We start from the raw sequence: 223,787 nt of genomic DNA on the forward strand, positions 1-223,787 counted from the left end.
GGGCACTGTAGTGTAGCTGTAGATGTGCATACTGCAAGGAGACAGAGCCATGCGCGAGTCTGCAAGTACTGCTGACATTCAAGAGACCTGTGTTACACAGTCTAGATAAAGCGGTGTCAGAGATGGAACAAAGATTTGCTCAGAAGAATGTGGATTTAATGAAGTAACGGTTTTCTAGGGTGCCAGGCAAATACATTTTTTATTTGTAAACTGTCACTATGATGCAGTGGCGCATCGTTGCAACTAGACCCTATAAAGCCAGGGTGCTATGAGGTGAAATCAATACCACTAGCGAAATAGACAAGTAATTTGGTTATGTCGCATTTCCAAACGTTGACCAGACAACAAGTGAAATAGACACAGATCCAGGTGACAGTCAATAGGATTTGCATTGGCAATAGACAATAATAGCATACAGACAGGCAAAGGGACAGATGGAACACAAGCATTATCAGCAGGAAAACAACGAGGGTGAACAAGCAGTGTAGTACTGGAACAAATGGATAAACTCCCTGATAAAGAAAATATATATTTTTAAGGCCCTTAGTCTTTTTAGGGAAGCAAACAGGACCAAGATGTTATATATGCATACTGTGTAAGGTTAAACAACCTCCTGCTGAATAAACACTATACAAAATAATGTAACGTATCAAATGTCCCAATCTGCTCCCACTGAGTTGCACACTGTTCTGTTCCTGACCAAGTAGACAGACAGTATTGCAGTCCACCTTTCCACATAAGCTAGCCGAGTATTGAAAGTGTTCAGCAAGAGCAGTAACCATTCCCTCCACTTCTATTTCGACCCAGTGGCTTGTACTATAGTGGCTGAAGAGCAGAACCTCTGGTCATTTTCTCCTAAATACTTCCGGTACCATGTGCTTGGCCAGGGAGACGGGCAGAGATTAGAAAGTTTAACACGTGGTTGAAATCTTGGAGTAGGCAAGAAACTTAGTTTCATGGAGCATTGGTCTTTTTCTTCTGGGATAGATGTAGACCGTCCGGATTGTACAGGTCCCATCTAAACAGAAGGGGGCTAATGCATTGGAAGAGCGTATGCGCAGAGTAATTGAGAAACTTTTAAACTAGGGACCTGGGGTGCAGGGAGCTCTGACAATGGGAGATGTTCCTCTAAGGAAAGAAAACAAAGGGAAACTACTAGTAGGAAAGTCCTGAATTGTTTGTACCTCAATGCCAGGAGTATAAGGAAGAAGATATTAGACCTAGAAGCCACAGTGCTGGTGTGTGACTATGATGTTGTAGGAGTGACAGAAACATGGCTTACAGAAAATGATGGGGATGAATACAAGTTGAAAGGATACACACAGTTTAGGAGTGACGGGTATAATCGAAGAGGTGGTGGGGTAGCATTATATCTCAGAAATGACACTGAGGCAGAATAACTCAAATTAGATCCTAGTAACGAAACAATCTTTGTGTGTTACATTTTTGAATAAAAGATCCAGAGGATTAGTGGTAGGAGTGTGTTGCAGATCACCTGACTCGGATATTCAGAAACCTGTTGCATTGTACAATGTAATCAGGACTGCATGTAGCAAGGATGTGGCTGTTATAATGGGCGATTTCAATTTCCCAAACATAGACTTTGAAAGTCCAGTTGGGACAACAGAAGCAGAAATGGAAATGGTTGAGATGGTAAATGACTGATTTTTAACTCAGTTTGTCAGGGAAGCAACCAGAGAGAGCGCATGCATTGACTTGATCTTGTCCAATGACCAAGACAGAGTCAGAGGGACACTAGTTAGAGAAGCAATGGCAAATTCTGAACACAATATGGTTAGCTTTGAAGGTATACTTTCAAAAAACAAGGACCAAGTCTAAAACAATGGTCTACAAATTTAGAAAAGCAAACCTTGAAGGTATGAGGCGGCACTTAGAAGAGGTATACTGGAGCACACTGGATACAGATTCAGTTGAAAATGGATGGTTATATTCTTAAAATACACTACTTGAGGCTCAGGAGGATTTTGTACCAAAACTTTGTATATTGAGGACCAAAAAACATTGGCCAATATGGTTTAATAGAAGCATGCAAAAAAAAAAAAGAAAAAAAAATGTGTATCGCGCATACAGAAGGGATAGAGACTAGACAAAATACAAGGAATATGTTGAACTGCAAAGAGATCTTAAAGGGATCAGGAAAGCAATGTGGGAAATAGAGAGAAACCTAGCTCTTGGAACTAGAATGCAAAGAGTAGTACTACAACAGCAAGAGGTCAATACAGGATGGAGTGAAACAGATAAAGGGCAAAAATGGAAGTATCCTGGAAAACAAACAAGATGTGGCAAATGATCTAAATGAGTGTTTCACAGAGGTTTTTACAAAAGAAAAAATGCTTAACATGCCACAGTCCAGTCTACAATCAGTCTAGTCAAACCCTGAGAGAGATCAGGATAAATGAGGAGGTACTGAAGGGACTAGCAACATAAATAAAAATAAAAAAATCACCTGGGCCAGATGGTATTTATTTATAGGCCCTCACTCAAATATTCCAAAAGACACTAAGAACAGGGGATGTGCCAACTGACTGGAAGACAGCAAATGTCATACCAATCCACAAGAAAGGGGACAAAACTGAGCCAGGAAATTACAGACCAATCAGTCTCGCCTGCATCACTTGTAAAATGTTGGAAAAAAGTGATTAGACAGAAAATAGAGGAGCATCTTAATGAAAACCATATTCTTGGAGATAGTCAACATGGGTTTAGACGAGGCAGATCATGTCTTACTAATTTATTCAATTTCTTTGAACATGCAACTGCAGCTTGTAGATCACGTGAAAGCATATGATATGATATACTTAGATTTTCAAAAAGCTTTTGATAAGTATAGAATATTGACAGTTAGCCCCTTGGGTTTAGTTTTATAAGTTTTATATTAAGTGCAGTAATTGTAACATGATCCCTGAGCAGCTCCAATAGTTGAAGAGGTCATGAGTCAGGGGAAGCAACGTCCCGACAGTTCTTTTCTTCTGCCCTTAGTTTATAGTGAGCACCTTCCTGAGCTGTACGAGTGAATTGGTGATCAATAAAAACTCAGTTTACCACAGTAGTTTTTGTCCCGTGATGCTTGGTGTAATACTGAGTGGAGTATACCACATTGGTGACGAGGAGTAAATGGAAAATAATAATATTAAAACACACCACAGAAGTAGACTACAGCGGCTACATGGGGACTTTTGGCAGCATTGGAGAATTTGATGAGAGTACTGACTGGACAGAGTATGTGGAGAGTCTGGAACACTACTTCGCAGCGCATGATATTACTGACGAAGGTGAACAGCGATCCATATTTCTAAGAGTTTGCGGTGCGAAAACATTCAGTCTCATCAAGAACTTAGTATCACCATTGAAACCGACTGCTAAGAGTTTTTCTGAGCTATGTGACATAGAGCAACAGCATACAAACTTTGATTGTCCAACAAGATTGTACAAACTTTTACATTTCACGGTAGGTTTCGGCAGCTCGGGGAATCTGTAGCGACGTATGTAGCCAAAATGAGACGTTTGAATGTGAGCCAGGCCTTCAAGCTGGATACGTACCCCATTCCACGAGTGGAAGATTTGCTAATCTTGCAGGTGGACAAGCTTTTACGAAGCTGGACTTGAGTCATGCCTACCAGCAGCTGCTCCTTGAGGACAGTTCTAAGCAAGTGTTGACCATAAATGCACACAAAGGCTTGTTTCGCTACACTAGGTTGCCCTTTGGGGTGTTGATGTTGGACAGTGCCCGAATACCAAATATATTATATTCCCACCATTGTTGCAGCAAGATTGTGTAACCCCTGTATGAATTTCAGCTCCGGAGTGGACAGGTGCAGTAGTTCTGTGTAGCTGACTTTTAGAAAAACATTTTCATCCAAGGCCATAGAGAGAACAGAAGACACAGGAGACGTGTGATCAAGTCTGGGGTACCGCATTGACATCATCTAGTTGCCCAGCAATCAAAGGGAGTCGTCCTCTTTATGATCGTGTGTTCTTTAGAGAGACCGTAGACGTGTCTTGCCGACTGGCCATCTCCGGAGCGCTTCGTTGTAGCTGAATAAACTATTTTGGTATTAATTTGGTTAATAGTCCTTGTCCGCCTGTTTATTGAAGGAGTACATATCTCCCTATCATTTGGTGCCGAAACCCGGTAGCCAACATACTGTCTGTGCATATATCAACAAAGCAAGGTACTGTACTTGTGTCAATTGTAAATTGGAATCTGTAAAATCTTGAATTGCTATGTTTTAGTTACATTGAATTTGTAATGATTGATGCCTTGTACTTACTGTATTTTTGCACTTAAGTTGTAAGTCGCCCTGGATAAGGGCGTCTGCAAAGAAATACAAATAATAATAATAATAAAATAATAAGGTAAGAAGCACTATTTTTCTGCCTTTTAGGGATAGTGAAATAGTGATTTGTGTTCAGACAGTTCATGGCTATCAGGAGTAAAATGAGTTGGATTGAGCAGACCAGGGATAACGGGAGGGTGTCGCCTGGCAGAGTCAATTGTCCTCTGTCAGAGAAACATTTGTATTGTCTTCGAATTGTCCGTCTCCCTGGTAAAGTTCAAGTGTCCTTTCTAGGGAGACACTTGCGTTGTTTGTGTGTGTGTGTGTGTGTGTGTGTGTGACCGGTCGTTTTTGTGTGAGAGTGTTCTGACAGAGTTTTGGGCTACATTGTAACCGTTTAATACTCTCTTTTGTGTGTGTCTGGAATTTGGAGGGAGTGCAGCTAGTGATCATAGGTCACTGAAACAGTCTGCTGAGTCCGAGCTGCGCAGAGGAGTGCCTCTGTATATGGCAGCCAGCGTCAGTGGTTGTGATCAGGTGATTTCTGATGTACATAGAAGTCCGTTCGGTAAGGCTGGCTGGACGGCACATTTTGTAGCTTGGAAGCTGTGATAAGTGAAATAATGGGGACCGTGCAACAGAAACTGTACAGAGTTATGCGACTCAAACCAGGAAGTGTGAGTGAGGGGAATGAGGAAGGTAGAGACTGGGAGAAAGGATGGGATGACATCAGAGCTGAAGCAGAGAGGCAGTACCAAGATGATAATGGATTTGATCCACTTCTAGGTAAAGGGGGGCCAACCGTCCCCATCAACTGTTTGCCTGTCAGACAGCACAGTATCAAATGGGGAGCTGAGATTGGAGTGAGAGAAAGAAAGAGAGCAGCAACTTTGTGATTGGAGTTGTAAGTGAACAGTTTAAAAGCTACCCCACTGGCCGCACAACTGTGTCAACAAATGGTAATATATTTGGGATGTTAATTGGAGGGAATTAGAAAGGGCCACAATTTTGACCACAGTGCACAACTACATAGTGTGTTAGGCTTCTTAAATTAAATGTTTTTAGCCACATTCTGAAATAGTTGCGGTTTGATAAAAAAAAAAATAACAAATGCTACCAGAGACTGAAAGCCTGGTTATGTTACAACTTTTCATACATACAGGGCTCCCAGCGCCAACATTTACATGTCCATTTGAACACTATTATTAGTTTGACAGTTTAAAGAAAGGGGAGATACAATGGTTACATTGGACACAAATAATACTGATATGGATGTTGATATAGAAGAATTGAAATCTAACTGTTTTTTCTAATGGTCTTCTCAGGGGGCAGAAACAACAACTCTCATATTCATCCAACAGGCCCCCTTTGAAACCTCATCCAGTCCTAATGTCTATGTCTTGAATAACTACTTTATACATTACAGGTCTGACTGGGAAAATCCAACAACGGAAACCTCTGAAAACCATATCCAGTGCATCCGGAAAGTATTCACAGCGCTTCACTTTTTCCACATTTTGTTAAGTTACAGCCTTATTCCAAAATGGATGAAATTCATTATTTTCCTCAAAATTCTACAAACAATACCCCATAATGACAACGTGAAAGAAGTTTGTTTGAAATCTTTGCAAATGTATTAAAAATAAAAAACAAAAAAAGCACATGTACATAAGTATAGAGACTGGTATACATATCTAAAAACTAAATGTGAATGTAAGAAGGACCATTGGCACATGAATTCCAGTAAGGTTGTATTAAATCGGGGATGGCTGCATTTTAAGCCCTTTATGTGGTCTAGAAATATGGATGGACAGTATTTTCAATCTCATACCGTGATGGTTTTAACAGGTCACACTGTTAACAGAATGTCTGTTATAATTTCATTACTAGTGGGAAAGGATTATGATGCAGTCATGATATGGGCTACTGAATAGGAGAACAAAATGAACACAGAAAAGCATGAAAAGGAGAAAAATGAACAAGATAAAGTTTAAAATACAAGTCTGTGTGTGTAGGGAATACATCTGGAGAGAAGTGGAAGCATTGGACTCAGGTGAAACCATACATGGTCAATTAAAGGGATTAAATGTATTGTGCGCACTAATACTAACCTGGGTGTGAGTGTGTCTTTTCTTTTACAGATTATAGGCCCACATCGAGAAGATCAAGGAGAAGACTTCAATACAGCAGTGCACTATAAGTCAAATTTATATTGAAAATGGGGATAAGCCAGTTTTGGACCCCGCTTGTATGTTTCTTGTTGTATCTTGTCGTCTTGTATGTTTTATGTTGTGTCCTGTCTTGTCTGTCTTGGAACCTTCGGAGAGAGTTAATATAATATAATTCAACATGTTTCAAGATCGGTCAGTATGCAAGACTGACCCATTGGACAGTGCTTTACACTAACATGTGTCAATCGGAGCACAGGGTGTTCCTAAATAAATAAACAAAAGCAGAAAACTTTAAAAAGACTTTATATCTCTAAATGTATGTAATTCATAATTATTATTTTTTGTCCAACTTTGCACAAGATGTGCTAAAATGGAGAACATATTTCTCATTGACATCAAATAATGAATAAGCAATCCAATTAAATTAGCAAAGCAGCATTTAAGTAAACAAAAAATGTTGGCCTAACTTAAATTAAATAGAACGAATCTGTATTAGAGACAATTCATGCTTATTTTATACTGTTATTTCCTATTTTTAAATAATAATTTTTAAGAGATCTAAGAGATAGCCATTGTTTCTAGTTTGTTTTCCTTGATTGCTTGAAGGAGGACAACCACTATTTGCCCAATTGGTGGCTGATATGATTTAAAATAATAATAATCTCAAAATGCTTGCAGTCATATACTGTATTATTTTTAAATGAAAACCTTTTCATCTGATTTGTTGTTGAAAAAATAAAATCTACTCCCAACCCCAATGCTAAGTGTTTTCAGGTAAGTATTTAATGGATAGTTAACATGTATACGGTATGTGAATTTGTTTTTGTTTTTAAAAAACATGTTACTTTCAAATGTATTAAACTAGAGTTGCTTTAGAGCATAGGAACCCATGAACACTATCCTACAGAACTGCTGCAATTAGAATAATGCTTTAAATCTAGTGAAATTCTAGTAGTGTATTAAAAAGTACTGCCCTTGGTGAAAATGCAATGTAGCTAGGAATAGTATCCTGTCTGTTACTGTTTACTGTGGAGTAACCTGGTCTCACGTGGAACAGTTGATATGCAGGATTGTTATATATGAGGATACAGAATTAGGTAGTTTTGTATGTATGTTTACACATTGTATGCAGGAGTCCACCTTCTTCGAATTTGGACAGATAGTTAATGTCACAACAGGGTGGAACACGTGTCATCAATCTTATGGGAAAATGTCATGCCAGGACAATAGTCAAGAGTATTGATAAATTAATGAATGCTGTTTTAACTTAATTACTATAGAGCAAGCATGACTCGTTCATATAGGCAGGTGGGGCAGAGCCCCACTAAAAAATACATCCACCCAAAAACATAGTTGTTCCTCATGAACAAATGATTCACCATCAATACGTTGTAATAGATATTACCCGGTTTCTGTACAATCAATTAATCAAATTGGACAAGTATCGATATTTCAGATTAAAAAGCACTATTTCAGCAATTCTGTCTCAATCCAGCCATTGCGCAATATTGGGGCAGGAGATCTCTGCACCCAACTCCAGCAGGCAGGCTTATTATGGTGCCTTATGGTCAAATATGGGAATTGCAGTCTCATAGGGGCAGGTGAGTGTCTGCCCCTCACACTCCACAGCTCTGAGCCCTGTACAGGTCTCTTATCATGTCTGTCCGCACGGTTAGGCAGCAGTAAAGATCAATGCGGCTGCGCCTGCTGTGTGTAACTAGAGTTTCAAATAGGAATAAAAAATAAAAGACTACGGTTAGTCAGTTGGTAATTAAGCAGTTTGGCCCCGACAGACCAGACATTAACATTACTCAGCAAACAAAGAACAAAGGGAAAATGTACAACGGGACATTTTCAAGAACATGGTACAATGAGAAAACTTGGCTGTTACTCTACGCGGAATACACTATCCTGTTTTCCCTGCATATTGTTCAGGTCATCGTTAACAGGAGATTTAAGAACTAACTTAGGGATGAGAGATTTGAAACACTTCAGAATGGGATGAGAAACACGAAACAAGAATAAACCGAAAAGAGGACGTAACCCTCTTTCTCTTGAAGGCTGATCTTATTTCATGTCAATTGAAAAACAAATGTATCCTTCTCATTGTTGTTAAAATATGTATACATTGGAGTAGGCTATTTTTAGACTCTAGTTTATCCTTTTACCTTTTTGGCAGGTCACTTAAAGTAAATCCATCTTTTAAAGTGTGCAACCACTGCGTTTTGCGGGCAACTAGCTACAGTGATCTCCGTAGTTTATTCACTTTCTATTCTCTTACAGCCTAAAACTCAGTCCCAGGTGACTCTATATAGGCCCTTATAGGTATTTTCTACCTGTTCAGGTGGAGTCCGACCTTTCAGCTGTAGTAGCACCTAAAGCCATTGTAAAGACCATCTAGCCTCAACACAAACACATACTTCTAACACTAACACATCATACATTAGGTAGTAGTAAGAAAAGGAGCATTCTTGGCGATATTGGCGGATCGTTTGGTAGTACCAGCTCAACGATGAATACAGTTAATGTAGAGACAGATCGGCAATATGTCTACTAATATGGAATATATCTCAGACTGCACAAGGGCTGGGACATAACTTCAGGAGCCTTACATATAATGTTTTCTATATAGAAAATGACAGGGAATGCGTTAATGCAATATCCAGGAAGCTTGATTGGTGTGATCACAATCCTCACTACATCTCAGTCTAAAGATTGTGATGTTTTAACCAGAGACCTTTTAGATATGTTAAAGGATGATATGCTAGATGTGAGAATGGGAGTGCCACCTTCTTATACTACAGCAGACGCCCCTCTTGCATTTATTTATGCAAATATTTTGACTCAACTGATTGTAGCTGTACCTCAGATTTCCTCTACTTCAACTTTTCGTTTCCTTTTAGTCTATCCTGCAGTTACAGCTTCCCAGACCTTCTCTACCTCTTCTTGCTTTAGATGTATAGGTAACCCTTCTAACGGCACTGTATATCGCCTGGGGACCTCTGGATACATGTCTCCATCTTCTGCAGGGTTGCTTATGACTACTGCTGACTGCTGCACAGAAACAGTCTTTATAATTTGCTCCTGTTCTACCCTTTGGGATTTTAGTAATACTTCAGCAGCCGTTATCACAGTAACCCCACTGTCTGTTTCTCAGACTGAGTTTCAGTTACTCAGTGGTGCTTTATTACCCCCCTGCCATCCCCATGACATGCCCCACTCAACCTGCTATGTGTCTACAGATCTCGGACTCATTTGTTTGGGGGATTTTCATCTCCCAGGCAGGGTGTTTACTAGCATGATTGCTCTGCCTTGGTGGCACGGGCATCTCATTGAAGACAGTACTCCTGTTGCTATAGCCCGCTGGTTGCTCTGTGTCGCTCTACAGGATGTGCGGAGGGCAGTATCACTGGTCAAGGGAGTGGTGGCCCATGGAAGGTACCAGGTAAAATTGGGAAATAGTGTGGTCTCTGCCTTATCTTTGTCATCTAGTGCTGAGGGGAACCGAACATATATTACTTAGTGGGATATTGGCCGTACATTAGTGGCTGCCGCTAGCGGCTGTTATTTTCGCTGTTTGCTTAGTCACGCTAATAAGTTTACTCCACATTCAGAGCATAGCTATACTTCTGCTACTACCAGGGATCTGCCCCTTAAACGCCAATATGCTCAAATAGTGTAGTTTTCTTTTACAGCTGCCGACACGCCGCCATACATATTCACATAATTGCACACACGGGTACAATTCTATACACTACATATACACCCTAGGGAAAGTCAGTGGGCAGAGGAGCTGCACACGCAGCACTGCTCGCTGTTGATCCCCCTTCCCTGTGTAATATTCTTCTTCCCTCTTCTCTTTCTCTTTGGGGATTATAATCTTTCTCTTTGTTTACTTTGACAGAGCAGTGTTTCCGTGACCTGGTGTCCCTGTCCAGCAACGTGTGGCAAGGCCAAAGGGGGGTCTGATGCAGGACAGTGTCCTATCTGAATGCCAAATATATTATATTCCCACCATTGTTGCAGCAAGATTGTGTAACCCATGTATGAATTTCAGCTTTGTGTATTGCTCCGGAGTGGACAGGTGCAGTAGTTCTGTGTAGCTGATTTTTAGAAAAACATTTTCATCCAAGGCCATAGAGAGAACAGAAGACACAGGAGACGTGTGATCAAGTCTGGGGTACCGCATTGACATCATCTAGTTGCCCAGCAACCAAAGGGAGTCGTCCTGTTTATGATCGTGTGTTCTTTAGAGAGACCGTAGACGTGTCTTGCCGACTGGCCATCTCCGGAGCGCTTTGTTGTAGCTGAATAAACTATTTTTGGTATTATTTCTGTTAAATCGGGTCCTGAGTATTCCTTGTCCGCCTTTTTATTGAGGGAGTAAAATTTCTCCCTATCAAGTGTTGTCCACTCCAGGTATTTTGCAACCAGTCCACACACATACAAATGTTGGAAGAATTGTTGAGACGGCTTACTGATGTAGGATTGAGATTAAAAAAGTGTTTTCCTGGCTTCAGAGTGCCGCAGAGGGCATACACCCAGCAGAGGAGAGGGTTAGGTCAGTAGCAGATGCTCCAGCACCCAAGAATACCACCAAGTTTAAAGTCATTTTTAGGAATGGTAAACTAGTACCATCGCTATCTGCCAAACTTATCCACACTGTTGGCGCCATTGCATCAATTACTACAGAAAAAGATGCTGTGGTTTTGGAAAACGGCAGGAAAACGCCTTCAAGTCATCAAAGGAGCTTTTGCTAACATCACAATTGTTAGTGCATTTTGACACCAGGAAACCATTGCACTTGGTATGTGATGCGTCACCTTATGGAGTGGGAGCAGTGCTATCACACATCCTGCCTGATGGAAGTGAAAGACCAATAAGTTTTGCTTCCTGCACCTTGGTTCCAGCTGAAAAAAAGTATTCTCCACTGAATAAAGAAACTTTGACCGTTGTGTTTGGTGTGGAATAAGTTTCATCGGTACGCATACGGACAACGCTTCACAATTTGCTCTGACCACAAGCCTTTGATGAGCCTTTTCAGTGAGAATAAGTTGATTCCACCAATGGCTTCAGGAAGAATTCAACACTGGGCATTGTTGTTGGCTGGTTATGAGTATGAAATTCACTACAAGAGTGGAGAAATGCACAGTAATGTGGATGGACTCAGTCGTTTACCAGTGCAGGAAACACCCATCCATGTGTCAACACTAGGGGAGGTGGTTTTGTTCCTGGAAAACCTCTCCTTTTTCCTTTTTCAGGGTAATGTAAGTAGATTATGAATGGGTTTGATGTATAGGAAACAGAGGGTGTTGATTAGAGGAGTTGCTTCTAACTGGAGTGAGGTTGTTAGTGCAGTTCCACAGGGATCAGTACTAGGGCCTTTGCTTTTTCTAATCTATATTAATGATCTGGACTCTGGGATAGTTAGCAAACATGTCAAATTTGTAGATGATACTAAAATAGGTGGCTCAGCAGATACAATCTTCTATTCAAAGGGACTTAGATAATATTCAGCTGTGGGCCGACACCTATATTGTCAAAAGTGTAGAATTGAGAACAAGGGCAGTGATGTTCAGACTGTACAATGCACTAGTTAGAGCTCATCTGGATACTGTGTACAGTTCTGGGCTCCACACTTCAAGAAAGATATCGCTGCTCTAGAGGCAGTTCAGAGGAGAGCAACCCGACTTATTCCAGGTCTGAAGTTATTAATGGACACCAAATGAGCACGATGGGTCGAATGGCCTCTTCTCATTTGTAAACTTTCTTATGTTCTTCTTATGTTCTAGAAACATATTCTGTGGAGTGAGTTTTTCATGTCTAGCTCATTCTATGTACCAGAAAACAAAGATTGAGAAATATGCCCTCACATCACACAGGTGCAAACTCTGGAGCTTCTTTGCTGTAAGTCAATGGGGAAATTCAATCGTATGCACGTTTGATGGCCCCATCACCCTATATTTTCGAAAGAACCATTGGTTTGTAGTCGCTAAAGGGACTGTGTGTAGGCTACGGGCGAGTGTGAATTGTGCTCATGTGTTCTCCAAAGGGGAATCCCTGCGTATGCACAGTTCGCACTCTGCTGTATCCTACACGCCAGTCCCTTGAATAAAATGATCATAGAACGAGCTGGGCATGATGAGCACACTGCACAGAGTGTTTCTACTTATAGAATAACCTGAGAAATTATGCATTTTCAGTGGAGTTCCCCTTTAAACAGAAAACTAAACTTTTAATAAATACCATTTGCAAGTACTGTTAACCAAGTGTAAGTTGTTGCCACATGAAACTAAGTTTGCCACAGTGGAAAAGGATTAAACGGCGATTAAACGGGCCCTGGACTCACTTTAAGTATTGTGTACTGGGCTGTGAATTCATCTTGATGACCGCCCATGCGCCACTCATCTGGATGAAACAACACCAGGATGCTAATGCCCGGGTTACCCCATGGTTTTTGGGCCTGCAGGCTGAATTTGACTGGGCTACATATTTACCCTATGAAGAGAATTACTGCTGAAAACATCATTTTAATGTTTAAAATGTCTTTCTGATGTGCATTTCCTTAAGCCCGTATGTACTGTGAAAGCAGCTGATTTGTTGTGTAATGTAACTGGACCTCACAAGCACAACAGGTCCCAAATAAAAAAAAAAAACTGCAACTGGTTGATTAAGAAATAAGTGCTTTGTCCCACTGGACATGCAATAATATATGTATTTTTAAAGTTTAATTATGTCCGGCCTGTAAACAAAAAAGTGTCCTGGATCAAAACATTGCGTATGAAATTGGAATATGATCACCAGTCCTGAAACAGGTCCCACGTCCTCTCAGCTGTGTTTTCACCCGAGACAGGCTCTCCTCAAACACAACGCATTTCAGTAGCTGGACACTGTGCTTTGAATTCGCTCCGCTCCTTTGCTTCTAATGGGGACACATCTGTACATTTGTCATGATGGTCACCTTTATCAGAAACTCGATTTTAAAAGTACATACACACATGCATCTTCATCATTTGCTTTCGGCACAATTCTTTCAAGACTTTTGTTCAATTGTTTACAAATGGGATTGGATCCGTGTTTTGAGATTTTCTTATAGGAGAGATTTGGTGATTTTAGGAATTTGCTTTGAAAGTAGTAAGTCCGAAATATTAAAAGTAAAATATGCAATGAAAATGGTCACGTTTCAGATTTCAGGTCAGGTATTGCATGATACAAGAGCAAAGTAATGTTTTGAGCTACTAACATGTGCTTTTGTGAAATAAATTAATGTGATCCCCCCTCTCATTTAAGAGTATGTATATTGATATCTCCAGTTAATCATTACTCACTCACCCCAGGGAAGCAATGCTCTGTTTGTAACACGGTGACTGAAACTGAATACAATATTGTAAATCAGACTATAATGGCATCTTGTTTTTTTTTTTATATGATCATTCATTTAAATTATTACCCAGTTTAACTGTTGTCCATCACATTGTTACAATGTGTATTTGGACAGATAATTGTACTTTCCATTCCAAATTGTAAAAGCCCACATCTGATCACATGCTTTGAAATTAGTCTGAAAGTCTAAAAAATTGTATGTAAAAAAATATAAAAAAAAAGCTAAAGAATACTTGATGTTGAAGATACAAGTTTCACAGAGTCAGGAATTTCATTATACAACAACAAAGTCATGTTTATTGACTTAACTACTATCAGATGCCTTACTAATTACTAACTTATGCGTTTCTTAAGTAAATGAATGTGACACTCCTCCTAACATTGTTACTGGCACTTAATTATTAAAACTCGGTATTAGATTAGACTAACGTTAAAAATGTGATGTTATTAAAATTAAGCTAAACATGAGCTAAGTAAACACTGTTCCTTCATCCACTGCCACAGGTGAATATAGTCAGCAGTCACAGGCTGTTACACGTTGGCGACGCAGCGAGCGGAGCTCTTGCTTCAGGGTGTCGATAGCCTTGTTCTTGGCCTTCACTGCGGCCTGTGCCTCCTGCAGATCGCGCCCCCTCCAGGCGCTGGGAGGTGCTGCGCTCCGCCGCCAGCCTTTCATCAAGCAGCTCCCTGCTGAACTGCTCCTCCTGCAGCTTCTGCTCCAGCTGGACAATACGGGCCTGCAGCCTGCGTTTCTCCTGCAGGGCCAGGGTACTGCGACACACACAGCACACAGCATTAACACACACACTGCGACACACACAGCACACAGCATTAACACACACACTGCGACACACACAGCACACAGCATTGACACACACACTGCGACACACACAGCACTCAGCATTAACACACACAGCACACAGCATTGACACACACACTGCGACACACACAGCACACAGCATTGACACACACACTGCGACACACACAGCACACAGCATTAACACACACAGCACACAGCATTAACACACACACTGCGACACACACAGCACACAGCATTGACACACACACTGCGACACACACAGCACACAGCATTGACACACACACTGCGACACACACAGCACACAGCATTGACACACACACTGCGACAAACACAGCACACAGCATTGACACACACACTGCGACACACACAGCACACAGCATTGACACACACACTGCGACACACACAGCACACAGCATTAACACACACAGCACACAGCATTGACACACACACTGCGACACACACAGCACACAGCATTGACACACACACTGCGACACACACAGCACACAGCATTAACACACACACTGCGACACACACAGCACACAGCATTGACACACACACTGCGACACACACAGCACACAGCATTAACACACACTGCGACACACAGCACACAGCATTGACACACACACTGCGACACACACAGCACACAGCATTAACACACACAGCACACAGCATTGACACACACACTGCGACACACACAGCACACAGCATTGACACACACACTGCGACACACACAGCACACAGCATTAACACACACTGCGACACACACAGCACACAGCATTGACACACAAACTGCGACACACACAGCACACAGCATTAACACACACTGCGACACACAGCACACAGCATTGACACACAAACTGCGACACACACAGCACACAGCATTAACACACACACTGCGACACACACAGCATTAACACACACTCTGCGACACACACAGCACACAGCATTAACACACACACTGCGACACACACAGCACACAGCATTAACACATACTCTGCGACACACACACACTGCAGTTCCCTCTCTCACCCCTTGTGGCTGATTTCATCCTGCAGGGCCTCACTGTCCTGCTCAGCCCAGCGCTTTGCCCTCTTTGCTAATGCCAGGTCCTGCAGAGGGAGAGTCACTGTTAGCGACACCCACACAGAGGGGACACAAGCCCACACATGGGGGGACACACCCACACAGGAGGGGGACGGACACACACTTACCTCCTGCAGCTGGATTATCTCAGCCTCCAGGCTCTTGATCTTCCTCTGATAGTCTTTGGCCTGGGCCAGCGTCTCCTCATGGGACAGGCGCGTCTCCTCTAGCTCCTGCTGCACGACCTTCATATGTGCCTGGGGGGGTCAGGGGACGGGAGGGGCGTTAATCTGCTGTTCACAGTCCAGACTGGAGCCAGTGCTGAATGCCCTGTGGAGCCCATTCTGCGCAGCCCTGCGTCTGTGAGTGGTACAGTAGCTGCAGTCTGCGCAGCCCTGCGTCTGTGTGTGAGGTGTTACCTGCAATTTGCACAACTGCTTCAGTGCCTTCTCCCGGCTCTTGTTGGCCAAGTTGAGCTGCTCCTCGAGATCTTTCATACCCAGCTCCAGCTTTCTCTTTGCCGCCAATGCAACAGAGCGCTGCTTCCACTCGCCCTCCAGATCTCTCTCTCTCTCCTGCGCCTGGGGGGCAGAGAAACAGAGGCGCACAGATGAATGAACTGCATGACCTGTAGTGTGTGCACAGTGAGGTGTCAAGTGGACAGTGTCCAGTGTGTGTAGTGTACTATACAGTGCGAGTAGCATGTCTGGAGTAAGGTACAGTGTGTAGCGCATGTGTAGAGTATGGTACAGTGTGAGCAGTGAGTGTGTGGAGTAAGGTACAGTGCGAATAGTACGTCTGGAGTAAGGTACAGTGTGTAGCACATGTGTAGAGTATGGTACAGTGTGAGTAGTGAGTGTGTGGAGTTAGGTACAGTGCAAATAGCATGTCTGGAGTAATTTACAGTGTGTAGCGCATGTGTGGAGAATGGTACAGTGTGAGTAGCGAGTGAGCAGCACCTGTTTGAGCAGCTGGTCCTTGCTCTGCACCGTGCGGTCGAACTGGGCCTTCAGCACCCGCATGTCCGCCTCCAGCTGCAGCTTGGCCTTCTTAGAGGCCTGCAGCTCCTTCTGCAGCTCCTCCACCTGCGGCTTTATCACCTCCAGCTGCTCCTCCATCACCTGACTCTCCATCTGCAGCTCACGCACCTGAGGGGGAGAGGGAGTCGGTGCTGTAGCCAGGGACCCCCAACCCCCAGCGCTGTGCCAGCCCAAGAATAACCACTGGACCCCTCTGCCCCCGTTTCACATTGTCTAGAAATGCCACTGGCTATAGCTGTGTGACAGGCAGGGCTCTGTGTCGGAGCTGCAGCTCCGTCAGTCAGTGTCTGTGTCACAGTGTTGTTTCTGTCAGTATCAGGATTTCAGTCGGTACAGGATCCGTATAACAGTATAATAATGTATGAAATGTGTTGCAATAACTATTACACTCTGGCCCACGCTGTCCTGGGATGAGACCAGGTCCAATTTCAGTGTCAGTAACAGTGTAAATCAGAATAATGAGTGTAATGGTGTAGTAGCACTAATAAGTAGCACTTACGTGTTTGTCAGAGCTGTCCTTGGCCGAGACCAAGTCCTGCATCTCGTCCTGCAGTGCCTTGGTGGCCCGGTCGTGCTTCTTCTGCAGGTAAACCATGTTCTCCAGCTCAAGGGTCAGCGCCAGTACCTGGGCCGCTTTCTCCCGAGCCTCCGCCAAGGCCCGGTCGCGCTCCTCTGCATAGAGACTTGAGATCTGACACTTCTCCTCCACTGTTTGCTGTGAGAAGGGAGGAGAATCCAGAGTGAAATCAGTGTATACAGGTGTGTGTTTACCTGCTCAAACTGCTCTGCTTGGTCTCCAGGCTGTGTCAGTGTATATATGCAGGTGCATACAGGTGTATACCCAGCGCCAATCTTTACCTGATCTGAACTCTTGTGCTTGGGCATTTACCTGACGAAACTTCCTGTGCTTCTTCTGCAGGTTGAAGACTGTCTGCTGCAGGTGGTCCTGGTGCCCTAGGCTGGCGTCCAGCTCTTTCTGTAGCCGTGACCGGCGCTGGCCCAGCTTGTCATAGGCAGTGCTTTTCTCCTCCAGCTGCAGGAACGCCCCCTCCAGCTCCTTCTGCACTCGCCGCTGGGCCTGCTCTGCAGCGCGCAGAGAGTCAGCGCCCTCCTTCAGCTTCTTCTGCATCTCTGCCAGCTGGATGGAGGGGATAGAGAGGCGAGAGGTAATCAACAGCAAAGCCTTCACTGGACAGGGAGGAAGAGGAAGAGCCTCACGGGGTGATGGGGCAAGCAGGACATCTCTGTCACTGTAGACAGAAGGGGGGACAGGGACACACACCTGTGACTGCAGGGTGACCACCTGCTTCTCCACTCTCCCCTTGGCCCCCTGCTCATCCTCCAGCTGCTCTCTCAGGCTGTGCTGCTCAATCTCCAGCTGACGCAGACGAGTGGAGACTTTCAGTTTCTGGCGCATCTCCACATTCAGCAGCTCCTGTAAGAGGGGTTTTTGTACAGATCCAACAGTGTCAGAGTACACACACTCATTTACATACAGATGTGCAGTGTTTTACAGTACTGTGCTGTGATGGTACCTGGACATCCAGCACAGCGTTCACAGTGTCCAGCTGCGACTGAGAGGGAGAGAGGCGGGACAGACCAGTCATCCAGACGCCCCACGTAGACAGTGCCACGCAGACAGCCTTCAGACAGCGCACCCCTCAGACAGCCCTCCCCCCCACTCACCTGCAGTTTGATGTTGCGGTCCGCCAGCTCGGCCCCGTGCCTCTCACTCTCACTGTGTTTGAGCTGCAGCTCGCTCAGCTGGGTCTGGGCCTTCTTTCTTCGCGCCTCCAAGTCGCCTCTCCCTTGCAGCAGCGCTTGCAGCTCAATCGCCAGCTCATTGAGCTTGGCCTCCAGGGTCTGCTTTGCTTGCTCCAACGACACTGTGTTCTGGGGGGAGAGAGTCAGAGGCCGCGTCACGGGCCGCCAGCGCCGCACAGACTGTCGGTGATACACGGCGCCCGCCCACTGCGCCCACACTGCGGTACAGCACGCTGTCACATGCGCTGCACAGACTACAGCACTGATGCTCTGGACACACCATGTATAGCACGGGTCACAGCTGTAATGACTCGAGGCAATGCTCATAATACCTGACTCAGCACACCACATACTCCCAGACATGCACTGTCAGACCGGACCGCTCAGAAACACACTTTACACATGACGGACACACTGGAAAACAAAAAAACACCCCCTTCCCCATGTCCCCTGACCTTCATAAGGGTGTTGTTCTGATCCTCCAGCACCCCAACACCCTCCTCCACTTTCTTCAGCTTGACCTCCATGGCCACCATCTCCAGCTGCAGATTCTGCCGTGCAGCTTTCTCCTCATCCAGCTGCTGCTCCAGGTCCTGTGAGAGAGAGAGAGAGAGAGAGAGAGACAAGTCAGAGAGAGACAGCAGGGACGCACAGAGACGCACACAGTCAGTGAGGGTTTCAGTGGCACCTCACCGAAATTGTCTGCTGCATCTTCTTGTTCTCACTGTGCAGCTGGGCGGCGCACTTCCACTCCTCGTCCTTCATGGCCGCGTGCTGCTGCCGCCGCCGAGCGAACACCCTACAAGAGACCGCGTCAATGTGTCATCATGGTGGAAGTAGTAATGACATGCAGCGTTACTCCAGTGCTACTACACCGTTACTGCTGTGCGTACCTGCGGGCTAAGTGTCCGCAGCACCGGGCCTGGAAGCCAATGATGATGTCTGTGATCTTCTCGTCGCGCTTCTCCTCCAGGTTGGCCAGGAGCCCAGCCCGGAAGAACACCTTAGTGTGCCCGATCTGGAACTGACTGGGGTCTAGCTTTAGTTCCTGAAGCTGGGAGAGAGTGGGAGTTATCATCGGGGACACAGGTCAGGGAACAACAGGGAACAGGTGAGCAGACAAGGAGAGAGACACGGGGAGTTGCAACCTCACCATGAGCACACAGGCCTGCTTCTCATCCATGAAGTCCTTGGCGACGGTGCTGGGAGTGAGGATCTGGTACCTGAGAGAGGGAGGGAGTGTTAGTGTTGGTCAGCAAGTGTCGGACAGCGTGTCAAGTGTCTGTCAGCATGCGTCGGATAACACGTTACCTCTGTCTGAACTCCTGGAAGACGATCCGGTTGGGGAAGCCCTCCCTGCAGATCCGGATGCCCTCCAGTACCCCGTTACAGCCCAGCTGGTGCAGCACCAGGTGGGGATCCAGCTTGCCGGCCTGGGGGGGCAGAGCGCTTGGTCAGACTGCGCATGGGTTGTCTACAGCATCCATCAGTGTGTGCAGCAGTGTTCAGTGCGAGACATGTGCCTGTAGACCCGACTCAGGGGCCCTGGCTCGGGTTGGTGATGCAGTGTTCTAGGCTAGTGACAGGTGAGTGTGTGAGCGTTGTGTGTGCGTACCTGCTTCTCGTGGTTGGGGATGATGCAACGCACGTAGTGGGGCTTGGTGTCGCTCAGTGTGACCAAGAGTTTTGCCAGTTGCTCCTTGTAGAGCTGCCCCACCGTGCGGAACATGCCCTTGCGGTTCTTAAATGCGCCGGCAACCATATCCAGCCCCACGGTCGGGTCCACTGAGAGAGAGAGAGAGTGGGGGGGATAAACACACTGTCATTCTTGGTTCTACTGCAAGCGATACATTGAACTGCAGAAACTCTACAGACACTCGTCTCTGGGACTCAGTGTCCGTGTGGCTGTGTAGCTGTCAGTGTGTCACAAATACATTCAGACAAAACTTTCAGATTATTGTGACTCCATATCAGGAGCACAGAGGAGGCAGAACAAGGGAGACGGCGAGAGCAGAAACCGAAAACTAGTATCCGAGTCAGGAATGAAGAATGGGGAAAAGAGAGAGAAAGATAAAGAGAGAGAGAGACCAACAGATTTCAAGAGGAGGAGAGGGGAGGAGAAATTAACAGAGGAGGGACAGAGGGATAGTGACAGGCACAGAGAGGGAAGAAGAGACCACAACAGCAGGGGGAGAAAAATGCAGAGTGAAAAACAGATAACAAAACAACAAGATAGAGAGGAGAGCATGTAGTGGGAATCTCTGACCTATAGCTGAAACCTGAAACCAGAAGTGCCTGGACAATAGCAGCACAGAAAACCTGTGAGACACACACTCACACACACACACAGGACCTGTGACATGAACACACACACACACACACACCACTCTCTCCACTCCCTTCTCTCACCATCTCTCCAGAGCTCAGAGACGAACTTGGCTGAAGACTGCTGGAGCAGCGTGGCCACATTGCCGTTCAAAGGGTTCATATTCTTCTTCAACCACTCGTCTGCCTTGTAGTCAACCTGCGAGAGAGAAGGAGGGGGTGGAGAGTCAGCGTGTACACAGGTTACTGCAGTACATGCATCACACTGCCTGCAAAGTGCATGTGTGTTTGTGTGTGTGTGTGTGTGTGTGTGGGCGTGCTCGCCAGTGTGTCACCTTGCCAGCATAGTGGCTGATACTGAAGTCAGCCTTGTCCTTCAGTTTCTTGGGCTTGAGGAACTTGGGGTGGCTGCCCTGCTGCTGGATGACTTTGTCCACGAAGGAGCGGTCAGTGGTCTTGGGCAGTAAGCACTCATCGTCCAACAATGCCAGGATGCCCGGGGGATTGGCCTGGGGGGGCAGGGTTAATAGTAAGTAATGAGAGAGAGAGAGAGAGAAAGAGGGAGAGAGAGAGAGACAGGCACACACACAGGGGACACACACACACACGGGGACAGTCTGGTTGTTCTCACTGGCTTCTCGATGAGGTCGATGCAGGGCTGCAGGTCCAGACCAAAGTCGATGAAGCTCCACTCAATGCCCTCACGCTCGTACTCCTCCTGCTCCTGGACGAACGTGGTGTGATTGAAGAGCTGCTGCAGCTTCTCATTGCTGAAATTGATGCAAAGCTGCTCGAAGGAGTTCAGCTGCAGAGGGAGAGAGAGTTAACACTCGCTCGCCTTCACCCGCCATCAGTAAGTAACAATAAGTCGAGTAGTATGAGAATAATGACAGGGCTGCCTTGCCCACTGTCCATCTGTCCCCCATCACTGCTTCCCCACCTCCTTCAAATCTTTGACTCCACTCCACACTTTCAAGTCTCTATACCGCTCCCACCCCACCCCACCCCCCTACCTCGAAGATCTCGAAGCCGGCGATGTCCAGGATGCCGATGAAGGAGGCGCCCTGTCGCTTGGTCATGTCCAGCATCTTGTTGATGTGCGTGACCAGCCAGTGGATCACATGCTTGTATGTGGCTGTAGCCAGCACCTCCACCGCAAATTCTGCCTGCTCCTTGGTCTGTGTCTTCAGGATGTACTGCTGGCCCACCTTGATGCGGGGGCACAGGATGGCATGGGTGAAGTCCGTCACATTCATGCCCATCAGGTGGCACACCTTCTGAGTGGCTGAAGGGAGAGGGAGAATAATGGAGAGACGCACTGCGGGAAACACACACGCTGCACTGGGAGAAGGAAGGGGGACACAACGCAGGGCTGTAACACTTAATATAAAAATACCAACTGCGGGAAATGGAGAGGGCAATGCGAGTGTCGGGTACCTGTGTCGTCAGGCATGTAGGCCTGGTCAGAGTCACGCCTCTTCATGAACTTAATGTTGCCCAGCTGGAGCACAGCGGACAACACTTTCAACAGCCCTGAGAGAGAGGGAGGGAGAGAGAGAGAGAGAGAGAGAGGGGGACAGAATCACTATACATTCAACACAAAACCAACAGAATGGAAACAAATACAGACAAGCAGCTGTTCATAGGGACGGAGGGCTACAGAGACCCGAGAGGCAAGGACAGACAAGACAGACTCACCGATCTGGTCATCCTCTGAGATACCCATGATTTTCATGGCATCCATGGTCTCCAGGAACAGCTCCCCGTCCTGCTGGCCCGGGATCATCACGCTGCCACTGGACAGGAAGCGGTAGTCACTGTAATGTTCCAGGAACAGCTCCGCTGGAGAGAGAGAGAGAGACAGAGAGGTTAATACACATTGACAGAAAGAGGGGATGAAAACACACTGACAGACCAGCTCCACAGAAGGGGCTCCCAGAGACAGACACTCACAGCGCAGTTCGTCCTCGGCTCCAGCCAGCATGTAGTAGAAAATGTGGAACGTGCGCTCATCCTTTGCCTGGCGGATCACTCGTGACTTTTCCAGCAGGTCTGCGCAGGAGTCAGGGACACAACGACACCGACAAAACTGCCCGACACACCGTCAACAGAACCGCACCCCTCCGCACGACCTACCCAACCCATACCGCACCCCACCACAACAATCACACACCCCCACCCAATCCACATACTAGCGACACACTCTACCCACATCAGACAGTTATTACTGTGTTATTACTGTGCTGTGACAGAAAGGATACAGGTCTCGATGTTGGCTCCCACGATGTAGCCGTTCACATCAAAGTTGATCCTGATGAACTTCCCCTGCAGAGAAAGGGCATTTACTGAGCAGCACTGAACACACAGACGCTGGAGGGGCACTAATTAGTCAGAGAAGCTGCAGGACTCACGAAGCGGGAAGAGTTGTCGTTCTTCCCAGTCTTGGCATTGCCGAACGCCTCCAGGATGGGGTTGGCCTGCAGCAGCTGCCTCTCCAGCTCCCCTTGGTCTTTCTTGGTCTTGGGAGAGGAGGCGATGTGAGTCAGGTACTGTATCACTTTCTTGGTGTTCTCTGTCTTCCCCGCGCCAGACTCCCCTCTGAGGGAAGGAGAAGGAGATGGAGAGAGAGAAAAGAGCAAGACCACATTAACACATCATCACACTGTTTAGAAGTTGACATTGTCAGTCTGTGAGTCGGTCAGTGCATCCGTCTGTCTGTCAGTGTCCAGATCAAAGAGGAAGTCAGACTTACGTGCACAGGATGGACTGGTTCTTGCGATCTGAGGGAGAGAGAGGGGGAGAGAGTTAATACACAGTGTCAGTGTGCATGCAAGGCTGTGAGTGTGTCTCTCCTCTATTCTGAAACAGGAAGTCCAGACACCACAGGCAGGAAGTTCATACCCAGTGATTTGGGCTGTGAGGAATTAAGCCCGCATTTAGACAAGCTAACGAGGATTAGGAGCCCTAACGAGCAGAGAGCATGACTCTGCCAGGTACAGCTGCCCTCCCTGCTCCACCAGGGGCACAGTGACAACACAGTGTGCAGTGTAGTGACATTGTGTAGCACAGACATTGTGCAGTCTGACAGTGTTAACCTATATCAGACAGCGGATGGACGGTGACTGTGTAGTACAGTAAGTGTGCAGCGTGTAGCAGTGTGCAGCAGTGTGCACTAGTGTGTTACCCTGCACCATGCTGCAGTAGGCCGTGTCGGTGATGGCATAGATGTGGGGGGGCACATCGTGTCTCTTCTTGCCCTTATACATCTCCACCATGTCCGCAGAATAGATCGGCAGGGTCTTATAGGGGTTGATCACCACACAGAACAGTCCAGAGTACGTCTGCAGAGAGAGAGATACATTCATTCATTAACACACAGGGGAGAGTGAGAGAGCATCATCTAACTTCCTGTTAATTCCTAATGGACACACAACTCCAAGTGTGTTTGTGCATGTGTCCCTGTGTGTGTCCCGTCAGCACGCTGCCCCCCCCCACCGCAACGCCCCCTGCCCGACTCACATAGATGAGGCCAGAGTTGTAGCGCTCCTTCAGGTTGTGCAGGACAGAGGCCTCGTTCAGACAGGGCAGCTCGGCCATGTCTTCCACCTTGGTGAACTTGGGCGGGTTCATCTTCTGGATGCTGTCCTTGTTGACGCACACCTTCCTGCCGCTCGCCACCAACACCACCACGGCCTCCTCGCCCCGCTCCTCCAGCACTCTCCCCGCCTCGAACCCATTGTGTTGTGATGCCACCCACACCAGCTTCTTGGCGGCCCAGCTGGCCTGCACCAGCGGGCAGCTGATCAGGTTGTGGTCCACTTTCAGGAACTTGTCCTCGTCTCGCTGTACCATGGCAACTGGTAAAAGCTGAGGGAGAGAGGAGGGGTTAATACTGCACTTGGGGGGTGGGTTGATGGTGCACTGAGAGACAGGGAGCAGGAGAGACACACTGCCTGTACTGAAAAGTTGCAGATTAACACAGCCAGGGAGAGGGGTGTTAGTGATGTTTGGTTCTGAACACAGATTTTGTCTTTCAATCTCATGTTACTGAATTACAAATGGAACACTGAAATTGCGTTCTGTTGATGTTTTATTTTAAAACACTGAAACTCAGAATCAGTGATTGTAAGGTGACATTGGTTTTATGTTGGGAAATATTTGTAATTAAAATAAACATAACAGATATGATGTACATTTTTAAGAGATGGAATTCCCAGAATCCCAATAAATTGTAAAAAAAAAAGAAATTACAGTAAAAGTAAAAATATTTTTTTATGAAGTGGTATGACATTTTCAACATTTTCCCAAGCATACATAGAGTACTCTTTCAATGATCCTCATTATTGCACACGGTGAGCTCAGATCTAATATGTAGGCCTGGATGTCTCTACATCAGGGGTTTGATCATAGTACATTTTATTATGATTATAATTATTATTATTGCCAGGATACATTTAGTGAATGTTTTACTGTTGTTTTTTCATGTACAATCAGATGTCAACTACTTGTTCAGGGATGGCTAAACACATTTCAGATTAGGCTACCTACACTCGTACAATAAATGGTGCAATACAGAACCAAAAAGGGATCCGTGGCTCCCTTCATAAATGGCCCTAAAAAAGGTTCCATATTGAACCATTTTCTGAAGCTCTGGGGTAGAAACCCTAGAGGTTCCACAGCATGGAACCAGGTTTGGTGCTGTTTGTGAAACACCCTCTTCACCCATAAAAGCTGAAGTATAAAATACATTTGCTTAATTTGAACCCACTTTTAATGAAAAATAAAATGTGATATTGTTATTATTATTGTTGTATACACAACAGTATAAGATTGAACTCTACTGAACTACTGAAATTAGTGACTTTAAAATGGAAATTGACAAACACACAACTACAGTACACACAACAGCATATGGAAAGTTGTATTATACCCAATTTGAGGTATTTGAATTTCAATAATAACATGTAGTGAAAGTGATGAGTTGTAACAATTGTACATATTGCACTGTGCACAACAGCTGTTGTACACACAAACACAAGAGTGCATTGAGCCACTGAAATAATACTACTACTAATAATACTAGCAATAGTAAGTATAGCCTACTACAACTTCTTATACATTTAGACATCAATAGTATCCAGTAAAGTTGTGCTGGAATGAACGGCTCCCCAATTGAGGTGATGTTGACACTTGTTTGTCTGATGAAATGCACAGAGATCCGCCACTGCAGCTGGTACTATGTCACCTTACTGCTCAGAAGTCGCTTTTCAGTTTGATTTGATTTGTAATCGTTGTTGATCAACAGTTTTTACAAAAATGAAGCGCCGAGAGTCGTCGCTTTTAATATCATGAGAGCATACATTGTAGATCGACATACCCCTCTAGTGGACGTTTTGTACGCTTGGGAAAATGTTGAAAATATTGAACCACCGCTAATGTATCTGCTGTCGCTTCCCTTCAGCAGAGAGACGGGTATTGAGCAGCAATTGATTTTTAGTTTATTCCTGTACGGACAGAAGACAGTGCTCAGTTCACAGAAAGACAATACAAAACCTAGTATATCACTCGAAAACAGATTTTTTTTAAACCAAGCTATTAGACATCTTACAGTCTTTGTATCATATTTCCATATACTGAAATACCGGAGAACACTAACCTCAATCTCAGTTGAAATAACAGTAAAAAGCTCTGGAAACACCTACGCTTTCAACAAATTATTGGAATGTCAGATTTCCCTTTGATACGTATACGTAGGACTTTACGTCATAATGTAGTGCAGTGTTCTGGAACCTCCTTCGCAGGGCTTATTATCTCCCACTAGGATTTTTCACAACGTGAAAACTTTTTGATTTCTCTTCTAATTCTGATGATCGATTATAAAAGTGCATCGTCGCTAATGGCAAAGTTACATTTTTTTCCCTCTTATATAGCCTTTTGTCAGTCTAGCCCCTCCATTTAGACCCTACCATCAGCCCACAGGTGCAACAAAAGAAACATTCAAAACATACATCAATATCCCCAAACATAACTACTCCCAAAAATATATTCTTTACATGAACATAACGAATCTATGATCCTACATCACCTTTATATGAAAAAGATAGAAAGTATCAATTACAAAATAAACTACCACAAACAGAATGGAAAATCAATTATTCTTTTTCCTGAATAAAAACGGCCACTAGGTAACATATAACAGCAAATATTCTGCTTCATTACATTTGTGTGCCAGGCAAAGATCTGTGTATAAATCAAGAAAATAATCTGCAGTGTCCCTTTTCTATTTTAATGTACAATGCAATGTTGAATCACTACTGCGTCTGTTGTGATTCAAACTCCAATTTTTATTAAGTCAGGGGAGAAAAAAAACATTTTGTAGGAACAATTGTAATGGTTTTAGATATGTACTAGTTTTCTTAAACGAGGAAAAGTATGTCCAGGTTGTTTTTACAGGCAAGCTGTAAAATTGCTGCAAATACATTGTGTAATGCATGCAAATTGGGTTTCACTTGCTCTCGGCAGCTTCCATATTCTAGTAGCACTCAGTAACTAGGCAATGCTTTTATTATTATTATTATTATTATTATTATTATTATATGGAGAAGTATAAATAATGCTTCAAGTACTTGAAAAATACTAAGGATTAAAACTCGAGTAAACTGACAGAAAGAAATTCACATCTTCCAATGGGACCATGTTTTTGGCTTTTGTTGTCTACATTTCTATGACTTTAGTTGCTTTAAAACAGGAAGCAAAAATAATGATATAGGCATTTACAACTTTTTTATTCTAATATGTGAACCCTCCATTGATAGGGTGGTTATCTGGAAACTCATGTCATTTACAGTAATATGTCTGCAGCAATGCATGTGAAGATACACATGCATGTCTTTACAAGTACTGTACAGACCTGTGCAATGTTGAACCTGATGTTACTGCTCTGTCTTTACCCAACTGTGTACCACTTGTCAAAAACAAAAAGGGGCAAAATGTATACTAAAAAAAATGTATACTAAAGTAAACTATCGAAAAACAATTCTACATACTTCGATATCCACAGTGCAGGCATATTAAGACCATGATGACAATAATTAGTAAAAATATTTCATTATGAACTCAAAATGTGGGGAAAGGCAGAAATCAATTAAGAAGCAAATTACACTCAGAAACAAATAAAAAGCTCTGTGACTATAAGCTTGGCTTTAGTAGCAAAAATGTATGTCATAGGGAATTGGGATTGTAGTGTTGAAAGATGCGACTTTGGCATTTTTAATTGCCAGTCTTGTTAGTAAATGTGGTCTCCATTACATAAAAGCCAGTATATTAAAAATTGAAATTGTTAATGAGTTTACAGTATAACTAGCAAAAAAAAGTGGTTTCTGAAAACCATATGCAAATAGCTATAAAACTAGCCAGATGAGCTGAATGGTCTTAAGCTCTAATATTGTTCACAGAGCATTACGTCTCCCTGTGTGTTAGTACAACTGGTAAAATAACATGCGATTTCTAGACCTGAGGTCCTATTTCTTTTACAGTTAAAGTTTGAAATCGCACTGTTGTCAAGATGTCTTCTCTCCTGCACTGTGGTTTTGGATATGGGGGAGCAGAACTTAATGGACGAAAAGCTGGTTACAATATGTGCAGACTGTGATGATTTAAACCATCACTCAGAAAAGTAAAACGATTCAATATTTCTGAACTAGTATGGAAAAAATAAATACATAATACAAATCCCAGGACCCAATAGAACAACCCTCCAATGAGTTTTAAAGTAATACAAATGGAAATTATTATGTTATCATGTTCTATTATTTGTAACCCCTTCAGATTCATGGCTTTAATTATATTTTGATCTGGCTATGTTTTTTGTTGCATAAATGTACAGTGGACGCTAACTTTAGGAAGTGCTTTGACATTAAAAACTTGCAGAAGGTTACATGGTAACAAAGGTGGTTTATTCAAATATTTTGAAAAGAATATCCAAGATTGATCTATAGCAAAAGGAAAATTAAATTGCTTAATATATTAAATAAAAACAAAAATGAAAACTCTGTGTAAATGGAAGCATCTATTGGTACAGTGCATCACACTAACGATTCAAATTGTAAGAACTCAAACCTAAATTGTACATTGTAATGTGTACTTTGATGTGTTTGATTATAATTTGAGATGTTGTCTACATGCCATAAAAAAAGAAAAGTGTGGGGAGAGAGAGAGAGATGGAGGGAGACTGTGTGTGAACCCCTGAGTGTTGTCACTGGCGGGACATTAATATGGAATGTGAGTCAGTCTTTGTGTTTTTGGTTTTATTGCATGTGTGGTGTTTTTAACGTGTTCACTATACACTCACCTAAAGGATTATTAGGAACACCATACTAATACTGTGTTTGACCCCCTTTGGCCTTCAGAACTGCCTTAATTCTACGTGGCATTGATTCAACAAGGTGCTGAAAGCATTCTTTAGAAATGTTGGCCCATATTGATAGGATTGCATCTTGCAGTTGATGGAGATTTGTGGGATGCACATCCAGGGCACGAAGCTCCCGTTCCACCACATCCCAAAGATGCTCTATTGGGTTGAGATCTGGTGACTGTGGGGGCCAGTTTAGTATAGTGAACTCATTGTCATGTTCAAGAAACCAATTTGAAATGATTCGACCTTTGTGACATGGTGCATTATCCTGCTGGAAGTAGCCATCAGAGGATGGGTACATGGTGGTCATAAAGGGATGGACATGGTCAGAAACAATGCTCAGGTAGGCCGTGGCATTTAAACGATGCCCAATTGGCACTAAGGGGCTTAAAGTGTGCCAAGAAAACATCCCCCACACCATTACACCACCACCACCACCAGCCTGCACAGTGGTAACAAGGCATGATGGATCCATGTTCTCATTCTGTTTACGCCAAATTCTGACTCTACCATCTGAATGTCTCAACAGAAATCGAGACTCATCAGACCAGGCAACATTTTTCCAGTCTTCAACTGTCCAATTTTGGTGAGCTTGTGCAAATTGTAGCCTCTTTTTCCTATTTGTAGTGGAGATGAGTGGTACCCGGTGGGGTCTTCTGCTGTTGTAGCCCATCCGCCTGAAGGTTGTACGTGTTGTGGCTTCACAAATGCTTTGCTGCATACCTCGGTTGTAACGAGTGGTTATTTCAGTCAAAGTTGCTCTTCTATCAGCTTGAATCAGTCGGCCCATTCTCCTCTGACCTCTAGCATCAACAAGGCATTTTCGCCCACAGGACTGCCGCATACTGGATGTTTTTCCCTTTTCACACCATTCTTTGTAAACCCTAGAAATGGTTGTGCGTGAAAATCCCAGTAACTGAGCAGATTGTGAAATACTCAGACCGGCCCGTCTGGCACCAACAACCATGCCACGCTCAAAATTGCTTAAATCACCTTTCTTTCCCATTCAGACATTCAGTTTGGAGTTCAGGAGATTGTCTTGACCAGGACCACACCCCTAAATGCATTGAAGCAACTGCCATGTGATTGGTTGGTTAGATAATTGCATTAATGAGAAATTGAACAGGTGTTCCTAATAATCCTTTAGGTGAGTGTACACATTCAATATATACTCGCCAAGCGCCAGCGCTAATTAGGAAGTATCGCGAGAGTCCGGGGATAAAAGCGCGCAGGTGACGCACAGGAGGCGGGTCGTGGAAAAGGCAGCGGCGCCGCGGCGGGACAGAGACAGAGACAGAGACAGAGACAGAGACAGAGACAGAGGCAGAGACAGAGGCAGAGGCAGAGGCAGAGACAGAGACAGAGGCAGAGACAGAGGCAGAGGCAGAGACAGAGGCAGAGACAGAGACAGAGGCAGAGGCAGAGACAGAGACGAGAGACGAGAGACGAGCCCAGCGATCACAGGCGGCTGAGACACTGTGTTGATGGTTAACCCTATAAAAGGCGTCTTCTTGCGCGTTACGCACAGGTATCTGCAATTCTTCATGGCGCGGCGTGTTTCTTATCGTGTTTTGGTTGTTAATTTCACGGGTTTATTTCACACGTGTTTAGTCTGAGAGAAGAGGATGATAGTTGAACTCCCCAAACCAAACGCGCATGCGCACCGCGGCACACAGTGCACAATAAGTCACATGACAACACATCTTTCGGTTCCATATACACAGCACTACACTAACCCACAGCTCCCTTTGATGCACTCAATTATAGCCAGTCCGCGCTTGCCATCTACCGACACAGACGTGTAACTGAATAGCTTGCAAACATAAAGATGGCTGTTAACGTATTGGCATGGCTGCACTGAGCCGATCTGTCTAACCAGCTTCACTAGCAATATCCGCCGCGCATTAAAAACACTCCGCGGCGGCAGCGGCGACAGTCACGTCTCACCTACACGCGCATGCCTAGTGCTGCTCTCTGCTGAAGACTCGCCACTCGCTTCTGCCATGTTTGTGCTGGCGATGCTCTCCTCACAACACGTGTTTGTGTTTTTAGTAGAAAGGCTAGAAAAGCCCGACTGTCCATCTCGCACAGCTGCACATATTTCTGACGTCACTAGTGTCGCTGCGGACTGTACTGCTCAGCAGCGCCGCCTGCGGGAGGGAGGGCAATGTCGGTCAAGGCAGAGTTGGAGGCTGAAATGAAGAGGGAACCTCCTGGAGATCAGGCCCTGTTGCTGGAAGGGAGCGCTCATCCTCAGGGGACCTGGGCGACAGCAGCCGGGGCTCAGCATCTGGAGCCCAGTGTGTATCCGGTATGTCTGCACGGCAGGTCTGCGGTGTCCCGTCCACCTCAACCCAAAGGCCGTTTGGAGCATAGCTTTTGTTCTTGCATTATTCACAAACTACTTCAAGGGTTTCCTCCACTTTCAGCTCAAGAGAAGACTTTGCACAGTTATCTAACACTAATGAAATGCTTCATAAGGTCAATAGTTCATGTCAAGCTACTTTAGACCCCTCATCCAGCAGGGTCTCTGTGTCATCCTCAGACTGTGGGAGGTTTTAGGGACTGTACAGGCATTGCTCACTCCACTGAAACGGCTCTCTCCCAGCAGTCACTGACTCCCTCCGCGGTGCCCGGGCCTCCTCCCTCTCCTCAGTCCTCATCCTCTCCGATCTCTCCGCAACGCTTGACACCGTCGATCACGCCATCCTCCTCTCCTGCCTCGGCGACCTTCGAATCTCTGGAGCTGCTCTTGTCTGGTTCTCCTCCTACCTCAATGACCAGACCTACCAAGTGACATGGTGAGCATGTTCGTCCACTCCTCGACCTCTCCTCACAGGTGTACCCCAGTGCTCTGTCCCGGGTCCCCTCCTGTGCTGTCTCGACACATGCTCTTTGGTATCTGTCAGCAGCCCAGGTGACTGGGGTTGTCTTCTCAGTGAAGCACTGCACTACTAAATCAGTTTTCAATAAGAAAATATTTATTTGGCAAAAATAAATAACATTAGAAATTCCAGACCAATCAATGACCGCTTTCTAAGTCGCTGCTGACCTGTCTGTACCCCCTCTGCCTCCGTACAGGCCAGGTCAACCTTATGTTGGCTTGATCTCCCATAATCCTTTTCACCCAATCACGTGACCTCTGTGGTCACTGGCCACCTTTTCTTGATTATTATTATTTTTTATTTTTTTGTCAAATTGGAAAATAACAACCAAAAGCATGAACATAGTCACTGGTACATACACAATAAGACACAAGAATGAATACAGTATTGTGAAAATTCGCAGTGTTCTGCAAAGGTATCCATTCATAGTCTTAACATGAATGTGAGTCTTTCCTAGTATTAACGTCCTTCACGATCTGTAGCCACTGGGCTTTTGTTGGAGGCTCTTGTTGAAGCCATTTTCAAGTAATCCCTTTCCTGCTGGCCTCCAAAAAGTATTTTTAGTACTTATGTGTATTCATAACAAAGCCTGCTGTATGTACAGAGTAAGACATGAACTGCCAGTTTCAAATCCCTGGATGTCCTTAATAGTACAGTAACCTGTCGCATATCTGATATGATACACCAAATACACCTGATACACCAGAAGGTATTGTATTCTTTGAACTGTAATTACTGTAGTACAATCTTACTACGGTATTAACTAGTTTATCAAAATACAGTACAATTAACCCTAAACATGTCAGATAAAGTAAAAACAATGTAAACCATATCAAGCCTAAAACTCAAAAGTATAATACAGAAGTGATGCTGTGCTGTAGATGTAAGTACTTGCATTAATGTGTTGGAGAACAATGTCTTGAATGCGGTATTTTAGTAGCAAAGAGAGTTTAGCTTAGACTGGTATGGCTGATGCGCATCACGCTGTCATTATCCACACAGACTCTGTAGTAAATTAAATCATACACTATGTGTATGATAATGAGAACACAACAATTAAAATGGCATTTCATCTTTATTTTACAAAAACAACATTTCAATCTACGAGAGATCATCAGGATCCGTATCCTATAAAGATCTTGTGTAGATCAAAACGTTTTTTCTAAAAACCTGTGAAGCATGGGTTACACAAATACATTTTACTTGTGCATTGGAGCTGTGTGCAGATATTTCCTTTTTACTTCATATGCATTTTTTTGTGCCCTGCATCTACTAAGTAAGTTGGATGTGCATGTGATTAACTTTTACTATTAACTTTATCACATAAATGGGCAATCATGATTCTGGCAGATGCTGACCAATTTAGTCACGATCATCATTCTACTCCGAATCTACACAAATACTATGAATTTACTGGCTGAATGGCCAGACTCTGTTCAGAATGATGTAAATGTGTAGTACAAGAACGCAACCAGTTATCTTTAGAATCTGTGCAGAATGAGGAAAGTGTGCGTGTTGTGAACGCACTGAGCTTCTTTGTGTTGCTATATGGTTATAGGAGTTGTGCTTCGCATATATGTGCTTCACACCGACTCTGGAAATCCCTGTGTACATAATATCAGCACAGACCGCTGTGTGCCATGACGTTCATAATAACCACATGTATTACAAAGTACGTACTTTGTTTCAGAGTGTACATTATATCCCATGTATGTTGTAAATGGGTTTGACTTTATATGTGTAGCAATTTCCCGTGACTTAAAATATTTTGGTGATGCTTCCATGACCTTTTTTTTTTTTTTTTTTTTTTTTCTCCCCATGACTTTTCCAGGATTTTCCATGACTGTGGGAACCCTGTTTTCTGGAGCTGCTGTCAGGGCGAAATCTGAGCCAGGCCAAGCACATCCTGATCCAATCAGGGACCAATGACCCGAGTGCACACAGAGGAGCCGTGGCCACAGCGCTGAGGTGGGTAGCAGTCAGAGCCACAGATGAGTTTCCCACAGCCAGGATCACTATCTCCACCCTGCTGCCCCTAGCAGACGTACCCTACAACTTCATCCAGGGCAAGAGCAGTTCCGAGGCTGTGCCCTGATGCCCACTCTACACTTGGCACACCATAGAGACATCCGACTCTACCTACACTGACGCCAGGAGCACACCCAGCCGCCCCAGAGCCCATAGGACCCTTCAAAAACGCCAGCCACAAGAGCCCCTCACCCCCAGAGCCTTTGCCCTGCACCGTAATGGCACAGTGGCCAACCAGATTTGCAGTTTTGCAGTTGCAGTCAAGCATGTGCAGGTTACTGACACCCGTGTGCAATTGTATAACACGGCAATATATTACACTGTAATTAGTAGCAGTTAAGGCTCTGGACTTTGGAGCAGTTAGTGGGTTCAATCCCAGGTGGGGGACACTGTTGTTGATGCTGTTTTACCCTTGAACAAGGTACTTTACCTAGACTGCTCCAGTAAAAACACAGCTGTGTAAATGGGTAAATGTGTGTGAAAATGTGGTGATATATTGTAACAATTGTAAGTCACCCTGGATACGGGTGTCTGCTAAATGGGACAGGATTAAGACAAATTATATTATCTTGCATTTAGCTTGGCATTACATGCTTGAATATAGAGGAGATGCAGCCCTAGCAAAGGATATCGCCTTATTTAAAATTAATAGATATCCGCCCATTCCGTTTAAAGTGACCTCTGATTTAAGTAGCATTACATATTACAACTCAAATACTCAAGCACCTCTCTGAAGTAGGTGTTTTAATACTGATAGCATCATAGCCAATGCTGCGATGAGTGGGTTTTTGTAGAGGTGCAAACTTCGCTACACACACTAGGAAGGCAAATTCCCGACATGCATTGTTACAACCATCAACTGCTCTTAGTAGTGCATGCAATTCAAAGTGAACCATGTGCAAAGAGATTTTTGTGGGCTTCTTTCTCAGTTTAAGAAACAGAGCTAGGAATATTCCTAGTCCATATTCCGAGTATTTGAAAGCCAGTCAATGCTGGTCTTCAGTCTGCTAGTGAGGAGATAAATGCACCAGAAGATGCCTTAAAACATCTCTGTCAAGGTGAAGACTGCTGGAATGGGCACTGTAGTGTAGCTGTAGATGTGCATACTGCAAGGAGACAGAGCCATGCGCGAGTCTGCAAGTACTGCTGACATTCAAGAGACCTGTGTTACACAGTCTAGATAAAGCGGTGTCAGAGATGGAACAAAGATTTGCTCAGAAGAATGTGGATTTAATGAAGTAACGGTTTTCTAGGGTGCCAGGCAAATACATTTTTTATTTGTAAACTGTCACTATGATGCAGTGGCGCATCGTTGCAACTAGACCCTATAAAGCCAGGGTGCTATGAGGTGAAATCAATACCACTAGCGAAATAGACAAGTAATTTGGTTATGTCGCATTTCCAAACGTTGACCAGACAACAAGTGAAATAGACACAGATCCAGGTGACAGTCGATAGGATTTGCATTGGCAATAGACAATAATAGCATACAGACAGGCAAAGGGACAGATGGAACACAAGCATTATCAGCAGGAAAACAACGAGGGTGAACAAGCAGTGTAGTACTGGAACAAATGGATAAACTCCCTGATAAAGAAAATATATATTTTTAAGGCCCTTAGTCTTTTTAGGGAAGCAAACAGGACCAAGATGTTATATATGCATACTGTGTAAGGTTAAACAACCTCCTGCTGAATAAACACTATACAAAATAATGTAACGTATCAAATGTCCCAATCTGCTCCCACTGAGTTGCACACTGTTCTGTTCCTGACCAAGTAGACAGACAGTATTGCAGTCCACCTTTCCACATAAGCTAGCCGAGTATTGAAAGTGTTCAGCAAGAGCAGTAACCATTCCCTCCACTTCTATTTCGACCCAGTGGCTTGTACTATAGTGGCTGAAGAGCAGAACCTCTGGTCATTTTCTCCTAAATACTTCCGGTACCATGTGCTTGGCCAGGGAGACGGGCAGAGATTAGAAAGTTTAACACGTGGTTGAAATCTTGGAGTAGGCAAGAAACTTAGTTTCATGGAGCATTGGTCTTTTTCTTCTGGGATAGATGTAGACCGTCCGGATTGTACAGGTCCCATCTAAACAGAAGGGGGCTAATGCATTGGAAGAGCGTATGCGCAGAGTAATTGAGAAACTTTTAAACTAGGGACCTGGGGTGCAGGGAGCTCTGACAATGGGAGATGTTCCTCTAAGGAAAGAAAACAAAGGGAAACTACTAGTAGGAAAGTCCTGAATTGTTTGTACCTCAATGCCAGGAGTATAAGGAAGAAGATATTAGACCTAGAAGCCACAGTGCTGGTGTGTGACTATGATGTTGTAGGAGTGACAGAAACATGGCTTACAGAAAATGATGGGGATGAATACAAGTTGAAAGGATACACACAGTTTAGGAGTGACGGGTATAATCGAAGAGGTGGTGGGGTAGCATTATATCTCAGAAATGACACTGAGGCAGAATAACTCAAATTAGATCCTAGTAACGAAACAATCTTTGTGTGTTACATTTTTGAATAAAAGATCCAGAGGATTAGTGGTAGGAGTGTGTTGCAGATCACCTGACTCGGATATTCAGAAACCTGTTGCATTGTACAATGTAATCAGGACTGCATGTAGCAAGGATGTGGCTGTTATAATGGGCGATTTCAATTTCCCAAACATAGACTTTGAAAGTCCAGTTGGGACAACAGAATCAGAAATGGAAATGTTTGAGATGGTAAATGACTGCTTTCTAACTCAGTTTGTCAGGGAAGCAACCAGAGAGAGCGCATGCATTGACTTGATCTTGTCCAATGACCAAGACAGAGTCAGAGGGACACTAGTTAGAGAAGCAATGGCAAATTCTGATCACAATATGGTTAGCTTTGAAGGTATACTTTCAAAAAACAAGGACCAAGTTTAAAACAATGGTCTACAATTTTAGAAAAGCAAACCTTGAAGGTATGAGGCGGCACTTAGAAGAGGTAGACTGGAGCACACTGGATACAGATTCAGTTGAAAATGGATGGTTGTATTTTAAGAATATACTACTGCACTTATAGAAATCTGTACCAAAACTTTGCATATTGAGGACCAAAAAACATTGGCCAATATGGTTTAATAGAAGCATGCAAAAAAAAAAGAAAAAAAAATGTGTATCGCGCATACAGAAGGGATAGAGACTAGACAAAATACAAGGAATATGTTGAACTGCAAAGAGATCTTAAAGGGATCAGGAAAGCAATGTGGGAAATAGAGAGAAACCTAGCTCTTGGAACTAGAATGCAAAGAGTAGTACTACAACAGCAAGAGGTCAATACAGGATGGAGTGAAACAGATAAAGGGCAAAAATGGAAGTATCCTGGAAAACAAACAAGATGTGACAAATGATCTAAATGAGTGTTTCACAGAGGTTTTTACAAAAGAAAAAATGCTTAACATGCCACAGTCCAGTCTACAATCAGTCTAGTCAAACCCTGAGAGAGATCAGGATAAATGAGGAGGTACTGAAGGGACTAGCAACATAAATAAAAATAAAAAAATCACCTGGGCCAGATGGTATTTATTTATAGGCCCTCACTCAAATATTCCAAAAGACACTAAGAACAGGGGATGTGCCAACTGACTGGAAGACAGCAAATGTCATACCAATCCACAAGAAAGGGGACAAAACTGAGCCAGGAAATTACAGACCAATCAGTCTCGCCTGCATCACTTGTAAAATGTTGGAAAAAAGTGATTAGACAGAAAATAGAGGAGCATCTTAATGAAAACCATATTCTTGGAGATAGTCAACATGGGTTTAGACGAGGCAGATCATGTCTTACTAATTTATTCAATTTCTTTGAACATGCAACTGCAGCTTGTAGATCACGTGAAAGCATATGATATGATATACTTAGATTTTCAAAAAGCTTTTGATAAGTATAGAATATTGACAGTTAGCCCCTTGGGTTTAGTTTTATAAGTTTTATATTAAGTGCAGTAATTGTAACATGATCCCTGAGCAGCTCCAATAGTTGAAGAGGTCATGAGTCAGGGGAAGCAACGTCCCGACAGTTCTTTTCTTCTGCCCTTAGTTTATAGTGAGCACCTTCCTGAGCTGTACGAGTGAATTGGTGATCAATAAAAACTCAGTTTACCACAGTAGTTTTTGTCCCGTGATGCTTGGTGTAATACTGAGTGGAGTATACCACATTGGTGACGAGGAGTAAATGGAAAATAATAATATTAAAACACACCACAGAAGTAGACTACAGCGGCTACATGGGGACTTTTGGCAGCATTGGAGAATTTGATGAGAGTACTGACTGGACAGAGTATGTGGAGAGTCTGGAACACTACTTCGCAGCGCATGATATTACTGACGAAGGTGAACAGCGATCCATATTTCTAAGAGTTTGCGGTGCGAAAACATTCAGTCTCATCAAGAACTTAGTATCACCATTGAAACCGACTGCTAAGAGTTTTTCTGAGCTATGTGACATAGAGCAACAGCATACAAACTTTGATTGTCCAACAAGATTGTACAAACTTTTACATTTCACGGTAGGTTTCGGCAGCTCGGGGAATCTGTAGCGACGTATGTAGCCAAAATGAGACGTTTGAATGTGAGCCAGGCCTTCAAGCTGGATACGTACCCCATTCCACGAGTGGAAGATTTGCTAATCTTGCAGGTGGACAAGCTTTTACGAAGCTGGACTTGAGTCATGCCTACCAGCAGCTGCTCCTTGAGGACAGTTCTAAGCAAGTGTTGACCATAAATGCACACAAAGGCTTGTTTCGCTACACTAGGTTGCCCTTTGGGGTGTTGATGTTGGACAGTGCCCGAATACCAAATATATTATATTCCCACCATTGTTGCAGCAAGATTGTGTAACCCCTGTATGAATTTCAGCTCCGGAGTGGACAGGTGCAGTAGTTCTGTGTAGCTGACTTTTAGAAAAACATTTTCATCCAAGGCCATAGAGAGAACAGAAGACACAGGAGACGTGTGATCAAGTCTGGGGTACCGCATTGACATCATCTAGTTGCCCAGCAATCAAAGGGAGTCGTCCTCTTTATGATCGTGTGTTCTTTAGAGAGACCGTAGACGTGTCTTGCCGACTGGCCATCTCCGGAGCGCTTCGTTGTAGCTGAATAAACTATTTTGGTATTAATTTGGTTAATAGTCCTTGTCCGCCTGTTTATTGAAGGAGTACATATCTCCCTATCATTTGGTGCCGAAACCTGGTAGCCAACATACTGTCTGTGCATATATCAACAAAGCAAGGTACTGTACTTGTGTCAATTGTAAATTGGAATCTGTAAAATCTTGAATTGCTATGTTTTAGTTACATTGAATTTGTAATGATTGATGCCTTGTACTTACTGTATTTTTGCACTTAAGTTGTAAGTCGCCCTGGATAAGGGCGTCTGCAAAGAAATACAAATAATAATAATAATAAAATAATAAGGTAAGAAGCACTATTTTTCTGCCTTTTAGGGATAGTGAAATAGTGATTTGTGTTCAGACAGTTCATGGCTATCAGGAGTAAAATGAGTTGGATTGAGCAGACCAGGGATAACGGGAGGGTGTCGCCTGGCAGAGTCAATTGTCCTCTGTCAGAGAAACATTTGTATTGTCTTCGAATTGTCCGTCTCCCTGGTAAAGTTCAAGTGTCCTTTCTAGGGAGACACTTGCGTTGTTTGTGTGTGTGTGTGTGTGTGTGTGTGTGTGTGACCGGTCGTTTTTGTGTGAGAGTGTTCTGACAGAGTTTTGGGCTACATTGTAACCGTTTAATACTCTCTTTTGTGTGTGTCTGGAATTTGGAGGGAGTGCAGCTAGTGATCATAGGTCACTGAAACAGTCTGCTGAGTCCGAGCTGCGCAGAGGAGTGCCTCTGTATATGGCAGCCAGCGTCAGTGGTTGTGATCAGGTGATTTCTGATGTACATAGAAGTCCGTTCGGTAAGGCTGGCTGGACGGCACATTTTGTAGCTTGGAAGCTGTGATAAGTGAAATAATGGGGACCGTGCAACATGCGACTCAAACCAGGAAGTGTGAGTGAGGGGAATGAGGAAGGTAGAGACTGGGAGAAAGGATGGGATGACATCAGAGCTGAAGCAGAGAGGCAGTACCAAGATGATAATGGATTTGATCCACTTCTAGGTAAAGGGGGGCCAACCGTCCCCATCAACTGTTTGCCTGTCAGACAGCACAGTATCAAATGGGGAGCTGAGATTGGAGTGAGAGAAAGAAAGAGAGCAGCAACTTTGTGATTGGAGTTGTAAGTGAACAGTTTAAAAGCTACCCCACTGGCCGCACAACTGTGTCAACAAATGGTAATATATTTGGAATGTTAATTGGAGGGAATTAGAAAGGGCCACAATTTTGACCACAGTGCACAACTACATAGTGTGTTAGGCTTCTTAAATTAAATGTTTTTAGCCACATTCTGAAATAGTTGCGGTTTGATAAAAAAAAAAATAACAAATGCTACCAGAGACTGAAAGCCTGGTTATGTTACAACTTTTCATACATACAGGGCTCCCAGCGCCAACATTTACATGTCCATTTGAACACTATTATTAGTTTGACAGTTTAAAGAAAGGGGAGATACAATGGTTACATTGGACACAAATAATACTGATATGGATGTTGATATAGAAGAATTGAAATCTAACTGTTTTTTCTAATGGTCTTCTCAGGGGGCAGAAACAACAACTCTCATATTCATCCAACAGGCCCCCTTTGAAACCTCATCCAGTCCTAATGTCTATGTCTTGAATAACTACTTTATACATTACAGGTCTGACTGGGAAAATCCAACAACGGAAACCTCTGAAAACCATATCCAGTGCATCCGGAAAGTATTCACAGCGCTTCACTTTTTCCACATTTTGTTAAGTTACAGCCTTATTCCAAAATGGATGAAATTCATTATTTTCCTCAAAATTCTACAAACAATACCCCATAATGACAACGTGAAAGAAGTTTGTTTGAAATCTTTGCAAATGTATTAAAAATAAAAAACAAAAAAAGCACATGTACATAAGTATAGAGACTGGTATACATATCTAAAAACTAAATGTGAATGTAAGAAGGACCATTGGCACATGAATTCCAGTAAGGTTGTATTAAATCGGGGATGGCTGCATTTTAAGCCCTTTATGTGGTCTAGAAATATGGATGGACAGTATTTTCAATCTCATACCGTGATGGTTTTAACAGGTCACACTGTTAACAGAATGTCTGTTATAATTTCATTACTAGTGGGAAAGGATTATGATGCAGTCATGATATGGGCTACTGAATAGGAGAACAAAATGAACACAGAAAAGCATGAAAAGGAGAAAAATGAACAAGATAAAGTTTAAAATACAAGTCTGTGTGTGTAGGGAATACATCTGGAGAGAAGTGGAAGCATTGGACTCAGGTGAAACCATACATGGTCAATTAAAGGGATTAAATGTATTGTGCGCACTAATACTAACCTGGGTGTGAGTGTGTCTTTTCTTTTACAGATTATAGGCCCACATCGAGAAGATCAAGGAGAAGACTTCAATACAGCAGTGCACTATAAATCAAATTTATATTGAAAATGGGGATAAGCCAGTTTTGGACCCCGCTTGTATGTTTCTTGTTGTATCTTGTCGTCTTGTATGTTTTATGTTGTGTCCTGTCTTGTCTGTCTTGGAACCTTCGGAGAGAGTTCATATAATATAATTCAACATGTTTCAAGATCGGTCAGTATGCAAGACTGACCCATTGGACAGTGCTTTACACTAACATGTGTCAATCGGAGCACAGGGTGTTCCTAAATAAATAAACAAAAGCAGAAAACTTTAAAAAGACTTTATATCTCTAAATGTATGTAATTCATAATTATTATTTTTTGTCCAACTTTGCACAAGATGTGCTAAAATGGAGAACATATTTCTCATTGACATCAAATAATGAATAAGCAATCCAATTAAATTAGCAAAGCAGCATTTAAGTAAACAAAAAATGTTGGCCTAACTTAAATTAAATAGAACGAATCTGTATTAGAGACAATTCATGCTTATTTTATACTGTTATTTCCTATTTTTAAATAATAATTTTTAAGAGATCTAAGAGATAGCCATTGTTTCTAGTTTGTTTTCCTTGATTGCTTGAAGGAGGACAACCACTATTTGCCCAATTGGTGGCTGATATGATTTAAAATAATAATAATCTCAAAATGCTTGCAGTCATATACTGTATTATTTTTAAATGAAAACCTTTTCATCTGATTTGTTGTTGAAAAAATAAAATCTACTCCCAACCCCAATGCTAAGTGTTTTCAGGTAAGTATTTAATGGATAGTTAACATGTATACGGTATGTGAATTTGTTTTTGTTTTTAAAAAACATGTTACTTTCAAATGTATTAAACTAGAGTTGCTTTAGAGCATAGGAACCCATGAACACTATCCTACAGAACTGCTGCAATTAGAATAATGCTTTAAATCTAGTGAAATTCTAGTAGTGTATTAAAAAGTACTGCCCTTGGTGAAAATGCAATGTAGCTAGGAATAGTATCCTGTCTGTTACTGTTTACTGTGGAGTAACCTGGTCTCACGTGGAACAGTTGATATGCAGGATTGTTATATATGAGGATACAGAATTAGGTAGTTTTGTATGTATGTTTACACATTGTATGCAGGAGTCCACCTTCTTCGAATTTGGACAGATAGTTAATGTCACAACAGGGTGGAACACGTGTCATCAATCTTATGGGAAAATGTCATGCCAGGACAATAGTCAAGAGTATTGATAAATTAATGAATGCTGTTTTAACTTAATTACTATAGAGCAAGCATGACTCGTTCATATAGGCAGGTGGGGCAGAGCCCCACTAAAAAATACATCCACCCAAAAACATAGTTGTTCCTCATGAACAAATGATTCACCATCAATACGTTGTAATAGATATTACCCGGTTTCTGTACAATCAATTAATCAAATTGGACAAGTATCGATATTTCAGATTAAAAAGCACTATTTCAGCAATTCTGTCTCAATCCAGCCATTGCGCAATATTGGGGCAGGAGATCTCTGCACCCAACTCCAGCAGGCAGGCTTATTATGGTGCCTTATGGTCAAATATGGGAATTGCAGTCTCATAGGGGCAGGTGAGTGTCTGCCCCTCACACTCCACAGCTCTGAGCCCTGTACAGGTCTCTTATCATGTCTGTCCGCACGGTTAGGCAGCAGTAAAGATCAATGCGGCTGCGCCTGCTGTGTGTAACTAGAGTTTCAAATAGGAATAAAAAATAAAAGACTAGTTAGTCAGTTGGTAATTAAGCAGTTTGGCCCCGACAGACCAGACATTAACATTACTCAGCAAACAAAGAACAAAGGGAAAATGTACAACGGGACATTTTCAAGAACATGGTACAATGAGAAAACTTGGCTGTTACTCTACGCGGAATACACTATCCTGTTTTCCCTGCATATTGTTCAGGTCATCATTAACAGGAGATTTAAGAACTAACTTAGGGATGAGAGATTTGAAACACTTTTCAGAATGGGATGAGAAACGCGAAACAAGAATAAACCGAAAAGAGGACGTAACCCTCTTTCTCTTGAAGGCTGATCTTATTTCATGTCAATTGAAAAACAAACGTATCCTTCTCATTGTTGTTAAAATATGTATACATTGGAGTAGGCTATTTTTAGACTCTAGTTTATCCTTTTACCTTTTTGGCAGGTCACTTAAAGTAAATCCATCTTTTAAAGTGTGCAACCACTGCGTTTTGCGGGCAACTAGCTACAGTGATCTCCGTAGTTTATTCACTTTCTATTCTCTTACAGCCTAAAACTCAGTCCCAGGTGACTCTATATAGGCCCTTATAGGTATTTTCTACCTGTTCAGGTGGAGTCCGACCTTTCAGCTGTAGTAGCACCTAAAGCCATTGTAAAGACCATCTAGCCTCAACACAAACACATACTTCTAACACTAACACATCATACATTAGGTAGTAGTAAGAAAAGGAGCATTCTTGGCGATATTGGCGGATCGTTTGGTAGTACCAGCTCAACGATGAATACAGTTAATGTAGAGACAGATCGGCAATATGTCTACTAATATGGAATATATCTCAGACTGCACAAGGGCTGGGACATAACTTCAGGAGCCTTACATATAATGTTTTCTATATAGAAAATGACAGGGAATGCGTTAATGCAATATCCAGGAAGCTTGATTGGTGTGATCACAATCCTCACTACATCTCAGTCTAAAGATTGTGATGTTTTAACCAGAGACCTTTTAGATATGTTAAAGGATGATATGCTAGATGTGAGAATGGGAGTGCCACCTTCTTATACTACAGCAGACGCCCCTCTTGCATTTATTTATGCAAATATTTTGACTCAACTGATTGTAGCTGTACCTCAGATTTCCTCTACTTCAACTTTTCGTTTCCTTTTAGTCTATCCTGCAGTTACAGCTTCCCAGACCTTCTCTACCTCTTCTTGCTTTAGATGTATAGGTAACCCTTCTAACGGCACTGTATATCGCCTGGGGACCTCTGGATACATGTCTCCATCTTCTGCAGGGTTGCTTATGACTACTGCTGACTGCTGCACAGAAACAGTCTTTTTATAATTTGCTCCTGTTCTACCCTTTGGGATTTTAGTAATACTTCAGCAGCCGTTATCACAGTAACCCCACTGTCTGTTTCTCAGACTGAGTTTCAGTTACTCAGTGGTGCTTTATTACCCCCCTGCCATCCCCATGACATGCCCCACTCAACCTGCTATGTGTCTACAGATCTCGGACTCATTTGTTTGGGGGATTTTCATCTCCCAGGCAGGGTGTTTACTAGCATGATTGCTCTGCCTTGGTGGCACGGGCATCTCATTGAAGACAGTACTCCTGTTGCTATAGCCCGCTGGTTGCTCTGTGTCGCTCTACAGGATGTGCGGAGGGCAGTATCACTGGTCAAGGGAGTGGTGGCCCATGGAAGGTACCAGGTAAAATTGGGAAATAGTGTGGTCTCTGCCTTATCTTTGTCATCTAGTGCTGAGGGGAACCGAACATATATTACTTAGTGGGATATTGGCCGTACATTAGTGGCTGCCGCTAGCGGCTGTTATTTTCGCTGTTTGCTTAGTCACGCTAATAAGTTTACTCCACATTCAGAGCATAGCTATACTTCTGCTACTACCAGGGATCTGCCCCTTAAACGCCAATATGCTCAAATAGTGTAGTTTTCTTTTACAGCTGCCGACACGCCGCCATACATATTCACATAATTGCACACACGGGTACAATTCTATACACTACATATACACCCTAGGGAAAGTCAGTGGGCAGAGGAGCTGCACACGCAGCACTGCTCGCTGTTGATCCCCCTTCCCTGTGTAATATTCTTCTTCCCTCTTCTCTTTCTCTTTGGGGATTATAATCTTTCTCTTTGTTTACTTTGACAGAGCAGTGTTTCCGTGACCTGGTGTCCCTGTCCAGCAACGTGTGGCAAGGCCAAAGGGGGGTCTGATGCAGGACAGTGTCCTATCTGAATGCCAAATATATTATATTCCCACCATTGTTGCAGCAAGATTGTGTAACCCATGTATGAATTTCAGCTTTGTGTATTGCTCCGGAGTGGACAGGTGCAGTAGTTCTGTGTAGCTGATTTTTAGAAAAACATTTTCATCCAAGGCCATAGAGAGAACAGAAGACACAGGAGACGTGTGATCAAGTCTGGGGTACCGCATTGACATCATCTAGTTGCCCAGCAACCAAAGGGAGTCGTCCTGTTTATGATCGTGTGTTCTTTAGAGAGACCGTAGACGTGTCTTGCCGACTGGCCATCTCCGGAGCGCTTTGTTGTAGCTGAATAAACTATTTTTGGTATTATTTCTGTTAAATCGGGTCCTGAGTATTCCTTGTCCGCCTTTTTATTGAGGGAGTAAAATTTCTCCCTATCAAGTGTTGTCCACTCCAGGTATTTTGCAACCAGTCCACACACATACAAATGTTGGAAGAATTGTTGAGACGGCTTACTGATGTAGGATTGAGATTAAAAAAGTGTTTTCCTGGCTTCAGAGTGCCGCAGAGGGCATACACCCAGCAGAGGAGAGGGTTAGGTCAGTAGCAGATGCTCCAGCACCCAAGAATACCACCAAGTTTAAAGTCATTTTTAGGAATGGTAAACTAGTACCATCGCTATCTGCCAAACTTATCCACACTGTTGGTGCCATTGCATCAATTACTACAGAAAAAGATGCTGTGGTTTTGGAAAACGGCAGGAAAACGCCTTCAAGTCATCAAAGGAGCTTTTGCTAACATCACAATTGTTAGTGCATTTTGACACCAGGAAACCATTGCACTTGGTATGTGATGCGTCACCTTATGGAGTGGGAGCAGTGCTATCACACATCCTGCCTGATGGAAGTGAAAGACCAATAAGTTTTGCTTCCTGCACCTTGGTTCCAGCTGAAAAAAAGTATTCTCCACTGAATAAAGAAACTTTGACCGTTGTGTTTGGTGTGGAATAAGTTTCATCGGTACGCATACGGACAACGCTCCACAATTTGCTCTGACCACAAGCCTTTGATGAGCCTTTTCAGTGAGAATAAGTTGATTCCACCAATGGCTTCAGGAAGAATTCAACACTGGGCATTGTTGTTGGCTGGTTATGAGTATGAAATTCACTACAAGAGTGGAGAAATGCACAGTAATGTGGATGGACTCAGTCGTTTACCAGTGCAGGAAACACCCATCCATGTGTCAACACTAGGGGAGGTGGTTTTGTTCCTGGAAAACCTCTCCTTTTTCCTTTTTCAGGGTAATGTAAGTAGATTATGAATGGGTTTGATGTATAGGAAACAGAGGGTGTTGATTAGAGGAGTTGCTTCTAACTGGAGTGAGGTTGTTAGTGCAGTTCCACAGGGATCAGTACTAGGGCCTTTGCTTTTTCTAATCTATATTAATGATCTGGACTCTGGGATAGTTAGCAAACATGTCAAATTTGTAGATGATACTAAAATAGGTGGCTCAGCAGATACAATCTTCTATTCAAAGGGACTTAGATAATATTCAGCTGGCGGCCGACACCTATATTGTCAAAAGTGTAGAATTGAGAACAAGGGCAGTGATGTTCAGACTGTACAATGCACTAGTTAGAGCTCATCTGGATACTGTGTACAGTTCTGGGCTCCACACTTCAAGAAAGATATCGCTGCTCTAGAGGCAGTTCAGAGGAGAGCAACCCGACTTATTCCAGGTCTGAAGTTATTAATGGACACCAAATGAGCACGATGGGTCGAATGGCCTCTTCTCATTTGTAAACTTTCTTATGTTCTTCTTATGTTCTAGAAACATATTCTGTGGAGTGAGTTTTTCATGTCTAGCTCATTCTATGTACCAGAAAACAAAGATTGAGAAATATGCCCTCACATCACACAGGTGCAAACTCTGGAGCTTCTTTGCTGTAAGTCAATGGGGAAATTCAATCGTATGCACGTTTGATGGCCCCATCACCCTATATTTTCGAAAGAACCATTGGTTTGTAGTCGCTAAAGGGACTGTGTGTAGGCTACGGGCGAGTGTGAATTGTGCTCATGTGTTCTCCAAAGGGGAATCCCTGCGTATGCACAGTTCGCACTCTGCTGTATCCTACACGCCAGTCCCTTGAATAAAATGATCATAGAACGAGCTGGGCATGATGAGCACACTGCACAGAGTGTTTCTACTTATAGAATAACCTGAGAAATTATGCATTTTCAGTGGAGTTCCCCTTTAAACAGAAAACTAAACTTTTAATAAATACCATTTGCAAGTACTGTTAACCAAGTGTAAGTTGTTGCCACATGAAACTAAGTTTGCCACAGTGGAAAAGGAGTGTCTGGCGATTAAACGGGCCCTGGACTCACTTAAGTATTGTGTACTGGGCTGTGAATTCATCTTGATGACCGCCCATGCGACACTCATCTGGATGAAACAACACCAGGATGCTAATGCCCGGGTTACCCCATGGTTTTTGGGCCTGCAGGCTGAATTTGACTGGGCTACATATTTACCCTATGAAGAGAATTACTGCTGAAAACATCATTTTAATGTTTAAAATGTCTTTCTGATGTGCATTTCCTTAAGCCCGTATGTACTGTGAAAGCAGCTGATTTGTTGTGTAATGTAACTGGACCTCACAAGCACAACAGGTCCCAAATAAAAAAAAAAAACTGCAACTGGTTGATTAAGAAATAAGTGCTTTGTCCCACTGGACATGCAATAATATATGTATTTTTAAAGTTTAATTATGTCCGGCCTGTAAACAAAAAAGTGTCCTGGATCAAAACATTGAGTATGAAATTGGAATATGATCACCAGTCCTGAAACAGGTCCCACGTCCTCTCAGCTGTGTTTTCACCCGAGACAGGCTCTCCTCAAACGCAACGCATTTCAGTAGCTGGACACTGTGCTTTGAATTCGCTCTGCTCCTTTGCTTCTAATGGGGACACATCTGTACATTTGTCATGATGGTCACCTTTATCAGAAACTCGATTTTAAAAGTACATACACACATGCATCTTCATCATTTGCTTTCGGCACAATTCTTTCAAGACTTTTGTTCAATTGTTTACAAATGGGATTGGATCCGTGTTTTGAGATTTTCTTATAGGAGAGATTTGGTGATTTTAGGAATTTGCTTTGAAAGTAGTAAGTCCGAAATATTAAAAGTAAAATATGCAATGAAAATGGTCACGTTTCAGATTTCAGGTCAGGTATTGCATGATACAAGAGCAAAGTAATGTTTTGAGCTACTAACATGTGCTTTTGTGAAATAAATTAATGTGATCCCCCCTCTCATTTAAGAGTATGTATATTGATATCTCCAGTTAATCATTACTCACTCACCCCAGGGAAGCAATGCTCTGTTTGTAACACGGTGACTGAAACTGAATACAATATTGTAAATCAGACTATAATGGCATCTTGTTTTTTTTTTTATATGATCATTCATTTAAATTATTACCCAGTTTAACTGTTGTCCATCACATTGTTACAATGTGTATTTGGACAGATAATTGTACTTTCCATTCCAAATTGTAAAAGCCCACATCTGATCACATGCTTTGAAATTAGTCTGAAAGTCTAAAAAATTGTATGTAAAAAAATATAAAAAAAAAGCTAAAGAATACTTGATGTTGAAGATACAAGTTTCACAGAGTCAGGAATTTCATTATACAACAACAAAGTCATGTTTATTGACTTAACTACTATCAGATGCCTTACTAATTACTAACTTATGCGTTTCTTAAGTAAATGAATGTGACACTCCTCCTAACATTGTTACTGGCACTTAATTATTAAAACTCGGTATTAGATTAGACTAACGTTAAAAATGTGATGTTATTAAAATTAAGCTAAACATGAGCTAAGTAAACACTGTTCCTTCATCCACTGCCACAGGTGAATATAGTCAGCAGTCACAGGCTGTTACACGTTGGCGACGCAGCGAGCGGAGCTCTTGCTTCAGGGTGTCGATAGCCTTGTTCTTGGCCTTCACTGCGGCCTGTGCCTCCTGCAGATCGCGCCCCCTCCAGGCGCTGGGAGGTGCTGCGCTCCGCCGCCAGCCTTTCATCAAGCAGCTCCCTGCTGAACTGCTCCTCCTGCAGCTTCTGCTCCAGCTGGACAATACGGGCCTGCAGCCTGCGTTTCTCCTGCAGGGCCAGGGTACTGCGACACACACAGCACACAGCATTAACACACACACTGCGACACACACAGCACACAGCATTAACACACACACTGCGACACACACAGCACACAGCATTGACACACACACTGCGACACACACAGCACTCAGCATTAACACACACAGCACACAGCATTGACACACACACTGCGACACACACAGCACACAGCATTGACACACACACTGCGACACACACAGCACACAGCATTAACACACACAGCACACAGCATTAACACACACACTGCGACACACACAGCACACAGCATTGACACACACACTGCGACACACACAGCACACAGCATTGACACACACACTGCGACACACACAGCACACAGCATTGACACACACACTGCGACAAACACAGCACACAGCATTGACACACACACTGCGACACACACAGCACACAGCATTGACACACACACTGCGACACACACAGCACACAGCATTAACACACACAGCACACAGCATTGACACACACACTGCGACACACACAGCACACAGCATTGACACACACACTGCGACACACACAGCACACAGCATTAACACACACACTGCGACACACACAGCACACAGCATTGACACACACACTGCGACACACACAGCACACAGCATTAACACACACTGCGACACACAGCACACAGCATTGACACACACACTGCGACACACACAGCACACAGCATTAACACACACTGCGACACACAGCACACAGCATTGACACACAAACTGCGACACACACAGCACACAGCATTAACACACACACTGCGACACACACAGCACACAGCATTAACACACACACTGCGACACACACAGCACACAGCATTGACACACACACTGCGACACACACAGCACACAGCATTAACACACACAGCACACAGCATTGACACACACACTGCGACACACACAGCACACAGCATTGACACACACACTGCGACACACACAGCACACAGCATTGACACACACACTGCGACACACACAGCACACAGCATTAACACACACAGCACACAGCATTAACACACACACTGCGACACACACAGCACACAGCATTGACACACACACTGCGACACACACAGCACACAGCATTGACACACACACTGCGACACACACAGCACACAGCATTGACACACACACTGCGACAAACACAGCACACAGCATTGACACACACACTGCGACACACACAGCACACAGCATTGACACACACAGCACACAGCATTAACACACACAGCACACAGCATTGACACACACACTGCGACACACACAGCACACAGCATTAACACACACACTGCGACACACACAGCACACAGCATTGACACACACACTGCGACACACACAGCACACAGCATTAACACACACTGCGACACACAGCACACAGCATTGACACACAAACTGCGACACACACAGCACACAGCATTAACACACACACTGCGACACACACAGCATTAACACACACTCTGCGACACACACAGCACACAGCATTAACACACACACTGCGACACACACAGCACACAGCATTGACACACACTCTGTGACACACACACACACTGCAGTTCCCTCTCTCACCCCTTGTGGCTGATTTCATCCTGCAGGGCCTCACTGTCCTGCTCGGCCCAGCGCTTTGCCCTCTTTGCTAATGCCAGGTCCTGCAGAGGGAGAGTCACTGTTAGCGACACCCACACAGAGGGGACACAAGCCCACACATGGGGGGACACACCCACACAGGAGGGGGACGGACACACACTTACCTCCTGCAGCTGGATTATCTCAGCCTCCAGGCTCTTGATCTTCCTCTGATAGTCTTTGGCCTGGGCCAGCGTCTCCTCATGGGACAGGCGCGTCTCCTCTAGCTCCTGCTGCACGACCTTCATATGTGCCTGGGGGGGTCAGGGGACGGGAGGGGCGTTAATCTGCTGTTCACAGTCCAGACTGGAGCCAGTGCTGAATGCCCTGTGGAGCCCATTCTGCGCAGCCCTGCGTCTGTGAGTGGTACAGTAGCTGCAGTCTGCGCAGCCCTGCGTCTGTGTGTGAGGTGTTACCTGCAATTTGCACAACTGCTTCAGTGCCTTCTCCCGGCTCTTGTTGGCCAAGTTGAGCTGCTCCTCGAGATCTTTCATACCCAGCTCCAGCTTTCTCTTTGCCGCCAATGCAACAGAGCGCTGCTTCCACTCGCCCTCCAGATCTCTCTCTCTCTCCTGCGCCTGGGGGGCAGAGAAACACAGGCGCACAGATGAATGAACTGCATGACCTGTAGTGTGTGCACAGTTAGGTGTCAAGTGGACAGTGTCCAGTGTGTGTAGTGTACTATACAGTGCGAGTAGCATGTCTGGAGTAAGGTACAGTGTGTAGCGCATGTGTAGAGTATGGTACAGTGTGAGCAGTGAGTGTGTGGAGTAAGGTACAGTGCGAATAGTACGTCTGGAGTAAGGTACAGTGTGTAGCACATGTGTAGAGTATGGTACAGTGTGAGTAGTGAGTGTGTGGAGTTAGGTACAGTGCAAATAGCATGTCTGGAGTAATTTACAGTGTGTAGCGCATGTGTGGAGAATGGTACAGTGTGAGTAGCGAGTGAGCAGCACCTGTTTGAGCAGCTGGTCCTTGCTCTGCACCGTGCGGTCGAACTGGGCCTTCAGCGCCCGCATGTCCGCCTCCAGCTGCAGCTTGGCCTTCTTAGAGGCCTGCAGCTCCTTCTGCAGCTCCTCCACCTGCGGCTTTATCACCTCCAGCTGCTCCTCCATCACCTGACTCTCCATCTGCAGCTCACGCACCTGAGGGGGAGAGGGAGTCGGTGCTGTAGCCAGGGACCCCCCACCCCCAGCGCTGTGCCAGCCCAAGAATAACCACTGGACCCCTCTGCCCCCGTTTCACATTGTCTAGAAATGCCACTGGCTATAGCTGTGTGACAGGCAGGGCTCTGTGTCGGAGCTGCAGCTCCGTCAGTCAGTGTCTGTGTCACAGTGTTGTTTCTGTCAGTATCAGGATTTCAGTCGGTACAGGATCCGTATAACAGTATAATAATGTATGAAATGTGTTGCAATAACTATTACACTCTGGCCCACGCTGTCCTGGGATGAGACCAGGTCCAATTTCAGTGTCAGTAACAGTGTAAATCAGAATAATGAGTGTAATGGTGTAGTAGCACTAATAAGTAGCACTTACGTGTTTGTCAGAGCTGTCCTTGGCCGAGACCAAGTCCTGCATCTCGTCCTGCAGTGCCTTGGTGGCCCGGTCGTGCTTCTTCTGCAGGTAAACCATGTTCTCCAGCTCAAGGGTCAGCGCCAGTACCTGGGCCGCTTTCTCCCGAGCCTCCGCCAAGGCCCGGTCGCGCTCCTCTGCATAGAGACTTGAGATCTGACACTTCTCCTCCACTGTTTGCTGTGAGAAGGGAGGAGAATCCAGAGTGAAATCAGTGTATACAGGTGTGTGTTTACCTGCTCAAACTGCTCTGCTTGGTCTCCAGGCTGTGTCAGTGTATATATGCAGGTGCATACAGGTGTATACCCAGCGCCAATCTTTACCTGATCTGAACTCTTGTGCTTGGGCATTTACCTGACGAAACTTCCTGTGCTTCTTCTGCAGGTTGAAGACTGTCTGCTGCAGGTGGTCCTGGTGCCCTAGGCTGGCGTCCAGCTCTTTCTGTAGCCGTGCCCGGCGCTGGCCCAGCTTGTCATAGGCAGTGCTTTTCTCCTCCAGCTGCAGGAACGCCCCCTCCAGCTCCTTCTGCACTCGCCGCTGGGCCTGCTCTGCAGCGCGCAGAGAGTCAGCGCCCTCCTTCAGCTTCTTCTGCATCTCTGCCAGCTGGATGGAGGGGATAGAGAGGCGAGAGGTAATCAACAGCAAAGCCTTCACTGGACAGGGAGGAAGAGGAAGAGCCTCACGGGGTGATGGGGCAAGCAGGACATCTCTGTCACTGTAGACAGAAGGGGGGACAGGGACACACACCTGTGACTGCAGGGTGACCACCTGCTTCTCCACTCTCCCCTTGGCCCCCTGCTCATCCTCCAGCTGCTCTCTCAGGCTGTGCTGCTCAATCTCCAGCTGACGCAGACGAGTGGAGACTTTCAGTTTCTGGCGCATCTCCACATTCAGCAGCTCCTGTAAGAGGGGTTTTTGTACAGATCCAACAGTGTCAGAGTACACACACTCATTTACATACAGATGTGCAGTGTTTTACAGTACTGTGCTGTGATGGTACCTGGACATCCAGCACAGCGTTCACAGTGTCCAGCTGCGACTGAGAGGGAGAGAGGCGGGACAGACCAGTCATCCAGACGCCCCACGTAGACAGTGCCACGCAGACAGCCTTCAGACAGCGCACCCCTCAGACAGCCCTCCCCCCCACTCACCTGCAGTTTGATGTTGCGGTCCGCCAGCTCGGCCCCGTGCCTCTCACTCTCACTGTGTTTGAGCTGCAGCTCGCTCAGCTGGGTCTGGGCCTTCTTTCTTCGCGCCTCCAAGTCGCCTCTCCCTTGCAGCAGCGCTTGCAGCTCAATCGCCAGCTCATTGAGCTTGGCCTCCAGGGTCTGCTTTGCTTGCTCCAACGACACTGTGTTCTGGGGGGAGAGAGTCAGAGGCCGCGTCACGGGCCGCCAGCGCCGCACAGACTGTCGGTGATACACGGCGCCCGCCCACTGCGCCCACACTGCGGTACAGCACGCTGTCACATGCGCTGCACAGACTACAGCACTGATGCTCTGGACACACCATGTATAGCACGGGTCACAGCTGTAATGACTCGAGGCAATGCTCATAATACCTGACTCAGCACACCACATACTCCCAGACATGCACTGTCAGACCGGACCGCTCAGAAACACACTTTACACATGACGGACACACTGGAAAACAAAAAAACACCCCCTTCCCCATGTCCCCTGACCTTCATAAGGGTGTTGTTCTGATCCTCCAGCACCCCAACACCCTCCTCCACTTTCTTCAGCTTGACCTCCATGGCCACCATCTCCAGCTGCAGATTCTGCCGTGCAGCTTTCTCCTCATCCAGCTGCTGCTCCAGGTCCTGTGAGAGAGAGAGAGAGAGAGAGAGAGAGAGACAAGTCAGAGAGAGACAGCAGGAACGCACAGAGACGCACACAGTCAGTGAGGGTCTCAGTGGCACCTCACCGAAATTGTCTGCTGCATCTTCTTGTTCTCACTGTGCAGCTGGGCGGCGCACTTCCACTCCTCGTCCTTCATGGCCGCGTGCTGCTGCCGCCGCCGAGCGAACACCCTACAAGAGACCGCGTCAATGTGTCATCATGGTGGAAGTAGTAATGACAAGCAGCGTTACTCCAGTGCTACTACACCGTTACTGCTGTGCGTACCTGCGGGCTAAGTGTCCGCAGCACCGGGCCTGGAAGCCAATGATGATGTCTGTGATCTTCTCGTCGCGCTTCTCCTCCAGGTTGGCCAGGAGCCCAGCCCGGAAGAACACCTTAGTGTGCCCGATCTGGAACTGACTGGGGTCTAGCTTTAGTTCCTGAAGCTGGGAGAGAGTGGGAGTTATCATCGGGGACACAGGTCAGGGAACAACAGGGAACAGGTGAGCAGACAAGGAGAGAGACACGGGGAGTTGCAACCTCACCATGAGCACACAGGCCTGCTTCTCATCCATGAAGTCCTTGGCGACGGTGCTGGGAGTGAGGATCTGGTACCTGAGAGAGGGAGGGAGTGTTAGTGTCGGTCAGCATGCGTCGGACAGCGTGTCAAGTGTCGGTCAGCATGCGTCGGACAACACGTTACCTCTGTCTGAACTCCTGGAAGACGATCCGGTTGGGGAAGCCCTCCCTGCAGATCCGGATGCCCTCCAGTACCCCGTTACAGCCCAGCTGGTGCAGCACCAGGTGGGGATCCAGCTTTCCGGCCTGGGGGGGCAGAGCGCTTGGTCAGACTGCGCATGGGTTGTCTACAGCATCCATCAGTGTGTGCAGCAGTGTTCAGTGCGAGACATGTGCCTGTAGACCCGACTCAGGGGCCCTGGCTCGGGTTGGTGATGCAGTGTTCTAGGCTAGTGACAGGTGAGTGTGTGAGCGTTGTGTGTGCGTACCTGCTTCTCGTGGTTGGGGATGATGCAACGCACGTAGTGGGGCTTGGTGTCGCTCAGTGTGGCCAAGAGTTTTGCCAGTTGCTCCTTGTAGAGCTGCCCCACCGTGCGGAACATGCCCTTGCGGTTCTTAAATGCGCCGGCAACCATATCCAGCCCCACGGTCGGGTCCACTGAGAGAGAGAGAGAGTGGGGGGGATAAACACACTGTCATTCTTGGTTCTACTGCAAGCGATACATTGAACTGCAGAAACTCTACAGACACTCGTCTCTGGGACTCAGTGTCCGTGTGGCTGTGTAGCTGTCAGTGTGTCACAAATACATTCAGACAAAACTTTCAGATTATTGTGACTCCATATCAGGAGCACAGAGGAGGCAGAACAAGGGAGACGGCGAGAGCAGAAACCGAAAACTAGTATCCGAGTCAGGAATGAAGAATGGGGAAAAGAGAGAGAAAGAAAAAGAGAGAGAGAGACCAACAGATTTCAAGAGGAGGAGAGGGGAGGAGAAATTAACAGAGGAGGGACAGAGGGATAGTGACAGGCACAGAGAGGGAAGAAGAGACCACAACAGCAGGGGGAGAAAAATGCAGAGTGAAAAACAGATATCAAAACAACAAGAGAGAGAGGAGAGCATGTAGTGGGAATCTCTGACCTATAGCTGAAACCTGAAACCAGAAGTGCCTGGACAATAGCAGCACAGAAAACCTGTGAGACACACACTCACACACACACACAGGACCTGTGACATGAACACACACACACACACACACCACTCTCTCCACTCCCTTCTCTCACCATCTCTCCAGAGCTCAGAGACGAACTTGGCTGAAGACTGCTGGAGCAGCGTGGCCACATTGCCGTTCAAAGGGTTCATGTTCTTCTTCAACCACTCGTCTGCCTTGTAGTCAACCTGCGAGAGAGAAGGAGGGGGTGGAGAGTCAGCGTGTACACAGGTTACTGCAGTACATGCATCACACTGCCTGCAAAGTGCATGTGTGTTTGTGTGTGTGTGTGTGTGTGTGTGGGCGTGCTCGCCAGTGTGTCACCTTGCCAGCATAGTGGCTGATACTGAAGTCAGCCTTGTCCTTCAGTTTCTTGGGCTTGAGGAACTTGGGGTGGCTGCCCTGCTGCTGGATGACTTTGTCCACGAAGGAGCGGTCAGTGGTCTTGGGCAGTAAGCACTCATCGTCCAACAATGCCAGGATGCCCGGGGGATTGGCCTGGGGGGGCAGGGTTAATAGTAAGTAATGAGAGAGAGAGAGAGAGAAAGAGGGAGAGAGAGAGAGACAGGCACACACACAGGGGACACACACACACACGGGGACAGTCTGGTTGTTCTCACTGGCTTCTCGATGAGGTCGATGCAGGGCTGCAGGTCCAGACCAAAGTCGATGAAGCTCCACTCAATGCCCTCACGCTCGTACTCCTCCTGCTCCTGGACGAACGTGGTGTGATTGAAGAGCTGCTGCAGCTTCTCATTGCTGAAATTGATGCAAAGCTGCTCGAAGGAGTTCAGCTGCAGAGGGAGAGAGAGTTAACACTCGCTCGCCTTCACCGGCCATCAGTAAGTAACAATAAGTCGAGTAGTATGAGAATAATGACAGGGCTGCCTTGCCCACTGTCCATCTGTCCCCCATCACTGCTTCCCCACCTCCTTCAAATCTTTGACTCCACTCCACACTTTCAAGTCTCTATACCGCTCCCACCCCACCCCACCCCCCTACCTCGAAGATCTCGAAGCCGGCGATGTCCAGGATGCCGATGAAGGAGGCGCCCTGTCGCTTGGTCATGTCCAGCATCTTGTTGATGTGCGTGACCAGCCAGTGGATCACATGCTTGTATGTGGCTGTAGCCAGCACCTCCACCGCAAATTCTGCCTGCTCCTTGGTCTGTGTCTTCAGGATGTACTGCTGGCCCACCTTGATGCGGGGGCACAGGATGGCATGGGTGAAGTCCGTCACATTCATGCCCATCAGGTGGCACACCTTCTGAGTGGCTGAAGGGAGAGGGAGAATAATGGAGAGACGCACTGCGGGAAACACACACGCTGCACTGGGAGAAGGAAGGGGGACACAACGCAGGGCTGTAACACTTAATATAAAAATACCAACTGCGGGAAATGGAGAGGGCAATGCGAGTGTCGGGTACCTGTGTCGTCAGGCATGTAGGCCTGGTCAGAGTCACGCCTCTTCATGAACTTAATGTTGCCCAGCTGGAGCACAGCGGACAACACTTTCAACAGCCCTGAGAGAGAGGGAGGGAGAGAGAGAGAGAGAGAGAGAGGGGGACAGAATCACTATACATTCAACACAAAACCAACAGAATGGAAACAAATACAGACAAGCAGCTGTTCATAGGGACGGAGGGCTACAGAGACCCGAGAGGCAAGGACAGACAAGACAGACTCACCGATCTGGTCATCCTCTGAGATACCCATGATTTTCATGGCATCCATGGTCTCCAGGAACAGCTCCCCGTCCTGCTGGCCCGGGATCATCACGCTGCCACTGGACAGGAAGCGGTAGTCACTGTAATGTTCCAGGAACAGCTCCGCTGGAGAGAGAGAGAGAGACAGAGAGGTTAATACACATTGACAGAAAGAGGGGATGAAAACACACTGACAGACCAGCTCCACAGAAGGGGCTCCCAGAGACAGACACTCACAGCGCAGTTCGTCCTCGGCTCCAGCCAGCATGTAGTAGAAAATGTGGAACGTGCGCTCATCCTTTGCCTGGCGGATCACTCGTGACTTTTCCAGCAGGTCTGCGCAGGAGTCAGGGACACAACGACACCGACAAAACTGCCCGACACACCGTCAACAGAACCGCACCCCTCCGCACGACCTACCCAACCCATACCGCACCCCACCACAACAATCACACACCCCCACCCAATCCACATACTAGCGACACACTCTACCCACATCAGACAGTTATTACTGTGTTATTACTGTGCTGTGACAGAAAGGATACAGGTCTCGATGTTGGCTCCCACGATGTAGCCGTTCACATCAAAGTTGATCCTGATGAACTTCCCCTGCAGAGAAAGGGCATTTACTGAGCAGCACTGAACACACAGACGCTGGAGGGGCACTAATTAGTCAGAGAAGCTGCAGGACTCACGAAGCGGGAAGAGTTGTCGTTCTTCCCAGTCTTGGCATTGCCGAACGCCTCCAGGATGGGGTTGGCCTGCAGCAGCTGCCTCTCCAGCTCCCCTTGGTCTTTCTTGGTCTTGGGAGAGGAGGCGATGTGAGTCAGGTACTGTATCACTTTCTTGGTGTTCTCTGTCTTCCCCGCGCCAGACTCCCCTCTGAGGGAAGGAGAAGGAGATGGAGAGAGAGAAAAGAGCAAGACCACATTAACACATCATCACACTGTTTAGAAGTTGACATTGTCAGTCTGTGAGTCGGTCAGTGCATCCGTCTGTCTGTCAGTGTCCAGATCAAAGAGGAAGTCAGACTTACGTGCACAGGATGGACTGGTTCTTGCGATCTGAGGGAGAGAGTTAATACACAGTGTCAGTGTGCATGCAAGGCTGTGAGTGTGTCTCTCCTCTATTCTGAAACAGGAAGTCCAGACACCACAGGCAGGAAGTTCATATCCAGTGATTTGGGCTGTGAGGAATTAAGCCCGCATTTAGACAAGCTAACGAGGATTAGGAGCCCTAACGAGCAGAGAGCATGATTCTGCCAGGTACAGCTGCCCTCCCTGCTCCACCAGGGGCACAGTGACAACACAGTGTGCAGTGTAGTGACATTGTGTAGCACAGACATTGTGCAGTCTGACAGTGTTAACCTATATCAGACAGCGGATGGACGGTGACTGTGTAGTACAGTAAGTGTGCAGCGTGTAGCAGTGTGCAGCAGTGTGCACTAGTGTGTTACCCTGCACCATGCTGCAGTAGGCCGTGTCGGTGATGGCATAGATGTGGGGGGGCACATCGTGTCTCTTCTTGCCCTTATACATCTCCACCATGTCCGCAGAATAGATCGGCAGGGTCTTATAGGGGTTGATCACCACACAGAACAGTCCAGAGTACGTCTGCAGAGAGAGAGATACATTCATTCATTAACACACAGGGGAGAGTGAGAGAGCATCATCTAACTTCCTGTTAATTCCTAATGGACACACAACTCCAAGTGTGTTTGTGCATGTGTCCCTGTGTGTGTCCCGTCAGCACGCTGCCCCCCCCCACCGCAACGCCCCCTGCCCGACTCACATAGATGAGGCCAGAGTTGTAGCGCTCCTTCAGGTTGTGCAGGACAGAGGCCTCGTTCAGACAGGGCAGCTCGGCCATGTCTTCCACCTTGGTGAACTTGGGCGGGTTCATCTTCTGGATGCTGTCCTTGTTGACGCACACCTTCCTGCCGCTCGCCACCAACACCACCACGGCCTCCTCGCCCCGCTCCTCCAGCACTCTCCCCGCCTCGAACCCATTGTGTTGTGATGCCACCCACACCAGCTTCTTGGCGGCCCAGCTGGCCTGCACCAGCGGGCAGCTGATCAGGTTGTGGTCCACTTTCAGGAACTTGTCCTCGTCTCGCTGTACCATGGCAACTGGTAAAAGCTGAGGGAGAGAGGAGGGGTTAATACTGCACTTGGGGGGTGGGTTGATGGTGCACTGAGAGACAGGGAGGAGGAGAGACACACTGCCTGTACTGAAAAGTTGCAGATTAACACAGCCAGGGAGAGGGGTGTTAGTGATGTTTGGTTCTGAACACAGATTTTGTCTTTCAATCTCATGTTACTGAATTACAAATGGAACACTGAAATTGCGTTCTGTTGATGTTTTATTTTAAAACACTGAAACTCAGAATCAGTGATTGTAAGGTGACATTGGTTTTATGTTGGGAAATATTTGTAATTAAAATAAACATAACAGATATGATGTACATTTTTAAGAGATGGAATTCCCAGAATCCCAATAAATTGTAAAAAAAAAAGAAATTACAGTAAAAGTAAAAATATTTTACTAAGAAGTGGTATGACATTTTCAACATTTTCCCAAGCATACATAGAGTACTCTTTCAATGATCCTCATTATTGCACACGGTGAGCTCAGATCTAATATGTAGGCCTGGATGTCTCTACATCAGGGGTTTGATCATAGTACATTTTATTATGATTATAATGATTATTATTGCCAGAATACATTTAGTGAATGTTTTACTGTTGTTTTTTCATGTACAATCAGATGTCAACTACTTGTTCAGGGATGGCTAAACACATTTCAGATTAGGCTACCTACACTCGTACAATAAATGGTGCAATACAGAACCAAAAAGGGATCCGTGGCTCCCTTCATAAATGGCCCTAAAAAAGGTTCCATATTGAACCATTTTCTGAAGCTCTGGGGTAGAAACCCTAGAGGTTCCACAGCATGGAACCAGGTTTGGTGCTGTTTGTGAAACACCCTCTTCACCCATAAAAGCTGAAGTATAAAATACATTTGCTTAATTTGAACCCACTTTTAATGAAAAATAAAATGTGATATTGTTATTATTATTGTTGTATACACAACAGTATAAGATTGAACTCTACTGAACTACTGAAATTAGTGACTTTAAAATGGAAATTGACAAACACACAACTACAGTACACACAACAGCATATGGAAAGTTGTATTATACCCAATTTGAGGTATTTGAATTTCAATAATAACATGTAGTGAAAGTGATGAGTTGTAACAATTGTACATATTGCACTGTGCACAACAGCTGTTGTACACACAAACACAAGAGTGCATTGAGCCACTGAAATAATACTACTAATAATAATACTAGCAATAGTAAGTATAGCCTACTACAACTTCTTATACATTTAGACATCAATAGTATCCAGTAAAGTTGTGCTGGAATGAACGGCTCCCCAATTGAGGTGATGTTGACACTTGTTTGTCTGATGAAATGCACAGAGATCCGCCACTGCAGCTGGTACTATGTCACCTTACTGCTCAGAAGTCGCTTTTCAGTTTGATTTGATTTGTAATCGTTGTTGATCAACAGTTTTTACAAAAATGAAGCGCCGAGAGTCGTCGCTTTTAATATCATGAGAGCATACATTGTAGATCGACATACCCCTCTAGTGGACGTTTTGTACGCTTGGGAAAATGTTGAAAATATTGAACCACCGCTAATGTATCTGCTGTCGCTTCCCTTCAGCAGAGAGACGGGTATTGAGCAGCAATTGATTTTTAGTTTATTCCTGTACGGACAGAAGACAGTGCTCAGTTCACAGAAAGACAATACAAAACCTAGTATATCACTCGAAAACAGATTTTTTTTAAACCAAGCTATCTTACAGTCTTTGTATCATATTTCCATATACTGAAATACCGGAGAACACTAACCTCAATCTCAGTTGAAATAACAGTAAAAAGCTCTGGAAACACCTACGCTTTCAACAAATTATTGGAATGTCAGATTTCCCTTTGATACGTATACGTAGGACTTTACGTCATAATGTAGTGCAGTGTTCTGGAACCTCCTTCGCAGGGCTTATTATCTCCCACTAGGATTTTTCACAACGTGAAAACTTTTTGATTTCTCTTCTAATTCTGATGATCGATTATAAAAGTGCATCGTCGCTAATGGCAAAGTTACATTTTTTTCCCTCTTATATAGCCTTTTGTCAGTCTAGCCCCTCCATTTAGACCCTACCATCAGCCCACAGGTGCAACAAAAGAAACATTCAAAACATACATCAATATCCCCAAACATAACTACTCCCAAAAATATATTCTTTACATGAACATAACGAATCTATGATCCTACATCACCTTTATATGAAAAAGATAGAAAGTATCAATTACAAAATAAACTACCACAAACAGAATGGAAAATCAATTATTCTTTTTCCTGAATAAAAACGGCCACTAGGTAACATATAACAGCAAATATTCTGCTTCATTACATTTGTGTGCCAGGCAAAGATCTGTGTATAAATCAAGAAAATAATCTGCAGTGTCCCTTTTCTATTTTAATGTACAATGCAATGTTGAATCACTATTGCGTCTGTTGTGATTCAAACTCCAATTTTTAATAAATCAGGGGAGAAAAAAAACATTTTGTAGGAACAATTGTAATGGTTTTAGATATGTACTAGTTTTCTTAAACGAGGAAAAGTATGTCCAGGTTGTTTTTACAGGCAAGCTGTAAAATTGCTGCAAATACATTGTGTAATGCATGCAAATTGGGTTTCACTTGCTCTCGGCAGCTTCCATATTCTAGTAGCACTCAGTAACTAGGCAATGCTTTTATTATTATTATTATTATTATTATTATTATTATTATTATTATTATTATTATTATTATTATATGGAGAAGTATAAATAATGCTTCAAGTACTTGAAAAATACTAAGGATTAAAACTCGAGTAAACTGACAGAAAGAAATTCACATCTTCCAATGGGACCATGTTTTTGGCTTTTGTTGTCTACATTTCTATGACTTTAGTTGCTTTAAAACAGGAAGCAAAAATAATGATATAGGCATTTACAACTTTTTTATTCTAATATGTGAACCCTCCATTGATAGGGTGGTTATCTGGAAACTCATGTCATTTACAGTAATATGTCTGCAGCAATGCATGTGAAGATACACATGCATGTCTTTACAAGTACTGTACAGACCTGTGCAATGTTGAACCTGATGTTACTGCTCTGTCTTTACCCAACTGTGTACCACTTGTCAAAAACAAAAAGGGGCAAAATGTATACTAAAAAAAATGTATACTAAAGTAAACTATCGAAAAACAATTCTACATACTTCGATATCCACAGTGCAGGCATATTAAGACCATGATGACAATAATTAGTAAAAATATTTCATTATGAACTCAAAATGTGGGGAAAGGCAGAAATCAATTAAGAAGCAAATTACACTCAGAAACAAATAAAAAGCTCTGTGACTATAAGCTTGGCTTTAGTAGCAAAAATGTATGTCATAGGGAATTGGGATTGTAGTGTTGAAAGATGCGACTTTGGCATTTTTAATTGCCAGTCTTGTTAGTAAATGTGGTCTCCATTACATAAAAGCCAGTATATTAAAAATTGAAATTGTTAATGAGTTTACAGTATAACTAGCAAAAAAAAGTGGTTTCTGAAAACCATATGCAAATAGCTATAAAACTAGCCAGATGAGCTGAATGGTCTCAAGCTCTAATATTGTTCACAGAGCATTACGTCTCCCTGTGTGTTAGTACAACTGGTAAAATAACATGCGATTTCTAGACCTGAGGTCCTATTTCTTTTACAGTTAAAGTTTGAAATCGCACTGTTGTCAAGATGTCTTCTCTCCTGCACTGTGGTTTTGGATATGGGGGAGCAGAACTTAATGGACGAAAAGCTGGTTACAATATGTGCAGACTGTGATGATTTAAACCATCACTCAGAAAAGTAAAACGATTCAATATTTCTGAACTAGTATGGAAAAAATAAATACATAATACAAATCCCAGGACCCAATAGAACAACCCTCCAATGAGTTTTAAAGTAATACAAATGGAAATTATTATGTTATCATGTTCTATTATTTGTAACCCCTTCAGATTCATGGCTTTAATTATATTTTGATCTGGCTATGTTTTTTGTTGCATAAATGTACAGTGGACGCTAACTTTAGGAAGTGCTTTGACATTAAAAACTTGCAGAAGGTTACATGGTAACAAAGGTGGTTTATTCAAATATTTTGAAAAGAATATCCAAGATTGATCTATAGCAAAAGGAAAATTAAATTGCTTAATATATTAAATAAAAACAGAAATGAAAACTCTGTGTAAATGGAAGCATCTATTGGTACAGTGCATCACACTAACGATTCAAATTGTAAGAACTCAAACCTAAATTGTACATTGTAATGTGTACTTTGATGTGTTTGATTATAATTTGAGATGTTGTCTACATGCCATAAAAAAAGAAAAGTGTGGGGAGAGAGAGAGAGATGGAGGGAGACTGTGTGTGAACCCCTGAGTGTTGTCACTGGCGGGACATTAATATGGAATGTGAGTCAGTCTTTGTGTTTTTGGTTTTATTGCATGTGTGGTGTTTTTAACGTGTTCACTATACACTCACCTAAAGGATTATTAGGAACACCATACTAATACTGTGTTTGACCCCCTTTGGCCTTCAGAACTGCCTTAATTCTACGTGGCATTGATTCAACAAGGTGCTGAAAGCATTCTTTAGAAATGTTGGCCCATATTGATAGGATTGCATCTTGCAGTTGATGGAGATTTGTGGGATGCACATCCAGGGCACGAAGCTCCCGTTCCACCACATCCCAAAGATGCTCTATTGGGTTGAGATCTGGTGACTGTGGGGGCCAGTTTAGTACAGTGAACTCATTGTCATGTTCAAGAAACCAATTTGAAATGATTCGACCTTTGTGACATGGTGCATTATCCTGCTGGAAGTAGCCATCAGAGGATGGGTACATGGTGGTCATAAAGGGATGGACATGGTCAGAAACAATGCTCAGGTAGGCCGTGGCATTTAAACGATGCCCAATTGGCACTAAGGGGCTTAAAGTGTGCCAAGAAAACATCCCCCACACCATTACACCACCACCACCACCAGCCTGCACAGTGGTAACAAGGCATGATGGATCCATGTTCTCATTCTGTTTACGCCAAATTCTGACTCTACCATCTGAATGTCTCAACAGAAATCGAGACTCATCAGACCAGGCAACATTTTTCCAGTCTTCAACTGTCCAATTTTGGTGAGCTTGTGCAAATTGTAGCCTCTTTTTCCTATTTGTAGTGGAGATGAGTGGTACCCGGTGGGGTCTTCTGCTGTTGTAGCCCATCCGCCTCAAGGTTGTACGTGTTGTGGCTTCACAAATGCTTTGCTGCATACCTCGGTTGTAACGAGTGGTTATTTCAGTCAAAGTTGCTCTTCTATCAGCTTGAATCAGTCGGCCCATTCTCCTCTGACCTCTAGCATCAACAAGGCATTTTCGCCCACAGGACTGCCGCATACTGGATGTTTTTCCCTTTTCACACCATTCTTTGTAAACCCTAGAAATGGTAGTGCGTGAAAATCCCAGTAACTGAGCAGATTGTGAAATACTCAGACCGGCCCGTCTGGCACCAACAACCATGCCACGCTCAAAATTGCTTAAATCACCTTTCTTTCCCATTCAGACATTCAGTTTGGAGTTCAGGAGATTGTCTTGACCAGGACCACACCCCTAAATGCATTGAAGCAACTGCCATGTGATTGGTTGGTTAGATAATTGCATTAATGAGAAATTGAACAGGTGTTCCTAATAATCCTTTAGGTGAGTGTACACATTCAATATATACTCGCCAAGCGCCAGCGCTAATTAGGAAGTATCGCGAGAGTCCGGGGATAAAAGCGCGCAGGTGACGCACAGGAGGCGGGTCGTGGAAAAGGCAGCGGCGCCGCGGCGGGACAGAGACAGAGACAGAGACAGAGACAGAGACAGAGACAGAGACAGAGACAGAGGCAGAGACAGAGACAGAGACAGAGACAGAGACAGAGACGAGAGACGAGCCCAGCGATCACAGGCGGCTGAGACACTGTGTTGATGGTTAACCCTATAAAAGGCGTCTTCTTGCGCGTTACGCACAGGTATCTGCAATTCTTCATGGCGCGGCGTGTTTCTTATCGTGTTTTGGTTGTTAATTTCACGGGTTTATTTCACACGTGTTTAGTCTGAGAGAAGAGGATGATAGTTGAACTCCCCAAACCAAACGCGCATGCGCACCGCGGCACACAGTGCACAATAAGTCACATGACAACACATCTTTCGGTTCCATATACACAGCACTACACTAACCCACAGCTCCCTTTGATGCACTCAATTATAGCCAGTCCGCGCTTGCCATCTACCGACACAGACGTGTAACTGAATAGCTTGCAAACATAAAGATGGCTGTTAACGTATTGGCATGGCTGCACTGAGCCGATCTGTCTAACCAGCTTCACTAGCAATATCCGCCGCGCATTAAAAACACTCCGCGGCGGCAGCGGCGACAGTCACGTCTCACCTACACGCGCATGCCTAGTGCTGCTCTCTGCTGAAGACTCGCCACTCGCTTCTGCCATGTTTGTGCTGGCGATGCTCTCCTCACAACACGTGTTTGTGTTTTTAGTAGAAAGGCTAGAAAAGCCCGACTGTCCATCTCGCACAGCTGCACATATTTCTGACGTCACTAGTGTCGCTGCGGACTGTACTGCTCAGCAGCGCCGCCTGCGGGAGGGAGGGCAATGTCGGTCAAGGCAGAGTTGGAGGCTGAAATGAAGAGGGAACCTCCTGGAGATCAGGCCCTGTTGCTGGAAGGGAGCGCTCATCCTCAGGGGACCTGGGCGACAGCAGCCGGGGCTCAGCATCTGGAGCCCAGTGTGTATCCGGTATGTCTGCACGGCAGGTCTGCGGTGTCCCGTCCACCTCAACCCAAAGGCCGTTTGGAGCATAGCTTTTGTTCTTGCATTATTCACAAACTACTTCAAGGGTTTCCTCCACTTTCAGCTCAAGAGAAGACTTTGCACAGTTATCTAACACTAATGAAATGCTTCATAAGGTCAATAGTTCATGTCAAGCTACTTTAGACCCCTCATCCAGCAGGGTCTCTGTGTCATCCTCAGACTGTGGGAGGTTTTAGGGACTGTACAGGCATTGCTCACTCCACTGAAACGGCTCTCTCCCAGCAGTCACTGACTCCCTCCGCGGTGCCCGGGCCTCCTCCCTCTCCTCAGTCCTCATCCTCTCCGATCTCTCCGCAACGCTTGACACCGTCGATCACGCCATCCTCCTCTCCTTCCTCGGCGACCTTCGAATCTCTGGAGCTGCTCTTGCCTGGTTCTCCTCCTACCTCAATGACCAGACCTACCAAGTGACATGGTGAGCATGTTCGTCCACTCCTCGACCTCTCCTCACAGGTGTACCCCAGTGCTCTGTCCCGGGTCCCCTCCTGTGCTGTCTCGACACATGCTCTTTGGTATCTGTCAGCAGCCCAGGTGACTGGGGTTGTCTTCTCAGTGAAGCACTGCACTACTAAATCAGTTTTCAATAAGAAAATATTTATTTGCAAAAATAAATAACATTAGAAATTCCAGACCAATCAATGACCGCTTTCTAAGTCGCTGCTGACCTGTCTGTACCCCCTCTGCCTCCGTACAGGCCAGGTCAACCTTATGTTGGCTTGATCTCCCATAATCCTTTTCACCCAATCACGTGACCTCTGTGGTCACTGGCCACCTTTTCTTGATTATTATTATTTTTTATTTTTTTGTCAAATTGGAAAATAACAACCAAAAGCATGAACATAGTCACTGGTACATACACAATAAGACACAAGAATGAATACAGTATTGTGAAAATTCGCAGTGTTCTGCAAAGGTATCCATTCATAGTCTTAACATGAATGTGAGTCTTTCCTAGTATTAACGTCCTTCACGATCTGTAGCCACTGGGCTTTTGTTGGAGGCTCTTGTTGAAGCCATTTTCAAGTAATCCCTTTCCTGCTGGCCTCCAAAAAGTATTTTTAGTACTTATGTGTATTCAAAACAAAGCCTGCTGTATGTACAGAGTAAGACATGAACTGCCAGTTTCAAATCCCTGGATGTCCTTAATAGTACAGTAACCTGTCGCATATCTGATATGATACACCAAATACACCTGATACACCAGAAGGTATTGTATTCTTTGAACTGTAATTACTGTAGTACAATCTTACTACGGTATTAACTAGTTTATCAAAATACAGTACAATTAACCCTAAACATGTCAGATAAAGTAAAAACAATGTAAACCATATCAAGCCTAAAACTCAAAAGTATAATACAGAAGTGATGCTGTGCTGTAGATGTAAGTACTTGCATTAATGTGTTGGAGAACAATGTCTTGAATGCGGTATTTTAGTAGCAAAGAGAGTTTAGCTTAGACTGGTATGGCTGATGCGCATCACGCTGTCATTATCCACACAGACTCTGTAGTAAATTAAATCATACACTATGTGTATGATAATGAGAACACAACAATTAAAATGGCATTTCATCTTTATTTTACAAAAACAACATTTCAATCTACGAGAGATCATCAGGATCCGTATCCTATAAAGATCTTGTGTAGATCAAAACGTTTTTTCTAAAAACCTGTGAAGCATGGGTTACACAAATACATTTTACTTGTGCATTGGAGCTGTGTGCAGATATTTTTGTGCCCTGCATCTACTAAGTAAGTTGGATGTGCATGTGATTAACTTTTACTATTAACTTTATCACATAAATGGGCAATCATGATTCTGGCAGATGCTGACCAATTTAGTCACGATCATCATTCTACTCCGAATCTACACAAATACTATGAATTTACTGGCTGAATGGCCAGACTCTGTTCAGAATGATGTAAATGTGTAGTATAAGAACGCAACCAGTTATCTTTAGAATCTGTGCAGAATGAGGAAAGTGTGCGTGTTGTGAACGCACTGAGCTTCTTTGTGTTGCTATATGGTTATAGGAGTTGTGCTTCGCATATATGTGCTTCACACCGACTCTGGAAATCCCTGTGTACATAATATCAGCACAGACCGCTGTGTGCCATGACGTTCATAATAACCACATGTATTACAAAGTACGTACTTTGTTTCAGAGTGTACATTATATCCCATGTATGTTGTAAATGGGTTTGACTTTATATGTGTAGCGATTTCCCGTGACTTAAAATATTTTGGTGATGCTTCCATGACCTTTTTTTTTTTTTTTTTTTTTTTTTTCTCCCCATGACTTTTCCAGGATTTTCCATGACTGTGGGAACCCTGTTTTCTGGAGCTGCTGTCAGGGCGAAATCTGAGCCAGGCCAAGCACATCCTGATCCAATCAGGGACCAATGACCCGAGTGCACACAGAGGAGCCGTGGCCACAGCGCTGAGGTGGGTAGCAGTCAGAGCCACAGATGAGTTTCCCACAGCCAGGATCACTATCTCCACCCTGCTGCCCCTAGCAGACGTACCCTACAACTTCATCCAGGGCAAGAGCAGTTCCGAGGCTGTGCCCTGATGCCCACTCTACACTTGGCACACCATAGAGACATCCGACTCTACCTACACTGACGCCAGGAGCACACCCAGCCGCCCCAGAGCCCATAGGACCCTTCAAAAACGCCAGCCACAAGAGCCCCTCACCCCCAGAGCCTTTGCCCTGCACAGTAATGGCACAGTGGCCAACCAGATTTGCAGTTTTGCAGTTGCAGTCAAGCATGTGCAGGTTACTGACACCCGTGTGCAATTGTATAACACGGCAATATATTACACTGTAATTAGTAGCAGTTAAGGCTCTGAACTTTGGAGCAGTTAGTGGGTTCAATCCCAGGTGGGGGACACTGTTGTTGATGCTGTTTTACCCTTGAACAAGGTACTTTACCTAGACTGCTCCAGTAAAAACACAGCTGTGTAAATGGGTAAATGTGTGTGAAAATGTGGTGATATATTGTAACAATTGTAAGTCACCCTGGATACGGGTGTCTGCTAAATGGGACAGGATTAAGACAAATTATATTATCTTGCATTTAGCTTGGCATTACATGCTTGAATATAGAGGAGATGCAGCCCTAGCAAAGGATATCGCCTTATTTAAAATTAATAGATATCCGCCCATTCCGTTTAAAGTGACCTCTGATTTAAGTAGCATTACATATTACAACTCAAATACTCAAGCACCTCTCTGAAGTAGGTGTTTTAATACTGATAGCATCATAGCCAATGCTGCGATGAGTGGGTTTTTGTAGAGGTGCAAACTTCGCTACACACACTAGGAAGGCAAATTCCCGACATGCATTGTTACAACCATCAACTGCTCTTAGTAGTGCATGCAATTCAAAGTGAACCATGTGCAAAGAGATTTTTGTGGGCTTCTTTCTCAGTTTAAGAAACAGAGCTAGGAATATTCCTAGTCCATATTCCGAGTATTTGAAAGCCAGTCAATGCTGGTCTTCAGTCTGCTAGTGAGGAGATGAATGCACCAGAAGATGCCTTAAAACATCTCTGTCAAGGTGAAGACTGCTGGAATGGGCACTGTAGTGTAGCTGTAGATGTGCATACTGCAAGGAGACAGAGCCATGCGCGAGTCTGCAAGTACTGCTGACATTCAAGAGACCTGTGTTACACAGTCTAGATAAAGCGGTGTCAGAGATGGAACAAAGATTTGCTCAGAAGAATGTGGATTTAATGAAGTAACGGTTTTCTAGGGTGCCAGGCAAATACATTTTTTATTTGTAAACTGTCACTATGATGCAGTGGCGCATCGTTGCAACTAGACCCTATAAAGCCAGGGTGCTATGAGGTGAAATCAATACCACTAGCGAAATAGACAAGTAATTTGGTTATGTCGCATTTCCAAACGTTGACCAGACAACAAGTGAAATAGACACAGATCCAGGTGACAGTCGATAGGATTTGCATTGGCAATAGACAATAATAGCATACAGACAGGCAAAGGGACAGATGGAACACAAGCATTATCAGCAGGAAAACAACGAGGGTGAACAAGCAGTGTAGTACTGGAACAAATGGATAAACTCCCTGATAAAGAAAATATATATTTTTAAGGCCCTTAGTCTTTTTAGGGAAGCAAACAGGACCAAGATGTTATATATGCATACTGTGTAAGGTTAAACAACCTCCTGCTGAATAAACACTATACAAAATAATGTAACGTATCAAATGTCCCAATCTGCTCCCACTGAGTTGCACACTGTTCTGTTCCTGACCAAGTAGACAGACAGTATTGCAGTCCACCTTTCCACATAAGCTAGCCGAGTATTGAAAGTGTTCAGCAAGAGCAGTAACCATTCCCTCCACTTCTATTTCGACCCAGTGGCTTGTACTATAGTGGCTGAAGAGCAGAACCTCTGGTCATTTTCTCCTAAATACTTCCGGTACCATGTGCTTGGCCAGGGAGACGGGCAGAGATTAGAAAGTTTAACACGTGGTTGAAATCTTGGAGTAGGCAAGAAACTTAGTTTCATGGAGCATTGGTCTTTTTCTTCTGGGATAGATGTAGACCGTCCGGATTGTACAGGTCCCATCTAAACAGAAGGGGGCTAATGCATTGGAAGAGCGTATGCGCAGAGTAATTGAGAAACTTTTAAACTAGGGACCTGGGGTGCAGGGAGCTCTGACAATGGGAGATGTTCCTCTAAGGAAAGAAAACAAAGGGAAACTACTAGTAGGAAAGTCCTGAATTGTTTGTACCTCAATGCCAGGAGTATAAGGAAGAAGATATTAGACCTAGAAGCCACAGTGCTGGTGTGTGACTATGATGTTGTAGGAGTGACAGAAACATGGCTTACAGAAAATGATGGGGATGAATACAAGTTGAAAGGATACACACAGTTTAGGAGTGACGGGTATAATCGAAGAGGTGGTGGGGTAGCATTATATCTCAGAAATGACACTGAGGCAGAATAACTCAAATTAGATCCTAGTAACGAAACAATCTTTGTGTGTTACATTTTTGAATAAAAGATCCAGAGGATTAGTGGTAGGAGTGTGTTGCAGATCACCTGACTCGGATATTCAGAAACCTGTTGCATTGTACAATGTAATCAGGACTGCATGTAGCAAGGATGTGGCTGTTATAATGGGCGATTTCAATTTCCCAAACATAGACTTTGAAAGTCCAGTTGGGACAACAGAAGCAGAAATGGAAATGGTTGAGATGGTAAATGACTGATTTTTAACTCAGTTTGTCAGGGAAGCAACCAGAGAGAGCGCATGCATTGACTTGATCTTGTCCAATGACCAAGACAGAGTCAGAGGGACACTAGTTAGAGAAGCAATGGCAAATTCTGATCACAATATGGTTAGCTTTGAAGGTATACTTTCAAAAAACAAGGACCAAGTCTAAAACAATGGTCTACAATTTTAGAAAAGCAAACCTTGAAGGTATGAGGCGGCACTTAGAAGAGGTAGACTGGAGCACACTGGATACAGATTCAGTTGAAAATGGATGGTTATATTCTTAAAATACACTACTTGAGGCTCAGGAGGATTTTGTACCAAAACTTTGTATATTGAGGACCAAAAAACATTGGCCAATATGGTTTAATAGAAGCATGCAAAAAAAAAAAGAAAAAAAAATGTGTATCGCGCATACAGAAGGGATAGAGACTAGACAAAATACAAGGAATATGTTGAACTGCAAAGAGATCTTAAAGGGATCAGGAAAGCAATGTGGGAAATAGAGAGAAACCTAGCTCTTGGAACTAGAATGCAAAGAGTAGTACTACAACAGCAAGAGGTCAATACAGGATGGAGTGAAACAGATAAAGGGCAAAAATGGAAGTATCCTGGAAAACAAACAAGATGTGGCAAATGATCTAAATGAGTGTTTCACAGAGGTTTTTACAAAAGAAAAAATGCTTAACATGCCACAGTCCAGTCTACAATCAGTCTAGTCAAACCCTGAGAGAGATCAGGATAAATGAGGAGGTACTGAAGGGACTAGCAACATAAATAAAAATAAAAAAATCACCTGGGCCAGATGGTATTTATTTATAGGCCCTCACTCAAATATTCCAAAAGACACTAAGAACAGGGGATGTGCCAACTGACTGGAAGACAGCAAATGTCATACCAATCCACAAGAAAGGGGACAAAACTGAGCCAGGAAATTACAGACCAATCAGTCTCGCCTGCATCACTTGTAAAATGTTGGAAAAAAGTGATTAGACAGAAAATAGAGGAGCATCTTAATGAAAACCATATTCTTGGAGATAGTCAACATGGGTTTAGACGAGGCAGATCATGTCTTACTAATTTATTCAATTTCTTTGAACATGCAACTGCAGCTTGTAGATCACGTGAAAGCATATGATATGATATACTTAGATTTTCAAAAAGCTTTTGATAAGTATAGAATATTGACAGTTAGCCCCTTGGGTTTAGTTTTATAAGTTTTATATTAAGTGCAGTAATTGTAACATGATCCCTGAGCAGCTCCAATAGTTGAAGAGGTCATGAGTCAGGGGAAGCAACGTCCCGACAGTTCTTTTCTTCTGCCCTTAGTTTATAGTGAGCACCTTCCTGAGCTGTACGAGTGAATTGGTGATCAATAAAAACTCAGTTTACCACAGTAGTTTTTGTCCCGTGATGCTTGGTGTAATACTGAGTGGAGTATACCACATTGGTGACGAGGAGTAAATGGAAAATAATAATATTAAAACACACCACAGAAGTAGACTACAGCGGCTACATGGGGACTTTTGGCAGCATTGGAGAATTTGATGAGAGTACTGACTGGACAGAGTATGTGGAGAGTCTGGAACACTACTTCGCAGCGCATGATATTACTGACGAAGGTGAACAGCGATCCATATTTCTAAGAGTTTGCGGTGTGAAAACATTCAGTCTCATCAAGAACTTAGTATCACCATTGAAACCGACTGCTAAGAGTTTTTCTGAGCTATGTGACATAGAGCAACAGCATACAAACTTTGATTGTCCAACAAGATTGTACAAACTTTTACATTTCACGGTAGGTTTCGGCAGCTCGGGGAATCTGTAGCGACGTATGTAGCCAAAATGAGACGTTTGAATGTGAGCCAGGCCTTCAAGCTGGATACGTACCCCATTCCACGAGTGGAAGATTTGCTAATCTTGCAGGTGGACAAGCTTTTACGAAGCTGGACTTGAGTCATGCCTATCAGCAGCTGCTCCTTGAGGACAGTTCTAAGCAAGTGTTGACCATAAATGCACACAAAGGCTTGTTTCGCTACACTAGGTTGCCCTTTGGGATGTTGATGTTGGACAGTGCCCGAATACCAAATATATTATATTCCCACCATTGTTGCAGCAAGATTGTGTAACCCCTGTATGAATTTCAGCTCCGGAGTGGACAGGTGCAGTAGTTCTGTGTAGCTGACTTTTAGAAAAACATTTTCATCCAAGGCCATAGAGAGAACAGAAGACACAGGAGACGTGTGATCAAGTCTGGGGTACCGCATTGACATCATCTAGTTGCCCAGCAATCAAAGGGAGTCATCCTGTTTATGATCGTGTGTTCTTTAGAGAGACCGTAGACGTGTCTTGCCGACTGGCCATCTCCGGAGCGCTTCGTTGTAGCTGAATAAACTATTTTGGTATTAATTTGGTTAATAGTCCTTGTCCGCCTGTTTATTGAAGGAGTACATATCTCCCTATCATTTGGTGCCGAAACCCGGTAGCCAACATACTGTCTGTGCATATATCAACAAAGCAAGGTACTGTACTTGTGTCAATTGTAAATTGGAATCTGTAAAATCTTGAATTGCTATGTTTTAGTTACATTGAATTTGTAATGATTGATGCCTTGTACTTACTGTATTTTTGCACTTAAGTTGTAAGTCGCCCTGGATAAGGGCGTCTGCAAAGAAATACAAATAATAATAATAATAAAATAATAAGGTAAGAAGCACTATTTTTCTGCCTTTTAGGGATAGTGAAATAGTGATTTGTGTTCAGAGTTCATGGCTATCAGGAGTAAAATGAGTTGGATTGAGCAGACCAGGGATAACGGGAGGGTGTCGCCTGGCAGAGTCAATTGTCCTCTGTCAGAGAAACATTTGTATTGTCTTCGAATTGTCCGTCTCCCTGGTAAAGTTCAAGTGTCCTTTCTAGGGAGACACTTGCGTTGTTTGTGTGTGTGTGTGTGTGTGTGTGTGTGACCGGTCGTTTTTGTGTGAGAGTGTTCTGACAGAGTTTTGGGCTACATTGTAACCGTTTAATACTCTCTTTTGTGTGTGTCTGGAATTTGGAGGGAGTGCAGCTAGTGATCATCGGTCACTGAAACAGTCTGCTGAGTCCGAGCTGCGCAGAGGAGTGCCTCTGTATATGGCAGCCTGCGTCAGTGGTTGTGATCAGGTGATTTCTGATGTACATAGAAGTCCGTTCGGTAAGGCTGGCTGGACGGCACATTTTGTAGCTTGGAAGCTGTGATAAGTGAAATAATGGGGACCGTGCAACAGAAACTGTACAGAGTTATGCGACTCAAACCAGGAAGTGTGAGTGAGGGGAATGAGGAAGGTAGAGACTGGGAGAAAGGATGGGATGACATCAGAGCTGAAGCAGAGAGGCAGTACCAAGATGATAATGGATTTGATCCACTTCTAGGTAAAGGGGGGCCAACCGTCCCCATCAACTGTTTGCCTGTCAGACAGCACAGTATCAAATGGGGAGCTGAGATTGGAGTGAGAGAAAGAAAGAGAGCAGCAACTTTGTGATTGGAGTTGTAAGTGAACAGTTTAAAAGCTACCCCACTGGCCGCACAACTGTGTCAACAAATGGTAATATATTTGGGATGTTAATTGGAGGGAATTAGAAAGGGCCACAATTTTGACCACAGTGCACAACTACATAGTGTGTTAGGCTTCTTAAATTAAATGTTTTTAGCCACATTCTGAAATAGTTGCGGTTTGATTAAAAAAAAAAAAAAAAATGCTACCAGAGACTGAAAGCCTGGTTATGTTACAACTTTTCATACATACAGGGCTCCCAGCGCCAACATTTACATGTCCATTTGAACACTATTATTAGTTTGACAGTTTAAAGAAAGGGGAGATACAATGGTTACATTGGACACAAATAATACTGATATGGATGTTGATATAGAAGAATTGAAATCTAACTGTTTTTTCTAATGGTCTTCTCAGGGGGCAGAAACAACAACTCTCATATTCATCCAACAGGCCCCCTTTGAAACCTCATCCAGTCCTAATGTCTATGTCTTGAATAACTACTTTATACATTACAGGTCTGACTGGGAAAATCCAACAACGGAAACCTCTGAAAACCATATCCAGTGCATCCGGAAAGTATTCACAGCGCTTCACTTTTTCCACATTTTGTTAAGTTACAGCCTTATTCCAAAATGGATGAAATTCATTATTTTCCTCAAAATTCTACAAACAATACCCCATAATGACAACGTGAAAGAAGTTTGTTTGAAATCTTTGCAAATGTATTAAAAATAAAAAACAAAAAAAGCACATGTACATAAGTATAGAGACTGGTATACATATCTAAAAACTAAATGTGAATGTAAGAAGGACCATTGGCACATGAATTCCAGTAAGGTTGTATTAAATCGGGGATGGCTGCATTTTAAGCCCTTTATGTGGTCTAGAAATATGGATGGACAGTATTTTCAATCTCATACCGTGATGGTTTTAACAGGTCACACTGTTAACAGAATGTCTGTTATAATTTCATTACTAGTGGGAAAGGATTATGATGCAGTCATGATATGGGCTACTGAATAGGAGAACAAAATGAACACAGAAAAGCATGAAAAGGAGAAAAATGAACAAGATAAAGTTTAAAATACAAGTCTGTGTGTGTAGGGAATACATCTGGAGAGAAGTGGAAGCATTGGACTCAGGTGAAACCATACATGGTCAATTAAAGGGATTAAATGTATTGTGCGCACTAATACTAACCTGGGTGTGAGTGTGTCTTTTCTTTTACAGATTATAGGCCCACATCGAGAAGATCAAGGAGAAGACTTCAATACAGCAGTGCACTATAAATCAAATTTATATTGAAAATGGGGATAAGCCAGTTTTGGACCCCGCTTGTATGTTTCTTGTTGTATCTTGTCGTCTTGTATGTTTTATGTTGTGTCCTGTCTTGTCTGTCTTGGAACCTTCGGAGAGAGTTCATATAATATAATTCAACATGTTTCAAGATCGGTCAGTATGCAAGACTGACCCATTGGACAGTGCTTTACACTAACATGTGTCAATCGGAGCACAGGGTGTTCCTAAATAAATAAACAAAAGCAGAAAACTTTAAAAAGACTTTATATCTCTAAATGTATGTAATTCATAATTATTATTTTTTGTCCAACTTTGCACAAGATGTGCTAAAATGGAGAACATATTTCTCATTGACATCAAATAATGAATAAGCAATCCAATTAAATTAGCAAAGCAGCATTTAAGTAAACAAAAAATGTTGGCCTAACTTAAATTAAATAGAACGAATCTGTATTAGAGACAATTCATGCTTATTTTATACTGTTATTTCCTATTTTTAAATAATAATTTTTAAGAGATCTAAGAGATAGCCATTGTTTCTAGTTTGTTTTCCTTGATTGCTTGAAGGAGGACAACCACTATTTGCCCAATTGGTGGCTGATATGATTTAAAATAATAATAATCTCAAAATGCTTGCAGTCATATACTGTATTATTTTTAAATGAAAACCTTTTCATCTGATTTGTTGTTGAAAAAATAAAATCTACTCCCAACCCCAATGCTAAGTGTTTTCAGGTAAGTATTTAATGGATAGTTAACATGTATACGGTATGTGAATTTGTTTTTGTTTTTAAAAAACATGTTACTTTCAAATGTATTAAACTAGAGTTGCTTTAGAGCATAGGAACCCATGAACACTATCCTACAGAACTGCTGCAATTAGAATAATGCTTTAAATCTAGTGAAATTCTAGTAGTGTATTAAAAAGTACTGCCCTTGGTGAAAATGCAATGTAGCTAGGAATAGTATCCTGTCTGTTACTGTTTACTGTGGAGTAACCTGGTCTCACGTGGAACAGTTGATATGCAGGATTGTTATATATGAGGATACAGAATTAGGTAGTTTTGTATGTATGTTTACACATTGTATGCAGGAGTCCACCTTCTTCGAATTTGGACAGATAGTTAATGTCACAACAGGGTGGAACACGTGTCATCAATCTTATGGGAAAATGTCATGCCAGGACAATAGTCAAGAGTATTGATAAATTAATGAATGCTGTTTTAACTTAATTACTATAGAGCAAGCATGACTCGTTCATATAGGCAGGTGGGGCAGAGCCCCACTAAAAAATACATCCACCCAAAAACATAGTTGTTCCTCATGAACAAATGATTCACCATCAATACGTTGTAATAGATATTACCCGGTTTCTGTACAATCAATTAATCAAATTGGACAAGTATCGATATTTCAGATTAAAAAGCACTATTTCAGCAATTCTGTCTCAATCCAGCCATTGCGCAATATTGGGGCAGGAGATCTCTGCACCCAACTCCAGCAGGCAGGCTTATTATGGTGCCTTATGGTCAAATATGGGAATTGCAGTCTCATAGGGGCAGGTGAGTGTCTGCCCCTCACACTCCACAGCTCTGAGCCCTGTACAGGTCTCTTATCATGTCTGTCCGCACGGTTAGGCAGCAGTAAAGATCAATGCGGCTGCGCCTGCTGTGTGTAACTAGAGTTTCAAATAGGAATAAAAAATAAAAGACTAGTTAGTCAGTTGGTAATTAAGCAGTTTGGCCCCGACAGACCAGACATTAACATTACTCAGCAAACAAAGAACAAAGGGAAAATGTACAACGGGACATTTTCAAGAACATGGTACAATGAGAAAACTTGGCTGTTACTCTACGCGGAATACACTATCCTGTTTTCCCTGCATATTGTTCAGGTCATCATTAACAGGAGATTTAAGAACTAACTTAGGGATGAGAGATTTGAAACACTTTTCAGAATGGGATGAGAAACGCGAAACAAGAATAAACCGAAAAGAGGACGTAACCCTCTTTCTCTTGAAGGCTGATCTTATTTCATGTCAATTGAAAAACAAACGTATCCTTCTCATTGTTGTTAAAATATGTATACATTGGAGTAGGCTATTTTTAGACTCTAGTTTATCCTTTTACCTTTTTGGCAGGTCACTTAAAGTAAATCCATCTTTTAAAGTGTGCAACCACTGCGTTTTGCGGGCAACTAGCTACAGTGATCTCCGTAGTTTATTCACTTTCTATTCTCTTACAGCCTAAAACTCAGTCCCAGGTGACTCTATATAGGCCCTTATAGGTATTTTCTACCTGTTCAGGTGGAGTCCGACCTTTCAGCTGTAGTAGCACCTAAAGCCATTGTAAAGACCATCTAGCCTCAACACAAACACATACTTCTAACACTAACACATCATACATTAGGTAGTAGTAAGAAAAGGAGCATTCTTGGCGATATTGGCGGATCGTTTGGTAGTACCAGCTCAACGATGAATACAGTTAATGTAGAGACAGATCGGCAATATGTCTACTAATATGGAATATATCTCAGACTGCACAAGGGCTGGGACATAACTTCAGGAGCCTTACATATAATGTTTTCTATATAGAAAATGACAGGGAATGCGTTAATGCAATATCCAGGAAGCTTGATTGGTGTGATCACAATCCTCACTACATCTCAGTCTAAAGATTGTGATGTTTTAACCAGAGACCTTTTAGATATGTTAAAGGATGATATGCTAGATGTGAGAATGGGAGTGCCACCTTCTTATACTACAGCAGACGCCCCTCTTGCATTTATTTATGCAAATATTTTGACTCAACTGATTGTAGCTGTACCTCAGATTTCCTCTACTTCAACTTTTCGTTTCCTTTTAGTCTATCCTGCAGTTACAGCTTCCCAGACCTTCTCTACCTCTTCTTGCTTTAGATGTATAGGTAACCCTTCTAACGGCACTGTATATCGCCTGGGGACCTCTGGATACATGTCTCCATCTTCTGCAGGGTTGCTTATGACTACTGCTGACTGTCTTTTTATAATTTGCTCCTGTTCTACCCTTTGGGATTTTAGTAATACTTCAGCAGCCGTTATCACAGTAACCCCACTGTCTGTTTCTCAGACTGAGTTTCAGTTACTCAGTGGTGCTTTATTACCCCCCTGCCATCCCCATGACATGCCCCACTCAACCTGCTATGTGTCTACAGATCTCGGACTCATTTGTTTGGGGGATTTTCATCTCCCAGGCAGGGTGTTTACTAGCATGATTGCTCTGCCTTGGTGGCACGGGCATCTCATTGAAGACAGTACTCCTGTTGCTATAGCCCGCTGGTTGCTCTGTGTCGCTCTACAGGATGTGCGGAGGGCAGTATCACTGGTCAAGGGAGTGGTGGCCCATGGAAGGTACCAGGTAAAATTGGGAAATAGTGTGGTCTCTGCCTTATCTTTGTCATCTAGTGCTGAGGGGAACCGAACATATATTACTTAGTGGGATATTGGCCGTACATTAGTGGCTGCCGCTAGCGGCTGTTATTTTCGCTGTTTGCTTAGTCACGCTAATAAGTTTACTCCACATTCAGAGCATAGCTATACTTCTGCTACTACCAGGGATCTGCCCCTTAAACGCCAATATGCTCAAATAGTGTAGTTTTCTTTTACAGCTGCCGACACGCCGCCATACATATTCACATAATTGCACACACGGGTACAATTCTATACACTACATATACACCCTAGGGAAAGTCAGTGGGCAGAGGAGCTGCACACGCAGCACTGCTCGCTGTTGATCCCCCTTCCCTGTGTAATATTCTTCTTCCCTCTTCTCTTTCTCTTTGGGGATTATAATCTTTCTCTTTGTTTACTTTGACAGAGCAGTGTTTCCGTGACCTGGTGTCCCTGTCCAGCAACGTGTGGCAAGGCCAAAGGGGGGTCTGATGCAGGACAGTGTCCTATCTGAATGCCAAATATATTATATTCCCACCATTGTTGCAGCAAGATTGTGTAACCCATGTATGAATTTCAGCTTTGTGTATTGCTCCGGAGTGGACAGGTGCAGTAGTTCTGTGTAGCTGATTTTTAGAAAAACATTTTCATCCAAGGCCATAGAGAGAACAGAAGACACAGGAGACGTGTGATCAAGTCTGGGGTACCGCATTGACATCATCTAGTTGCCCAGCAACCAAAGGGAGTCGTCCTGTTTATGATCGTGTGTTCTTTAGAGAGACCGTAGACGTGTCTTGCCGACTGGCCATCTCCGGAGCGCTTTGTTGTAGCTGAATAAACTATTTTTGGTATTATTTCTGTTAAATCGGGTCCTGAGTATTCCTTGTCCGCCTTTTTATTGAGGGAGTAAAATTTCTCCCTATCAAGTGTTGTCCACTCCAGGTATTTTGCAACCAGTCCACACACATACAAATGTTGGAAGAATTGTTGAGACGGCTTACTGATGTAGGATTGAGATTAAAAAAGTGTTTTCCTGGCTTCAGAGTGCCGCAGAGGGCATACACCCAGCAGAGGAGAGGGTTAGGTCAGTAGCAGATGCTCCAGCACCCAAGAATACCACCAAGTTTAAAGTCATTTTTAGGAATGGTAAACTAGTACCATCGCTATCTGCCAAACTTATCCACACTGTTGGCGCCATTGCATCAATTACTACAGAAAAAGATGCTGTGGTTTTGGAAAACGGCAGGAAAACGCCTTCAAGTCATCAAAGGAGCTTTTGCTAACATCACAATTGTTAGTGCATTTTGACACCAGGAAACCATTGCACTTGGTATGTGATGCGTCACCTTATGGAGTGGGAGCAGTGCTATCACACATCCTGCCTGATGGAAGTGAAAGACCAATAAGTTTTGCTTCCTGCACCTTGGTTCCAGCTGAAAAAAAGTATTCTTCACTGAATAAAGAAACTTTGACCGTTGTGTTTGGTGTGGAATAAGTTTCATCGGTACGCATACGGACAACGCTCCACAATTTGCTCTGACCACAAGCCTTTGATGAGCCTTTTCAGTGAGAATAAGTTGATTCCACCAATGGCTTCAGGAAGAATTCAACACTGGGCATTGTTGTTGGCTGGTTATGAGTATGAAATTCACTACAAGAGTGGAGAAATGCACAGTAATGTGGATGGACTCAGTCGTTTACCAGTGCAGGAAACACCCATCCATGTGTCAACACTAGGGGAGGTGGTTTTGTTCCTGGAAAACCTCTCCTTTTTCCTTTTTCAGGGTAATGTAAGTAGATTATGAATGGGTTTGATGTATAGGAAACAGAGGGTGTTGATTAGAGGAGTTGCTTCTAACTGGAGTGAGGTTGTTAGTGCAGTTCCACAGGGATCAGTACTAGGGCCTTTGCTTTTTCTAATCTATATTAATGATCTGGACTCTGGGATAGTTAGCAAACATGTCAAATTTGTAGATGATACTAAAATAGGTGGCTCAGCAGATACAATCTTCTATTCAAAGGGACTTAGATAATATTCAGCTGGCGGCCGACACCTATATTGTCAAAAGTGTAGAATTGAGAACAAGGGCAGTGATGTTCAGACTGTACAATGCACTAGTTAGAGCTCATCTGGATACTGTGTACAGTTCTGGGCTCCACACTTCAAGAAAGATATCGCTGCTCTAGAGGCAGTTCAGAGGAGAGCAACCCGACTTATTCCAGGTCTGAAGTTATTAATGGACACCAAATGAGCACGATGGGTCGAATGGCCTCTTCTCATTTGTAAACTTTCTTATGTTCTTCTTATGTTCTAGAAACATATTCTGTGGAGTGAGTTTTTCATGTCTAGCTCATTCTATGTACCAGAAAACAAAGATTGAGAAATATGCCCTCACATCACACAGGTGCAAACTCTGGAGCTTCTTTGCTGTAAGTCAATGGGGAAATTCAATCGTATGCACGTTTGATGGCCCCATCACCCTATATTTTCGAAAGAACCATTGGTTTGTAGTCGCTAAAGGGACTGTGTGTAGGCTACGGGCGAGTGTGAATTGTGCTCATGTGTTCTCCAAAGGGGAATCCCTGCGTATGCACAGTTCGCACTCTGCTGTATCCTACACGCCAGTCCCTTGAATAAAATGATCATAGAACGAGCTGGGCATGATGAGCACACTGCACAGAGTGTTTCTACTTATAGAATAACCTGAGAAATTATGCATTTTCAGTGGAGTTCCCCTTTAAACAGAAAACTAAACTTTTAATAAATACCATTTGCAAGTACTGTTAACCAAGTGTAAGTTGTTGCCACATGAAACTAAGTTTGCCACAGTGGAAAAGGAGTGTCTGGCGATTAAACGGGCCCTGGACTCACTTAAGTATTGTGTACTGGGCTGTGAATTCATCTTGATGACCGCCCATGCGACACTCATCTGGATGAAACAACACCAGGATGCTAATGCCCGGGTTACCCCATGGTTTTTGGGCCTGCAGGCTGAATTTGACTGGGCTACATATTTACCCTATGAAGAGAATTACTGCTGAAAACATCATTTTAATGTTTAAAATGTCTTTCTGATGTGCATTTCCTTAAGCCCGTATGTACTGTGAAAGCAGCTGATTTGTTGTGTAATGTAACTGGACCTCACAAGCACAACAGGTCCCAAATAAAAAAAAAAAACTGCAACTGGTTGATTAAGAAATAAGTGCTTTGTCCCACTGGACATGCAATAATATATGTATTTTTAAAGTTTAATTATGTCCGGCCTGTAAACAAAAAAGTGTCCTGGATCAAAACATTGAGTATGAAATTGGAATATGATCACCAGTCCTGAAACAGGTCCCACGTCCTCTCAGCTGTGTTTTCACCCGAGACAGGCTCTCCTCAAACGCAACGCATTTCAGTAGCTGGACACTGTGCTTTGAATTCGCTCTGCTCCTTTGCTTCTAATGGGGACACATCTGTACATTTGTCATGATGGTCACCTTTATCAGAAACTCGATTTTAAAAGTACATACACACATGCATCTTCATCATTTGCTTTCGGCACAATTCTTTCAAGACTTTTGTTCAATTGTTTACAAATGGGATTGGATCCGTGTTTTGAGATTTTCTTATAGGAGAGATTTGGTGATTTTAGGAATTTGCTTTGAAAGTAGTAAGTCCGAAATATTAAAAGTAAAATATGCAATGAAAATGGTCACGTTTCAGATTTCAGGTCAGGTATTGCATGATACAAGAGCAAAGTAATGTTTTGAGCTACTAACATGTGCTTTTGTGAAATAAATTAATGTGATCCCCCCTCTCATATAAGAGTATGTATATTGATATCTCCAGTTAATCATTACTCACTCACCCCAGGGAAGCAATGCTCTGTTTGTAACACGGTGACTGAAACTGAATACAATATTGTAAATCAGACTATAATGGCATCTTGGTTTTTTTTTTAATATGATCATTCATTTAAATTATTACCCAGTTTAACTGTTGTCCATCACATTGTTACAATGTGTATTTGGACAGATAATTGTACTTTCCATTCCAAATTGTAAAAGCCCACATCTGATCACATGCTTTGAAATTAGTCTGAAAGTCTAAAAAATTGTATGTAAAAAAATATAAAAAAAAAAAGCTAAAGAATACTTGATGTTGAAGATACAAGTTTCACAGAGTCAGGAATTTCATTATACAACAACAAAGTCATGTTTATTGACTTAACTACTATCAGATGCCTTACTAATTACTAACTTATGCATTTCTTAAGTAAATGAATGTGACACTCCTCCTAACATTGTTACTGGCACTTAATTATTAAAACTCGGTATTAGATTAGACTAACGTTAAAAATGTGATGTTATTAAAATTAAGCTAAACATGAGCTAAGTAAACACTGTTCCTTCATCCACTGCCACAGGTGAATATAGTCAGCAGTCACAGGCTGTTACACGTTGGCGACGCAGCGAGCGGAGCTCTTGCTTCAGGGTGTCGATAGCCTTGTTCTTGGCCTTCACTGCGGCCTGTGCCTCCTGCAGATCGCGCCCCCTCCAGGCGCTGGGAGGTGCTGCGCTCCGCCGCCAACCTTTCATCAAGCAGCTCCCTGCTGAACTGCTCCTCCTGCAGCTTCTGCTCCAGCTGGACAATACGGGCCTGCAGCCTGCGTTTCTCCTGCAGGGCCAGGGTACTGCGACACACACAGCACACAGCATTAACACACACACTGCGACACACACAGCACACAGCATTGACACACACACTGCGACACACACAGCACACAGCATTAACACACACAGCACACAGCATTGACACACACACTGCGACACACACAGCACACAGCATTGACACACACACTGCGACACACACAGCACACAGCATTAACACACACACTGCGACACACACAGCACACAGCATTAACACACACACTGCGACACACACAGCACACAGCATTGACACACACACTGCGACACACACAGCACACAGCATTAACACACACACTGCGACACACACAGCACACAGCATTGACACACACTCTGTGACACACACACACACTGCAGTTCCCTCTCTCACCCCTTGTGGCTGATTTCATCCTGCAGGGCCTCACTGTCCTGCTCGGCCCAGCGCTTTGCCCTCTTTGCTAATGCCAGGTCCTGCAGAGGGAGAGTCACTGTTAGCGACACCCACACAGAGGGGACACAAGCCCACACATGGGGGGACACACCCACACAGGAGGGGGACGGACACACACTTACCTCCTGCAGCTGGATTATCTCAGCCTCCAGGCTCTTGATCTTCCTCTGATAGTCTTTGGCCTGGGCCAGCGTCTCCTCATGGGACAGGCGCGTCTCCTCTAGCTCCTGCTGCACGACCTTCATATGTGCCTGGGGGGGTCAGGGGACGGGAGGGGCGTTAATCTGCTGTTCACAGTCCAGACTGGAGCCAGTGCTGAATGCCCTGTGGAGCCCATTCTGCGCAGCCCTGCATCTGTGAGTGGTACAGTAGCTGCAGTCTGCGCAGCCCTGCGTCTGTGTGTGAGGTGTTACCTGCAATTTGCACAACTGCTTCAGTGCCTTCTCCCGGCTCTTGTTGGCCAAGTTGAGCTGCTCCTCGAGATCTTTCATACCCAGCTCCAGCTTTCTCTTTGCCGCCAATGCAACAGAGCGCTGCTTCCACTCGCCCTCCAGATCTCTCTCTCTCTCCTGCGCCTGGGGGGCAGAGAAACACAGGCGCACAGATGAATGAACTGCATGACCTGTAGTGTGTGCACAGTGAGGTGTCAAGTGGACAGTGTCCAGTGTGTGTAGTGTACTATACAGTGCGAGTAGCATGTCTGGAGTAAGGTACAGTGTGTAGCGCATGTGTAGAGTATGGTACAGTGTGAGCAGTGAGTGTGTGGAGTAAGGTACAGTGCGAATAGTACGTCTGGAGTAAGGTACAGTGTGTAGCACATGTGTAGAGTATGGTACAGTGTGAGTAGTGAGTGTGTGGAGTTAGGTACAGTGCAAATAGCATGTCTGGAGTAATTTACAGTGTGTAGCGCATGTGTGGAGAATGGTACAGTGTGAGTAGCGAGTGAGCAGCACCTGTTTGAGCAGCTGGTCCTTGCTCTGCACCGTGCGGTCGAACTGGGCCTTCAGCGCCCGCATGTCCGCCTCCAGCTGCAGCTTGGCCTTCTTAGAGGCCTGCAGCTCCTTCTGCAGCTCCTCCACCTGCGGCTTTATCACCTCCAGCTGCTCCTCCATCACCTGACTCTCCATCTGCAGCTCACGCACCTGAGGGGGAGAGGGAGTCGGTGCTGTAGCCAGGGACCCCCCACCCCCAGCGCTGTGCCAGCCCAAGAATAACCACTGGACCCCTCTGCCCCCGTTTCACATTGTCTAGAAATGCCACTGGCTATAGCTGTGTGACAGGCAGGGCTCTGTGTCGGAGCTGCAGCTCCGTCAGTCAGTGTCTGTGTCACAGTGTTGTTTCTGTCAGTATCAGGATTTCAGTCGGTACAGGATCCGTATAACAGTATAATAATGTATGAAATGTGTTGCAATAACTATTACACTCTGGCCCACGCTGTCCTGGGATGAGACCAGGTCCAATTTCAGTGTCAGTAACAGTGTAAATCAGAATAATGAGTGTAATGGTGTAGTAGCACTAATAAGTAGCACTTACGTGTTTGTCAGAGCTGTCCTTGGCCGAGACCAAGTCCTGCATCTCGTCCTGCAGTGCCTTGGTGGCCCGGTCGTGCTTCTTCTGCAGGTAAACCATGTTCTCCAGCTCAAGGGTCAGCGCCAGTACCTGGGCCGCTTTCTCCCGAGCCTCCGCCAAGGCCCGGTCGCGCTCCTCTGCATAGAGACTTGAGATCTGACACTTCTCCTCCACTGTTTGCTGTGAGAAGGGAGGAGAATCCAGAGTGAAATCAGTGTATACAGGTGTGTGTTTACCTGCTCAAACTGCTCTGCTTGGTCTCCAGGCTGTGTCAGTGTATATATGCAGGTGCATACAGGTGTATACCCAGCGCCAATCTTTACCTGATCTGAACTCTTGTGCTTGGGCATTTACCTGACGAAACTTCCTGTGCTTCTTCTGCAGGTTGAAGACTGTCTGCTGCAGGTGGTCCTGGTGCCCTAGGCTGGCGTCCAGCTCTTTCTGTAGCCGTGCCCGGCGCTGGCCCAGCTTGTCATAGGCAGTGCTTTTCTCCTCCAGCTGCAGGAACGCCCCCTCCAGCTCCTTCTGCACTCGCCGCTGGGCCTGCTCTGCAGCGCGCAGAGAGTCAGCGCCCTCCTTCAGCTTCTTCTGCATCTCTGCCAGCTGGATGGAGGGGATAGAGAGGCGAGAGGTAATCAACAGCAAAGCCTTCACTGGACAGGGAGGAAGAGGAAGAGCCTCACGGGGTGATGGGGCAAGCAGGACATCTCTGTCACTGTAGACAGAAGGGGGGACAGGGACACACACCTGTGACTGCAGGGTGACCACCTGCTTCTCCACTCTCCCCTTGGCCCCCTGCTCATCCTCCAGCTGCTCTCTCAGGCTGTGCTGCTCAATCTCCAGCTGACGCAGACGAGTGGAGACTTTCAGTTTCTGGCGCATCTCCACATTCAGCAGCTCCTGTAAGAGGGGTTTTTGTACAGATCCAACAGTGTCAGAGTACACACACTCATTTACATACAGATGTGCAGTGTTTTACAGTACTGTGCTGTGATGGTACCTGGACATCCAGCACAGCGTTCACAGTGTCCAGCTGCGACTGAGAGGGAGAGAGGCGGGACAGACCAGTCATCCAGACGCCCCACGTAGACAGTGCCACGCAGACAGCCTTCAGACAGCGCACCCCTCAGACAGCCCTCCCCCCCACTCACCTGCAGTTTGATGTTGCGGTCCGCCAGCTCGGCCCCGTGCCTCTCACTCTCACTGTGTTTGAGCTGCAGCTCGCTCAGCTGGGTCTGGGCCTTCTTTCTTCGCGCCTCCAAGTCGCCTCTCCCTTGCAGCAGCGCTTGCAGCTCAATCGCCAGCTCATTGAGCTTGGCCTCCAGGGTCTGCTTTGCTTGCTCCAACGACACTGTGTTCTGGGGGGAGAGAGTCAGAGGCCGCGTCACGGGCCGCCAGCGCCGCACAGACTGTCGGTGATACACGGCGCCCGCCCACTGCGCCCACACTGCGGTACAGCACGCTGTCACATGCGCTGCACAGACTACAGCACTGATGCTCTGGACACACCATGTATAGCACGGGTCACAGCTGTAATGACTCGAGGCAATGCTCATAATACCTGACTCAGCACACCACATACTCCCAGACATGCACTGTCAGACCGGACCGCTCAGAAACACACTTTACACATGACGGACACACTGGAAAACAAAAAAACACCCCCTTCCCCATGTCCCCTGACCTTCATAAGGGTGTTGTTCTGATCCTCCAGCACCCCAACACCCTCCTCCACTTTCTTCAGCTTGACCTCCATGGCCACCATCTCCAGCTGCAGATTCTGCCGTGCAGCTTTCTCCTCATCCAGCTGCTGCTCCAGGTCCTGTGAGAGAGAGAGAGAGAGAGAGAGAGACAAGTCAGAGAGAGACAGCAGGGACGCACAGAGACGCACACAGTCAGTGAGGGTTTCAGTGGCACCTCACCGAAATTGTCTGCTGCATCTTCTTGTTCTCACTGTGCAGCTGGGCGGCGCACTTCCACTCCTCGTCCTTCATGGCCGCGTGCTGCTGCCGCCGCCGAGCGAACACCCTACAAGAGACCGCGTCAATGTGTCATCATGGTGGAAGTAGTAATGACATGCAGCGTTACTCCAGTGCTACTACACCGTTACTGCTGTGCGTACCTGCGGGCTAAGTGTCCGCAGCACCGGGCCTGGAAGCCAATGATGATGTCTGTGATCTTCTCGTCGCGCTTCTCCTCCAGGTTGGCCAGGAGCCCAGCCCGGAAGAACACCTTAGTGTGCCCGATCTGGAACTGACTGGGGTCTAGCTTTAGTTCCTGAAGCTGGGAGAGAGTGGGAGTTATCATCGGGGACACAGGTCAGGGAACAACAGGGAACAGGTGAGCAGACAAGGAGAGAGACACGGGGAGTTGCAACCTCACCATGAGCACACAGGCCTGCTTCTCATCCATGAAGTCCTTGGCGACGGTGCTGGGAGTGAGGATCTGGTACCTGAGAGAGGGAGGGAGTGTTAGTGTTGGTCAGCAAGTGTCGGACAGCGTGTCAAGTGTCGGTCAGCATGCGTCGGATAACACGTTACCTCTGTCTGAACTCCTGGAAGACGATCCGGTTGGGGAAGCCCTCCCTGCAGATCCGGATGCCCTCCAGTACCCCGTTACAGCCCAGCTGGTGCAGCACCAGGTGGGGATCCAGCTTTCCGGCCTGGGGGGGCAGAGCGCTTGGTCAGACTGCGCATGGGTTGTCTACAGCATCCATCAGTGTGTGCAGCAGTGTTCAGTGCGAGACATGTGCCTGTAGACCCGACTCAGGGGCCCTGGCTCGGGTTGGTGATGCAGTGTTCTAGGCTAGTGACAGGTGAGTGTGTGAGCGTTGTGTGTGCGTACCTGCTTCTCGTGGTTGGGGATGATGCAACGCACGTAGTGGGGCTTGGTGTCGCTCAGTGTGACCAAGAGTTTTGCCAGTTGCTCCTTGTAGAGCTGCCCCACCGTGCGGAACATGCCCTTGCGGTTCTTAAATGCGCCGGCAACCATATCCAGCCCCACGGTCGGGTCCACTGAGAGAGAGAGAGAGTGGGGGGGATAAACACACTGTCATTCTTGGTTCTACTGCAAGCGATACATTGAACTGCAGAAACTCTACAGACACTCGTCTCTGGGACTCAGTGTCCGTGTGGCTGTGTAGCTGTCAGTGTGTCACAAATACATTCAGACAAAACTTTCAGATTATTGTGACTCCATATCAGGAGCACAGAGGAGGCAGAACAAGGGAGACGGCGAGAGCAGAAACCGAAAACTAGTATCCGAGTCAGGAATGAAGAATGGGGAAAAGAGAGAGAAAGATAAAGAGAGAGAGAGACCAACAGATTTCAAGAGGAGGAGAGGGGAGGAGAAATTAACAGAGGAGGGACAGAGGGATAGTGACAGGCACAGAGAGGGAAGAAGAGACCACAACAGCAGGGGGAGAAAAATGCAGAGTGAAAAACAGATAACAAAACAACAAGATAGAGAGGAGAGCATGTAGTGGGAATCTCTGACCTATAGCTGAAACCTGAAACCAGAAGTGCCTGGACAATAGCAGCACAGAAAACCTGTGAGACACACACTCACACACACACACAGGACCTGTGACATGAACACACACACACACACCACTCTCTCCACTCCCTTCTCTCACCATCTCTCCAGAGCTCAGAGACGAACTTGGCTGAAGACTGCTGGAGCAGCGTGGCCACATTGCCGTTCAAAGGGTTCATATTCTTCTTCAACCACTCGTCTGCCTTGTAGTCAACCTGCGAGAGAGAAGGAGGGGGTGGAGAGTCAGCGTGTACACAGGTTACTGCAGTACATGCATCACACTGCCTGCAAAGTGCATGTGTGTTTGTGTGTGTGTGTGTGTGTGTGTGGGCGTGCTCGCCAGTGTGTCACCTTGCCAGCATAGTGGCTGATACTGAAGTCAGCCTTGTCCTTCAGTTTCTTGGGCTTGAGGAACTTGGGGTGGCTGCCCTGCTGCTGGATGACTTTGTCCACGAAGGAGCGGTCAGTGGTCTTGGGCAGTAAGCACTCATCGTCCAACAATGCCAGGATGCCCGGGGGATTGGCCTGGGGGGGCAGGGTTAATAGTAAGTAATGAGAGAGAGAGAGAGAGAAAGAGGGAGAGAGAGAGAGACAGGCACACACACAGGGGACACACACACACACGGGGACAGTCTGGTTGTTCTCACTGGCTTCTCGATGAGGTCGATGCAGGGCTGCAGGTCCAGACCAAAGTCGATGAAGCTCCACTCAATGCCCTCACGCTCGTACTCCTCCTGCTCCTGGACGAACGTGGTGTGATTGAAGAGCTGCTGCAGCTTCTCATTGCTGAAATTGATGCAAAGCTGCTCGAAGGAGTTCAGCTGCAGAGGGAGAGAGAGTTAACACTCGCTCGCCTTCACCCGCCATCAGTAAGTAACAATAAGTCGAGTAGTATGAGAATAATGACAGGGCTGCCTTGCCCACTGTCCATCTGTCCCCCATCACTGCTTCCCCACCTCCTTCAAATCTTTGACTCCACTCCACACTTTCAAGTCTCTATACCGCTCCCACCCCACCCCACCCCCCTACCTCGAAGATCTCGAAGCCGGCGATGTCCAGGATGCCGATGAAGGAGGCGCCCTGTCGCTTGGTCATGTCCAGCATCTTGTTGATGTGCGTGACCAGCCAGTGGATCACATGCTTGTATGTGGCTGTAGCCAGCACCTCCACCGCAAATTCTGCCTGCTCCTTGGTCTGTGTCTTCAGGATGTACTGCTGGCCCACCTTGATGCGGGGGCACAGGATGGCATGGGTGAAGTCCGTCACATTCATGCCCATCAGGTGGCACACCTTCTGAGTGGCTGAAGGGAGAGGGAGAATAATGGAGAGACGCACTGCGGGAAACACACACGCTGCACTGGGAGAAGGAAGGGGGACACAACGCAGGGCTGTAACACTTAATATAAAAATACCAACTGCGGGAAATGGAGAGGACAATGCGAGTGTCGGGTACCTGTGTCGTCAGGCATGTAGGCCTGGTCAGAGTCACGCCTCTTCATGAACTTAATGTTGCCCAGCTGGAGCACAGCGGACAACACTTTCAACAGCCCTGAGAGAGAGGGAGGGAGAGAGAGAGAGAGAGAGAGAGGGGGAGAGAATCACTATACATTCAACACAAAACCAACAGAATGGAAACAAATACAGACAAGCAGCTGTTCATAGGGACGGAGGGCTACAGAGACCCGAGAGGCAAGGACAGACAAGACAGACTCACCGATCTGGTCATCCTCTGAGATACCCATGATTTTCATGGTATCCATGGTCTCCAGGAACAGCTCCCCGTCCTGCTGGCCCGGGATCATCACGCTGCCACTGGACAGGAAGCGGTAGTCACTGTAATGTTCCAGGAACAGCTCCGCTGGAGAGAGAGAGAGAGACAGAGAGGTTAATACACATTGACAGAAAGAGGGGATGAAAACACACTGACAGACCAGCTCCACAGAAGGGGCTCCCAGAGACAGACACTCACAGCGCAGTTCGTCCTCGGCTCCAGCCAGCATGTAGTAGAAAATGTGGAACGTGCGCTCATCCTTTGCCTGGCGGATCACTCGTGACTTTTCCAGCAGGTCTGCGCAGGAGTCAGGGACACAACGACACCGACAAAACTGCCCGACACACCGTCAACAGAACCGCACCCCTCCGCACGACCTACCCAACCCATACCGCACCCCACCACAACAATCACACACCCCCACCCAATCCACATACTAGCGACACACTCTACCCACATCAGACAGTTATTACTATGTTATTACTGTGCTGTGACAGAAAGGATACAGGTCTCGATGTTGGCTCCCACGATGTAGCCGTTCACATCAAAGTTGATCCTGATGAACTTCCCCTGCAGAGAAAGGGCATTTACTGAGCAGCACTGAACACACAGACGCTGGAGGGGCACTAATTAGTCAGAGAAGCTGCAGGACTCACGAAGCGGGAAGAGTTGTCGTTCTTCCCAGTCTTGGCATTGCCGAACGCCTCCAGGATGGGGTTGGCCTGCAGCAGCTGCCTCTCCAGCTCCCCCTGGTCTTTCTTGGTCTTGGGAGAGGAGGCGATGTGAGTCAGGTACTGTATCACTTTCTTGGTGTTCTCTGTCTTCCCCGCGCCAGACTCCCCTCTGAGGGAAGGAGAAGGAGATGGAGAGAGAGAAAAGAGCAAGACCACATTAACACATCATCACACTGTTTAGAAGTTGACATTGTCAGTCTGTGAGTCGGTCAGTGCATCCGTCTGTCTGTCAGTGTCCAGATCAAAGAGGAAGTCAGACTTACGTGCACAGGATGGACTGGTTCTTGCGATCTGAGGGAGAGAGAGGGGGAGAGAGTTAATACACAGTGTCAGTGTGCATGCAAGGCTGTGAGTGTGTCTCTCCTCTATTCTGAAACAGGAAGTCCAGACACCACAGGCAGGAAGTTCATACCCAGTGATTTGGGCTGTGAGGAATTAAGCCCGCATTTAGACAAGCTAACGAGGATTAGGAGCCCTAACGAGCAGAGAGCATGACTCTGCCAGGTACAGCTGCCCTCCCTGCTCCACCAGGGGCACAGTGACAACACAGTGTGCAGTGTAGTGACATTGTGTAGCACAGACATTGTGCAGTCTGACAGTGTTAACCTATATCAGACAGCGGATGGACGGTGACTGTGTAGTACAGTAAGTGTGCAGCGTGTAGCAGTGTGCAGCAGTGTGCACTAGTGTGTTACCCTGCACCATGCTGCAGTAGGCCGTGTCGGTGATGGCATAGATGTGGGGGGGCACATCGTGTCTCTTCTTGCCCTTATACATCTCCACCATGTCCGCAGAATAGATCGGCAGGGTCTTATAGGGGTTGATCACCACACAGAACAGTCCAGAGTACGTCTGCAGAGAGAGAGATACATTCATTCATTAACACACAGGGGAGAGTGAGAGAGCATCATCTAACTTCCTGTTAATTCCTAATGGACACACAACTCCAAGTGTGTTTGTGCATGTGTCCCTGTGTGTGTCCCGTCAGCACGCTGCCCCCCCCCACCGCAACGCCCCCTGCCCGACTCACATAGATGAGGCCAGAGTTGTAGCGCTCCTTCAGGTTGTGCAGGACAGAGGCCTCGTTCAGACAGGGCAGCTCGGCCATGTCTTCCACCTTGGTGAACTTGGGCGGGTTCATCTTCTGGATGCTGTCCTTGTTGACGCACACCTTCCTGCCGCTCGCCACCAACACCACCACGGCCTCCTCGCCCCGCTCCTCCAGCACTCTCCCCGCCTCGAACCCATTGTGTTGTGATGCCACCCACACCAGCTTCTTGGCGGCCCAGCTGGCCTGCACCAGCGGGCAGCTGATCAGGTTGTGGTCCACTTTCAGGAACTTGTCCTCGTCTCGCTGTACCATGGCAACTGGTAAAAGCTGAGGGAGAGAGGAGGGGTTAATACTGCACTTGGGGGGTGGGTTGATGGTGCACTGAGAGACAGGGAGGAGGAGAGACACACTGCCTGTACTGAAAAGTTGCAGATTAACACAGCCAGGGAGAGGGGTGTTAGTGATGTTTGGTTCTGAACACAGATTTTGTCTTTCAATCTCATGTTACTGAATTACAAATGGAACACTGAAATTGCGTTCTGTTGATGTTTTATTTTAAAACACTGAAACTCAGAATCAGTGATTGTAAGGTGACATTGGTTTTATGTTGGGAAATATTTGTAATTAAAATAAACATAACAGATATGATGTACATTTTTAAGAGATGGAATTCCCAGAATCCCAATAAATTGTAAAAAAAAAAGAAATTACAGTAAAAGTAAAAATATTTTACTAAGAAGTGGTATGACATTTTCAACATTTTCCCAAGCAAACATAGAGTACTCTTTCAATGATCCTCATTATTGCACACGGTGAGCTCAGATCTAATATGTAGGCCTGGATGTCTCTACATCAGGGGTTTGATCATAGTACATTTTATTATGATTATAATGATTATTATTGCCAGAATACATTTAGTGAATGTTTTACTGTTGTTTTTTCATGTACAATCAGATGTCAACTACTTGTTCAGGGATGGCTAAACACATTTCAGATTAGGCTACCTACACTCGTACAATAAATGGTGCAATACAGAACCAAAAAGGGATCCGTGGCTCCCTTCATAAATGGCCCTAAAAAAGGTTCCATATTGAACCATTTTCTGAAGCTCTGGGGTAGAAACCCTAGAGGTTCCACAGCATGGAACCAGGTTTGGTGCTGTTTGTGAAACACCCTCTTCACCCATAAAAGCTGAAGTATAAAATACATTTGCTTAATTTGAACCCACTTTTAATGAAAAATAAAATGTGATATTGTTATTATTATTGTTGTATACACAACAGTATAAGATTGAACTCTACTGAACTACTGAAATTAGTGACTTTAAAATGGAAATTGACAAACACACAACTACAGTACACACAACAGCATATGGAAAGTTGTATTATACCCAATTTGAGGTATTTGAATTTCAATAATAACATGTAGTGAAAGTGATGAGTTGTAACAATTGTACATATTGCACTGTGCACAACAGCTGTTGTACACACAAACACAAGAGTGCATTGAGCCACTGAAATAATACTACTACTAATAATACTAGCAATAGTAAGTATAGCCTACTACAACTTCTTATACATTTAGACATCAATAGTATCCAGTAAAGTTGTGCTGGAATGAACGGCTCCCCAATTGAGGTGATGTTGACACTTGTTTGTCTGATGAAATGCACAGAGATCCGCCACTGCAGCTGGTACTATGTCACCTTACTGCTCAGAAGTCGCTTTTCAGTTTGATTTGATTTGTAATCGTTGTTGATCAACAGTTTTTACAAAAATGAAGCGCCGAGAGTCGTCGCTTTTAATATCATGAGAGCATACATTGTAGATCGACATACCCCTCTAGTGGACGTTTTGTACGCTTGGGAAAATGTTGAAAATATTGAACCACCGCTAATGTATCTGCTGTCGCTTCCCTTCAGCAGAGAGACGGGTATTGAGCAGCAATTGATTTTTAGTTTATTCCTGTACGGACAGAAGACAGTGCTCAGTTCACAGAAAGACAATACAAAACCTAGTATATCACTCGAAAACAGATTTTTTTTAAACCAAGCTATTAGGCATCTTACAGTCTTTGTATCATATTTCCATATACTGAAATACCGGAGAACACTAACCTCAATCTCAGTTGAAATAACAGTAAAAAGCTCTGGAAACACCTACGCTTTCAACAAATTATTGGAATGTCAGATTTCCCTTTGATACGTATACGTAGGACTTTACGTCATAATGTAGTGCAGTGTTCTGGAACCTCCTTCGCAGGGCTTATTATCTCCCACTAGGATTTTTCACAACGTGAAAACTTTTTGATTTCTCTTCTAATTCTGATGATCGATTATAAAAGTGCATCGTCGCTAATGGCAAAGTTACATTTTTTTTCCTCTTATATAGCCTTTTGTCAGTCTAGCCCCTCCATTTAGACCCTACCATCAGCCCACAGGTGCAACAAAAGAAACATTCAAAACATACATCAATATCCCCAAACATAACTACTCCCAAAAATATATTCTTTACATGAACATAACGAATCTATGATCCTACATCACCTTTATATGAAAAAGACAGAAAGTATCAATTACAAAATAAACTACCACAAACAGAATGGAAAATCAATTATTCTTTTTCCTGAATAAAAACGGCCACTAGGTAACATATAACAGCAAATATTCTGCTTCATTACATTTGTGTGCCAGGCAAAGATCTGTGTATAAATCAAGAAAATAATCTGCAGTGTCCCTTTTCTATTTTAATGTACAATGCAATGTTGAATCACTATTGCGTCTGTTGTGATTCAAACTCCAATTTTTAATAAATCAGGGGAGAAAAAAAACATTTTGTAGGAACAATTGTAATGGTTTTAGATATGTACTAGTTTTCTTAAACGAGGAAAAGTATGTCCAGGTTGTTTTTACAGGCAAGCTGTAAAATTGCTGCAAATACATTGTGTAATGCATGCAAATTGGGTTTCACTTGCTCTCGGCAGCTTCCATATTCTAGTAGCACTCAGTAACTAGGCAATGCTTTTATTATTATTATTATTATTATTATTATTATTATTATTATTATTATTATTATTATTATTATTATATGGAGAAGTATAAATAATGCTTCAAGTACTTGAAAAATACTAAGGATTAAAACTCGAGTAAACTGACAGAAAGAAATTCACATCTTCCAATGGGACCATGTTTTTGGCTTTTGTTGTCTACATTTCTATGACTTTAGTTGCTTTAAAACAGGAAGCAAAAATAATGATATAGGCATTTACAACTTTTTTATTCTAATATGTGAACCCTCCATTGATAGGGTGGTTATCTGGAAACTCATGTCATTTACAGTAATATGTCTGCAGCAATGCATGTGAAGATACACATGCATGTCTTTACAAGTACTGTACAGACCTGTGCAATGTTGAACCTGATGTTACTGCTCTGTCTTTACCCAACTGTGTACCACTTGTCAAAAACAAAAAGGGGCAAAATGTATACTAAAAGAAATGTATACTAAAGTAAACTATCGAAAAACAATTCTACATACTTCGATATCCACAGTGCAGGCATATTAAGACCATGATGACAATAATTAGTAAAAATATTTCATTATGAACTCAAAATGTGGGGAAAGGCAGAAATCAATTAAGAAGCAAATTACACTCAGAAACAAATAAAAAGCTCTGTGACTATAAGCTTGGCTTTAGTAGCAAAAATGTATGTCATAGGGAATTGGGATTGTAGTGTTGAAAGATGCGACTTTGGCATTTTTAATTGCCAGTCTTGTTAGTAAATGTGGTCTCCATTACATAAAAGCCAGTATATTAAAAATTGAAATTGTTAATGAGTTTACAGTATAACTAGCAAAAAAAAGTGGTTTCTGAAAACCATATGCAAATAGCTATAAAACTAGCCAGATGAGCTGAATGGTCTTAAGCTCTAATATTGTTCACAGAGCATTACGTCTCCCTGTGTGTTAGTACAACTGGTAAAATAACATGCGATTTCTAGACCTGAGGTCCTATTTCTTTTACAGTTAAAGTTTGAAATCGCACTGTTGTCAAGATGTCTTCTCTCCTGCACTGTGGTTTTGGATATGGGGGAGCAGAACTTAATGGACGAAAAGCTGGTTACAATATGTGCAGACTGTGATGATTTAAACCATCACTCAGAAAAGTAAAACGATTCAATATTTCTGAACTAGTATGGAAAAAATAAATACATAATACAAATCCCAGGACCCAATAGAACAACCCTCCAATGAGTTTTAAAGTAATACAAATGGAAATTATTATGTTATCATGTTCTATTATTTGTAACCCCTTCAGATTCATGGCTTTAATTATATTTTGATCTGGCTATGTTTTTTGTTGCATAAATGTACAGTGGATGCTAACTTTAGGAAGTGCTTTGACATTAAAAACTTGCAGAAGGTTACATGGTAACAAAGGTGGTTTATTCAAATATTTTGAAAAGAATATCCAAGATTGATCTATAGCAAAAGGAAAATTAAATTGCTTAATATATTAAATAAAAACAGAAATGAAAACTCTGTGTAAATGGAAGCATCTATTGGTACAGTGCATCACACTAACGATTCAAATTGTAAGAACTCAAACCTAAATTGTACATTGTAATGTGTACTTTGATGTGTTTGATTATAATTTGAGATGTTGTCTACATGCCATAAAAAAAGAAAAGTGTGGGGAGAGAGAGAGAGAGATGGAGGGAGACTGTGTGTGAACCCCTGAGTGTTGTCACTGGCGGGACATTAATATGGAATGTGAGTCAGTCTTTGTGTTTTTGGTTTTATTGCATGTGTGGTGTTTTTAACGTGTTCACTATACACTCACCTAAAGGATTATTAGGAACACCATACTAATACTGTGTTTGACCCCCTTTCGCCTTCAGAACTGCCTTAATTCTACGTGGCATTGATTCAACAAGGTGCTGAAAGCATTCTTTAGAAATGTTGGCCCATATTGATAGGATTGCATCTTGCAGTTGATGGAGATTTGTGGGATGCACATCCAGGGCACGAAGCTCCCGTTCCACCACATCCCAAAGATGCTCTATTGGGTTGAGATCTGGTGACTGTGGGGGCCAGTTTAGTACAGAGAACTCATTGTCATGTTCAAGAAACCAATTTGAAATGATTCGACCTTTGTGACATGGTGCATTATCCTGCTGGAAGTAGCCATCAGAGGATGGGTACATGGTGGTCATAAAGGGATGGACATGGTCAGAAACAATGCTCAGGTAGGCCGTGGCATTTAAACGATGCCCAATTGGCACTAAGGGGCCTAAAGTGTGCCAAGAAAACATCCCCCACACCATTACACCACCACCACCAGCCTGCACAGTGGTAACAAGGCATGATGGATCCATGTTCTCATTCTGTTTAAGCCAAATTCTGACTCTACCATCTGAATGTCTCAACAGAAATCGAGACTCATCAGACCAGGCAACATTTTTCCAGTCTTCAACTGTCCAATTTTGGTGAGCTTGTGCAAATTGTAGCCTCTTTTTCCTATTTGTAGTGGAGATGAGTGGTACCCGGTGGGGTCTTCTGCTGTTGTAGCCCATCCGCCTCAAGGTTGTACGTGTTGTGGCTTCACAAATGCTTTGCTGCATACCTAGGTTGTAATGAGTGGTTATTTCAGTCAAAGTTGCTCTTCTATCAGCTTGAATCAGTCGGCCCATTCTCCTCTGACCTCTAGCATCAACAAGGCATTTTCGCCCACAGGACTGCCGCATACTGGATGTTTTTCCCTTTTCACACCATTCTTTGTAAACCCTAGAAATGGTTGTGCGTGAAAATCCCAGTAACTGAGCAGATTGTGAAATACTCAGACCGGCCTGTCTGGCACCAACAACCATGCCACGCTCAAAATTGCTTAAATCACCTTTCTTTCCCATTCAGACATTCAGTTTGGAGTTCAGGAGATTGTCTTGACCAGGACCACACCCCTAAATGCATTGAAGCAACTGCCATGTGATTGGTTGGTTAGATAATTGCATTAATGAGAAATTGAACAGGTGTTCCTAATAATCCTTTAGGTGAGTGTATGTTCACAGTCACCCCTCAATCCAGAGGCAGGAAAATGCACAGACAATACTCCACTCGGTCAAAGGAATTGAGAATCTCGAAGGTGTCCAGACATTCGGACATTTCTGCCAGAACAATTCAAGAAGCACTCTACGACAGGAATGCTTATGTGTAACTTGATGTTGAAGCCAATTATATTCAACACAGCATTTATCAACAGATCAGCTGGGGCATTTATACAGTTCGTTCTGTAGTGGTGGTTTGTTTAACCCTGCTCTGCCATGAAAAAAGTTACGTTGACAGTACCATTTGGGGTGGGGTCACAGAGACCCCATGGTACCACAGCAGGGTTAATACACTTGCATGAATGGACATTTTAGAAAAATACATATCTCTCCTTGCATAAATATATTTGTTCTGTTTTGTTTAGTTTTTTAAGGGCTACAGCTGTTGCAAACATAGAAGTAGACATTGCCCACTCAATTATTTTACCTTGTGTAATTCTTGCACCCAGTATTAAACATATTTAAAAGTAATAAAAATGCATTAATTCAGTTCTTATCGGATTATGAACAATATAATAGGTCTTAACTAATTTCAGTAATGTGAACAAGAAGTAGGGGTAAAGGTTTTCAATATATTCATGCCTCAAGTAATCACAGTGCCCATAGCGAACACCATGCTTGTATCCTGGAAGTCTTCAATATCCCATCTGGCATTTATCTCCATATCATAACTATACCATTGCAGCAACACATTTCATCATTTCATTGTCAAAATACATAACATACCATTTTGTTTTAGAAAAAGCCTTCCTCTTGTTTGCATACTTAACCAACCCAATAGCTGCCAAAAGGACGTGTTTCTAACCTGCACTGAATTCCAGGGGAATCATTTTTAATAAGAATTTCTTCCAAACTCAGTGGAAGCATTCACAATAGTTTTAATTCTCTGATATGGACTTTAGACTTTTCCAAACCCAACTGATCCTTTTCCTGCTGCTGTTATCAAATCCTTTAGTTCGTGTTCTTCCTCTGCACCTCTTGGTGAGAATTTACCCATGATGCATCTGGAGGCCTATGGCATAGAAACTCATTCAACGGTTTGGAAATCACAGAAGAGGTTCGGCAGCAGCGCCAGTAATGTAGATCAAAAGGTCTTCAAATGGCATGTCATTTTCTTATCTGTTGAAGGCAAATGAGTATTAATATATACTATAACTCAGACAACTAACATCCTAAGTATTATTATTTATACATATGTATAGTAAGCATGTTTGAAGGAAAACATGGCCCAATTTCATAGCGAAATATTTAAATTATGATTAAAATACAGAATCCCTCTGAATCACAGAAAGCAAATAAATGTGTACCAATGGCAAAGTTTTATACACAGTCCAATCCTATATAATGAAACCAGATAATATATCAAATATGTTTATGGCTTGTAAATTTGTAGTCTCTGGAGCATGTCAAATGTCATAAATAAAACAAAATCTACGTTCTAGTATTCATACAACACAGCCTTACTATTCACCATGTTCAATAACAGTTCACATACAGACACTCTCCTTCCAGCAAGGTCCAATAAAATCCTGAAACGGTTCCTGGAAGTGGTTTCCTCATGGCAATGAAGACTGGAAGGCAATCATGATTTTCTTCTCCACGTCCCACAGGTTCCCACAATCATTGAGTCCATCTGTAAACTCTGACATCATGTTCGCAGTCATAAAGAACAGGGTTCATTAAAATGTGTATAATTAAAGGGCATGACGCACTATACAGACTTTATCTGTGGTGCTCCACAGGTGACACTAAATCTGATTAGCTTCATGAGGTTCAGATGAGGGTATTTTCATAGACTTGTTTTAGTGTGGTCCACACCAGCACTTGTTTGAACTTTACCTCTGCTTTAGTGTGGCTCTCAGTCTGACTTTCAGCACTGCAGAAATCTTCAGGCACTTCCTTTTGCTGGGAAGTCTTTCAGTATCAAACATATTCTGACACCAAAGTTCACGAGGAAGAACTGCAAAAAGGTGACATGACAAACGATTGCATGTGACACAAACACCATTTCAAAAGCCATTTCTTGTCCACCTTCACTTTGAGGAGGAATAAAGTCTTTGTTACAGGTTCAACCCCCAGAAATCCATTTCCTTTCTGCCACGTTTGTCTAAAATAAAGCATAATTCAATAGTTATGAATTTATGTGTGAATGAGTTGCTTCAAACCCTCGCCTCTAAGTTGTCTCTTAAGTCCAAAGTTTTCAGAAAGCAGAGCCATAAAATATGAGCAAGATAATAAAAAATAATGTACTCCATATTTGTATTAGCAACTGGTTGAAGGTTTTCATTTAATGCCAGCTTATATCCTTATATTGCAAATAAATCCTGACAATGTGGTGCCCCATTGATGGTCTTTCCCCAGCTATGCCACTCTCTAATGACTGTAGTAGGAGAGAGGGACTCCTGAATAGCTCTACTACATGCTTTCCCTTGATTGTAAGCCCTTTCAAGTCAATGAAACAATCAGAGGTGTGTAATTCAAACACACTCACAGAGCCAAGTTCATTATTCCACATGGCACATAAACAAAAACCACAACTAGAATAAAAATATACAAGAATTAGGTCTAAATATCCTTGTAATGGATTACAATACATATTTCTACATGTAACCACAACAGGGAGGACTGGATGGAAAATGGTCCAGTACAGAAAAATAGTGTTACCAAATAAAGTGAGGTTAACCACAATAATAATTATAGTAATAGTAATGTCCAATTTATAGCTCTTACACATTATATTTGATAACATTTAAAACTCAAACTGAAAGTGAAGATCTAGTATACAAAACCATTGAAAACTCAAAATTCATTATATAGATCCTTTTGATTACTTTTCTCAGTATTGAGAGTCAAATATAATCCAGAGAGAGATTATTGATTCCAGCTGGAAAAAATATTACTTGAAAAGCATAGTACCAACATAGGATAACAGTTACAGTTAGAGATTTCCAGATTAGTGACAAGCAGGGGATGTTGCCCGCATAACCTGACCATCCTGGGAAAGTGAAGAAAACAACTCAGCAAAGTCCGGCCTTGGAGTTACCAGTATAGGGATGTATTTAAAGAGATGGCTTAGTACCTTGGAGTGGCAATTCTGATTTTACTGCAGTGGATTCCCCTTGAGAGCAGCAGTCAAGTGCTTTCAGTATAGGTGTGTGGGGTCATAATACTCACAATTTACTCTGTTTTTCTTCATCTGAGCCTGCATAACTCTGGTAGAAAATGAACTACAGCAAGAGGTTGCTTTGTCTTGTGTGTTTCAGGCTGGATTCTAGTATGTTCAACAATCGTCCTCACCACTGCCACCTTCTTCTCCATCCTCTGGAAAGACTGTATCTCCGATTCAACAGGAGTATCTGATTGCAAAGAATTCCCATCCTTGCTGGCACTGGAGCGTAAGTCATTTCACTCCCTGCTTTAGCGAGAGGGATTTGGGATGTGTGATTAAATTGTGCTGACGGGTTTATGGATGCTCCGTGCAGCCAGTCTGATAAAATTGCAGACGAAGCTTTGCCATTACGGCGTGCCTCAGTGACCGTGTTTGTTTCCAGACAGAATGTTTCTTTTTCAAAATCAGGCCAATGATCAAGACAGACAACAGGCATTCAAATGTTTAAACAATTCACACGTCTGGTTTTAAACCTCCGCAAGTGGGCTAATAGTTCTGTCGTGTCTTTTTTTGCTCTGCAAAATCATACGCACGTTTCAAAAGACTGTCACAAATGAGTCAGCCTGCCTTAGTGGCAAAACATGTTATTTATTTATCACATTTATTTTTCTTCATTTTCTTTTAAGAACTACAAAAAGGTAATTTGTTAAATTGTGCTAGCAGTCCCTGAAATACTTGTTATCAGTCACTATCTTCTGCCTCCTACCTATCTACATTTTCCATTTTATTTCACTTTTAGATCTGAGAACTACACAAATAAACCTAAATTTCTAATTATTCAGCATTCAAATAATCTTAAATAACACTTTTGAAACCTGAGACAGCAGTACTTTTGTTTTGGATTTGAATAGTGTAAATGCCTGATTAACAATATGAAAAACAAAACACATGGCAATAAAGTCTCTGGAATGACAGCGTGTCTTTGTGAAACCTTTTAAAAGGACTATTTGCTTATTTTAATGTTGCGTGACACTAGCAGAGTGTTGAATAAACATCGATAGTAACATCATGTCTTCAGCGATACTCTGATTTATGTGTACTTTGGCAGTTTTAAGTATTAGAAGCTGAACAGCACTGTTTTATGATCATATAAAGTTCTGGATATTCGACAAATCTAGTCTCAAAGTTATAGAATGTTCTAGATAGTTCTTTAGTCCTTTTCTATGTGGGTTTTCATTATATTCTATTAGGAAATAGAAGTATCCAGTAATCATACATATTGACCAAAGTGGGGTTGGCTTTAGCTCCAAATATAGAATTCAGGCTCTCCAACCCTTTGCATTTTTCCTTTTTATCTGCAAAGTTGTCCTGTTTCTTTGCAAACTCATTGCGGACTTAAAAAATAAACGAAACAGTAACGAACAGCTTGTTTACCAATTCTCCACAGCTTATATGCATGGATGCAGAGCCCTTACAATTATTGCTGTAATCCTGGGGTTTTTCAGTGCCGTTCTTGCACTTAAATCGGAGGTTCAGAGCTTGCCAATGCCCGAGTGACTTTTACAGCAGGGTTGAATTACCTTGTCTCGGGTAAAGGTTTGCATATTTGAGTTCCTTCCTTTTCAGTAAGTGTTTGGGGACTTTTAAAATGTGTATTATTTTCTGGTTCCCAGGGCTATCCGCAATGACTGGATATTCCTGTTATGGGCACAAGATAACATTGGAATTTGCCAATCCTAATTTCAAAGCACAAAAGTAAGTAAGTATCTAAACTTCAGCACATCCTGGACCAAAAAAAAAAAAAACATTATATTGCAACACTACATTAGCTTTTAAAAATCCATGTAAAAATGGATGAATGCATCTTTTGAATATGATAATAATAATAATGCTTTTCCATTATGTTGAAATAGTCAAACATGTAATTGCCACTAAAGCTGGATACATTTTCCTTATGGATGAAACCACTTTTGCATACCACATATTGCAATTAGACTTTTCCTCTACAGATATGAGATTGGAGGTGCAGTATTCGTGGGGTGGGGGGGCTCTACTTTGCTCACTGTCGGTGGTCTAGTCAACTGTATCACTGCAGGAATAGATGCCTTCAAAACAAGGTAAGGCATGAATCAGAGCATCTATCACAGAAACATATTCATTAAGTGAGGATGTTTAACGTATGAAAGAAAAATATTTACTGTGCTCCCCAAACTGCTGAACATTTCTTTATTTAAATGTCTGGCAAGTTAAAGTTTTTAGTTCGTTCGATCACGGATGTTTTTTCTCTTTTTTTATGTGGAACAAATTCAAATGTCTAATAATCACTTATGCATACACAGACTAAAAGATGTTGTACATCAAACGAAGTGGAAACTTGTGGAAAGAGGAAACACTGAGCACTTGATTGGTCAAGTGGATCATTAATGTTGAGGTTACACAGATTACTTGATTAGTTACCCTTTTTCTCAGGGTCTTGGCTGGAATATCACAATACATTTAGAATCATATGGTCATCGATGATTTGATAAACAGATTTTCACATTTTTAGGGTAGGTACATCTACAGCAGATTATGGGTTATAGAAATATTTAATATTGTCACTCAACCAGCAAATAGTCACTGAGTCAAGCTGCTGGTTAATTTAGACAGGACCTTTCCATTTCTAAGAGAAAAGTCTTCCAGAACAAATATGATGTTTCTGTGAACCTGATGAAAGACCTATACTGAAGAATATTAATGTATGTTCTATTTTCAGCCCCAAATACTCTCATAAATCCCCCTCCTATATAACTGTTCGAACCAGAACACACCAGATGTCCTCACAAGGGGGTACGGAGAGCAGAAAAGCTGAAGCAACAAGTTCTTTCAGCAGAGATGCCTATGTTTAACCTACAGAGAACAGCAGGGCAGTGGATATATACACTTTACAGAGATGCAGGCCAATCCTTTAACAAAGCAATGGAAACCTTGTCTATAATTAGCCCATTCTGGGCAGGCTGTTTTTTATCCTTATTTGTTTTTTTAACATGAATACATTTCTTCTAATGAGGGCGTTCTCACTGTGGTTGCATCCTGTGAATACATACACATTTTTGGCCACAAAAATTACACATCACGTGCAACACAAATTCATAACGAAACCCAATTTAGTGCAAGTGAAAAAGCATGAGCTGCAGTGTGTGGATTAAGTGAACTTTACTACAATATAAATGCACAATGTCCAACTTTGCTCGTGTACGAGGTCTTAGACTAGACTATCGACAACCCTAACCAATGTGTATAATTGCATACTACATGAACTGTAATTTTGTATATTTATGTATTTATTTATTTTAACAGTAATGTACAAGTGTTGTTCATTTTGGGAACGTTTAATTGAATTGCTATTAAAAAACAATCTGGGAATAGAACTTCAAAAAATGATGTGAAGTGATAGTGTCATGTGGCATCAATAAAAAAAGGCTCTTACCCGAATACGTGTAAGACCGGATTTGAATCCCTTATTTATATTTTCAAACAGATTATTGTAAGAAGTAAAGGAATGGTTTTAAATGCATGTGGAAGACTTGTGAGCCGTGCCTGATTTGGAAGATGCTACAACACAACTTAGTACAGGTAACACAAAGCCTTTTAAAGCCGCTCTCATTGCACTGAAAATAAGAAATGTCCTCCTCTACCATTATAAAAACAATCAGGAGAGGTGAGAGACACCAGAGAAGTCAAAAGGTTAATTCTTAAAGGTTAAACACAAACCACTATTCATTTCCGAGTAGAATGCCATAAACGTTGGTTGTGGTTGGTAACAGACTTATACACAGGCTTTGGGAAAATTTAAATAATGGAGAGCAGCACAACAACAAATCTACAGACAGACAGGACATCTGTATGCCTTCACATAGTGGTCACATAATCAAATACACGTTGTAAATTTTGTGTTAACCATTGAAATTTAAATACTATACAGTTGTAAACATACATTACATATACACACACTTTAAATATTCAAATTGTGTATTTTATTTTTCTGTAAATATAGATTTATATACAAATTATATTAAAAAAAAACAGTCACTTTACTACTTTTTGAAAAACTAACTTTATTACAAATGTACCATTTTTAATGCAACTGAATATGTGTCTAACATTAACGAAGACCTGGATAAACCAGTACTATATAACTATATTCTGGATACAGAAGTTCCATGTTATTGAGATTTTATGCATATACACATACAAAATAAAACAGGTTTTTTTCCCCCCCTGAAGGTTTTGCCTCCAATAAAAATACTTGCCTCCCTGTTCATGAATAATACTTAATTTAGTCCACATTTTAATCCAAAAGGATAGCTTGACATCTTATAGAAAGACTGCAGCAGTTTGCTTCAGGTATATTATTATTATTATTTTTGGTGTGTTCACCAGTTTCAGTTCATACCTTACATGCAAATGACTTTTGTCTTCCAAGAAACTTTATACATGTGAAGTAGTTCAAATGCCAAAAAAAAAAAATGTATCTAAGGGTATCAGAAACAAGATCACTATTATAATAGTAAATATCAAAAACAAAAACACTGGAGAAAATAGTGACTGTGCTGTACAAGTGTAAACACAGTATTAATCTCAAATCAATACACTGAAGGGTTTAGTTTTTAATTTAATACATAAACATTTGAAACATACGAATACACAGGCATTGTGCTAAATATTTCAATATCACATGCCTTTGAGGAATTAATGAGAACACTTCTGTCCTTTTCCTGATATATATACTAATGGGAGCAAGAATAATGTCCTGTTTCCACTAGCCACGTTTAGCTGCACCTCAGCATGGCTGTGCCGTGCCAGGGGGTTTCCACTAGGGTTCAGCTGCACCTCCGCCTGTGCCCGGACTAGTCTCAGGAGCACAGTTTCGTACATCGTACCGGCTGTCTGGGGGACGTACTGTGACGTCCTGACGCAGCCTGACGCAGCGCGTCTGCATTCGGACATTGTAACTACAGTAATGGCGGCCGCTCTCGATGCGAGAGATGCGGTAGAAACTTTTCCAAAGAAGGACTATGTGTGTTTACCTTGGGAAAATGATTAATCTGGAGCAGTTATTAGTGTACGGTGGATTAATCCTGCCGGAGAAAGGACTGCATCGGACTGCATACAATGTGCCTTGAAGAAATACATTATTTTTTTGGTTATAAATACACACAAACATGATATATTCGTCCTGGATTTAAATTAAATGTCCTGATGTCTTGTAAATTCTCTCAAAATTATTTAAATGGCACAGTTCTTAGCTTCCCCTTGTTTACATGATCTTAAAACTATTAAAATGTTTATGTGATCGCATGAAGAATCATATATTTTAATTATATTTGTAATCCCTCATTATCGCTATAACTATATGTTAATGGTAATTCAAATATACATGCTTTACCGACAGCAGAAATACAAACCTTACAACCTTACAAAACAATACGATGTTACTGATGTGTGACTCTTATTCTTAACATTGATAAAGCTGGAGGTATACAGAGAATACATGCTAACGCTGAATTTGTGGAAAAACTGAGTAAGTTGTAGCGTGTTGTAGCCGAATTTATACACATGTATGAGTTTTGCTTAAGAAACTGTCTGTGACTGTAATACTGTATATTTCATGACATAGATATGTAGTGGCTACAGGACAGATTTAAACCCAGCACACTGTATTTAATAATGCAACGCAGTTCATTCCCCCACAGATAAATAATAAGGGACAATATCTGGATACTTAAATTAAGCTACGTTGTCAATGTTAATCGGATCATGATACCGGGAGAAGTAACACGGTTATTTACGATGCGCTGAATTTTAAGTGATGTCATTTGTTTTATATATTGTTTCAATGTGTCCCGGTTTCTACTTTTGAATATCTGGTATAACGTATACTATAAGACTGTTAGATATCGTAAAAACGTTTCAGTCCAGTTTATTGCACTTTAATGTTAGCGGTATTTCAGCCTCCAGTTTAAAACCCTAAATCCCAGAGTGCCGAGTGTCCCAGAGTGCGGTTTGACCTTTCGTGTCTCACGGTCTCTTCCTAGGGCAGCTGGACCTCATGACAATGAGTGGAAACGCTGCGGGCGCAGTGTAAGTGCACAGTTACAGCACGGCCACGATGACGTGCACCTGAACAGGGCTAGTGGAAATGGGGTATAAAATAAGGAATAACCGTAAGGGACTGTATTGTTTTTATACACTTATTGAGTTACCTTAGAGTGAAGAGAACATTTTCATATTGCTTTTTAGTGAAACTGTTTCCTTGAATGTGAGTGCTGTAAATTCATCAGCCAGGCCTTCTCTGTACCATAACAGCAGTTAATTATCTGAAGACTCACTCCAGTCACTGACGGACACGAGGCTGCTTTTAAGAGTGCTGACAGTGTCCCCTTCATGAAAGCCTGACAACAAGAGAAAAGAAACAAACATTTAATGTGTACTTCGTTTAAAAAATATATTCAACTCAGCCAGCAGTGGAGGAAATCACATCTAACGATTATCAAAAGCCTTTTCTAACAGGATGAACTTAAAACACTTTGATTTAGGTTGCAGAGACCCTGACCTCCTTTATGTCCTCGCCCAGTTGAGGTGCCCCAAACACTCGTATAGGAAGAATTGGACTCAAAGCTCTTCCTGACACTGAAAACAGGCTGGCATTTGTCTAGTTTTACGGTTGTTGGTTTATCTTCTTCCAATGAAGAAATATCCCAGTCATCGTCATCTGCATCTGAAAACTAAACAAAACAGAGAAAATAAACTCATGATTAGAGACATATTTGGGCCCATTTAAAAAAAAAAAATCCATCAGCAAACATTGTGCTATGACAAGAAGAAGCATGTTAGCTATAAAGTTTTTTTTTTTTTTTTTAATTCTAGCATAATTAGAAGAGCAAACTCTTTATAAACAAACTGAGAAGGTAAAAGCAAGAGAACTGGAAAACACAGTGGAACATTGTAGACAACCATGTCTAATTAAATACTGGTATCAGTTGCTGTATCAGTTAGTCATGACGCCATGTTTATTATTGAAACTCTACTTGTTTGGCAGTTCATTATTTCTACAGAAACATAGGTATGCAAACAGTTAGAACTAATATATATATATATATATATATATATATATATACACACACACACATATATAAAATAACATTCTCCGTAATATGTGGAAACAACCTTAAAAAAACTAAAACAAAGCCGTTAAATGACAGTGGTGTCTAGTAATAACTGATAGTTTCCTTCTTCTGACCTTCAGTTTTTGCAACACGTCATTTTGCTCTGGCAAAACCTTAACCGCTCCAGCAAGTTTCTTCTGATCTCTTTGTGTTCCAGGTTGTTTAACATCTTTCACAGCAGCACCTTTAAAACAAAACAAAGAATTAAATACACCAAAAAATCATAATCTCTGATAACTCCCACTCCAACATTATTCTATAAGCATTCAGTAAATATACCCAGTGTACTTCTATCTAGTGTCTCCTAGTCGGTTCCTTAGCTTTTATAAATAAAACTTAGTAGGTTGTAAAAAGCAAGATGCAAAGAGAAATCTCACTCTGAACAGGTTTTCCAGCAGCTTCTTTCTGGTCTTTATGACGATGCAGTGGCTGTGGCTCAAGCTCTTCAATCTCACTGTCATCTGTCCAGTCAGATTCGCTCTCCAGATTCTTGACCACTGTTTCAGTAAAGCCGACAGGAGGGTTTTTTGGGAGCACAGCTTTGGGCTCTGGACGTGGTTTCTGAAGAAACTCTTCTTCTGATTCTTCATCTGAGCTAAAGGGAGGAGTTCTTCAGGAAAATAAAAATATATATATATCATTTTTATTTAAACTGTTTGAATACAGCAAAAATATAAACATTTCTCATCAGTGTCCATAATGTTGTTTTTTACATGAGTAATTTGTGATGCACTACGATTCAGACATGGGTACAATGAAGCTTACTTGTCTGTTGGACCTGAGACAGAGCTCCCACTCATACCACAGTCAAGCAGGTAACTGGCCCCCCACGACTGATCCCGGCCCGGCCCAGGCCAATGGCACAGCACGGATTTGAATAAGAAATCGTCTTTGGAAGGAGACTTAACTTATGAGCCTCTATTTGGGTGACCCTCTTTATATCCCCTTTTGTCTTGGATAACTGGAAAATAAGTCTATGGTGAAGTTGAGTAATTATTTTTAAATGAAGCAAAGTATATAGAACAAATGTTTAATATTATCCCTAAAAAAATTGATGATGATATTTAAACAGAAATCAAGACTTTTCATAAATATATATCAAACCAAATGTATTTAACATATTCCATGATTCGAAATCAGTGATTTTTCCACGTCTTAAGTGCCACACATTTCCACACAGCACTGGTACAGCATACCTTGGTGTAGAGGTCTTAGGGACTGTGTTGGTCTTAGTCCGAGGGGCCGGCTGTGGAGGCTGGCCTTTCAGACCTGCTTTTGACACTACGTGTGTCACCCGGGCAGAAGGCAAACTCCACGATCTGTTCCTCTTTTGATTTTCTAAATAAAAAAAATAAACAACTTGAGTAGCTTACTCTTCTGGATGGGGAGGTGTACTAAAGGTTTTGTTCAGATTAATTAATCTTGTTTTTCCATTTTAATGTTTACATTAAAGCAAAGCATTTTTCATGCTGTGGAAAATTTCTGTCAACACCATTCAAATGATCTTTAGGAGTCAAGCTGCCAGTTGAGATACTATGCAATATGTATACCTTAACTTATTAATGGCATAGACATTTCAGCAGTTACTCTGATTTGTTTTTTCATAAAACATCCAGAACTGACAAATAAAATATATATATTATCCTGGCATTATATGAACATTAAGCTTTGATAAACATTTACATTTTTTAAAGTAGCTTTGATAAAAACACTGCAAACATTTAATGTAACAAGGACAACGACAACACCAAAATATCGATTCTGCTCACATATTTGAGCAGATCTTATAAGTTATCTTTTTTTATTTAACTTATACAGAACAAAACTACTATGACACAATATCACAAAACAAAAAATCAGGTCCGTTACCAGGTCTCTTTTTCGGCACAGCAGAGTCTGATGCAGCGCGCTTTTCCTGAACCTTCAAGTCCACTTTATTGATAAGCGTTTCTCTGACACTGTGAAAATCTTGAAACTTTTTTGCAGATTTCTGTTTTTGTGAAGACATTTGGCACATTATCTTATTGTAGTAATCAGTGGAAAGGCCACTAACTCCCTAGAGCAAAAAACAAAACAAAAAAAAAACCATTCACCACATTTTCAAGATTATAATAAATACAGTCTCATTTCCAGAGTATATTTTTATGAAATGTAAATAATATACATTATAAAGTAAGATAATAAATTATGAATAATAAAAAATAAAAATAATAAAAAGTTGTGACTGCTAAAATCAATCATTAATATCAATTTTACTTACTGGTTTCACACCTAGATATTCCAATTTCTCTACAAGTGTCTGTTCCAAGATTGGGCGTAATTCCTTCGTTAATGATGGGTTTTTCTTTAAGGCACTTATAAGTAGCTGCTTATCATCCTTCACAGAAATACTTGCTGAATCTATATGGAAAAAAAAACAATTTACATATCAAATGTATTAATGAAACTATACTGCCTGGGTTGGGTTTAATCATATTAAAAAGAACTTAAACTACCAACCTCCTATTTTTTAAATTGTCAATTGTTACTCAACTGAGGCAGTGTTGCCACTGACGGTGAAGTGTGCCAAGCTGAGGAAACACTCTGACCACCAGTGATGTCTGGCCAACTGGGCCCCACTGCGTGTGAGATCACAGCAGACTAATGATGCAGCCCAGATTCATACCGGTGGTACCGGGCCTGCTGGGCCTAGCTGTTTGAAGTTCTAGGAAGCACCAGCACCACCCCACCCAAAAAATACAAAATTGTTGTTGTTGTAATGTTATTTTTATTTTTTTACAAAACCCAAGGTGAAACAACATGGCCAAAGCACTTAAAATAGGTCTTATTTATATATTCATACCATACAAAGATATGAATTTATAAGCATAAGATCACCTAAGAAGAGGCAGAAGAGGATTAAGAGAAATACTAAATTATACAAATTGGGTTTCTGAAAGAAATTAAAGTGCTTTCAAACACTATTGATGAAATAGTGAGGTGTTTATTAATGCAGTTGTTTGTCTTGTATATTATAAGCGCTATTGTTTTACATGAGGTACAAGACTTTGACACCCATGCACAAAGCATGCATTCACTTAAAACTAAGTTCCAACATCTATTACCTTTATCCTCCTCTGAAAGCTCCTCTATAGGATCCAGTATATGTACAGAGGTTGCCTGTTCTAATAACAAGGAATACAACAGACAGGACACAGGCCAGACAAACAAGAACTGCAGTTAGGAGTTAGGGGTGGGGTACAGATTGAATAAGTTAGGAAATTATAATAAGTTTGACTTTTATTCTACTGGAAATCTATAATGCATGTGCATTTGTGTGAAATAAATGGAAAAGTGATTTTAGTGACCGATGTTTCATCCATGGGTTTACATAAAAAGATCAATGGTATTTACAATAATTTTATTAATTGCAAGGAATAGTGCAAAATGAATTGAATGAAATGTGAATTTCGTGTGATTATCCTCTAGACTCAAAGGGAATTCCCAGCACTTTGCCCATGTACTACAATCCCAGGAGGGATCCCCGATGTGTTCAAATACCAATCCTGTTATATTACATGTAATGAACAAACATATTGAATATATTACTCTTTTCAATATGGTAGGACTATGCGGGAATGCATTTATTTTGAATTCCTTTATTAGCTAGTGACTGAAGCATAAAAGTGAGTATTCCATTCAAAGACCCACTGCACTCTAGCTGATTGGAGCGTTGCCCTTCAAATAACTCCTATAATACAACAGGGATCGTAGGTTATTTTTTCAATTCATTTATTTAAAATATCGACAAAACATTTTCAGCCTCAACCGATCACTGATAAAACACAGGAGACACTGATGAGGGCTTGAGGCCGAAAACATTGTGTCGTGATTTTAAATAAATGAACCAAAAGAAATAACTAATATTTGAGTGTGATCCCTGTTGTATTATACACGAAGCATTAATGCAACCATAGGCCTGGACCAAATTAAAAGGGAACCCATCTTCTGTTCGTAAATTATAAACAGTAATACATTATGTGCTGCCACTAGTAAGGTCTGAATACTCTTGCAGAAATAATGGCATAAAGAATACGTGTAATATGTTCTTGTATGTAGTTTTAATTTAGTTCAGATTTTAGACTAAATTTGATATGGCATTAATTGGACTAGAGTCGTTTTCTTTATCCTATACCAGAATACCATAAAAAATACTTACCATAGGTATGAGATTTGGCTTTGACTGGCTCTGCAACTGTAACAGACACTGAAATATAAGATGTAAAATGAATTGAAAGATTTAATCAAAAGTCGCAAATGTATATTTCACTTTTCTGTTGGACATAAACCAAGATGCTTTACTTCTGCTCTTATAAATAAATAAAACACAATTACCTGGAAGCTCGACTGTCCTCTCTGGTCGTTTTGAAGAAAGCTGCTTCATCTAAAAGACAATATATAAACAACTAGTCTGTACGGCTCTACATTACCATAATTAGAGAATGTTAACAGATCAAATTATATACTTCTATATATTTTTAGTGTACCATTCTGACAAATATTCAATACTTTTAAAGTTGCACTTCATAAAACAATGACTATAGCAGCACTAATTTAGTAGAAAGCTTAGAGGTTAATACCACATATATACATTTTCCCAGACACCAAAATCCTCAACTCTTTCCCCTTGAATATTTACAGTTTCGTGTGAATTTAATCCTCAAAGTAGACAGGCCTTGGCATGTCTGAGGTTTCTCTGATGGTTATCTATGGCAAAAGGAGGATATTTCAAGTTTTTCCTCATACAGGATTTCCTGTATAGTGACCCTCTGGCATCTGAACTGCTATCAACACTATTAAGGAAGCACTGACCTGCTCCTTCTGAGTGGTAATCAGCTTGTTCTGTTCCTGCACCTTCTGGCCCAGTTCTTCCATCTTTTTCCTGTAGAAACTGCTGCTGAGCTTCTGCTCCTCTGCCAGGGAGGATCGCATCTGATGAAGGTCAGCCTGAAGCTGTACATGATAAAATAAAAATAAAAACTGCACTTTATTCACCTTATTCTCGTTTCACAGGTTGAGGAAACACTCTGAAAATGACAGTTAACCTCATGTAAGGCCTTTTGACTCACATGATTACATTTACTCAAATTCAGGCAGCACTTACACTTATGCATTACAGCAGAGCAATATACTAATATACTGTGCATTTAATACACTACACTGGCTCCTATTTCCAAGAAATTTAAAATGGCAAATTGCAATATCTAAATACCATCTCTATACATTTCAGCAAACGTACCTGTTTTTTTTCCTTCTCGTATTCATCACGCATTTTCTGCACCCTAGTGGTCCACCTTGCTTCCTGCAAAACATTATTCATCTTGAACACCCACAACTGCTGCTCATTTCCAGTTTGAAACAGCTCAGGTGTACCCAAGATTCACACTCATGCAAAGAGAACAGGAGTTTCCCCTGAACCCAAAAGCTATGGTTACAATACTCAGAAAGAAGAGGCTCTTTCACTGAGCTTTGTCAACCTGTGTGCTGACAAATGCCTGCTAGAATACTCCCTATTGCTACTTATTTGTGAACCTCACCTGCTTGTTAAACCTCTCCTTAAGATTCTGCAGTTCTTGATAGTTTCTGTGTTCTTCTTCTTCAGTCTCATGGGCCTTGACTTCTTGTAGAGCTCCGACGTTAGACTTCAGCTGTAAATTGGACATCTTCATCTCCGAAAGTTGCTACATAAAAATGGTGGGTTACACACATTTTCTATATATAATAACCTTACCACATATTGTTAAAGTCAGATATAATAAATTACATTGTATACACTATAGATTCTCTGACCACTAAAGGTTAACGTATATTTCAAAAATCACACATTTTGCATTCAGATCAACATGAACGCAACTGTTTTTTCACAATGCACTTCCAAAACTGCAAAGGCTTTAACAATTGATTACTGAAATGAGGTACCAAACAGCATACACTCATATTTCCCAAAACAACTTACATTTTCTAGAACAGCATTTTTAGCAGATAATTCCTTGAATTCCCTAATGAACATGTCTCTCATCTTCTCAATCTCCCCATCCAGTTTATGCTTCTCTTCCTCCTTCCACTTCTCAAAGCGCTTTACAGTTTCTTCTTCCTTTGTCCTCTGATGCTGTTGTTCCTAAAACAATGTATGAAATTATTTGTACACAGCTTAACTGTAATCACATTCTTACAGTATGTTCAATATATTTTAAGTTTTTTATATATCAAGTAGAATAACAAGACATTAGAATGATAAAGTTAAATGTATATATTATATATTTACACTTTTTGTAAATGTACAGGAAAACTTTAATTTCAGTATTTCCACTGCTGTTCCACACTGCAGTAGAGCCATGCAATAAAGGATACACTTGTAATGGACTAAGGCAAAGAATGGTGAGAGAGCTGTTTTTAGTTTTTAATTATTAACATGCCCTGGGAAAAATAAGAAATATGTTACATATTATACATAAATGATTTAAAGGAAACATTACAGCACCTTTTCTTTACTATGTATTGAACAGGATTTTTCTTCTTCTTTCCTGTAGGCTAAATTCTGTTGTGTATCTATCTTGGCGTGTATAGATTCTGCCAAATCACAGTTAATTAAGAATAAGAAAACAAGTTCAAATATGATAGCTGAAATGTAGGGTTCTCACAGTATTATCATGAATATTAAAAAGAACGGTATATTATGAAACAGGATTACATTTTAAATATTTATTCTTGACCACATGAAGTAAAATCTTGTAACAACATTATACTATAACAATGCGTTTCTTAATGTATTTCTCTATAGTAAAATACACACACCGATCAGCCATAACATTATGACCACTGACAGTTGAAGTGAATAACACTGATAATCTCGTAATCATGGCACCTGTCAGTGGGTGGGATATATTAGGCAGCAAGTGAACATGTTGTCCTCAAAGTTGATGTGTTGGAAGCAGGAAAAATGGGCAAGCGTAAGGATCTGACGACTTTGACAAGGGCCAAATTGTGATGGCTAGACGACTGGGTCAGAGCATCTCCAAAACTGCAGCTCTTGTGGGGTGTTCCCGGTCTGCAGTGGTCAGTACCTATCAAAAGTGGTCCAAGGAAGGAAAAGCGGTGAACCGGTGACAGGGTAATGGGCGGCCAAGGCTCACTGATGTACGTGGGGAGCGAAGGCTGGCCCGTGTGGTCCGATCCAACAGACGAGCTACTGTAGCTCAAAGTTAATGCTGGTTCTGATAGAAAGGTGTCAGAACACAGTGCATCGCAGTTTGTTGCGTATGGGGCTGCGTAGCCACAGACCAGTCAGGGTGCCCATGCTGACCCCTGTCCACTGCTGAAAGCACCTACAATGGGCACGTGAGCATCAGAACTGGACCATGGAGCAATGGAAGAAGGTGGCCTGGTCTGATGAATCTTGGCCTCCAAATTCCCTAGATCTCAATCCAATCGAGCATCTGTGGGATGTTCTGGACAAACAAGTCCGATCCATGGAGGCCCCACCTCGCAACTTACAGGACTTAAAGGATCTGCTGCTAATATATTTGTGCCAGATACCACAGCACACCTTCAGAGGTCTAGTGGAGTCCATGCCTCGACAGGTCAGGGCTGTTTTGTTGGCAAAAGTGGGACCTACACAATATTAGGCAGGTGGTCATAATGTTATGGCTGATCGGTGTGTGTGTGTGTGTGTGTGTGTGTGTGTATATATATATATATATATATATATATATATATATATATATATATATATATATAAATATATATAAATATCTCCTTCAGGAACTGAATAGAATATTTAATTTAAAAGACAACTTATAAACACCTGATTTCATTGGACCTTGGTTTTGAACATGCATTTACTAAGTAGAACACACTCTTTAAATGCAAATCATGGGCAAACTACTGATATTTTGTTAATGAAAGAGACATGCTCTTTAAATATAACTTTCCACTGACATTCATTGAAAAGCCCTCTATGTGCCATAAATGTTTATGTGTGGTTTTGAATACATTACCTGTGAAAGCTTGACCATATATGCTTGGTGTTCATTTTCCAGCTGGGATCTTGTCAGATTTAACTGTTCTTTGAGTTTGTTGATCTCTTCCTGGAATTTAACAGATTGTAGCTTTTTCTGTTTTTCAGATATGACTGCAGGTAAAAACAAAAGCAATCTGCTACAATTATTTGTATACATTATCTTAATAGAAATACTCCAAATGTGTTTGGTTAGCCAAGTTACAAATCTAATATGTAAGATTTCTTAGTGTATTATAAGTTAAAATATTCAGCATCATATGAAACACTTCAGACTGGACTGTAAACATCAAATACTACACACTATTTAAAAATCTAGACTTACAATAGGTTTATTGGTGCTTGGCACTGGATGACAGCCAATTATAACGCAGTTAACACATCGTAACGGGAAATCACCCATTCACAAAAACATGCAATGTGCATTTATATAACATGTTTAGCATACTCCCAACATTTTCAACTTACCAATATCATACTCTTCTGGATGGCGACGCTGTATATGGCTTTGCAGAAAGGAATAATTCATGAACGCTTTATCACAGTGCTGACACTGAAAAAGATACACAGATACACATATATAAATATAATAGTACAAAACAAAAACAAAAAAGTGCTATTTGTAATGCTGTGACAATTCATGTGAACAGTATTTTTGTAATTACATTGAGACTCCTATTTTAACTCATACAAACCTCTACTTTGTAACATGAAATAATAAAAAGCAAAATCAAAGAATGTAAAACTAAAAGACACCAACCAAAGTCTCAGCAACAAGACTGTAAAACATTAACAAGACAACTGTCCATTTTGTCCCTGAATTGCACAGAGAAAATGCATCTAATTTCTTTCTAAAAATACATAACTTAAGAGGCCTAAGTGAAAACATTTAAATAACATAATATGATTAGTTAGCCTATACACTAACACTAAAGGGTATTCTACAACACAAAAATCATTGGGCAAAGGTTTTAAACAATCTACATAAACTAAGCTGTGACTCCCTCCTGAATAAAGTGAGTTTAAAAAACATCACAAATATATTCACAATTTTTCATACAGAGCTAAATGTCAGTAAAAGCTTACTTCAGGGTTATAGAACACAACATGGTGCTGAAAACAAACAAGGCTTATAGACCAAGTCAACTGTGCAGTATCTATTCCAAAAATAAATGATATGATTGGTTTTATTAACTATATTACAATTAAAAAAACCAAAAAACAATGCAATGAATAGGCCACAATATTCCAGGAATATATTTGACACAGTGAGCAACAACTAGGCAACTGTGTCAGCCTCTCAAAGCCAAGGGACATGCTGTGAACCATTTGCCTATATCATGTATTATTGACCATAGTGGCCAATGTCCTGTTTGGTTTCTAGGTCTGTCATATGCATCTCAACCATTATGTAAAAATGCATTTCCTTTTCAAACTACAGAATGATACAAACATAAAAAGGGCTTTAAGGCATCTCTCTAAAGGAGCCTGTGAGATCAGTTATAGGAACAATGAAGCACAGTCCAGCACACTTGACATTGCCTTGCTGGCTGTGGACTGAGGAGTGTTCATTTTTAAATAAATCTTTTGATCGTGCACATATAACAAGAAGCCCTTGGGCTATAGTATGGGTTTCACAGGAAATCTGTTTTTCTGAAGTGCTTTAATGCTTCTGCTGTGCATCAACTTACTCAGCCAAATTTATGTGACAAGGCAATGTAAAAGCTGGTTCTGTGAATCACACAGCACATTTACCATGCAACCCTAACCAGTTGCCTCCCAGTCTTCATATAAAATTGATAGAAGTGCTACAGATACCCACTTACCCATTTTGGTGAAAAACAAAATGCTATTTGCCAACTTTTCTAATAACTGCTTTGAAAGAAAATGTAAATACGCAATCATTTCACAGTTTTGCCCAGCATGAAACCATATGTGTAATGCTATTATCCATCTAAACACTTTAGAAAAAGCATATTGCCTTCAAAACTGTAATCCTAGTCATGAACTGCAGATATTGTCACCATAAGGAAATTCCTCCTGAAATCCAAGATCACTATACAAATATTTGCAAGCTTCCCTTCAAAATATTATGTTTTGATTTTTTACTCACTATAACCTCACTGTCAGTGCATGCAAATGTATACAAATTGGCATTTTGTTTAAAATGTTTAAAATGTAGCTGATTTTAATTAATTATGTTGCAATTAAAGCATTTGATTACATTCTGAACTTTATTAAAAAAGGAACAAGCATTGAGTTAGGCCTAATTCCTGGGCCTCCTTATTGTTCTCGGATTCTTAAGGACTGGGGGAAGGGATCTGTTTTCTATGCAGGACAGCAGGGGTGTGAGAAAATGGCCACAATGGAAGCTTCAAGTTTAGAAATCTGACCAGAAACTGCATTTGTACAACTGGCATTAGCAGTTGATGTCCTTGACTATGTGCAAGATGATTGTGTGCGAGTCATGCTTGTACCGTACTACCTGGGGTAGACTACTCATCACAGATGTACCTTATCACATTAATTATTGAGCTCTGACAAACAAGGTGATGTTAGCCATGCTGTATAAGTCCTCACTTAGTAACAGCGCTTCTCAAATCACATGGGGGCCTAGGTGTTACCTGGGAGACAGCTAACTGTGCTTTGTAGTTCTTTTAATGAATGTTCCATCAACAAACACCGTAATGACCATGTGACAGTCTCTAAGCGTTCAGAGGAGGACAATGTGCAGTGTACAGTGCCTTGAGGGTGATTAGGTAAAATCCACATCGCATCTTTAAAAGACTAAACATATTCTGAACAGCTCAAAACTGCAGTGGCCTCATGGATTACACACACATAAATAAAACCGACTTCCCTTTATCTGTGCTGTTAATCCTTTATTGTGGAAGACAAAACTAAATGCTATGATCAGACACCAGCTGCTATATTATGGATATTCCTAAAGCCAGAAAAACAGGTCCGACTGAAATAATAAGAGGTTAAAGAAATAATTTCTATATGTATGCATTTCTTTTGAATTTTAACACAGTATATTAATCAGATTCATATTGCTACAGTACAGGTTATTTATTTAGCTGATTATGTAAAACTGGAAGGAGCACTTAAAAAAAAAAAAAAAAAAATGGTGTGTATTGTTGTAAATGGTGAACAAATCACATCCTTCTGTTGCTTTAAGAGCAGGTGACAGCATGTGAAATAAAGCATAAGCACAATGGCAGGTTTACAGCTCCACAGGCAGTCCTGTGTGTGACACCTGACACAATGGCCACAGGGAAACAACAAACGCAGGCAGATCAGTTTGCTTGCACGTACCTTATGGTAATTACTCACACCAGCATTGATCATAGTCTGCTGGGAGGTAATGATCTTCTTCCTCCGTTTCAGCTCCTCCTTCAGCAATTTAATCTCCTCCGCCTGCTTGGTCGCTTCCTTCTGGATCTGTTCTTTCTCCTGCACCGAGGCCTGCAGCTTCCCCTCCACTGCATGCACGCCGCTGGTGAGATATTCCTGAGAGTGGAGCAGGTATTCCACCGTGAGCTGCAGCAATCTGAAGAGCTTCAGCAGCACAGGCTCCACCGGGTTCTGGCAGTAAGGGCAGCGCTCGTTGTCAACGCTGCAGAACGTGATGCCCATGATATTCTCCTGCAGGGTGTGGAAGTCCAGCTCGCTGGCCACCCGGTCCACATCAATGGCACTGATCCGGCGCCAGTCCACGCTCTCCCGCCGGGCGCGGAATTTAAAGGCAGGGAAGTGAGCCTCGGTCATGCCTGTGATCGCAGGCCCCGAGGCCCCGGAGGAGTGCTGGGGGAGGCTGCAGGAGCGCAGGCTCTGAGGAGAGTTCAGTAAAGAAGGAATCCCTGCTGAGGTCCCAGGGGTCTCTGAGGGGAATGGGTAGTATACGTTGTTGTAAAAAGGCTGCAAGAACAATAAACGGATTCCCATTAGCCATAGATTAGAAACCAACAAGCACCGCTGACAATGACAACAGCAAAATAATTCACCTGTAAATAAACATAATCAATCCAATACATTCAGAAACGACAGCACAGATAAAGCAGATATTGGCAACAAAAAAAAAATCCCTGTAAATGCTCAAGCCTTCAACTAGTCTCACTCTTAAAAAAAAAGAGAAAAACAAGGTGTGCATTGCAGGATGTCTGCTTTTAAAGCCAAGGTTTCAAAGAAGCCATTCTCCTTGTGCAGAGCCGGGCTGCTGTCGCTGTATTCTCCTACCATCTCTGCTTCGCAGCCCTTTACTGGAGACGTGAGCGGTTTACTGGTGTGGTGCCTCCCCCCCCATCAGCAGCGGCGGGGCGTCCTCCCAGTCTCCATGGAAACCCGGCTCAGCATCCCTGCCTCCTGCACACAGAGCACAGACACTCAGACTGGAGCTCAATGAGCACAGAGCACAGACAGACTGGAGCTCAATGAGCACAGAGCACAGACAGACTGGAGCTCAATGAGCACAGAGCACAGACACTCAGACTGGAGCTCAATGAGCACAGAGGACAGACAGACTGGAGCTCAATGAGCACAGAGCACAGACACTCAGACTGGAGCTCAATGAGCACAGAGCACAGACACTCAGACTGGAGCTCAATGAGCACAGAGCACAGACACTCAGACTGGAGCTCAATGAGCACAGAACACAGACACTCAGACTGGAGCTCAATGAGCACAGAGGACAGACACTCAGACTGGAGCTCAATGAGCACAGAGGACAGACAGACTGGAGCTCAATGAGCACAGAGCACAGACAGACTGGAGCTCAATGAGCACAGAGCACAGACACTCAGACTGGAGCTCAATGAGCACAGAGGACAGACACTCAGACTGGAGCTCAATGAGCACAGAGGACAGACACTCAGACTGGAGCTCAATGAGCACAGAGGACAGACACTCAGACTGGAGCCAATGAGCACAGAGCACAGACAGACTGGAGCTCAATGAGCACAGAGCACAGACAGACTGGAGCTCAATGAGCACAGAGCACAGACAGACTGGAGCTCAATGAGCACAGAGCACAGACAGACTGGAGCTCAATGAGCACAGAGCACAGACAGACTGGAGCTCAATGAGCACAGAGGACAGACACTCAGACTGGAGCTCAATGAGCACAGAGGACAGACAGACTGGAGCTCAATGAGCACAGAGGACAGACACTCAGACTGGAGCTCAATGAGCACAGAGCACAGACAGACTGGAGCTCAATGAGCACAGAGCACAGACACTCAGACTGGAGCTCAATGAGCACAGAGCACAGACACTCAGACTGGAGCTCAATGAGCACAGAGGACAGACACTCAGACTGGAGCTCAATGAGCACAGAGGACAGACACTCAGACTGGAGCTCAATGAGCACAGAGCACAGACAGACTGGAGCTCAATGAGCACAGAGCACAGACAGACTGGAGCTCAATGAGCACAGAGCACAGACAGACTGGAGCTCAATGAGCACAGAGCACAGACAGACTGGAGCTCAATGAGCACAGAGCACAGACAGACTGGAGCTCAATGAGCACAGAGCACAGACACTCAGACTGGAGCTCAATGAGCACAGAGGACAGACACTCAGACTGGAGCTCAATGAGCACAGAGGACAGACAGACTGGAGCTCAATGAGCACAGAGGACAGACACTCAGACTGGAGCTCAATGAGCACAGAGCACAGACAGACTGGAGCTCAATGAGCACAGAGCACAGACAGACTGGAGCTCAATGAGCACAGAGCACAGACAGACTGGAGCTCAATGAGCACAGAGCACAGACAGACTGGAGCTCAATGAGCACAGAGCACAGACAGACTGGAGCTCAATGAGCACAGAGGACAGACAGACTGGAGCTCAATGAGCACAGAGCACAGACAGACTGGAGCTCAATGAGCACAGAGGACAGACAGACTGGAGCTCAATGAGCACAGAGGACAGACAGACTGGAGCTTAATGAGCACAGAGGACAGACAGACTGGAGCTCAATGAGCACAGAGCACAGACACTCAGACTGGAGCTCAATGAGCACAGAGGACAGACAGACTGGAGCTCAATGAGCACAGAGGACAGACAGACTGGAGCTCAATGAGCACAGAGCACAGACACTCAGACTGGAGCTCAATGAGCACAGAGCACAGACACTCAGACTGGAGCTCAATGAGCACAGAGCACAGACACTCAGACTGGAGCTCAATGAGCACAGAGGACAGACACTCAGACTGGAGCTCAATGAGCACAGAGGACAGACACTCAGACTGGAGCTCAATGAGCACAGAGCACAGACAGACTGGAGCTCAATGAGCACAGAGGACAGACAGACTGGAGCTCAATGAGCACAGAGGACAGACAGACTGGAGCTCAATGAGCACAGAGCACAGACAGACTGGAGCTCAATGAGCACAGAGGACAGACAGACTGGAGCTCAATGAGCACAGAGGACAGACAGACTGGAGCTTAATGAGCACAGAGGACAGACAGACTGGAGCTCAATGAGCACAGAGCACAGACACTCAGACTGGAGCTCAATGAGCACAGAGGACAGACAGACTGGAGCTCAATGAGCACAGAGGACAGACAGACTGGAGCTCAATGAGCACAGAGCACAGACACTCAGACTGGAGCTCAATGAGCACAGAGCACAGACACTCAGACTGGAGCTCAATGAGCACAGAGCACAGACACTCAGACTGGAGCTCAATGAGCACAGAGGACAGACACTCAGACTGGAGCTCAATGAGCACAGAGGACAGACACTCAGACTGGAGCTCAATGAGCACAGAGGACAGACAGACTGGAGCTCAATGAGCACAGAGGACAGACAGACTGGAGCTCAATGAGCACAGAGCACAGACAGACTGGAGCTCAATGAGCACAGAGGACAGACAGACTGGAGCTCAATGAGCACAGAGCACAGACAGACTGGAGCTCAATGAGCACAGAGCACAGACAGACTGGAGCTCAATGAGCACAGAGCACAGACAGACTGGAGCTCAATGAGCACAGAGGACAGACACTCAGACTGGAGCTCAATGAGCACAGAGCACAGACAGACTGGAGCTCAATGAGCACAGAGGACAGACACTCAGACTGGAGCTCAATGAGCACAGAGCACAGACAGACTGGAGCTCAATGAGCACAGAGCACAGACAGACTGGAGCTCAATGAGCACAGCACTGTCAGAGCACACAACCACATGCATTTCCACAGCACAGCCTATATCTATGATGCACACTGTATGGCGGCCTGTACACCTGAATGGCAAGACTTGAGGAGATTAAAGCAGATAAAAAAAAAAATGCAACTGCAGGGATATACACGTGTTACTGTTAGATCAGGAGCCGTTTAACTGTACATTTGTACATTTAACTGTAGGACGTGTAGGTTTGTTAAAGTAAACATGAACATGGTTAAAATAAGCTGTATATAGTCGTAATGTTTCAGCTGACAATATTGTAATATTGTAAAATACTGTATCCACAATAAAAGAATGGTAGCATTTCCTGGAACTAAATCGTATTAGGTCACAATAAGTATGTTTTTATTTATTATTAACTCGAATCTTTTTGACAATCAACCTGTCACAACAATCGCGAGTGTTTACCAACATCGGAAAGCTTGTTTGACAACAATGTCTCAATTTAAATCTGTGCACTACTTGTTTTATTCTGTTTTGGACTCTGTTCAATCCCACGTCATCTGAAGAAATGCATTAGTATAGCTTTTCAAAACAGGCTTTTCGACAGCCCTTCTGAAAACCTTATTGGTGCCCTGTTTCAAACGTCTTAAAACACAATTCATAATATATCCACTTTCTGCACATTATGCTAATGAAGTGAACTACTCCACGCATCCGACAGCTACGTGCCGTACAGGGTTTGCTACAGTCAATACAGCATAATTGACATTGAATATAAACAATTAAACAGGGTAAACTCAAATTGCAATCATACAAAGGTTGAAAAATGTTGTTATCTTACTACCACCACTAATATTATTATTATTAATAATAATAATAAATGCTTTTTTCATAGGTGCATTTTCAAAAGATGTATTTCTTCTTCTCCCACGGCCTCCTCCTCGCAGTCCCAGCCATCTGCGGGCAAAACACCGTCCTCTCATCTCAGATAACTGTTCTGCCTTCAAAATCCTCTTCAAGTCCGGACAAGCTCCCCCATTCCCACAACCAACAGACTTGAACACGTCCAGGAGACAAACCCGGACATGTTTTTATTTTTATTTCTACTGAACTTCTCAAGCAAGACCCTGAAGAGGACGCTTTTGTGCAGGCACCCGTTCATCTCCATCCCCCCCAAGCCTCCACTGGGATCATCAACAAAACCAACCCCCCCCCCACAAAAGTAACGGGAGACCTGCTAAACATGCTGGGAAACATTAAGAAAGTAATGGCGTTAGTGAAGGAGCAGAGTAAACTACTTACCCCCCTCTATTTGGATGTAGCTCTTCTCCTGGCGAATTGAAATAAACCCCCAAAAAGCGCTTTTCTTGTGAAGTTCGCGCAGCCGCGGTGACGCACGCATTCCTGACCTGTGCCTCAGCGTCTTTCTGCAAGACTGGAGGGGGAAGGGAAGCCACCACAGGGAGATTTAGGGGATAGAGGAGGTTTATATTACCTCATGTTAAATGCACAACGGGGGAGGAGAAAAGCCATATGCTCGCAGTTTACAGGAGGGGGGGGGGATACAAAATCGTGCTGGGATTGAGCTACTCGGGGTTTGTTCCTGCGCGTCCAACAAGTTTTTCTCATGAATTCCTGTAGCAATGGCAGTCTGAGAAATATGCCCACAGCTTGTTTAAAAGCGTATACTCATGCACAGTTTATAAAAGACCGGCATCAATGCGGTGTGGAATAAAGAAGGTTTGCATCATGTATGTATGTATGTATGTATGTATGCATGCATTCATTCGTGTATGTATTGTTGCTGAGAAGATTGCTGCCTAGTGTTGTAAGTTTGCAGCTTTGCAACATGCATTGGCTGGGTATAATGAAGTTACTTTCTGAGTTTGTGTTTGTATAGGAAATTGGATTATCCTGATCTAATAATATGTAGCTCTATGAGATACTGTTGCAGGTTTTCCCTAACACCATGGCACAGCATGCATGCCAAACAAGAATGGGAAACCACAATCAACATACAAATAGTAATAATGTATACACCTTTGTTTGCTGGTGTGTCAATTTAGGAATTAATGAGAACATTAGAGCTGGTACTGTGTCTAATGGAAGTCAGGTTTGAAACATTGTATTATTCATTACTGTATAATTTTGTCTTCTAATTTGACAATATTGCCAACCACAGCAATTCACAACCTGTTTATAGGGGTGCAGGGTAATATATTTAAGCCCCACACTGCGGTGTGGAAAGGAAGTTAATCCCTGTGTCAATTTATTTTGTTAACCCAGTTCATTACAGATGGGTTGTGTTTTTAACAGCTATGGAAAATGTGCTTTTCAATTTCACCAGATGCAAGTTTGGAAATCTAACTTTAAAAGTTGCAAATCTAATTTTAAAAGTTACACAAACAGGCTAACTTAATTATGAGAATGACAAGAAAGTAAGAAAGCCGGAAAAGTACAAGGAAACAAGGGCAACAGGACCCTGCCAAGATCAAATAAAGACCTTTTTTACAAGATGTGTTTGTTTGTGTGTGTGATATCAATAGTTTACAATAAAGAACTGAAATCTATCATATTGCGAATTTCATTTGTGTTTTTGTCACAAGATATGGCCTAACTACATTATAGTATGCAAAGTTTCAGTGTAACCTGTAACTCACACGTTCAATATTTTTAATATTACATTTTCAAACTGTTTTGTAATAAATATATTCAAAGTCTTAACAAAATATATAGACTTTGGCGCCCCCAAATGGTTTATAATTAAATATAGCGCTCTTACAGGCCTAAGCAAATACAGTAATACAAATATGGCAGTAGAGTATGTTCAGAGTTATTAACCCCCTTCATTTGGAATAGTTTGCTGTTCTGCTGTTTCGTGAACATCTGACATACACCACAGTATGCTCACCACCATAACTTCATCAATGTCATATATGTTGAAAAGAAAGTTACATTAACATTTTGAATACTATTACATCATACCGTATCATCATTTATATACACATAGCCTAAATAAATCTGATGCAGTAAATCTTGACAAATTAGGCTGAGAAGGATTTAATGTTTTTAAACCATACTGTGTTCTTTCGCCATTTGTAATACTAAGAAAAAATAACTTCTACTACTATTACTAATAATACATAGACAGATAAACAACAAATGTATTTGTACCATCAGAAATAGGTAACCCATTTATCATACTCGGTAGGACATCTGGAAAAGCTACACATCTTAACTGTCTAAGCTTGCCACACTTCTAGAAAAGTATAGTAGTTCAAACAGCCATCCAGTGAGGCTTTCACTTGCAATCAATGCAATGAACTTTAAATGACTATAAAAATGCATCAATCCCGAGCAGAAAACACATCTTCTGATAATAATAGTCTGATGTTTGTGCTGCATATTTGAAGAGTGCAAAGCTAAAGAAACCAGGCAAGATATGTATCGTATGCAATCACGTTTCGTTTTCCCTGGCAGGGCAGGCCGCCTGTGCAGACCCAGCCCCGGACCTCCAGAGCGCTGCCGTGGCTCCACGTTGGTGTAAGACGCGGGGGCGGGGCTTAGCGAGACACTGGCCAATCGGGGCCGACCACGACCGAGCGAGTAAACTTGTGTTGAACTTTAAAGCCCGGCCGGAGGGGCCTGGGCTCCACTGGGGCGCGGAGAGGCCGGGAGCTGCGTGTGTCACTGAGGGGAAGACGGCACTGTCGTTTCGTTTGCTCGTTTTGAAGCCCAGCTCTGCACAAGAATGGTGTCAGTAGCTCCCAGTGCGTATAAAGCCCTGAGTTATTTTCCCTTCGTTTTGGTTTTGATTGACCTGCGGTATGAAGGTGAGAGATTTTATTCCTTTCAGGCTGGTCCATTGTCTTCTGTCATGCAGTGTGGAAGTGCTAAACCGGACACTGTTGGTATTTTATCGTTATCTGTGCGTCTTTTAAACGTGAACTACCGCATCTTTAAAGCAGTGACAAGTCTCTGACCGCTAGTACTTCGACGTATGGAAGAAAACTCCGCTTGACTTCATAAGCAGCTGATGTGTAAAGTGAGTTTTACGTTATGCTTCGACGCGTACAGGACGACATGACCGCTTCGTAATGGCATCTCGCATGAATACTTAGAGGTTGCACATGTTTGTTTTTAAGCTGGGAGTTTCTTTCGGGTTTAAACCGTGGTCGCGTTCGTGTAGCGCAGATGTGCGCAGATCTGCAGAATCCCACCGATCCCATTGGCGGAGCAGCGCAGACCCGCGCAGAACTGCGGACGCCTGCGCTACACGAACGCGTCCTAAGGGGAGGTGTGCTGAGGCATGGGCGCCGCTGTCAGTGAATACCCCTGCCCATCATGGCATGCCTTGACGTAAAATATGCTATTTTATTTCATCTTGGTATTATGAAAACGTTTTGCTGTGGAGATGTAGCTACATCTCCCAATCTAATTCAAGGCAACGTACTGTATGCAGTATAGTTTAGTTACAATTTAACTGGCCAATCTTGTTCACCATTGCAAAGTCTGGAGTGGACTAGTTCTGTTAATGCTGCCATGCGATTATTTTTTCTCTAAACTTGTGTGGTAATTGTTACAACTTGTACAAATTATTAAAGTCTTTAAACATCCTTTCATTTTCCATTTTTGTTTCCTTCCAGTTCTCTAGTTGGTAATCTTGACTTAATTTGTGCCAGGTATGCCTAGTGGTTTCTCATTCATAATAAAGCCCAACAAATTGCATCGATGGCTTGTTTTAAATGAGTTGTTTAAAGAAAAGTGCCATTTACACATGGTTCCCTCCAAAGGCAATTGGAAGAAATCTGGGCTTGTGTGATAAATCTATATAGATGCATAATGTGTTCTTTCCTAAACTATGCATTTTCAAGATCATTCTCGGAGACAATTTAGCATGAATTGTCTTCACAGGAGTGCAGTGTGGGAAGAATGCAGAAATGGAGAATCACCTGGAAATGGGAAAGAAATTGCTGGCTGCTGGACAGTTGGCAGATGCTCTGTCTCACTTTCATGCTGCTATAGGTTGGTATCTGGTTAAAGAATGGGTTTGAGTGTGTGCGCATCACACAAAATATTACCCAACATAACTCATGCTTTGATGCAAACTGCAGCAAATGTATAATGAGGCACAGGGATATACTATGCATGAATAGTTAAAATTACACTAATTTCCATCGATAAAATACACTTTATTGTGATTGTGTCCTGTACCCAATTATAGTTAATGTATTTGACATTTGTTTTTGCAGATATGTAGTGTACCATTGTCAAGGGGTAATGAATTGAGGTTTTTATTTGTTTTGTAAAATGGTTATTGCCCAACAGATGGAGACCCCAAAAACTACATGGCTTATTACCGAAGAGCCACGGTTTATTTGGCTATGGGGAAATTCAAATCGGCACTGCCAGATCTCAGTAAAGTAATCGAAATAAAACCAGATTTCACCTCTGTAAGTATGTTTCCTCTGATGGATACTAAATGCCTAATGGGAAAACCGTTTTCCAATCTGCTTGTTTTTACAGTCACGTTTTTATTTTGAATGGTCAACGACATGAACTTGTAAAACATTTGACATGTAGGCTTATTCTGTGATTATGCTTTGGCATGGGTTTCCTCTCTTGACTTTCAAGAAATAGGCAGTGTAATGTTTTTATTTTTTTCTGGGTTTACTATTGGGACCCCCATTTTTTGTGACTGGAAAAGTCTGAAGTTCTTAAAAGGTCTGATAATCAGTTTTTGCTTTTCCTTCATGTGCCATTTGTACTTTAGATGCTTTTGTCTTTAATCCAGTGTTCAAAAATCAGATCTATAATTGAACAAACATTTTCCAGTAAAATGTTTTAAAATGGTCTTGTGCGTTTGGACTAGAGGATGTATGAATGCTTCTCAATTTATAGCAGATCTTTAGACATTTTGTTTTAGAAGTGTTTTGAGAAATTTTTAACCGGTTATGCTCAGAATTAAATTTTAGTTCTGGGTATATTTTTCTTCAGGCAAGGCTGCAGAGAGGGAACCTGCTCCTGAAGCAAGGGAAACTAGATGAAGCGGAGAGAGACTTTAAGACCGTGGTGAGTATTCAGTGACTATATTGAGGCGAGATGACGTACCAATCTGAAACAACCTATGCTTTTCACTTTCACCTGTAAATGGTAATGGGGCAGGTTTATTTTTAAAAAGTTTGCAGCGCATACTGACGCAGACCTACCTCATTGAGCGGGATTTCATCTAGTTCTTTACAGTGAACATGGCAGTAGGAGGCATCTGGCCATCAGATATGTAGCCTTTGAAATAATGTCCACCGACTGGGTTGTCATGACTAATGCTCTATTTTTACCAAACGTGTAGGAGTTCCTGGGAAATGTGCTCCCTGTTGATCACATGAAGGGTGCCGTGATTCTGGTCTCTTTCTGTCAAGTCCGTGGCTTTCGGTACACTCGGTGCAGAGTCCAGAGCAGCCTTTGTGTAGAGAACCTGACCAATCAAAGCGGATTTGAACCTATTCTACATGCGGTAGCTTGGCCTGTGCTTGTTCTGCAGGGCCTGATTCAGACAGTCTGCCAGTGGTTGGCACAGGGGGGACAATTCCACAGCCTCGGGGGCACTGTCTTTGTTCTGTGAAATCTATTTCATAAACTTGGATCAAACTGAAAGTGAGGCTGTGCACCAGAAGAGGTCACTAAAGACCTGTGGAACTCGCCTGCCTGCAGTAGCAGGGATGACCGTGGGAAGGACCTGACGGAAACTGGCCTGTGGCAGGGACCAGGGGGCCTTGAGCAGTCGCAGATTGTGCTCTGAAACCCTGCATGCTTTTTAAACCACACTGGACTTATGGTGCCATTTTGTTGATGTCCATTTTATTTGAAAGGTATAATCAAGCCATTCAGAACTGTTAAACTTTGGAGAGAGGGATCTGAATTGAAGTGCTTTTATGGATTTTTTTTTTGTTTGTTTGTTTTTAAGGAGAGGCAAGTTACTTCTGCAGATTCATCCAAAGACTTGTTGGCTCAAAATATAATTCTTCTGTGCCACAGAAAACTGTACAAAGTCAATTAAATTAGTATGATCGGTTTATAATTCGCTCCTGTAATGGCAGGTGCCATGACTCTTTGATTTGGGAACGCACAGTGGAGGTTTATTAGTCAGATTTTCTCTATCTATTTTACAAAGCTTGTCACCTTCCCCACAGCATTGCCAGAAGACATGAATGCCCTTGTGTTGAGGTCTCCGAGTTTCTACTTCTAATGCCTTTACTTCATTATGAGGCCTCTCTCCCTTTTTCTCTGGAGGTTTAAAATTCCCAGGTAGCTGCACCAAGTCGCACAAGCCATAAAAATAATTCCTCTAGCTGACTGAAATGAGAATTCATAGGTCATTCGCAGCAGCATATTTTGTTTTTTCTAAGTTTAAAAAAAAAAAAAAAAGGAAACTGTAAGGAGGTCGTTCAAGGTGTCGAAAGTGACAGTGTTTAATGTATTCAATTCGAACACTACAGCTTTTCAAGAGCCAGGCTATTTATCTGCATTGCTGCAGGGGTGCACAGCTTTCAATATTCGGCTTGGCCAAAAGTGGGATTAGAGAGGGTGAAGTAAAAAATTGAAATCAAGGCAAAATAAACTCAAATCTCAATTTTTTTTTTTTTTCTTTTCCCTTTCCCACCTTAAGGTTGCACAATTTGAAATACATTTTAGATGTTTGATGCCTTCTTTCATAGAGGAGCCTAACAGCTCTTTTCTCAAGCAGTGTTATTTAACTTCCATGTGTGGAATTTCCATCTTGCAGAAGAATTGTTATATAGGAACATGCATGTAGACTGGCCATCGGATGGTGGATGCTGTCTCGGACTTTCACATCTAATAGATTTTTTTCATTGGACCATATTTAACTTAAATGCATTTTTTTTTTTTTTTTTTTTTTCCTGAGCATCAAGTGACTATTGCTACCAGCGTTTGTATGTGCGGTTTTACATCTTGGTCATAAGCAGTAGCCTAGCACAGAGGATAAAATAGAGATGCATGCTGATTCCAGTTTTATTGATGGTGTATTCAAATGGCATTGTTTTTGTTGCATCCAATTTCGGAAGTACATGTACCTTTTTATGATGATGACTTGAGCCCAACGCTGCCTGGACACTTCGATGCATTAAAGGACATATTGGCACGCAAAGCAGGAAAATCAATATTTCAGATTGGATCAGAATGGTTTTGCTTCTCACGTTTTGAAAGCTGCTACAGTAATGGCCCCAGTTTGCAAGCCGTCCTGCTGCTTCAGCACTCTGCAACATCAGGGGATTTTAATGCACTGAACTTATTCATGGCTTTCTTGCAAGAGCTGAGCTTGCAGAAAATGCAGAGAGTAATGCAGGCGTATTTGTAATGTATGCCCCATTAACTCAAAAGTATGATTATTATGGGTTCCTGTTCATTTGCAACTTGAAAAGTAATTGAAGAAAGCATTTAGGGGTTCAGACAGTCAAATGAATATCATTAATGATGCTTTCTAAACCTGTCATGATGTCGGGAAATGACAAGTAACTTCCTTTTGCCACGTTTTTGGACTGCTAAAGCAGACTTCTGAATTGTTTATCTTTTAATGATGGCATCCCAAAGATTGAACCAATACTTTTGAAAGCCATTTTCACTGGTAAACTACTGGCCCTAAATGCAGTGGCATCCATGGCCAGGCCATTACTGTGGGAGAGCTTCATCTGCCTGGCTTGTCAACGCTATAAAAAAAATCTAATACTCGTTTATAATATTACTTGGCAGCTCAAGTCCAATCCAATTGACAAAGAGGAGAAAGAAGCCAAGAGCCAGCTGATCAAATGTGATGAAATGCAGCGACTTGTGGCCCAAGCAAAGAGTGACTATCAGAGGAGGGATTACAGTGCAGCAGCTGCCCACCTTGATACACTCCTAGAGGTAAGGATACTGGCAGCCGTGAACCCTACAAAGTAGACCATTGAAAGACCTATTCAGTGTATGGTTATGTACTTATTCCAGTTAAACCCTGGTGCAAATTATTGATTTAAAACGGACTTATGGTGTCCTGTAGCAAGTGCCTGTATATTCATATTTTTCTCCCCTTTCTTAGACTTGTGCTTGGGATTTCGGTTTACGGGAACTCCGAGCCGAGTGCTTCATCGAGATGGGAGAGATGGGGAAAGCGATCAGTGACCTTAAAGCTGCATCTAAACTGAAGAGTGACAACACTGAGGCCTTTTATAAGCTCAGCAACATTTACTACAACTTGGGAGATCATGAGATGTCACTGAAGTAAGATTTCTTTCAAGGAGAAGGCTTGTACTTGCAGCACAACATGACCTGAGCATCACAGCTAGTGTAGATTGTCTTAAAGAACTTAAAACCTGCCAGGGTAGTCCATTAACTTAACATTTTGTGAAACTGCACAAAATACATTCTCCACATAATTTTGCACATTTTGGATATACACTAGTGCTCCATGCTACGTTTGCATGATGAACAAAAAGGACAATTACTTTGATGAAAATGCTACATTAATGGTTAAACTGATATAATTTATCTGCTGCATAATTTTCTTACAAATTGATTGCAAGAGAAATTGATTTGTTCTAACCAGATAGACTAAAATGTAAGTGTGTGGATGAAATCCATAAACATTTATATCTGCGAAAGTTGTATTAGATTTTTACCCATGATTCAGTTGCCTAATATAAATACTATAGTTCTTCAAAAGCAGTTTGTGCTTTGTATGAAGTGAGGAAGGGTTTTCAATGTCAAGGCACACTCCAGAGATTCATTCCTGCAATTCTCCGTTTTGGACAACGGTGAAACCACTTGGGTCAGAGCAGCTGCTTGTATGCATGAAGTCACAACAAGACTGAACGCACAGTACGTTTTCAACTTGCACAGACCTGATCTCTATCACACGTTGTACCCATTGAGTCCATATGCCCTTCATGATGATTCAAGCTATCCCTGAATGATTAACTTCCAGCTACTACCTCTATAAATACAAATGGGGGAAAACCTTGTGCTTGTTATTTGCTTTTCTCTGTGTGGTAAAATAGTGTTGATACCATTGCTTTGTGCCACCAAAGGAGCGGTTATATTTTGTACTAATTGATTGGATTGAGAAAAAAAAAAAAAAAAAATTGCTAATCTTACTCTCCTGGCTGGTATGACAATATTTTACAAACATCATGCAAGCTTAGTCATTGAAACCATTTCCTGCGATGGTAATTTAACATGCCTGATGTGTGTACTAGATGTCTAAAGGAGATGGATTGGATAAGGTGTTGCATTTTCACCCCTCAAACCAAGAATGTTATAACTAAATTGGTTATTAAATGTTAATCAAATCATGTTCCCGCTTCTCAAAGTGGTGGCCATCTAGCATTGTATGAATCCCAATAAGACCATTGACCTGAAAGAGAATGGTCTTCACTAGACTAGACTTGGACATTTGTACTAATTTAAATTCCCCCTCTTTCTGTCAAAGTGAGATTAGGGAATGTCTGAAATTGGACCCAGACCACAAGCAGTGCTTCAGTCACTACAAACTGGTGAAGAAGCTCAACAAACAGATCACAGCTGCAGAGGAACTCATCCAGGAAGAAAGGTACAGTTGGCATGTTTTGCACGCCTGAAAGGATCTGTTTTTTCGGTTTATTACGGGTTGTCAAAAAGTTAAAATGTGACGGTCACTGCAAGCTAAAATCTTTCAATGATGTCAAAAATATCAGTCCTTTTACTTGGCAAAAATGAAGTTTACTTTATATATAATTTGGAAGTTCATTTGGTTTATTTTCCTTGCTGTGACTATACTATACCCTCTTGCATGCAGGTGTGCTATTTATATGATCAGCTGTTCCAAATATTGCTTCTGTTTTCATAACCGGTCTTTATAGGGGGGTATAAAGTGCTCTTGACAGTCTCCTGTTTGACAACATCCATTTATGTCCGACAGTTTTACTTCAGTTGTGTTTAGCAGCTCAAGAACGCCACATCTGACGTCCCATTTAGAGTTTCTTCTCGTGACTAATGGATAGAGGACGTTTTATTTTAATGGTGATGGAACACCAAGTGAAATGCCTACCAATGGATGTGTGTATTTATGTATTTTGTTAAAATGATATTGCTTAGCCAATGTAAAAAATGGAACAGATGTTTCTTCAACTCCTTAGGGATGGGGAAGAGTGTAAATGGGAACTGCATTCATTACAGCTCTTGTTTTTGATTTTTAATTTGTATAGCAAGTGCTTTATTAATTAAATGGATTTCTCACTACCTCTCCAAGGATAACTTAAGTGTAGCTATAATATATATATATATATATATATATATATATATATATATAGATTGTAACCACCATTTCCTTTGGACCAAAGCCCAAAAGCAAGAGTCTGTTCCATTTAATAGATTTAAGCCAACCAGTGTCTTTTATGACTGCTGTCATCCTCTGATGTATAGCTGGAGCAATAGGATGCCTTTTGACACCAAAATTGCAACTGTTCTGTTGGTCATAGCATCCCTTGCAAACATTGTTACAGTACTTCATACTTTAATTAAACTGACCGCTTATTTGTTCACAGGTATGGAGATGCTGTAAATAAATATGAATCGGTTATGAAGACTGAAGCCAATGTGCCATATTACACACTTCAGGCCAAAGGAAGAATATGCCATTGTTTGTCTAAGGTAAGAATGTTGAATTATAAGAAATTTCAATGTTTCGTCAATGGTTTAAGGTACAGATTTGTAATTTCCCCTTCTGTTTTTACTCCAGAACCAGCAAGCGACTGAAGCCATTGCAGTCTGCAGTGAAGTCTTGAAGACGGAGCCTGAAAGTCTAAATGCCTTAAAAGACCGAGCTGAGGCTTACCTACAGGACGAACAGTATGAAGCAGGTAAGAAGCGCACAGAAAACCTATCCATCTCTGAATCTGCTAGAACTGATAAACATGTTTCTTGATCTTTAGGTTTAGATGTGCTTTGTTTCAGTAAGGGGTAAAGGTAATTTCTTACCACCCTATTTTGAAAGCTTGGCTGCTGATCCTTCCATGCTCTTTGAATGTATTTTTAGGCATGATCGGCTGGGTGTTTTTTTTTTTTTTATCCCCTTCAAGGAGACTAATCACACATTTAGTAAAGTGTGAAACTGGCAGTGGAGTGTGGCTTCCAGTCGTGAAGGCGGCTACTTGGTCACACTGTTAATACCAGGGAGAGTCTGAAAAGAAAATGGGTCTGACTTAATTTTATTTATTCCCTCTAAATTGAATCTTACTCTAAATTGCAAAGACATTGAGCTGTCTTATGAGCAGGGCTCTTCACTTTTGTATTTACTTCTTATGCCGCTCTTTAGTCAGATTATTCACTTAAGACGGTGTTATTTTCCAATTATCACAGGAGAGCGGCACACATTTGTCAAGCTCAGTTGATGCAAGTAAAGCAAAAAGTCCTCCATCTGGGGGGGTTGACAAGGTAATTGTCTGTTTTAAAATAATTCCTAGAGATGCACAATTTTACTAAAGCAGTAGTTCTCGAAGTGTACAATCAATTTTGTTTTAAAGTCACAAAAATGTACTTCTTAAAAGACGATTCAGTAGATGGTTTAATGATACTTTAAACAGCTGTTGACCCACCCAGACACTGGAAATGTTCAAATCCAGTACTTTAATGGCGGCTCTCCATTGGATAGGCACAAACTAAAGGCCTGCATGTCATGTTTTTAATTTATTGTTGGAAGGAGATGGTGGTTGACCACGGTTCAAAAGGCCAGTATGCAGGCAAGAAATAAGTCCCAATTATGAAATCGGCATAATTGACACCTCGGTCTAGACCGCATAGTTTCCCATTACATTGTAATTGTTCAGTAAATGGCCCTGTTGGGAATATGGCCTTGGTATTTAAAGTTACTACAGATTGACTCCTAGTTTATTTTAAAGTTATTTTTTGGGGGGTAGAGAGGTAGAAGGTATTGTCGGTAATGAACTGCTTTTCCCTTGTAAAATATCCTACTTGAACCTACACAAAATATACACTTCCATTGCAGTTTGACTTTGTACATTGTGGAAGAAAAAGGAAGACTGGTGCTGGCATTTTGCATTGCAGTGCATTAATGATGACTCGCACTCTTGCAGAGCCAGTATAGGAGGAAACGAACCCTGGCTGAACAGCGACTTCCCGCTGCATAGTCTCGCACCCGGCCTGTCCACCAATTACGAGGCCTGCCACTTTGCCTGCACAACATGGCCTTTTTAGCTGTGGCTGTGAATTTCCAAAATGATGCATAGCTGATTTATGGACTTAAGTGTTTTGGCCTGTACTGTACATGCTTTTACTCCATGCCTACAGCCCTGTATATTTATTTAGTAGACTACGCTATTTTTGCAGATTCCTACGCAATCCCCCAGTTTAATTTACACTTAACCCTCACAGATCTCTCTCCTATGTTTATGCACAGAGATTTGGATTGAGTAGCATGGCGTTCTATATTCACCCAGATAATACAAAACTGCATTAGCCAACCGCCTAAATCTAATTTTGGGCAAAGCCCAGTTTTGTCTTTCTCCTTGGACAAATGTCACTCCAGTGATCTGAATTTTGCCTGCGGTAGAACAATTTTTTTTCTTCACTGGAATTGGAAGAAAGGTGGCCTTTTAATTTTTATGAACTCCTTCCCATATAATTATTCCTCAAGCGCCATGTCAAATGCTGAGGAATAACCAAGCACAAAGAGCATAAGGAAACGGTTTTAGAATATTTTCTGTCCACATATAAAAAGGATACAAAAATTCAAAATAACTTCCCTCTGCTGAGAACTTTATCACTAGACAATATTGTTTAACTCTAAAAAAAAATATAATGTACTTAAGTTTTATTTTGATTCTTGGATTTGAACAGTTTTTATACTACAGGATTGTAAATGTGTTTATATTAATACATGGTGCCGCATGTCTGTCATTAAAGGATTTTTGCTGCCATCTAGTGACTGCAAGTGACTAATCATGTGTATCAATTTATTGTAGTAGGGCCCTATATTAGTCTTTTGACAGTATATTATGAGCGGTAAAATTTTTTGTATGAAATCAAAAACCAGAAAAACAAACAAGCAAAATTCACTAAACAATACATATAGGTCTTTCAATTAGTTTTCCCAGAGGTGCCCTTTTAATATAACATTGCTTACATCCTGAAGGAATGGAGAGTTCCTGTCATGGATGTTCTTGACGTGTCAAGGACTTGAAAATGGGATTTAATCCATGCTACTCTATATTCAAATTATGAACATATTAATCATATCATGTCAAGAGGGTTCATAGAGGTCAGTGACCAGCAAGCAAGTTCTTAACACTTTATTCAGTGATCTATTAAATGTAGGATTTTCTCTTACTATACTATTCCTCAGAACAACAAAGTGTCTGCCTGGTGAATAAATCGTGTTGCATTGGCTTTACTGTCTGAGAACCTCACCAGCACGCTTTAATCGGCTACAAATGATTGCATCTGCGAGAAGTGAATGCATTCACACAGGTTCTTTCATTTAGACCACTTCTCCATGGCAACCGATAAATGTTCACTTCACAGATGAAATATAAATTGATATTAATTGTGCCTCTCTTGAAATGGGTATGCATAGATGTACAATGATTAACAGGATTCCATTCTGCTTTAAAACCTTCATTTATATTTGAAACGGCTCAATAAAAACCTTTTATATGATGAATAAATAAAATTAACCTCCATGAGTCCATCACGTTGTAATTTAGGTGCCACTTCATTTGTATTTTTCTGTTTAAACTAAACAGATTGGAATTCGGCATTTCGGAACACGGTACATTAAATCTGACTGGTTTTTACAGGGAAAGTAAAATTATATTTTGAGGGGTGAAATTCAAAGGCACGTTCTATAAACTGTTCAAACAAAACACCCCCGTTTAGCAGTTATATTTTTTTTTTTTTTTTTTTTTTCTTTCAATAGTGATAAATACCAAAGCCCTTTTAAATCCACTTCTCTGATTTTGAATGCTGCCTTTTTGTGCTAAAACAAATCTTACAAAGATTAACAGTTGGTTCATAGGTGCCGAGACTTGGTCTTCCTGATGAATTCTGCCTAAGCCAGAACTTTGCATTCACCACAATGCTAGGCTTTTGATATTTAAAATGATTTAAAGCACATTTTTATCACCCTCTTGTTGTCTTCCCAGCTGTTAAAGACTTTGAAACGGCCCGTGAGCACAATGAGAACGATCGGGAGATCAATGAAGGACTGGAGAGGGCACAGAGACTCCTTAAGCAGTCCCAGAAGAGAGACTACTACAAAATACTTGGCGTGAAGAGGTCTGTATTACTGCACACTTGGAGCCTTTATCAAACCTCTCGATGATAGGAGAGCATTATTTAAGTACGATTGACTTCGCTATAGAACTGCTCTCTTAATGGAGATCTGCGTTATCCTGTGTACCAAAGTACATCCTGCATGTTTGAGAAATCTATTGAATCTGTTGAAATGCATTGAGCAAGGATTCCAAAATATGGTATTCATTTCCATTTGCAGTTATGACCTAAGCTGGTTTTCTGAAAACTTGAACGCCAGGTTTATTTGTGTTGCGTTTTCCCCCCGAATTTAATTTTGACTTAATACTTTTGTGCATGGTTGTAGGAATGCCCAGAAAAAGGAAATCATTAAAGCGTACAGGAAGCTGGCACATCAGTGGCACCCAGACAACTTCCAAGATGAAACGGAAAAGAAAAACGCAGAGAAGAAATTCATTGATATTGCTTCTGCCAAAGAGGTTCTTGTGGATCCAGGTAAAGTCTCCTGGGTCCCGCTTTGTACTTCTCTAGAGCTGCTAAATCTCAAATCCTTACTGCATTCGTTTCCAAGACTGGCCAATGATGACTCTAAGGCTTTGCCCATTTAGGTTTAGAAGAGCTGGTGAGATCCCAGGAGTAGATATCGCCAGCAGAAGCCCTGCAGTACTGATCAGCAGACTCCCCTCAAACGTTTAAGCAGTTTTTATTTTTTGTACAGTACTGTGCAAAAGTTTTAGGCAGGTGTGAAAAAATCCTGTAAAGTAAGAATGCTTTCAAAAATAGACATGTTAATAGATTATATTTATCAATTAACTAAATGCAAAGTGAGTGAACAGAAGAAAAATCTACATCAAATCCATATTTGGTGTGACCAGCCTTTGCCTTCAAAACAGCATCAATTCTTCTAGGTACACTTGCACAAAGTCAGGGATTTTGTAGACACATAGTCAGGTGTCTGATTAAACAATTATACCAAACAGGTGCTAATGATCATCAATTCAATATGTAGGTTGAAACACAATCATTAACTGAAACAGAAACAGCTGTGTAGGAGGAATAAAACTGGGTGAGGAACAGCCAAACTCAGCTAACAAGGTGATGTTGCTGAAGACAGTTTACTGTCAAACGTCATACACCATGGCAAGACTGAGCACAGCAACAAGACGCAAGGTAGTTCTACTGCATCAGCAAGGTCTCTCCCAGGCAGAAACTTCAAGGCAGACAGGGGTTTCCAGATGTGCTGTCCAAGCTCTTTTGAAGAAGCACAAAGAAATGGGCAACGTTGAGGACCATAGACCCAGTGGTCGGCCAAGGAAACTTACCTGAGCAGATGAAAGACGCATGTCTACTTCCCTTGGCACTGCTGGACATCTTTCGATTGCAATCCGCTCCGAATTGGCAGAAAACAGTGGGACCCTGGTACACCCACCTACTGTCCGGAGAAGTCTGGTCAGAAGTGGCCTTCATGGAAGACTTGCGGCCAAAAAGCCATACCTCCAACATGGCAACAAGGCCAAGCGACTCAAATATGTACCAAAACGCAGGAACTGGGGTACAGAAAAATGGCAGCAGGTGCTCTGGACTGATGAGTCAAAATGTGAGTCACATATTTGGCTGTAGCAGAAGGCAGTTTGTTCGCCGAAGGGCTGGAGAGCGGTACACGAATGAGTGTCTGCAGGCAACAGTGAGGCATGGTGGAGGTTCCTTGCAAGTTTGGGGCTTTGGTTAGAATGAATGGTCTCCTCAATGCTGAGAAGTACAGGCAGATACTTATCCACCATGGAATACCATCAGGGAGGCATCTGATTGGCCCCAGATTTATTCTGCAGCATGACAACGACCCCAAACATACAGCGAACATCATAAAGAATGATCTTCTGTGCCAAAAAGAACAAGGAGTCCTGGAAGTGATGGTATGGCCCCCACAGAGCCCTGATCTCAACATCGAGTCTGTCTGGGATTACATGATTACACAGAAGAGCTGTGGTTAGTTCTCCAAGGTGTTTGGGCCAACCTACCTGCTGAGTTCCTTCAAAAACTGTGTGCAAGTGCACCTAGAAGAATTGATGCTGAATTTTTCTGTTAACTCACTTCATTTAGTTAATTGATAAATATAATCTATTAACCTGTCTTTTTGAAAGCATTCTTACTTTATAGCATTTTTTTCACACCTGCCTAAAACTTTTGTACAATACTGTATATTGTAGGGGAGTGTAGTTCCCAGGGAAATGGCACTTTCAAAGCATAAAGACTACTGCACTCTGCACCCCCCACTACAGATTTGAGCTCCCAGACAGTCTGTTAATTTGCTTTCGGTTGTGAAAGCTTCTGAGTAAGTCTCGCCACTGCTGCTATTCCTACTTGTATTTATGCATGCATTTGACATTCTAGAACTCGGCAATAACGCTAATTTGTCAGGGTATTTGTTCCCTCTTACCTCTGTATTCCAGGGTTTCTCAGCTCTGGTCCTCCAACTAGTGTTATTCCACCTGAGCTCTTAATGAGTTAATTGAAGTGATTTAGTGAAACAGTTAATGCAAATCACTACCTGCCTTCCACCTGTAAAAGGAATTGGACATATTAAAACTGGACAGTTTCATAAAGCACTTTAATAATGGAGTAACTATCTTTTTCTCAACTAGCCTACTGTCTTCAGTGTGTTAGATTGTATACAACGGCTTTAAACGTTAGGGACACTTTCTAGGGAGCAAATTCACATTCATTATTACTTAAGTGAAACTTTTTTTGTTGTGATGAAGTTTAACTGTGTGTGTGTCGCTATAGAAATGAGGAGGAAGTTCGATGCAGGGGAGGATCCACTGGACCCAGAGAACCAGCAGGGCGGGGGTGGGCCCAACTTCCAGAGAGGCTGGAACACCTGGCAGGGATTCAACCCCTTCGGCTCGGGACCCTTTAACTTCAAATTCAACTTCAACAACTAGCGACTCCGACGGGCCCAACCAGTTTTCTCTGTATCAAGGAAGGAACTTAATGAAGATCCCGAGGGCTGTCTAATGCAGCACCAACTCAGTAATTGTTTTTTGGGAAGGATGGAGATCTTGGGATTGTAACATGTGGGACTGCCATTGTAAGTGTTCGTGCTCAACCAAGGGGCCAGAATTTAATTTTATCGGCATAACGGAGGATTTTAAACCACGGGATTTTGCTGGCTGGTTTTCCACCGGAGTTCTTAAACTTCACTAATCTAATCTGCCAATTTAAGCTAAACTGCCCAGGTTAAAATAAAGAGAACCTGTTGGACTGTTATTCACAAGCAGTGGGAGTTGAGGTGCCTTGAACTGTCAATTTGCAAGGTGGAGGGGAGCTCAATGTTCTTATTTTCAGTACAGATTTAGAACTAGTTCCTCTAGGAGGACCAGAATGGTGTTTGCACATTTTTGTTTCTCTGCAAAGTATTGCATCAACTTTTAAAGCTGTAAGTATATGAATAAAACCATGCATATGACCTGTTCTCATACAATATTTCTACAGAGTTAAATCTGTCCTCCATTGAACTGACCCCAGTTGTGGGAAGCTAGGCCTTTTCAATCGGAAATCTGTAATGGCCTCTTCATTTAATTTCAAATAGACTTGAGTTGGCAAAGCTTGATAGTCTGAAGTACAAAGAGTGGGCAGTAAGAGTTTTTTGTCTTTTGCTACACTGGTGGTTTATAACTTTAAATTCCTTGGATACAAAACAAATGTAGAATAACTTCCTTTTAAGTGAACTTAAACCTGGGAGTAATGTTTAACTTGACGTTAAATCTGTTCAGTTTGAAAGGGGGGGGAACCGAATGGGGAAAGTAGACTGGACTGACTTGGAAATGAAGGCAAAATTCAATTGCCACCACCACCCCAGTTCTGAACAGTTAACCTGCATTCAAACTTACCCAACCCCTTCCCATCCAGATATTTGTATATAGGAGGTATTTTTATATATATATGTATTTTTTTTTTTCCTGAATTGTAAATAAAGATTTATTTATGCAGATTTAAATTGGCAGGTTTTGTTGTCCTTCCACCAATCAAACGGGCTTGCTTTTAAATTACCCACAATGCACTGCAGGGACAATTAACCAAGCCAGGAAATCCTAGGTCTTATTTTACTTTTATTTATTGCTTATGCAGACATTGATGAAAATTCAAAGATCTTCACAACTATGACCTGATTAAATACACAATCGACGGTAGTGAGACTTCACTATGCAAACGCAGGTCAGAGAAAGTTCACAAATTGACAGAATACTTTAGTGGGAGGAGGTATACATCTCATACCTTGTGCATGTTAAATAGGAGCCAACTGGATAAAGGGGGGAGAAGGGAATGCAATCCATTTCAATCTTCCTACAACCATGCAATTGTATTTGTCCTGATGCCTTTATGAAGCTGAAACCAATATTGAATTGGCGTGTAATAAATGGACCAAGAAAGAAAGTACAATGGAGTGAAAAAGTTTAAATAAATGAGGGTGGCAGGCATCTTTTCAAAAAAAGATGATCTCTCTTGTCAGGTTTAAATTGTTCCAGAACAAAGCACTGATCAAACTTCTTTCTGCTTAGCGATGCTGTGCATGCACTAGGACTCTTAAATCTGTGGGGCTTAAGCCAGAAGCGAGACCTTTCAGAGAAATTCCGACAAGCAGTCTTGAGTGGTGACACAGGATTTATTTCAGTCAACCAGTGATATTATACAGAGCTTTTAACTCTTTTTAATTTGTTCAGTTCAGCATGACTACCTTAGTTTTAATTTTGAGGCTTTCAACTTTGTGTCATTTTGTAATTTATGGAACAAAAACTAGCTGCAGCTGTAGGAGAAAAGCGAGCAAATTCTACTCTTGGGGGTTGATCTTCCATCCCTAGGTTCTGCTGTCGACAGAGTAATTGGAGAGATTGCGTCAAACGTGTTTAAGATTTAAAAAAAAAACACCCATTAGTGAAGACGCAGGGAGTGAATGGTGAAACTGCACCCGGGAAAATCAAGCACATTGCCATTTTCCAGTTCTCATTACATGCTGAATGTGAAACGGGCGTCTCGGTTCTGGAACGTGACGGTCTATAATCTTGTCTAATTCGGATTCAATTTTCTGAATAAAGCCTCCAGGCAAAAGCACATTTTAATTTGAGAAAATCTAACCCCTTTTAAGACTCCGAGGCCCGTGTAGGCGCTTGACGGAATTACAATATCCTATAGTCTGAAATGGCTGTGGTTTGTTCAGGTTTACAAAGGAAAATAACCCCTCAGGTTGCAAGTTCTGTTGGCAAACTTTTATTAACTGCACGATGAAAACAGAATGCCACTCTCAAATAGACAGGGTTGACGTTTTAAATCGAGTACTGGAAACCGGTTATAGCCTGTCCAATGAAAATTGACAACTTTGACATCAATAACCGTTATCATCCATGATACCTGGATCAATGCATAGCTCGCCTTTTCCAAAAGGTTTGTAGACACAGGACAGAAAGCCGTTTTCCTTGCTGGTTTTGTACAGACTGAGGTATATAGAACAGTTATGCAGTTTCAAAATTTTGACAGTCAGTGTGCAAATAGTAATTACATATTAATTTTAAAATAATGTAATAACATTTTATGCTGCTAAGACTCCATAATTAATTAAGCAGTTTTCACTCATATTACATTAAAACAAAACAAAAATACTGTATATTGTGCGCAGTACCACAGTCTGGAAGCACTGCTGTCATACCACATGCAGGTCCTGATGGTAACACAAAGCTCTCGAGCAGTTTCCTGGGTGGACCCGACTAATAAAGCATGTAGAGAATACTGCACCTTCACTTTATACTGTAGTGCTGGATATGGCTATATCTCCAACTTTGCACAAAGAAATAATCAATAACAATATAATATAAAAAGTATGACCTAATGAGTTGTTAAATAACAATAATGAGATAAAGTTTAAATGTCTTACTCCATGTAAACTGGAATTAAAATAGACTGGCACTGGAAAATGTTTCTTGAAGGTGAACTGGCTACCCAGTTGACCCATGATAGCAGGTATCTTCTGTTGTTGTCAGGACAAACCGTATTTGTTTAAATAATCATTTGAAAATCTGTGACCTAGAGCTCATCACCTTGCAAAACCAATGCAGCAAAACACACCAAAACCTACCTGATCATATTAATATTGATACATTTTCCATTTGATAGTAATTTGGAGAAGACTGCAGTGATTGTCACTCTTGGTTTATCAGTGCAATATTGTTTAGTTCCCCCTTTTCTTACTGTTTGAAGCCATATAGTAAGAGACAGACAAGCTAAATGCATGCTGTATGACGAAAGCAAGTATTACAGACGTGTCACAGACAACTGGTCACATGGTGTCCGGAAACACATGGATTACTACTTTTAAAGTACATATTGTCCTATCTCCACCACAGTCAAATTAGAAAAAAGGTAGAAAATATTTTACAAAACAACATATTTGTTCTTGTTTCCGCATTTGTCCGCTCCAGCAAATACGACTCCCGGGCTAAAGCCTTGGAAACTGTACATCTGTACACTGACAAAATCTTCCAGCTTCACAGAAGGGTTAGCTGTGCAAATGTCAGTTCCATTTCTCCAGCACATGAACAATACCTTCTAAAGTTCATCGTGTTTATCACCTGTGAAGAAACAAAGTCATGGAAATCATTTTTGCAAAGGGTTTTTAGTTAGATCTACTTTCAGGAGCAAATTAAAAGGTTTGACACCCAGACCTGTCTCAACACAATATTTGCATAGTACGAAGTGTAAAAAACTACTAAGTGTAACAAAGTAATTATACTTGGATACTTTCCACCAAATGAATTCTGGGAAGAAAATGGCAGTCTCATCTCATAATGCAGAAAAATAGATTAATGTTAGAATGTACTGCTTATCTTACCTCTCTTGTCTTTTGAATTGGGCTTTTGTTCTGCAACCCTTTTCAGTAGCTGTTTAATTTCATTATCATATTCAACCCACTCCGGCACAATTCTCATTGCAGCCTTCAGCTTGGGCTCTTTTGTCCTGGGGTTATTGCACTGCAAAGGATTATAAAACAGCATGTTGCACTGTATCAAAACATAAACCTGAGTTTTTAAAATGCTTTTTGATCCTCTGCGGTCTTGCTTTCCGCAAACCAGACTCTGAGGTTGGTAATCAACTGATAATTTATTCATCTTCATATTTAAGGTCTAATAGAGAGCTTTAAAAGAGCAATGCCCAACATTTTATTATGATGATTTATTGCTTGGCATTTTATCCTTAATAGCTTTGCCAACATGGCTTTATAAATTTAGTTTTCAGTAAAATCTCAAAGAGGTAACCTGGTTCCGAGAGAACAAGACATAATCATGTATTTTCTGAAGCTTGAATCTTACTATATCCTTTCATAAAAAAAAACAAAAAAACACCTGACCTCCTTAGAAAGGCTAAAGCAATCCCTGCTGCTCTCTGCTGGGTGTACAGTGATGTCTGAACACAACACCTGGCCTTTCTCAGGCGGCGCAGTCTGACAGTGTAATAAACTTGACACAGTTTGCTTTCAGCTTCACCTGCTATGTCCACTGTACTACCATTCCCAGGTCAGGGAAGGTAAATCATCTAAACACACTTGAATAACATGATCTATCATCAACAACCACAATGCTATTCTGCAGCACATTTGTTGTAATTTCATCCTATAGAAATGTGTGATTGACATTAGACTAAATCCATGCTGAATTAGTTGTTTTCGGGTAATGTTCAGAAACTCCTTGTGGTTATGCAACATCACTGACTGGTTACGCTTGGTAACTAAATGGAGAATCAGATTTTTTCCCCAAAGGCAGCGATGGCCATTTTACTGGAAAATCCATTTTTTGAATATATCTCCATAATTAAAATATCGAGTGCAGCCCCATAGAAAACACACAGGGTAACGGAATGAATAATCCATATTAAAACAGTTTTGAAATAAGACATTTTATCATTTCATTATTTAAATCACAGACAGATTCCAGTAAGCCCTAATGAAAAATAGTCATGAATATGCTGCTTCTGCAAGAAAATAATGAAACATTATCTTCTTGTATGAATGCATTAAATTTGATCTGAACGCTTTGATTAAAGTCTTGAAGTGCAGTTGTTTGTAACAAACCGTGCAGATTCATTGTCTATTCTTAATGTAGCTGTCCAAATAAATGCAAAGAACACCGAGTACTGTACAGTGACTTAACATTCTACCTGTTCTGTAGGTATATTGTAAACAAAATTAATTAATCTTAACCAGCTGAAAAGTTGCAGTTGAAACTGAAATTAGAACTTTCTCAATTCCCAGATGCAGCAAACATCTGGATACACTTTTGTATAAAAACCATCTGCCAGCACTGGCAGTGACTTGGGCAGAACAGAATTCATCGTGGTACTCCAGTGCTGCCACAGTTTATCAAGGAGGAGTGCTATGTCAAGGAGAGGAGCAATCTATATAATACAAGTGGCCTTGTTGGTAAAATAGCAATGCAATGTCTTTCACATCCAGAGCAATAAAAATAACTATAATGTTGCATGGGTTTTTCTGGGCAGGGTTTTATCCAACATTGGAATTTTTTTGATCAGGGATTGCACAGACCAGAGTGAAATCCAAAAAGGGTATTTTCATGTTTTCTTTTTGGTTTTTTTTTACGGGAGAACAGAGAGCAAATGAAGACCACAACAAAACAGACCCTTCAGGCCATTAGAGCTGCCTGGAGTCCCACAATTAAAATGATTATAATACATCTGAAGGATTCTTGTGTTTCCAGAGTACGCGATTCAAAGAGGCGATGCTGTCATGTGGTTCTAAGGGTTCTAACATAATTAAAATAATTTTATTATTAATATAAAACAACAACAGAAGCCAGTTTAAACCTAATATCTATTGTGAGTGTGTTGAAATATTCAAAGTTTCAAAGCAGATTCTTGTATTAAATTACTGAATTATTTTAAGACAGAAAACAAAACTGGTCTTTGCATTGAAGCCATACAACATATAATCCATTACTTTTTGTATTCTCACTGAACAATAGGAAGCTCATTTTGTAAAGAACAATTAAACTCATAAGTAGATAGGGTTCACCTGAAAGTCACTAAAGGTGTAAGCATACTAACCAAATCAATAGTTTTCGCTGTCGCCTTGGAGCCGTCGTCACACCAGGTCTCACACCACAACCACTCCTGCGGCAGAGACTTAATTGCCACCTGGTGGATCATGTTGTTGGGGAGGTCCTTTCGAAAGAGATAAAAGAGCACCAAGTATATAGAAGCGCACCAAGCATTTCTTTAAAACAAAAGGGCTGCTCTAATTTCTTCAAGTAAAGCTCAATTTGTTCTGCCGTATTACAGACACCCAGGGAGCTTAAGCATGCTTTGTTAGTTACGCACGTGACTTAGTTCGGGCTCCGCTGGTGTCAAGGCAGAATTCATTAACTCAACAACTTTTTATACTTTCAAGGGAGAATATTTATAGTCCCCCCACCGCAGTTGCCCCCCCCCCAGCCACAAAACTTCATTATTAGGGGTAATTTAATTAAATCAAAATCTGCTTGTATCTAACATGATTGGATTAACATTCAAAGCAATCATATTTAATTACTTAATGTAACCACGCTCATTCAGACTTCAGCGTACAAAAGCAAGATCATTGTATTTCCACTGTTTAACAACCAGGTACAACCTCAGTCCTTAATCAGCTCCTGAAAGACAATTTGTTTTCTACTTTATATTAAGATAAGCTTTTCCAAACGTTTTCTATTTGCCATATCTAACAGAGGGATTCATAATTACAGCTGACATGCTCAAAACACTTGGTGATATAAATTGAAAAGGCCGAACACCTTCCCGATAAGAGAGTTTACTTTTTCCAACTTTGTTCAAAGTAAGATACAGTGGCGCATACGTGTACGATGGTAGATATGAGGAAGTTGGTATTTAGGTGACTAGCATTGGTTTGAGATAATAGGAAGGTCTGTAACATTTTTCTCTCTGTAAAAGAATGTTCTAGATTGTTCTTTAGTCTTTCCTCCATTGTATTCTCTAACTTTCGATAACAGCAGCTTCCCGAGCTCATACATATTCAGGAATCGGGTTTAGCTTTACCTTCACTGACTCGTACATAGAAAAAGCTAGAATTCTCTTTATATGGACTTATTTAAGGGGAGTGTTTTCAAGCTAGCTAAAAAACGTCAGTACTGATGCAGCCCTGTGTAGAGAGCTGTTGAAGGGAATGGAATTGAAGGCCAGTGGAAGTGCACTGTTTGAAGGAAATGCGAACGCAGCAGTTGATAGAAGAAGCCAGCTAGCAGATAAGCTATAAACTGCTACAGACAAGATTTGTATTCTGAAAGTTTAAACTTTTGGGGCTATGAAGCAATTTGTTCCTTGATTGTTTAATTATTGAAAAAAGTTCCTCCTGCTTCACTTTGCTGGAGAGTCCTCTCGATATGTAATGCATCGGTCTCACTCCAATTCATATTGAGTCTCAATTGTCCACATAACAATACTCTTACTTCATCACTGGTAGAGAACACCATTACAGTGTTCTGGTTGTTTTCAGCATTCAAACAATTTCTTAAAAATGTATAAATTACATTATTTCAGTTGAACAACCCAATGTTTTTGCTTGAAGTGTATTTATTCCCTTCCACATGTCTAACTCAGAAGAGTTTTAGCCACAAATTAGGGGCATTGGTACACATACCTGATCTAGGTTAGACAAGCTGTTTGGATCCTGGCTCAATGCTTGATATTGACCCCTCAGCCTGTCCCCAGCAGCAATCTTTCTGAACTTCTTCAAATCAACAATGTATAAGGCACTGAAAGGTAAAGAAAAAGTGTGTACGGAATCAACATTACTGCATTCACAGAGGCATTGTGGATGATTAAATATACGCTTTTCTCAGCTCTCCAACATAATAATATAACAAAATCGGCCATCAGTTTGTTTTTCAGACAAAGCTAAATGTGATTAAACTGCTCACCACTTAATCCCAAATTCTATTGTAAGAATAATTGTATCATCTCTGGTAGTGACAAAAAAGAAAAAAATGTCTCAAAGAAAGTACTTATTAAAGAATGTCAGATCCATGCCAAGCTTGTTCCAATTATTTAAAATTATGAAAACAAGTCTTAATTTGTTGCTTGAAGGAGGTTCACACGTTTTGCTTTGTTTCTTCGTTATCTTGCACGAGGGGGGATGTTTATATGTGTAATTTAATATGCATATTAAGAGCGCTCTAGTTCAAATGAATCCCTTAAAAGCAATGTGTGGGCAATTGAATCTAAGTATTAGACACAAAAATAACAAAGGCATGATTTATATAAATGTGCACTGAAATATTATGTAGATTCAGTAAATTATTGCTTGCCTTACTGAGTACCGAGAGCAATTTTATGTATTTGTTAGTAATTTCTGTCTTTTAGGATCCACAAAAACCATTTCAAATATTTATCTAACCATCAGTAACACTTGAGCATTCCAAAGACTCTTGCTGTTATTTGTATGTATGGACTTCTAACACAGTGGCATATATCTAACCATAAATACACATTGATAAGGCAAGTTGATAATAATGAGAGTGAGAGAAGGGGCCATCTGAAACAGGTAAGCAAATTGCTTTCTTTGTGGAGAAGTGGACAACAAAATGGTGACATTATTGTAGCCTTGTCATCACTTCTGCCACGAGTGTCTCTTCAAAGTCATAAACTTGGATGCATGATGTTTTTCTCTGGGATATAACCTTGAGGCATTCTTTGACTTATAAGAGCACACTATCTTTTTTTCTTTTCTCAGTTTTCTATTTATCCCGGGCTTTGTCTTGCTGAAGTCATCTGCAATCATCACAACAGGCAATTTTAGTCTATGCACCTACGGTTCTAATCACACTTCTCTGAAAATGAATATGTGAAAAGCGGAATTTTTCACAACAATGCAAAGTAGTGCGATTTGTGACTGAAGCACATCCTTATGCACATTTGACATTTTTCAGGGAGTGACAAAACCTGTGATGCCACCAAATTAAGAAATATAACAATTAGACATAATTAAATATTCTACTGCTGGTGGTATGAAATTAGACAATGCAACTGAACAATAATATCTAAGCTATATAGAAAAGGCCTATAGAATTAGGCCTAAATGTGATATCGCTCAGCTTATTTCCATACAAAACTTTGCAACTGTCTCAGCAAACAACACTACCTCACAAATAGATTGAACTCATACTTCGTAGCACAGCAGTCAACAACACAGCATAGTGAAATTTAAATGATAGGAAATTATAATAAATCAACTTCAAAATATCTATTTCTACGAATCTACAGGGTGAGGTTCCTGGGAAACAAGAACACACATTTGAGATGTTTTCTTTGTCACAGAAATAAATGATTCAAATGATAGCAGAACCTATTACACTGAATCATGCCGAATACAAATAGAAAAGTATTATGTTACAGCAAAATTATCTTAATGTGTCAAAGTCAATAAATCCTGATACTAGAATGATTTTCTTCTAATTTCAATCATTTAATTCTTGAGCTAATATGTTCTTTACAGTATAAATATGGACTCAAAACTGACCTTAAAATGATTTAAGAATGCTGAAATCGGCACATCCCCTAGCTCTTACATGATTTCTGTCTTTTAGCTAAACCTTTCATCAAGCTAACCAGCAGTGTGGGGAGAGGGGACAAAAGCTTTAGAACCCAACATCCAATCTCAAATCTCTAGCTAGACCAAACTGAATTGAACCTCAGACCCTGAATATTATAACACACACAGATTAAATAAAGACCTCAACACAGAGACATACATCAGTCAGTGACCTTGCAAGACACCGCTTTCCCACAATACACACATTTATTAGTGCTGCCAGCACAACAGCCTTGACTACTTTATAAAAAGAAAATTAAAAAATAGGGGATAGAAGGATGTTAGAGCTAGCTCCCTCTGTTTCCTCACACTCCATCTCTGCAGCAGTGCAACACTGGGGATAAAAGACTTAAAAGCATCGTATAACAGAAAAACTTTAGAAAGACTAAACATTACTAATGGCACAATGAGAATTACAAGCATCTGAAAATGCATTGCAAGGCAGCTGTTCTCTAAACACATAGCACTGCAGAAAGGGAAGGTATTGTAGCTAGGAGTCATGAGTGGATTTATTAGTTCCAATCCTTTCTAATTCTTCTACAAGTTTACAACACGTCGCTCTGCACTGTGATCTGCAGCATCTCCACACTGCACAGAATTTCCCACAGAGCTGTTGTATTTATTGCTTTCTCTGAGAGATGGTATATAAATAATACCCATAATACTGGTCAACAATACACAGAAGGGCTGCCCGTTTCTCTAGTCAGCAGAATTTATTATTTCATTCCATTTCTACCTGTTAACTACTGCCACACAGTGCAGTTTCTACATTTATCTGGAACACTTTCTGTTGAATTAACTGAAAATGGTTATATTTTATTATTGTAACACAGGGTGTCAATTAAATGTGCTGTAAAAATGCAAAGTACAGAATGATGCACTCTCCACTACACAGGCAAACCTCATAAATAAAGAGCCTGCAGCAGAGACAATAAGCAATATGTCGCGGCTCAGCTGACTAATGCCATCCACTGCAGAGTCAATGAGGAGAATAATATCCTTCAGCACAGACCCCTTGCCTACATATGTTATTCCTTGTTACCATCTATTTTTTCCACCACACTGCAATGCCCAAATCTGCTGAAAACATCTGTATATTGATTAAGAGTTTCCAATGTTTTATATACACGATATATATATATATATGCTTGCTTATTTTATTCTGAAATTAACTAACTTTTTCATGAAAAATGCAGGACCTTTTTGGGATAATTTACAATGCTTAAATTGTGACCATATCTGAGAAGCCTTTAGTATCATGTGACATGACATGAACTGCGTCTTTTCGGTGAAAGACGACATGCCTTTTGACCATATTTGTCACTATTACCAAGCTTTTAATATATGCATTATCAATTTAGGTACCAACCACAAATGATAAAGCTGAATATTTATTACAGTTCATGGCAGCAATAGCCATAAGCAATATTATCAGAATACTTTTGTTACCACCGATACAGTATATTTGTGCAATTCGATTTGTAAACATTAATATGCTTGCTTAGTATTTGCGTACGTTTATTCAAACAGGTCATTTACGTAATGACCTAAACTGCGATAAAGGACACTTTCATTACTGATGGCAGCCACTCTGTTTTATTCACCAAGATAAATGATCTTACATCATCACCCTTGAATTAAAACACTTTATTTAATCTTGGTATTTTCCTTGCCTTGAATATTGAACACATAGTACATCAATAATAGGAAATACAGAAGTTAAGGGCCTTATTTCCAAAAACTCTTTAAAAAAAACGAATTATAGTAAGAAAATGTAAAAACATATCCTACCTGATATGATACTTCCTGTTTCCTAAATGAGACGCCCAGTACCCTGACTTCCAGAAGCGGTACCCGTCCATTTCCTTGCGACTGTCACAGAAAGGTGTGTAACCATATGGAGCTCCGTCCAGGTCCAGATCCCTCAGCTCCTTCAGGTCACTCCTGACTATCTGAACAGCAGAGGAGAAAAGATCTAGTCTTCATAGCACTCCTGAAACCCCAGGTGTACAAATTCTTAAGCACTAAATAACATGACAGTAAAGGCCCTGAAATAAGCAGAGATGACTTAAAATATTTAAGACAAAATATAACGTGTTCATGACAAGCTACCCTCAACCCCAAAGCAAGCAACCTCATTCATACAATTCTCAGATGCCCTGTGTATATTGAATAATTTGATCTGAAAATTTGAGATTATTTAGCATATTTTAATTGCTGATAAAACTGAGCTGTAATATTCTATAGGACTTGTATCTACTGTCCATCAGCCATGGTCTGTATTGCAACTGTGGATGTTGATTGAATGCAGATATGATTTCCAGATGTGCTAAGTTGTAAAATAACACTGGGATCTAAAAAGTAATGGTTTTAAATAGTTTGTAATTAGGTGAACATCATTAATTAAATTTGGATACACAGACTGATCATCACTGCGGTTACAATGACCTTAGATAATGTAGGCCTATAGTTTCCAATAAAAATACTTGAAACTTTCCCGAGATGAAGGGAATGATTATGTGTTTGGCTCAGTAAGTAAATAAGTAAAAATAACTTTTTAAACGATGACTGCAATTGTGGATATCTGAATCAAAGTAGACAATAACGTCTACCTTAACATACTAATAATAAATCTCAAAAGTTACATCTGTATCTATTTTTCATGGACATTTCATTACGTATCTATGAATTGATTAAAAATGCACTTATTTCCTCGGTCGCCATGGCAACAGGGCTGCCATCAATACCTGGTCAGCATCCACAAAGATTATTTTATCCACAGCCAGAGGGAAAAGCACATCCAGAAACAGGATCTTGTATCCCCAGATAATCCTCTGCTTCTCAGTCTGCTGGTGGAGCCAGCGAGGCCACTTGTATTGCACCAACTCATACTGGAATCCATACGCTCTCGCCATGTGAGGGATCGATTCCTGTGGAGAAAAACACTCGCTGACGTACCTCTGGGGGAAACATGAATTGATGTTGGTGCATCTGCATTACTTATCAGTCATAATCCTTGCTTGTTTATTTCCTGTACTTATTTATTTACTTGTGTGACCGGTAAAAACTCGGTGAGTCTTACAGTGCTGCACACAGGGACAGCCTAGCAGGGACTTCGACAGAAACACATCAATACTCATAAAAACTCAAGCAGATAAACCTCTACACATCGCAGTAAATAACTTTATCCCTCTCCCTCCGAAGAAAGGATTCTGTTACAAACAAAAGGCTAACAGCAGAGCAATTCCAACTGCACTGTTGTTTTATTCCTTAGTAAACCTGCTCTTAATGTGTGCTGTGGATGCCCAAAGCCTCAATGAGAAAAATATTTTGGCTGGGTTTTAGGCAAAAGTTTTACAGTTTTCATATAACACTTTTTATATTGCTGTTCTTTGGGCAATGTGAAAAGTCACTACTTTATACTTCAGTTTACATATTTTTGAACTGAGAAGTATTCATTTTTACAGTTTATTCCTCATTTTTGCCACCAGGCCCACTGACAATTTGCTGGCTCTGAGCTTCCTTCACAGTTGAGAAATTCTAAACAGAACAATTAGATGTGGTACTTCATGACACATTACAGTAAAACACACACACACACACACACACACACACACACACACACACACACACACACACACACACACACACACACACACACACACACACACACACACACACAACACGCACACACACAAAAAACAAGTGCATCAAGTATAAAACTGAAGAGACTTATGTGGCTTTCTCCTACATCAATAGAAGATCACTTTATAAAGCCTTCTAGCACCATAGAAATTAGGCTGTTGGAGGCAATGAATGCATTGCTACTTTTCATCAACTACTGCAATGAGAACCATTTATCAACATGAAGTGCTACACAGCTGGCTACACAGATGACTCTGATAGACTGTACATTGTACCGGTCATAAGCATGTGACTGGAGCCCAATACACTGCTTAATCAATATTGAATTGACTGTAAGACTGCTCAAAACAAATGCACAACACAACAGATTTCTCTCCCAATGCTGTGCTGCAGTCTCCCAAATTCCCATAGGTAACCTGGTTTCACTTGTTGTTCAGTTTAAAGCATTACAATACTGTTAGGTCAAGGTGAGACCTAAGAATCAACAGCTATCAATAAATTGATTTTAATTTAATTTAGATAAGATACACTGATAGGTCAGAAAAACTATTTTCTGGCAACAGTTTGCATTAATCTTGTTAACTTTCTTACCTAAAGTTTTTACCCATTTCAATCTATACACTTATTTAGTGTGGGTGTCTTGCTCAGTAGGAACAAAATAGGGTAAGATGAGACAACACAAAAAGAAAACGATCCGAAGATGGTTTCATATCAATCTGTGAAAAGGTCTGCAAAGGCCATTAGGGAGCGAGGGGAAGTGAATGAGAAAGAATAAAGGACTCTCGTTTTAAAAGTTTACGAAAGAGTCAGAAAAAACAATTACCTTAAACGTAGGTGAGAGGTAGTTTTTTAGAAACCAGAACTTGACAGGGGTTGAAGTGTGTTGCAAAACCGACAGCATCATTATTCTGGAAAAAAATAAAAAAGAAGAAGAGTAGGTGGTGAGGATCTGTGGGAAAAACTCCCAAGGCGTAAGATTTTTTTTTTTTTTTTCTGTTTTCAGACAAACGCCACGTGTGGGCGACTCACCTTAGAAAGCGTTCATATAAATGTCCTGAAGCCACGGAAAAAATGTTCAGAACATCCTCTTTCTTATTCTCGGCATCGTCTAATGTAGATCCTCCTGTAATACTACATGTTAAAAAATATATATGTATGAGTCATAGAAATGAGTTACACTGGCACACACTGCAACAATTTATACAAATGTAGTATCAATACAAATGTTCACTTTCTTTTATTTTTAAATTGACAATCAAATGCACTATTCAAAGAATTGTAGGGCACAAAAAAATGATGTTAGATATGTATGTGGATATGACGAACATACTGCACTACAGAACAAAAAACTGTTTAGCATTCTGATTCACAGTGTCCAGCACCGGTTTTAGTTATATTAAGTGTTACAGAATGCAGAACCATAACTTGTCTTTAGAAACCTTAAATATTTCTTTATTTAATTTGAACGTTTTAAATCAAAGGGTAAGGATTTTAAAATACTCAAGGGAACAAAGTAACCACTATACACGCTGGTGGTCAAAAATTATGGGTCACCTGGAAATTGTATTGAAAAGCCATTTAGAAACGAAGAATTAGAGTAAAGTATTGATTTGGATTAAATGTTAACTAACTCTCAAACAGAAGTGCGACAGAGCTGGCATTTTACTGCAAAAATCTTCATCAAAATATCATACCATAACATTTAAATGGGTTTAAGGTCAGACGACTACAGAGATCAGTGCATTAATTGAAACACCTTGATTTCTTTCTGTCCTCGTAAAATCGTTAGATTTAGTCAGGCTATGTCCTTGGGCTTAATCCTGTGCTGAAACATAAAACTTGCCAACTATAAATTGCCTTGCTAAGGATATAACCTGCACCAACATCATCATTGCACACACACACACAATTCCAACTTCACATTTCAGTTCCACCTTCTATTGTAGGCACAACACAACAATCTCACATCTCTCCATTTTCCTGCTCACATACGGTCTCCTCTGGGAGATGAAACAAGGGAACTGTTTCAGGTGTGCATAACACAGTTATCCCATGCTCTTTTTGATCTCCATGGTTTAGTGCCCACCCAAGTTTTTTTTTTTGTATATTCCAGTCATAACTTTCCCTATCATAACTTCTCCTTGGTGTCGTTTCTGAACTGTTAACTCATATGGACAGGCCTGATGCAGAATTTAAATCAGCAGCAGGCTGAGTTCTGGTTGGGATAGGATTAGTCCTTGACTTTCAGACGATCAAACTCACTTTTCTTTGACTTGGTAATACTACTTTTTCTGTATCTGTTGTCTGTGCTCTTTGCTCCTTTTCCTATTCCTGCAATTCCACTCACAGAATAATTGTCCTTGTGTATGCTAACATATACCATTTTTACATTGGATCTCTTTGGAGCAGAAGTAATTCATTATATAATGCTGTGGGTAGTTTCTATAAATGGCAGTACCCACTGTTTTTTTTGCAATGGAATATAGGTCTTCTTTCAAAGCAGGATTTCACTGGTGACCCCATAACTATGCACAACAGTGTAAAGACATTAGTTTTGAAAATTACAGAACAGACATGCAGTTCAAATTGACTTTTTGTTCTTATTCAGTGTGAAATTCTGAAGCCCCTGTATCACTAGTGCATGCCCAGAATTTGTAAGCTGCACTGCACACCACACGTTCATTATTTAAAATACCCCTGCAAAAGGAAGTTATTGATGAACAAACTGTAACAGTCTAGCACAAGTCCACATCCACACTACAATATGCATTGGTCTTTCCCCTACACGTCTGGGAAGGAAGAGTAAAATTCTGAACTGATACAAGAAACCTACAGAGCGGGCCAATTGTCAGACAAACAGTGTCACTTGAGCTTGCCAGGGCCAGTGGGTTATGACGGTTATTGCCAAGCCTTCAGCAATGGAACTAAGACAAGCTCTGCTTCAACGGGGTTGTTAACAGTGATGTTTCATTACAAAAATCACTGCAGGCGAACAAATGAAGTGGGGGTGGTAGTCTGCTGCAAGGTGACCTCCGACCCTGCCAAAACAAGAGATCTTCATCATTGCAGACACCCCTGATTACAGCTGATGTTGCTCACCCATTAAATCACTGGTCTAATGCCTGGGCCCTTGGGATCCCATATCCCGTATTTAACACGTTAAAAGCCTACATTGGTGCCACTATCCCTTATCCAGACTGACACTGACACAGTCCTCGTACGCTAGAAAGCAATCTGTTATGTGTTGTCCTCTCGGCTGAAATCTGTGATATACAATATTCTCACAGTAGACACACACACACACACAAAAAAATGTTTTTCACACCACCCAGCGAAACACACTGACTGTGCTGAATTCAGTCTGCCCCCCAAAAATACACATTTAGTCCAGGAAACTTCAAAAGACTGCTCGATTCATTATTTCTTTCAATAAGCTGCTCACTAACACCGGTACTGGAACTGTGTTGCGGAGAGGGTTAGAAGCCAGGTGAGTGCTTACATTTAAATACGTTTCTAAAAATAAAGTATGCTTTCCGACTCACATTTCCAGAATTCAGCTGGGAAAATATTATAATATGTTAAATTATTCGAGCATTTGCACAGAAGCTAATGTGTGTGTGTATTAAGGAAAACAGGTTTCCAGATGTCTGCACTTCCTACCTTTTCTCCAACGAGTTCCAAAAACTTCACACATTGAGCAGTAAGTGAAAAGCAGATAAATCATACAGTTAGAAACATTAATTTCAGTTAAACACACAGACAGCATGCAGACACTTAGTTCTGCCACTACTACTATTATTATTTCTACCTTTTTACAAAGAGAGAGCTCTGCTTCAAGCCTGTAAGACCCATGACTCTCCTGACCAAGCAGGACCCCCTTATTGACCATAAAAAAACATAATCAAAGGCCCTGGCAAATAACCACTCCTTTGCAATATATTGTAAGGCAGACCATGACCCAGATAAAATCAAAACATCCACTTGCCAAACAATCTGAACCATACTTGATGGCAGGATTCCACTTGATATTATCAAGAAGTGGAATTCTGATTTGCATGTGACAGGTAGGTTGTAAGTTTTGATTGAGTCCAGGGGCCGGTTGCATAAATAGTCTTTGTCTTAGTATAATTAAAAAGTCATACTAATGAAAGACACTCAGTTCAAACCATTGCATAAAACAGTCCTTCCTAAGACTGGTCTTACTTAGTCAATCGTGCAAAGCATTCTTTTAAGACACTTGAAGAAAACGAAAAAACATGGCAGATGCTTCTCTACAACAGTGACGATTCCAGGTCACAGTAACTGAAAATCTATGCTAGTTATTGAAATATAAAGCAGAAAAATACATACTTAATTTTCCAAAACTTGCACTAACAAATTCAAACACAAGGCATGGGATTAAATAAAAAGTAAACCACCTTGTGTGCGGTCTGTAAAACATGTGCAGAAACAATAGAAGAATATGCTAAAACAAATATCTAAGAGGAAACGTCTGTATGCTGTAGTAGGACCTCCCTCAAAATGTACACGCACCACAGGATTGGGTATTGAAGTCTGTGGGGAGGAGTCTCAATGTTTTGGAGGATTGCCGGTGGGTTGGAGAGAGAAGTGTGTGTGAGCCATTAGGAGGCGCCGCCTGTAAGTGACTATCGCCATAGCCTCAGGGAAGCAGTTTCAATAGAAAGGTAGACTTAACTTCGAATTTAGCTTGGGGGTGAGGAGGCTAACTTTTCAGGCTGAGTCTTAATCAGTCATAATTTGTATACAAATTACTAACTTGTATTAGACTAGTCTGTCAAATCAAGATTAGTCTAATGGTTAAGACTAATCTACTTTAGTCTGGTCTGGAACTCTGTATTTGAAAAAGCACAGTCAATACTGAATTTCCTTTCTTTGGCTTCCTTACACACTTTAACACACTGTTCTGGTAGATTGGGTTTGCACATCTCTTCAAGGGTTATATTATTATATTATTTGTATTATTTAGTTCTTAGAATCATATAATCATAAAGACTGTGCTGGCATGTGTGAGTATGGTGATGGATTGTTATGGATTTTTTCAGTGTTTGAGTCTTATACTTTTAGAATAAATTAAATGGAAACATAACAAAATCCCATTAGACTTCAGTGTAAATTGCAGTACAATGGGTCACCTTCCAAGCATTTCGTGATATTTTTCCTTAATGCATAAGGTCAAGAAAAAAGAAACTTAGGGTGTATTGGGGTGCTAAGACAGTGTCTTTTGGAAATGGTACAGAAGAAGAAACACAGGAGAATTAATGGCAAATATATGCCTGCTGAAAGATTTTTTTCATGCTATCTTTCAAGCAATCACTGAACCACTACAGTAAAAAATACATATATCAATGTATGTTTGTGTTAGAGCCTCACCTTGTTAAAGATTCCCACAGTCCTTTGTCTTCAGAACCGTCACTAAGGAGGTCATCGTTTATTTTGTCAGGTTTTTTCTGCACCTGTGCCACAAAATCAACACATTCAGTAATAGAGTGCACAAAACCAAGCAGCATGGAAAGACACTGAATTACTCACTCAGTTAGTGACACGTGTACTAACAAATTTTACCTTGACATAGCCAATACAATGAAGCGTCTATTTCTCAGTCAGGAAAAATGTAATTATTACAAACAATGGATTGAATAGCACAGCCTCCCAGTGTGCAAGCTTTTCTTTCTAGACACTATTTAAAACCGCTGAAAATAAACAAACAAAAAATACATTCTGAACCAAATAGTCACAAATTACAGTGTGGATGAGGACCTCGCTATTTTCTCAAATGATCCGACTTTTGAGCATATTCTTAAATTCTGCAAAGGGCACACAATGGAAAAAAAAAATATGTCTGCGTGCTAAAGTGCCTAAATACCTACCCTGACTTTGATGATTTTACTGTGGAAGCTGTTTAACACAACAATCACATCGTCTGCGTCAGCTGGAGAGTCTGTGCCTTCATGACTGAAAGAGACAAATCATTGTTAACTTAATGGGAAAGATCACAGGGTTATCACATGGACTATTATTATAACACCCTCAATGTTGGGGGGGGGTACGCCTTCAGCTTGCAGGCTCGTCATTGTAACACGGTAGTTTGAAAATCATGCCAGAGAAGAAATAAAAAAGTAGCATTACATTCATTAGAGCAAAAATGCAAAGATCTATACCATTACAAATGTCTATGTACATCTATGTATAAGAACAGACACATTAAAGCCATTGATATGTGGAAGAACAAGAGCTTTCAATTGGAAAATGCATGTATGTGTTTCTTGTCCACCATTAATATATACAATATAGGAAAAACAGAACAAAGGCACATTAACTTTGCTTGTAATGGGTTTTTCATGCTGTTTAAATACTAATGGTGATTAACAACATAGGCCAGTCAATATATATGTAGATTACTGCATGTTCCTTTGAATAGAAATGATCCTCACCCAACTGATGCTCAACTACTACTTGACAGAGTTGAAAAATAAATAAGTGTCATCCAATTGGTAGGAAATGTATTTTAAAACAACTCCACATAAATATCACACGCACAAACAAGTACAACAGTCACAGAAGCCCAGCCATCAATCCTCAATCTGACACAATAATGGTGTCATGTGGTTTTTCTGCCTGTGTGGCTCCTCTTTTTGATTGACTGGGTATCTCAGACCTTGACCTGTTGACCCTCAGTGTCACTCATGTCAGAGCTGGATGTCATAAATTATTGATGCTTCACAGAATGAGCCCACAACACTACTGCCTTTTCCTAATCTGGTTTCAGAATAAATTGCTCTCTCTAGTCTGTGTTTCGGTTTTGTTTCCATTCCAGTTTTTGACAGCTGGCGTGCTGCTTTTCAACCCCGAGTTTGAAGTAAAATGGTTGGTTATTAGTTACACATGACAAACAGTTTATTTTTTGCCTTGCTAAAAACATAAGCCTTCCGTTTTGTTTTTGGATTTTGAAGTTGATGTAAATACCTCCAGAAAATAAACAATTCTCATGCGAAATGAAATCTACCTGAAGGCAATAAACTGTTACAAAAAGGCATCCTGCCAGAAATCAAAGGGCACATTTTCTGGTCTCTAGTCAAAATTGTTTTTTAAAAGTTTAGGTTGGGATTACATTCCTGGGTAAATCTTCATTAATCACAAAAGGTGTTCAGTCAATGAAACTTGTATGCAAATAACATGCCGAGGCTTATTCCAGGCATTCACATTATGAACTAACAATAATGTGTATCGTAGTATCTGTGGATCAAGCCGAGCTGCATCTGTAAATCAACTTCCCACCAAATCCATTCAAGAAAGGTACAAACAAGGACAAAAGGGAAAGGTGACCCGATTATAACACACAAACAAAAATCAAATCAGGGGAGACCAAAGGCAACAATGAAGCAATCAGCATAATGAGGGATTTCACTAATATATGCAAATAGAGCACTCTGGGAACAGAGCCAAATGGAAGTATTACTGTTTTGTCTCATTCAATACAGAGGACCGGTTTCAGGGTTTTGGATTTATTTAAGAATGAACAGCCTCACCTGCAACAATGCTATTTGAACATCCCTATATTCTAGCAAACACCACATCGAACTGGAAACCATGATTGTTTTGCGATTACTACATTCAGGCCCATGTGAAATTGAGATCGTCTCTAACAGGAAATCTATGCGGTGGCTGAAAACAAAAGCCTAATTTTCAAAAATCTGAACAAACCAGAGCTCTATACAGCCCGTGGCTTGCTCACATGTCCAATCCAGTAAAATGTGTTTAAATACCACTTTGTAGAGCCAACTGTAGTGAAAGTAACAACCCTTCATTACAAGAAACTTTCAAAGTCAGTTTAAAGTGAGAAGCTGTCGCAGCTCACACGGCTTTTATGACTTCAGCAGTTACTAACAGGGGAGAATTAACCTTATCACAATGATAAATGCTTACAGGTAATGGGCACAATTCACTACACTTTAGAGTGATGGGTATTAGAAGTGATGGGGGGATTTTTTTTGCAGTTGTTGTATAGTTTTACTCCCCCTCCCCAAGCATGAAACATATTTGGCCAAAGTATAAAAGCTTTGGATATCAATTTGTATCCTACCTCAAGGGAGAACACATATCTCATTCATCCCTGTCATAGTCAGGCCATAATACCAAAGCCCACTGGACAGAGAGTTGTAGTGGAAAGGTTTTTTTGTTGTTTTTGTTTTTCCCCTTCATTTTGATTTGCCCTATAACTAGAGAAGGCCAATGCTAACCATATGAATAATGGCACTGCCAAAGTGAAAAACGAGATCACCTTTTAGCTTTACCTGAAAGAGAGAAAAGATAAATCTTGGCGGCTGAGATGATCTTGGCAGAACCAAGCAGAGTACACAGCACCGCCATCGCTGAGGCTTTTGGAGAATCAATATCACAATGGGCATAATGCTGCTACATACATGAGCCTTGACCAACAGTTTTGGGCTTCATAAGTTTAGCCAATAGTTAATACCTCACAATTTATAAACTTAATTAAATTATAATTAATAATACATAAATACCCTATTAGACAGTAATCTGAGTAATAGAGATCACAATTCTGAATATTTGTTCTTTGCTGATAAATGTAAAACAGTGTTTCAAGAAAAAAAAAAAAACAATATACAGTGAGGGAAAAAAGTATTTGATCCCCTGCTGATTTTGTACGTTTGCCCACTGACAAAGAAATGATCAGTCTATAATTGTAATGGTAGGTGTATTTTAACACTGAGAGACAGAATAACAACAAAAAAATCCAGAAAAACGCATTTCAAAAAAGTTATACATTGATTTGCATGTTAATGAGGGAAATAAGTATTTGATCCCCTATCAATCAGCAAGATTTCTGGCTCCCAGGTGTCTTTTATACAAGTAACGAGCTGAGATTAGGAGCACTCTCTTAAAGGGAGTGCTCCTAATCTCAGCTCGTTACCTGTATAAAAGACACCTGTCCACAGAAGCAATCAATCAATCAGATTCCAAACTCTCCACCATGGCCAAGACCAAAGAGCTGTCCAAGGAAGTCAGGGACAAGATTGTAGACCTACACAAGGCTGGAATGGGCTACAAGACCATTGCCAAGCAGCTTGGTGAGAAGGTGACAACAGTTGGTGCGATTATTTGCAAGTGGAAGAAACACAAAATAACTGTCAGTCTCCCTCGGTCTGGGGCTCCATGCAAGATCTCACCTCGTGGAGTTTCAATGATCATGAGAACGGTGAGGAATCAGCCCAGAACTACACGGGAGGATCTTGTTAATGATCTCAAGGCAGCTGGGACCATAGTCACCAAGAAAACAATTGGTAACACACTACGCCGTGAAGGACTGAAATCCTGCAGCGCCCGCAAGGTCCCCCTGCTCAAGAAAGCACATGTACAGGTCTGTCTGAAGTTTGCCAACATCTGAATGATTCAGAGGAGAACTGGGTGAAAGTGTTGTGGTCAGATGAGACCAAAATCGAGCTCTTTGGCATCAACTCAACTCACCGTGTTTGGAGGAGGAGGAATGACCCCAAGAACACCATCCCCACCATGGAGGTGGAAACATTATGCTTTGGGGGTGTTTTTCTGCTAAGGGGACAGGACAACTGCACCGCATCAAAGGGACGATGGACGGGGCCATGTACCGTCAAATCTTGGGTGAGAACCTCCTTCCCTCAGCCAGGGCATTGAAAATGGGTTGTGGATGGGTATTCCAGCATGACAATGACCCAAAACACACAGCCAAGGCAACAAAGGAGTGGCTCAAGAAGAAGCACATTAAGGTCCTGGAGTGGCCTAGCCAGTCTCCAGACCTTAATCCCATAGAAAATCTGTGGAGGGAGCTGAAGGTTCGAGTTGCCAAACGTCAGCCTCGAAACCTTAATGACTTGGAGAGGATCTGCAAAGAGGAGTGGGACAAAATCCCTCCTGAGATATGTGCAAACCTGGTGGCCAACTACAAGAAACGTCTGACCTCTGTGATTGCCAACAAGGGTTTTGCCACCAAGTACTAAGTCGAAGGGGTCAAATACTTATTTCCCTCATTAACATGCAAATCAATTTATAACTTTTTTGAAATGTGTTTTTCTGGATTTTTTTGTTGTTATTCTGTCTCTCACTGTTAAAATACACCTACCATTAAAATTATAGACTGATCATTTCTTTGTCAGTGGGCAAATGTACAAAATCAGCAGGGGATCAAATACTTTTTTCCCCCACTGTAAATAAAAGGAAACGTCATCAGAAAATATAGCATTCTAAATTCAAATCACTGTTGTCCAGTTTACAAATGTTCAAAAACTGTCCCCCTGAGGTCCATGTTCACCAAAATTAGGTAACATGTAAATTTAAAAGCTAAGCAGTCTCTAAAATAGAGGTATTGTCCAGCTGTTGTCATATCACCTTTTATGTTAGTGGTTTAAGTAATGTGTCTTTAACTAGTCTTTCTATAATGCAGGCAACTCTTTACAAGGTTTTACATTAAGATCAGTGTCCTCCCTTTAAGGCCACAAGCTTCCATTCGCTGCTCAGCGCTGCTGTCTGTCTGGAATCACTCGCAGCTTGCAGAGAATCTCCATCTACAGGCGCTTTCCTCACATCAAAGCTCAGAGACAGCTGTTGCTCCAGCAACTGTGAGTGATGTCAGACAGAGTGCAGCCTTGAGGACACAACACTGCTCTGAATGCAAACTCATGTCCTGGAAGTGAGTGGGATGAACTCATAACGTCTAAGTTTAGAATTTGTTTTCAGGAGGCGAAGAGATGTAAATCAAGTGTACTTGAATACCACATTGGTAAACCAAGACAGGATTGTATAAACACCTATGTTTGTAACCCCTGTTATGACCTCTTTAGAGATCTGCCTTCTCTACGACCTTGACCTTGAAAAGTCAGGGTTCTTTGCATCCGAAACATGTAGAATAACTTGTAATTGTACATTTATGTGGGATTCTTAGTTGAAACTAATAGGATCCCACTGGAATCCTTTGTAAACAAGCCTGTTGTAATGTGTGTGAGTTGGATCCATTTCCCAGTTATGAGGAGAGTCTGATCTAGGTAGGGAGAGTCTGAACCCCCAGGCAAGACAAACGGGCCTCAGCGGATCTGGGGTGGGCCCTTTTTGGAAGTAAGCCCCTGCTGAACAGATGTTGCAGTATGAGACCATGCACAGCTGGAGCTTAACGTCCATGCTGCTGGGTTAAATATGCAGGCCTCCTCCGTTGATTAGTTGCAGCGTACGATAAGATTAGGCAACACAGCAAGATCTGGAGACATTCATCACACGACGGTCCTGCATATTTGGGTAACTGAGGCCAGATATCTCTGATTGCAGTTCACTTGCAGGCCTTGATATTTATTTCTTGATACAGATCGAACCTTCGCTGATTATACATTATTGGACCAGTTCAGAAATGATGCAGCTGCTGTTTGAGGCATTTTTCAGAGAACTGTACAACTGGAAAAAAAACACCACTTTGCTCTGTCACATAACACAGACGAAGAATGTAATGCAGACTTTCATTTGATCTGGCTTACATTACAAAGCAGTGCAAATCTTATTTTCTGTAGGAGAGATTTAAACCCAGGGCCTGGGAAGCAAAAAGAAAATCAGCTGGAGAGCTGGCACTGACTTCATTACTCCCAAAGATGCCAGATGCACTGTACTGTAATCACATAAACAAGACACACAACACACACCTTTGGCACCTTCCACATCAGAATGAAATGCGTATCGGCTAGACAAAGACGTTGTCTGAAACACTTATTTTTGTTTGATAAACAGAGACTGCTTGTGAATCGGAGAACGCATGGTGATTGTAACGTTTTGTATTTTATTTTACCCAAATAATAAATGTCAATTAATATTTTCAGTCTGCTGCCATATAAAAATAATGTAAATGTCAGAAACCACCTACTCTCACCAAGCCACAAAAATTAAAGATTTGGTTCTGAAATATTGTTACCATAGCGATTGTGCTCTTAATGCCGGTGCATGAAATATTAAGCAGCGATGTCACTATTTTACCCATTGTCTATGTTCAAACTTTGGCTGAATTAAATATTATTCAGGTAAGTAAAACAAAGAACATCACTCGTTTTAAGTCATGAAACCCGGTGTGATCTTTTAGTGGACAGCTTTTTGCACAGTGCGTTTCTTCAGCTTTACCGTTCTGCTGAGAAAGGCATTGTTCTGTGCTAAAATGCCCAGACTACCACAGTAAAGTGTTTCTAGTGAAGTTGTGCCTCACGGGAAAGAAAGGTTATGGTGAATAACGTATGCTGTCAAATCCATCACCTCTGTGTTCTGCATCCACTAGCAGGTGATACTGCCACTTAGAGAGGAGGCTCCTCCGTACGTGATTGATGAGGGGAAGGTCATTTATATTTCAGATGCATAAATCTTACCCAAGTAGTGGCACCATGTATAATCCTTTTTTAAACTTAAACTCTTTCACAAGGATTTTAAATTGATAAGAATGGCATCCAATCAACTCAGAATCCCCCCCCCACATAAGCACACCTTAAGAACATTTTTATTTTCTGCACCTAAAGGGAAGAAATTATTATCCAGCTTTTGATCTATAAACAGCACTGTTTCCCTGTGGAGATTTGCACAAATCTGGAATTGACTTGCATTCCAGTTATTTTATAATTCTCCAAATATGTACTGATCATGTCTACATATCATACCAGCAAAGGCTTACCTTGAAATATAAACACATATATAAAAAGCAAACCATTGATACTCACACAAATATCTGGTAGATGTTTTCTGACCTTCCTTTACGTAACCTCAAGGTCCAGGCACCAGGGTTGGCCTTCAACTGAAAATAACCCTATTAAAAAAAAATACACATACAATTTTGCTTTTTACTGTGTGTGTGTACATCTTACTGGGTTATTTTATGGGTTATTCTTCTTTTTCATACCCCCTGCAATTTGCAATCATCCATTGTTAATCAGCTCAGCTCACGACTATGAGTAGCAAGGGAGAAATTAAGACAAACACGTCCTCAGAAACTAACACCATCAGGCCATCTGCTTCTTCAAGCACAAACAGCAGAGCATTGTGAAAAGCAAGAACGCAGCTTCCCTAAAACTACTAGCAGGCTCTCAGGTGCCCACTAAGCCCCAGGGAACACTGTTAAGTAGCACAACCATGGGGAATCCTGGTCTTGGTCTGCTGTAACTTAGCCTAGGTTTGAACCAGCAATCTTTACATGCTGAAATGCTCAAGAGCAGCCCCAACTTTTAGACAAAAACGCCCTTTATTTTAAAGAGTTTTCATTTAATACAAAATTTAAAAATGCTGCAGAGGATTTCCATTCTATGGCTTTGATTTTTAAAAATATTGTCCTCAGATAACTTTACATCCCAGTATATCTATCATTAATTAAAGTCTGATAGCTCTTCAAAACAGATGCCACAGATGTCTTTGGAATCAAAATCACTTCCAAATGACTTCATATATTAACCAAAAGTAATGGGGCTAGTGAAAGCATAGCATTATGTGAACTTTAAAGTAAAGTAAAGCCACATTCGTATAGAGGAGCTGGGCTGTGAACTTTGAAATGTAACCGAAAAACTTTCCACACCATAATCGGCAGCCTAGGTCAGAGGTGTGCTGATGCATATATTGAAAGACTAAAGTTACAGTATAGCGAGCACTCTGGAAATACACAGCAAATAAAAGAAAGTACATTCAGTGCAGATACTGAAATACAGTAGCAGAATGAAAATACAAAATTGTTTTTGTTCCCAGAGAGATATCCAATCCTCGCTTCTGGATCTAATGCAAGTCTTGTATGACCTGGTTAACCCAATCCTACAACACCGAAGTTCAATCTGCATTTCCTTGCCTTGCACAACAACAGAGGAAAGAACCCACTGGGTGATTTCATAATGAAATTCACCAGAAGGGTTTCTCCTGTGTTTGTGAGCCAGAGGATTTCATATCGGTGCTGTATTTTCTTTCATGTTCCTCAAGGCGCCCTATTGTATATTCCACTAAGGGGGTTGATTTCAATTAAAATGTGTTTACAGTGAAGCAGAAGGACCAGCTATGAAAACTTCACAGGTTTTCCCGTCAGTGAATTCAGAATATTTTTCTGACATCTTGGTACACCTCTTGCATGTCAGGTTGATGGAACACACAGAAGCCCAGGACAAATAGACGGAAAGCGAAACCCACCAGATTGGCCATCACTATGGTGTCTTGCCTGAGAGGATCATTCTTCATCCCGAGAGTGAACTGCAAACCCCGAGGGGGCTGTCCAGTCGTAATGTCAAAGCAGTGCCCTTCAAGCAGCAGGTACTCCAGTTCATATTCTCCTGTCACAAATCCATTTACCTGACAGGATACATTACACAAAATAAATTAATTAATCACAAAGCCTTCTACTTACCACTTTTATGATGTCTGATGGCCTTATGGATAGTAACCACCCACAACTAAGCTACAGAATATGAAAAAGCACACAGTAACATCCCTTAAGAAATCGGATACATTAGTGATCACATCTTGAGTTTTGTAGAAAAGCAGTCAAAGGTCTTTTAACAACTAATAATACTCAAGGTAGCCAAAATAAATTAAAAAGTTGTTCAAATGTAAGATATGAAAGCAGAAAATCCTTTGTCTGTTTCAAGTTGTGATTAAATGTGATATATCAGTGGCTGCATTTGTCACTGCCTCTTGCTTGCAACACTAAAAAAGGAACATGGGAACACATACATAACTGACAAAATGATGATTGTTACTGATCTTTATCCCTGTGAAAGGTGGAATATTTCACCTGTGATAGCAAGCGATGAAGGCAGGTGCAGGATGATTTTTTTTTTAAATCTTGTTAACTAGTACCCAGTGGAAGCTGTCCTATAATCTTAAAGCTGAAATAGTTCAGTACAATTCAGAAGTGCCCACGGGATCAGTGTCAAGAGAGGCCGAGTCCAGCACGGAGTTGGATTCCAGAGCAATAAGGCAAGGAGCTCAAGGATCATGCCATTACTCTAGTGTATACCAGCTGTGCACTGCTCTCTATTTATCAGCACTGCCTTTGTAAGTCACTAAAGTGAAGAGAACATTACATAAAATAATAAGTCCCGAAAAAACATCCACACTGTTTTCAATCTATTATGTTCCGACAAGAATAAAAGCAACCCGAACCAAAGACAAAAACACAACTACTGCTGAATAAATAGACACAGGCTGCCTTCCAAAGCTGAAACAATACCTACGCTAGAATCCTCATTGTTTTCTTTCTTTTTACCTCTTGTAGGTGAATGTTATCAAGGTCATATGAGCTTCTAACAGCTTCCACCAGCCAACTCTCAGGAGTGATCATGTTCAGGGTGAGAAGAGGAGATTCTGGCATTTCCACGAACTTAGCCACCGGTCCAGGAGACAGGGTGTCATTGGCTAGAAAGGAAACGTCAGGCTCCAGCACAAAACGGTAGAAGCTGCAGGGATCAAACGAGACATATGATGAGAATACACAACCTTTACAATAAGCATCAACTAAGAGCAACATGCTTCACACATGCTGACCAACCAAAATCTACAGCAATGTGCAATTTAATAAACTGCAGTAATTCCACTATTTAATTATTTTTAACAAAAAACATTTTTCGCATATGCCTCTGTGCTGAAATATATTACTTAATAATGAGAGGGCTTTTATATTTCAGTGTTTAAAAATATTGCACTATATTTTGTACTTGAATTTACTTTAATTAGGATTAATATTGTATATTGCCTTGATTTGGGCATTTACCGTCATATGTTATTACTTTTCTGAAAAATCGGATAAATGACTAGCGGACAAAACCGCTTTCATGGGATTCAGTGTGTTTGCTGTAGTAAAATTTGTTTTTTTATGTAGTGTCCTCTCCTTGATTACATGAAACATATAAAACAAAAAGCAAAACAAACAACCTATATAGAAATATTGTAAATTAAGTGTCAAAATAGTAGATTCCTCTGCAGTTTCCCCACCTGTATCAGAGTTTCTGAAGGGGGAATCTCAGGTTCCGATATTGTGTGCTCTCTAACTGGTCTGGGTTAAAAGGAAAGTGATTAAATTGCTATGGTTTAATAGAGCATCACTTTAATTGTGGTAGCTCAGTCTTAAGCACACATTTAGTCTTACTTTATTTTTGTGCATTGCTGTTTAAAACCTGAAAGCTGTTTGTGTAGTTTTAAAAACTTAAAAAAAATATTAACTGTTTAACAAATTAAAATAAAATAAAATACTGAAATAAATGTATAAAGAGACATTTAAATGCACATTTCTTTATGGCTAACTTGCATACAGGATCTTAGTTTGTGAGACTCATGTGTGTTAATGGATGAATGCCTTTGACATATGCACCATTGAAACTATCCTCCTGACATAAAAAAATCAATACTGCCCATATGAAACATTAAACTGACATCATTTTCATAATTTGAAAGCCGTATAAATGTTTTACTACAAGATATATGTTAAATCCATACACCTCAAATTATTTTAATTGAAATTCACAATGAATTATGTGTGTCCTTTGGTGTTATTTCACTAGTTATGTAGCCTGTTTCTTCATGATTTCCTGTTGAGTTTGCATAGACTTTCACATGACCTAGACTAGGTATTTTATTAAAGCAACATCATAAAGAGTGTAAACAGCAAATGACAATCTAAGAAGATACAATCTATAAAAAATACCTATTACATGGGTGTAAAACAAGAACTGAAAACTACAAAACATATCTAAATTAATGGATATTTATTGTGCAGTCATAACTCAATCTTAACTTTCTCTTACAGTTATATTCTATGCTCAGGCAGGAAAATTCATCCCTATCGAGTTTTGCCAAAGCGAAAAAGATATGCAGGCACCAGACATGAATATAAGAAATAGAATATCATTGCATTGACTATGTTAGAAAAACTTCAACTTCAACAAATATTTACTGCTCTTCTGACCTTCAGTTCTCTAACCCAATCTAGCTCTATGCAGTTTCCTGCAAACATTGTGGAAAAAGAGCCCCAAAACAATAAAAAGCTAATAAACAGCTGGCATTTTTAGCACAAGTTATTGGTTTTTGTTGTAACGGCCTATGAGGCAGAGAATTGTGTAAAAATATCGCTGACCCACTGGGTGTTTGCACACATAAACAGTAGTTTAATTATATCCTGCTGCTTACCTCTTCAGAGGCATCTCGGAAAGCTTGGACTTGCAGTTCATAAATACCTGCAGTTTCATATTGATCACTTGACCGAGCACCTAGAGGAAGCAATCCAGTTATTACACACCAAATAAATAAATTCCATTCTGTAACAGTAGCATTTCAAATGCGCTGGTTTTAGAATTGATGTGGACAATATGCTTTCACTAATGTCTACACAGATGTTTCTCTATCTTTTAGAATTTGTATTTTAACAATAACATTAAAAAGGAAGGTCAATCTGTCAAACAATAATAAATGAAGAAATATACAGTGCCTATAGAAAGCCTACATCCCCTCAAAATGTTTCACCTTTTGATTTCAGAATAAATTCAGCAGTTCCTGTAGGTTCCCTCTGCTGGACAGTGCATTTCAAAGCAAAGACTCAACCATGAGCACCAAGGAGTTTTCAAAAGAACTCCGGGACAAAATTGTTGAAAGTCACAGATCAGGGGATGGGTATAAAAATATATCAAATGCCTTGAATATACCTTGGAGCATGGTCAAAACGATTATTAAGAAGTGGAATGTGTATGGCACCACGAAGACCCTGCCTAGATCAGGCCGTCCCTCCAAACTGGATGACTGAGCAAAAAGGAGACTGATCAGAAAGGCTACCAAGAGGCCAAAGGCAACTTTGAAAGAGTTACAGGCTTTTACTGCCAAGACTGGTCAAAGTGTGCATTGTAACAATATCCCAAGCACTCCACAAATCTGGCCTGCATGTTACTCAAGAAAGCCCACCTTGAATCCTGTTTAAAGACTGCAAAAAAAGCATTGTTTGGCGCAAACCCAACACAGCATATCACCCAAAAAAAACCATCTGGGGCACTTGTCAAGAGAGAAGTGAAAATGAATGGGGCAAAGTATGGAAAAGTCCTTGAGGAGAACCTACTACCCTCTGCAAGAAAGCTGAAACTGGGATGGATGTTCACCTTTCTGCATGACAATGAACTATAGCACACAGCCAAAGATACACTAGAGATAAGGAACAAAAAGGTAAATGTCCTTGAGTGGCCCAGTCAGAGCCCCAACCTAAATCCAATTGAAAATGTGTGGCATGACTTGAAGATTGCTGTCCATCAACACTCCACAAGGAACTTGACAGAACTTGAACAGTTTTGTAAAAAATAATTTAAAAATATTCCCAAGTCTAGGTGTGCAAAGTTAGTAGAGACCTATCTTAAAAGACCCAAGTATTAACACAGGGGGGTAGAGAATTATGATATTTCAGTTTGGTATAAAACACTTTTCCCTATAACAGTGTGCAGTATGGTGTGTAGGTAAGTGGACAAAATACTAATTTAAATGCATGAAACTCTAAAGCATTGACAACAAAATGTGGACAAGGGGGTATAGATTTACTATAGGTACTGTAACTGGAATATTAAATTTCTAAATGAATTGTCATTAATTCTTTAAAAAAACAGTACATTAAAATACAAAAAAAGCTAACAGGACATTATTAATTCAAGTGAGTAAGTTTGTTTCAAAAGGCATATTTTATAAATTAGTTGCAGAAATTCAAGTTATTTTAGGCTGTTCATCTGTTTGCAAATTATTATTATTTTTGCTTTTTCTATTTTAAATGCTGTTAATTTGCTTACCTCATTAATATTTTCTCTGCACCAACTTTTCTTCTTTGCATTCTGTCTTATTAATTATTTGTGCTTTGAAAATTGTGTTCTTTTGATCTAATTTTCATTATTTTTCATTATATTAGAGTCTTGCATATAACTTTTTTAAAAAACATGAAACTGGGGATCATGTGCAACATCTAAGCTTCACAAGAAAATTATGAAATAGGATAATATGGGTTCAGCTGTTGTTGTTGAAGAGTATGTCAAGGTGTATATGTAATTTATAATTAAGCGCAGGGCATCATAGATTGTAGGACAGAGATTTAATTCAAGTTACAGATAACAAATATGAAGCCTAGACCCTAAACCTCTCACTACAGACTTTGCACACAACCTCCACATGACCATTAAACCAGTATACATCATGAACCCAGGTTTGAGTTGCAGTAAAAGCACCTGCAGTGAGCATAATAGCCCAAGGCATGCCACACTATCCTTGCTGCCCTGTTCAAGACTAACAACACGAATAGAGAAAATGTCGTCTTACAATTAACAGTGGTGACATCTTCTGGGCCTCCCTAGTCAGTGGGTCCACAATGGCTACAACATGATAGTACACTTCATCTTCCCGAGGGGGTATCTGTACTATACTGAAAAAAACAAAAGGAAGAAAGCAAAATGAGCCCATTCTCACAGTTGGTGCTACAGTCGCACAGTCAGCCAGCTAGAATACAATGTTCAAGGTGAGCTATGGGAAGAAAATATATATAGCCCTCTTGAGGGTCATTTGGGTCACTTTCCATCTTCACTTCATTTATTTCAGGAACACATTTTTGCCAAAACATCTACTGAACGGCAGAGTTTATTATATAATTTAAGGAGAAATAAGGTGTACTTTGACAGTGCAATATATATATATATATATATATATATATATATATATATATATATAACATTTGTATCATAACATTGAATATGCATTTTATTTCAAACAAAATGGTCTAGAATTATTATTTGGCCACCGTTTGCACTTCTTGTTAAAATCTGGGGGTGAAAAGTATTGGAATTGATTGAAAGTAGATTAAAATATTGCTGCAAAATCTAGAACAAAGGTAATTTCTCAAATGAATAGTATTAAGGAAAAAGGAAATAAATAAATACATAAACAAATAGGACAATAAAAGGTAGATAACACTTGAAATTGTATTATTCTTTACTTACCTCTGTTTATCTTTAATAAACCTGACATCCCTCCTGGATTCTCCCTTGGGAGCAGAAGTCAGAAGAGCATCTACTTTCATAACTAGATCACTGGCCCTGCATGAAGAAATACCATGGTTTAGCATGCTGTGCCCTTTGAAATACAGTATATCCGTCATAACAAATATTTCTTAGCAAATGCCTTTCCCAATGGCAACTTACAGCTGTCACAAAATGTACACAAAAAAAATGCATAGCCACAATCCGAATATGGGTTAAAAATGTACACAAGGTGCAACCAATTCTGAACCAACTGAAAACAACCTATCAGACCCTTGTGCTGATGTTTTACAAGAACATGATCAAATGTACAAAAAATAACCCTTAAAGCGCTTTTTCCCTAATATTGTGAGACTATATATTTTTAGCTAACCAATAATATATTAAAATGGCTGGAAAATAAAAGGATAAAATGGTCAGGCTTTGAAACTGTTTGAAGAACAACAGACAATCCCGATCTGCAGCCTGGCAGCCTGGAGTTGAGATTCTAGCAGGGTTTCATAGAACTGACTGAGAAAAATAATTGTAGCAGACAGAATACGAAATCAAATAAGAAAAGTTATTTACATCCAGCAGGCTCAAGAGGGTTATTTTCAACATTCTTTCATAATTACATATAATTTGCGATTCGATGCTTGAAATTACCAATGTAAAAACACCAGGCACTTCTCTCAGAAAATTAACTTAAAAAAAAGTCAACATACTGTTTTGCTTTCACTCCCATCTGCTTGATTTTAACTTTGATCTTCTCTGCTGAAGTGCTCAGGGTTATCTTTTCCAACAGATGAAAATCTTCATCATGAAATTCTTCTTTTTCTTCAAATGGTCCCAAAATCTGGTGGTGTTGGGGGGAGGGTTGGGAGAGAGGGGGCATTGGAGTAAGAAAGGGAAATGTCACTGGACTGTGTGCTGCAGATAAAGTTTTTCACAAAATAACCATACTGGAGAGAGAAAAAATAGTCCCTTTATGTATAAAAACTAATTTCCAAATTTAAAATAAGAATTACTGTGTGGCGACAACAATACATGAGATGTTTCTTTCTATGCTATTATCACTATCAATTAGATTTAAACGACATACAAACAAATGCAAATAGAAATCTGACTAATTAATCAGCTTTGTTCAAAGGAGTTTCATGTTACAGTGTTTATCTTGTCAGAGAATTTACCATTCCCCTGGTCTAAATATTGCAATAAACACTGTCTTACAATTGGGTTAAGCCACCCAGTAGCTGAAAGGTTATGATTTGATATGACGATGCATATTATATGTATACCACACCCTTGTTGTTTCGGCCCTCGCTTTAATGCTGATTCGGATATATCATGCTTGCAGGGTTGGCATGCCATTTTTTTGTCAAGATGCAGGCTTCTTAATATAATTAACTTTTTAAGCACATTTGTGTTCTAATATACAGTACATAGGCTTCTGTTACATGTAGTGTAGGAGGCCGGTGCAGTTTCCTACTTCTACCTCTTGCCCTACTCTACTGTACATAGTGATTACACCTTCTTGTCTATATAGCAATTTAATTAAAAAATGCACAGTACAGTATTACGGTTACACTATGCACTGTATTAGACTCCTGTTTCTTTCTGTGTTTCTTTATAATTTCTGAGGCCTGCAATAAAACTAATCTACTGTGATGTATAGTAAAACTAAGAAAACAAAATCATACAGAAGATTTGTTTGCTTTGTTTTCTTCACCTTGTTTATTTAGGTACAAAAGGTACAACTTTTGGTTTGCTATGGTATCTTGTAAAATGTATATTTACCCTTCATTATTATGGGATGTTTTAGAACTACACAATAAGAGATCAGTTGATGACTTCATTATTACTGAGATCAATATCATTAGGGTAGTCAAACTAATGTCTTGGTCTTTTAATTTACTGTTTTCTTGCAAGTGAAGAAAGATTCTAAAAGGTTTTAAAAAGGTAGGAAATTGTTATGAATGTATCCATTTCATGCAGCTATTACTTGCTGGAAAGTGGAAAGCTGCAAATTTGTGATCAGAGAAGGAAAAGAGTTATCAGAGCTATGGGAACAATTTCAAAAGAAAATGATGTATTGAAAACAAACTGTTTGAAAAACAAAAGAAAGGCAAATCAAAAAACCATCATTGAACCTAAAGACAAGAATTTTTCTCTATAATGTACCAACAACTATGTACCTAACTTTTTAAGAAAAGTCATTTGAACAAACTTCGTTTCATCTCCTAGGTGCCAGATGGTCACTGTGTATATCACAAACAACAGCAGCTCTGATTTGTTCTGTTTAAACTATATTTAGACCAGTGGGCCTTCATGTCTGCTTGACTAGACTGTAACAGGATGTAAAGAGATATTAATTGCTGCTGCTATCACAGGGTATTGCCTTTTCATCCTTTGCTGTCCTGTGGCCTTGTACTGAAACATCAATCAAGAAACACCATGTTACCAAATGTACAAAGTAGGCTCCTCTGATGCATGACTTGGGTCTCCAACTTCGGGAAAACTAAACCTTAACCAAGTAAACAGTACCCACAGATAGTGTTCAGAATCGTATGTCTCTTGCAGTTGAGCATTACACTATTGTTACATAATGAGATGTTGGGATAATTGGGATGATAATAGTTTTTCTAAATAAGCATGAAAATATTAGGTATTACTACTATAGTGGTTTAATTTCTTCATATCCCTGAAAACACCTCAAAATCCACATCTTCACATTGTGCAGTCTAACCTGTTGAGACCTAATAAGACATTCTGTTTAAACATATATACACTCATCTAAAGGATTATTAGGAACACCATACTAATACTGTGTTTGACCCCCTTTCGCCTTCAGAACTGCCTTAATTCTACGTGGCATTGATTCAACAAGGTGCTGAAAGCATTCTTTAGAAATGTTGGCCCATATTGATAGGATAGCATCTTGCAGTTGATGGAGATTTGTGGGATGCACATCCAGGGCACGAAGCTCCCGTTCCACCACATCCCAAAGATGCTCTATTGGGTTGAGATCTGGTGACTGTGGGGGCCAGTTTAGTACAGTGAACTCATTGTCATGTTCAAGAAACCAATTTGAAATGATTCGACCTTTGTGACATGGTGCATTATCCTGCTGGAAGTAGCCATCAGAGGATGGGTACATGGTGGTCATAAAGGGATGGACATGGTCAGAAACAATGCTCAGGTAGGCCGTGGCATTTAAACGATGCCCAATTGGCACTAAGGGGCCTAAAGTGTGCCAAGAAAACATCCCCCACACCATTACACCACCACCACCAGCCTGCACAGTGGTAACAAGGCATGATGGATCCATGTTCTCATTCTGTTTACGCCAAATTCTGACTCTACCATCTGAATGTCTCAACAGAAATCGAGACTCATCAGACCAGGCAACATTTTTCCAGTCTTCAACTGTCCAATTTTGGTGAGCTTGTGCAAATTGTAGCCTCTTTTTCCTATTTGTAGTGGAGATGAGTGGTACCCGGTGGGGTCTTCTGCTGTTGTAGCCCATCCGCCTCAAGGTTGTACGTGTTGTGGCTTCACAAATGCTTTGCTGCATACCTCGGTTGTAACGAGTGGTTATTTCAGTCAAAATTGCTCTTCTATCAGCTTGAATCAGTCGGCCCATTCTCCTCTGACCTCTAGCATCAACAAGGCATTTTCGCCCACAGGACTGCCGCATACTGGATGTTTTTCCCTTTTCACACCATTCTTTGTAAACCCTAGAAATGGTTGTGCGTGAAAATCCCAGTAACTGAGCAGATTGTGAAATACTCAGACCGGCCCGTCTGGCACCAACAACCATGCCACGCTCAAAATTGCTTAAATCACCTTTCTTTCCCATTCAGACATTCAGTTTGGAGTTCAGGAGATTGTCTTGACCAGGACCACACCCCTAAATGCATTGAAGCAACTGCCATGTGATTGGTTGGTTAGATAATTGCATTAATGAGAAATTGAACAGGTGTTCCTAATAATCCTTTAGGTGAGTGTATATATATATATATATATATATATATATATATATATATATATATATATATATATATATATATATTCCCAACATAGGGCTCCTTGGAGTATTGGTGATATGACAGCTGTAACTCATATTTCCAAAGGTAACGAACAACATGCTGTCAAAGCACTTATCCTCAACTCTGACTTACCCTTCCGTTGCTCAGCAGAGCCGACTGACCAGGGAGCAGTTTGAGAACATCTCTGCAGAAGTGCTGTTGGGTTCTGATGAAATCCACACCTATGGTGTTGTGCTTCTTCTCAAAACCATCATTATCCATTCCCTAAAGGAGAAGTAATTAATCATTTCAGCATACTAAATGAATATCCATTGTTCTGGGTGGAGGTGATTTATTGCTCCTTTTCTAAGCATCCACTGGGACTGCGATCTAGTTGTACTTTGTATTGTCTGATGAAAACAAAGTCAGATTATTCTGATACATGAAATATGCAGGGAGAAGATTACTCATTTATTGAAAACTGGCACTCAGAAATAAATATTTAAAAACTACAGGCATTCACAGAAAAGAGAAAAAAACTATTGGGATTAATCAATAGTATATTTATTTCATGGATTGTTATTAGTATTTTTTAAAATTATTTTCACATTTTCTATGGAAAAACAGACTGGAATATTATTGAAAAAACTGTTCTGGGGAAATACTTTAATTTTTTAGAAAAAATGAAATATTAAAATTTGGGCATCAGGAAAAATTGGAAGATGTGCAAACCATCATTAAAAGTCTAATGACTACCTCCACTCCACCCTAGAAATATATATTCATTAACATTTCATTATGTGTGTCTCAGTTTGTTTACATATCTCATTTAGCTTGTGCACTTAATGTTCTGAATTTAGATTCAGATTTGTGTATTTCAAATTGAGTCTGGAACTTATCTTGCAAAGTAAGTATTGGTGTTGTTACGTCAGTCCACATCATCTTTTGAATGAGGACAGAACTGGTTCATAACAAACAGAAGCTCTCTCTACCCAGAAAGGGATCTTGACAGTGAGCTTTCACACTGACAATTCACATGGAAAATATATTTTCTACATACAGCTTGTACTACTGAGGCTAAATGAACAAGTAATTATTATTGTTTGAATGTGTTGCAATGTGATTCTATTATTCAAATTGTGAAATAATATTTTGTAACATTAAGAAGGTGATTAAAATCTTAAACTAAATACTATCTAGAACTGCCAACAGGTGCAGACTCAAAGTACTTCCAAATCCAGACAATTGCTGTCCCATATTTCTTTCAGCACAGTCATGTTTATCATCGACAGAGGAATCTATTTAGTGTCAAAATGTGGAGTTCTGCAGAAGCTCCTCAAAGTTCAAGTTCTTCTGCTGAATGACTCCAGATCACTTTCTGTCAGGTGTTAATATGTGATGCCTGTTCCAGACAACTAATTGGCTGATTGATCTTCCAATCAACACCAACCTTCTGAACATTCACTGGTCAATCAATCCCTCTAATAAACTCCTAAGAGACAGACTCCACAGAGCACCTGCGGCTATTCTGGAGAAAAATAAATAACATGCTCCTTCAAACACTTATCCTGTCGCAATGTATTTCTGAACAAAAATACCCTAAAATAAATATATAAATAAATAAATAAAAACACAAGAGTAAAAATTTGAAACTAGAACCCTAACAAAAGAAAGGGCAGTTAGATAATAATCTTATAATCACAATCTCATTGATGTGGTTGAGGCATTTCAATATTCCCAAAATAGAAAGCGAATGAACCATGATTGTTAATGTATGGTAAACTTACTCAAGTTCAGGATTCTTTGCCCTAGATAATACATTTACTTAGAGTGTTTAAGGCTGGCAAAGCTGGGCATTCAAAATTAGCAAATTATATTTTTACCAACCGGCAAGAGTAAATTCTTCATTTTAGTTCCTTGAGCAAGCATCTGAATGCTTTCTTCTTTGATGAGCTTTGCAATGAAATTAAATGGTTCCTTTCCTTTCTGTGTGAGGAGCGCTGCCCAAATTGCCCTGGCAATCACACTGTTCTCTTCCGTTGGCTTGGTGCTTGGGTTGTTTAGCACCCCTATGCGAGTGTTTGGGCTAGATTTCTGAAGAAGAAAAACAGGAATTAGAAGGTATCAAAACTCTCACTTTACACTGAAAGCACAATGCCAAGAATATAAATACTCAGTAACCAGTTCTTTATTTTTCTATTCTTCAGCTGCACGTTTATTATAATTAATGCCTGTTCAATTTACTGAGGAAATTACCCAATTTATACCAATTAGATTTTTCCATATATTTATATATTAACCTTTTGAGTATCACAGTCAGAACTTCAACCCTTTATAATTGTAGTACACATCAGTTGCGGGTAAAGAGCTATGGTGGTAATATAAGCACATTATGTATGTCTATATAGATATACAGTCATCCCCCGACTTAGGACGTTTTATCTTATGTTGTTCCGCACTTGCGTCGGCAGCATTGTACTGCATGGGAGTGTCATTCTGCAGTCAGCGCTTGTATCGAAATCATCTCTCTGCTCAGTAATAACAATTTTTTATGGTTAGTTTTAATATTTACGTCTGCATTTTTACGTATGCTTCGAATAGGGACACCTGAACCAATTACGACGTAAGTACAGGGGATGACTGTAGGTCCTATATAGACAAATATCTCTATATATAGACACATAAATGTATAAGCATAAGCACTGAAAACATAAGCATATAATTCAGGACATCACAATGCACCCCACGCAAAACAACATACACAGAAACAGGTGATACACCCATTGTTTGATTATTAATACAATAAGCTACTGTACATAACCACTGTGTGTGGCTAATAGATTTTTAATGCCTTATTTCTCCCTTCAAAACAAGTTCAACATTTTTTTTTTAAATTTAATTTAAAATCCAGAGAAATATAGACGGTACCAATTTAGATTATTTCATGGTTGCAGTCAGGAAACAGAAATAGCACAAAGTGTCAGTTCTTATGAAGGCAAGGTGCTGTAATTAGTGTGATTGTTTTATTTACTTTTATTGTTCTATAAAATAAATCTACTAGTAAATATGCTTGACACATTTGCCCCTCTGTTAGTACACAGGCAGTAGCAGAGTGTATATAAATATCACCATGTGAACCTGAAATTGGAATCTGCTTCTTGATCTCAGTGACAGTCAGAAATAACACATGGCAACAAACGAACATTACGTTGTGTATTGATGATTGATTAAATAAAAAAGCTGTTGTTTTAAAGATACCTGAAACAATGTTGAAGCAATCTCTAATTACATGGCCATTGTTCAGCTCATTCAATAAAACTGAAGTGTGGAAGAACAGCCTTGTAAACTAATTAGTCACTAAATACCAAATTTGCTACAATTCCTCAGTCATATTCCCAAACATTTCTTGTTTGATGTTTGATTCACACCTATCATTTCAGAGGTTATTGAAACGTGCTCTTCCTAAAAGTACTGTAAGCACCATTTATGGAAATATACCATTTCAATTATAATTGAAATTGAGGGAAATCTGAACAAACCTAATCTGCAATCGAGGTCACAAAGGATACTACACATCTGGAACGTTCTGGAGTAGTAAATTTCTTTAACCTCTCAAATGACAGTTTACATTAGTAATTTTTTTCTAAACTTCCCTACAAAATGCAATTTTGGGAAAACCAAATCAGATACAGTCATTTGGGAATCATTACAAGTAAGCAAGATTTTGTTTATATTGATAGATTCATATAAACCCTTTAATCCAGTTTGCAAAAATCCAGTTAAATGCATCAACGCAACACTTACACAGTTTCTAATACATGTGTGGTTGGGGCTGTCACTTGGTTTGAAGTTGTTGCAGATAAAACCAATGACTGAGTTTCAATCCCTGTACCCAATATACTTACCAACATGTCTGATTGACACAGGGTGTGTGTGTGTGTCTGCTCGGTCTTGTGCTTGGTGTTGTGTTGAATGCTTATGGCTGTGTCGGGTCTGCTCGTGCAATTTGGTGTCTAAATTTAATAGTTTTTGTGTTCAGGAATCACATATTATATCCCCTTTGGGAAACCTGTAAATGTGTGTTTTGTAGATAAATTATGGGTTCAGTGTAGCAACAGGATTTACCACATACTCACCATGTGTTTCATGGCATTCAGCAGCAGTCTCCTCCCAGGTGGCTTGTCAAAATCCGTAATAATCCAGATGGTCACTCCATAAATTATGTCCTCATCTAGAAGAAACCAAAAAGTGTTTAATTTCTAACGGTTGAAGGAAATCAGTAAATAACCTTACACAATCATTGGCTTATAAGAAAGCAATATTTATTACATCATTCAAATTTGACACAAAACATTCTCTACGTAATCTCTTCAGAGTAGTGTTTACATTATTGGATCACAATAGTTTGTTACAGAGGCTTCAGAGCACAGATGCCTCGTCCAATCCCACAGGGTGTCACAATATACATGTATTGATTCAGAAAGATTCAGAAGTGAATATGGAACGATGGATCATATACAGTGGGGGAAAAAAGTATTTGATCCTCTGCTGATTTTGTACGTTTGCCCACTGACAAAGAAATGATCAGTCTATAATTTTAATGGTAGGTTTATTTTAACAGTGAGAGACAGAATAACAGCAAAAAAATCCAGAAAAACACATGTTAATGAGGGAAATAAGTATTTGATCCCCTATCAATCAGCAAGATTTCTGGCTCCCAGGTGTCTTTTATACAGGTAACGAGCTGAGTTTAGGAGCACTCTCTTAAAGGGAGTGCTCCTAATCTCAGCTCTTTACCTGTATAAAAGACACCTGTCCACAGAAGCAATCAATCAATCAGATTCCAAACTCTCCACCATGGCCAAGACCAAAGAGCTGTCCAAGGATGTCAGGGACAAGATTGTAGACCTACACAAGGCTGGAATGGGCTACACGACCATCGCCAAGCAGCTTGGTGAGAAGGTGACAACATTTGGTGCGATTATTCGCAAATGGAAGAAACACAAAATAACTGTCAGTCTCCCTCGGTCTGGGGCTCCATGCAAGATCTCACCTCGTGGAGTTTCAATGATCATGAGAACGGTGAGGAATCAGCCCAGAACTACACGGGAGGATCTTGTTAATGATCTCAAGGCAGCTGGGACCATAGTCACCAAGAAAACAATTGGTAACACACTACGCCATGAAGGACTGAAATCCTGCAGCGCCCGCAAGGTCCCCCTGCTCAAGAAAGCACATGTACAGGCCCATCTGAAGTTTGCCAATGAACATCTGAATGATTCAGAGGAGAACTGGGTGAAAGTGTTGTGGTCAGATGAGACCAAAATCAAGGTCTTTGGCATCAACTCAACTCGCCGTGTTTGGAGGAGGAGGAATGACCCCAAGAACACCATCCCCACCGTCAAACATGGAGGTGGAAACATTATGCTTTGGGGGTGTTTTACTGCTAAGGGGACAGGACAACTGCACCGCATCAAAGGGACGATGGATGGGGCCATGTACCGTCAAATCTTGGGTGAGAACCTCCTTCCCTCAGCCAGGGCATTGAAAATGGGTCGTGGATGGGTATTCCAGCATGACAATGACCCAAAACACACAGCCAAGGCAACAAAGGAGTGGCTCAAGAAGAAGCACATTAAGGTCCTGGAGTGGCCTAGCCAGTCTCCAGACATTAATCCCATAGAAAATCTGTGGAGGGAGCTGAAGGTTCGAGTTGCCAAACGTCAGCCTGGAAACCTTAATAACTTGGAGAGGATCTGCAAAGAGGAGTGGGACAAAATCCTTCCTGAGATGTGTGCAAACCTGTTGGCCAACTACAAGAAACGTCTGACCTCTGTGATTGCTAACAAGGGTTTTGCCACCAAGTACTAAGTCGAAGGGGTCAAATACTTATTTCCCTCATTAACATGCAAATCAATGTATAACTTTTTTGAAATGCGTTTTTCTGGATTTTTTTGCTGTTATTCTGTCTCTCACTGTTAAAATACACCTACCATTAAAATTATAGACTGATCATTTCTTTGTTAGTGGGCAAACATACAAAATCAGCAGGGGATCAAATACTTTTTTCCCTCACTGTAGGCCTACATCAAACTTAACCCTGATATACGTTACATATGCTGTGGTCCTGTACTTCCCAGTCCCTGCTGATGAGAAGGTTCCCCACAACATGATGCTGCCACTACCATGCTTGACAATTGGCATGGTGTTGACTGGGTGATGTGCTGTGTTGGGCTTGTGTCAGATGTAATGCTTTTTATTTAGTATAAAAGGTTCAATTTCATTAATGGTTGCTTTCTTGCCACTCACCCACACAGGACAGCTTTGTGCAGGGACTGGGATATCGCTGATATATGAACACTGACTCCCCATTTCAGACAAAACTTTCCTAATATTTTGGCTGTTGGCACCCCAACCAAGTTTCCTCAAACCGAACACCAATTGAACACCCCAACCAAGCTGTTCAATTTATAAGGGCGACCAAATATGGTTAGTGACTGGGTGGTACGAAGCACATTCCACTTCTTAATGACGGTCTTCATCATATTCAGTGAATTTTAAATTTTCTTGTAACCTCTTACCTGATCTGTACTTCTCTACCTGATATCACTATGGGAGTTATGGCTTGAAATCCAATATTTAACTGAGAAAACCTACAGAAAGAGATTAATTTACTCTGAAGTCAAGATAAACCACTTTGATTACACAAGACCATCATTTTGTAAGCTCGGAAATTAATCTTTTGCACCTGAACTGAGTTAGGGTTGGGGTGAAATACTTACGCAATTGAGAATCTTTAATTGTTTTGTTTTACATTTGGAGTAGTTTGTGTAGAATCGAAATATAAAGTCCTATCTGACAGTGTCATGACTGCAATCTCAGACAGCAACACGTTTTGCAGGAGGGTGAATACTTTGGTAAGGCATTGTGTTTAGATGTGTGATCAGCTGCTTAAAGCACCAGCAAAAAAGGCAATTCATTGTTACTAAGGTTATGGCTTGCAGGGAGAAGCAGAACCTTGACATTAAATCACTTTGGTTGCTGCCGGGTGACAAGGTTTACTGCATAGATCTTACACTGAACATTCGCCTCACCTCCACAAACTGAAGGCTTCTACTGCTCAGTGGTTCAAATCAACACAGTGGTTTAAGAGTCCAAACAGTGGAGCCAGGAGCTTGGCAAGAGACTGAGCTGTGTGACTACTTTGTAACTTTTGTGTTCGCTTCTGCCTTTCATTGAGGAAAAACAGCAATAATTTCAGTCGTGTCACTTGCTAAAAGATGTGGAAAATCAGCAAGCTGAGCTCTCAGAGTCAATAAATGTAACGGTAACAATATGCATTACTGTATTCAATCCCACGTTTTAGATCTGTCAATTGGGTTTTCTTTTCTCAAGTGCACTCCAGGGTCCACTGCACCAACATGAAGAGCTTTTATAGCTACTGAGTTTGGCAATGATACTAAAACACAGCTTCTCCTGATGTTTGTTTTTGGAAGGTTAATAACCTATCATAACCCCGGTTCCCTGAAAAAGAAAGACAGCCATTACCGAATGGGAAGAGCCTTCTGACCTGCCAATCAGTGAAAACATGTACCAAAGCCGCCCAACAGGGGCCATGCTGGCAGGAGGAAGACCCGCCCCCAGCATCTGTGAAAAGTCTCCTCCTGATTGCAGCTGCCTTCAATTTCTTAATGAGGAAGGTCGTCTGGCCGAGTGACCCCTGAAGGGTAATGGCTGTCTTTCTTTTTCAGGGAACCGGGGTTATGATAATAACCTATCGTTCCCTTTCAAATTGAAAGACAGCCATTACCGAATGGGAAGACTATACCACAGGTGTTGCGAGTCCTGACACCTGATTTAAGCCCCAAACCCCTTAATGGCAAGCATAACAGAGCCTCAAGGCACCTGAGGGCCACCTGAAGGTCTGTTGACTTGACCAGGTAGCAGCATTACACAAGTCTTCAAGTGTGGCACTGTGAAAGAGAGCCCACAACGTGGTCTGTTCCCTTGTTGAGTGTGCTAAGATGTGTTCAGGCATGGGATGTAAGCAGTCTCATAAGTGAGCTGGATCGCGTCCGCCATCCAGTGCGCCAGTCGTTGTTTTGAAACCGCCCTCCTTCTGGTGTTGGAACCGTAGCAGACAAACAGCTGGTCAGATTAGCGGCTGTCCTCTGCATGTAGCACTTCAAAGACCAGACAGGGCACAGTGTGTGTAGTCTGTGGTCCTCATCTGATTTATATGGAGGGGGATGGAAAGACTCCACAACAATCAGTTGATTAATGCAGAATGCTGACATGACCTTAGGTAGGAAGGTTCGTCCTCAGAGTACCTCTGTCATTGCGTCCTGAGAAGATCAAACAGGCTTTATCCACAGACAAGAAGTAAATTTCACTAATTCTCCTTGCCAACGTTATCGCTACAAGGAAGGCTGCCTTGACCAAGAGAAAGCGGAGCTCCATTGTGGATATGGGCTCAAAGGGAATACCGCTAAATCCTTGCAGAACTAATTCCAAGTCCCAGACTTTGTGGTCTTTATTGGTGGTCTCAAAACGTCTTGCACCCTTCAGAAATTGGGTTGCCAGAAAATGGGCTCCTGAGGACATTGTCAATCTTATCATGGCATGCTGAGATAGCAGCCAGATATACCTTCAATGTGGATGCAGATTTCCCACCTTCTAGCAGCTGTTGTAGGAAGCACAGGATGGATGGTCGACACAGGGCATGACACCGGATCCACATGTCTGGCTAGACACCAGATCTGGAAGGCTGACCATTTATAAGTATATTGCTGCATTGTTTCCACAACATTATCAGGCAGCCCCACAAACATTAGACAGTGCCTTTCAGGGGCCAAACCCACAACTGCAGCTGCGCTGGGTTTTGGTGCCACAGTAATCACTCTGCTTGACTCAGCATGTCCTGTCGAAGCGGAAGCTACCATGGATCTGCGCTGATCATCTGTGCCAGCATCGCAAACCACATCTCAGCCACCGGGGGGCGATCAGGAAGACTTGGGCTCCATCCTGGCGAATCCTCTCCAGTGTCAGTGGAAGTAGTGGCAGTGGGCGGAAGCGTACATCAGTTCCTGCGGCCATGGGTGAGCAAAAGCGTCCACACCCAGGGGACCGCCTCCTGTTCCCAGGGAGAACCGCAGAGGGCAGTGGGTCGTTGCCCGTGTGGCAAAGAGGTCGACCTGAGCTCATCCCATCCTTTCCTAGATTTGTTCCACCACCTGAGGATTCAGTCTCCACTCCGAGCTGTCCGGACTTCCTCTAGAGAGAATGTCCGCCGCTGTATTGGACACGCCGGGCAGGTGTATTGCCCATATTGAGCAGAGATTGTCCCACTCCCACAGGAGAAGTCTGCACGCCACGCAATGTAGTCTGGGAGAGTGTAGACCCCCCTGGTGGTTGATGTAGGCCACCAATGACTGTCTGTCAGAACTTGGCAAAAGTGGTTGCATTTCCTCCACTGGCACTGTTGTGGCTGCCTCCTAGCCTGCTGGAGATCCGCATACTTCAAAGCCGTCTCCTTAGCCTTAGCCAACCGCTCAATCGAGAGGTCCACCGTCTCCCAAACGTCTGGTCAGGGGTGATAGGAGCATCGAGAAGCACCTCCTTCTCCGTGTCCTGGAGCTTGGCCTGTGTGAGCCAGAGATGGCATTGTGCTGCTACCATGGCTGTGAGGGATCTCCCCATGGCTTTCCCTGCCTCGCGCAACAAATCTATCATATATGCAGACACAAGCTCCAGCTCCTCCTCATTTACTGCAGAGTGTCACTCCTACATCCAACCTGCCAGGTGTCCCATGTAGAAGACTAGGATGGCCTGTGCGTTGGATGCCCTGGACCACCAAGTTTTGGCTGAATAGGCTTTCTTCAGCATAGCGTCCGTGGTCCTGCACCAGTCTAGCCACTGAGTCTCCTATTGGTGGGAAGGATCTCAGGCCCTTCTGGTCCACCCCCACCATTGCGCACATCACGTCTGCCTGCCTGGAAGTCGCAGGAGCAGATGCTGTCCGGTTTCAGGTGGACTGGACAATGTCCACAATCCTCGAAGAGGGGCAAGGCTTCCGAGGGTCTACAGGCTTTTTCCCTCACAAGCCTATTTTCTCGGAACCTCCTCCTGAGGGGACCAGGGAATCTCCACTGCCTGTGTTGCACGCCTTATCAGCACCTTGAACTCTGCACTTGGGCCCATGAATTGCTCAGAAACTGAACTTGCCTCCCCAGTGTAAGATGGGGGATCCGAGATGTCATAGCGAGAAGCCACGTGGGAAAGCATCTCCTCAGGCGGCAGTGGTAGCTGGGGGGGAGTGGGCCTCCTTTCCTGACGGCAGCTGTGCTCACATGTTGTTCAGCATGCACTGCTGACTGGCCAAGGTCTCCATCACTTTCCCAAATCGGCGGAGCATCGTGCTCTTAAACTCCTCCTCTTACACTCTCAAGGAATGAGATGCCCCTTGCCTTCTAGGGGGAGGGTACCGGCATGGTGAAACTCGCTGTGGAGTAGAAAGTTGAGATGAGCGGAATCAGGACTGTCTATCCCTCAGGGATCTCCCTCAGGGGGAGCGTGGTCTCCTCTTTTAAGGATGCCTGCGAGGAGGCGGAGAGGGGGAAGCAGACTGCACCCTCACCGGGGAAGGCCCTGGATGAAGATGATCGCCGCCTGGCTTGTTGTTGTGATGACACTCACAGGGGGGGCCTGCGTGGGGCTGAACCTGAACCTTCCACCGCGACAGCTCGTTGAGGCTCTTGAAGACGGCGGGGAGTTCCTGGCCCTCTAGCTACCATGAAAGCTGTACAATGCTCGCAGCCTACGTTGCCTGACAGTGCTTGTTGGGTGTGTTCAGCGCCCAGGCATTGGACACAGATGTCATGCCCATCGTCAGAGGGCAGCTAGCTCTGGCACCCGGAGCACCAATGAAACGCCCCTTTAGGCTTCATCCTGGACAGCAAGAGGTCTGTCCTGATGTCTTCCTCGTCCAAACCTTTGATATATACAGACAATTCCTGGGGTAGGAGGACTTCGCTGAACCCCTCACAGGAAATACTGTCTACCTCGATGTTGTCGAATAAACATTGTTTTCGGTCGAGGTTTGTCGATGGGTCGTCCTGGCGCCTCGAAAACGATCAACGTTGTTGACGTCGAGAGTCGAGATGTCGACAGGATCGTCGGGAGGTCGATGAAAGGTTGAAATGTTGATGTCAATGTCGAGAGGTCGATGGAATAGGACGAGGTCGACAGCGGTGGTTGAGGTCGAGGAGGGATGGTTGAGGTCGACGGTATGGTCGAGACATCGACAGTGTGGTCGAGAGGTCAACAGATGTTGATGTCGAGGGAGGTCGGTCTTGTTCCTCTCGAAGTGCTGAGCGGTTTACACTCCCGCCGGCAGAGATCGAGTCAACGTGGGGATTTCCCTGGACTGGGAGATGGGAAGAGAAGCGGGCGGGGTGGTCAACTGACCGAAACTGCAGGAGACTGCTCCAGCCAGAGTAGCATCGCTTTCTCACTCCTTCTCCTTCACTCAAATTTGTAGGAAAAAATGGTACAGGAAGTAATGGAGAGACCGAAGTCGGCTCCGAGCGAGACTCCCACTGTAGACTTACCTCGAAAGAGAAGCAAAGCTCCAATGGTAGTGATAGAGCGCAAGTGGATAGTTATCCAAATAATCCAACTCGGAGAGCAAGAGAGCACACTTCTCCAACTTGTATTATGCACGCAAGCGAACAAGACTAAAAGCAGTATCACTGGCAAGGTGAAAGAAGAAATGGCAGGCATTTGCTGTCAGGAGGAGACTTTTCAGACGCTGGGGGCGGGTCTTCCGCCTGCCAGCAGGGCCCCTATTGGGCAGTTTTGGTACATGTTTTCACTGATTGGCAGGCCAGAAGGCTCTTCCCATTCGGTAATGGTTGTCTTTCGTTTTGAAAGGGAACAGACAACACATGGAATGAAATAAAACCTTTCCAAGGGAATCAACTGACACAGTATTTACCGGTTTTAGTGATATACTTCATATTTTCGGAAATAACCGCACTCTTGTCTCTGGAGTCCAGGTATGAGAAAGTAATTGTGTCAAGCCAGTCTTCTAAAGCTGGAAAAAATAAATGTTTAGCATTATTTCTACTTCATTTGTAACACATTGTAAGATTAATCATCTGGCAAACACTGCTTCTAAAGAAAAGTGGGACATTCAGGTATTCTGAACAACATCATCAAAGAAAGCATGGTGGAAACAATTTATCTTTCAATGCATGACATAGTTTTACCTTTCACCTTTAACATCTGATAAGGTACTTCAGGTGAATTAAAAAACTGATACCTTGGCAAGGAGTTAAAAATAAATGCTGAACCTAAGAAAAAAATGTGATTATCCTTTGTTTTCATACTTAATTTCTCATATCACACGTAATAAATAAAATTCAATATCATCTTCTACCTTATTAAGAAAACATCCAGGAAATCCCAGAGATGAAACACTTAAACTACCCAAAACAACAAAAGCTATTTAAAAACTACAGATAGCAAATTATATTCCTTGTGAAAGTTGACAAAAGTAATTTAGTACATCGTTTAACTATCTCCCAATGCCTGTATTAAGCTTTTACTTTGCCAGGTTTTCTCAGCAATCGTTATTTATTTCTTATCAGACACCCTCATATAATTCATGGTTCTCTATACCTCTCCAGGCTTTAGTGTTCTTTTATAGCACTTAAACTGCACTTTACTATGCTTTTATTATGGTTTAGAGCAGTAAATGTTTAGCAGCAACATCACAGAAGGAAAAATGCATAACGAATTGAACATGATTGGTGTTACCTGGGGTGGAGGTGAGATCCAGATAATTCCTCTGGGGACTCAGAATGAGAGGATTGATGCGTGGCACCACATGTGGCTGATCCATCAGGAATTCAACCACATCGGTTTCATCATTCAGCTGACCCTGTGACATCACCAAATCGCCCAATTTAGTGGGAAGCCTTCATAATGCTCTTTAATATTTACACAGAAAATTGCAACTGGTGAGGGAGAGTGTTGGGTAGTTATAAACCACCTGGTGAACCTCATAATATAGAAACTAAACACAATTAACAAGGTGATCCATGCCAGTTTCAGAACACAATATTTAGAGCCCACAGTGCACAAAAAGCTGCTTGATTTACATACCATGAAAACTGCCCTTTGGAAAAAGTTAGTAGCATCCATGATGCGCTGAAGAAGAACGGTCTCCAGGTCATCAGGGTCCATTTCCTCATTACTGAAGGGAACCCCATTGAAGAGAGCCTGGGGTAACACACCCAGCCCACTCTTCCTGTGGAAAACCCCTCCTGCCTGTTGAGTCAGCAAGAGCACGTCAACTTCAAACATCTGGAAACATTCCTTTAATATTATATTTACATATCATCCTCATCATTATCATCAGCCTATAATCGATCCATTGCTGGATGAAGGCCTCCCCAGGATGTTTCCACTTGTTTCCATCTATAGCTTCTCTTTTCCATGTCACGCCTGCAAAATCTATGATTTCATCTTCCAATAACTTATGTAATATTTTTCTAGTTCTTTCTTCATCTCATGAGAACCATTTGATATCTTCCTTTGTCCAGCTTTGATCTGCTCTTGCAATGTCTCCGGCTCACTTTAACATGTAGTACCCCCCATGAGAGGAAAGGCGCATAAATAAATAAATAATCACATGCAGGGTACTCAATATATGCTGATGATGATATTGATGTATGACTGGTTATATATACTAACAGTGGATTGCCTCACAGCTCAAGGGACCCCAGCTCAATTCCACACTCAGGTGTCTGCCTGTGTGGACTTTGCACTTTCTCCCCGTGCCTGCATGGGTTTTCTCCAGGAGCTCCGGTTTCCTCCCACATCCCAAAGACATGCTGCTTAGGTTGACTGGCTACAGTAAATTACCCTGAAGTTGCGTGTGTGTGCTCTACAAACTGTCTGGGCAGCACAGTGAATTATGGCTAAAGTTCCCCTATGGGGAGGACTCATTGTGCAGTGGATTGATAAAAGCTGATGGATGGATATATGTCTTTGAAGGTAATCTTGAATTAATCCTACTATGTAATCATTACCTTCCTTTTGTCGTCATACAGAGACTCCACACCAATAATTCTGGGAGCATTGGCACTAGGAAACTTTTTCTTCAAATATCCAACCACTGTATCTACAGTGAGACCTTCTCCACTCTCTACTTTGTTGTACATCTGGAAGTGCAAGCAGTGGTCATAAAGATTTGGATTCAACATTGTTATAAGCAAAGAAACAAAACTTACATTTAATATTATTAATTTTGATATCCCCAGTTTTTGCCTTAGTTTATACCTTTAATTTGTCAAGTTTCACGAAGAGCATCATAGTAAAGTTAAACTTTTGAAACTAAATTTTAGTTTATGATATTTACCTTTCAATTAAATGAATGAAGAATAGATATATTTAAACTTAGTCTAAACTATTGCTTTGTGACTATTAAATCTGTTGTGGTATTACAGTACTTAAAAATATATATTTTTATATTTTGAGATTAGCAGATAACTTATTTAGCAGATACTTACAGAAACCATGAAGATAAAAGCCTGTGAAAAGTCATACTCCTCAGATATGTAGTTCAAGACTCTGTAAAGTGCAACTCCTGCATCCAGGTAGCCATCAACTTTGTCATCCGTATTGACAACAAATACAAACCCAATCCTGTGCAACAGAAATATAAATATAAATAGGAGTAAATCTTTTCACTTTTTGTTTTTGATTGTTTGTCTTGTAAGATTTGATAATTCAAAGGAAAAACACTGTACAGGAGCAGAAAGAGCAGAATGCAGCAGTGAAAATCATGAATATCTAAAACAATGTAGGTAGCAGTGCTACAATATCAAGAAAAATCAATGCTCATTAAAAAACAAAAGTGGTGGTAGAGGTAGTGGTGAAAAAAATGGAAAAGCCTGGGTACCAAGTATATTAAAAGCAAGGACTTCCATACAGGTGAGGCTCAGCTGTTAATTAAGCAAATAACATCCCAGCATGCTTTGGGTCATGTATACAGATGCTGGACAGGTCTGGTTGCCTATAATTAAGGCTAGCATGGCTGCAAGAGGACACTCAGTGATTTTGAAAGAGAGGTCATTTTTGGGGCACTTTTGGCAGGAGCTTCAGTGACCAAGACAGCTCAGCATGCTGATGGTTCATGAGCAGCGGTGTCAAAGGTGATGTTGACATGGAACTCTGAAGGAAAGACAGCATCCGAAAAGGGCAACAGTGGGTGGAAGCACATACTCCAGGATCGTGATATCTGTGCATTAATTCAAAGTGCCAGGCAAAACCTGGCGAGCAACTGCAGATCATTTGACTGCAAATTTAAACCTGGGGAATGAGCAAGCCAGTTTAATAATAATAAAAAAAGTCTGTCGAGAACTACACAGCGCACTCGTCAATATGACTTTGCTCTGTACAATGCTAATAAAATTACATTATAGCATTTTTAGACTTTTTTCAGCAGAACACATTATCCAATCCATACATCTTTCTTTCTTTTATACGTTTCTTTATTTATTCAGGGGTAAGAATAAATCTGGAGGACACATATATATAGATAGATAGATAGATAGATAGATAGATAGATAGATAGATAGATCATTACAAAATGCCTCAGCACAGCAAAGGTCAAACATTTGAGAGAAAAAAATAAGAACAACTTAATAGTAACTTTAAACAATTAATTTGAAGGTTGTGGGCACATCTTACTAACAATATATTTTTTTTAAAACTATTAAAAAACAGGTTTATATATATTTAATGGCCAGGATACACTAAATCCAATATATTAAAAAAAAAAGTAAAGGCAGTCTGATCAAACTGTAACCTAGTGTTTTTGACAGCATTAATTGATATGGTTATGAAATGAAGCATACCTGAGAGGAATCTTGTGCTGGTAGAAAAGTTCTGCTAGTTTAACTAGCTCACCTGTGTCTTCCTGTGATGGATCAATGAACAGCACCTGCAGACAAGATGACATAACAGGGAATACAAAATAAACTTCACTGATTTGGTGCTAAGGAGCAATGTTCACCAAGCAGACCTAGAATGTGTTTGTAGGCCCCCTGTAGAAACAGAGGGAGACATGAGTTTTTACAAATGGCAGATATGCTATAATTTACTGAATCAAAACCAGATCAACCATACTTGAATTTGCTACCATCTCACCCATAACTTTTCATGACAGTCTGGCATCCTTGCAAACTGAACTGATGTAGACTTTTTCACCCCCCATATGATTTCTAGGGAAGTCTTTTTCTCATGTGACCTAAGTATATAATAGTTACAGTAATTTGAATTGCCTTTTTCCATTGTAATGAACTTGCATATTTTACATCTGTTGTAATTATGTAGAATTATGTTGATTTGCACTGACTTGCAAATTGCTCCGCTATATTTTGTAATAAAATGATCATTAAACTGTTTGTAAGAATAAATAATGGTTGGACTATATTATGCAAAAAGCTCCAAGTCACAATCTTATTTATCTTTCTGTCTGATTTAATACAGCCTACATTCAGTCCTTATGAGGGTACCCCTGCCCTACAATACCTTCCAAAATGTGAACAATAATTTTCCAGAGCTGCCACCATATTTAAAAAATGTTCAGCTAAGTGGATTTTTTGTACCATCAACAGCACCAACTCACAACAGTTTCCTCACAGAGAGTCAGAGTTCATAACACGCCACTAATGTGCCAAGTCCTGTACACATTCAGTTCGGTAAATAAGATGGTGTGATAATGTAGAAGCCATTCTTTTGAGATAGAAAAATCTTCTTGACTGTTGCTATATGTGCTTTAGTGATTCTGTGGAATGTGCTTGTAGCTTCAGTAAGCACCTACTATGTGAGGTGCTTGGCACTGTGCAGCAAATAAATTGTCAAAACGATTAGAGGACACTACACCTACACACATTTATACAATTACAAACAACTATTATAAAAACACTCACTGGAGCTGTGGCAAACAAGCCACTGTCTGAAACCTTATCACAGTTATAATTCTCTAGGTCAGCTTTTACTATTTCCCCTTTCAAAGCTCACATGGTTTTTATTCTTGGTATATCTTTCAGAAAAGTGATTAAAAAAAGAAGAACCTAAGAACAGTGTGGACCCAATTAATGAAAATCCAGTCAGTGGAATGGGCGCTATATCTGTCTATCTATCTATATTTTATAATAAAGTAATTGAAGAAGAGGTGTAATGGTGTACCTTACCAGACTGAAAAAATTGCGTCGTATTTGACGTATGACACCTGGGAATGTTGTCCGAAGTAGCTCTTGACAGCTAGAAGGCCACGTTCGGTACATGGAGTCTTTTTCTATGTCATTGACCCACTACAAGCACAAAGAAAAGACTGCATTCAACTACAGAGCAAACACTTTCATTAATGAAATGTACATACCATTCATTGTTCATTAGACGTTTTAGTAGGAAGCCATACCCTACTCCATTTGCCTGTGTCTGCTGCACGTATTTCATATTTTGTTTGAATTAAATGCCTTTCCTTTGTGCTTAAAAATAAAAGTATAAAGTCGTCTTATAACTGTGCTGTTCGGAGTAACACCCATTACTGCGGTGTCATTCACACGATATCCTGTCTTTTAACAAGATTGTTCACATAGGTATTGGTGTGAATGACAAATTAGAAATAGTTGGTGAATCAAAAGTATGTTCAGGATATATGTATTGATTAATCCAGGAAATTGGCATATTTTTATGGCATATCATGCATTTGTTTGGCGAAGCAGCACCGATTTTCGGCCATGTAAGATGCCTGTGGCATATTTCTGTGTCAATTCCACCGGCTTTCCTTTAAATCTTACAGGCAAAACAGTGCCTTTCACCATGGTAACCATTTTTTTTATCATATATCATGGGGTGGGGGGGGTTATAGTTTTAAGTAACATAACCTAGACAATAGTAAAGTAGTCCTTGGAAGAAAAAATATACAGGTGTTAATGAGGATATTTTTAGTTGGCTTCGGTAATTTTCTTTCTAACGTCTACTTAAAGTCAGCGCTGATGGTAGTCACCACAGGACACCACTTACCCAAAGGCCATAGACAGAAAAATAAAATTATAATGCAGTATGTGAAATCATTTTCTCAAAGCAAGTGAGAGAACAGAATTGGCCTTTAATGGTTTCCTAGAACATCTTATTATTTTTATGCACAGAAGCTTTAACCTTACATCTGACTGAGGAAAAAAAAAAAAAAAAAAAAAAAATATATATATTATTCAGTCCTCTTCTATGCTCACAACAAGAATATAAATTCAAAGTGTTTTTAGTTCTGCTCTTCTGTGCTGGAAAACCGAGAATGCGAAAGCTTTTGTGACACTCGTACCAGAGCAGATAATAATACATTTGCTCCATCCAACCCCTGAATGGATCGAGGGAAATGAGCTGCAGTGTCGAAGATAGAGGACATTGGACTAATCCAGTATACCATTCAGTCCCAAAGCCACTTTTCCTGAACCTGGAGAGCAATGTCAGGTACAGAGACCCTTCCTGTGAATAATATGAGAGTTCACCTATACCAGTGCGAAAATTCTTTTTCAAATAATCAAAACAGGGTGAAGAGTTAAAATGAATTACCTAACGGCTGACTGAAAACATGTTGGAGGTATGCATCACTGTAAAGGAGTTTATTCTGACACATCTATTTCATTTTGCAGGCATGGCATTATGACACTGAAGAGATTAATTTTTCTGATCCCTGAATGCTAACATGAAACTCTGAGCAGCGTTTTATTTTTTGAAGTACAGAAATACATTCCATGATGCAGTCTGAAGAAAACACAGTGAGGGATAAGCAGAAGAAAAAACAATTTCCTCACTTCAGCTCCTTGAATTCTTAAGTTGATTTTATCAGGCTATTTTAATGTATAAGGTGCGTAAAAAAAAACACACACACACACACACAATCCAAAACAATTACAGGTTAGGAATTATATTAGTAACATAATTGCATTAGCTCACTCATTTTTCAAATACTTTGCAGTCGTTTCATCTGCCAACAAACACCTTAAGCATACAGCCACATCCAACTGTAAAAACTTCCACATAGAACCATAGCATGCTGCAACATGATCAGGTGTTCAAATTGGTACTGTAATTTAATTTTCCAAAACTTCAACAGATAAGTAGGAATCTTCTGCCCTGCCTCTTAACACTAGAACCGCCTAACTTTAAGGCATACCTAAAACCACCACAAGCTGTACATTTAACAGCAGCATTAAAATAAAAAATAAAAACATTATTAAGCCAGAGTATTCACATACCTGCATGCAGTTATGATTTGAGCTAACCATTTTGTGCAAACGTTTCATGTTTTCTTCTGTACAAAACATCTCTGGTGGATTTCTATACTATACAACAAAGTTTTCTAAAGTAATACAAGACTAAATAAAGGCTTTATATACCTTAACAGGTCACAAAACCACATACATTATATGCAGCTTGCACTTTTCTTGCATACAGAATGTTTCTTGAGAAATTCCTTGGCTTTTTGGAATAGATAATGTATTTTTTCTAGTTATTAGGCCTATTGCCTGCACATTTCTTGAAAAGAATAAAATCACAATGTCTGTGAACTCAGCTTATTGTAGAGAATAAAAGTGTTGATGGCTGCAATATATGATACAAAAAAAAAAATAACTTCTGTGACATCTACCACAAAACAGATATTTCTTTGGATATTTCCTGTTTTAAAATACATTATTCATTTTATCTACACTTTTATTCACGGTAGGACTGCACATTGATCTCATTAGTTCAATATGTCAGCAGCAATGTATTGGTTCATGCATAAAAAACATTATACTGTATAAGCGAAAACTATTGTATCCTATGCACTCAATATGACAGCTTCTGGCGGCTCTAGGTAAATTAAATTTTAACTTTTATTTCAGCAATCCTGCCTTTCAAACAACACCAGGGTATTTGAAACGCATATTTAGGAAAAGTGAAGAACAGACAACCGTGTATCTTTCACAGAGTGCAGAGTAAATACAAAAATAAAGTGTAACTTGTTTACAAAGACGGACTTGGCAGTTCTAGTGTTAAGCAGTATGTAACAAGTCTGTGTCAAAGTAAGTAAAACCATGCCAGTAGTCCATGAAGGATGCTCACCATTATAGCAGGATGCCGAATATCCAGGGCGAAGCTGTCCTCCACAGGCTGCACAGTGAGCCTCAAAAGTTTACTGAGGTCACTGTCCTTAATACCAAGGTTATGAAGACCCTCCATGACCTTTCCTTCCGCCTTAAGAATATCCAGAATACTTTTTAACCCCCCCCAAAAAGAAAAACACTAACACATTAGTAAGGCTTTTAACAAACATGCAGGTTATGTCCATTGAAAGCTGTTAGGGACATTTAACGAGTAATGCTAATGCTGGCAGCTGACAGGAAAATACATTATTTTTCGAAGACAACTGTATTACAAGCAACAAGCATTTCTGCTGGTCCCTGGCTGTGCTCAAGCCTTACCTGAATGGATTATGAAGATCTAAATCAATATGAAGTCCATTGATGAACAGGCCTGCTTCCCCGGGCTGAATTCCTAATGTTTCACTCAGATACTGCAAAGAAATATTAAAAGACACAATGTATCCAGTTTTTGAATTTATTTTAAAACTCCAAACCGACAAACAATATTGAAACTCAAAATAATGTGAAACAAAGATGAAATCTGTTTTAAAGGAGAACGCCAGCGAAAATCCATATTTTCCCAGGTTATTCTATAAGTAGAAACATATTCTGTGGAGTGAGTTTTTCATGTCCAGCTCCTTCCATGTACCAGAAATCAGAGATCGAAAAATATGCCATGACGGCACTGGGGTGGTAACTCTAGAGCTGTTTTGCTGGAAGTCAATGGGGGAAATCAGAAAAGTCATGAAAATCATAAAACAAATTGATGGCCTCATCACCCTGTTTCTCCCGAAAGAACCATCAGTTTGTCGTCATAAAAAGTTGTTTTCACCACCTATTATTTTACATGATTATTTTACTCCAGGCACCGCCGTGTAGGCTACAGCACAGTGCAAACTGCTATATTTTGTATTTCAAATCATACTGTAGGAGCATGGCCTTAATTTTCATCATTCTGTGAACATTAAGGGTTCATGACCACTGAACTAACAATCAAGCATGTGTAAAAAAAAAAAAAACACATATTACACATGTGTTGTTATATTTTATGATGTAGACAGCAAAGTTGTTTAAGAAACAAAATAAGCATTTTGTGCATCCCAATATGTGCTCCCTGCCTGTGTGTTCAACATTCATACATTTACAATGCGGTAAATACTGTTCTTGTAATAACCCACATTACAAATACATTAATTATTCTCCCAAAACTGCAGACATTGGTTAATAAATGATTCATTTAATTTTCAGTGGAGCAGAGTCAATATTACTACAGCTCCCCCTGTTCTTCTGCCATTTAGTAAGTGCCACACTTTTTCTCTTCCCAAGAAGCCTGTGGGCAGTATCTACAATAGACCTTCACCCATTAAGTACAAAGCCACACCAGGAAGAACACTCTGTTATCCAATGAAGTACAATGTTTAGAGGCAATAACAGTGCTGCTGTACCATTGCCAGAGAAAGTCCCGCTGAGTTTCCAATCATACACCACTTAATATATAGTCTCCTGCTTTTTATTGGACACCTTGACGCTGACTGGATCAAATTATAGCATCATTACCACCTTATGGCTTCTTTTTAATGTTGGGTTTTGCACAGTAAGATACTGAGATGCCCCGGACAACACAGCATGGGGGAGCCCTGTCGCGGTGAGGGGTCGGCGATTCTGCAGAAGGCACTCATCCCATGCTGCATTCAGGGGGTTTAGAGAGACTTTTAAGCATTTGGCCTTTTGTCAGAAAATCAGTTCTGGAAGGAAGGTAATTCAGATTAGCAGGTAGAATTGCAGAAAGCTTCCACCAAGCTGCCAGTCTGCGGGATCCATTATATAAGCTTTTGTTTTCAACACAGCTTGTTTGGTATTTGTGGCGACAGAGCAGCTGCAAGCTACAGGTTCTGGGTCTTCTTCCCTGTTCAGAGTAAGCCTGTAGAGTCCTTTCATATTGTGCCAAATAGCTGTGGGTGTAGAGGAATATTTCCACTGACAGCTTCCACCACCAGCTACGAAAAAACATTGGGAGTCATTTTAGCTCAGTGGTCGGATGGACTAGCAGAAATACAGATAGTTGTAGCTTTAAACCACTGCTTTTAGGTGCCTCTCTCATATCAGGATGGAATTCTAACATATCCCTTCATGTATGCACTAAATATAACTTAAAAAAATGGTAGGTGTTACAAATCTTTCATTGAGCCTTTTCACACCTTATTAATAAATTTGTGGCTTTCCGAGCTCCGAATTTACAATTACATTAATAAATAGCATTACATAATATAAGTGCATTTAAATATTTGCTGGAATTTTAGTACTTGCAAAAGCATGACTAACTATCATACAAATTACAAAATCCTTAGTCTTTGAAAGTCATTTAAGTCTTTCTGGAACCAATTAGGATTTTAGTCTCTGGCAATTGCTTTCTACTAGGATATCCACTGGGGAGAATGCTCAATGCTAGACCCATCTGTGTGGTCAGTATATTGTTCAGGGTGAATCAGCAAAATATATATATTAAACAAAGGATCAAATCTATATCTAATCACTGCAGGGATGATATGTAATTAGAACAAATACAATGAATATACCATGAGGAAAAACATCCCCCCATTACAACAGCAAAAGGAGGAGAAGCAGAATAAAACTCTTGTTGACTTTTCTGTAACCAGAAAATCTTTAAAAAGTGTATTCTTCAAATGTGTGGATTTGTTTGTTACAGTTACATTCAGTTGAGTGTTTATCAGCGTATGTGTTTGTGCCAGTAAATGTCAAGAAAAACTGGCTTCTGACAAGGAATGACTGCCATACTGGAATAGGTTCAAGTCTCAACTGCTTCAAAACAGCATTTATGTTTTCACTCATCAAGGAAAAGGTGATTGCTATTGAAATTATTTGAAATCCCAATCTGACTGTCAACCAGATGAAACAGCAGTTGGGATTTCAAGCCACGGGGGTTAATTTGACTCTTCAATAATTGTATTGATGAAAAACAGCTGTTACATCGCATCTCTTAAACTTGTGCCACTCATCATCTCTGATTTCATCTGGTTCTCAAGGATGAAAGTTATTGGAACTGTCACGCAAAAAGAAAGGTCTTCAAGAAACTGCCACTTCACACCATCGTAACCCTGTCAATTACTGGCTGAACATAAAACATATGGTGCAGTTTTATATCCAATTTAAAGTCTGCAGTTAACAGTAATGTGTAGAACATTTTTCTGATAAGCCCGAGTGTGTGACCGATTTCACAGTAGCAGCTGGTGTCATTAACTTATTTATGGCACAAGCTTATCAAATGCTGTACCTCTGGGCAAAAAACAAAAATCACTTCTCTTCAGTACCTTCTCATTCGGTGTAGTTCTTGAATTGCATAAAGCACTGGAAAAAATAAATACACCCTGTCCATTGCCAAGGCCAATTAAGTATGTCCGAGTCGAGTTCTTTCATTGCCTTTTATCTGATCTTGATTCCCCCGTGAAAGCTAATGTGCTAGCTTAATGTAACTTAATTCTGCTAATGATCAAAATCATAGTATCAAACCTGTGAAGGCATACACGTTACATTGAAAATGGGTTCTGAAAAACTCTAACTCCATGATTTTGGGCAGTTCTGGAGAGCAACAATATCAGGCTTTCATCCTTAGCTTGTTTCCATCCTAAATGTGAGTTATGCTATAGTCTGTTTTTCAACCCTGCGTTATTATGCAGTAAATAGGTTGTAAGAGAGTTTATACTTATCATATCTTAAGTGATTATTATTATAGTAATATTTCTTAGCAGACACCCTTATCCAGGGCAACATACAATTGTTACAATATATCAATTTTTTACATACATTATTTTTTCTGGAGCAATCTAGCTACAGTACTTTGCTCAAGGGTACAACATCTGGGACTGAACTCACAACCCTCCGCTCCACAGTCCAGACCCCTAGTCCGCCCCACATGTGTAGTTTACTGGGAAAGGTAATCTACAATTCAGAGCATGTTGGTAGTAGTATGGCAACACATGAGAATATTAAATCGAGTGCCATTCCACTGTATAACCACTTTAACGCTGTTGCATCAGAACTGGTTTAATAAGAAAGCAGTGTTGTTGCGGAACATTGGTGTGACTCTGAGTTAATGCTCACAATCACTGCATAAGACAGTTGTAAAAGCAAACCAACTGATAAATAAAATAAACAATATTGGTGCAGACACATGCCTGAAAGTTGCTGTAAAATAAATTCACATGAGTATCACACACAAATGGTGCATCTATTAAATGCAATTATAATTCAGGTGTTCAGCTGAAGGTCCTCTCTTGTGGAAGAATATGGGTAAATATGTTTCTCAGTGTTAGGCAACATAATCCCTTAGGATAAGGTCTCACCTTTTGATTTTCCTCAATTTCTTTTTTCATTTCTTGGTTTACAACCATTCTTGTCAGTGATCTGTGGGAATAATAAAAAAAAAAACCTACAGTCACCATCAGCTTTTCTAAATTCCAGCCAAGCAGTAAAAATCCATTTTTAATTCCCAAATCTGGGCTTTCAGATCGTATATCTCGAGATGGCTTTTAATATGCTCAAGGTGTACTGCTGAACTGGCATGTTTTGTGCTCTCTCACACGTGGGTAACTTTGGCAAATGTACTACTAAAATCAGACCTAAGCAATAAGAAATATGTTCTTTACCTTTCTTTTAGAATGTAAAGCTCAAATAATCAATGAATGGAAATAAGTACTATTTTATTTGAAAGGACATATCAGTCGTATTTAAAGAGATCAGTCTTCTTCACAAGAAATCAACATCTCTCCCTGGTGCATTCACTAGAAATAGAAATACACATGCTTCTTTGGTGGGATTTCTTAGTTTAAGAACTGTGTGATTTGCTTTTATCTAAAATACATCATTCAAACCAATAACTCAATAAAACTATTAGATTATGATTTTCACATTACCTGGCTTTGATGGGGAAGTTCTGACTAATATCTCTCATCAACTTCAGAGCGTCATGTTTTGGAGCAGAGGTTATCTGGGTTGCTGCTTGGAAACTAAGGTCTGAAGAAGAGTACAAATAAAATAATGAATCAAAATCACAATTTAACATCCTTATGTTATTTCTAGGGAAATTAGGAAATTGTATGTCACTCATCAAGCTAATTTAATATTCTGCACAACTAAATGTAAAATGAAAAACAAATGTTCTCTCTAAAGTATGATATTGAAAAAACATGAATGAGAACCTTGTTATTTTCTGTGCCAAATATTTTTCTATATACAAATGCTGACTAAAGGCTGATTTATACTTCTGCGTCTGCGTCTCTGCGTACATGCGCGAGCATCGTACGCAGATGGTCACATAACTGTCTGCCTACATACTTGCACGTAAGGTTGACGCGGCCATAGGGGGCAGTGTCACATTAACGTCGCAATTATTCAGAAAACAATACCCGATTTCTATGGTGCACCTACGATTGTATGGATGTAAATGAACACATACTGTTAATGACATGTTACAGAAAATACACGCACACACACACAAATACAAATTGCATCCTGTATTTGCAGATTGATTGTCTTGCTATAGTTGGCTAGAGACTTAACACTAGAACATACATACACACATCTCTTCACACATATGTGAATTTCTCCTGCATATCTGTTCTTATATGTTACTAAATATTTGAATTAAATACATATATGGCGATTCAGCTGTTAAACTCCTCAAAATTAATGAGCTATAAATACGTTATTCTCCAACCGCCAGATCCGCAGTTCATGTGCTAGGCTATTGCGTACTGAATAATATAATAAATATAGCCGACAATATGGGCTTTGTAATCAAATTAGTAACTGTGAAAGATTTATAATCATGTTGATTGGTTAAACACACTATTTTCTACACATCATATATTATTATCAATATTTATTGTATTAGATTTGTATCTGATATAGCACTCGTCTGATCAGCTCAGCAAGTTTCTAACTTTCCATTGGAATTAAATCTTGATCTTGTTGCAAACCCGGGTCTCTGGATCAATGCCACCTGTCACCTGTTTGATCACTAATACTAATTGTTCATTCCGTCCATGGAAAGCAAAGTACATTTTACCTTTCGCCCAAAATTGCCAAGCATGAAATACGTGTGCATTTCGTGCGATAAAATGTGAATTATGCTCACGAAATGTGAATTATATTAACGAAATGTGCAGTTCGAGGGACAGAATACTCATGTGGACAAATGCGTTTCGTGGATGAGGAGATGCATTTTAAATTCTTTCGTATGTCCCTACATCGTCTCTCTGATCTGCTGCAGCGCCTACAGACAGACATCGTACACCAGTCGCCCCAGCACTGAGCGCTCGTGTAGCTTGATTTGTGTATTTCACATAAACAGCATGATTAAGTAAGACAATATTTTGTATTATCTTGTTATAAAAAAATAAAAATAGCAGAGAAGATTATCTAGCATGTAATTCATAAAAGAACATCTATATTGGGGGACTGACACTGGTTCCCTATTTCCCCCTCGAAGTTTCACAGCCTAAGCGAACACATGAGCGAATGTGTGATAAAAGTAATGGATTATATGACTGCAGTGGCATTCCCTCACAGACCTACTCCTGTGCCACATTATTAGAAACAGCAGTAAGGAGAAAAATGCCATCTCGCAATGATTTATAATTCAATTCAAAATCGACTCCTGCAACACAAGGCCTGCCTGTAGGTCATTGCTGAGGACTCTGCATAAAAGACCAGCCAATTGCCATCAGAGATTCAGCCTCCCAAGAAACTTTTTTTTTTTTTTTTTAATAGCTTGTCCTTTTCTTTAATGCGCCTATTAAAAATTTATCAAGGAAGGAGGGTGTGAAGGGCTGATAAGATCAGAATTTACAAGAAAGAGATAACAGGTTTTGTCATTCGTTTCACATTCAGTTTTAATGCAATCTCTTTGCTTGACCTGGTGTCACAGTTTCAATGAGAGAATTTCTGCTCTGGGGGGTGGGGGGGTGAAGTTTAATAGGAGCAGAGGGGCCGTGGCTAAATGTTGAACTCTAGAAGAGAACCAATCCCCTAGTACTGAATCACAATAAGACACTGCAGTTTCCCTTTAAATTGCATCCTGTTACTAGCACAAAACAAAAACAGGATTGATTGCTTGATATAGGCCAAGGAGTATAGGCCATACAGGGGAATAGACTGACCTGAACAGCCTTGTATTATTATTAAAAGCACTGCTGCCGATTGGCTGTGCACATTGTTTACAGAGCAATCTAAAAAAAAAAAAAAACACATAAAAAATAACAAGAGTACCTTGAAGTTCCCAGACTTTCAAAGGAGCCATGTCATTGGTGCTCTCGGCCAGGTGATTCCTTAGCTCACTCAACTGTTCCTTCAACTCAGGATGGACCTTTCTTCAAGGAAATAGGGGAAAGCCATAAATCATACGTCTAAAACCCAACTGCAACTTTCAAAACTGCTCTGGAATCATCTTGCTTCTTTCACATTCCTCATGAACAACACACATTCATGGCCCTTCTGCTAGGATCATAGTTCACTGAATATGAAGTTCATGTGCCATGTTATTTTTGCTTTAATGCTCCATAATTTAGTTTATAATTTGCATAGTTTATTTGGTTTCTTTACTCAACTGGGCCACATGGCAGTTACACATGTACTCTCTTACTCTCTTTTAGTTGTCCCATATTTAACCAACCTCAGCTGAAAAAGTAATTTCTCAGAGCAAACTGCCACCTGTCAGTCCGTGGGTGTCTGATGAGTTCAGCGTCTGTCCTAGCCCCCTTTCCTAAATAGACCAAACTAAGATAGGTGTGAGTTGTGGAGCAACTGAACCTTGCATGAACTGATGCAGCTCGGTTAACTCCCATGTGGTCTCCACTGAAATTTCCTCCTATAGCACATAAAACAGTCAATAATTCCCTGTAGTTATTCAGCCCAGATAAAAATCTTGAACTAGTGTAAGAATCATCCACGCACAATAGTATTAAGTGCTGCTTTAGACAGGTGAACCACTTGAGACCTCAGCAAATATCAGGTCACAACCTAGTGAATTCAGTTTCAGTTATTGCCACAAAGAGAGGCTCTTCGGTCTACTACATCCTTCTGCTACAAACAGCCAAAGCGTTGTTTAGCCATTATTAATCCAAAATTGTATTTAATTTAATTCAATTCAGTTCTGCTAAGAAAAATACTTTACATACTTCAATTTTCCAAAAAGAAATCCTTGGACATCGTCCTCATCATCTTCCTCGTTCAGTCTAGTATTCGTATCTGGAATTAAAACCATGAAATTCCTAAAATTCCTAAAATTCCTAAAATTCCTAAATTCTAGTTGAGCAAGAAAGCAGAAAATTCATTAACCTTTTATTTGGCTGTCATCAACAGCTTTGTACTCAGTGCTTTTTATGGCCAACTCAACCCCATATCCAGATAAATGCATTTTATTCATCCTAGGGTTCTGCAGAAAGAAAAAAAGTGTACATATGAATTGTAGTTGTGGTAGGAACAATTTAAAAACAAGTGTAATTCTGTAGATGAAGTAATGCAATATCCATTTAATCTCAATTTAAAGGTACTATGCCTGTGGAGCAACAAGTAAGTGTATTTTATCATATAAATCTAATCTTCGCAGTTTTCTTGCATTTTATGACTTTGGCATGCGTTGAGGCAGGCATGAATGATGTCAGGAAAAACACTAACTTCTAATGCTAAAAAAATGCATACATTTAATCGCCGGGCTATAAAATGAAAAGGTTGTTTTTTCATTCTATTCCATGTCAGCCACATTTCCATTGTGGCTTCATTCAACTTACATATGTACTTAGGGCCACAGTACACTGCCCATGAAAGGAGTCAACAGAAATATAATAAATAAAAGTTCTCCGTCAGAAGGAACTAGTTTATACTCCAGGGGAAAAGAACCAGACAAATCAGTATACATTTCTATTCCTTCCTCATTCTCTTCACATTTGGTGCGAACACTGATAAAACACATGAAAAAACATGGATACATCTCTTCAGCATAAAAATAAATCATCTCCCTATTACATCCCTTACATGGACTTCAATACCTTGCATTGCCCCTGCACAAAATGTAAATAAATCTAATTTCATGCACCTTTTGAGTTAAAAAAAAAAAAAAAACTTGAATACTTGGATGACTATAGTGAAAAATAGATTGGATTGTTTACTTTTGCATTTTCTAGACAAATGGAGTAGTCAATAAACAGTGCAATTCTTAGCCTGCATCTTATTTTCCCTTTTGGAGGGGCTCCAAAAGGGTTTATAATTGCAGAAGCTGTATATTGGAATTACGAGTCATTATTTGTCTTGGAAATCCTAAGCCTAGCAAACAGAGCTGTCACTGATATCCAACGCTAAAACTTTGTCCCTTAAAAATGTACAGCGTACGTAATCATGCAGATTCATTCTGTCAATGCATCTGCAGATGGAGTAGTTAATAAAAGTTATGCTGGCAGCTTCAATTATCTTCTCCTCTGCCAGATGGTATAGACACCACCTCCTCCTCTCAGTGATGGTTGGTTGCTCCCTTTCGTTGTCTTTTTTTTCCTGAGGTTTGCTACTAGAACTGCTGCTGCTGGCTGGGCTTCTGTTCTTCTTCTGGCTTGAGTGACAGCTTCCTTCCTCATATGTATGAATATAACAATAACAGGACCGCACTATGCAGACTTGATAGTTAAGAAACAGAACGCTTGTATCTGGATCTCAGTGACAGTTCTATCGGTTTGGCTACAGGCGTTCCCATGTGAGCTTCAGAAGATGAACAGACCCCCTAAAAAGGTAATAAAGCCAAGAAAAACATCTGTATATTCCTAACTGGTTAAAAAACAATCTCCTCAATTCAGTCAAGATTTCTGCTGTTTTTGTTGGTCTAATGACGCAGGATGTGAAAAAAAAAAAAAACTACCAATGATATTTTATAGTTGCACTTAGGTAGCACAAAGACCTATATATTTTTTTTTTATTCAGTCTTTTTCAAAGTCTCAGTCAAAGTCTTCTTCTGTCCCCATCCCTCCGAGTACTTACTATAGAATAGCTGGTGTAGTGTGTTATTGTGCAATGAAGGACCATTTACCTTCTGACAATTGCTTTACTGCAGCACACAATGTTTCTTTTTTATATAGGGATACATTTGGAAAAACTTAAATGTACTGGAAAGTTTACATCAGTACAAATCACCAGCTAACTTTCATGTAATTATCTCGCAGAAGACAATAGATCTTTCTAATTCACCAATCAATTTCCCTTCAGAAAGCAAGAAGCCAGAACCTCAAACATCACGAGAAAATTACATTCATAATTAAAATATCACAAACATAGCTTCTTTTACTGATTAAGTACACAGACAATGCAGTTTATTGACAGTGGCTGACATTTAACTAACAAATTTAATTTCACTGAAGGTCCCAAAGGTGTCCCTGGTGCTTTATCTTGATGAATTTAGAAGCTATAATCCCAGACCATTTATTTTCCACACCTATGTGTTATTAAGTTTACTCACTGTTGTTCTTCTGTAGTTTTAAACCCATTAAAGGCTTGTTTCTTAGGTGATAGGCTGCATTTTCACTTATACAAAGCTTTTTTTAGCCATGTGTGCAAAATCTTGACAATATATGTGTGACCATCTTGCTTCATAATGTTTTTATAAGTACTGTAACAATTTGAAATAGTAGGCTACATATTACAAATGAAGAACAGTAATTCCCATTTGCTGTAACATTTTCCTCAAAGTGCAGAAAGCAGTGCAAAATAATAGCAATTTCATGGTAGCTGTTATGAGACATAGTTAATGGATGACCTTCATATATCTATCTTCATGCTTGAAAGCAACAACCTACACCAAAGCAAAGAAAGGGAACTATATTAAAGGTATACTCAATTAATGAAGTTGTTTTTGTTATACAGTTTAATTTTAGACATTTAACCACTATAGAGTACTTTCAATTCAATAATTTATTGAATTTGCCTAATTTTGAGAGATAAGCTGTTCCTTAAAATAAGAATATAGAAGATTTAAGTGAAAGTTATCTTTTTTTGTTTGTTTGTTTGACGTGACAGCAATTCAGTTCAATACAATAAGGCTACTAGACTTTACATTGAAACCTATTTAAAGATATAATGATTCAAACTTCAAGTAGTAGCAGGTTTAAGAGGTTGTTTTCTACATTGATCCTAAGATCTAAAACAGATTAATAAATGATATCATACTAAAGCTTAGAGAGCCAAATTATGTGATTATTCAGAACATATTTACTTACTGCAGTTATTCATATAATATACCATCATGCTATACCATACAGTCTGCACCAAGTTACCTGCAGACCCTCATCTCCCCATACATCCCCTCCAGACCACTGTGGTCTACCGGTGCCAGAAGACTAATCCTGCCTCCTCTCCATTCCCCTTCCTCCCGAGCCACTCCTTCTCATCCCTGGCCCCTAAGCGGTGGAACGACCTGCCCACTGAAGTCAAAACAGCAGAGTCCCTGACCTCCTTATGACGATAACTCAAGACGAATCGTTTGAGACTCTACTTGTAATTTAGTCATTCATTCTCCTGTAAGGTTGCACTTATACAACGTTTTGTCATACTCCTGCCTTTGCATTACTTGCACTTGTATTGTTTATTTTGATATCCACTACGCTCCCTTTCCCTTAGCTCTTAACTTTGACTTAACATCTTGTCTGAACTTTTCAGCTTTTTCATTCTAGGATGTAAGACCTTATATATTGTTTACTGTACATCTCATATACACTTGTGTAAATTGTGAATTTGTAAAATGTAATATGCCTTGAATTGCACTGTATTATTGCACTTATATTTTATAAGTCGCCATGGACAAGGACATCTGCTAAGAAATAAATAATAATAATACAATTCCCTTTCCAAAAACAGCACAGAAACATTTTCATGCTGGGAAGAAATGTAGGAACAGAGTTTTAAATGTATCTATTCAGATACACCGCAGTATTATCAACTTGCTCTGATTGCCAGACATTTCACTTCATATTTACCAAATAAAATGTTCTTATTAAAACAGGGTGGAAAAAATAAACAGGGTGATTTTTAATGAGGGGAAGGGGGGAGTCTAGCAAAGACCATATTCAAAAATCAAATGATTTTGTGAAATGCAAGGTGTGACAGGAGAACAGGGCTTTGCTCATTATATATTGCACTGCTTTCACTCATGCTTCACTGTCTGACTTTGTTGTTAAAAAGGTCCAGCAACATGGCACTAAAACCATCAAGGAAAAAGGTTAAAGTGGGGGGGGTTGGGAAGCAGGCAGATCAAAGTGACAAGTATGGGAGGTGATCAGAATATATAAGAGAAGGTGTTCTTATCAGAGGGGAAAAGGATTCCAAGGCTCAATGTAAAAACAGCTAAATGGTTATGATTTGTAAGAAAGGCATACACCAGGCTATTTCTAACCAGAGATTTCAAAATCTAGAAATTTAGTCATGAATCTGCATAAAATATGAAAAAGTATAGGTATGTAAAAACAGTTTGTAAATTTTTTGGGCAGGTGCAGAAAACAGTGACATTATTAATTTTGTTGCAGCATATTTGTATATTTAAATAAAAGCAGTACTTACCACTATAAAGTGTCGGAGGACATACGTGATTTTACCATCTACAGCTTTCTGGGACAACAGCTTGTGAAAGGTATTAAACTTATTGGTACCAATTTCAGCGTAAAGAATGACAACTGGGAGATCACTGCCATTGATGCCTGGAAATACGTGATCACTCTTATACAAGTATGGCCTCGGCCTGCAGAAGAGAAAATACAGCCGTTACATTGGAGCTTAAGGGAATTATTAGGAACTGTTACATACTTCATGTTACAGTATGACGTAAAACTCATTCCTTAACTACATGCATTACATAATTATAAAAAGTTCTTAATGGAATATTCTTTAAATCACATATAAATATACACAATGTGTCAGTTCACTAGCATTCTGAGACAGCTTTGATTTTCATTCACTTCAAATTTGCAGTATTAAGTTCAGAAAAAGTTCACAATACTTTGATGTATAATTAATACTCGTACATGCTATTAATTTCTTTCATCATTAAAAAGATTTGACGAGGAGGTCTTCAAAATTTAAAATGACAACCACAGTCAAGGTCATTCATAAATAATTCTGCACATATGCACATTCTACATATAATAAAGTGAAGTATAGTATGTTAACCCTTTCAGTGATTATTGAGCACCACAGTTTAGATTTTGCATAACTGATTGTTTATTTTTATGTTTTTCTCCAGACAATAGCAAATACACCAATCAGCCATAACATTATGACCACTGACAGATGAAGTGAATAACACTGATAATCTCGTTATCATGGCACCTGTCAGTGGGTGGGATATATTAGGCAGCAAGTGAACATTTTGTCCTCAAAGTTTATGTGTTAGAAGCAGGAAAAATGGGCAAGCGTAAGGATCTGAGCGACTTTGACAAGGGCCACATTGTGATGGCTAGACGACTGGGTCAGAGCATCTCCACAACTGCAGCTCTTGTGGGGTGTTCCCGGTCTGCAGTGGTCAGTACCTATCAAAAGTGGTCCAAGGAAGGAAAAGCGGTGAACCGGTGACAGGGTCATGGGCGGCCAAGGCTCATTGATGCACGTGGGGAGCGAAGGCTGGCCTGTGTGGTCCGATCCAACAGACGAGCTACTGTAGCTCAAATTGCTGAAAAAGTGAATGCTGGTTCTGATAGAAAGGTGTCAGAACACACAGTGCATCGCAGTTTGTTGCGTATGGGGCTGCGTAGCCGCAGACCAGTCAGGGTGCCCATGCTGACCCCTGTCCACTGCCCAAAGCGCCTACAATGGGCACGTGAGCATCAGAACTGGACCACGGAGCAATGGAGGAAGGTGGCCTGGTCTGATGAATCACGAGTTCAAGGTGTTGACACAGTTCCCCAGATCTCAATCCAAATCGAGCATCTGTGGGATGTGCTGGACAAACAAGTCCGATCCATGGAGGCCCCACCTCGCAGCTTACAGGACTTAAAGGATCTGCTGCTAACGTCTTGGTGCCAGATACCACAGCACACCTTCAGAGGTCTAGTGGAGTCCATGCCTCGACAGGTCAGGGCTGTTTTGGCGGCAAAAGGGGGACCTAAACAATATTAGGCAGGTGGTCATAATGTTATGGCTGATCGGTGTAAATTACTAAGCATTTTCAAACCCTGTACTGGAAGGGCCTATGTATAGATAGGCAAGAAATCTTAGCGGGGAAAAAAACTAAGCTAAAAATATCCATGATAGGATTACATTTTTCATTTGGGTGAGAAATTGAATTATTAAAACCTGATAAAGAGCAGTGTTAGATTAGAAGAATTGTTAACTGAAGCTTATAAGGATGTGGTGTAAAAATAAGCACAGGCAAAATTCCTCAAAAAAAAAAAACTCTAATACTGAACTTTAAGGTACAACTAAATCTAGCCATCTTTTTCTCCAGTGTGAAAAGATTAATTATTAATCTCTGCATAATCTTGTCTTCAGAAAGTAAGCCTGTACACATGCTCTTGAGAACAATATGAATTATTAGATAACTTTTTTATAACTTCCAAAACTGGGTAGTTTTTTTTTTTTTCTTTTTAAGATAAAGGTTAGGAGACAGGGTTCTGCACAGAAAAGTACATGAGGAAGTACAGGAACCACCAACATCTCAATCAAGATAGTTGGCACCAGATGTGCTAGTTTGAGAATGTCAGAAACGGCAACCCTGCTGGGATTTTCAAGCACAACAGTGTGACAGGTGTGAGGCTGCAACTGTCGAATATTTAGGTCTTCAGATATGCTATCGAATTTAAACTCGATAATTCAAATAACTGGAATGAACAGTACATTTTTCACAGCACAAGGCAACCGATTCAATGCTACTGTACTAATGTACGCTATACATTTGAAATCACCTATGGATCTTGCATGACCATACCCATAATGCAATGCTATAGGATGGATAGGTTCAGTAGCTCAGCAATATTCCCTTGGTTGTAGTGTCAGATGGGGTGGAGAGCTGTTAGTACTGACATCTCTTCTCCTCCATTTACTTAATATTCTTATTCACATTCAAAAACAATGATCAGTTCCACAATTTTATGGATGGAGGCCAACAAACCATCAGCACCAGTGATTATTCAATGAATAAATGCATACATACATACATATACTGCTACAAGAGATCAATAAGTGACAATTAGGTAAGTGATATACCTGGATGACTAAGTTTTTCCCAGCGAATGCCATTTTAAAATTCCTATTAAGGCCAAGGAAACCGTTTAGCTTTACCTGCCTGCTGCCGTTTTCAAGAGCTTCTTAACTTCTTTGGTGCTGCAAGTGTGTTTTCCATGAATGGACACAAAAGCAGTGCAATTTTCAGGTGGTGACTCATCCACAGCAACCTGGAAAAAGCAAAAGCATCTCGCAATGAACATTTCAAGCATATCATTTGTGCGTGTGGGCATTAAAAAATTCGAATAAATGAAAAACCCAGACACAGCCACACAATAATACACAGGCAAGGGGGTGGACAAACAGACAAAGTAGATGAGACAGATGGATAAGTGCATAGATAGGATTTAGAGAGAAGAAAAACAACATTGCCAAATTACAAATATACCATTACATTGATATTGGTTTAAATGTAATCAGTCAAACAGCCTGGACTTGTTTTTAATTTTAGATAGTGGGCACACTGTAGTATTACTTGATAAGATGCAGCTTAAGTAAATTAGTTTTTGACAGTACCTGTTCATTATACAGTAGGGAAACGGAGCTTGGCTTTGAAGCCCCAGACCACAGACTTTGGGCTCAAGAACTAATACACTAAAGTGATGTCATAGAGCAAATGCAATTACTAAAGCTTCTGCAAAATGTAATACAATACAGAGCTTCTCTTTCTCGTTGTACTTTAACCCCAGTCTAAAAACGAACAGAGACTGGATTGGGTGGGGTGGGGGAAGGACAGGTTGAAGCTGAAAGTTTAGCAATTACTATAAGCTGCTTTTATAGATAAACAGCACATCACATTTGATTGTAAAATACCTTTATTTATGTTTTAAATTGTGCCCTATAGTCATTCACAACGCCTTTGATAAAGAAAGCATCAACCACAATTGAGATTTTCCACGTGACAGCAGCGAATATGCTCAGAGATCATTTTAAACCAGCTCATACGAAGAAAAGGCCACTTTTCAATCGTCCTTGTGGCATTTCTAAAATAATGTGGCAATCAAAAGAGCTGGTCAGTGCAGCGAACTCCTCAAAACTCAGCCTGAGGGGGTCTCTCCCAAAACAACCAGGCATCAGGCCTTGTCATGCACTGTTTGAATGGTCAAATTATGCATCACAGTATTTTAAATCACCAGCAAATGCATTTCAGTTGCTCTCCACGGTAAAAGAACATGAATCAGGAAATGCATAAACCCTACTAATGTAATCCTAACCTACTGCTGTTAAAGACAAAACTATTGCCTTAATGTCTAGGAACTAAATAAAGCCAGCTAACAAATAACTGCAATATCCTGATTTTATATTGTTGTTTGCCATTTTCATCGGGAGAAGAAAAAAGAAAATAAATTACATTTTCCAGTGCAATTCTCTAGGATTTCTGGTTTATTGTAGTGCCCTCTTACCTGCTGAAATGCATATACTGCCGGAGAATACGCTCTCAAGGACAGGGCAAACTTGAGAAGATTGACTTGAAGATCAGTAACAAATTGTCCAGCCTTTTTCATTATCAAGTTGTAATAAGACCGTACAGACTCTATACGGGGAACAAAGGACAAGAAATTACACATTTGAATGTAGACCTACATTTCAAAGGCACAGTATAATTAAGTCTGACACCAGGTTACTGGGTGTATAAAGAGTTGCTGGGGGTCTCTGTGTTATGTTAGGTATAGATATAGAGGATGGTGTTGTCAAATGCTAGAAAGGGATTAGAAAGACTGGTATATTGTATAGATATGATTAAAATAACTGCCACCAAACACAGAGGCAATCTCTAGATTTCCCACAACACTTCCATACTTGTGCTATAAATATTTGTGACTGCTCTGTTTTACACTTGTGGTTTCGCATACACATTATGTCTATTTGAAGGCTCACTTTCAGACAGTGGGGCTCTATGCAATTAAAGAGCATGCATGATTGTCAGTTTTCATTGCTTGAGCTGCTCTTTATTGTAATTGTGAGCTGCTGTACACGAAGGAGGAAAATATATTGGCACCACTGCTATTAATTCTGCTATTCATCAGTGCGAGAAAACACTGCAATTAACAGCTTACGCCTCAACACAAGCAGTAAATGCTTGTTCAACTTTGGGTAAAATTTGCATAGACTATCATTATATCAATGTTTTAATGGTGCATTTTGGGTTGTTTTGACTAAAGAAAATATATTAACTATTATAATAATCTTTGTTAGTATGACTTACCACCATTCTTATATACTGTAAGTTCTCGAACAGTGTCCACAAACTGCCAAAATTTGTCTTCGCCACCTTCAGCAATAAACTCACTTAAGAGACAACACACAAAAGAAAATACAAAATAAAACAGACTATGTATAGAGAGTATTACCATAACATTTCACTGGGAAATAAAAAATTATTTACAAACATCAGAGAAGGACACTGATATCTTGCAACAATCACAGAACACAAATATTACTCAGTGACCAGAAGCAGACTAATGAACAGATCTCCAACATAATGTACACTATTAGCACTGGTTTTAGGAAAAGCAGAGTTGTCTGCTTTAATTAAATAGCAGCATACGTGAATCTAATTTCAGTTTTACCTCTGTGCTGCACTCTAATATACAGACACAGATAGATACACAACTAAAATCTCACTTTTTCATTCCCTGACATAACACTGGAAATGAGACTCAATACAATAGGCACTTTGGTGAATAAAGGACACAAACCAAGCTGTGATACCCACCTGGTCTCTAGTAGAAGTGGCGTAGCTGGCCACTTGGCACTTAAACTGGCAGTCACCCCTTTTGTGGCGGCAAGAACGCATGGAGTGTTCAGTGACAGCACCAGCAGAAAGAGGAGATACATCTTTTTGGGATGCTGAAGCAATAAAGCAGTAAAACAGCTCACTTTGCATACCTCTGCACAAACAATGTCCCATTTAAGCAATGTAGTTTATACTTATCATAATAGCCAAAGTAACAATATTGACCATTTGCAGAATGCCAATGAGCTTTAATACGTGTGTCAATCATAAGATCACCCCACACACAGATTAAACAACAATTAAAGTATTTTAGGTCAAGAAGAAGCAGCATCAAAATGACTTTGTAGACTATTAGCACGTGATCTGTTATATGCATGTATTATTTCATTAAAAACAATAAAAACTAAAAAAAAAAACACATTGACACTGTCTTGCAAATGCGAATGGCTTATGGATTTGTTTGAAACATAAAAGATGACAGTGAAGGTTAATACCCATTAAGTTTCGGTAACGTTATTCAAAAAGGTTAAATTATAATGGGAATGGGGGAATGGGGAAAAAAAAAAAAAGATGTGTAAATATAAGATTCCAAAACTTAAAATCAATAATTTAGTGGGAAGAAAACCAGTAGGATGATCTGATTGGATAGATTGATATATATCTATATCTATATAGTTAATAAATACATAGATACAAATAAATACGTTAAGGATATATCTAGCGTCTATGTGTTTAAAAAGCAAAACGATACATTCTGTTAATAATAATAATAATAATAATAATAATAATAATAATAATAATAATAATAATAACAATAACTGCGGAAAACTATAGCGGTTTACTAGATTTATAACAGTACACAATGTATTTATGGATTTATTATTTACATCTAATAGACCAATAACTCATAACTGTCTACTACAATGAATGCAGGTTTAATAAGGCACAATTCCCCATATAAAGAAAACCTGTAAATACACCCGTAGAAACTATGCTTTACAAGTGTTTATATGGCAGGCTTTGTTTGGGACATTATAACGCAATAACATCAGTCGCACTGCCACGTAAGACATGTTGCTACCGGCTGGGGGGTTTCTGTAACAAACTAGGTGAGCAAGCAATAGGCTGTATATTATTACTGTCACAGATCTTAGTCTGTGAATTTCACAACGGATAAAACAACAGCAGGCAGTACATTCACAACACTACAAGAAACACGAAAACAAATCAAAACATCTGAAATTAAAACTTTGTTCGCTTTACAGTCTTGCTTCATTTCTAGCTGCACATACGGACATGCAGTTCGGGGAACTGACCTAGAAGCCAACGCAATTCGTTTTTTTCTTATTTATACGTGTTGTGATTTTATTCGGGCAGCACAACTGTCTCCGTTATAACTCATTCATTTACTTGAGAAAGTGTCTTCCTTACCCCAGTCTGACTGGCCGCTGCCATCTTGGGGTCCTTGTAGAACTACACTTGTCTCGCTTGCTTACATTTCAACTCACATTTATTAGCGGATTTTTTACTTTCCAGGACTGCACACCCATGCAACATATTGTACATTGTAACTTTGCACCTGGTAACTCAGTCATAGTGGATTATCCCTTTACATAACTGTTTTAAAGTGAGTTGGTCTGCTATCAGGCATTTATATGGGCGACTATTTAAATCTTAGATCTGAAGCGCGTTCAGCACTGTAACATGTTACAATATATGTCTATGAGAATCGGTGACAAATATAGAGAAATAGGGTATATACTACAACTACTATAATATTATTAATACTACTCTTATTAATATTATAGTGTCTGTCTTTGAACTCCATAGTAGCATATGAAAAGTATATGTACATGTACATGTATGTCTTTAACAAATATGATACATAAATGAATGAATTAATTAATTAATTAATGGTGGCTTTCAATTACATTACATAGCTGCACAGCAATAACACTTAATTATACTACGAGACAATCAGTAATCACACACCTTTTATAATGAAAATCAAGGTATTTTATTTCTTGATAAATATGAGTTAATATCAATCTGAAAATCTGAAACAAGATTAATTAACTTAGTAATTAATTACTAATTAATCGCCAATTTATAGTAACAACTTTTATGATTTTGTATTTTTCATTAATGATTGATCTGAGACCTGTAATGTGTCTCCTGAACTCTCTCTCTCTCTCTCTCTCTCTCTCTCTCTCTATATATATATATATATATATATATATATATATATATATATATATATATATATATGTTATAAGGTCTACTTTGATGTAGAAAAAAAATTAAATCAATAATTTGCAATATATGCATGAAAAAATAGAAATGTAGTTTTAATGAATGATTAATTCAAGAGAAATAACTAAATGTTAAACTGTTCATGTATATGATAGGCTTTACAAAACTATATTCTCCAAATTTACCAGGCCTCTGTCTGTGATATGGGCTCGCTGGCTTCCTATACTGGTTATAGTGTACAGTACTGGCATTGTATCTGCATTTATGGTTATTAGATTTTCTCAGATATTTGCTTTCTTAATCATTTGTGGTGGTGGTGGTGGGGGGGTGTTATGGATGTGGTTATAATATATTAGGACTACCTTGATTAATCGATTAATCGGGACTTTTAATCAAATAATGAATTGATCTTCGATCGTTATCTTCGTTTATTTCTATTTTCTCTCTCATTATAATGACTGGCGATTATAGGTTAAATTATAAAGTCGGCTAATCACACGAGAAGTTACATCCATCTAGCGTCACATCAGAGCCTACAGCAGCTTTTCCTCCACTAATTGGAGGATTACAGGCCGCTAAAAAGTACAGTTGGGTTTTTGATTCAAAATGGATTCAGAAGGAAACAAAGATTTTCTGTTTAATTTGCAAGCGATGCTTTTCAACAAGGGCGGTGTGAGCAGTTTACAGTGTCATTTGAGAGCAAGACACCCGTTTGCAGTAGCGCGATGGAAGGCTCTGTCCACTTGCGCTGAACAGGCAGGGCTGGAGAGCTTCACTGAAAAAACAGTGAGTAGGCTAATAGTTTTTGTGTTTAAAAATATATATGCGTTTCTATTTTGTAATATCAATGCCTAGAATTGATGAAAGTACTACTGTGTAGCACAACCACTGATGTTACACTTATACGTGCCAGATTAATCTACCGATTAATCAACTAATGCCAACTGATTAACCGATCACACATTTTAATCGACTGATAGCCCTAATATATATTTATATATTTGCAACATATTATAAGTTTGAGCAGGAAAAGGGTTATAAACTGAACTGATTGGAGCAGTCAGGCATATACAGTAGTTGGAGTTTAACAAATAATGCATAGTTTAGTTTAGGTATTGGACATGTAGGCTATGTATTAATATTAACACTGATCTGAAAAATGTACCTACAAAAGTAACAAAGAATGTGAGGAAATAAAATCATTCGTGTTAAAATCAAAGAAAGAGAAACGATTTTGCCGCAAGTCTCCAGCTGGGAACAATTTATCTGTATTGGTATTCTTCACTCAACACTGTTATGTTCAATTGATTCAGTCTCCATTCCGGCAATTTGTCTGCATTTCCTTGTATGTATGGTAGTTTACAATCCCAGTCATGAGAATATTTGACAGTTTTTAA

The 223,787-nt window shown here is 41.2% G+C and overlaps 7 protein-coding genes across 10 annotated transcripts; 2 read left to right on the plus strand and 5 right to left on the minus strand.

Moving 5' to 3' along the window:
* Positions 1-14,233: 14,233 nt before the first annotated feature.
* Positions 14,234-24,736, minus strand: LOC136751259 (myosin-9-like). Its single transcript, XM_066706706.1, has 28 exons — positions 24,404-24,736; positions 24,069-24,225; positions 23,637-23,664; positions 23,296-23,482; positions 23,146-23,209; positions 22,838-22,936; positions 22,583-22,726; positions 22,322-22,417; positions 21,898-22,169; positions 21,516-21,689; positions 21,220-21,393; positions 20,969-21,083; positions 20,175-20,344; positions 19,871-19,992; positions 19,713-19,782; positions 19,453-19,613; positions 19,253-19,358; positions 19,015-19,152; positions 18,482-18,688; positions 18,310-18,369; positions 18,078-18,278; positions 17,685-17,933; positions 17,295-17,510; positions 16,715-16,903; positions 16,175-16,336; positions 15,884-16,012; positions 15,702-15,781; positions 14,234-14,623 (listed from the first exon to the last, which is right to left on the minus strand). Exons 1-28 carry the CDS (start codon positions 24,734-24,736, stop codon positions 14,374-14,376), a joined length of 4,353 nt encoding a protein of 1,450 aa, XP_066562803.1. The 3' UTR covers positions 14,234-14,373.
* A 24,765-nt stretch (positions 24,737-49,501) lies between these two features.
* LOC136751261 (myosin-9-like) lies at positions 49,502-60,494 on the minus strand. Its single transcript, XM_066706707.1, is given in 29 exon segments — positions 49,502-49,743; positions 49,745-49,891; positions 51,468-51,547; positions 51,650-51,778; positions 51,941-52,102; positions 52,481-52,669; positions 53,061-53,276; positions 53,451-53,699; positions 53,844-54,044; positions 54,097-54,135; positions 54,248-54,454; positions 54,781-54,918; positions 55,023-55,128; positions 55,223-55,383; positions 55,483-55,552; positions 55,641-55,762; positions 55,945-56,114; positions 56,739-56,853; positions 56,990-57,163; positions 57,286-57,459; positions 57,668-57,939; positions 58,092-58,187; positions 58,353-58,496; positions 58,608-58,706; positions 58,916-58,979; positions 59,066-59,252; positions 59,407-59,434; positions 59,827-59,983; positions 60,162-60,494. Coding segments are annotated over 29 exon segments (4,338 nt in total). The 3' UTR covers positions 49,502-49,634.
* Positions 60,495-85,020: 24,526 nt separating this feature from the next.
* LOC136751262 (myosin-9-like) lies at positions 85,021-94,997 on the minus strand. The gene is given in 29 exon segments (XM_066706708.1): positions 85,021-85,435; positions 85,437-85,583; positions 85,967-86,046; positions 86,149-86,277; positions 86,440-86,601; positions 86,980-87,168; positions 87,560-87,775; positions 87,950-88,198; positions 88,343-88,543; positions 88,596-88,634; positions 88,747-88,953; positions 89,280-89,417; positions 89,518-89,623; positions 89,718-89,878; positions 89,978-90,047; positions 90,136-90,257; positions 90,440-90,609; positions 91,230-91,344; positions 91,481-91,654; positions 91,777-91,950; positions 92,159-92,430; positions 92,583-92,678; positions 92,844-92,987; positions 93,099-93,197; positions 93,407-93,470; positions 93,557-93,743; positions 93,898-93,925; positions 94,330-94,486; positions 94,665-94,997. Coding segments are annotated over 29 exon segments (4,338 nt in total). The 3' UTR covers positions 85,021-85,326.
* A 1,304-nt stretch (positions 94,998-96,301) lies between these two features.
* LOC136751853 (claudin-10-like) lies at positions 96,302-110,089 on the plus strand. Its single transcript, XM_066707609.1, is given in 8 exon segments — positions 96,302-96,378; positions 97,502-97,549; positions 104,026-104,183; positions 105,345-105,407; positions 105,410-105,487; positions 105,571-105,652; positions 105,907-106,014; positions 109,975-110,089. Coding segments are annotated over 8 exon segments (729 nt in total).
* Positions 109,372-127,729, minus strand: dzip1 (DAZ interacting zinc finger protein 1). Of its 3 annotated transcripts, XM_066706709.1 has the most exons (19): positions 127,595-127,729; positions 123,401-123,526; positions 122,480-123,082; positions 119,630-119,714; positions 119,142-119,275; positions 117,101-117,262; positions 116,682-116,825; positions 116,384-116,446; positions 115,957-116,097; positions 115,480-115,528; positions 115,304-115,351; positions 114,210-114,269; positions 113,366-113,505; positions 112,975-113,161; positions 112,302-112,443; positions 111,483-111,715; positions 111,180-111,289; positions 110,493-110,664; positions 109,372-110,331 (listed from the first exon to the last, which is right to left on the minus strand). In XM_066706709.1, exons 2-19 carry the CDS (start codon positions 123,401-123,403, stop codon positions 110,249-110,251), a joined length of 2,559 nt encoding a protein of 852 aa, XP_066562806.1. In that variant the 5' UTR covers positions 123,404-123,526; positions 127,595-127,729; the 3' UTR covers positions 109,372-110,248. The 3 variants fall into 3 exon arrangements, with proteins under 3 accessions (XP_066562806.1, XP_066562809.1, XP_066562807.1); XM_066706712.1 differs by lacking the exon at positions 116,384-116,446; XM_066706710.1 differs by lacking the exon at positions 114,210-114,269 and having other exon boundaries at positions 127,595-127,728.
* Positions 127,730-129,930: 2,201 nt separating this feature from the next.
* dnajc3a (DnaJ (Hsp40) homolog, subfamily C, member 3a) lies at positions 129,931-145,589 on the plus strand. Its single transcript, XM_066706715.1, has 12 exons — positions 129,931-130,125; positions 131,207-131,317; positions 131,621-131,745; positions 132,290-132,364; positions 135,062-135,214; positions 135,387-135,568; positions 136,776-136,895; positions 137,869-137,974; positions 138,063-138,183; positions 141,484-141,616; positions 141,939-142,087; positions 144,377-145,589. The coding sequence occupies exons 1-12, from the start codon at positions 130,044-130,046 to the stop codon at positions 144,532-144,534; spliced, it is 1,515 nt and encodes a 504-aa protein (XP_066562812.1). The 5' UTR covers positions 129,931-130,043; the 3' UTR covers positions 144,535-145,589.
* Positions 145,590-146,841: 1,252 nt separating this feature from the next.
* Positions 146,842-221,597, minus strand: uggt2 (UDP-glucose glycoprotein glucosyltransferase 2). Of its 2 annotated transcripts, XM_066706713.1 has the most exons (41): positions 221,569-221,597; positions 220,117-220,250; positions 219,607-219,689; positions 218,804-218,934; positions 217,458-217,570; positions 214,746-214,923; positions 210,492-210,588; positions 210,332-210,401; positions 209,424-209,524; positions 207,068-207,167; positions 206,498-206,558; positions 202,476-202,567; positions 202,117-202,267; positions 199,200-199,319; positions 197,859-197,944; positions 196,509-196,644; positions 196,029-196,160; positions 195,100-195,264; positions 194,752-194,875; positions 193,928-194,026; positions 186,069-186,163; positions 183,820-184,026; positions 182,086-182,217; positions 178,630-178,760; positions 177,887-177,982; positions 177,213-177,315; positions 175,065-175,144; positions 173,149-173,338; positions 172,074-172,232; positions 170,633-170,718; positions 163,769-163,853; positions 163,272-163,354; positions 161,541-161,564; positions 158,910-159,011; positions 158,704-158,788; positions 156,983-157,165; positions 156,027-156,187; positions 152,286-152,400; positions 150,698-150,814; positions 148,473-148,611; positions 146,842-148,212 (listed from the first exon to the last, which is right to left on the minus strand). In XM_066706713.1, exons 1-41 carry the CDS (start codon positions 221,590-221,592, stop codon positions 148,190-148,192), a joined length of 4,593 nt encoding a protein of 1,530 aa, XP_066562810.1. In that variant the 5' UTR covers positions 221,593-221,597; the 3' UTR covers positions 146,842-148,189. The 2 variants fall into 2 exon arrangements, with proteins under 2 accessions (XP_066562810.1, XP_066562811.1); XM_066706714.1 differs by lacking the exon at positions 161,541-161,564.
* Between the last annotated feature and the right edge of the window lie 2,190 nt (positions 221,598-223,787).

This window comes from Amia ocellicauda, chromosome 6, assembly GCF_036373705.1.
Source record: "Amia ocellicauda isolate fAmiCal2 chromosome 6, fAmiCal2.hap1, whole genome shotgun sequence".
Lineage (NCBI taxonomy): Eukaryota > Metazoa > Chordata > Actinopteri > Amiiformes > Amiidae > Amia > Amia ocellicauda.

Excerpts from the sequence above, each read along its gene's own strand:
- uggt2 (XM_066706713.1), bottom strand. The coding sequence starts at position 221,592 with ATGGCAGCGGCCAGTCAGACTGGG. Across the intron at positions 214,924-217,457 it reads TTGAAAACGGCAGCAGGCAG|GCCGAGGCCATACTTGTATA; the intron begins GTAAAGCTAAAC and ends TCTCTTCTGCAG. Across the intron at positions 175,145-177,212 it reads AGATGTCACCACTGTTAATT|GTGCTCGGTCAAGTGATCAA; the intron begins GTAAGACGACAT and ends TGCTTCCTCTAG.
- LOC136751259 (XM_066706706.1), bottom strand. The coding sequence starts at position 24,736 with ATGGTACAGCGAGACGAGGACAAGTTCCTGAAAGTGGACCACAACCTG. Across the intron at positions 17,934-18,077 it reads TGGTCACCCTGCAGTCACAG|CTGGCAGAGATGCAGAAGAA; the intron begins GTGTGTGTCCCT and ends CCCTCCATCCAG. Across the intron at positions 16,904-17,294 it reads AGGACAGCTCTGACAAACAC|GTGCGTGAGCTGCAGATGGA; the intron begins GTAAGTGCTACT and ends TCTCCCCCTCAG.
- dnajc3a (XM_066706715.1), top strand. The coding sequence starts at position 130,044 with ATGGTGTCAGTAGCTCCCAGTGCGTATAAAGCCCTGAGTTATTTTCCC. Across the intron at positions 136,896-137,868 it reads GAACTCATCCAGGAAGAAAG|GTATGGAGATGCTGTAAATA; the intron begins GTACAGTTGGCA and ends ATTTGTTCACAG. Across the intron at positions 137,975-138,062 it reads TATGCCATTGTTTGTCTAAG|AACCAGCAAGCGACTGAAGC; the intron begins GTAAGAATGTTG and ends TTTTTACTCCAG.
- dzip1 (XM_066706709.1), bottom strand. Across the intron at positions 119,276-119,629 it reads TCCAGAAGAGTATGATATTG|TCATATCTGAAAAACAGAAA; the intron begins GTAAGTTGAAAA and ends TTTTACCTGCAG. Across the intron at positions 116,098-116,383 it reads ACGAGAAGGAAAAAAAACAG|CTTCAGGCTGACCTTCATCA; the intron begins GTACGTTTGCTG and ends TATCATGTACAG.